Source organism: Panthera pardus, unplaced genomic scaffold, assembly GCF_024362965.1.
Source record: "Panthera pardus isolate Hobbes unplaced genomic scaffold, ASM2436296v1 HiC_scaffold_20, whole genome shotgun sequence".
Classification (NCBI taxonomy): Eukaryota; Metazoa; Chordata; class Mammalia; order Carnivora; family Felidae; genus Panthera; species Panthera pardus.
In genome coordinates, this window is record NW_026526766.1 from 18,933,799 (window position 1) to 19,222,156 (window position 288,358).

Genomic DNA, 288,358 nt, shown 5'->3' on the forward strand with positions numbered 1-288,358 from the left:
TCTGTGTCTCCCTCTCTCTCTGCCCCTCCCCCGTTCATGCTCTGTCTCTCTCTGTCCCAAAAATAAATAAAAAACGTTGAAAAAAAAATTAAAAAAAAAAAAAAAAAAATGACAGATTTCATATCCCATGGTAGCGTGTGCTCGCTCCCTTGATGGCTTTTGTTCAAAGTAACATACACATTGTCTCTGTTGCCAAGCTCCTCAACTTTTACGTTAGAATTAAGCCTAAGAGTAGTGGCCAGAAAACTTTGATCAGATTGTCCTCATCCGAAATGTTGCTTTACTGGAGTTCCATTCAGGACCACTAACAAAGTACCTCATTACCTACCACTGTTGCAGAATTTTTTATCACAGTACCAGGGATTCGTTGTTTTGCCGCTTCGAAGAATCCAGCAGGTGGACACAAAATGAGCAGCAGGCAAAGTTTATTGGAATATGAGATCAGAAAGGAAGAATAGTATGAAAGCTCTCTCTACAGAGAGCGGACATTCGAAAGTAAATGCCTGCAGACTATAGTCAAGGGTCCTTGTTTCATAAGGTTCTGGTCAGCATCCCCTTCCCTTTCCCCTTGTCCCTTCTCAGATTCTGCACTTACTGACTAGACAACTCTAGGTGCTGGGTTGTCCATTCCTGATTGGCTCGACTCCATTGTGTGAGGAGTCAGAATGGTCATACTGTCCCATGTATAACATAAGTTTTATGGTTTAGCTAGGTATTTTGAATGTCAAATTCCTGAGGGGGAATCTGAAGGGGAGTAGGTGTGTCTGTTACATTTTTAAGAGGGACCTTACACCTGAGGGGGTTTGCTGTGGTCAGACACTCCCAGCGTTTTTCCAGAATAATGTGTTTTTCCCCATCCAGGGAGCTCGGGTCCTAACCTTTCTCTCTCTGCCTATTTTATCCTATCTTTCCCTGTTACACTAGTTTCATGATTTCATTCTCAAAACATGCAGGCGCAAAACTTCTTGGGTGTCCCACGGTGAAAGAGTAAACATATTTTTCTAGGATCCTCTGGAGGGCAGCAGGGAATGGGTCTTGTACCTAGTACACATGCAATCCCAGCCTGCCTGTTGTTTCTGTTCCCTTACCAATGAGGACCTACAAATATCTTTTCTTATTCTTCAGTAGTCGTCTGCCCATCAGCACCTCCTATCGCTACCTTTGTTTCTGGAGTAGAAAGACCCCCAATTACAAGAGCAGTGGTTTATCACTTGTCTTAGAAGATTGTCTTCATCTAAATAAAGAACAGCAGATCACTACATAACGAGTCAGTCTTTTTAGCATAACATTTTACAATTATGTGTTTGATTCTATATTATTTTTTCTTGAATATTAGTCCAGAATCTTACTGTATTTGAAAATCATCTTCCCTGAGTTCTATTTAACACTGAATGACTCTGTTTGAAAACTTGAAGCTTCTTAGTTGTTTGGTGGCTACTACCCAATGAGATCCTGAGGATTATGTCTCTGTGTTGTTAGCTGTAGCCCCAGCCCCTTAATTCTAGCACAGTATATTTTCTGCTCTGTGATAGTTGTGTAAAGCCCAAGGCAGAGTGTCTATTCCCTGCTAACTCTCCGCTGAAAAAACTATGATTAGAAATAGCAACTTTGATTTCTGGTACAAGAAGCAGCTTGTGATTTCTTCACGTTTACAAAATACTGTCTGAACCCAAGAGCATGTGCACTTCTCCAGTGGCTTCCCTGTTACTGTGTATGTATCGGCTGCTTCTTCCCTGGTGTTAGCAAGACCTTAGGATTTTCTCCAGGTTCAGTTTCATACAGCCCAGGTTATTTTCTGGTCCCTAAATAATCATCATCTGCTGTAGGCCGTCCGGGCCTGGAAAATCCTCCTCCATAATCCTAACCCATGACAAAACTGTCCTATGGCCTCCAAATAAATAAGAATTTCTTCTTCTGTTATTTCTATCATAATTATCTTTCTCATTTTTTCTGATGATAGTTAACAGTAATATTTTCCCAGTGAATATATATGCATCTAGCTTCTGCCTTAGAAATATGCTAGTATTTTATTCCTACCTAGTAAAAAATGAAGACCCTACTCAGTGCTCAATTTTCTGCACCTTGGTTATTCAGTCATCAATTGCCAGTGTTAAGTGATCCTTCAGGCCAAGCCAAGACCCCTGTATTAAAAAGATTGGGACAAGATACTAGGCTAGTTTGCCTATAGGAGTAGAAAATGTGAGCCGAATACATGGAAGATAGAAAGAAGTAGCCATTTGGAACTGGATGTTTTCATGTTCCTGCCAACACAACTCAGAGAAATTTGGGTTCCAAGGCCATTGCTTTTTACCTTTTCTCAAGATCAATTAAAATCTTAAAGAACAGTGTTTTTTCAGGCTCTAGGTCTTTGTTTCTTTAATTTTTTTTTAAATGTTTATATTTGAAAGAGACACAGAGTGCGAACAGGGGAGGGTCAGAGAGAGAGGGAGACACAGAATCTGAAGCAAGCTCTGGGCTCTGAGCTGTCAGTACAGACCCCAGTGTGGGGCTCAAACTCAAAAGTGGTGAGATCAGACCTGAGCCAAAGTCCGACGTTTAACTGAGCCACCCAGGCGCCGCCCCTCAAGCTGTGGGTCTTAATCGATTAAAGGGCCATAAAATCAATTTGACTCCCCAAGACCAGCATATTTTAAAGTGGAATAGAAATGAAAATAAGAGAACATTGCACATAACAAAGTTAAATTTTGTTTCCTGAAATGTTGCCTACTTTGCATACTGTGTGTACTGGGTCACGATATAAAATGTTATTTCCTATTGTGAATTGCAGTTAAAAAGCAAACAAACCTTGAGAGCCACTGCTGTGGGAGGCATGGACTATCTACTAATAGTTGGAACAATCTGGATTGGGTGGAGCCTGACCTTAGAGAAGGAACAGCAGGTCCACAACTCAGGAAATCTTCAGATTGTGATCACTGTATTTTGTTTTGAGTGAGACAATAGGCTGGCTCTTGTTTTGGTTTTTGGAAAAGATGTTTTTCTTTCCCGGTGTGTATCAGATTCCCTCAGGTATCAGAAAAAGCAGAGAAAAGTTAGATTTGCAAGCAGCACCCCAAAAAATGCCACAGGCTGTCATTTAGAGATACGTCAACCTCTTTCCCCCTAGGACTGGGGACAAAAATTCTCTAATTTTATGAACTTGCTCTATCTGCCTTTGGTGTGATTCATTGTACACGTGGTAGAGGCCCTTAAAAGCAGGAAGCTTGGGGCGCCTGGGTGGCTGCGCGTCCGACTTCAGCTCAGGTCATGATCTCGCAGTTTGTGAGTTCGAGCCCCACGTTGGGCTCTGTGCTGACAGCTTGGAGCCTGGAGCCTGCTTTGGATTCTGTGTCTCCCTCTTTGCCCCTTTCCCGCTCATGCTGTGTCTCTGTCTCTCAAAGATGAATAAACGTTAAAAAAAATTTAAAAAGGGGTGCCTGGGTGGCTCAGTCGGTTAAGCGTCCGACTTCGGCTCAGGTCATGATCTCACGGTCTGTGAATTCGAGCCCCGCGTTGGGCTCTGTGCTGACAGCTCAGAGCCTGGAGCCTGTTTTGGATTCTGTGGCTCCCTCTCTCTCTGACCCTCCCCCGTTCATGCTCTGTCTCTCTCTCTCTCTCAAAAATAAATAAACGTTAAAAAAAAATTTTTTTTAAAAAGGAAGCTCATATATAGGTCACACTGTCTCATGTTCTGGAGGGTACTGTACAAATGCTAATGCAGTGTACCTGACTAAAATAATTAGATTTCCTCATTCCTATAGAATTCAAGGAGAAAATGTAGATAACCTGCATTCCTTATGCGCGGCTCAGGACAAAATTTACTCAATCTGATTTTCTTTGGTGCTATTACCCAGTATCACCTGTAGCTCCTATACATACCCTAAAAGCAGGCCATTCACCCTCCTACCCAATCCTTTGAAATACGCTTTTGAAATTACACCTTACTGCTAATGCTGACCATTCAGGTTAGCCTTAAGGCTAAATCAAGTTAGCCTACATCAGGTTAAAACCTTGATGGTTCTTTTACCCGATAGTTTTGGTCATTGGCCAATACAGCTATTAATGCAGACTTTTGCTCATGCTTCTTTTCTTCCTGCCATAATTGGTGTCACGTAGTACTTGATTCAGGATTATCCCACAAGCAGGTCAGCACATGGACTGTGAAGGTGCTGGATCCTAACCTTGTGCAAGCCTCCTTCGTGTTTCTTTAATTGAAACGTTTTTTTTTTACTTCCTTTTTTTACCTTTTTAAAAATTTCCTCTTTTGTAAAATAACTTGTTCCATGGCATTAGAAAAAAAAAAAGCTTTACTTTAGAATTATGCATTCTTTTTTTAAAGCATTCTAGCATTTTCAAAAAAAGTTGATACTTGTGGTACCCAAAGAGCTACACGAGACATATAACTTCACATTTTGTAGGTTGATACGAGTGTATACTTAAAGGTTTTATTCATACAATACAAATTAATATGTATTATAATTTAATATCCACTATGATAGATATCTGTCCATCTGAAAGCCCTGTCACTGAACACCATCGAGTATTTCTCTGATACCTTTACCTCCTAGTAAAGTCCTGTAACAAGAAATCCTGTGAAAGTTATAAAAAATCTAATAATCAGAAGTGTACTTAAAGCAGAACCTGTGTTCCATCCTTACTTGTCAGTGTTCAATTGGGTCCCAAAAGTTCTCAACTGAGGGGCTAAAAACCACTCAGAAATGTAGATTACATTGATAAGTTCCCAGTGTCAATAATTTTATACACAATCACAAACTTAGAAATTGTATCTGGGGCTTTTTTCAAGGTCAAATAGATTGTTACAGACTTTTAAAAAATGATCATCTCTGCGATTATGCATATTACATATGAGAATGAAATTTTCAGGGAATGTGCACTTTAAAAATACTTTCTTACTAATTTTTGTATTGACCCAATAGTCTGTGCTTCTTTGGAATAGGCTTATCATTCTTTGATAAAAACATGGTTATTGATGATGTTAATTTTTTATCTATTTCTGCATGACTGCAATATTTCCTTCATTTTTGTGTTCCTTATACCTCTTATGTGGGTGCCTGACCCAGTTGCCTATTACAGTCTCTGTCTTGTTTTTTTATTTATTCTGAAAATTTATAAACACAAATGTGTATAGTGAAGTTCTTCCTCTTGAAATTGACCTTGGTCTTTTTTTTTTTTTTTTCCTGAAAATTGATTAGCCATGCTCACCAATGACGCTATTCTAAATAATCACTATTTTTTGCTCTTGGTAGAATTAGATTTCTTGGTCAGATGACTGCTCAGTGTATGTATACTTTTTCAAATAAATTGAATCAAAGATTTCTGATCTTCAGTCTGTCTCTGTTTTTAGTTGTTGAGTAGAACCAGAAAGAGAACCTATAAGTGTTCTTGCCTATCTAAACTCCACCCTTTTGGGGGCCTAAATAAATGTGGATAATGGATTGCCCAAAGCCCTGTTTTTTCAGTTAAAGACAGCATTCCACCCCAGCATGGTTGTTGTGAACTAAAGGGTTATGGTTAATACTTAGCAAGTTCTTTTTTTTTTTTAGTTTACATCCAAGTTAGCATATAGTGCAATAATGATTTCAGGAACAGAATCCATTAATTCATCCCCTACATTTACCACTCCAGTGCTCAACAAGTGTCCTCCGTAATGCCCTTTGCCCATTTAGCCCATGCCCCCACCCAAAAACCCTCCTGCAGCCCTCAGTTTGTTCTCTGTATTTAAGAGTCTCTTATGTTTTGTTCCCCTCCCAATTTTTGCCTCTCTTCCCTTATGTTCATCTCTTTTGTATCTTAAATTCCACATATGAGTGGAGTTATATGATATTTGTCATTCTCTTGACTTATTTTCCTTAGCATACATAATACACTCAAGTTCCATCCATGTTGTTGCAAAGGGCAAGATTTCATTATTTTTGATTACCAAGTAATGTTCCATTGTATATGTATACCACATCTTCTTCAGCCATTCATGTCCGTGAACATTTGGGCTCTTTCCATACGTTGGCTGTTGTCAGTAGCACAGCTATAAACATTGGGGTGCATGTGCCCCTTCGAAATAGCACTCCTGTACGCCTTTGGATAAATACCTAGTAGTGCAATTGCTGGCTCATAGGGTAGTTCTATTTTTAATTTTTTGAGGAACCTCCATACTGTTTTCCAGAATGGCTGCGGCTGCACCAATTTGCATTCCCACTACCAGTGCAAAGGGGTTCTTCTTTCTCCATATCCTCACCAACATCTGTTGTTGCCTGAGTTGTTAATTTTAGCCATTCTGACTGGTGTGAGGTGGGATCTTATTGTGGTTTTGATTTTATTTCCCTGATGATGAGTGATGTTGAGCATTTTTTCATGTGTCTGTTAGCCATCAAGACGTCTTCTTTGGAGAAGTGTCTATTCATGTCTTCTGCCGATTTCCTCACTGGATTTTTTGTTTTTTGGGTGTTGAGTTTGATAAGTTCTTTATAGATTTCAGATACTAACCCTTTATCTGATAATGTCATTTGCAAATATCTTCTCCTATTCCATTGGTTGCCTTTTGTTTCCTTCTTTGTGCAACCTTTTTATCTTGATGAGGTCCCAATAGTTCATTTTTGCTTTCAATTCTCTTGCCTTTGGAGATGTGTCAAGTAAGAAATTGCTGCGGCTGAGGTCAAAGAGGTTTTTTCCTGCTTTCTCCTCTAGGGTTTTGATGGTTTCTTGTCTCATATTCAGGTCCTTTATCCATTTTTTTTTTAATTTTTTTTAACGTTTATTTTTGAGACAGAGACAGAGCATGAACAGAGGAGGGTCAGAGAGAGAGGGAGACACAGAAACTGAAACAAGCTCCAGGCTCTGAGCGATCAGCACAGAGCCCAACGCGGAGCTCGAACTCAAGGACATCAAGATCATGACCTGAGCCACAGTCGGACGCTTAACCGACTGAGCCACCCAGGCGCCCCCCTTTATCCATTTTGAGTGTATTTTTGTGAATGGTGTAAGAAAGTGGTCTAGTTTCATTCTTCTGCATGTTGCTGTCCAGTTCTCTCAGCACCATTTGTTAAAGAGACTGTCTTTATTCCATTGGATATTCTTTCCTGCTTTGTCCAAGATTAGTTGGCCATACGTTTGTGGGTCCATTTCTGGGTTCTCTATTCTGTTCCATTGATCTGAGTGTTTTTGTGCCAGCTCCATACTGTCTTGATGATTACAGCATTGTAATACAGCTTAAGTCCCGATTGTGATGCCTCCAGCTTTGGTTTTGTTTTTCAGGGTTGCTTTGGCTACTGGGGGTCTTTTCTGGTTCCATACAAATTGTAGGCTTGTTTGTTCCAGTTCTGTGAAGAATGCTGGTGTTATTTTGATAGGGATTGCATTGAACATGTAGATTGTTTGGGGTAGTGTTAACATTTTAACAATATTTGTTCTTTCCATCCATGAGCATGGAATATTTTTCCATTTTTTGTGTCTTCAATTTCTTTAATAAACTTTCTATAATTTTCAGCGTATAGATTTTTCACTTCTTTTTTTTAAGGTTTATTCCTACATATTTTATGGCTTTTGGTACAGTTGTAAATGGGATCAATTCCTTGATTTCTCTTTCTGCTGCATCATTGGTGGATAGAATTACAACCAATTTCTGTGCATTTATTTTTTATCCTGTGACTTTGCTGAATTCATGGATAAATTCCAGCAGTTTTTTGGTGGAATCTTTTGGGTTTTCCACATAGAGTATCATGTCGTCTGCAAAGAGCAAAAGTTTGACTTCCTCCTTACAGATCTGAATGCCTTTTATTTCTTGTGTCATCTGATTGATGAGGCTAGGACTTCCAACACTATGTTGTATAACATAGTGGTGACAGTAGACATCTTTGTCACGTTTCTGACCTTAAGGGTAAAGCTCTCAGTTTTTTCCCCATTGAGGGTGATATTAGTGGTGGGTCTTTCATATATGGCTTTTTATGATCTTTCTTCTGTTCCTACTTTCTTGAGGGTATTCTGTCAAATGCTTTTTCTGCATCTATTGAGAGGATCATGTGGTTCTTATTCTTTCTCTTATTAATGTGATGTATCGCATTGATTGATTTGCAGATATTGAATCAGCCCTGCATCCCAGGTATAAATCCCACTTGATCGTGATAAATTATTCTTTTAATGTTTTGTTGGATCTGGCTGGCTAGTATCTTGTTGAAAATTTTTGCCTCCATATCCATCAGGGAAATTGGTCTGTAGTTCTCCTTTTTAGTGGTGTATTTGTCTGGTTTTGGAATCAAGGTACTGCTGGCCTCGTACAATGAGTTTGAAGTTTTCCTTCCATTTCTGTTTTTTTTTTTTGGAACAGCTTCAAAAGAATAGGTGTTAACTCTTTCTTTAAATGTTTGGTAGAATTGCCCTGGAAAGCCATCCAGGCCTGGACTCTCGTTTTTTGGAAGATTTTTTTATTACCAGTTCAGTTTCTTTACTGCTTTTGGATCTGTTCAAATTTTGTGTTTCTTCCTGTTTCAGTTTTGTTAGTTTATATTTTTCTAGGAATTTGTCCATTTTTCTCAGATTGCCAAATTTATTGGCATATGACCGCTCGTTATATTCTCTAATTATTGTTTTTATTTCTTCAGTGTTGGTTGTGATCTCTCCTCCTTCGTTCGTGCTTTTATTTGGGTCCTTTTTCTTTTTGATCAATCTGGCTAGTGGTCTACCAATTTTGTTAATTCTTTCAAAGAACCAGCTCCTGGTTTATCTGTTCTATGGTTGTTGGTTTTTTTTTTTTTTTATTTAGATACTGATTTCTGCTCTAATCTTTATTATTCCCCATCTTCTGCTGGTTTGGGGCTTTATTTGCTCTTCTTTTTCCAGCTCTTTAAGGTGCAAGGTTAGGTTGTGTATTTGAAACCTTTATTCCTTCTTTAAGAAGGCCTGGATTGCTATATACTTTCCTCTTAGGACCACCTTTGCTGCATCCCAGAGGTTTTAGGCTGTGGTATCTTCATTTTCATTGTCTTCTGTGTACTTTTTAATTTCTTCTTTAATTTCTTGGTTAACCCTTTCATTCTTTAGTAGGATGTTCTTTAATCTCCAAGTATTTGTGGTCTTTCCAAATTTTTTCTTGTGGTTGATTTAGAGTTTCATAGCATTGTGGTGTGAAAATAATGCATGGTATGATCTCAGTGTTTTTATAATCATCGAGAGCTGATTTGTGTCCCAGTATGTGATCTATTCTGGACAGTGTTTCATGTGCACTCGAGAAGAATGTGTATTCTGCTTTAAGATAAAACGTTCTGAATATACGTTAAGCCCATCCAGTCCAGTGTGTCATTCAAAGCGATTGTTTCCTTGTTGAGTTTTTGTTTAGATGATCTGTCCATTGTTGGAAGTGGGGTGTTGAAGTCCTCTACTGTTACAGTATTATTATCAATGAGTTCCTTTATGTTTGTGATTGATTTACATATTTGTGTGTTTCACATTGGGGGCATAAATGTTTGTAATTGTTAGATCTTACCCCTTAATTATGATGGATATACCCCTTAATTATGCCCTTCTTCATCTCTTGTTACAGTCTTTATTTAAATACCTAGTTTGTCTGATATAAGTATGGCTACTCCAGGTTTCTTTGGGCCATCATTAGCATAATAGATGGTTCTCCATCCCCTTACTCTCAATCTGAAGGTGTCTTTAGGTCTAAAATGGGTCTCTTGTAAACAGCATATAGATGGATCTTGTTTTCTCATCCGTTCTGATAGCCTATGTCTTTTGACTGGAGCATTTAGTGCATTGATGTATAGAGTGAGTACTGAAAGATAGGAATTTATTGCCATTGTGTTGCTAGTAGAGTTGGAGTTTCTGGTGGTGTTCTCTAGAACTTTCTAGTCCTTGTTGCTTTTGGTCTTTTTTGTTTTGTTTCATCTTTTCTTCCCTTAAAGAGTCCCCCTTAAAATGTCTTGCGTGGCTCTTTTTAGTGGTCACAAACTCCTTTAGTTTTTGTTTGTCTAGGAAAGTTTTTCTCTCTTCTATTTTGAATGACAGTCTTCCTCGATAAAGAATTCTTGGCTGCATTTTTTTTTTCCTATTCACATTGAATGCATCCTGCCACTCCTTTCTGGCCTGCCAAGTTTCTGTGGATAGGTCTGCTGCAAGCCTGATCTGTCTTCCCTTATAGGTTAAGGACTTTTTTCCCTCGCTGCTTTCATGATTCTCTCCTTGCCTGAGTATTTTTTGAATTTGACTATTATATGCCTTGTTGATGGTCAGTTTTTGTTGAATCTAATGGGAGTTCTTTGTGCTTCTTGGATTTTTGGTGTCTGTGTCTTTCCCCAGATTAGGAGAGTTTTCCACTGTAATTTGTTCATGTAAACCTTCTACCCCTTTTTCTCTCTCCTCATCTTCTCAGACTCCATGATCTGGATGTTGTTCCTTTTTAATAAGTCACTGAGTTTTCTAATTCTTGCACTCTTTTTCCTTAGTTTCCCCCTTTTCCCCTGCTTCATTATCCTCCCTAATTTTGTCTTCTATGTCATTGGTTTGCTGCTCTGCTTCTTACATCCTTGCCGTGAGGCATCCATTCAAGATTGCATCTCAGTTATAGCATTTTTAGTTTCATTTTGACTGGATTTTACTTCCTTTGTGTCCACAGAAAGGGATTCTATGCTTTTTTCAACCCCAGCTAGTATTCTTAATATCATGATTCTAAATTCTAGTTCAGACATCTTGCTTATATCTTTGTTGATTAAGCCCCTGGCTTTCATTTTTCCTGTTCTTTCTTTTGGGGTGAATTTGAGGAAGGAAAATAATAAAAATGAAAAATTAATTAAAAACAGCACAAATAATCAAATGAAGCTAGATCCTAGGTGTGTTTGAGTCTGGTTATTTAAAGCTTGACAGAATGGATTAAAAAAGGAACAAAAGAAAAGTTTAAGAATTAAAAAATATATTCAAATATATATGTGTGTGTGTGTGTGTGTATACACACACACATACACCATAAAATAGAAGAAAGTGAAATGAAGTGAAATAGAATAAAAAATAAGTTTACAAAAAATTAAAAAGAATTTTCAAAAAAGGAAAATAAAAATTTTTTCTCCTGTATCCAAGAAAAGGATACAGGAGAAAAAGAGAAAGCTAATTTAGAGGAAAGCAAAACAGAACAAACAAAATGAATAGATGAACCAGCAAGCAAACAGAATGAAACCCAAATGAAGTTACATCCAGTTTTCCCTAGAATTCAAGCTATGAGGCACTCTATAGTCCATACAATAAACAGGTGGAGAGACATGTGGTGGTCCTCTAGGGCATGTGCTTGGAGGGCACAGTTGGGCGGGGCTTGGCATAAGGGCTCCATTCTCCACTAGGTGGAGCTGCAAAGCTTACTGGGGTGAGTTGGTGTGGCACCATACACGTGTATGTGCATGTGCAGGAGAGGTGAAAATGGCCTCACCCAGCTTCCTAGTTTCTGGCACAGGAACTCTGCACTCTCACCCACCGACAATTAAGCACCCCTTCTTTGTCTCAGGCTTCCATCTAGTTCCCACTTCTAGACTGTGTCCAAGCCATCAGCCTGCCAGGTGGCACCTCCCTCCCAAATTTTGTCTCAGATGGGACTGTGTTTCCAAACCCCTCACTTCTGAGAACCCTGTGGCCTGGACCTGCTCCAACCCTTTGGGAGAGGGTCTCACTGAGCAATGGCCAGGTGGCAGCTGCCCCAGAAAAAAATTGTGCAATCGTGCAGCAACAAAGGTTCAGAGATTATGGCAAATCACAACACACAGCCAGTGTCAGGTTTCACTGCACTCTGGTGTCTTTGTTCTAATACCAGCAAATGTGGCCGTTCTCCAGGGTCCACTGGGACTTTTGCCTGTGGGGAGGTCTTTTGGCCTCTACCAAATGCCCTCTAAGCAGGGGAACCACTTCTCCCCATGTGGCCCACAGATCCCTCGGACCTCACTGCCTGCTCCTAGAGATTTGAATACTTAGTAAATTCTTAAGCAAAGCACCAAGAATGTGCCTCTCCACTTCATCAAACTTCAACTGCCTCATTAGAAGGATGAAGAGAGAATTTCTTTACTTGCGGAATTAATGTTGGCAGAGATGATTAATTTACCTCAGTTATGGAGAGTTCAGCCTTTACGTGACTTTATAAAATACTCTGTTGTTACTACCTTTTGTTATGATTTATTAGCCCTCCTGCTACTAGAAGTGATTGAAACCCATCGTGTTTTGGGATGCTTTGTCAGTCAAAGGTAAGTTAAGTTTAATAATAACTCAATGCTAGCAAGAATTTAAACAAAATTCTGCACTGTTTAATTCCCTTGATTACTGATTGTCATGAGCACTCTTCGTAAGTTAACCAATTATCAGAAGCGGTTCTTGACCTTTAGTGCATGGTGTGTTTCCCCTCCTCCCTGTTGCTCTGCTTTTTGTTTGTTCCTAGATATCCCTGAGACCTACTTCCCCATCTCTTTGGTCTCTTGGACAAAGTTATCTTGGCAGTTTTCTTCTCGGGCCTTCAACTGTTGCAGCTAATCTTTAATGTTTTGTCAGTGTCCACAAAAATGAATGCAAAAGCAGTCATTTCTTGAGGGAAGGTTTGTTTTTAAAACTTAATATTGCTATAGTAGAATCACTAGCTCGATGAGTAATTCCTGTCTTTTCCAGCATCAATGCTCTTCTGTTTTTTAGTTTTTTATTTATTTTTTTAACGTTTATTTGAGAGAGAGAAAGAGAAAGAGAGAACCTGAGCAGGGGACGGGCACAGAGGGAGAGAGAATCCCAAGCAGGCTCCACACTGTCAGTACAGAACTCAATGGGGGGGTTCGATCTCATGACCCATGAGATCATGAGCTGAAATCAAGAGTTGGACACTTAACCAACTGAGTCACCCACGTGCCCCTGCTCTTCCGGTTCTTTAATAGCTTCACGCTTGGAAGTGTTCCAGCTGAATGAGAACCTATTTTTTAACTGGCTGAAAAAAAGGCTTAGTACAGTTGCAGGAACGCTGACACATTGTTCCTTAACGTATGGAACTATCTGGGTAGGTTTTGCAGACTGGAGGTGTCACGCCTTCAATCCCTAAGTGATGTGATTTTGTGTGTATTTGTATGTGTGTTTGCACCTTCAAATAAAAAGCAGAAACAAAACCATACTGGGCCTGCCGTTTGAAGCACTCTGCACTTGCCGGGTGATTCTGCTGCTGCTTTATTGGGCCAGCTACTAAAGTAATCCAACACAACATGAATACAGAATACCTCAAAAAGGAGCATGAAGGGGAGTAGAATATGCCACTCCCAAAACATGCCTCTTTGGCATAAGGATTTTTAAGCAACAACAGACAGGAAAAGCAGAAGGTACCTTTTGTAATGGAATAAGCAAAATCTTCTTTTGTAACGGTGCCTCCCTCTATGTATTAGGAAAAGAGGAATGACTTCCAATCACAAACCCATATCAGTGCAAAAGAAGCTCAATTTAAATCTGCATATCAGCCTTACTGTGCTTTTCCTGGTAACTTCCCATAACTGGCCTTCCCACCTCCAACATATTTCTCATGTGGGAAAAAATAGTATTGAAGGTGATAGCCTAGGCCATCTCAGGGAGTTAGTTTTCCTGGGTTTCTCCCATGTTTACAAGAGCTATACATGTTATTAAACTGTATGGTTTTCTTCTGTTAATCTGTCTTTTATTACAGGGGTGGGATCCCACCCAAGAACCTAAAATGGGAAAGGGAAAATTATTTTTCCTCCCCTACAGTTTGGCTACTCATGATGGGACTTGCTGAGATACCACACTCCCTCTGGAGCCTGCGGATAAGTATCCTGAAAAACTGGCAGAAGCTGGCAGAGGGTAAGAATACTAACCAATATCTACTTTCCTAGCTCTTTCTCTGTGCCTGAGACAGGAAGGGAAAATTTCACCTTCTTCCATCCTTTAATAATTTAGATTAGCAGGAAAAAATATTTGTATGAACAGTTCCTTGTGTATAGACTCTTATAAAGATTCTTGTTATGAGTACCCTTATTTTCTGTTGATCCCTTTCCCCCCAGAGATAGTCTTTGTTTTCTGTTGTTTCTTCTGTGTCATTTGTCATGAGGAGGAGAACCATAGGCCAGAGGTTTTCCTTTCATCTTTGTTCTATGTCTTGAGAGCTTGGCTTTTTTACCAATGAGAGTACTTTCTCTGGTCTCCACTGGAGGGAACACGCAGGTATGGTTTTATATGTGGCAGCCAGCCAAACAGGCTGGGGATCCAAGACAGGAAGTGAGAGGCAGCATTCTCTATATCCTACTGTGCCCATTCTCAGGGGAGTTTGTCTTAGGGGTTCCCAGTATACACGGGGCCTGTCCCCTCAGCCTTCATTGTCTCAGTGCCAGAAGAGTCCCTTTCCAGTAGTATCTGTCTGGTGTCATAGATTAGCAGGTCTGGGACTGGAGATGTCTCACTTTCTCCTGGGAAACAAGAGATACCCTTTCACTGCATCATTCTTACCACCTGTGACAAGCAAAGTCTTTGCCGTCTTAAGCTAACTCTAAGAGCAAACTTTCTAGATCTTGTAAGGGCTGCATCATTTCCAACAAAGGGTTGGATGCCTCTTGTCTGCTCAAAGGGGACACCTCTCGCATCCACGCTTAAACCATAAAAAGGCTTATTGGTTTGAGTCCCTATGGAGATTAATATAAGATTCTACTCATCAATAGCCAGATGATCTTTTGAATGGGACGAACTTCTATATACGAAAAAGAATTTTATCTCTCAATCTACACAGTTGCCTTACACATCTACAGATGATCAAATTGAAAAGAGGACTTGAAGGAATAGAGCCTTTGGCCTTAAGAACTTTCTTAACAAAATGAAATTACAAAGCTCTTTTTATCTCCGCCTTCAGAAGATTCTCCCAGATTTAGAGAAGTAGTAGATCAGTGGCCATTCACAGCCCCACTCACAGGGATCTTGATTGGCTGTTCAGGGGTCTTCTTCCCACCCCTGTACACTGCAGTGATGAGACAAGCCGGACAGCCCTCTGGGGCAAACTCCCCTCACAGAGGAAATGGATGACCAGAATTTCTCCCGGGCCCTCCTGCGAATGATCAGGGAAGTGGATTCGTTAAGGCTGCTGTTCAGGGCCTGATAGAAACAGTAGTATAGTCTTTTCTCCCTAAAGTGAATTGGTCCAAGGTTGGATTGCACACTCAAAAATGAGAGCATTCGAAAATTCTTGCTGATCACTTTATATACATTTTACAAAGGCATGCTGCATAGGGGCACCTGGGTAGCTCAGTCAGTTGAGCCTGGACTCTTGATTTCAGCTCAGTTCATGATCTCACGGTCGTGAGATCAAGCCCCGCCTCTAGCCCGAATAGGGCTCCACACTGTGTGTGGAGTCTGTTTATGATTGTCTCTAAAAACCAAAACCAAAACAAAACAAAAAGGTGCCTGGGTGCCTCAGTCTCTTACGCATCTGAATCTTAATCTCTGCTCAGATCATGATCTCACAGTGAGTTCAAGCCTGCCTGCGTCAGGCTCTGTGCTGACAGCTCAGTTATTTATTATACATACATACATACATACGTACATACATACATACATACATAAAATGCCTTAAAAAAATAAAAACAAAAAACAAAGGCATACTGCATTTAACCCTGAAGTTCCTGGACATAGAAATTAAAAAATGTGTGTGTGTGTTCAATTTTAGAGAGAGCATATGATTAGGGGAGTAGAGCAGAGAGCAGAGAGAATTTTAAGCAGGCTCTGTGCTGTCACCACAGAGCCCAACAAAGGGCTTGATACTATGACCCCGGGATCATGACGTGAGCCCTAATCGAGAGTCGGGCACAGACTGAGCCACCCAGGCACCCCCATAGGAATGTTTTGATTGCCATCTTAATTGGAATGGAAAATTTCCCCCATATTGATGTCAAGAGGCAAATTGAAGATCATGTAATTGGTGGGTCAGCTACAGAGTATCATTGAGGCTCACCTAATTCCTTGTGGAATTAGAAATACTATCTTTTGTCTTACAAATCTTTACAACATTAGAAACGCAATTCTAGAAACAATATAGAGTCCATCTATCTTTACCAATCCCAAAGCCTCCCCTCTTCATTTCAGAATGCTTACAGATATTGTATAAGATTGGAATATTAGAAATAGAATTGTCCTGCACCTAAGGAAAAAAATTAAGAATTACTCTAGAGTTCTGATAATAGACAAATATATCTAAAACTCTTTGGAGAAAACTTGGACACTTTCCCTGTGCTTGTGAGATGTACATTTTCTATCCCCATCTTCTCTAGGAGCCAAGAGCCATCTCTTTGAAATGAAGACTTTAGGGAGATGATGAGAATCATGAGAAGGGAAAAGGAGCTATTTGGAAATTGGGCAAAATTTTAAAAAAAGAAAAAAAAAACTTAAGTATCCTCCATACAAATCTTGATAAAAAAGCTTTAGCCATCTGAGTTAGCCATAAATAAACTTAAAGCATTCCATCTGCCTGAAACACAATTTGGGTCCAATCTTTCTTTTATAAAGTACTGAGTTTCATGTTACTATATCTGATTCATGGTTACAATGTTACAATGCTAGGTCTGAGGTCTCTGTTTATATCTATGTGTGTGTCTATTTATGTATGTTGTAGATGTGATAATTTTCCACCTCCAGATAGTATTGCCAAAATTAATTTGTGAATCAGCTCTATTTAATTGGCTCAGAAAAAACTGCTCATATGAATTAAGCATTTCTAGACTCAGAAATACAGAAACTCACCCAAATGTTTTGCAAGTTCATGCAATCTGGGGATATATTTGGTAAATAAAAGCTATTTTAATTTGGTTTAATTGAAATGGGTATTGATGAGGTTTTGGAATGGTGTGGGGGGCTCCGGAGCTGATGGCCACAAATTCTTGAGACGCCTTCAGTGCAAAAAGGTGATTTTATGAAAGCATGGAGACAGGGCCGGTGGGCAGAGCCACGTGGAGTTGTGAAGAGTGACTGATTATGTACAATGGAGTTGGGGGAGGTAAAGGCAAAGGGAGGCCTCCAGAGGGACTTCCGTGTGCTAAAGAGGACCAGTAAGATACCTGTGAAGCTAAGGTGGTTTTCCTTGTAGTAAGGCACTAACATGAAGACAGTAGGGAGTTCCTGGGAAAATGTTCTACTCTGTTTTTGCCTCGAGTATTTGTCAATGGGCTGCAGGTTATAAAGAAATTTAATTTTACCTGCCATTTACTTCTTGTCTTCATTCCCCACATCACTATGGAGGGGACGGCCATGTTGGGGCTCCAAAAAAGGAGTCTATAGGTTTCTGGAGATTAGGCTATTGATAAGACTGCCTTTTTCTTATCATTTACTAAGACATTTGTAAACTGATGGAGACTTCTGACCTGTGTGAATGTGATCTCTATCAGTTAACCATTTGCTTTCTCCTCTTAGCTTTAGGGTAACCACAAATGCCTGAGGAAAGTCACGCATATCCCACCCGGAAGGCTGGGGTGGGGGGGGTGGGCAGTTTGCTAGCTTGTGTTTGCCCTCAGCTTGCCTTATGCTACCTCATCAGGTCTGTCTTCAGAGTTGTCCGTGGATATAATGCAGGTACACAACTTTCATTCTACCTGGTTTATTAGACAAATGAGTTCATGTGATCTCTTACAAAACTTGCCAGCAAGAAAAATAACAGGATGGCTGTAATGCCTCATGAAATTTGTAGAAGTAACCTCGATGTGATTAAGAAGAAGTGAATTAAGTAGATATAAGTGGGATTAAAATGTATACGTGAAATTTTCAACAATGATGAAGACAATATGTCTACTTTAAAATAGCTTTCAAAATATTTTTGGTAATTTTACACCCTAAAATTTTCATAAGTGAAATGATAGAAGTTTATTAGAATATCTAAATTTCTAAATATGATAACATACTGAAACATTACTTACTGAATGTAGCTTTATCTACTTTTGGCTTGTTGTAGAGAAACTAAACATATTTGGGTCTGTTAGTAAACGTCTTGTACCACATTTAAAAATTGTACTATGAAGCAGCATATGCTTCCATAAATTATGAAATGTATCCATAAATTTGCCAATACACAGAATGTTGGTATGTAAGCAGTTGATAACTGCTGCTTCTCACTAGAAATTAGGGTTTCAGAGGGTTGGGAATACTAGTTAACATATGTAATTAAACCTACCAGAAATAGGAAAGCATCTCTGTATCCAAGGGAAATGTGAGCCATAAACCCACCGACCCAATCAAGAGAGGGCCACAGAGACTTGGAGCACAGTGAAGCCAGGCTTTAACCAACGTTCTTGCAAGAGTGGGTGTGTCTGATGGATAGGCTCACTCGGGGCAGTTTCAGCAGGTAATGTATCTCCTAGCGCGTAAGTCCTTCTCCCGGTTCCTCAGTGGCTGAGTACCACAGAGGTTGCAGCCTTACCTGGACATGGCCTATGCCCATGAAAGGCAAGAAGTAGTCTGATTGGAATAAATGTACGTTCCTCGAGGTGACGCAGAGACTTTCAGCCCCTCCTCCCTCTGTTCTTTGGTGCATGCCTATTGTAAAGCCCTGGGGTATTAGCCCACGAAACAGGGAGGGGAAGAAGAACCGGGAAGTTAAGGTTTGGGTCTCCATTGTCAGGAGGAAGGTTCCTATATGTTTCCAATACGTTGTAAACCTATTGTTAATCAGCACAGCTTTTATTTGGTATTTCTGAAAATAAATCATCTCCCTTCTCACAGAGAGTCAGATGTGCTTTGGGTTAAGAAAAGGTATGAGGTATGAAGATGCATTTTTGTTACAGGAAAGAGAAGTTTTGTTCGAAAAGTATTATGAGTTGTTTCAGAAGAGGAAAGGGGGCAATAAGGGACAAATTAACTGCATATAGAAAGTCGCAAAGAGAAAACCTTGTGTAATTAGGCTGGCTAAAAGGGAATGAATTCATAAATGTTTAAAGATAAGTTTTAATATCATTTACCTGAATATATTCATGTAAAACTAACAATTTCCTTTCATCTGCTAAAAGTGTAACTGAACCAACAGGAGTTGGCTCCATGGTGAGTCACAGATAAAATCTACACCGGGTGGAGTTGTTGGACAAAGTAAAATTGATTTGCAGCGGTGACTCCCCAGGCAAGGGTGGATGGGTTCCTTTTATTTAGGGTTAGGATGGATATTTAGATATAGGGAAGCCTTGTCATTGTAGAGGCGGATATGAGCTGGCACACGCACAAGATGCCCACACTACATTGTAGATTATGTAAATGAGCCTTGGGATCCTCCTCAGGCAGAGATTTTGGTCTCATAATGAGGTGAAGATAGTTGTCACTCTCGAGGTCACGCCTTGGTCCATCTGCACAGGTGAGAGGGGTTTAGCTCCATCTGGTCCGGGTGGTCTGGACCAGCTGGAGGTCTCCTCAGGGCAGAAGCAATCTAGGACTCTCTCTCTGGGGTGGTTTCATTTTCCGTTTGCCAGAGTTAAGAGACAAACTGAAAAGAACAGCTCAAGGAACCATGTGGGACAAAGGTTGGTGAGTACAAGCAGGTGGGTGGTCAAGGTCAGGGCTTGGGGTCTAGCTGGTGACTAAAGGACCAAATTCTCTAGGTCTGCTCCTGATGAAATACCGCAAAAGGTTTTTCTTTCCCTTTTAAGTAGTTTGACCAGAAATCAAAAGATTGTGTTTTACTGAAATAATTTCCTGTGTTATCTTTATCATCAGGTCTTTGATTACTTAAGAAAACCGAGTCTTCTCAATATTAAGAGCCAGTTTTGCTCACAACGATGTCACCTTCTGTATTTGCCTTTAAAATCTTTGGTCACTTTGGTTAAATAGGTGAAATCAAGTATAGTTTCATAAAGATAGGTCATCCTAGTCAAGTGTTCAAAACTAATGGTATTTTTGAAGAGCTGAAAATCAAATTCTAAACGAAGTCTTTCTGACCTGGAACGAACTAGGGATATTCCAGAGGGCCCCTGGAACATCTCAAGATTTGTCTCTCTGTTAAAGGAGCTATCAAACTAATATTAGGCTTTTGTTAAATTACACAGGAAGCACTCACAAATAAGTGATGCTAAACTTTGTTCAGGTTGTATTTGTACGGATACATGTTACTAACATAAATGTTCCAGAAATTGTATGAAATTCCTAGAAGTCTGCTATGTCCTCGTATAATGTTACTACTTGTAATCTAGTTATTATCTTAAAACAGTATGTCACAGAAATAACCAAATTTTCTTGTCAATTGCATTATAGTGAACACTCATCAGATCTTTATTCGTGGCCATTTTTAAAGTGTTTCGCCATTAATAGAGGCTACTGTTCTGCTTTTGCAAAAGTGCTTCATCTTCAGGGAGAGTCCTGGAAAGGATTCTGACGAGTACAAATTTCCGGTAACTTCCAAATCATACCACTGAACTGAGCAAGAACTTATAAAACTCTAAGGAAAAAGTGGAATTATAAAATTGCTAATACAAGGTGAAGATCAACAAGAATTACATGAGACTGAACGAAGAGGATGTTTTTAATTTTTACGACTATTTGAAATATTATTGCCAGATTTAAGGAGACTTTTTGTTTTCTCCTAAGCTACAGTAACTTGATAAAGTATACCTTAATGAATAAGATGAAATAATTCCTTTTTCTCCCTGATTCCTCCAAAACTTGGAAGCTAATAGTGACCACTCTTATTTTCATGGTAATAGCTATTGCTATTAACGCCACAGAAATGGCCACAAAAGCTCATGTTCACAGTCTTCATGCCGGCCGCTTTGCAGACCAGAGTTTACCTCAACCCCTGATGGCATCAGAGACATTCAGACTGCAAACGATACTTTAAACCCAACCTGTAGAAATCATATGACGGGCTGCCCCCAGGACAGAGGTCTAGTGTAGAATTTGCTCCAACCATTAACCTTTTTTTCCCATAGAAGTGCTTCTTAAATACCTGCTTGCACCACAGAGGCCTAAAATGAGACACAACTTTTTCACCAACCTGAACAATTCTCAAGACGGACGGAAGTGCTATTCATAGTGGGCACAATGGCTTCAAAGTTACTTCCTGGAGTTGGAACACGGGCCAAGGAGGCCCTCAGGGCCCGCGGTCCCAATGGAGCCAACAAGGTGCACTCCATGGCATCTGGCGGTGGTGTTTCTTTTTTTTTTTTTTTAGTATTTATTTATTTATTGTAAAAGAGAGAAAGCACATAAGCAGGGGAAAGGCAGAGAGGGAGGGAGAGAACCCAAAGCTGGCTCCGCACTGTTGGGGCTCAAACGCACTAACCATGAGATTGTGACCTGAGCCGAAACCAAGAGTCAGATACTTAACCGACTGAGCCACCCAGGTGCCCTGGAGGTGGTGTTTCTACTGCTGATCAGCAGGTGACTGGGCTGGAGAGGGAGGTCGTGACTGCTGCACGGAGGGGACTAAACCCATACGATATGCTTGCCCCAAATGCAGTTTCAGGCACCAAGGAAAACCCTAATTTAGTCGCATCTGTCACCAAGTGAATAGTGGGCTGCATCTGAGAAGAGGACAACAGTGCCATCATCTGGTTCTGGCTCGCCAAAGGCGAGGCCCGGCGATGCCCTGGCTGTGGAACCCATTACAAGCATTAAGTTACTCCAAAGGTGCTGTGAAGTTTCTTCTTTCCAATAAAGACTGGCCATTGCATTGGCTCCTTCTCTCATAAAAAAAAAATTAACCAACTCAGCTTATGGACTGTGAAACGAATCTGAAGCTCAGATTCAAAGGCAGCCCCAAAAGGGAGCAGACTATGGCATCCCAAAAGTGTGCCTCTTTGGCAGAAGGATTACTTAGAGCTGATTATTTTTAAGAAATAGGAGATACGGCAAAAGCTCTGGAAATCTAGTAAAAGCTACTCTTGTATAAGGGAAATCTCCGTTTGTGAGGGTATCCAGAAAGACAAAGTGACTACGTCATCACAACCTTACTCTTGTTCACTGTGCTTTGCCTGATGGCCACCTATGAGAGGTTCTTCCTCCTCCAACATCTTTCTTAGGTCTTTAGCTGAAGAAGGTACTCAAGGTGAGAGCTTGGCCTGTTTGGGAAGTGGTTCAGTTCTTCTGGAGACCTCTAATGTGTACAGGAGGCATACATACTATTAAACTCCTGGGCTTTTTCCTGTTAATCTGTTTTGCTTGTTTGTTTTACAGGGGGGGGGGGGGGGATCTCAGCCAGGAACCTAGAAAGTAAAAGGAAATTTACTTTTCCTCTCCTGGAAGGACATGTAGAAAGTTTGAGTTACATACAAACTATTAAAGTCACAGCATTTTTCTTTTTAGGAGCTGACCCATCCGTCAACGACGAGCTCAAAGAAACACAACGTAATCCAATGCTAATGGCAGAATGGTATATTCTTAGCCTCCTCAGAAAGGCACAGCATACACGGTTCAAACAGCAAAACTGTGGTGGCCATCAGAACTTTGGCAGGGGTTGCATTACGCTGGTTAAACAGTTTAGGCTTTTAGTCATTTCGTAAGTTTACAAGACTTGGTCGTGTATATATATACACACATAAAACACACACATTTTTTACCAGTACAGCATGTATGCTATCTCGAGCCCACTTATGTCAACTTTGGCTGCATGGTGATCAAATTATGGCAAAACTAAGTTAGATCTATTAATATAGTCATCAGTTTGGCCTAAAAATATTTAACACAAAAAAAACAAAACCAAAAAAATCTTTGATGGCATGTTAAATGCATAGTTCAGCATGGAGAGAGAAAAACAATCTAAAATCTCTAAATTACAAGATTTAATAAAAACCTTCAAACCCCTTAATTTTCTTTTTTGAAAATATCACCCAAACTCATCCTAGAGGTCTCAAGGTATGATCTATAAACTAACAGACGCCTCTGTTACATGATGTGTTAATGCCTATTAAACACACTTAAAAAAACATAAATCACAGTGGCTGTTAAAAATTCTATAAAATATCAAATTCAAAACTTACACAAAATCTTAGAGCCAAAACTCAAGAAAAGAAATATAAAAACAATTTGGGAATCAAGACTTGGAAAAAGGGTGCCACACTCAAATATCTGGTAAGGTCCGACACCTGGCCCCGTGGCCTGCATGACGGGCTCCGTGCTGCCAGGGGTGGGTGACGTCACAAGCACTTGCAACTATGTGAGGAGCTTGCCAATCCTGTCTTCCGGAATGGGTGAGAAGTGCGCAGCAGCTTTCAAACCAGGTTGAACTCCCTCAGGTTGAGCTGGAGAATCGTGTCTTTCACGGCAGCGAACACAAAGCGGATATTCTCCGTGTCCGTAGCGCACGTGAAGTGAGAATAGATGACTTTCTCTTTGTCAGGATTCTGATCTTGGTAAAGCTTCAGGATAAAGTCTCTGGCAGCTTTGACATCCTGCTTTGGTCCTAGTCAAGAGTGTAGTTACAGGGATAAAGAAGAAAGATCGTGACCAACAGGTCCTCCCCCAAATCATTCTCCATATAGTCTTGCTCTTGCGTGGGATCCTTCTTTCAGTTGTCTTAGTTCTAGAGGATAGTTGACCTGGGGACATTAACTTTCGTTCTATTTTATTATATCTCATAAAAGAGTCTTTTAAAGTGTTCACTGCCATCTAAAAATTGTACTTTAAAGCAATCTGTTGAAAAATAGCCAACTTAATTTTTGGATTTGGACCACAGAGGCAGACAGAAGTGGGCTAGGACTAGGGGAAGGAAGGACACAGGAACATGATTAGACACCCAAGTCTCATTTTAACGCGTGAGGGCTCTACCCGATAGGGCCACTGCAGCTGTGACCTTTCGGTCGTAGGACGCTAAAACCCTAAACATCAGTATCACACTTCCCGATATTCGAGACCTCCTGTACCAGAAATCCTTAGCAACAAGACATAAACTTTGCAGCCAGGGGTAGGTCACATATATAAAACTGTTGTCTACCCTGTGCCTAGGAAGGGGGCTGCCACACTAACATACACAGAAGAAGTACCGGGCACTCGGACAGAGACCGGAAAGGCAGGGCGGGCACAGTCTCTGCCTCGGGAGCTGCCCACACGGACAACACTACACAGAGTGACGGAGGCCAGGGGACGACAGAGTGAGCCCCCGCTGCCAGGGGAGCACGCGGGAGGCACACCTATGCAGACGAGGGTGCCGCGAGGGTGAGAAGGACTTCCCGGAGGAGGCGCCTGAGCTGGGTCTTGGAGAACAGGGTGAAGTTCACAAAAGGTGTGGGCATGCGTGGAGGTGCTGAGGCAAAACACAGTGATGCACCTGGAGCTTCGGTGAGAAAGGGTGTTAGAGGCAGATGGGGGGGCAGGGGGGGCCCAGGGGCCTGACCAATGACTCTGGATGATGCCCGGGGAAGTCAACAAGATGGACACTCACCTGTGTATTCTGGGAAGTAGCTAATTAGATGAGAGTACATGATTTTCTCTTCCAAAAGATCCTTCTTATTTAAGAACAAAATCACGGATGAGTTCAGAAACCAGGGGTAGGTAATAATGGTTTTAAATAAGGCTTTGCTCTCCTCCATGCGGTTCTAAGCGAGAAACAACGGGCTTAGGGTTAATAAGAAAAACGGTACTTTGGGAGCAACGTGCCGAAATGTCTGGTCCCGCCCATCTGTCCCCTCACCCAGCTACCGGCTCCATATCACTGTCCTTGCTGAAGCTGGTGAGCACCTGGGGCCCCTCCGGATACCAGGTCTCCTGCCTCTATTTCCCCCCCACACCCCCACCCCCGCCGGCTCTCTTAGTCACTCTCTTCGGTATGCGTTCTGTGGCACCGCAAATAAACACACGTCAGAAAGGCTTTTGTGAAACTTGGAAGAAAGTTCCTATCCTATTTGACAAAAGTTTTCTGGGTCATTACTGGGACTACCGAGTGGGGGAAGCGAGTAACTTAGACCCCGGAAGCCCTGTGTCATTGGGGTTGGGCTCCCAGACCATGAGGGGGAAGCTCCTGGAGCCCAGCCCCCGCCCAGAGGAACGCTGTGGACACCGGCAGAGCGGGGAGCGCACGCTGCTGACACACTTCACGTGGTGGCAATACAGAGGAGCTCTACTCGGGGCACACGGTCCCCATTTGATGGATGAGCATAGTGGTGTTCACAAGTTTAAATTATGTCCCAAGCCCATGTGGTAGTAGGACCTGATCAAAATTACGTAGAAACGCCGTCAACATCTCTTAACATTTGACATTGGCAAGAATACACCAATTGTTCCTACTTCAGGGAGAGGAGACAGGGCACATACAAATCTCATCTGGTGATAATACTTGTTCTAGATAGTACTCTGTTCTGAAGGTTTTTTGTTTTTTTTTTTAATCTTTATTTTTGGGAGAGCGCAAGCCAGGGAGGGGTGGAGAGAGGGGAACAGAAGATCCCGAAGCAGACTCTCTGCTGACAGGCTGACAGCAGAGAGCCCAACGCGGGGCTCGAACTCACAAACTCTAAGATCATATCCTGAGCCAAAGTCAGACACTCAACAGACAGAGCCAGCCAGGCACGCCTGCTCTAAGAGTAAAGAAACAGCAGCTTCCCTTTAGACAGAGGGAAGTGCTCAGACAAAACCATGGAAGCCTTGCCCGCCCGCTGCGGAGGAACATGCTGTAAATCTGTTTGCCTACAAGTCCTGTACACTGGGACTCATTCTCTTGCTCGGTAGCCTTTTGGGCATTAAGATCTGGCATTTATTACCAGATAGATAACCCCTCAGTTGTTAGTATTTTTTTTTTTAATTTTTAAAAATGTTTTTATTGATTTTTGAGAGAGAGGGAGCCACAGAATCCAAAGCAGGCTCCAGACTCTGAGCTACCAGCCCTGAGCCCGACGCGGGGCTCCAACTCACGCTCTGCAAGATAATGACCTGAGCCGACTTAGAAGCCCGACCAACTGAGCAACCCAGGTGCCCCGTCCCTCAGTTGTTTTTAAAGCTTAACAAAAATTTATTATCTTTTCAGTAATGATCTCCAAGGAAAGACAACACAGCCGGCTCTTGAATAGCGCAGGAGGCAGGGGCGCTGACCTACCGGAAGAGTCGAGAATGTGCACACACAGGCACCCAGGGGGCTCAGTCGGTTAGGCGTCCAACTCTTGATCTCAGGTCATGATATCATGGTTTGTGACATCGAGCGTCACACTGGGCTCTACACGGACAACGCAGGGCCTGCCTTCGATTCTGTCTCTCCCTCTCTCTGCCCTTCTCAGCTTGGTCCCTCCCTCTCTCTCTCTCTCCCTCAAAATAAATAAGCTTAAAAAAAAAAAAAAAAGAAAATGTGCATATAACTTCTTACTTCTCCCAAAACTTAACTACTGCTAGCCTACTGTTGACCAGAAGTGTCACCAACAATCGATTAACACGTATTTTATATGTTATGGGTGTCGTATACCATATTCTTACAACAAAGCTAGAGAAAAGTAATGAGAAAATCGTAAGGAAAATACACTTAGTGTACTGTATTTATCGGGGAAAAAAACCCACGTATAAGTGGACCCATGCAGTTCAAACCTGTGTTGTTCCAGGGTCTAGTGTATATGAAGAAACAATTCCTACGCAGCCTCGGGAGGGGACACAACAGATAATTACAACTGGAATAGGAAGGTTTGAGTGGCAGCCACTTAATCTTTCTCCAGATACCTTGTGACTTTCGGCAAAAAAGAAAATGTCTAATTTCTACACATATAGGGCTGAGGCGTTGGTCCCTTGTGCGCCTGAATACGCTTTTGAGTTTTCTGAGAAACATCATTAAGTAATCCCGAGACAAATTGGGAGCTAATTTTTCACATTGATAACGTGATGCCTTTTTTGCTTTTTTAACAAAATGTCTCCCTTGGAAGAGCTGGGGGGCAGCCAGGATTGCCGTGTTTCTCTGCACAATGACGCTAGTAAGTGGGTTAATCCTCCACTAATTAGCTAATGTAACTGTGCTCCACAGAGAAAGGTCTGCTCTCAAGAAATACAAGATCCCATTTGTTCAGTGATTGCCTAATCCTGGGCAGAGTTCTTCACTGCTTTACGATCACGACCCAGAAGCAAGAGACATTTTTCTACGAGGTCAGGATGTGTCGTGCAAGGGTGGGGAAAAGACCAGGGGAGGACAATGGTGTCCCGCAGAGCACACCCCCGCCTCGCAACGAAGTGACAGGAATGGCTCTCCCCACTTCCTGGGCAGACACAGTTAATGGAGTTTGACCCAGCTAGGACTATGGCAACTTTGCAGGGGACACGGGATGCCTGACCGGGGTAGGTCTGAACAGCTCCAAGCATCTGGCACCACTCCCCATGCCAGCTCAGTTAGGGACCTAAGGAGGTTGGGAAGCCTGTTCTCATTATATTCATTGGAAATGGCATTGCTCTGGGGCACCCGCATGGCTCAGTCGGTTAGGCATCCAACTTCGGCTCAGGTCATGATCTCACGGTTTGTGGGTTCGAGCCCCGTGTCAGGCTCTGCACCGACAGCTCAGAGCTTGGAGCCTGCTTCGGATTCTAGCCTCCCTCTCTCTCTGCCCCTCCCCTGCTTGCGTGTGCATGCTCTCCTCTCTCAAAAATAAGCATTGTCTTAAAAAAGAAAGAAGTAACATTGCTCAACTTTGGCTATATGTTAGTACCCATAAAGGGCTTGGAAAAGATACCTCCAAACTCAGACCCAGGAAATACGAATCTCTCCTGTGGGGTCCAAAAGATGGTCTTTTTTAAAACTCCCCAAGGGGTCCCAATATGCAGCCACGGCTGAGAACCAAAGTCTGCAGGGACTCTACCCCCGGCAGCACAGGAGCTTAGATCCCAGGCTCAGCCCACACCCACCTCAACTAAACCAGAATCCTGAGTTGGACCCAGGTGCCAGGTTTTTCGCAATGATCCCCGGGGAATCGCAGTGCGTATCGAACTTTGAGGACCGGGTTTCTAGGCCAGTGATTCTCCCGCTTCCCCGTGTACTTATTCAGTTTGGGTTGACTGACGAGGCATGCATTTCCAACAAGCGCCCAGATGATGGCGGTGCTGCTAAGCCAGAGACCACGCTTGGACCAGCCGAGCCGGCTTAGCCTCAAGAACGGAGTCCAGAGCGCTGGCTTCTCGCAAACTGCAGAAAGAGTTCCCCGTTTTCCACAGCCGTCCCCTTCCCCACCCAGCGTACCTCGTTGTCACACTCGGCCAGGACCTGGTCGTATTCACTCAGAGCAACCAAAAAAATAATGGAGGTGACGCTCTCAAAGCAATGAATCCATTTCCGTCTCTCAGATCGCTGGCCACCAACGTCCACCATCCTGTTCAACAGAAACAGAGATCATTCAAAGGTTGGCATGCGTGGCTCTCTGGGGAAAAAGGGCGGGAGTCCTTATATTGTGGAAACGCGTTAGGGTCCTCAGTAATTGTTTTCGAGTGAAAAGGGGCCTTACGGTTAGAATGTGTGAGCACCGCTCCATGAGGCAGCGAGGAACCCTAGATGCTTCCTAGAGCAAAGGAGGCACAGGATGCAAGCAGAGTTACTGAAGACAGACGTAGAGGTCACTCGGGGGGAGCCTGCTCGGGGACGCTGGTTTGGAAGCTGCTGCAACAGTCCAGGCAGGAAGCACAAGCATCTACTTAGCTGTTGCTCGAACCACGGCCGAGTGTCAGGACACCAGACACACAAGGGGCAGAAAGGTGGGCGGTCTTCCAGGTCCACTCAGCCGGATTCGGGCCCTCACCCCCGCCTGTTTTTCACCACTCCTCAGATTTCTCCAGAAATCCTCTCTGCCTTAGGTGGATGCCACCCCTTCTGCCCTATAAAGACCTACAAGTTTCCTCCGTCCTATGTGGAAACCCAAGGCCTTCCTCTGTGTCTTGGGGAAAGACTTCAGAGTCATAGCCCCAAGATGGCCCCGGAGCTGAAACGCTCCAGGAGTCGGGCAGTTTCCGGAAACGAGTCAGGTGGGTCTCTCCAAAGCATGACAACAGGCAACTCGAGAATGCTAGGGGCCCTGTCTGCAGGGTCGACTGCCATGCAGCTGGATAGAAACACACCCCATGACCGGACCCTCAACCTTTCAGAGAAACCAGTTATCAAGTGTTTTAAGCAAAATGGACCAAGTTTCAAAAGTTGTTTAAAAACACCATGTGGGCCAAAGATGGTGGTATCTGTGGACCAGATACCAGTTTTCCAAGTAGCAAACAGCACTGATTCTGAAATAGTTGTGTTCATAAATTCATGGCATTCAGATACAGATTTTTAAGTTTATTATTATTATTTTTTTTGAGGGGGGGGGTAACAACAAGAGCAAAAGTAGGTCGGGGGAGAGAGAGAGGGAGACACAGAATCCGAAGCAGGCTCCGGGCTCTGAGCTGCCAGCACACAGCCCGACGTGGGGCTCGAACTCACAAACCGTGAGATCATGACCAGAGCCAAAGTCGGACGCTCAACCGACTGAGTCACCCGGGCACCCCCAGATGGAGATTTTCAAGGGGCTCGACCAGAGCAACAATGCTCTAAAGCCTTGAGATGGAACAGGGTTTACAGACGGCCTGGGTGTGGCAGGGTGGGACCTGTCCATCTCCACTGGAAAAGCATAATGTAATTAGCCCTAAGGAGGAACATGGGAACCAAGGGATATAGAATTGCTTTGAAATTTGCAATGCTGGGCATATGTACCATATTACTAATTTGTTGCCATAATTAGATGCAATGAAGGTCCACTTAAGTCATCCTAAAAGTACTTCTTATATTTATATGTGGGAATTCATACATTTTTACACAGCTGTAAATAGTTTATTGTGTAATTTTTAATTTTTTTAACATTTATTTATTTTTGAGAGAGAGAGAGAGCATGAGTAGGGGAGGGTCAGAGAGAGAGGGAGACACAGAATCTGAGCTCCAGGCTCTGAGCCGTCAGCACAGAGTCCAACGCGGGGCTTGAACTCACAAACCACGAGATCGTGACCTGAGCCGAAGTCGGATGCTTAACCGACTGAGCCACCCAGGTGCCCAGTAGTAATTTTTAATACACACTTTTGTGTTGGCTCTTTGTTTTTTTTTTTTTTAAATAGATGTTAGAGAAGGAAATATAAGGGAAGAGAAATAGTCAAATTTAGGGAAACGACATCAGTGTTTTCAATTTGTGGTTACAGAAGTATACATCTATGTGTGCGTGTGTTTTACACACAGGAATCACTCCAGACTTAGGTAAGGAGACTTTTATGTTCTACGGGGAACAGGAAGGGGAGCTCCTCTCCATTCTAGGACCGGAGACCTATCACAATTCTAAACACCTCGTGACGGACAGGGTCATACGGCTCTAGGAGCTATAACCGCTCTTAGGAATAAAGGACTTAATTTGGGGACTTCCAAGACCGGACAGATTCTTAATGGACCACATCAGGGAGACAGTCTTACCGAAAGATGATGTTCTCCAAGTCAAACGGATACTCGATGATGCCGGTTGTGGGCACGCGAACACGAAGCACGTCCTGCTGGGTTGGCACGAAGGACGGCATTGCGATCCGGTCAATGTCGGTCAGGTAACTGTGAGAGCAGACAGCAAGGCACCAAGACTTGTGTCAGACATCGGGGAAGTCAGCCTAACTCACTGCACCACCCCCCCCCCCCACAGGCTCAAGGATTCCAGCCAAGATTTCTTGAGACCTGATGCTGACCAGGTACCCCCACCCCAACTGTGACCGTTTGGGAGGGAATGTGGACCAGAAGCTCCCATGAGCCCCTGGGAAACCTGTAAATCAGGCCATCTCTTCCTCTGGGCTCCAAGCTCTCTCTCTCTCGCTGGCCAGTGAGGGAGCCGGCGGGTCGGAAGGAAAGGCTGTTGGGATGGGCTCGCTGACCCTCCCCCATCCCACACTCACCCCCCTCCACAAACAGTGTAGAATGTAGACGCTGTTCTCAAGGGCGTTGCTCGATGAATTAGAGTTTCTATGAGAATATAAAGGTATAACAGGCCATCTCAAAGTTCCTTCACAAGAAAAAGTTTACTGTTTATTGGGAAACTGAACATCCACAAGAAGCCAAAACCGGTCTCAGATGATTTCTGGCTGTACATTAAATTCCTAAGCCGAAAACAAATCACTCTTTCTGTGGTCAAATGAGAAGACACTTTTTTTTAAGCTCTAAGTCCTTTCTAAAAGGCGTTTTCGAGAAAAATGACCGTAACCAGGCCCTGGCTAACGATGGAGGTGGTGACTCGGAGGCTCCCGCAAAGTAAGGTTTGGCCCTGTCTTCTCCCTGCGCAGACAGACCCGGGCTAGGATAGCGGTGCCCAGCAAGCGGCATGAAGGGGAGCCCGGGGGGGAACAGGCCAACCCTATTCACCGTGCAGCCCTCACTCCAAGGAAGCAAACCACACTCCGTCAGACCGTACGTCGCTTGAGGACAGAGAGCACTGGCTGTACCTGCAGCTCTTACCCCGGTGCCTGGCCCACAGCAGGCACACACTGAAGTCCTGTCGAGGGAACGCCTGGCCCAATAAGCGGATGACAACTACGGACCCGGACCAAGGACGCTGCACAAGCGCCTTGAATATTGCCAAGTCCAAAGGCGGGGCAACACCGGGTTTCTGAGGGCCACTCTGTTTGCAGCCCTGTCCACCTGGCTGTTCCCTACACTCCTGCCAGCGCGTGAGCTCCAGTGTTCAGGGCTCCACCGGGTCTCCTCCGAATGGATCTACATCAAGAGCCCCGGCCACTCCCCAGGACCTTCACAGAAGCCGATGACACTAGGCGGTCTCAGGGAAGGACCGGAGATGGCTTCACTGACTTGAGGTTGTCTCTCACTCTACAGCTGCCAATGGCAGTCTGTCCTCTTCCTTGGGACGCCGCCTTCCTTCCTTCTGGATCTTTTCTGAGCTGACCCAACACCTTCTCTGGGCTTCTTTTATTTCCTTTTCCTACCTGACTGCTCTGTTGCAGCTAAATGTTCCTGTGCTTAGGGTGGTTGTGCAAACCTGGGTTAATGGCATTGAACACTCGGCCAGGCACACGCATCAAAGGGCTTCGAGATTTCAGGTTTCCTTTCCTGACCACTGCCTTGTCCAGACGATGCGGGTGAACCACCTCCCCGCACCAGCTCAGAGGGCAAGGGCAACACCGGAAGGGAAGGGGATGCACCTGCGGGGAAGGGCAAAGAATTCTGGGGCCCTCAGATGACGGAAGATGACATGGGGCAAAGGGGAAAGAGCTGAGATGCAGAAGCCGGAATCATCACCTCTTCAAGAAGGAATATGATAGATCTATTTTGTCCAGTGACCTAGATGACGGAGAGGCATGGCCTCAAGAAATTCTTAAGACGATGAAATGCTGTGATCTCCATGGGAAAGTTTGTGTGCAGGACCATCTGTTTCGTTTTTCCTTAGAGATTAATGATTTAGAACTAGAGCTTTATGAATCAAAAATATAGTGTGCAGGCCTTCCCAGGGAGTCAATAAGCAAAGGGCCCTGGGACTGAGCTTCCTGCGTGCACGGGGCCTGCAGAACCCGTCTTGCCCACTAGAGGGAAGCACCAGATCAGCCACGGGCGTGGGCCTATTTCACTGCTGGTCTGCACTCTGATTTTTATCATTATTTTTTCTTACTATGAAATTTATGGTCAAATTGGTTTCACTCTGATTTTAGATTTGAGGACAGTTGGACCTGCTGTCTAATGATCAGGAAACCAGAAGGTAGAGGGATACGGAGAAGAGGAAAGTAGAATCCAGAAGCAGCGGTCGTCCGTATTTAAGTCAGAAAATTCCAGCACCCCAAATGAGATGAGTCCCCTCAAAGGGAGCCCGTATTGGATTGAGCTTCTTGTTGAAAAAAGAGACAGCTGGGTGGCTCAGTCAGTGAAGCGACCGACTGTGGCTCAGGTCACGAGCTCACCGGTTTGTGAGTTCGAGCCCCGCGGCCGGCTCTGCGCTGACAGCTCAAAGCCTGGAACCTGCTTCGGATTCTGTGTCTCCCTCGCTCGCGCTCTGCCCCTCCCCCACTTGCTTGCATGTGCGCTCTCTCGCTCTGTCTCAAGAATAAGTCAACATTAACAACAATTTTTTTAAGAAAAAAAAGAAAAAGAGGCTTGGAACACAGCAACGAAAGGTGAACGTGGACAAGGACAGAGTTTTTCGGGGGTGGTACGAGACGCACCAAGAAGTCAGAGAGGACGCTGACAAGCGGGAAGCAGGTAGTGTTGCAACGAGGGCCCACGTTTTATAGGCAGCTAGTTCCTCCCCAGCGAGAAGCTTCCTCGAAGCGTGGCCACGTGTGCCCGATGCGCGTGGGGCTAGGCCGGGCTCTGTACTCACTATCTGGCAGAGTCCGAGAGCTGATACTCCCTCCTCCTGTCGTAACACTCCTGGATTCCCGGGTCCTGCCACAGCTGCTTGATGGCCTCCACCTGGTCCCTGGAGAGCGCACAGACCTTGTCCACTTCCACTTCTCGGATGAGCTGGGCATTTTCCTAAGCGAAGGAGAGAGATGCTTTCGGCGGGCAAAGGCAAAGGAAGCCACCCCGCTGGTGACATGGGGGCAAGATTTCCCCCGGTCTGTGGATCCGGGAAGATCTCACTAGATGCCGGGGGCCCTCCAGGGGAGCCGCTCGCAGGCAGGCACTCAGCTACGGTGCAGACGACGTGGCTGCTGAAACCGGGCAGAGCCACGGAAAGACCAAGACCCGCGGCTTTCGGTCCCAGCGGGACCCAGGGGCCAGTTTCACCAGCGTTCAATACCCAACTGTGAACAGAGAAACCCGAGCGCGAGGGATCCTCACTTTACTCGGGCGTCTGCATCTCAGGGCAATTTGAAAAGAACCATTTTTACTGTCCTGGCGTACAAGGGTGGGGTGGTGAAGGAGGTCCACTCCGTGCAGTAAGGGACTGCCGTGTCTTCAGAGAATAGCCAATTCGATGTCAGTCTGCTGTCTTTGTCCTCTTTCCCTTCTTTTTTTTTTTTTTTTTTCCTTCAGTAACTTAGACTTAATTTCTTACAGCAGTTTTAGGTTCAGAGCAAAGCAGAGGAAGTGCAGAGAGTTCCCATCCATTCTGCTGTTTATCGTCACGCATCACTGATACGACCCTTTCCCATGGCAGAACCACTCTCATTGCAACTCCCCATGCCAATGATTGCTGTAATATCGTGATATTTATCGTTACTGTCATTAAATAACTCTTGCTCCTACACCACTGCTCCATTATTACGGTACTTAAGATCGCCATGGCTGTAATTACTACCATTACAGCAGTTAACATGTATTGCCCACTTTGCATGTGCCGAGAGGTACGCACACATTATCTCATTTAATCCATGTAGGGCAAGCACGGGGCCACACCTCTCACCAAACCTTAGCCAATGAAAATACATCCTCAACATGACCGCGTGTTGGCCGCAGAGGTCCAACATCCCATCCCTTGGCCGCATATTGCAGCGGACAAGGGAATCCTGCCGAAGGAGACGGGAACCCCACCTTCCCTCCGCTCTGCCGTCCTGCCACATCTCAGGGCAATGACATCACGCAGGGCCGGCCACCCACCCGCAGCTGTCAGCAAAGCATCCGCTTAGCAGCTGTGATCTCCTGGAGTCTCTACGGTACTCCCTGAAAAGTTGCTCCTGTCTTGCATAATTCATCCTCATTAACAGCCCGACAGGAAGCTGGAGAAAAGGGAGATCTTACAGATTCCCTCGGCTCAGGGCAAAACCGAGGGCTGGGATGACATCAGCATGGCTCTGCACCCCACCCACCGAGGGTGGATATAAACTCTTTCCCTGGACCGTGGGGTCCTTGGCAGGTAGAAGACCCCAGGTGTAGAATCTCAAACAGGTGTAAGCAGAATGGATCAGTGGGAAGTGCCCGGGCTGGGAATAAGGAGCTCGAGTTCGACTAGTGCAGCTGGGACTTTTAAAGACTCCAGTGGTTACCGATCTCGGCATCCTCATTTGTGAAAGCAGCCAGTGATGTTTCAAGGAGTCTGATTTATAAGCTAGTAAGTACCAGCCAAATGTGAGCAAAATTAGCCTTATCATTGTGGTGGACGCCTAATAAATATCTGTTTGCAAAAAGAGGGCACACTGATAGCCTTTAAACCATGACTTCCAATCCGCCCACAAGCACATTGGACATCACCTGCCTTACTCGAAGCCAGAGAGAACGAAGAATGGAGAACATGGACAGAGTCTGTAGGGAGCCAAAGGGTTGTCTTCTCCTTCCTCCCTGCCTCCCGCCACCGTCCTCCTCCCACGTACCATCAGGTGATCTCTTCCCACCTGGGGCATGGCTCTACGTAAAGCGTCTGCTTTCTTCCCCGTCTTCGTAACCGGCCAGGAAACGCCACGAGGGCAGAGCCAATGTCTTCCCTGTCCTTATATCCCAGAACCTAGTGCAGTGCCTGGCAAATAACAGGTGTTCTAGTGATGCGGGCATCTAGCCAACATTTGGGGCACGTAAACAAAAATCTACCTAACAGAACATCACGAGAAAATAACAGCAAAAGAACTTGAGGACAGTATGACAGAAGCCCGTGTCAGTCACAGCGAGAGCACAGAGGAGCGCGGAGACGAGAAAGTGTCTCAGAGTAGGAAATGCTCTGGTGATTTCTGGCCAGTCTGTCGCTCTCACTCTGCCCCTGGTGGCAGGCGGGCGGAATCGTTGCTTCAGGGATGCCTGCCTCTTAGGCGGCTCTCCTAAATAGGACTATTTTAACTTGTAAAGCGGTCATCCCCGCACCCAGCGTGGCACTCAAACTCGCGACCCCGAGGTCCAGTTGGATGCTCCACTGACTGAGCCAGCCAGGCGCCCCCTAAATATAACTACGACTCTCGGCTTAACTCCTGAGAGAGAGCACTGTGAGAATCATCGGGATGTTACAAATATCCCCACCTCCCCGCCTCACAAATGTCACAGAGAATTGTACTTCACGGTGGGTGAAGCAGAAGTGGACCCAACACTTGTGTCTTTTAGAAAGAAACTTCAAAGAGCCACTGAGTAATTTGCCACACTCCCTTTCGTCTACTGCGGTGATGGTCGGGAGACAAGATGGAGCCTCCATCAGCCGGGCTTCCTGAGCAAGTTCAATGAGTGGAGATTCCCCCCCCACACTGCACGCATAGCATGAGTGAGAAATCATCTTTCACTGTGATAAGTAAGCTGAACTGTGGGGGCAGTTTGTTCCCGGAGCACAACCTACTCTATTCTGACCGGCCCGTGTCACAATGGATAAGTCCAGTATTTGACTCTGGCAGGAGAGAGAGAGAGAGAAAATGCAGCCCAGTGAGATATCCCAGAGGAATGTAGGCTTCTACATGGGCACCCAGTCGGGGCGGGGGGGCAGGGAAGGGGGTACAGAGGCTGTGGAAAGACAAATCTGAGCTTTCAGGTAACCCGGGGAGCTCAGCCAGGAGAGCAAGATCTAGTGTCTGTTCAGCCAAGTGAGGGGACTATGGAGGGACCCGGGCTTGAAAGAAGAAGGGACCTCAGTCTCCTTACGAACCCAGCAATTGGGAACTGGATTTGGAACCCAGTGAATTCAAGGAGCCCAGACGTATTCCAAGTTTAGAGCTCTCCTCCTGGCTAAGGCTCCCACCTGTTGAGATCATGCTTTTTAAACTTACTTTGGAATAATGTAAGATGGGGAAAATGATAGAAGAGTTCCTCTGTGCCTTTCAAGATTGTCCCAATGTCGACGATTTATGGCCATGCCTTATCATCCATCCCCTTTCCGGACACACACGCACATAGACTTGCCACCTGAAGACTTGAGAGGACGTTGCAGACCCAATGCCTCTTCATTGCTAAAGACTTTGGTGTGATTTCCTAAAAACGAGGACCCTGGACTATAAAAATCACAGTGTAATGACCAAAAGAAAGAAGCGTAGCATTGACACAATATTGTGATCTCATCTTCAGACCTTCCCCAAAGTCTGTCAGTTGTCCTCTTTTTTTTTTTAATTTCTTTTTTTTAACATTTATTTATTTTTGAGACAGAGGGAGACAGAGCATGAACGGGGGAGGCACAGAGAGAGAGAGAGACACAGAATCGGAAGCAGGCTCCAGGCTCTGAGCCATCAGCCCAGAGCCCGACGCGGGGCTTGAACTCACGGACCGCGAGATCGTGCCCTGAGCCGAAGTCGGATGCTCAACCGACTGAGCCACCCAGGCGCCCCTGTCAGTTGTCCTCTTAATGCCCTTTATCTGCCCCATCTAGGATCACATCACGCAGCTACTTGCCTCCGTGGTCTCTATTTATCTGGAAAGGTTCTACGGTCGGATATCATTTTGTCGCCTGATCGAGAATGGCCTGACGAGGACATGAGTTTGGCTGGGAGGGAGAGTGGCCCAGCCACCGCCCACTGTGGGTCCTGTGGACCCCTGTGGATCGTTCCAGGAAAAAATATTGTGAAGGGTGGAGAGGAGTGAGAAAGTGGGTGACCCATTTTTAAATACATTTTATTGAAATATGAATGACTCTGAGGTGCCTGGGTGGCTCCGTCGGTTAAACATCTGAATCTCGATTGCAGCTCTGGTCATGATCTCACGGGTCATGGGTTCAAGCCCCACGGTGCGGACAGTGGAGCCTGCTAGGGATTCTCTGTCTCCATCTCTGTCTGCCACTCTCCCGTTTGCGCATGCCCGCAATCTCTCTCAAAATAATAAAATAAAAAACGAAGGATGAATGACTGCTGTACTGTTAACGATGTCTGTGTGTTATAAAAAGTGGGGTTTTATACATATTTTCCCATGGCCTGGTGAAACACTTCCAAGCACAGCAGGAGCACTTTGATGAGCACGTTCTAAGTAGGGCGCACGAAGAGCAGAGGGCCCCTGAGGCAACGTGGGAACACTTTTATGTTGTCTACGACTGGCCCCTTGGGGCGCCTGGGTGGCTCAGTCCGTGGAGCGCGTGACTCTTGATTACCGCTGACAACGTGATCCCGGGGTTGTGGGGTTGGGCCCCGTGTTGGGCGCAGGGCTGAGTGTGGAGCCTGCTTGGGATTCTCTGTCTTCCTCTGCCCCTCTCCCCTACTTGTGCTCTCTCTCTGTCTCTCTGTCTCTCAAAAGACTGGCTCCTTGAGCTGAAGGTCTAAAATGGCAAGGGTAGGAAGTCCCTCGGCTCCCCTGCGGCACCCCCCTGGGGGGACACACCAAATCCACATCTATCTATAGAGCAAAACTGAGGGCTGACTGAACAGCTTCTGTACCACAGAAGCTAGAGAGACCTCACAGAGAACAGCAAGACAGAAAGAGACACAGTAATGCGGGGACGCCCCCCTCCCCAGCACCGACGACGCGGCCAAGTGCAGTGGGGAGGGGTAGTCCTGAAGGGCCCTGAGCAGATTTATCTGCCCCGGGGGCACGGCAAAGGGCTGCAGTTTAAAAGAGCAGCTAGTATACAAAAGATCCAGCCTCCACAAAATGGCAGGGGAGCTGCTGGGACTCTCTCCAGGTTGGAAGGACCGGGGAACACCACGGTTTACGTCTGCCCTCCACTTTGCCACCCACGCGGGAGCAGAATCCAGGTGCCGGGGCCACTCCGCCTCCTCAGTGAGCCCACACCGGCCCCAGCTGTCCCATCAAGGCAGCTGCACCGCGGTGCACCCCAGAGCAGCCCCAGCCACCGCACCAAGGGGACACAGGCACAGGCACACTGGGACACTCCAGACCTGCCCCGCTTCAGCTCCAGGTGGCCTGCTAGGGCACCCCCGGCCTAGAGCACCCTGGGACCTCCTGGCTCACTCCTCCTTTGGCTCCAACAGCCGCACCCATGCAGCCCCTGTGCTAAGCACCCTGGGACACCCCGGCCCATGCCTGCCTCCATTCCGGCCGCCCCAGCAGGGCACCCTGTGAGTAACCCACACCCTGCCTTCGTTCTGGCCACCTGCACAGAGCCCCAGAACACCGCAAGCAAGTGCTGTCCTCAACTTTGGTCATCCCTCCCGACACCCGCTGCTCCGAGCACCCAGGACAACCTGGTTTCCACCCGTTCGGCTACAGCCGTCCCTTCATGGCACCCTCTGCCCAGAGAGCACCAGGACCGCCCTAGCCCGTGCCCGCTTCAGCTACAGCTGTCCTGCATGGAGCACCTGGGGACCCCAGCATACACCCCACCCTGGCTCTGGCTGCTCACCAGGACCCATCTGCACAGACAGCCCCAGGTTGCACCCATTTCAGCTATCCTGCCGGGGCGCCCTCTGTGTCAAGAGCCCCGAGATTGCCCTGGCCCGTGCCCACTTCAGCTCTGGTCAGCCCACCAGTGCAGCCCCAGCACAGCATGCCCCAGGACCCCAACCCCATACCAGACACCGCTCCGGCCAGCCAGCCCAAGTCACAAGGCACACACAGTCTACGTAAGGGATGACCACACACATTCCTCCAGGTTTAGAAGTAGCTGTCGTACCTAATGCATGGAAACACACACAGCAAATCAATCAAAATGGGGAGGCAGAGGAAAATGCGCCAAATGAAAGAACAAGACAAACGCACAGAAAAGGAACTAAATGAAGCAGAGATATGCAACATGCCTGGCGACGAACTTAAACTAACGATCATAACGATGCTCATTGGACTGGAGAGAAGAGTGGAGGATCTCAGTGAGAGCTTCGACAAAGGGATAGAACATATAAAGAAGATCCAATCAGCACTGAAGAACACGGTAACTGAAATAAAAAACACACTAGAGGAAATCAACCACAGATGAGCAGATGCAGAAGAACGGCTCAGCAATCAGGAGACAGGGGAAGGGGAAGCACCTAAGCTGCAGAGCACAAAAGAAAAGAATTTCAAAATGAAGACAGGTTAAAGGACCACTGAGAAAACATCAGGCCAAGAAACATTTGCATTACAGGGGTCCGAGAAGGAGAAACGAGAGAGCAAGGGGCAAAAACAAAATAAGACAAAACAAAACCAAACCAAAAAACACCCAACCATATTTGAAGAAAGAACAGATAACTTCCTTAGACTGCAGAAGGAAATAGACATCCGGATTCAGGAGGCACAGACAGTTTCCAACCAGATGAATCCAAGGAGGTCCACAACGCATCAGAATTTAAATGCCAAAGGTTAAAGATAAAGAGAGGATTTTAAAAGCTTCAAGAGAGAAGCAAAAAGTTATGTACGAGGGAAACCCCATAAAACTATTAGCTGATTTTTTTCAGCAGAAATTTTGCAGGCCAGAAGGAAGTGGCATCGTATATTCAAAGAAGTGAAAGGAAAAGCCTACAGTCAAGATACTCTACCTGCAAGATTATCATTTAGAATTAAATGAGAGAAAAAGAAAAAAAAATCCCAAGAGATAAAGAAATTCATCACCACCACTCCAGCCTTACAAGAATGTTAAAGGGACTTCAAGGACATAATTAGAAGAAAACTATGAATAAAAAGATGTAAAATATGACAACATATACATAACACATGGAGGAGGAAGTAAAAAAGGCCTTTGACAATGTGTTCAAATTCAAATGACCATCAGCTCAATAGAGACTGCTATATACTTAGGATGTTCTACATGAACCTCATGGTAACCACAAACCCAAAACTTCTAGTTGATGAAAAATAAAGAGCAAGAAATTCAAGCTTAACACTGCAGAAAGTTATCAGTCACAAGGTAAGAGAGCAAGAACAGAAGAAAAGCACAGAGAACTACAAAATCAACTGGAAAAGTTAAGAAAATGTCAACAGGTACATACCTATCAATAGTTACTTTAAATGTAAATGGTGTAAATGCTTCAACCAAAAGACACAGCAGGGTGAAATGGATTAAAAATAAAAAACAAACCAAATGAGACCTACCTATATTTTTCCTACAAGAGATTCACTCCAGACCCAAAGACACATACAGACTGACAATTAAAGGATAGAAAAAGGTATTCTGTGCAAAGAGAAGAGGTAAAAAAAAAAAAAAGAAAGAAAGAAAACTGAGGTACCAATATCTATATGAGACAAAATAGAGTTTAAAACAAACACTGTAATAAAAGACAAAGAAGGGTACTACATAATGATAAAAAGGTCAATCCAACAAGAGGATAAAACAATTGTATGTATCTAGGCACCCAATACTAGAGTGTCTAAATACATAAAACAAAGGAAAAATATGACAGTAATACAATAATAACAAGAGCCTTTAACACCTTTACTTACATCCAGGGATAGATCATCCAGGTAGAAAAATCAATAAGGAAACAGTTTCTTTCAATGACACATTAGACCAGATGGACATAACAGATATACACAAAACATTCCATCCCCAAACAACACATTCTTTTCAAGCGAACATTAAACATTCTCCAGAAGAGGTCGCATGTTAGGCCACAAAACAAGCCTCATTAAATTTAAGAAGAGTGAACTCATATCGTGCATGTTTTCCAACCACGACAGTATGAGATTAGAAATCACGAGAAAAAAACTGGGGGAGAAAAGCGACAAAACACATGAAGACTAAACAACGTGCCACTAAATAACCAACGTGTCGATAAAGAAATCAAAGAGGAAATTAAAAATTACATTGAGACAATGAAAACATAACAGTCCAAAATCTCTGCTAAACAGTGAAACTAATTCTAAAAGGGCAATATGCAGGAATACAGACCTTCTTCAGGAAACAAGCAAAAGCTCAAATAAGCCATCTAACCTTACACCTAAAGGAAATCGAAAATTAAACAAAACCCAAGTTTGGTAGAAGAAAATAATAAAGATTAAAGCAAAAATGAATGAAATAGAGACTAAAACAAACAAACAGAAAAGATCAATGAAACCAAGAGCTAGTTTTTTGGAAAGATAAACAAATTGATAACCCTTTAGCCAGATGCAAGAAAAAAAGAGAGAGAACACAAATAAATAAAATTATAAATGAAAGAGGAGCAGTAACAACCAACACTGTAGAAACACCAAGGATTATAAGAGAATCCTAGGACAAATTATATGCCAAGAAATTGGACACTACAGGAGAAATAGATAAATTCCTCAAAACAGGCAGTCTTCCAAAACTGAATCAGGAAGAAACAGAAAATCTCAACAGATCATTACTAGTAACTCAAAAAACTCCCAACAAACAAAAGTTCAGGATCAAAGGGACTCATGGATAATTCTACCAAACACTTAAAGAAAAGTTAATACCTATTCTCTAACTATTCCAAAACATAGAAGAGGAAGGAAAGTTTCCAAATATATTCTATGAGTCCAGGATTACCCTGATAACAAAACCAAAGATACAACAAAAAAGGAAACCTACAGGACAATATTCTTGATGAATGTAGTTCCAATAATCCTCAGCAAAATATTAGCAAGTCACATTCAACAATACATTAAAAGGATCACTCACCAAAAATCAAGTGGGATTTATTTTGGAGATGCAAGATGTTTCAATATTCAAAAATCAATCAACTAATACATCCCATTAACAAAACAAAGGATAAAAATCATCATATCACCCCAATAGAGGTAGAAAAGGCATCTGACAGAAGTCAACACCTGTTCATGATAAATATTTTCAACAAAGTTCACAGGGAACAAACCTCAATATAATAAAGACCACATATGAAAAACCCACAGCTAACCTGATACTCAGTGGTGAAAAACAGACCTGTTTCTCTAAGATTAGGAACAAGACAAGGATGTCCACTTACCACTTTTATTGAACATACTACTGGAAGTCCTAGCCATAGCAATCAGACAAGAAAAAGAAAAGGTATCCAAATTGGTAAGAAAGCAAAACTATCACTATTTGCAGAGGACATGATACTACATATAAGCAACCCTAGAAGCTCCACCAAAGAACTATTAGAATAAATAAATTCAGTAAAGTTGCAAGATACAAAGTTAATACACAGAAATTCGTTGTGTTTCTACATACTAATAACAAAGTAGCATAAGGAGAAACTGAGAAAACAATTCCATTGACAATTGTGCCAAAAAGAATAAAATACCAGGAAATAAACTTAACCACGGTTGTGAAAGACCTGTATTCTGAAAACTATAAAACAGTGATGAAAGAAATAGATGATACAAAGAAGAGGATATTCCATGATCATGGATTAAAAGAGTATTTTTAAAATGTCTATACTACCCAAAGCAATCTATACATTTAATGCAATTCCTGTTAAAATACCAACAGCATTTTTTCCCACAAAATTAGAATAATCTTAAGATCTTTACTGAATCATAAAAGACCCCAAACAACCAAAGCAATCTTGAGAAAGAAGAACAAAGCTGGAGGTATCACAATCCCAAATTTTGAGATGTCCTAAAAAGCTGTGGCAATCCAAGCAGTATATAAGGTATTGACACAAAAATAAACACATAGATCAATGCAAGAGAATAGAGAGCCCCAAAATAAACCCATGTGTATAGGGTCAATTAATGACAATCTATGACAATCTATGACAAAAAAGGCAAGAATATGCCATGGGAGAAGACAGTCTCTTCAATACATGGTACTGGGAAAATTGGACAGCTACATGCAAAAGAATAAAACTGGACCCCTTTCTAACACCATGCACAAAAATAAACTCAAAATGGATTAAAGACCTCATGTGAGACCTGAAACCATGAAAATCATAGAAGAAATCATAGGCAGTAATCTCTTTGACATTGGCCTTAGCAACATTTTTGTAGACATGTCTCTTCAGGCAAGGGAAACAAAAGTCAAATTAAACTATTGGGACTATACTAAAATAAAAAGCTTCTGTGCAAGGGAGGAAACCATCAATAAAACAAAAGGGCAACCTGCTAAATGGGAGAAGATATTTGCAAATGATATATCCAATAGGAGGTTAATATCCAAAATATATAAAGAACTTACACAACTCAACACCAAAAAAAACCAAGTATCTGACTAAAAAACAGGCAGAAGACCTGAATAGATGTTTTTCTTCAAAGAAAATATACAAATTGCCAACAGACACGTGAAAAGGTGCTCAACATCACTACTCATCAGGAAAAAGCAAATCAAGCCACAATGAGGTACCACTTTATACCTGTCAGACGGCTAGAGTCAAAAGACCAAGAACAAGTGTTGTTGAGGATGTGGGGGAAAAGAGGGCCCTTGTGCCCTGTTAGCAGGAATGTAAATCGGTGCAGCCACTATAAAAACAGTATGGAGATTCGTCAAAAAAAATTGAAAATAGAAATACCATATGATCTAGTAATTCCACTAGTGGGTAATTACCCAAAGAAAACAAAAACACTAATTCAAAAAGATAAATGCGCTCCTATGTTAACTGTAGTGTTATTTATAATAGCCAAGATATTGAAGCAACCCAAGGGTCCATCGATGGATGGATGGATAAAGAAGATGTGAAATATGTATACAATGGAGCATTACTCAGTCACACAAAGGACGAGATCTTGCCATTTGCAATAGTATGGATGGACCTAGAGGGTATCATGCTGAGTGAAACGGGTCAGACAGAGAAAGATAAATACTGTATGATTTCACTTATATGTGGAATCTAAACAAACAAAAAGCAGAAACAGACTCACATACAGGGAACAAACTGAAGGTTGCCAGAGGGGAGGGGGGGGGGATGAGCAAAACAGGGGAAGGGGAATGAGAGATACAGGCTTTCAGTTATGGAAGGAGTAAGTCATGGGAATGAAAGACACAGCACAGGGAATGCAGTCAAGGATACTGCCATAGAGTTGTACGGGGACAAACAGTGGCCACACTTGTAGTGAGTATAGTATAAGGTACAGACTTGTCAACTCGCTAAGTTTACACCCGAAACTAATGTGTGACAAGTATACTTCAATAATAAAAATACTGACTTTACCTCATGCAAAGAGGGGAATAAAGGTCAGAAGGGAATCAGGTTTCGAGAAATGTTAACAGACTCGCATAGAGGAGATGCTGAGTCTGAGGCGGCTGACATCTGAGTGGAGATGTCCAGGAAGTGGGTGAAAAAAATGGGTCTGTAGTTCTCAGGAGAGTCCTAGGTTAGAGCAGCATACTGAATTGAAATCGCCTAACACATTTGTTTCATTAACAACAACAAAAAAATCTCAAAAGAGTAAACATTATGGGGGCTATTCAGCAGATCAAGAAACACGACCAGTTTCTTAAACACTGAGCTCATATCTGGCATTTCCTCTAGTTCTTTCTCAAACAAAATCACCATTTTTACTGCTCTGAAGGAGGAACACAGAAAACAGATGTCCTACATGTGCGTTTCACTCGGAAATTCCCAGGGTAACCATGAAAGGAGCTCTTCATGAAGTGGCGCCTTGCTACTTTCACGCATGGATCCACGGCTGCCCAGATGACAGTCCCCGTGGAGCCCAGCAAGCCCCTCCGGCTGGAATTCAGAGCCCAGCAGGCAACCCTGTTCTCTGCCAGATCCTCAATGGGAGAGCTTCTTACACCATTAACCTCCCAGGACTGCGGGGCCCAGAGCTTTCTCTCCAAGATTGACTTTATTACTAATGAGGGGAGGGTATTCTGGAAGCCAAGAGTTCTTTTGTCAGATATTCAAGCATTTTCATTCAAAATTTATATTAATATATTCTATATGATAAAAATCTAATTTAATAATATTTCAAGTGTCTACTGTCACATGTAGTACCTATGAGCTTTGCAAACTTTTTGAAAACAAGACTGAAATAAAATATAGGATTAAAAAGTTAAGTTCCCTGTAACATAGTATTGCTGACTTTTGTACAATAACCCCTACTTGTTTTGGCAGCTACATCAAAATCCAGAATTGCGCTTCTGTATCCTATTAAACATAAATTATGAAGTAAAATTTCAGTGCTCCATTACGATCAGCTTTTAACGCATCTCAAATGTTACATTATAAAGAAAATGCTAGGCGTACCTGGGCAGCTCAGTCAAGAGTCTCTTGATTTCAGCTCAGGTCATGATCCCAGGGTCGTGGGATCAAAACCCATGTCGAGCCCCAGGTGGAGCCTGCTTGGGATTCTCCCTCTGCCCCTCCTCTGCTCACGCTCTCTCTCAAATAAGTAAATAAACATTTAAAAAAATAAAGAAAAATACCAGTCAACTATACTAGAGACAGAATTTTTGCTATAGGAAATAAATAAGAAACTTCTGCTTTTGGTATAGAACAACTAGGAAATTTCAATCAATTCTTCCACTAAGGACAGGTAGAAATGATGAACAAAGTATTTTCAAAAAATACACTTGAAAGTATCATAAAACTAATGAAATAGTAAATAATTACTGGTCGGAATATCAGGAAGAATGGCATCTAAAAAGTTGAACCAGCACTTGGGAAGCCTTTCTCCTTGGGGTTTCTGCTTATTCTGGAAGCTGGAGCAGCTCCTTTTTCAAGATCATAGGACTAGGGTGACAGGGATTGAAATTCAAAGGTTAGCAGGGGCCAAAGGCCCTTGAAAGCCCTCTCGTTCTGGGTTTGGATCCCAAACGGTAGCCCTGAGGGGGCTGCAACTCAGCATGGAATCACCACAATCTCACAATTGAATATCCTCAGGCACCTGGGAGAAGAAAAAGAAATTCCATTTTGGAGTTTAGAAGACAGTATCTTCCTTACCCTCAAATTATTTCTTCACATGCATCCAGCACACCACAGAAATAACCAAACATAAGAAGCTAACTCCCAGAAAGGGGGACAAGTAGAAAAATGGAAAAAGATATACCACACAAACACTAACTTGAAGGAAGCTGAAGCCTCCCTATTACAATCAAAGTACACTATAAGGTTTGTCAATAATACCTCCACAAAGCTAAAAAAAAAAAAAAAAAAAAAACCACAAAAGACTTTAAGCTTAAAGGCATAACTTGAGATAGGAATATTTTAAAGGACAAAGATTCAGAAAGACATAACAGTTTTAAAGTTCTATGCAGTTAGTAACATAGGCTCAAAATATAGAAAGCAAAATTTCTTAGACCTAAATGGCAAAATAGATCATCTTACGGGGAATTTTTTTATCAAGTTTTTAAATTTTAATTCCAGTACAGTCAACATACATTGTTATATTTTTTTTCAGGTGTACAATATAGCGATTCAACAATTCTATATGTTACTCGGTGCTCATCATGACAAGTGTACTACTTGTCACCTATTTCACCCCTCACCCTGCCAACCTCTCCTCTAGTAACTATCAGTTTGTTCTCCATAATTAAGAGTCTGTTTCTTGGTTTGTCTCTGTTTTTTCCTTTGCTTGTTTTGTTTCTTAAATTCCACGAGTGAAATCATGTGGTATTTGTTTTCCTCTGACTTATTTCACATAGAATTATACTCTCTAGCTCCATCCATGTTGTTGCAAATGTTAAGATTTCCCTCTTTTTAGTGGCTGAATAATATTCCATGGCATATGTACCACATCTTTATCCATTCGTCTATCGGACACTTGGGTTGATTCCGTAATTTGGCTATTGTAAATAATGCTGCAATAGATGTAAGGGCGCATGGATCTTTTCGAATTAGTGTTTTCATATTCTTTGGAGAAACACCCAGTAGCGGAATTACTGGATCATATAGTAATTCTACTTTGATTTTTGAGGAACTTCCACATTGGTTTCCACAGTGGCTGCACCAGTTTGCATTCCCACCAGCAGAGCATGAGGGCTCCTTTTTCTCCACATCCTTGCCAACACTTGTTCTCCTCTTACGGGAAATTTTAACATAACTCTCTCAGTAACTGATAAAATAAGAAAAATCATCTAACTATTGACTGTAAAGATATAGTCAATTCAAACATCTTGATCAGCAAATTTGACCTCAGGGACACATGTAGAGCCCTATATTCAAAATAACTGTACAATATGTGCTTCTTTCAAACACCTCTGGAATACTTACAAAATGACCATTTACTTCCTAAGATTTCACACACAAAATTGGTTTTGCAACTTCCTTTGATCAAATTCCAGCTTCTTCAACAACTCTTGGCTCCGGTAGGGACACCTGCCACCATTGCCACCAGGGTGCCACCCGGGACACCCCACTTATCAGGTAGGCATTTGACTAATTCACCCCTGGTCCAAAGCTACCTAGAGTTCTCCTTGTAGAAAGGCAATCGTCCATCACACTCAGACTAGAAATTAATCTTTCCTAACTCAATTCAAAATTCAAAAGAAGTCTTTATTTCTATTCCAATATCTGTCTTCCTCTTTCTCCTCACCTTTTTTTCCCCAACAAAAATAAATAACAGAATTCACCAGCCACAAAGTGTTGGCAGGAAAGGCCGGGTTACTTTATCTTTTCCCGTCAGTCAAAACTTGAGTGGGTTTCTCTAAAAAGGCTCGTCCCAAATGTTCCTGTGATAAATTACTTTGGCACAAACATCTGTAGGTACAGTGAGTATTAATGATGCAAGTGAGAGATGGAAGCTGTGGCCTTGTTCTGTGTCAACTTGGCTCGGCTGTAATGATGCTTCCCAGAACCCCCTTATTATATGCTCCTGGGTGAGGGTGGGCCACAAAGAAATCTGAAAGAGCTCTGGGAATCAGAGGTGGAACACGGCCATTCTGCTCTCAAGGTCAGAGCTCTGATTCAGCTCGCACTGTGGCTGATCTTCTGGTCAACCTCACTGGTGCCGGCAGGAGCTACACCCTCAGCACCAGCTTGGATCTTCTCCTTCAGCTTCTCCAAATCCGGGAGCACCTTCCCCATAGCCTGGGGCAGACATGTGTGCAGGTCCAAGGCCAAGGACGCCAGCTTCTGCTACAAGTCACCTGCACTGTTAACACAGAGATGGTGAGAGACACACGCAGGTCCCAGTTAGTGCCCATGGGGTCCATTTTGCCTTCATGGGTTTGGTCTGTATTTGCTCTGCCTGCTTCACATCCAGTTTTTCTTCTCCCCCACTGCCGGTCCTGCTAAGCAACCACCAGATACGCAGAGGGAACAACCTTCTAGTACATTCTTCAAAGCTCCACCAGTTACATATGGTGCAAGCCTTACAGTAAATCCATTATTCCATATCACTCTGAGTGACTGATTTCCTGACCAAACCCAAAATGATGCGCAGAATCTTCCATTCCAGTCCATTCAATTTTATGTAGGGGCAAAATCCCCTATAACCTTAGGTCCAGATGGTGGTAGCATCTTAGGCCTCAGTTGGGGTGACCTAAATGTCCCAAAGTCAGCTGGACACTGGCAGCCAGACTCAGTCATCCTTCAAGGCACACCATCCCACACCTGCTCTATGTTCGATCCAGGACTGGCATTACAGAATGTAAACAGGACCGTTGCCCTGCCCTTGAAGATTTCAGCATTAGAGCTACACCCATTTGGTGGAAACCAATCAGATCCCCACACAAATGCTAACAGTAAAAGAAAAAGGAGAAATTTCAACTAAGGGTGAAGGAGGGGATGAGCTAAGATTTTCCCACCAGAGGCGGCCTGATGTTTGTAAAGAGAAGGCGGCCGCATCCCCTCCTTCCTGCATGAATGTGGATTCCTGCTTGCTTGTCAACGACAGCACTGTGACCAGATCAGCTCTTTGCTATATCAATTTTCACACGTCATTGCTTCCCCCCGAGATGCTCTGGAAAGCATCAGAACCCCCTCAGGTCCCAGGGTAGCTGAACATATTCAGGTAGAATTTACCAGCAGCATCTGGTGGCTTCCCCTCTGCACCGACCACTCCCCTCCCCACCCCCCCCCCACCCCCCCACCCCCCACCTCAGAATAAAGAAGCTTCAGCCAACAGAAGCTGCCTCTCAGAAGATCACTTGTTTGGGAGCCAGTTTAATCGTCTATGTCCAGAGGCCTATGTTATGCAGCAAGATGGGATTTTTTTTTTTTTTTTTGGTCCCTATCACCATCTTGTTTGTCCCCTTCCTCCCCAAGTTGAGGGAAGTTCTTTTAGTTTTGTTAGCAGATCAAAATTGTGTTATGAGAGTTCAAATTTATAAGAGGAAGATCTGTCCCTACGTGTCTGTGCGTATCTGCAGAACCTGGGGCAGGGGGTACGGGGGTGGCTGGCAGGATATGTGCCAGTATCTACCCAGGTCTTCCTCAGACAAAGCCAAAATGACTGTGGCCAGGGCCTGGATGTTGGGAAGGCCAAGGAAAGGCAGAGTGGCCGAAGAAGGAGAGAGATTAGAGACAGGCAGGTCTAGAGTGGCAGAGAGCCTGGTCCTAGATACCCCTGACCTCCACCAACCCTCTGTCACCCCCCTCACAGGGAGGGTAATAAGTGCTTTCCACCCCCCCACCCCCCCCACCCCCCGCCGGCTTCCTGTAGCATCACGGTCAGCTATAAGGAATCCATTCCCTTTGGTACTGGATTATGTCTGCGGCCCTTCTAGACAGCAAGGCAGAAGGTCTCCATTCAAGAACAGGTTGGCTGTGTTTGTAAAGTTAGCTTTTGGGAGCTCAAAGTGTTTTCCCGTTAAACAGAGACTGCTACAGATCCCCCAAATCCTGTTGTATTTTCCTGGGGGGCTCACAGGTTGTGATTTCCCCACCCCCTTGCGGTCAGGGGGGACCATGTAACTGAGTTCTGAGTGATGGAATTCAGGCCGAAATGAAGCATGCTATTACCCGGCCTGGCCTTAAAAACCTCCCATACAAGCCTCCTCCACTTTGTCTTTCCCTGATTCTCAGCAGAAAGGAGACGGAACCTGGATCTTTGAAGGACCACGTAGAGCAGAGCCCATGACCACTAACTCACGTAAGATTGAGATGGTCGTGACAGAGAAATAAACACTGAAATAAACACTGATTTTGCTAAGCCGCCAAGGTTTTAGTGATGATTTATTACAGAGGCTATCAAATTTTACTTCCTTCATCGACAGAGAAAGAAAAACGGTGTTAGGATGGGGGGGGCGGTGTTCCAGGCTACCTCAAAGAAATGCATTTTTACACGCCCAGAGATGAACCACTGTACTGGGGGGCACGGGGCTGCATCCTGGGTACAAGGATTAGTGTGGTTCATGTATGATTTTTTTAGGCCACTTTCTTTTAAAACTCTCCTCATTTCTCCATCATCATTCTACCTCCCGGTGACTCTCTCTTCAGTGCTCCCAGATTCTCAGACCCAAACTGCAGTAATACATACTTCCTATACACCCACTTTCCTAAAGAGCATGAACACCAAAGCAGCCTCATTCCCCTTCTCTCTAATCAAAGACCAGGTCTGCCTGACGGGAAGGCATTAGCTCTGGAGAGAAGAGCTCTAAGCTCTTACGTGTCAGTTTCTTTATCCATGTCTGAGCCCAAACATGGTATTAACAGAAAGGATAGACTAATGACTCCCAAAGTTCAGGGCCTTAACAGCACATGCAGGTTTATTTTACGCTCCTTCCCATACCAATGTGAGCAGAGGGTGTGGGTGGGGGGGACTCTTCTCCATGCAGTCATCCTGGGACCCAGCTCCTTCCAGCAAGTGGCTCTGCCAACCCCCACGACCCTTAAGTCCTGCCCTGGATTATTTGCACCCCGTCAGCAGGTGAGGGAAGAAAGTATGGGGATAGTGGGTAGGATGATCTATGGGCCAGGTCTGAACACAGCGGACTTGACCTCTGGACACACTGTTCAATGGCCAGAACTAGTCTCCAGGTGCCACCTGACTGCAAAGGAGGCTGGGAAACGGGGTCTTCCTGGACTCGGGTGGAAAGCAGAACAGAATTTGGTGAATGCCTACCATCATCTCTGCCACTCACAGATTCTCAGAATCTCTTCACCACAGTGACCTCTAAAGTCTGTGTCGTGCCTACACGCACCTTTGGATAAACCAGGGTGAACTACCGGTGGGAGGCCACACCCAGCTCTGCCTGTTTTTGTAAATGAAGTTCAGCTGGAACACAGCCAGGCCCTGTCACACCGGCTGAGTTCACAACTAGGACAGCGGCGTGGAGTTGTTGCAACAGAGCCTGTAGGGTCCATAAAGCCTAAATACTTACTCGCTGACCCTTTCCAGAAAATGTTTGCTGAGCCCAGGCGTAGATGGGTAATTTCTAATTAAGTGCATCCAAGTAGGACACTGCTGTGACCTTAACTCCTAAATTCGTTGAATCAGAGCCCATGTAATTATGAAGCACCCACTCTTTGCCAGGTACTACGCTAGGTACGAGTCGGCAACTGTGAAAAGGAATTTCCAGTCTTTGCAGGAACAATGGTAACAGGTGTGTAGGGCACGGAAAAAGAATCTTCTGAAAAAACACACTCATTCAGTGTAAAAAGCAGGACAATTCCACCTAGCAAAAATTCCCCATGCTTTCAGAATTTCTGTTTGGATTGGGGACCTGCCTAGAGACTTGGAAGCATCCAGTAAAACTCAACACAACACCACCCAGTGGAAAAAGCTGGAATTGTTTCTGATTCTGACTTATTTTCAGAAAATTTAGAGAATGGTTGCATTTTTTTGTTTTTCTTCATGGCTTCCTTAAGCAGGCCATTTATTATGTGCTAGTTTCCTGGGGTGTAGTATTATGCAGTTTGTTTTTGTAAAGTCTATGCTGTGTCTACCAGCCGGGGACCAACAAACAGATGTTTCCAGAAACCCTGAAGTGAAATCCAAGACAAGCCGACTGGCCCTAGACTAAGTAGACAGTCCCATGTCCTCCCTGGACACTGCTGATACTCAAGAGAAGCCAGAAGATGGGGTAGGGAAGGAGCTTCTTTAAGGCAACTCCAAAAAAATCCTCCCCTCCCCCTCCTGTAAAGCAGGTTTTCTACTCAAACAAAAGCAAGGGGAAGGAAATGGCAGGTTCAGAAGTTCAGCAATACCAGCCAGGCAGGTACCTCCAAGGCTGAGCCGAAGGACAAACATTAAGAAAGTTCTTCAAATGATACCGAGCCAGAGCCTTATCTGGACAACTCTCTCTTTAAAAGCCGTGTTAGGCCTGGGCATAATTCTAGAAATTCCTTATGTGTGACTCCTAGTGATCAGACACCTCCCTTCCCCGCTGCCCAGACATGAACATTAGAAACAGCAGAAAACATGGAAAATCAGCCGGATTACGTACTCCCATCCGGACTGATTGGAAGCTCGGGCTGGGCAGAAGGACATTTGCATCCTAAGGGCACTTGTTCCAAGGACAGCAGGATTCTGGGACTTTGAAATTTGGGCTCCCAGCTGTTCCACTAAACAAACTGCCCTTTGGCCCACTGGTCTTGAGTCCTGATCTGTAAAATGGGATATACCAAGGCAAGATGAGAGGTTCTTTTCGTGTCTAAACATTTCTGTTCATGGGCTTTCAGTCAGCCGAGCAACATATGAAGTGCTCAGCACAGTACCCTGTACCCAACAGATGGTGGCAACTCTAACCTGGCCCTCCTCCACCTCCCCTTCCTAGATGGCTGGTGCTCCCGTGCCCCCTCGAAATAAGGAAAACATACAGTCAGGTCCTCATTATTCACGGATTCCAGTTTTGCAAATTCACCTACTTGTTAAAATGTATTTGTAAGCCCCCAATCAAAACTCACAGTGCCTTCACAGCCATTTATGGGCATGCACAGAGCTGAGAAACATTTGAATTGCCTGGTGCCCGTTTTCCCCGGCGGAGACAGGCACCAGCCCCTCGTCTCAGCTCTCATACTACAAACAAGAGCCCTTTTTGCAGTCTACTTAGTGCTATGTTTTGGCACTTTTGTGCTGTTTGACAGCAATTTTGCTGTTTAAAATGGCCCGCAGGACAGTGTTGAAGTGCTTGGATGTTCCAGGGGCGCTTGGAACTGTCGGTTAAGCGTCCAACTCTTGGCTTTGACTCAGGTCATGATCTCACAGTGTGTGGGCTGGAGCCCTGAGTTGGGCTCCGTGCTGACAGGGTGGAGTCTGTCTGGGATTCTCTCTCCCCCTCTGTCTGCCCATCCCCCAATCTCTCTCTTCTCCCTCTGTCTGCCCATCCCCTCTCTCTCAAAATCAATAAACAAACTGAAAAAAGAACAAAAAGAAAAAAAGAAGGAGGCTTGGACGTTCCTTATGGAGAAAACACGTGTGAGAGAAGCTTTGTGCTCCTCTACTCATCCTACCCCAGGGCCCCAGTTTCCTCATCAGTAAAATAAGGTGGGCAGGTGGCAGGGGAGTGTCTTTTCAACATTAGCATTGTACAGTGAAAAACGTTTTGATTCTATGACTTTGTAACCATTCCGTCTTGTGGACACCCTTCTTGCAAAGTATAAAGGAAAACTCGCTCTTCCTAGAAAAAGCAATCACTATAATTTCCAAGGGAGGACGCACAAGTTACACCTAGTTGAGCACGTAAGGGATTGGCTCCGTCAAAGTACATGGAACACACAGCACAGAACCACAAAGGACGAGATGCCATATCTGCTCCAGGGTCCCAGGGTCAAGGCTATTCTGGGTTGGTCTTAAAAATCCCCAGCACGACCAATGTGTCGGCACATCTCTCTCTCTCTCACGTCTTACCTATCCTCAAAGCAACCAAGAAGGCAGCATCACAGGCAGCTACCCCAGAAGACGCTATCACGTCAAACCTTTCCCTTATCACGTTTATCAGCAACGCTGAGAGCTCTGGGCCTCAGGTTTCCCCATTTCAAATGGAAAGGGCCAAATGCTTCCAAGTCGTCAGCCACTCTTCCAGGCAATAACGGAGACTCTTTGCAGGAACTGGGTAAGATCTGTTGGGATCGGTGCAACATGCCTCTCCCCTCAAGAGTCCCCAAGCTACACAGACATTTAGCCAAGTTTTATACTCCTTCTCAAAAAATCCCAACCCAGCAAGCTGCTGGGCAGGTGCAGGGGGTGGGGGTTGTATGTGTGTGTGTAAAAAACTGGACATGGTCTCTTAAAGTTTCTTGAGTCCAACAGAGTGGATTGAATGCTTACTATGTGCTAAATGTCACACTGGGTGCCAGCGGATGCAGACAGAAGTCCACAGAGGGGTACCTGGGTGGCTCAGTCAGTTAAGGGTCTGACATCGGCTCAGGTCATGATCTTACGGTCAGTGAATTCGAGCCCCACATCAGGTTCTGCACTGACAATGCAAAGCCTGTTTGGGATTCTCTCTCTCACTCTCTCTGCCCCTCCCCAACTCTCTTTCTCAAAATAAATAAACTTAAAAAAATTGGGGGCACTTGGGTGGCTCAGTCTGTTAAGCATCCGACTTTAGCTCAGGTCATGATCTCACAGTTCGTGGGTTCGAGCCCCGTGTGAGGCTCTATGCTGACAACTTGGAGCCTGGGGCCTGCTTCGAATTCTGTGTCTCCCTGCCTCTCTGCCCCTCCCCTGCTTGTTCTCTCTCTCAAAAATAAACTTAAAAACAAAAAAAAAGGAAAAGAAATCCACAGAGGCTGACTTAAAAGAGTCACCATCCAGTAGCAAAGACCATACACATACGACTGTAACACTGTTTGATCCAACATCTCTTAGATATATCCTGCTCCTGGGGCACCTGAGTGACTCAGTTGGTTAAGAATCCAACTCTTGGGACGCCTGGGTGGCTCAGTGGGTTGAGCGACCGACTTCGGCTCAGGTCATGATCTCACGGTTTGTGAGTTCGAGCCCCGCGTCGGGCTCTGTGCTGACAGCTCAGAGACCGGAGCCTGCTTCGGATTCTGTGTCTCCCTCCCTCTCTGCCGCCCGCCCCCCACCCCCCCACACTCTGTCTCTCTCTCCTTCAAAAATGAATATTAAAAAAAATTTTCTGAAAAAAAAAAAAAAAGAATCCAACTCTTGGCTTCGGCTCAGGTCATGATCTCACAGTTTCGTGGGTTCAGGCCCCATGATGGGCTCTGCACTTACAGCATGGAGCCTGCTTAGAATTCTCTCTCTGCCCCTCTCCCACTCACACTGTGTCTCTCAAAATAAATAAACTTTAAAAAATAATAAATAAAGTGTTAAAAAAAGAAATATCCTGGTCCTGTCAGACGTGGGACTGGACATCTAGTGATCAATGAACACCCTCAGATAAGACCTCAGTGATCAACAGATCACCCACTCATCGGACATGTAAAACACATACATTTCCTTTGAAGCAGCAACAAAGAATATCCGTCCTCCATTTGCTGGTAGAGGATTTATCAGTTATCTTTCTGCTGTCTGACTCCTGTCAAATGTTGAAACAAATGGTATTTATGCATGGTTTTTCTAAGCACACAGAGTCTAGCCATGCTTGTGTCAGCATTTCCCAGAGTGATGTATCATAGAGAACGTTCCTCTACAAAATGTTTTAAGTATACCGGAAAAAAAAAAGAAGCTCCTCGTCCAAATAAGTTTAGGACAAGATCTGAAACAGTCACTCAAGCTTTCAAGCTTTTCTTAAAGTGCACGACCTCTCAGAAGTTGTGTGTGTATGTGCACGTGGGTGTGTGTTGCATGTACCCTTGGGGACAGGGAGTTTAGTCTGTTTGCTTCACTGATACACCCCAAGTGCCTAGAACAGTGACTGGCACACCAATTGTTCAAATGCATTCATGTCACATGAAAATCTCCACATTTAGTCAAAACTGATAAAACATATTAAGTGTTCATTAACAGATGCAAGAGCTCATGAAAATACATAACTATGTGCACGAAGTTCTAAACGTTCATTTATTTTATTTTATTTTAGAGAGAGAGAGCAAGCATGAATGTGTGTGCAAGTTGGGGAGGGGGGCAGAGGGACAGAGAGAAGGCCAAGCAGTCTCCTTGTTCAGCACAGAGCCCAATGTGGGGCTCGATCCCATGACCCTGGGATCAGGACCCGAGCCAAAATCAAGAGTCAGATGTTCAACCTACTGAGCCACCCAGGTGCCCCAAACATTCAATCACTTAGAATGAGAAAACACATATGACGGGGGGAAAAAAGCCTAAAACTACAATAGGACTCCATCAATAAATGCAGCATGAGTGATAACTTACTGAATAGAGAGAATCAGCAGTCACAAGCTTATAGCAGCTACGACAAATAGAACACCATTGTGTAGGGACACCCAACAGAGCATAGAACTTTTAAGAGGCTCATTTTGTGTGAGTTTCCAGAGAAGGGAGATTTGGGATGCAGTATGTGCCAAACTTATACAGCTTCAATGACAGCTGGGGCCCCATTTTCTCACAGGGTCTAACTGGCTCAGACTCCAGCCAGGTCCACGGCTTTTTGAAATCAGAAGCTCTTCCAAAGCTTAGCCCCCTCGCTTACATAGAACATCCAATGTGTTCAAAACCTGGGTTTCACAAGGAAGGGTCCCAACGCACAGCCTTCTCCCATCTCAGAAGTTCTACCCCCACCCCGTCTCTGTTGGCTCAGCTCTCTCTCCTGAAGATTTAGAGTGCAGGGACCCAGGTTCTCCACCTTTTCTTGTAAGAGTGATTCCTTCTTTCCTCAAAGACTCTGATGAAAGCGAGCAGAACTCTGGTTCTATCTCAAGCTTACAAGCCCATCCTATGTCTGTGAGCACCCCCTTTGCTTTTTGGATGGTCTGTCATCCATTACCCCTCCTACTCGTTCCAATCATCCTTGGAGGATCTCTTTTATGGATCTTGGCAGGTTCAATTCAGGTGTCCTGCTCTCCCATGGCTACCGGCCAGGACACTAACACTTTGCTGAGACCACGAACCCCGGGCAGAGTGATAATGGCAGGGACAGGAAAGGCACGGATGAAATTCTTGTATTTTGACAGTAATGGAGCCATCACGGTTCTTGGTAGTTTGACCCTGGAATTTCCAGGTTCCTGTCCATCTTGAGGCTGTTACTTCAGTCTTTTTCTTGATTTCATGACCTCCACAACGGCCTTTCCATAAACTCTCTTCTGCATGTGTTAGCCCACTATTTCTGTTGTTCACAACCAAAGAGCCTAACTCATCCCACCAGTAGGGATGAGTTTTCTTTTCTCTGATGTTAACAGTCAGGGTCTACAATAAAAAGTTTCTTTTTCTCATTGCACATCTATTAATGTCTTCCTCTATTCATGTTATATTAAATCTAGTTTGGGAAATGCCCTGTTTGCTCTAGGCTTTATTTCTGAATCTACCCAAAAGCTGTGGACTTCAGCCATATTATCTGGATGAGTTTTCTTTTTTATGTATAACTAATCACACAAAATTTTATGGCTTATAACAACCTACTTTTAATATCTCACTGTTTCTATAGGTCAAGAAGGTGGAACTTAGTTCTCTGCTCAAGGTCCTACAAGACTGAAATCGAAGTTTTTGTTAGGCTGGGTTATCATCAGGAGCTTGGGATCTTCTTTTTAAATCGTGTCAACTCACAGGTGCAAGCAGGGGAGAGGCAGGGAGAGAGGGAGAGAGAGAATCTCAAGCAGGCTCCACAAGCAGCACAGAGTTCCATGTGGGGCTTGATCTCATAACCATGAGATCATGACCCGAGCGGAAAGCAAGAGTTGGGTGATTAACCAACTGAGCCTTCCAGGTGACCCAGGATCTACTTCCAAGCCCACTTAAATCTTTGGAGGAATCCAGTTTCTTGTGACTGCAGAACTGAGGTCCTCACTTTCCCACTGGCTGTCACCTGAAAGTCACCCTTGGCTCCTAGAGGCTGCCCTCATGTTGTAGCCCCATGGCTCTCTCCTAACATGGCAGCTACTTCTTTGAGACTATCAAGGGAACCTCCCTACGTCTAGATTTCCTTCTAATGGGCTGATTAGGTCAGGCCGCTCCAGGTACTTAAAGTCAATGAATTAGAGACTTCAGCTGTATCTAGAAAATTCCTTCGCCTTTGCCTTATCACGTTATCTAATTATGGGAATGACATTCTTCATGCTCCTGTCCACATCCAAGGGGAGAGAATTATGCAGGTCAGGTTCAGGTACAGGGGTGGGGCATGAATTCTGGGGGCCCATCTTGGAATCCTGCCTACCACATAGTCCTGGGCAGCATAACTGCCTTTTCTTTTGGACTGTAATAAAGGAGTGCTTATAATACCACCTATGGGGCTGTTGTTGGGGTTGTGATCCATAGAAATCATTTAAAACAGATTCTCTTTTTGCTTTAGCTAGTGGAAAGCTCAGAAACAAATACGCAGCTAGCTCTAAATAATGCAGAAGTATATGGGTACCTAGGTCCTATCCCACCCCCTTCCAGCCTACTCTTTTATCTTAATTCAAAATTTTTCTGGCACTGAGTTTGTTTTTTTAAAGTACATATTCTTATAAGTAGTTTCCATGAAATAGGACATAAATACAAATTAATATAAGCAAAATGATAATAATAGCTGGTAGACACTGGTATTATAATAATAGCTGGATAAACATTTTGTATAATAAGCATTATCCCTTTGGATCACTACAACACTAAGAAATTAGATACTCTGAATATCCTGATGAAACAGATGAGGACATTGAGGCTTAGCAAGAAGAGGTATTATTTGTGGAACAGCCATTCAAGCCCAGGTGCTCCCGACCCCAGTTAACCACCTTGCCCTACCAACTTTAAAACATTTACATTTTAAAGGGGGGAAGGAGTGGTGACAGTGGCTGCCTCTGAATCCGTCAGGCTAGAAACACATCACTGATGTGAGGGTAAGAATTGTTTTCTGCACACCTTGCTGCCAACTGCTCTTCTACAACCTGAAACTAAATTCTTTGGAATACAGCATTCAACAGCCTTCTCAAAACAAAGGAGGAAAGAGGCAGAGATAAAAGAATGCCTTAGAAATAAGTCAACTTTTTCCACGGTGAATTGCAAGCAGGAGCGAGAGCATCGGACCCCCAAGCCCCAAGCACAACGCGGCTATTTCCATATAGAAGAATGTCAGGCACACACCACACTACTGAGAAATAAATGCGTCCTTAGAACAGAATATAGAAACCAGAGTTAGAAATGCGTATTCTGAAGGCACATCGCTGATCTTTAAGCCCTATTCTAAAGAATATCATTTATACAATGAATCCTTCTTAAAGTCAGTTCATGATTGTGTTGGTGGTTTATATCAATATCAATATAACTGAGGTTTATAGGAAAGTAAGTATCACTTACTAGTTTATGTACTTCCCAAGGCCCATAAATATCTATGGGGAGAGCCTGGCCATTTGCCACCATGACTCATGGTGCCACCTAGTGACAGCTTCTCTGATTGCAGCCACTGAAAGTAGAAAGACTCAGCTCTCCCTTGCTTTATATCCCACACCTATAATGTTTCAACCAGAATCCATGGTCTGCATTTTATCTTGGAGTCTATCTCAGAATTAATAACATCCTGGCAAAGATTGAAATATTCTCTCTCTGAGAGGGAGATGGAGAGAAAGATTCAGAGAGTTTAGTGAAAGGCACATCTTTGCTGCTACTTTGAAGGCTAGTAGGATATCAACCACTCCGAGGACAGTGCTCTACAAATTCAAATTTTACTGGTATGTCTTTTGAAGCGTATAAAAATGGACGAGAGAGGTTATGTTGCTTCCACTAGCTGTAGGCAAACGAGTGGTAACTGCCCACATCCACAAGCTGTCCCTATTGCTTTCCTGATGCCTCCACAGCCAGCTCGGAGAGGCTGACAAACAGGACCCTGCCAGGGTGTGGAAAAGCTCCATCCCAAGAGGGCAACCGGTCTCCCTTGCACACGAGGTGTCGAGGGAGGTCACCCTAGTCTTTGCACTGAACTTAACATGTTTCAGGCGCTCATATTCCCCATTGACCGGCCCTTCCCTTCAAACGCACAACCATCTGGGCTACAGACACCCTTACTCTGCCTTGTTGACGCTTTTAACTTTCAAAATCATGCCCCCGTGATGCTTCACATCTCGTTCTACAGTACTCCCTCCACACTGAAGCTTGTATTTCTGGAAATTAAAAATTGCCACAACTTCCAGAGCATCATCCAACAACATTCCTGGCTCTGGGTTTTGTTTTGTTTTTTGTTTTGTTTTGTTTTTGGTGTTTCACTTTTTCCATTCTTTTCAATAACTTGAAACACTCTTAAGCGCACCACAACAAATATTTGGGTCACAGCTTGCTTTAATGATGTGCTTTCGAAACAGTGGATTTAATCCTGGATGCAGTTTTGGTTGTTGTTTTCCTTTTGCGCTAAGAATCCGCAGGCATTTCTGCTGGGAGTGGCATCAGGACAGTAGGGCACCCCAGATTTCCCAAGGGCTCCCTTATCCTCAGCTCTGAGGGAGGCCCTTCCAGCACCCCCACCCGGCAGTCTTCAGTGTGTGTCTTAGACTCTCTCTAGGTGCGACAGTGGAGGAGAAGCGAGTACCGCTAGGGGGCGCCAAAGTGGTCCATATGTCCTCTGTCTGCCATTAATCCACTTCTCTATGGATGAAACCAGGTCCAAGAGGATGACTTTGAAGGGAGAAAAGGGGTCTCCCGGCAAGGCCATGGGGCCTGAAGGGCCTGGGGGAGACCTGGGTGCTTTGTCTTGGTAGCACTTGTGACAGAACAGAGAGGGGGCTAGGGATGGGCTGATGAGTGTACGTGAGCCTGCAACATTTCCCATGGGTCATGGGCTGGTGGAAAGAGATGCCCCACAAGTGGGTACAGTTAGCATAAGTCCTGGACTTAATTAGTCCAGATATCGAAGTTCCATAGAATACACTTACCAACAGAAAGAGAAGACACCCAGTTAACTTTGATTTTTTTTAATAGGTATATTTTCATTTTAGGTTTTAAGTTTTAATTTAAATTTCACTGGTTACAGATGTGCACCTGTCCAACAATACATGAGGTGCCTGCTTTCCCACATCCACCACCCGGATAGTGGTTCTAGCCTTCTTTCTTTTTTTTTTTTTTTTTTTTTAAAGTTTGTTTATTTATTTTGAGAGAGCAAGAGACCACGAGTGGGATAGGGGCAGAGAGGGAGACAGAAAGACTCCCTAGCAGGCTCCACAATGTCAGCACAGAGCCTAATGCGGGGCTTGAACTCACGAACTATGAGATCATGAACTGAGCCAAAGTCAGACGCTTAACCAAGTGAGCCACCCAGATGCCCCAAGTTTGATTCTTAGATACACAACAAATACTCTTTTAGTATAAGGGTGCCCCATGCATTGAAAAGAAAAAAATATCTTTTTCACTTACTGTTATATTTTGCTAGAGTAATAACACTAAAGAAATCTGGGTGCTTCTATATCGGGGCCTGCTTGTGAACACTGGGGGCATTTTCGTGGCTTTCAAAACAAATTCGGCGTTAGCAAGGCTCCCTCCTCAAGGGGTGAAAGCAGAAATCAGTGCCCATTTGTCTCTGAATGATGTCTATGGTCTATTCCCAGTGTCCCCAAAAGTCCACTTCTCTGCAGAACCAAATCTCTTTTTATCACAAACTGTGGAAGGATCATCTGTTTTCTCCCCCTCACCCAAGCCTCCAGACCCACCTCCCTCATGGGGCTTTTCCTGTCACCAACTTTAAATATACACATGCCACACACATGCATCACTGCCTTTCATCCCTCACACATAAGAGCTTAGGAACATGGACAACGTGAATGTATTTTTTTCTTTTTTTTAATGTTTATTTATTTTTGAGAGAGCGCACGCGAGCAGGGGAAGGGCAGAGAGAGGGGGAGGCAGAGAATCCAAAGCAGGCTCCACGCTGTCACTGCAAAGCCTAATGTGGGGCTCAAACTCATGAACCTCGAGATCATGACCTGAGCCGAAGTCAGACACTCAACCGACTGAACCACCCACGTGGCCCAACAATGTGAACGTAATTAGTGCCACTGAGCTATGCACTTAAAAGTGGTTATAATGATAGAATGCATGTTATATATGTTTTACCACAATTTTAGAAAAGAAAAAGTCAGGACTGGAGTTGTCTCACCAGAGGCTTGTTGACCGTGCAGCCCAGCCTGCCATGCCCTGGCACCTACTGACTGCAAAACTCCATCAAAATGATGTCTGAGCTCACCTCCTATTTGCCTCCACGGCTCTTAACTTCACCTGTGCGCAAACCCAGTCTTTCATGCTCCCATGATGTGTCCCCCTGTATCTCTGTCCCCCACACGGGGACCCCCCTCCCCACCTCCTGTCAAGAAAACCCCACACCTCCAGGCCCCTCAGCCCCAATGTCCCACAGCAAACTCCTTCCCGAGCTCCCCTATGTTGACCAACTTGCAGGGGAGACTGGACCCATGATTCCTCCTGCTATTTATGAAATATTAGCAAAGCCTGATTCCTCAACAATTTCCTTTCTTTTCCCCCCAAATGTCAAATTAGCTTCTCAGTAGCCAAACACAATAACATGTCCTTATTCAACCTCAGACTCCCCTGACTTGCAGGTACAAAGCTTTCTCACAACCCACAGTGCCCACAAAGTGTCCTTTTATCCTCCTGGCATTTCACGGCAGCCCTCTGCCAGGGTTTCCATGCCCTGCCTGCTCTCCCCCCACCGACCCCCCACCACCCCCCACCCCCCCCCCCCCCCCCCCCCCGCTAGCTCGCAGCTCCCTGGGGCTGAGGGGAGCTGCCCAGTGAGCAGTTTGAGGTCCTGGGAGGCCACCAATTAGTCACTTGGCTCCTCCCCCAACCCGCATCGCTATGCCACGAGCACTCCATGCACTTCTCAACAAGCTTATCTCCTCCTCTGCTGCACTTTCCCTGCTGTAGTCTCCCACCACACAAACCTCCCGCCAGAAAGCTCTATCAAGCTCTAGTGAACTGAATAGTGTCCCCCCCCCCCAGCCCCCACACAAATTTATGTCCAAGGTGTAGTTAAGGGGAGGGCCCAGATAAGATTATACTGGATTAGTGTGGGCCCTAAATCCCCTGAGAAGTCCTTAAAAGAAACAGAAAAGGACACAGGGACATAGAGAAGACGACGATGTGAAGATGGCAACAGAGACTGGAAGGATGCATCTGGAAGCCAAGGAATGACAAGTACTGCCAGCACACCAGAAGCTCAGACAGAGTCGTGGAACAGGTTCTCCCTCAGGGCTCCAGAAGAAGCCAAAGCTGCTAACACCAACCTCTGGCTCTTTCCCTCGGCCTGTGCTCAGCCAGGTTGACCAGGAGTCTGTGCCTCTCACACGGGCAGTTCTTTTTCCCTGAAAGCTCATCTGCGCTCAAGACTGGTCACTGGCACACCCATAACAGAGGAGAAGTCTGGCAATGAAAGGCTGACTGCTCTTGCTAGCAGCTCCCTCCTGAAATAGCTGGATGAAATCTCTCTAGAGGTCCCTGGTCTTTCCCCCATTCTCCTAAATTTGGTTAGGAAAGACAGCTCACTCTTTCTGCAGCCTCTATTGGCTTTTTATAGTTCAGGGAGAACAGGCAGCTTCAAATTTCCCCCTATATCCACAGACCCCCAAACACCAGCTTCCTCCAGCGAGATGAGCTGTCCTTGGGCCTCCGTACTGGGCTCTGACAGCCTCTCTCTCCAGTAGATGGTTCCTCCCGTGGGGGAGGGGCCCAGTTGAGCTCCTTCCTGATGTTACTCAAGAGTGACTTCAGCCTTGTTCCCACCCCATGGCCCTCTGGTGACAAGTCCAGGGTACTGAACAGCTTGGGGTTGGAAACACTGAGTAAGAAAGTAGAGTTCAGAAGACCAAGCTCTTGACCTTTGGCTCATACAAAACACGCCAGTCCAGAATACACAGTTGTGTACTGCATCCTAAAACTCTCTCACATCAGTATGAAGACTCATTTGCTCTCTGGATGAGAACAGACACTCTGGATCTCCATCATAACCAGACACAGCAAGGATGCATCTAGAACAGCTGCCACAATTTAGGCAAATAGCTTCCCACTCAAGATACCCAAGACCCAAGGCGGCTCATGCAAATAGTTTGAAATCAGTTGATGTCATTTAAAAAGGTTGCATTATACATGGACTGGTCAGTTCTAAGACAGATGCTGACCTTTGCTTTAGAAAATCTCCCTGTGCAGCACAGGGCAGGACCATGACCAGGGGGATTAAATCTGAGAAAATGGACCTTTATACTTAACCTTTAGTTTTTAACTCCAGCCAAACATTTCTGTCATTTAGAAAGGGTGATCAGCTTTTAGATAAGTTTTTTTTTTCCTTCAGCAGAGAACATATATAGTTTCTCAAGCAATATCAAAAGCGATTAAAAATGTCTTAAAAAATGATGAGTTGGTTTTCATTGCATGAGTGGGTGGTGGTAGAATAATGCCAAATTCAACAGGCCAATACTCCATGAGCCCCAAGAAAGGCCTAGAAATCATAGGATCAGGGAACTTCTGGGAAGCCAGACAGAACCAGTCAGAGTGAATGGCTGAAATCCAGAAGCAATGCTGGGACCATTCTAGCTTCATGCGTGTAAAGTCACTCATGGAATCCCCTCTTGGATAAAACTTCTCTTTAAATCAACACAATTAAGAGAAAATATATTATATACTTATATTTTCTTTTATCATAACCTACATAACCACCTTTACTGGAATCTTGATTTTTTTATATAGATTTGAATTACTGTCAGTTGTGCCTAGCTTTCTGCCTGAAGAACTTTCTTTGGTATTTCTTCTAAGGAAGGTCAGCTAGCCTTCTGTTTTTTTCTTTTTACATCTGAGAAGGCCTTGATTTCTCTTTCATTTTTTAAAACCAACTTTATTCAGATATAATGCATATACCACAGAGCTCACCCACGGAAAATGTAGTACTCAATGGTTTTTAGAGTAGTCAGGGATCACCAAATCCTTCACCATAATCAATTTCCTAACATTTTTGTCACCCCAAAAAGAGACCCTGTATTCATTAGCAGCCTGTTAAGGGATAAATTGTGCCTCCTCCCTCTGGGAAAAGGTATGTTGAAGGGGAATATTAGCCCGTCGTACCCGGGCTTATTTGAAAAATAAGAAGTCTATAGACTTGATCAAGTTAAGACGAGGCCATGAAGGGGGTCCTAAAACATATGACTGGTATCCCTGAAGGAAAGATGGCATTTGGACACAGACATGCACAGAAGAGAATGCCAAGGGAAGCCAGATATAGGGAAGATGAAGACAGAAACTGGAGTGATTGAACGATCACCCGGGGCCACCAGAAGCTGGAAGAGGGAAGGAAGGATCCTCTCCTGGAGGCTTTGGAGGGAGCATGGCCTGCCAACATCCTGATTTGGGACATCTAGCCTCCAGAAGTGTGAGAATCAGCTTTTGTTTGAAGCCCCCCGGTCTATGGTATTTTGATAGGGCAACCCTAGGATAGGAAAGCAATACACCGTCACGCCCCATTCCCGGTACACTCACCCAGCTCTAAGCAACCAACAGTACACTCACCTCTGCAGAGTTGCCTGTTCTGGAAATTGTATATAAATGGAACTATACAATATGCGGTCCTTTGTGACTCCTTTTATTTAGTATAACGTTTTCAAGGTTCATCCTTGCTGTACTATGTATTGGTACTTCATTTCTTTTTCTTGCCTAAAAACATTTCATTGTATAAATATGCTACTTTTATCCATCCATCAGTTGATGGACATCTGGATTTTTTTTAAATCCTTTTTGGCTATCATGAATAATGCTGCTATGAGCATTCACATACAAGTTTTTGTGTGGGCATATAGTCTCATCTCCCTCAGATACATACCTGGGAGTCAAATTGCTGGGTAAACTATGTTTAACTTTTTGAGGAATTATCAAAGTATTTTCCAAAGCAGGCACCTCATTTTTTTTTTTATTTCCACCAGAAATATATGAGAGCTGCCTTCATTTTCCAAAGATTGCTTTGTTGGATATAGGATCTGGGGTTGACAGTTTTTCTCCTTTCGGCACTTTGCATGCATACGGCCTTCTGGACCCCTTGGGGGGAGAGCGATCTCAGGAAGACCATTATTGGCTCTTTTCAATCTGCCATTTGTTTATTGCTACTGGTATCATCAAGATACTAGCATGCCCTTAGTTGCTCACCACCGAGATCCCAAATGTTTTCCACAGTGACCTTAGGTGTAAACTCCATGCTGTAATCCAGGTCAAGGCACTCCTCTCTGACAGGAATGCCATTTTCACATCCTGTCCCTCCCTCAGGATAGAACCCCTGTGCCAGAGCTGGGGGTGGGGTCAATGGCCTGCTTCTCTTGGAGTGACACTCTGCTCTTCAGGTGGGCACTGCATATTGAAAAGGGGAGTTAATAGTCCTTGGTCTTCTCTTCTTGGCCCTTTTGACATGGAACCTCTACCCTATAAGGAGGCTTGGGTGGGGCAATATACGTCTATTTTTAGCCTGTCAAGACTGGGACTGAGGATCTGTTCCATGAGTAAGAGCTAAGCAGGGTAAGGAAGTCCAGACTTCTCAACCCATAATCTGACTGAGAGTGTGTTTCCACACCAGGGCTGGAGAGGATAAGATAAGTTGGCAGCCTCCCCCTCCCAGAGTTTAACTACAGCCCTCCACTAGGAGCTGGGAAGAGGAGACTAGGAGCTGTGGACCCCATCCTCTCAGCCACCCCACCCGCCCTCCCCCCCGCCCTGGAATAGAGCCTCCATTACATGGAGCTAGGGAAAGGGGATGTGAGCATCGGGCATGCTTTAAATGCTACTAACTCTTGACGTTCTTAAGGAGATACAGATTTTCTTGAATAAATGTTTCTCCATTTGCTGTATGCTGTTAGGACAACTTCTAGAGACTTTAGATGATTGTAATTTTCACCAATTGCATGGTTTCACTGGAGAGAGGGGCTAGTAAGTTCCTCACAGCACTACTCTGAAGGTCTGAAATCCTCTCTCATATTCACATGTACAGAGGTAAATCACGTTCTTTCCAGCACCATTTAAAACACACTCCAAGATCTGAAGAGGCTATTCTTCCCTTGTACCATGTTTGCTAGGAGGGGGTAGACATGTCTAGAATTCAGCAGTATTTCAGGTGCTTCTCTTTTTCTAGGAACTGGGAAAGATGACTTTTTCTTAACCTCCTTGAAGCTGGGTATAACCCTGTGATATTCTTTGGCTAAAGAAATGTACTAAGTTTGTTACTTCCAAGAGGAATCCTTTGCTTGGAATTGTTTCATCACTGTCATATCCTTCTCTCTCTTCTCTTCTCTGCTGCAACAAACCGTGGAGTCTTGTGATGAGATGACATCATCATGAACTGGGGAAGCCTCTGTTACCCTGGGTCTTGAACAACAATCATGTGGAGCAGAGCCTTCACTCCTCTGGTTGTACATGTGGTGTAAACAAGAAATAAATCGTCAATGTTCTAAGCCACTGAGGCTTGGGGATTGCTTGCTTCTGAAGTATATCCTAGCCTATTCTTATTGGTAAGACTGCTATTCCTTTTAAAGATCCTATCACATGTGGTAATTTTTTTCTGCATTTCCAAAGATCCTGGTAAAGGTCAAATTCATCCCTTAGTAATATGTATAAGATCCAACTCCTTAGCAAGTCCACAATTTCTGTGCCCTGCTAATCTATTGGTCTCGGTTCCTTTGAGGACACTCTACCACCTCTCCTTCCCTCTCTTGTTGTATGCAACTCTACGAGACTCCCAACCCCACAAATGCCATCTGTTCTCTCCATTCTTTGCATGGTACCACCATCCATCCTTCCAGACTCAGCATGTACAGCATGTGCCCTTTTCTAGGTACAGGGAAGGCTGGGAGGGGAAGGTGGGGTGAAAAGAAGGAATGGACAAGATGCTGCATTCATACAGAAGATGTGAAAGAGGGAGAGTCAACAAACAGTCTTAAAATGAACTGTGTTAAAAAGAGGAACTTCCCAAAAAATTGTTTACAAGTATTTGTCAAAATTTTATTGCAAACTTGGCAAGGAAAGACTGATGACAATGACGACGATGACAATGACAACAACAAAAACCGTCTGTTAAATTATTGAACAGTCTGTTAAATAATTAGGTTAGTCAGTCAGTGGGGTGGACAGCTCTAACTTCCCAGAAGTTCCTAATCATTTAGGAGTATCAGAAAATTGCCCAAGCATTTCATCAGGAATGAAAATTATTTCCCAGAAGGAGTTTGAGAATTACATCATGCAGAAAGTTTTGCTGTAGATCTGGTTTGGACAATTTTTCTTTCTCAGGAGGCTGTCAAGAGACAGTCTTGGCTTGACTGGTTGTGGTCCACTCATCAGTTTCCTCTTTAGAATTAAAAAGCATTCCTGGATCTTGTTTTCATTCATTCAAACATTTATTGAATACCTGCCAGATAGCTAAATGCTGATGTTATAAAGATTGAAAGATAGTCTTTGCTCTTCAGGGAGTTCAATGCCTTTGGAGGGAGACAGACATGTCCATACATAATTAAGTAAACAAAACCATGCCTTGGTATGTTCAGGGGGCTAAGCTAGCTATGCAGAGGAGTGGGTTTATTTAGACTCACAGTGATGGCAGGAAAAAGAAAGAGGCTTAAAGAAAAATCATCTCCATTATGGAAAAGAGCAAGGAGTCACTAAGGCATCCGGACAGTTTGAGAAGTAGAGAATGCTCAAGGGTACAGAATGAACATGGTAGGTTTGGGGTGTACAATAAGGCTGAGTGTGTGGGGAATGGGCAGATTTAATCTGGTAGGGGAAAGGACACTGGAATGAGTCCTGACGACATGGAGGAGACTCAAATCATACTAGGAAGGGAAGTGCCTGATCTCATAACTCTGGATAGTATCTTCAATGAGAACAGACTGAAAAGAGAAGAATGTGAAGTCGGGAGATAAATACAGGTGACGATAATGCACATGTGAGAGATGATCACAGTCTGATCCCATCAAATAGCAATGTCAACTGTACTGGCTACGAATACTCTGTCATGGATTCAGTCGATGATCATTTCCTTGCAAAGAGCTTATAGGACACTAAGTTATACACACGTGAAGAGGGCACTTGTTGGGATGAGCACTGGGTGTTGTATGGAAGCCAATTTGACAACAAATTATATTTTAAGAAAGTTATTCACACATCTACACATAACTAAAATTGTTAAGAGAGTAAATAGCAAATGCCAAAGAAAGCCATAGCTAAAGTACTACGGGGTCTTAGAAAGTACATGAGACTACTACCAAGAAAGGTTTCAGAGAGAAGGAAGCATTTGAGATGAGTTCTAAGGGCACAATAGGATAAATGCTGAGATGGGGAAGGTACTCAAGGCCAAAGAGACAAAGGAAGCAAAGATCTGGGAACAAGAAAGCAAAGGACAAAAATGGAAGAGGTTGTGGTTTGGCCTCAGCAAGACATTGGATGGAAAAGAAATGCTGGGGCCAATTCATAGAAACCTTTGCATGCAATGGATTTTGAACAGAATGTTTCAAGTAACGGGGAGCCATTGTGGTTGTATAAGCAGGAAAGAGATATGATCATAACAATGCTTGAAGGCTACTCAAGAAATTATTATTGATTGAATAAACAGATGGATAGAAGCTGCTCTAACAATCTGGGCCACTTTATATTGGGGGAGAGCCCTGAGAATGCAGGGAGAGGAAAGTATGAGGACATTTGACAGAAACCAAGCAGGTGGACTCAACATGACCCATTAAAGATGAGATAAAGGAGGCAAGGGATCAGAAGATGTCAACATTAAATAAATGTGGGAGCCAGACAAGAAGTAATAATGGCACCATCATGAGAAGTTGAAAATCTTAGAGGAAGAGCAGGCTGAGCGGGGGCAGTGGGGGGTCAGTTTGCTACAGACTGTTTGAGACTCTAGGGATGCATTTTAGGGGAGATGTTCAGAAGGGAAGATGAAAGCATAGGAGAAAAGCCAGGTTGGTCCTAATGGTGGCAAATCAATCACTCAAGTCACTGGCTATAGTCATACATGAGCTAGGATGCACTATCCACGAAGTCTGTGCACTGAACCACACCAGGTATTTGGAAAGGTAATAAATAGGTCTCTGTTCTCAAGTATAATAGAGGAGAAAGTACACCACCAGAAAATTATTATGAGCAAGTATAAACAAATACATAAAAGGTATGTGCCAAATGCATCAGTAAGATGTAGTCTATCAGAGTTATTTGCAGGTCTGCTTCTCCATGTAAATCACCCCATTAATAAAATTATTATTACTGGCCAATGGTACTGGAATTGGATTTGTCTTATTCTGGCTTTTGACAGAGTGCTGAATCGAGCAGTGGTTGTCCAAGTGGACTCAACTCCATATGGCTTAACATCAGCACTGCTGTCCAGCACCGCCCCTAAGTTATTTACAGATTAAAATACCCTTGCAAATCTGTGCACTAGAACTTCCATTGATAACTTAAAAAGGGATAACAACGCATCAGTATTTTTCTGTTGTGAAAGGTTTCAAAATGTCATGGGAAGGTGTGTTGAGTGGAACCATGCTATTCCCAGTTTCACAAAGTTCTTCTCTGTTCATTGAATCTTCCATGGCATGGCCTTAACCATAGTGATGGAGGACTTCATTTCTGAGTCCTTACCTTCTAACAAAAAACTCTACTGGAGATACTGGCCAAGAAAACTAGGCAATAACACACACATATACACACACACAATAGAGGGGCACCTGAATGGCTCAGTCAGTTAAGCGTCAAACTCTTGATTGATTTTGGCTCAGGTCATGATCTCATGACCCATGAGTTCAAGCCCTGCACTGGGCTCTGCACTCTCAGTGCCGGGGCATTCTCTGTCTCCCTCTCTCTCTGTCACGCCCTCACTTGCATGCTCTCTTTCTCTCTCAAAATAAATAAATAAATTTAAAAAATAGAAAGCATCCACTCTGAAAGGAAGAAGTAGAAGACATGATCTTGTACGTAGCAAACACTAAGGAATACATTTAAAAATTATGAGAATACATAAGTTAAGCAAGGATGCAGGATACAAGATCAATATTTAAAAAATCAGCTGTATTTTTATACATTAATAATCAACGTTTCAAAAATAAAATTAGCAATTCCATTTGCAACAGCGTCAAAAAGAAAATACTTAATAATTTAATAAAAGTGCAAAATCTGTATGTCAAAAACTACAAAAGGTTGTTGGAAGAAATTAAAGACCTAAATGAATGGGAAGATATCTCATATTTATGGATCTGAAGACTTAATTTTTTTAAGATGACAATATTCTCCCAACTGATCTACATAGTCAATATGATCCCTACCAAAGTCCCCACTGGCTTTTGGTTTGTTTGTTTTTGAGTGTTTTTTCCCCCACTGAAACTGACAAGCTAGTGCTAAAATTCATATACAAGTGAAAGAGACCCAGAATCACCAAAATAATCTTTAAAAAGAGCAATTCCTAATTTCAAAACTTACTCAGAGCTACAGTCATCAAGATGGTGTGGTGTTACAAAGATAGAGAGTCCAGAGATAAATCGTTATATTTAAAGTCAACTGATTTTGTTTTTGTTTTTTTTACAAAGCTGCCAAGACAATTCAATGGTAAAAGAACAGTCTATTCAACAAATTGTGTTGGGACAACTGGATACTCACATGAACAGAATGAAGCTGGATCCTTATCTCACCCAATATACAAAAATTAACTCAAGATAGATCATCACCGTAGATGTAAGAGCTAAAACTATAAAACATTTAGAAGAAAGCATAGGAGTACATCTCTGTGACCTCTGATTAGGTAATGGATTCTGAGATATGACATGGAGAGCAGAGCAATAGAAAAAAATATAATAGGTAAACTGGATTACATAAAAATTAATTTTTTGTGCTTGAAAGGACACTATTGAGAAAGTGAAAAAAAACCCACATAATGGGATGAAATATTTTTAAATCATATGTTTGATGAGGGACTTCTACTCAGAATAAAGAACTCTTAACAGTTCAGTAATAAAAAGATGAGCAACTCGAAACCAACAAAGGATTTTAATAGACATTTCAGCAGAGAAGATACACAAATAATTGATAAGCACATGAAAAGATGTTCAACATCATGAGCCATCAGGAAAATACAAATGAAAACCAAGGAAATACTGTTTATACCCATTAGGATTGGTACATTCAAAAAGAAAATAACACATGTTGATAAGGATGTAGACAAATAGAAACTCTCATACATTACTGGTGGGATTAGAAAATCATTCAGCACTTTGAAAAACATCTTGGCATTCTCTCACCTAGTTAAACACAAAATTACTGTCTGACCCAGCAATTGCACTCCTAGGTATATACAAAAGAGCATATAAGATACACGTACACAAAATAATCTGTTCATGAATGTTCATTGCAGCACTATTCATAATAGCCAAGAAGTGGAAACAACCCAAATACACATCAATTGACAAATAGATAGACAAAATGTGGCATATCCATAGAACAGAATATTATTTGGCAATAAAAAAAATAAGTACAGACACATGCTATAATATGGATAAATCTTAAAACCACTACGCTAAGTGAAAGAAGCCAGTCACAAAAGGCCACATACTGTATGATTCCATCTTATATGAAATGTCCAAATAGGCAAAGCTATAGATACAGAAAGTGGATTAGTGGTTTTCTAGAACTGGCTGGGAAGTAGTGAGGGGAACAGGGTTTCTTTCATGGGGGACAACAATTTTCTAAAAAAAACCCATTTAATGATACACTTACTTTGGAGGGGTGAATTGCATGGTATATGAATTATAGTTTAATAAAGGTATAAAATTTGTAAGTAGTAGTTTAGAAAGAGGAGCAAGAGGAGACAGAAGATAGAGAGGTCTGGAATTCTGGACCATGGGAAAAGCAGTTGAAGCAATAATTCAGACTCATTCGAGAGAATGACATCATTCTTATGTACCTTCCTCCTTCTCCGCTGTTCAGCTCTAAATTCAGGGCATGGGTCAGAATGACTATTCTATTCCAAAATTCTCAAGGTGTGCTTCACACCAGCAGCATCTCTATCACCTGAGCACTTGTTTAGAAACAAAACAAATCAAATTCTCCTACCCCACCCCAATCTCCAAAATCAGAACGTCTAAGGGTAGGATCCAGCAATCTGTTATTACATGTGCCCCAGGTGATTCTGAAGTTTGAGGACTGCTGCTATACTCCAAAGAGGTTGGAGTGACCTTCACCTGGCAGCTGTTTGTTGATACAAGCCCAGAGGCAACAGCGAGACAACTTACCAGTTGCTTCCCGTTCCTGAGTGATGGCAAATCACATCGTAATAATGGAAAAACAAAATAAGAACAGGGTCTGAACTGGAAGACAAAGTATTGATATAAACCCTCTTCTCCAACATCGTTGGAGGAGGAATTTGCTCACCTGATAGCTCTAGTTAGGTTTGGTTTTTATAAAAGATAACTAGAAACTTGTTGGTCTCAATAAAGAAATTTTGGTCACTAGGACCAGAATTTGGAAAGACTTAAGTGGATTATAGTTCTTGCAATATTGAGGCTAAATGATAATACTTGTACCTAAGTATTTATTCACATTACCTAAAATGTATCCTGGGGCTGTGGGGCTCAGGAGAATGGTGGAGAAAAGCCAGGAGAATGGCTCTGATCCTTCAGTAAAAGGAAAAAATCTGGCCTTGGAGTTATGAGTGGTCTGACTCCAGGGGAAGTGGGAGCCAGCACACTTCCTTCCCTGTTAGCTCCCCTAACTCTCAACACACCTCATTTGTTCTCTAGCATCCTCAAAAGCTGAGGCAAGCAGCAGATGTGGGCACAAAATTAAAGGGACATAGCATGCTCTCAGGTCCCCTGTATGATGCCTGTGGGTCTCAGATTGTGTGTGCTTCCCTTATCCACTAGAAACACCTGGAGAAGGGATTCGCATGCACCCTGGAAGCAGCTGGGCACACTGGGCAGGAGATTCAGGGGTTCTGATTCAGGATCCAGCTAGGCATGTCCTGTTAGCCCCTTAAAATCCCAAGTGAGGCACTCTAGCTTGGATCTTTGAGAACTAAATCGGCTTAGCAGAAACACACATGGCTAAAAACTGGGGAAAAGAGATGCTCCACCTTATAAGTAATTTGGGAAATGGGAATTCATATGGTAGTTTAGCTCAGAAGGATTTAAGCAGGGGAGGGAGTGGTCAAAATATTTTAGAAATGGAAGAATTTATAGCATCCAACATCTCAGGGGAATTATTCAGATTTGAGATTTTTAAAAATACTGAAATGACAAAATTTCACCAACAAAAACACCTGTCTTTGTACTTGAAAATAGCAGAGGTATCAGGATTCTGAAAACTGGCATTGCCACCTCTATAAATGAGGAGGAGGCCCTTTGAGAACAGGAAACGATGTCTTATTCTCTCCGGGTAACCAAAGAGCACAGCCTAAGAGCTGGTTCATGGTTTTTTGAGTGAATGAAACCAGAATAATAATTCACACAGAGACTAATAAATTTCACACAAAGAAGTATAGAGAATTTCCCATTTGGAGAGGAAACAGCCACATAAATGAAGAATATTTGTGTCAGAGAGACAATGTAGAAAGTAGGTGAGCTAGACATCCTCTTAAATGGGTGTAGTAGTTTGCTTGCAATGCTGTAACAAAATATCACAGGCACAGTGGCATCAACAACAGAAATTTATTTTCTCACAGTTCTAGAGGTTGCAAGTCCAAGATCAAGATGTTGCCAAGTTTGCTTTCTCCTGAAGCCTTTCTTCTTGGCTTGCAGATGGCTGCCTGGTTACTGTGTCTTCACATGGCCTATCCTCTGGGCACACACTCCTGGTATCCCTTCTCCTTCTTATAAGGACATCAGTCATGTATCCCTTCCCCTTCTTATAAGAACACCAGTCATACTGGATTAGGTCTTCACCCTTATGACCTCATTTAGCTTTAAATACCTCTTTTTTAAAATATTTATTTTTGAGAGACAGAGAGACAGACAGACAGACAGACTGAGCATGAGCAGGGGAGGGGCAGAGAGAGAGGGAGACAGAATCTAAAGCAGGCTCTAGGCTCTGAGCTGTCAGCACAGAGCCTGATGAGGGGCTTGAACTCATGAATGGTGAGATCATAACCTGAGCCAAAGTCAGACATGTAACTGACTGAGCCACCCAGGCGCCCCTTAAATACCTCTTCAAAGGTCCTACCTCCAAATACAGTCACACTAAGGGTTAGGGCTTCAACATAAAGATTGAGAGAATTCAGTTATGAATATGTTAAATTATGGATTCAGTCCAGAATACACACATGCCCTGTACATATGCCCTCTCCTAAAATCTTACTAAAATGATAGAATTAAAAAAAAACAAACCGTCAACTCAAAGGAACAGAATGCATTGACGTTGTGGAGAGGCAACAAGAAAAATCATGGAAATGGGAAGCAGACAGCAAATGAGTAAGTGCTAAGCACTTAATAGTAGAAAAAAAGCCAAAACTTCCTGTCTTCTGTGGAGAAAGATAACCAAGAGCAGCTAGCTTATTTATACTTCAAAACACCTCAGAAGCTCCTCAGAGGCCCAACATTTAAAAAGGAGGTGCCCAGGGTGCCTGGTTGGCTCAGTTGGTTGAGCTTCTGACTCTTGATTTCGGCTCAGGTCATTATCTTACAGTTTCATGAGTGTGACCCTGTGTGGAGCTCTGCACTGACAGTGCAGAGTCTGCTTGAGATTCTCCCTCTCACTCTGCCCTGCCCCAACTTGTATTCTGTTTCTCTCAAAATACATGAATAAACTTTAAGAAAAAGGTTAAAAAGGAGGTGCCCTTAAAGGCAGTGGGTTAGCAGATGCAAAGTCTGTATGAGTAACAGTTGGGTTCCCCATCTTCCACAACCATTCTACCTTGCCAGAAATCTAGAGTTTTCTCCCTTAATCAGGGGACAGAGGGGCACCAAGTATAGTTTGGGGAGCAGGTGCATTTTGAAAACAGATAATTAGGTAAAAGGCTATGTACTGAGTGGTGAGCCCTCCAGCCTCATTCTCTTGCTTGAAATATGGCAGCCATACTTGAGATCCAAACATTCCCCCTCTGGGAAAACAGACCTTCCCTGAAAAAAAACCCATAATTATAGGCATTTGAAACTGCATAACAAAGCAGTGTACCATCTCATCACCCACCCATAACACAGAACCTTCTATGATCCTTTACAGTATCTCACCCTTAAAAAAGAACAGTCAGAGGTTAACAGTTAAAGACAATCTTCAACATAAAACAGAAAGATAAAAAGAGAAGGAAGTAACTTGGAAGAAAACAGAGACAGCACACAGAACAGAACAATTTTATAAAACCTTATAACAATATCTTTAGGAATAAATGAAAAATCGTTGAAGCAAGAACAGGGTGCTATAAAAAAGGAACAGTTGGCTAACAAGCATAAAATTTTAAAAAATTCAGTAGATAGGTGGGAAATAATTTCCAAATACAGAAAAGATAAAGATGTAGATATTAGAAGAAAATTAGAGAATCATCCACACATTCTAATATCTGGCTGACAAGACTTCAGAAAGCAACAACAGAAAAAATGGAGACTATTTCAAAGGAGTCTTATATAAAAGTTCCCATAACATAATATGAAATAACTTAAGTATGTTTATTTATAAAACACATAAATTTTCTGAAAGCATTCCAGAGCTCCTAGCACAATGTATAGGAAATACCCACCTCAATAACAGAAAGGATGAAAAGATAAGAAATTCATTGAGAAAGAAGATTATGTGCAAACAATCAAGAATCAGAATGGCACTGAATTTTCAAAAAACAAATTCTGGCTAAAAGACCACAGAATAATGCCTTCAAAATCTGAAGGTGACTGTCAACCTAGAATTCAATACCCAAATACCAATCAAGCATAAAGGTAGAATAAAAACATTTAACATATTTAAAAATGGGGGGGGGGGGGGAGGGGAGACCAAATTTCAGGCTCCTTTACTTAGGATGCTATTGAAGGATGTGCTCCAGGAAAACAAGTAGCGAACCAAAAAAAAGAAATACCACCTGAAACGCAGGGGTTGCAAGATGGAAAGGGAAGTCTCATGATCAGAGTTGTGCAACTTACCATGAGAATTAATCAATCCATTTTGAGCAGGAGGATAAAGGGCTTCAAGTAAACTGTATCCAATGGAGGAAAATGGAATGGAAAATATAGTTTGTTTTATCACATTAAAAGGGATTTTGTAAGTTTGTCTAAAAGTTCACAAATGTACTAAGGATCTGCACATAAAATGATCTTCAAAAAATTTAAATGTGTACAAAAAGAAAACGTAACCATGGTAAAAAAGGAAAAAAAAAGCGGCTCCATTGTGAATAAGCGATAAATGATTTTACCACAAACTGTTATATAACCATCAAAGAAAGGTGTGTGTGTGTGTTGAGAATAGACAAATTGTTTCCATAACAGAAAGTAAATAAAAGTGTAAGATTAAATGTTCACAATACAGAGATAATTAACAAAATAGTTCAAACTTTGAAAGTGATCATTTGTGGGTAGTTTGAATCAGATAAGGGCAGGGAACTGCTGTTTTCATTTTAAGTCTTGCAGTATACAATTTCAAAGATAGTATAGACTTGTGTTACTCCAATTAGAAAAAAGAAATACAAATACTTAAGCAGTTGAGGGAGCCTGAACTGCTCAGATACTGTGGTTAATTAAAAATTGTGGCAAGTGAGCAATTGCAGTATTAGCCATTTGTGAATTACTGAGTTTAAAACAATTATAAGCACCTAACACTAAAGCCCTCCTGACTGTGACCTAATCTTTCTTTAGAGTTTCAGAAGGTGCATCCGGGTCTTACCATCTTACAGAATCATCATCATGAACATCACTGTGCTCAACAAGCCAAGCAGGGCTCTGCAGCTCATTAATACAAACCCAAAAAACCTAGCTAACATCATATTTGACACTAAGACCACTTTGTAAAAGAGAATCGATAATTTGAAAGAATCAGAGAAAAAAGGAAAAGGCTTAAAGCATTTTATCTTAAAATATATTCTCCCAAACCTTCTACCAATCCTGCTTCTCTAAAGGAAAATTCCACCATCAAAAAGTGTTCGGGAAACACGGCAGAGTTTATTTCCAGACACTCACAATGGCTGTTAGCGTATCAGGGCTGCCAACATGTCCTCAAAAAAGAAACCAGTTTTACTTTTTCTAGCACAGTATTTCTCAAAAACATGTGACCATTTTAGATTTAACATTTATTTTCATTCCACTTGAGGACCATGCTTTGGGAAATTCTGATTTAAAAGATCTGGTAACTTCTATCTACAAGAAAATATTGAACTTTCAATATTCACTTTCAAAGTGAAAACCAAAGACAGAAGAAAGGGCTTTCAAATTTTTAGAGTTGTTTTTATAAATACTGGAGACTGTTGCATCACTTAGAAGAGAGAATACAAGGAAATGTGGCTCAGAATCAGTAGAGACTTAGGTTAGACCAAAGGAAGAATGATGTAAGATCTCAGGCTGCTACACAGTGAGTAGGCTGCTTTAGAGAGAAAAAACAAAACAAAACAAAAAGAAAAACCCCCCCTAAACCCTCCTGAAATGTGGAAATAGTTGCTCATTAGACAAGAACGAATTCTTCTCACCCATAGTAATGTAAAGATGTGGGAAGGTAATTTCTTGGCCAATTAGCCCTCTGGGCCACAGTGACCGGATCCCTAGATATCATACGAATGAGAAATAAACTTCTTTCGTGTTGAGGGGTTGTTTGTTACAGCAGCTAATATTACTCTCCCTGACCATGTAGCAAATATGGCAAGGGATTTTAACAAAGCAGACACAAAGCCATTTATTATATTCTCTACAATTTGCTATTTAGAATATTTTTGTAATAAGAAACCAGGATGCTCCATGCCTTTAGGCCCTCTGAGAAATCCACTAGATTATAGGTAGAAAAAAGAAAACAAATGGGAAGGGGTAAAGTATACACAAGAGGTTTCAACTGTTTTTTAATGTTGTATTTCTTTAAAAACAAGTTGCTCTGAGGGGCGCCTGGGTGGTTCAGTTGGTTAAGTGGCTGACTTTGGCTCAGGTCATGATCTTGTGGTTCGTGAGTCCGAGCCCCGCATCAGGCTCTGTGCTGACAGCTCAGAGCCTGGAGCCTGCTTCAGATTCTGTGTCTCCCTCTCTCTGTCTCTCTCTGCCCCCTCCCCTGCTCACATTCTGTGTCTCTCTCTCAAAAATAAACTTTAAAAATTAAAAAAATAAAGTTGCTCTGAAATAATTTAGCCAAACATAAAAGAAAAGCTACTTGCTCTATTAAACAATTAAAAATCATAATCAGTCGGCTTTCATCCCAGAAAAGATAATGTTTCATGAAAGGAAGGGAGGATGTGCATGATACCAAGTTGACCCTGGGCTTGTCGTGTAAGAACTAGATCCCAATGCAAGCAGGAGTGATGCCCAGGACACCTCCTACACTGGGAGGTGCTCTGGAGGAGGTAGGGGATCTCATTCTTCTTGGAACCTTTTATTGTATCCTCTGAAGATGAGTAAACAGGGAAGGAATTTACTGTTTTCCCTTCCATTGGCAAATAATGACATTTCAAATCACGATAGTGGAAAAGTACCATTTTTGAAACAGTTGACTTTTAGGAAACTTATGTAATCATGCCTGTACGATCAAAGAATGAATGCTGGTTGGGTTACTTTCCCCCTTGATCCATCGAAATCTTCAGGATCAAGAGTCAAGTTGTCACAGGATATAATAGTGGTTCTCCAACCACTTGTCACTAAGTTCCTTCAAGAAGAGCTTTGCCTAGAATGTCCTGCTTATTCAGAGCTCAGACTTATAAAAATTTGTAAATTTTTTAAAATTTATTTAAAAAATTGTTTTAAATGTTTATTTATTATTGAGAGAGAGGGAGAGAGGGAGAGAGGGAGACAGAGCACTGGTGGGGGAAGGGCAGAGAGAGAGAGAGGGAGACACAGAATCCCAAGCAGGCTCCAGGCTCTGAGCTGTCAGCACAGAGCCTGATGTGGGGCTCAAACCCACGAATGCAAGATCACCACCTGAGCTGAAGGTGGACATTCAACCAACTCAGCCACCCAGGTGCCCCTCAGATTTATAAAATTTTAAGGACACTCTAACCCTCTTTGGTCTGGCAATAGGAATGGCAGCAAAGGGGCTCTCCCATCTAAAAGAGCTTCAGTGCCTTTGACTACATCACTTCCTCCAACCTCGCTGCTGGTCCTGGGACAATGTTCTTAGGACACATTCCCTCCATGATTACACATTTTATATTAACAGTCAGCCACAGTGACCCACTCAAGGAAGTAAAATTTGAAACTCTCAGAGCTCAAACTACTGAACAACTGGCTTCCACTTCTGGCCTCAAGATTCATTCTTCCATTTAGCAAACTGATGGATGATTTGCTGAGCAATTTCCAGGTTTGTGGGCCACCTAAAGCACAGAGTTAAACAAGACAGTGTAGTAGGAGAGTTGTGGCCTGAGTCTGCCAAGGAAGAGGTAGTAATTTGTATAGCAGGAATTCATGGGCACATTCTTTTAGCCATAAAGGGGAATCAGATGTTTTCAGGGAGGAAGTGACATTTGAACTAGACCTTAGAGTTAACAATGAACCTGTATAGGAAAGGTCAAGGTTATTGATAATCAGTAAAGTGCTCACTGTGGGTTGGGATTGATCCATATTTTATGCCCCATTCGTGGTATGTATGCTTTATGTTTTTAATATGATGTTTCAAGCAATCAGAAAGGTATAAAGAATAAAATAGCAAATGTTTTTTGTACCTGCTATCCTGTTTTGTCAAATTGTAATATGTTATGGTATTTGCTTTAGGTCTTTTTTTTTTTTTAATGTTTATTTATTTTTGAGACAGAGAGAGACAGAGCATGAATGGGGGAGGGGCAGAGAGAGGAGGAGACACAGAATCAGAAGCAGGCTCCAGGCTCTGAGACATCAGCCCAGAGCCTGACGCGGGGCTCGAACTCACGAACCGTGAGATCATGACCTGAGCTGAAGTCGGAAGCTCAACCAACTGAGCCACCCAGGCGCCCCTAGGTCTTAATATCACATAGAAGCCTCCTAGGGAGCCCTCCATTTCATGTTCTTCTCTTTCTCTCCAAAAGTAACCCACCCACTTTTCTTATTTTGAATTTGTATCTCTTTGGCAAACACTGCTAATAGAATATTCATTCTTTCCCACAATCCTTAAAAATGCTCTCCACCTGGCACTCTACTGAGTGAGGTTGGCATGAATGATATAGCCTACTGACCTTGCCTCTAACTCCAGACCTTTCCAGTTGGCTTAGAACCTAAGAGTGGAGGAAAGACTTAACTGGGTCAACCCTTTGGCTCCTCAATTGTCCAGAAGCTAGTCTGGGCCTGAAGTGGACACTCCAGAAATCACACATCGGGAGAGACAAAGACTACACTAGACTAACAGTCAGAAATGCTGGTTTCAAACCTTGGCTCCTCCAACTCCTAGCAATGTGACCATGGGCAGGACATTCAGCCTCTCAGAGCTCATTTATCTATCTATAAAACAAAGGCACCACACACCTGAGCTACCCAGCCCACCAAGGCTGTCTACCTTTGGCATGCCTCCTTGGCACCTTCAACTTGCCTCTATTGGAGCATTTCATAACTGTAATGATTATTGGCTCGCTTGCCTTCTCCAAACCATGAGCTTCTTGAGAAGAGGATCCGTGTGACTAACATGCAGTAGGTACTCAATACAAAGTGGATAATTTCAACTGCTCGTAGATGTATTTATGGTCTGACCTATCTATACACGTATTTATGATCTACAGCGTGAACTACCAGGTTTAATTCTCATTTGGCAACACAAATGAGCATGACACTGGTAACCAGCATCACCCCAGGTAAACACTGATGCTTGGATTACTGTACCTGACAATGTGCGTGTGATGGTGACCAACCCCTCGGCCTCTGAAGCTGGGCCGTCTGGGGTCAAATACAGGAATTGCCACCAAATTGTTATGACAAAACACTTAGCCTCTTGGCTTCTCAGTTCCTCATCTGCAAATTAGCCCACATGAACACAAGTTGGGCCAGGACAGGGATTTGGGTCTATTTTCATCACTAACCTAACACATACCTTGAATGGGGCCAGGCCCATTGTGGGAAGTCAATATACAGTATAGTTAGTGAACAAATAGCTTCTAGGACCCGCCTCCTAGGGTCACATAGAGATCACATGATTTAATGCATGTGGAAGTGCCCAGCAGGATTTCTGGTGCTAATGAGCACGGAACACACTTACACCTCTTTAAGATAAAGGTTTTGAGTAATAGGGGCTCCTGGGTGGCTCAGTTGGTTAAGCATCTGACTTTGGCTCAGGTCATGATCTCGCAGTTTGTGAATTCAAGCCCTGCATCTGGCTCTCTTGCTATCAGCATAGGGCCCACTTTGGATCCTCTGTCTCCCTCTCTCTGCCCCTCCCTGCTCACTCTCTTGCTCTCAAAAATAAACATTAAAAAACATTTGAATAATAGTTCATGGCTCTGAGAGAATGCCATAGTAAGTCCTAATCGTGGTCTCATAGCCCCCAGATTGCCCTACACTGAGGGATGCTGTGAGCTTAGCTTTTCCCACAGCACAGTGACTGATCTCAGAGGCAATTGTGGGCTTCTCTGATTCTCCTGGCTTTGTGTGGGGCAGTTCCTAGGATGACAGGAGGAAAGACCACAGGCAGTGAGTGTGTATCTTTTTTTGTCCTCCTTCACCTCCATGTTCCTCCGCATTCTATCAAGCCTCCAGCACACAAGTATCCAGTAGACTAGATAATACATACAAAAATCCACAAGCTGGAGGTGCCTAGGTGGCTCAGTCTGTTGAGCATCCAACTTCGACTCAGGTCATGATCTTGCAGTTCATGAGTTTGAGTCCCGCATCTGGCTCTGTGCTGACAGCTCAAAGCCTGGAGCCTGCTTCGGATTCTGTGTCTCCCTCTATCTCTGCCCCTCCCCTGCTCGCGCTCTATCTCCCAAAAATGAATAAACGTTAAAAAAAAATTTTTTTTTTTAATCCACAAGCTGGCAGAGAAATGCTAACAGCTGTGAGGAATTACATGAGTGGAATTTTCTGGCACTTTGGCCTGATGTGAGGGAGCAAATGTCAAGTATGTTCTAGTTTGGAGAGGATAATAGGAAAAATGCTACTATGTGAGGGATTCCACAAACATACTGGAAACATGAGATGGTATTAAGGGAAGGGGGAGTAATTTAGCCAGGTGGCTAACCTGGGGCCTCTACCCTTGCCACCTTGAAGCATCCCCTTCAGGCTTCTGGTCTATTGAGTAACATTTGTATTTTTCCTGATTTTGAAAGCTCATTCCAGTTTGGTTTTTTGTTTTTTTTTTTTTATAATTATACAAGTTCATTTTTAGAATTCTGGAAAAGACCATAAGCATGATTCAGAAATATGAGCACTTTAGCACCAGAGATGTCCACTGTTAGTATTTTCAGAAGCCTCCTTCAGGTTTTCATAATTTATATGTTACTTAAAAAACAAAACAAACTCATGACCATAGTCCTAAGAACCGAGTATAGTGTTTTTTTCTATCTAGACTGTATACATCTGACCATGTTATTAAATAAACTTAAATTTTAAATGTTTTTAGTCTATTGAAAAGTGAGACATACATACAAAAAGGACCACATAACATACATGCACATAACAAGTATAAAAATAAAATAATACCCTGGTGTATGGTCCTTAATGATTGCATGGTATTTAAATACAGAGATGTGACATAATTTAATCTTTCCCCTGTTAAATATCTAGGATCTAGAATCTTTGTGCAAATCTCTGGTTATCTCTTTAGGATGAATTTTTCAGAGTGAACTTATGGGTCATAGGATATATAACCATTTAAAAAAATTTTTTTAAGTTTATTTTTGAGAGACAGAGAGAGAGCATGAGCACGGGAGGGGCAGAGAGAGAGGGAGACACAGAATCTGAAGCAGCCTCCAGGCTCTGAGCTGTCAGCACAGAGCCTGACGCGGGGCTCAAACTCACAAACCATGAGATCATGACCCGAGCCGAAGTCGGACGCTTACCCGACTGAGCCACCCAGGTGCCCCAATAACCATTTTTAAATTTAAATTTTTGACAGAATTATAGACTCACAGGCAGTTATGAAAAATAATAACACAGAGGGACCCTGTGTACCCTTTACCCAGATTCCTCCAACAACCAGGATAGCAGCACTAATACAGTCAAGGTAGAACATTTCTACCATCACAAAGGTCCTTCATGTTGCCTTTTAGAGCCACAAACACATTCCTCCCTTATTCCATCCATAACTCCCAGCAGCCATTCATCTGTTCTCCATTTCTATGAGTTTGTCATTTCAAGAATATTATATAAATGGAATCATATAGTATATAACCTCTTAGGATTGGCTTTATTCATTCAGCCTATCAATGGTTCATTCCTATTTATGGCTGAGTAGTATTGTGTGGTATGGATGCACCAGAGTTAACCATTCACCTGTGAGAAAAAAACATGGGTTCTTTCCAGTATGGGACTCTTAAAAATAAAGTGGCTATCAACATTTGTGTAAGCCACCAAGGCGCCCCAACATTTATCTATTTTTGAGACAGAGAGAGACACAGCATGAGCAGGGGAGGGACAGAGAGAGAGAGGAAGACACAGAATCCTAAGCAGGCTCCAGGCTCTGAGCTGTCAGCACAGAGCCCAACACGGGGCTTGAACTCATGAACTGTGAGATCATGACATCAGCCAAAGTCAGACACTTAACCCACTGAGCCACCCAGGTGCCTCCCTGTTTCCTCATTTCTGTGGTAGAGCTTATCACTGAGTATACCATTTTGGTTATTGTATTTGGTCATCCTGAAATTTCCATTTAGTTCTTCTTTAAATCTTTTATTTTTGTTGTCGCAGTTGTGACTGTTTCCAGCGTGTTTGAAATTGCTCATTGTAATACTCTGATCATGGCGGTTTTAAAATCTTTCCCTGTAATACGAACATCTCAGTCATTTGCTCTTGGCATAGATTATCTTTTTCCATCAGTTTGAGATCATCCAGATACTTGGCATAATGAGTGATTTTTAATGAACCTGGAAATTTTTGGCTATTATATGATCTATCTCTGACTTTTGTTTCAACTGGCTTACCCTGCTCTGGCAACAGGTGGCCAGGGCTCCTTGATACTGCTGGGTGAGGACTGGAGTCCCAGCTTCCTCCTGACCTCTGCTGACACTTTGCCACTGGGAGAGGTAGGACAGCCTCATTTCTCCGCCCCATGTGATCTCCATCTATGCCACCCACACAGGGGTGATCTTTTTACTCTTTGTATCAACCATGCCTTTCTGATGCTTTGACCTCTTGGTGCCTTGTTGATCCTGGAGGCATGGCCTCCCCACCCTGGGCTAGCCAATTCCTAGAGACCATAAAACTCCCCAACAGGAGCACCTTCCATACACAAACGAAGCAATCCAGAGGCCAGATCCACAACCACCTCCTTTACTGGGCTCTTATACTCTGGGCCACTATTCTTCTGCCCTATTCCAGATATCAGACAACTCAGGACAAAGTCTGCTGAAACTATTCAAACTAGCCAATCCTAAGCCTGCTTACCTGGACTCACCTGCTCCTTCACATGGAAACCACAAGAAAGGCTCTTGCCCATGTTTTCTCCTGCTCCTTCTGCCTCCTGAGCCACTCTGGTGCTTCTCCATATGGCCTTGCATAACGGGCGTGCCATGCCTCCTACTTCTAGGGAGCCGTCAGTATAAACTTCGCGATTCATGATAGTTATTTCCATGTCTGCATGTTTTACCACACCTGATTAAAACAAATCCTGGATACCCTTAAAACACTGCTGGATAGCAAAGTCCCAACTTTCCACTCGGCTTCCTCTGACATCAACCCGGTGTAAGAAGGAGCTCTCCTGGTTACCTCCCTGTGGGGATTTAAGTCATGACTTTCTCGGAACTGCCCCAGCAAGGGAGTTTGGGCATCCTGTTACAGCCTGGTGAGAGTGGACGTGTAGTTCCCCACTGGGCCTTAGCTGGCATGGGTAGGATGAGCCACGGGTTTTTGTTTTTCGTTTTGTTTTTAATTTATTTTTAATGTTTATTTTTGAGAGGGAGCGTGAAAGCAGGGGAGGGGCAGAGAGAGAAGGAGACACAGAATCTAAAGCAGGCTCCAGGCTCTGAGCTGTCAGCACAGAGCTCGACACAGGGCTCAAACTCACAGACCTCGAGATCATGACCTGAGCTGAAGTTGGACACTTAACTGACTGAGCCACCCAGGAGCCCCAAGCTCCAGGTTTTTAAAAATGTATCTGGCTGGAATAGAGTGGCCATTGCTTAGAAGTTTTCTGTCTTGCTAAGTTTGCCTGTTCCTGGTCCTTTGGCCAGAGAAAGCAGGGTTTTTTGTTTTTGTTTTTTGTTTGATCTTGTTCTGTTGCCAACTTACTGGCGTCTTCAACCTCAAGTCTGGAACATATGAGGCAACACGGAAACCCAAGAACTTCCCACTTGGTTTTGCCTTGGGTCCTCAGGTCCCTGCTGGTCTTCCTTTTCCTCTCTACCTTTCCAAAGTTTTATGTTTGTTTCCTATATGACGTCCAAGGCTTTTAGTTGTACTCAACAGGAGGACTAGGAAAAAGGACCACTATTCCAACTTTCTGAAAGCAGAAGTCCTCCTTTCATTTTAATGCACAAACATGGCAGCACCTGTGCTAAATGCCAGTCCTCCCAGCTTGACCAACTGTGCCCCTTGAGGTGTGAGGAAAACCAGCCCTTGTGGGTTGATCCTCACGGAATTTTAGGAAGAGATGAAAATGCAAAAGGTAAGGGACTCAGAAAGGAGCACCTGACAAACCCTTTCCTACTCAACCAACCACTTCTATACAAGTGTCGGTGATTTCAAAAGCTTCAACTGCACTTCCCACAGAAATATAGAGAAACTTGCTAAATTAAAAAAGTTCAGGAAATCTGTGCTTGTTTGCTTTTTTATGGAATATGTAATTGTAATGTCTCTCCCCATTTCCCTATTCCTTTGGACACAAGCTATGTGCCTGCCTTGATTCCCAAAAATGTTCTGTGGAAATGTAACAAATACTTAACTTGACTGCATAAGCACACAAAGGTATTTCTGCCCCACACTGGCCAGAAGACCAGGATTCCAATGCAGAAGACAATGGAGGAGATGTGTGTAAAAACAAGTACACAAAATGGCCTCCAGTAAGACTCTATCTACCTCTCGACTTCTTCTGGCCCCAAATCACCCATTCCAACAGGCTTCAACACCCACTTTTGTTAGGTTTCCATCTGAGAAGTGAAAATTTAAACAACTCCCATCACAGCCAACTTAAGCTCTGAGTAATGGAAACAAATCTTTTTCACCACCTTCCATCAGAAATTCTTTTCAAGCACCCTTATAAACACTATCATTTTTTTAAAGCCTTAAATATTTGATTGCTTTTGCTCGAGACTATACAAACCAGATCTTCATTTCACAAGGCTTGCTCTCACGAGGAACCTGCTTCCCATAAGCCTTCAGCCCACAGGGCAACCTTGTTAAGACCACACAGAGCTCTCTTCCAAAGGCCAAGAGCCAGAAATGTTTAAAGAAGGAAAAGCTCCTCAGAAGACTCATTACCATGACCAAGTTTTCAGCATATTCCTAACCAAAAGAAACAGCTTGTGAAAGTATGATCTCCCCGCTTTTTTTTTTTCAATGGAGAAACAAGTCCATATTCAACTCAACTGACTGTATCCTCTGTTGGAGAAGTCCATGACCCTGCTGGGCTATGGAGTTCTGGCTGACTGGCCTACTTAAAATTCTTTTCAGCTTAAAAGCCTTTGATCATTTGTACTCACCCTTGCCTGAGAGGACACAGAGTTAGATGTATGGATCCAAACAAGGGAATCTCAAGGGAAACTCTTGCCAACCAGGTGGGTTTCTGACGAATTGGTCATCAATAAATAACCCATGTGATGGGTTATTTATTAAATCTGATTTATTAAATCTGATGAATAAAAAATATTTACAGTAAAGATCTTTTGAAAGTATAGACTGAATAAGAAACTATTTTAATGTTTATATTTGCTATCTTTCAATCTCCTTAAATAAACTTGGCAAAGCCTCCCAGAATAACAGTATGAATAATCAAATTTGAATTACCCCAAAGCCAAGTCAAGCCATGGTCATCTTTCTCTCTTCCCAGTTATATTTTGCACAGAGCTCCGGACCAGGGCCCACAGTGCTGTGTTCTCAACTACAGTTTACATGCCTGATGCTCACCTCCAATTCCGACTCTTTTAAATTCTTCAAGGCAGGACTGAGTCGTAATTACTTGTACTCTGAGGACAAAACAGAGCACCTAAATAAAACTCGTGGATTGAATAAATGGGTGTCTGAATGAATGAATGAATGAATGACTGCTGAGGAACAAATTAGCAGATTTTATGCCACAGACTGTTTGCTAGTAAGAAATTTCCCTATGTGACACAGATTTTCCAGTAGGGAGAAAGGAGTATAGTTATAGCAAGACACCATCATTTTGGCAAATTTTTATACAAAACCTTTAAGCCCGCAGCTCAATGATGAATGTATGGCAGGCTGACAAAATAAACTCCTTTTTTTTTTCCCTTGGCCTTGGATGAAAACAGGTTAGACCAGCACTAAGAGAAATATAATGAGATGTTTACAAAACATGTGATGTTACCATCTCTCCTGAAATTTAAAATTTTCTAGTAGCCATTAAAAATATAAAAAGAGGGATGCCTGGTTGGCTTGGTCAGTTAAGCATCCAACCTCAGCTCAGATCACGATCTCACGGTTTATGGGTTTGAGCCGAGCATTGGGCTCTGTGTTGAGAGCTCAGAGCCTGGAGCCTGCTTTGGATCCTGGGTCTCCCTCTCTCTCTGCCCCTCCCCTGCTTGCACTTTGTCTGTCTCTCTCAAAAAAATAAACATTAAAAATTGTACAAGGGGTGCCTGGGTGGCTCAGTCGGTTGAGCGTCCAACTTGGGCTCAGGTCATGATCTCGCAGTTCGTGAGTTCAAGCCCCGCGTCGGGCTCTGTGCTGACAGCTCAGAGCCCAGAGCCTGTTTCAGATTCTGTGTCTCCCTCTCTGCCCCTTCCCTGCTAATACTCTGTCTCTCTCTGCCTCTCAAAAATGAATAAACGTTAAAAAACATTGTACAAAAATATATAAAAAGAAATAAGAAAAATTAATTTTAATAAAATATGTTTAAGCTTAATATATCCAAAACATCATTTCAACATATAAACAGTGTAAAAAATTGTTGTGATAATCGCCTGTACTTGTACCAGGTTTTTGAAACCCAGTGTGTATTTTTTTTTAATTTTTTTTAATGTTTATTTATTTTTGAGACAGAGAGAGACAGAGCATGAACAGGGGAGGGTCAGAGAGAGAGGGAGACACAGAATCCGAAGTAGGCTCCAGGCTCTGAGCTGTCAGCACAGAGCCCGACGTGGGGCTCAAACTCACGGACCGTGAGATCATGACCTGAGTCGAAGTCGGACGCTTAACCGACTGAGCCACCCAGGCGCCCCACCCAGTGTGTATTTTTTACTTAGCACACATCCTGCTTCAACCTAACCACAGCTGAAGGACTCACTGGCCACACAGGGCTAGTGGTCCACATATGGAACAGCAAAGTTTGTGCTCACATCTGCAGCAACTGCTTGTAGTTTGGGTTTCCAGTGTCATGAATATTTCTTCCACCTGCCTCCTAATTTACTAATCATCTTCATCTTAATCCTGACATTACCAGAGTCGTTAGACTTGTGTCATTTCTTTAAAGTTCACCTGAAATCTTTTTCTGGAAAGTGTATAGGGCACAAAATCTAAATGAAAGGAAAACCACAGCAGGTTTTATCCCCACGTCACAGTTGAAGCGCTGAAGCTCTGATCTTGAGGGGCCTCGAGTCACCCAGCCAGTCAGTCTCATGTGGTAACTAAACACTAGGTCTTGGGGGGCACCGGGGTGGCTCAGTCGGTTAAGCGTCCGACTCCCGCTCAGATCATGATCTCCTGGCTTGTGAGTTCCAGCCCCGCATCGGGCTCTGTGCTGACAGCTCGGAGCCTGGAGCCTGCTTCGGATTCTGTGTCTCCCTCTCTTTGCCCCTTCCCCAGCTCACACTCTGTCTCTGTCTCTCTCTCAAAAATAAACAAACATTAAAAAAAAAATTTTTTTTTATACTAGGTCTTGGGACACTTGCTCCAGAGTGTCTTTGTTTTTCTATCACCCTCTCTCATAGGAATCAGGATTCTTCATAGCAGGGAAAACAGCTTGTTTGGGAGTTAGTGGAGAAAAAGAACCCCTCTTTCAGTATGCTTAGCCAATTCCTAATACAAAAGGCCAAGTGGCTGCCTGGGGTGAGAAAGAGGTTAGGTCTCCAAAGGAAGTCATTTCCCCAACTTGAAAGAGATACTTGGTTCTCTTCCAAAGGCAGGGGAACCTTTTTAAAATAAATCAATTCCTCATTTTAAGAACAACCATGTAGAGCTTGTGTGCTGGGATCAAATGCCACGTCCGAGAAAATGTCACCATCAAAGCCAAGTACAGCAACTGAACCTCCCCAAACAGGATAAAACCTTATCAGTAATTCATAAAAAACATCTGTCTTTTGCTCTATTTTCACTGTATTATTACATATTAGTTTTTGTTGAAGTCAACAAAGCGTGCGTTCCAAAAGTCAGAAAACCAGATTCTTTTCTTTTTAAATGCTTCTTTTGACTCTTCTCTTCCCAATTCTTACCTCTTACACACCTCACCCTTATTTAGGGCCTTTAGTCACGTGAGAGTGTTAAATGTTGAAAAAGCTCTGCCTCATTCTCCCTCTTTTGCCCCCACCCTCTCTCCTCCCAACCTACCCCTCTCTCTCTCCTTCTCTCTTCCCCACCTACCCCCCCCCCCCACCTTTCTTCCTCTTTCTTTTATTCTCTGTTGTCATCACTACCAATACCACCATTATCGCACTCCCACCCACCTCCCGCATTAAGAAAAAAAGAAAACAGGTCCAGAAAATGCACACAGCAATACTGAGAATCAGGAGATGTGAATTTTATTTAGTTTTTAAAATGATTTGTGGTATTGGTGCAGCACATCAAAAATTATGTTGTTTACTGAAGGATGGAGCAAATGAGTAAATGTGTTGGTATTTTTGGGAACAAGAGCTGTCACTACTGGAGAAGAGCAATGAATATGGATTGCCGTGCAGTGGGGGAAAACGTGGTGTTGCATGTAAATTGGAGATTAATGATTAACAAGTCTGCATATATTTTTAAGTGTGTGTATAAGCGCATATGTGCATATTATTGTGTGTGTGGACATGTGTATATGTGACTATATGTTTGTTTTCCTAGCTCTGTCCACCGAAACGGGGAGAAGCACATGATAACCAAGTAGCAATGAGTCACCTAGCATCCAGATCTTGCGTTATGACTACAATTCCCTGTAAATGGAACCTGGTCTCCTTGGAGAAAGAGCTGTGTGCAAGACTGGGATGCAGAAAGTCAGAGTTGACCGGAAATCTCTTGTGCTAAGGAGCAAATCAAACAAACAAACCCAAAACACTCAAAGAACAATAAGGGACAAGGAGCGGCACGAAGCGGCTACCAGTGGCCTATTTCTGTCATCAACAGGAGTAATTATGACAATTCATTGGAGTAAAAATAAACAAGAATCTAATAAGAGGGTTTTTTAAAGTGGTAAAATATACATGCAATTTACCATCTTAACCATTTTTCAATGTACAGTTTAGTGGTATTAAGTATATTATTGGACAACTGTCACCATCTCCCGTCTCCACCCATCTTCAATTTGCAAACTAAAACTCCATACCTATTAAACAATAAGTCCCAACCCCCTCTCCCCCAAGGCTCCAACAACCACCATTCTACTTTCTGTCTCTATGAATCTGACCATTCTAGGCACCTCATGTAAGTGGAATCATACAGTATTTGCCCTTTTGTGTCTGACTTATTTCACTTGGCATAAGGTCTTCCAGGTTCAACCACGCAGTAGCATGGGTCATTCCTTTTTAAATTTCTTTTTAATGTTTTTATTTATTTTTGAAGGAGAGAGAGAGAGAGACAGAGCATGAGCGGGGGAGGAACAGAGAGAGAGGGAGACACACAATCCGAAGCAGGCTCCAGGCTCTGAGCTGTCAGCACAGAGCCCGATGCGGGGCTCGAACCCACGAACTGTGAGATCATGACCTGAGCCGAAGTCGGACGCTTTACCGACTGAGCCACCCAGGTGCCCCAGCAAGGGTCATTCCTTTTTAAGGCTGGGTAACATTTTATCATATGTACATACCACGTTTTATTTGACCATTCATCTGTTGATAAACATGAGGGTTATTCTTGCCTTTTGACTATTGTAAGTAATGTTATGAACATGAGCATATAAGTATCTGTTTGGGTCCCTACCTCTAAATCTTTTGGATGCATACCCAGAAGTAGAATTGCTGGATCAGAGGACTATTCTATGTTTAACTTTTTGAGGCCTAGAATATTTTTAAAAAGAGGAAGAAGAAATACTTTATGGAAAATTACCAGCTGCCTTGGAAACTCACTTTAAGACTCCTGTTTAGTGCCAGGCTAGATTGACAAGAAACAGAACCCTACTGAGACTCTCTTTAGTCCTTGTAACTTGCCTTAGGCACATTATTTAACCTCTTTAGTCCTTGGTTCTCTGACCTTGAAAAAATCTGGGTTGACCTAGAAGGTACTTGAGGGTCCCATCAAGCTGTGAAATTCTATGACTCTATGATCATACTTATTAAGCAGAACTCAGGATGAATCTCCCTTTGAATATATTCTTATTGAGGTGACATTTTAGGGCTTCTCTTCACAGAACTTTACATGGAATGAGCGTCTTATTTATGTTTTTTTATTTTAGAGACAGAATGCAAGTGAGGGAGAAGGGCAGAGGGAGAGAGAATCTTAAGCAGGTTCTGTGCTGTGATCCCACGTCCCTAGAATCATGACCTGAGCCAAAATCAAGAGTCGGATGCTCAACCAACTGAGCCACCCAGGCATCCTGTGAGCACCTTAATGTTGACCAAAAATCTTTAATCACATTTATACATATCAGCCTAAACATCGTGGAAACATTCCATGGCCCTTATGCCAAATCACACTTCCCTCAGATGGGTCCTATTGCACATTTAAGGTTTGGTTCCCAGTCTGTGGCCTCTGGGCATGTCACCAAGGAGCAAATCTCCATCTATGACCTAAGAAGCCCCTGGGACATCCAGGGAGACAGAGATGGAATGCTCCCTTTGGTCTATTCTATATCAAGCTCCTAGGATATAATTAGGAGGCAGCTCCCTTAACAGATGTGTAGGGAGTTAGGTTGGAAAGCGTCCACAGAGAGAAAGGGGAAAAGAGTAAGGAGGCATGATGTCTGGAGATTCTAAGATTCTAACATTATGTGATAAATGATGAAGCAATCCAGCTCTTGGAGAAAGGGAGATGCCCTCAGAACCAACCAAAGTAGGGGAGGGGCCTAACTGTCTCCATAGTAGAGCTGCCCAGTAGTGCTGAATCTCAGGCCCCTAAATCACAGGGCACATGACATTTTCTCATCTCAAAAAATTTAGTTCATTAAAAAAAATTTTTTTAATGTTTATTAATTATTTTTGAGACAGAGAGACACAGAGCACAAGCAGAGGAGGGTTAGGGAGAGAGACACACACAGAATCCTAAGCAGGCTCCAGGCTCTGAGCTGTCAGCACAGAGCCCGACGCAGGGCCCAAACCCATGTAGTTCATTTTTTAAGGCAAGAGGGAAAGAAGGGTAAAAGAACCTTCTTCCCAAATTGACCGTAATCTTATGAAATGACAGAATGTTTACATTTTGCTCTTCTCTGACTCTAAGACACGTCCTCTATTCCTCCAGAGTGTGGAACTTAATGATAATCTAGTCTAGTTCCCTCATTTTACAAACAAGGAAGCGGGTTCAGCAAGAGCCGGGAACATACCCAAGTTATCCTGCTAAACAGCCACACAGGCACAACCCCAATTCTTGCTTTGCTCCCCCGAACAGACTTTACTTTTAAACTCCAAGAACATCAAAGTGTACTAAAATGGCACACAAAATGAAGACACACTGTTCATATGGGTCCCACCCACCAGTTCATTGAAAGGTGCTGGGCATCAGAGACCACTCTCAGTAAGACACAGAACTTGGAGGTGCAAAACATGTTTGCTTTTCTGGGGAAGGGGAGAAATCGTGTCCATGTCCCTCTTCTTTTCCCTCGTATGTTTTTTTCACCTAAAGTAAACTCAACTCAGGAGCAGGTCTGAGAGTCTGAACAGACTGAGGGTGGGGCAAGTTAATACCATACATGAGATATAATCCAGGCAGAACCCCAAAGCTAAGATGAGTCCCATTTACAGTACTATCAGAACATATTCTCCAGGTTTTATTTGATCCTTCCTGACTCTCCAGCACTGGTTCAAAGGTCAATGTCATGCTCTGATTCTCTCCATTTTCAAAATAAATTTGAAGGCATCTCTGGCTTGTTTATGACTCTCCTCTAAGTTAACAAGAAAATGTTTAAATATTCTCCATGCAGCTGTTTCAAATCCACTTAAGTAAGCTCTTCAATCCTCAAACTTCATTCAGTGGATGCTCTAATCCTGATATTTCCGTTTTTTAATTGCATGACCCCTTCGTGTAAATATTGATAGAGATAATACTGACAGTTGTGTGAGCTAGTTGGATCCCAGCCAGGAAGAATGAAAATTAATGAAAGTGGCCAGGAATAGAGATTTTGAGACAGAGAACCCTCCGCTCATATCCTTTATTGCTTTCATAATCAAAGCTTTAAATGATTACCCAAGACCTCCCACTGGACATGGCCTTCTATTACCTGTAGAGAGGCATGAAGCATTGTGGTTACCCACTTTACTTGGGAAGTAAAGTCACCTGGGTTCAGTTTCCAGCTCCGATATGTAATACCTGGGCAATGTTGGGGCAATTATTTAACCCCAACAAACCTCAGTTTCCATATCTCCAAAATGCAGCAACTGATAGTACCCACACTGAAGAACTGTTTAGGATGGAATGACACATTCTCAGTAAAGCCTGGCAGAGATTCATATATGTTTTGGCACGCAAAAGCATATACAGGCCCCACCCAGAAGGAGCCACCGAGTGGGAGAGGAAATGGCCTGTGATAAGTGTGATGGCACAGGTGACACATTCAACACTCTCCCTGTGGAGGCATGTGAGTTGAGTCCTACTCCTAACCCCTGCCCTTTCCTCTCTTCTGTGCTGTTAGAGACCTGCCTTGGGGGTGAAGCCTGGGGTCTTCCAGAACTAATGATGACTTCATGGGTGAATCTACCACATTCTGGGGTCAGGAGTAGAAAGCTCACATGATCCCTTTATGGGCCACATTCTCTATTCACAGCTTTGGCACTAATACACGACATTGTAATCACCGTAAGCCTTACTTCTTTGTCTTATTTCTCAGTTACTTTAGAACTTGGTTGGTGAAAAGGATGTGATTTACGGAGTCTCTCTTCTAGCTCATAAGCAAGCCATCCTTCTCTATGGCACCATGTTTTGGACCCGTTGGATTCCAAAACAGCCGCCTGGTGAGTCAGCTTGAAAAGAGTCATTGCCACTGGCCTAACTTTCACAGGCAGAGTACATCTGCAGTTCACCAAACACATTTCAAGAGCTGCACTGGCCAATCCCAAGCTTCCTACACTGGATTATTGAGTCCTATGACTATGCAAGGCTTCTTGATTATCATGCAATTCAGAAGCAACATTTCCAAATGCCAAATATTTCTTTGGAAAAGAAAAACATAACCACATAGACTCTCAGTTTCATTTTTGCCCAGTATCACGATCCTAAAGCCAAGGAGGCAAAAATGAGTCAGAGGAAAGAAGAGTCCAGTCATCCTCTGGGAAACTGTGGGTATCAGTCCTTGGACAAACCTCTAACCAAGTACTGAGTTTGTATTATCTTCACACAAGGTTTTAACATCACTCCACAATTAATGAGCCCAAAAGGGATGCAGAGATGAACAGAACATGATTCCCAATCTCAAAGAATCCTTAGTCTGAAGCAGAAGAGATGCATAATTAAAGAAGTATAATGTAGTACGGTAAATGTAAGGTATTATAGGTACACTGGAAAGAGTGCCTAACCCAAGGGAGGATGCAAGAGGGAGGTTGCCAAAGTTGGATACAGTACTGGACGGCTTATCGAAGATGCCTAAATGAAGTTATCTATTTATGAGCATAGAGGGAATTGCTGTCAAGATGTGCCAACAGGTGGAAAAAATTGGCAAAAATTGGCATGGGATACGCAGGAAACCACAGTCGATTAGGGAAGACAGATAAGGCGGCAAAGTATCAGAGTCAAGTTCAGGAAAGGCCAAAATGTTACCCTAACATCACCTGCACGGGCTTATTAAAAAATCAGATTCCTTTGCTATAGTAATTAGTAGATAGGGTTTTGGCCATCGGCCAGCATCCTAGTCAGACACCGGAGCTACCGAGGCACATACAGACAGACACCATCACGGGCCTTCATGAAGCTTCCATTCTGGACGAAGACAAGAAAGACGGCCAGGCAAGGAGAGAAAGGTAGAGTGGCGAGAAGTGTGTGTGTCAAGTCTAGGACTTGAAGGACTGTCGTCAATACCAGGCCAAAAGAGAGGAGGTCACTGTGATTGGGCCTGAATGAGCAAGCATCAGAACAGCAGACATGTTGCTGCCATCAACAGCCACAATGCTAGTTTAAAAAAATAAGTAACAGTCTGGTCTGGGAGGCCCAGGTGGCTCAGTTGGTTAAGCGTCTAACTTCAGCACTCGGGTCATGATCTCACAGTTTGTGAGTTCGAGTCCCACCGTCGGGTTCTGTGCTGACAGCTCAGAGCCTGGAGCCTGTGTCTCCCTCTCTCTCTCTGCCCCTCCCCTGCTTGTGCTCTCTCTCTCTCTCAAAAATCAATAAACATTATAATTTTTTTTAAACATTTATTCATTATTGAGAGACAGAGAGAGACAGAGCACGAGCATGGGAGGGGCAGATAGAGGGGGTGACACAGAATCCGAAGCAGGCTCCAGGCTCTGAGCTGTCAGCACAGAGCCCGATGTGGGGCTCGAACCCATGAGCAGTGAGATCATGACGAGCTGAAGTCGGACACCCAATCGGCTGAGCCACCCAGGAGCCCCAAACATTAAAAAAATTAAAAAAAAAAAAAGTCTGGTCTGTTTTAATGGGTGGATTTTTTAAAACACTACAACTATGATGTAGTTGAAATTTCTGATGTCATCCACGTGGAATTTTAAAAAGCAGTTTTTTGTTTTATTTTGGCACCATTTTTGAGAGCTGGAGGAAACAGACGTGAACGCAGCATTGCCTCTGAGGAGCTCAGAGTGAGCTGGGAGAGACAGCCCTGTAACAGCCTCACACCATGGGGACAGAGACATGCACTCATCAAGGCATGCGGCACATGCCCTGGGAACATGGCGGAATCACTGGGGACTTAAAGGCCACTGGGAAACCTTCACTCAGAGGACTGTACTTCAAGGGAAACAGAGACCATTAAATCTTTGAAAACCTAGGATTCTAAACGAGTTGTCCGTTTTCTCTTCTCTTGGGCCCAACTTTCACGGGAAGAGTATTTTTAGCTGGTGCCATTCATTTACTTCATACAAAAAATATGCATCAGGTGCCTACTCCTGCTGGGAGTTGGGTCCTTGCTCTGAGTTCCCTGGGTGGAAGGGACGAGTAGGCATTATCAGCCATTCACATTAACATTGGGTGGCAGAAATACCCGGAAGGAAGGAAGCAAAACTATCGCAAGCAGTTTTCCATAACGAAATTAAGGGAGGGCAATAGTGACTAGGGTCATTTCTAGCCAAATAGAAAAAATAAAAGCAAACCACTCCAGCTGCTGTAATGATGACCTGTCCCTTATAGATGAAAAGTTGGAGAGCATAATTCAAAAGGATAAGCTCTCTTCCCTTAAAACAAAGCCCGTTGTCTGGGGAGACTCAGACATTTGGACAACCAGAACCAGCCAGCTGCCTGGTCCAGCCTGGACTTTTCTCATTGAGTGAGGGAGTGAAGAAATCACCAGAAATAGCATCACTTGTTAGGGAAGATTCTTTCTCCAATCCTTTAAGCTTGTCATTACAAGAAAACTTTTTTTTTTTTTAAGGAATCAAGCATCTTAAAAGGTATTTCATGAATTCTGCCTCATCCTTCTGCCTATCTGACCCACAATTTATGTGAGGCATGTTCTTGCCAACAGATGTTCTCATGGTAATACGTGAGAGCTGCGGGACATGTGGATGCCAGCGTATGCAGGAAGGAGGGCCATTCATTCATTTTCTTCCTTCAAAAATAAGGACTAAAAATGTAAAACTTGGTATTATCCTCAGGAAGGCAGTGAGAACCTATCTGCAAACCACACATTCTGGAACATGGATTTCCTTATTTCAAGGCTGGTATATGTATCTTTCTGGTACTTTTTATTGTATCTGAAAAAAACTCCTACATTATATGAAATAAAACAGCCTATGTTGACACTGTATTCAGTGAGGATGCAAATAAAAACAAATGAAGGAGAAATGAGAACCAACACCACAGAAATACAAAATATTATAAGATAGTATTATAAAATGTAATATACTAACAAATTGGACCAGTTAGAAGAAATGAATAAATTTCTAAAAACAACTAACCTTCCAAAACTGAATCAGGAATAGAAAAATTTGAACAGAGTTATTCCTAGGAATAAAATTGAATCCGATATCAAAAAACTCCTAACAGAAGTCCAGGACCAGATGGCTTCATAGGTAAATTCCACCAAACATTTAAAGAAAAGTTAATATTATTCTCAAACTATTCCAAAAAACAGAAGACAAAGGAAAGCTTTCAAGTTCATCCTATTATTTGCATTACCCCAATACCAATACTAAATAAAGATACTACAAAAAAGGGAAAACTACAGATCAATGTCTCTGATGAACACAGGTATAAAAATCCTCAATGAAACACTAGCAAACAAAATCCAATAATACATTTAAAAAAATCATCACCATGATCAAGTGGGATTTATTCCAGGGATGCAAGAATAGTACAATATTCACAAATCTATCGACACGATAGGGCATATTAACAGGGAAAAGGTTAAAAACCATATGATCATCTTAATAGATGCAAAAAAGCATTTGACAAAGTACAACATCCATTCATGATAAAACGTTCGATAAAGTAGGGTTAGAGGGAACATATTTCAACATAATAAAAGGCCAAAGATAAAAAACCTACAGCTAAGATCATACTCAATGGTAAAAAACTGAGAGCTTTTCCCCTATAGTTAGGAAGAAGACAAGAACGTCCACTCTCACCACTTTTATTCAACATAGTATTGGAAGTTCTAGCCATAGCAACCAGACAAGGAAAAGAAATAAAATGAATCCAAATCGGCAAGGAAGAAGTATTTGCAGAAGACATGATACTATATACACAAAATCCTATAGGCTCCACCAAAAAACTACTAAAACTGATAAATGAATTCAGTAAAGTTGCAGGACACAAAATTAATATAGAGAAATCTGTTGCATTTCTATACACCAATAATATTAGAAGTAGCAGAAAGACAAATTAAGAAAACAATCCTATTTAGAATTGCACAAAAACAATAACATACCTAGGACTAAACTTAACCAAGGAGGTAAAAGACCTGTACTCTGAAAACTATAAAACATCGATGAAAGAAATTGAAGATGACACAAATGGAAAGACATCTCATGCTCATGGATTGGAAGAATAAATACTATTAAAATGTCCAAACTACCCAAAGCAATGTACAGATTTAACGTTATCCCTATCAAAATACCAACATTTTCCACAGAACTAGAACAAGTAATCCCATAATTTGTATGGAACCACAAAGGACCCCAAATAGCCAAAGCAATCTTGAAAAAAAACGAAGCTGGAGGTATCACAATCCTAGATTTCAAGATATACTACAAAGCTACAGTAATCAAAACAGTATGATACAGACACCATGAAAGACACATAGATCAAGTGAACAGAACAGAGACCCCAGAAATATACCCATGCTTATATGGTCAATTAATCTATGACAAAGGAGGGAAGAATGTACAATGGGGAAAAGACAGTCTGGTCTCTTCAAATGACTGAGAAAACTGAATAGCTATTGTGAAAAAAAAAAAAAAACTGGACCACTTTCTAACACCCTACACAAAAATAAGCTCAAAATGGATTAAAGACCTATATGTGAGACCGGAAACCATAGAAGTCCTAGAAAAAAAATGTAGGCAGTAATCTCTTTGACATCAGCCATTGTAACAGTTTTCTAGATATGTCTCCTCTGGCAAGGGAAACAAATATTAAACCACTGGAACTATATCAAAATAAAAGGCTTTTACACAGCAAAGAAAACATCAACAAAACAAAAAGGCAGCTTACTGAATAGGAGAAGATATTCTTAAATGACGTATCTGATAAGGGGCTAATGTCCAAAATATATAAAGAACTAATACAGCTCAATGCCAAGGAAACCCCAAATACTTCTATTTAAAAATGGCCAGAGGACCAGAAGAGACATATTTCTAAACAAGACATACAGATGGTTAACAGACAGGGGAAAAGATGCCCAACATCACTAACCATCAAGGGAAATGCAAATCAAAACCAAGATTTCAGAATAGCTAAAATTACACACACACACACACACACACACACACACACACACACACGAATATTACTCAGCCATTAAAAAGAATCAATGTTGCCATTTGCAACAACATGGACAACCTACAGGGTATAATGGTAAATGAAATAAGTCATTCAGCAAAAGACAAATACCTTATGATTTTCCTCTTATGTGGCATTTAAGAAACAAAATAAAGGAACAAAAAAAACCAGACTCAAACACAGAGAATAAACTGGTGGTTGCCAGAGGGGAGGTGGCGTGGGTGGGGCAGGGATGGGTGAAATAAAGGGGCTTAAAAACACATACATTTCCCTTTTTTAAAATTTATTTATTTTGAGAGAGACAGAGACAGTGTGTGCAGGGGAAGGGGAGAGAAAGAGGGAAACGGAGAGAATCCCAAGCAGGATTCCCTATCTTGGCTCTTGTAAATAATGCTGCAATAAATATAGGGGTGCATGTATCCTTTCAAATCAGTGTTACATTTTCTTTGGGTAAATACCCAGTAGTGGAATTACTGGATCATACGGTAATTCTATTTTTAATTTTTTGAGGAATCTCCATACTGTTTTTCACAGTGGCTGCACTAATCTGCATCTCTAGAGCACTGTCAGCACAGAGCCAGAGACACAGGGCTTGAACTCATGAAATTGTGAGATCGTGATCTGAACCCAAATCAAGAGTCTGATGCTTAACCAACTCCCATTTACCTTGATGAGCACTGAGTAATGTACAGAAACATACTGTATACCTGAAACTAATATAACACTGAATGTTAATTATACCTCAAAAATAATTACACTTTGATGTAGAGTCTCATTAACCAGGAAGTTAGTAATAAGAGTAAGAATAAAAGAAATAAGAATAAAAGTTTTTTTTTTAATTTTGGTGAAAAAAGTAACATGTTGAAGACATAGCAGAATAGGATTTTTTGCTTTTGAAGGTAGGTTACCCATATATTTTGTATCATCAGTAGGAGCCAACATTGCCCTCAGCTGAGGAAAAAAAGAAAAACACTGAGCTTTGGTGATGTGCCCAAAGCTATTAAGGATGTAAATGACAGGCAGGGCAGGAATTCAACTTTATGTCAGCTATTGTCTCATTCCAGTACACCAAGAGCTAACCTGACCTTGGAAAGAAAGACTTTTTTGTTTGGGGTAATTATTAACATTGTTAGGACTCTACACCCCAACTAATCCAAATCATAACGATCATGGTGATAATAAACCCTCAAGCCTCCCCACAGCTCAACAGGGAAGACTCAACAGGAAAGGCATTCCATGTCAACACAAAGCACAGATACAAAGGGACAGGGCAGAAGTTCTGGTCCCTGGGGCAAAGGGGGAGCCACTGCTCAACCACAATGGTCTCCCACACATACCATCATTCAGCCAGTATAAAAGGAAGGGAGGAAACTCAGAGGCACTTAAAATATAATCAGCATCATTCTTATCATCTTCAGCCTTTTTGCAGCTAAAGCCACCTCAATTATTTGAGTGATTTAAAAAACTCGAAGTTGGTTTCTCTAGTTTTTTTTTTTTAAGTCCTCTAACCTTAATAAATTATACACTCACACAAAAAAGCAAACAATTTCCTAACCAGACCCTGTACATGGCCAAGTTAAACGCACCACATATTTACTTCTAATCACAGATAGAAAGTGCCCAAATATTTTAGGATTTGATTTAGGCAAAACACAAAGTAACAGTAATGGCATGAAGCTATCTCACATTACTCTAGATCATTTTTAACTAAATCCAACAGTTTTAGGTGTCAAAAATCAAGAGCAAGTACAGGATATGAATGTCTCAAAGCTGCCTCAAAACTTCTGAGCTTCCAAAAAGAAGTGTCAATGAAAAAAAGAAAGGCAACTCTTCTGGCTTCCAAGGAACATGGTTTTTACTTTAAAGGTATGTTTATTGCTAAACACAGCTATGCACCTGCAGGCACACGTGCGCGCACACACACAAAACCTTTTAACAATTTGTTTCTATTGGATTCATTACTGTATACCGTTTGAGGCCCCCTCCCCCCCCCCAACAAAAACTTTTAATAAAGAGAAGCAGCTTTCTAGAATGTTTTGGCTCGGATAATATGCAGAGTTTATTAACCAGTTAATAAGAAAATCTACGTCTAAATTCAAAAATACCAGATGAACATGCCTCCCTTGGCAGGACTTCAATAAAAAACCTTGGGCGGCGGGAATACATGCCTTGGCACATGTTTATGGCATTCATTCATCAGTGGGGTAACTGGGAATTCAGAGAAGGCAGGTCTGAGGGCACCACTATCACACCAGTCACCTCTACCATCAGAAAATGAGGATGTAGCATTACCGAAGATCATTCTAGATTTTATTAAAGAGTTTGATCATGAGGGTGTTTCACACGTTCCCCTTTATATTTTAGAATGACAACAAAGTTGGATGCAACTCAAAAGACTCCAGGAAAATGTTTCACATATGTTGGATGGATGGCGTTCGAATCGACTGATGATCACATTCGTTTTGGGGATTGTAACTTTGTTGACATTTACCCTTTCCACGAGATTTTAAGAAGCATTGCTGGGGATGTGGTAGATTCACATCTTGCCTTGAGGTAGGGGAAAGAATGATTATTTCAATGGTCAAATCAATCTCATCACTACTCATTGGCTCCAAACATTCCTCATCTTCCAATCCAGGCTGAATGGGTAGTTGTGGGGTGGGCGGGGGGGGGGGGGGTGTTGTGGTGGAAGGGGTGAGGGGAGGGTGGTCCCCCGTGATGGTGATGAAGGAGAAACCCAGTTCTTACTCCGTCTTATTCTTTCTTCTTTTCCAAACTCTTAACATTTCAAGTTCTGATGATAACAATTTTCACACTAAAGTCAACATTGATTAATCAGAGAACTATTGGCATAAATGGAAAAACTCCAGCCCAGGATTTTGGTGGAGAGTTTCTTGTTGTTGTTGTGACACTAGCTAGAACTCCAAGTTCTTAGTAAGAAGAAAAATGTACCACACGATTTTTAATATCCAATGGACAAAGAAAGAAAGAGGCCGAATTTCACATTTGCCAGAGAACCAGCAACCCTGGGCTGCAGCCAAAATCTGAACATTGGCCTCCCTGTTCCCAGAAGCTCATGCAGAAGCTGACTTTTCAAACTGGATGAGGAAGTGGGACTGAAAAATATATTTAAACAGATGTTTTAAAAATTAGAAATTAAGAGGGTCTTAAAATACTTCAAGCTCTGAGAAACTCTTCTATTAAAAAAGTGACATAAATTTACCATTTTCATTTGACTGTGCCTGACTTCCTCACATGAGTCTTTAATAGATCCTTCTGGAACTTCATCCCTTTGCCTTCTGAGAATAAAGTTAAGCTGGAAGAGTTATATACAAAATGTAATGTCCTGTGACCCTGACCCATAAATACTACACTTCACTGCTTTAATGGGAAGTTGGATTTTTTTTTATTTATTCAGAGAGAGCACGCATGCAGGAGCATGCATGTGAGTGGGGGAGGGACAGAGAGAGAGCTAAGAGAAAGAATCCCAAGCAGGCTCCATGCTGTCAGAGCAGAGCCTGATGTGGGGCTCGATCCAATGAACTGTCAGATCATGACCTGAGCTGAAAGCAAGAGTTGGATGCTCAACCAACTGAGCCACCCAGGCACCCCTGAAGCAGGATATTTGATATTTCAGTTGTATACCTGGTGAATTACCATGTCAATAAATACAAGTATCTTATTAATGATGAGTAAAAAGATTTAACCACTTAATTTCCTAGTGTAATATCTCCACTTACAACATTGCAAGGTATTTTTTACTACAAATGGCATCTATACCTTGGGCATAGTACCAACCTAACCATCATCCCTGATTCTTTACTGATCAAAAAAGAAATGATCATTTCTTTGTAATAACAGGAAATGGAGGATAAGAAAGCACTGGTGACAGAACCTCCGGAGATTAAGATACAGCTCCTTCTTCTCCCTTCACCCCACCCCTGGAAGATCCCAGTATGAGGTAGTGCTAGGCTCCTGCAAAATTCAAAGGAAACAAACACTGAGCCTGCCCTGAAATAAAATAAGTCACCCGGAGATGCCACCATCACAAAACTCATCAAGGCAGCCCAGCTCAGCTGAACAAAACAAACATCCTCAGGGCTGGCCATTCGATTTACCTTTGGGTAGAGATTAATTGGGTCATCCCATGGAATAGATTACCAGAATTCTCCCTCCCCATTCTGGAAAGGTTGACAGGAAACCAGAACCCAGATTGAACACCTCAAATAATGTTAAGGTACTTATAGGAGCGGTTCTCAATTGTGGCTGCCTAATCAGAAGCACTGGGGAAGCTTCTAAAAGTCCATCTAGGGGCGCCTGGGTGGCTCAGTTGGTTGGGTGTTCGACCTCAGCACAGGTCATGATCTCACAGCTCATGAGTTCAAGCCCTGCGTCGGGCTTTGCGCTGACAGCTCAGAGTTGGAGCCTCCTTCAGATTCTGTGTCTCCCTTTCTCTCTGCCCCTCCCTCACTCTCACTCTCTCTCTCTCTCTCTCTCTCTCTCAAGAATAAATAAACATTAAAAAAAAGTTTAAAGTTGCCACATTCCAAAAACACTGAGTTCTGACTCTCTGGGGGTGGTACCCTAGCAGTAACCTCCCCACTCAAGGGGATTCCAATGTGCAGCCAAGACTGAGAAAGACTGTTTCCAACATCCTGAGAAACCTAGAAGTCAGGAGAGGGGGATGTGAGTGCCCAAACTCAAGGCACTGCAAGAAGGCAGTGACAAAGTCATCCTGCTACCCAGATGCAGGACCCGCAGACCTTCAAACAAAACTAGCAGAGGTCTTGTCAGGAAATTCAACACTCCTCCCCTGCTCCCAGTTCTGCCATTCAGCTGTGGTTGACAGGATGGCCCAAGCCCATCTTCTCAGCTGAACCTTGGAATTCAGCAAAAATAACCATGGAACAGTAAGATGCTTTTTGAAGGGAATTTCAGACCTTAATTAGGTTCTCAGAGTGGATGGCAGGCAAAACAGACCTCTTGTTGCTTAATTATTAACTCTCCTTTTTAAGATGTTGTTTTCGTTTTGTGATGAGCCCTTGCAATTATCTGTGCATAATGACATGCAAATATGAGGTGACCCCAGTGTTGTGATGAACTCCCATAAACAGTAAGGCAGGGTAGAAGCGGGAGTCAGCTGCCGAAGATCCTGAAGACCTTACTCTTTTCTCCAGGGATCAGTGACTATAAAGCAAAAAGGTTTTTGAGAAGCCAGGCAGAGTTCTCCTTTCCCCTTGGGAAACGCTCAATCTGCATCATTCATGCAGATTCTGCAGAACCTTTAGAAGGATAAAAAGCAATGCATTTCTTCACTGCAGGACAGGCCTAGAATGACAATGTCCCAAGTTGGACACATTACAAACAGCAAAAAAAAATATGAAGCTCTTCGGACTTCAGTGAAATCATCGCTAGTAAACATGAATCAGAAGCAGACTCCAATTTGGGAGCCCTGCCACTGAGCAGTGTTTATTCAAGAAGCCATAAATTCTACTCTGTGCTCATATGACACTCCTGAGAGACATTCATGAAAGTTAAGGCTTACCAACACAGTGAGCAAACACCTGTGCATCATTTCTTTAAAAAAATAAAAGGCGAGGTATAAGAAAATAATTTTCCAGGCTATATATCTTTTTTTTTTTTTTTTAACATGTATTCATTATTGAGAGACAGAGAGAGACAGAGCATGAGCAGGGGAGGGGCAGAGAGAGAGGGAGACACAGAATCCGAAGCAGGCTCCAGGCTCGTAGCGGTCAGCACAGAGCCTGAGTGGGGCTTGAACCTATGAACCGTGAGATCATGATGTGAGCCGAAGTTGGCCGCTTAAACGACTGAACCACTCAGGCACCCCCAGGCTACATATCTTAATTGAAAAACCATGTTGGCTAAAAAACAAAAGCTCAACTAAATTTCTGATAAATTTCCTTTCCTAAGGAGCCTGTCAAATAAATAGGCAAAGATTTTTAACAACCTAGCTGAGCAATAAAATCACTAACATTTAACATAAGACCCTCTAAAATCAGTTACTTCTCTTCTACATTTAAGAAAGTGCTTCCACCTCTGAAAAAAAACCCAAGAAAATGTAATTAAATAGTCCATAATAAGAAGTGAGGAAAGGAGTGCATGTTTGTAAAACTAAGAGTTACTTAAGGTTTTATTCATCTCCCTCCTAATTAATTCTTTGTTTCAAGTGACGCAATGCTTGGTAGAGAAAACGTGTACCGTGCTTTAAGTTTTATTTAGAGACAGCGAGAGTGGGGGAGGGGTAGAGAGAGAGGCAAACAGAGAATCCCAAGCTGGCTCTGAACCACAAGCGTTCCAGAGCCTGATACGGGCCTGGAAACCACGAAACTGTGAAATCATGACCTGAGCTGAAGTCAGATGCTTAATTGACTGAGCCACCCAGGTGACCCCATGCTTCTTTATTATTTAATACTATGAACACTCATCGTTTTATCATTTTGTGATCTGAGGATGGTACTTTGTTACAGTTTCTCATCTGGAATCAGGATTAGCCCACAGAAAAAAAGTATCTGAAAAACAATGAAGGGATGAAAATGACCTAAACAAACAGAAGAAATAATGAGTCCACTTTTGGTTTTTGACGCTGCCCCAATAATATTTCCGTATTGTATTTCTGTAGTGCCATTTCATTTGCAAAGCACTTCTTTTTGCTCGTGTTGGCTTATGATGTAGAAACAGCATGTGTTGTCCACATTTAACATTTGGGGAAGTGCAAAACCAGGGAGGTTATATGGCTTCCCCTAAGACTGGGTGTGGAGAACCACAGAGTGTGGATGAAATCCACTTGTGGCCTGTTTTCATATGGCCCATGGGTTAAGAATAGCATTTACATTTTGCAAATGGAGCTTCCAAGTGGGTCTACTCATTTGTTGACACCTCTCCTATGGGTGATTTTGCACAACAGCAGAGCAGGAAAGAGACTATATAGCCCTGAAAGCCAAAAATATTTACTTTCTGGCCCTTTACAGAAAGACTGCTGACTTCTGCCCCAGACCCACAGGGGAGCCATGAATAGAGCCCAGATTTTGGGGAACGAACCACCAGTGTTGTTTCTACTCAATCTTATGCCTCTTTGTAAAGCCTGTGATTCATCCCAGGCATTTGTATGAGGGATAAGAGGAAGTTTATGAAGCATAAATGTAGGTACTTGAAATAGAAAGAAGGCATTGAGAAGGGAGCCAGATGCAGCAAATGAAAAGGAGATAGGAGAGGAATTTGGCCCCAGCATAGACCACATCCAGAGCCTCACCTCATTTAGAGGATTTAAATGATGAGATTTGAAACCTTTTCAGTTGAGGTTGCGATTAGATTCAAGATTTTAAGTTCATGCTGGAATGGGTTCACTTTGGAGGGTATTGGAACAGGACGAATATATTTTGCATATGGGACTAACATGAATGGGGGGTGGGGCGCAGAGGGCAGACTGCACTGGGTTGAATTAAAATATCCCCTTGAAATTCATGCAAATCCCAAACTTCTCAGAAAGCAACTTTATTCGGAAATCTTTGTAGGTGTAATCAAGTTCTGATCCTACTTGGGATGAGGGTGGGCCCTAATCCAATGACTGGTGTCCTTAGAAGAAAAGGGAAATTTGGACACAAAAAGGAGAACGCCATGAGAACAGATTCACACAGGGGAGAACCCTGTGTGAGGACAGGCAGGGACTGCAATGGCATGTTTACAAGCCCAAAGGGTTCCTAGGATATCCAGCACCGCCCAAAGCTAGGAGAGAAGCCTGAAACAAATGTTTCCTCAGAGCCTCCAAGTGGAACCAATCAATGACGACTTCAGACTTGTAGCCTCCAGAACCAGGAGAGAATGTATTTCTGTTTTAAGCCACCCTGTTTGAGGTACTTTGTTACAGCAGCCCTGGGAACCTAATGCAGATTAGTGGTCAAGTGGACACGGCCTTATGAAGAAGGAGTAAGACCAAGAGAGAAAGAGGAAGTGGTCGAATGCCAAACCCCATAAAAATGTTTTTGCTTAAAACATAAACCCTTAGTACTTCTGGAAGACCTTGAGGGAAAACGACACAAAACCAAAACCCAGAGACGATGATTTTCAACCTGATTGGGTTTTAAAAACACATGTCGCCAAGGTAAATAGAATGAACTTACACTTGAGCTTTTCCTTCCCAGTAGACCTGTTTACAAGTCCATCCCTTAAATTCCAGGCTTCCCCCCATCACCCCACTATGAACGAGAAACAAAATGCATTTTCCAACAAAGGCAAATGGATTAACTAAAATCGTCACAAGGATGTTCCTGACATACTTCTTTTTTGAAATAATCCTAAATTTCCACGGGTGGCCTCATTTTCCAAATCCCTGGTACAGTGGATCCTTGAACGGCATCAGAGCTGGGACATCTACCCCTAAACAGTCAAAAACGTGCATATAACTTTTGACTTCCCCAAAACTTAACTACTAACAGACTGATATTGACCAGAAGCCTTACTGATAACATAAGCAGTTGATGAACACATATTTTGTAGGTTAGATGTGCTATACTCTGTATTCTTACAGGAAAGAAGCTAGAGGAAATGTGAGGAAAATCATAGGAGAAAATACATTTATAGTACTGTACTGTATTTATTGAAAATATCTCCATGTATATGGACTTGCACTGTTTAAACCTGCGTTGTTCAAGGGTCAACTGGATAAGTGATTAAAAAATAATTCTACACTTTCAATCAGATACAAAACCAGTGTATCATGGAATCATCACAGTCACCTCTAGAAGCTTCCAATGGCTCAGTGTGTAACCTCTTACACTGCTTGGCACCAGATACACTAAAGGCTAATTCTCCACCCCACCCCCACATACACACATTTTTCAGCACAACGTTCTTGAAGGTTGAAGCAAGACCCATTCCTTCATTTCTTCAAAAGTGCAAGGAAAGGGTGGTAAAGGCGTGAGGTTGCAGACATCACGTAAAGTCAAGTCAAAACTTGGGTGCATGCTATGTTCCTATGTAACTTGGTCACTGAGTGATAAAAATTTAGATTGATTGCTCTGAAACTCTTCGTATATCACGTATAAAATATACATGAATGTAGGTGCTACAAGTTTGTGATAAAGTTGTTGTTGGGGTCCATCCTAAAGCCTATGCAATGCTGGCATTGTAGCAGCTAAATTCTTTTTAGTAGACCCACAAAAGACTCATCTTAGAATATTCCTTTATCATGTCATGTTGTATCTTGGTATTAATTATTTTATTTATTTCATTTCATTTAAGGAGGCTTCATACCCAGTATGGAGCCCAACCTGGGCCTTGAAATCATGACCTTAGATCAAGACCTGAACTGAGATCAAGAGTTGGACACTTAACTGCCTGAGCCACCTTGGCGTCTCCCTCAGTATCAATTATTTTAAATAAACTATTTCCTCTCTATTTTCTTTTTTTTTTTTAATTTTTTTTTTAACGTTTTTTATTCATTTTTGAGACAGAGAGAGACAGAGCATGAATGGGGGAGGGTCAGAGAGAGGGAGACACAGAATCTGAAACAGGCTCCGGGCTCTGAGCTGTCAGTACAGGGGCCCGATGCGGGGCTCGAACTCACGGACCGCGAGATCGTGACCTGAGCCGAAGTCGGCGCTCAACCGACTGAGCCACCCAGGCGCCCCACCTCTCTATTTTCTTAATGAACTCAGATATAGTATTTGGCAATAGATTTGCATTCCAATATACCATATACAATTTTATTTGCCTTGTCCTTCCACATTCCTGGTTATCTTATTTTCCTATGACTTTAAACATAATTATATCTTAAATAACCAGTGGTGATAGCAAAAGTAAAGCCAGCTTGAAACTAGTACTTTATGAGAGCCATTGCTAGTTGGGACGTAAGTATCACTCTCCTCAACCATTACCTAGCTCCTAAAATAAAGAAAGAAAACCCACCAATTGCTCTGAGCGGTCTGCAGGGCATTTATGACCCTACTTCCCATGACTGGGAATTCTGGGAAAGTTGGCCATTGTAAGCCCACGATCTCCACTGTGCCAGTGAAGAAATTAATGGGTTACCTTTTCTCAGCACCTGAAAAAAGCAATGTTAATGCCCACATTTCTGAATCCCAGCGCACTGGGGAGCACCACAGTACCCCCATGAGAGAACTCCTGCAGAAGACAAGACTACAGAGCTAACTAAGTTCATCACACTCCTCTGGAGTTTGGGCCCCAGATCTTCTTTGGCCTCTGAAACCAAAGCACTCTGTAAATCTTTTTGTCAAAAGATGTACATGCTCTCTAGAGAAGGAACACATGCCTCCACAAATAGGGCCAACACCCCTGTGGCGCTTACCTTATTCTGCTCACACACGTACTGTATCCTCAGGGTGTCCATGGCTCTGATCATGGATTGCATGGCGGTGAATATGTTTTGGTAAACTAACTTCGTGAACCCCTTCCTGTCTTCATCGCTGTAGCCAGACCCATGGATGATTCTCATTTGCTTGATAAAGGTGCTCTTGCCACTTTCACCAGTTCCTGGTAAGACAACACAAGGGGAGAATGCAGTCAGCAGTCTTCAAAAGGAACACGCTAGGAAAGAGGGGACCTCCTGGCTGTGTTGGTCTGTATCGTGATGAACAGGGTTGATTGGGTCAACTTGGAAGGGGCCTGCCAGTATCCTGCCAGTAATATGGCGTCAGTATCCTGACCCTAGGCAGAGGAGTCCCTATTCTGTACCCTGTGCTCCCACTCCTTCTCTCCCTCCCTCTCACACGTGCGAGCGCGCATGCATACACACACACACACACACACACACTTAAGGGTACGTGAGTGTCTCTGTTCCTTGGAGTAATTCTAACCATCAGCTCTTATAACCAGCACTGTTTAGGCCCCAGGAAACTGCTCCCCTACATCCCTTTTCCTAAGTTCCTTCTGATAACTGGCAACTGTGTCTGAAAGCCCCAAACGTCTAAGGGTTTCACTACCGCTAATACAGCAGCAGTGGTAATGGAGGCTGCATCAGTGCGCCGGGAGGACCTCAGCAACAGGATCAAAGTCTTATTCACTCGTCAGTTCCTGCCTTTCAGATACGTGAGCACAAGTGATCCTTGCACAATCCAGCACCATCCCCGGTATTCTGGCTCCTCCTCCTATTCCAACTTGTAGTTCAGGGGCTCCTCCAAACTCACAACACCTGCATGTGGGCAGCAGAGGAACAGTTTACAGGATCAAACCATTCCTGCTGCTCTGAGATGTCCAGGCATAACATGTGGGACATAAGATGCCAGGACTCCACATTTTAAAAAAAATTTAAGTGTATTTATTTCAGAGACAGGAAGTGTAAGTGTGAGGGGCAGAGAGAGGAGGGAGAGAGAGAGAATCCCAAGTAGGCTCTACGCTGTGAATGGAGAGCCTGATGTGAGGCTTGAGCTCACAAATTTTGAGATCATGACCAGAGCTGAAGTAGGACGATTAACCAACTCAGCCACCCAGGCACCTCAACCGGGACTCCACATTAACATTAGATTGAGATAATGCTTGACAAGACAATGACAGTCACAGTGTAAGTGACAAAGATGGATATGATGCAATGAAAATATTTTCTAACATTTTCTGTGATAATTTATTGTACCTGAAATTAATATAATGTTACATGTCAATTATAGCTTAAAAAAAGATAATGTATTGTAGGAGATCCCATTACCATGTTTGGAACAAGTCATGTTATATTATACTCGTGATTCATTTTCAAATCTCAGTATTGTTTTAAGAATTTTGTAACAATTAATGTCAATATGCCCCCAGCAGGGCAAAGTTTCTTCAAATTGGAGATTTATGAGAAGCTATCTCAGAACTAAAATGATTCAAGGCAAGTTGTAACTTCAAATGGGTGAGTTGTGCCGCACTCAAATTATATTTTAACAAAGCTGTTGCAAAAAAAAGAAGTTGTCTGACTCAGTATTTCTGTCAAAAGAGCGCAAATTATATGAAAACCGTAATTAAAATATACTGATTTTTCCATAATGGCAGCAAAAAAATTGTGGCGTCGTAAATGATTAATTATAAAATCTTTACTACTCATCCACATCTCATTGGCCCAACAGACTACCAGACAATGCAATTACAGACAAATTTATCCTCTGGAACTTTGCTAACACTTAGTCACATAAAAACCATAGTTGTACACATCTTTTTTGACATTTTAAAGACATGTTTGCCACGGTCAGAGGATAGAACATAGTGATAATAGTTTGTTAGCTTAATTATAACCTGCAACTATTTGGACTTATGGGATGTGGGTCTCTGTGATGTCTCTGCAAACATCAGGGCAGGGCCTAGCACAAGGGCCCTGAGAAACAGAGTCGCTCAAGTTTTCCACATGGATAGTTGAGATACAACTGTGAACATCTGTTAAGATTTTTCCTTCTAAGAAAACATGTTCCTTCAGACTGACCTTTTCAAAACCCAAACCTACTCTTCTACCTCCCCGCCCTCACTCAACACTCTCAGTGGCATCCCACTCTGCTCAGGAAGAAAGACAAACTTCCTCACTCTGGCCCATAAGGCTGTGCGGTCTGGCCCCTTGGGTCTTCACCACCCTCTTCGTACAACACACATTCTCTCACCCTCTGCTCTCTGACACATTGGTCTTCTTGCTGCCTTTGCTCATGCTCTGCACATTCGTCCTGCTCGCCTTGGCTCTTGGCCTGGCCTCCCTAATGAGGTCAAGTTCCCCGACTGTAAGTTCTCCAGGTATCAATCATAGCATGTGCTCCAGCCACACTTGGGCTCATTAATGCCGTTCTCCATTTGACATGTTTTCCCCTACCAGTCCGCACGTTTCATAAGGGGAGACAGGGGCCACCTTCCTTTTAACTCACATCATCTCCCCTTGTGCCAGGTGTTACTGTAGAGGCCACTTTTGGGCGACAGGCTTGAGCAACGGAATGTTGAACAAGGGAAGAGGGCCCACAGTGACCACTAGGCTGAATGGAGACAGACCCACCAGGTGCCCCACCTCAAAATATTCACAAGCCCTAATTGACCAATGGGCTACTTACAACCAGGCTTAGTTACCATAAAAGGGAAAATTCATACATCCCCATACCTCCTCATCTTCTCCCTTTAGAAACAGCGCCCTCCCACTGCCTCATTGCAGATGGCCTCTCCTCTGTGGTCCTGCCCACCGCTCCCCTGCAATGTATTCAATAAACTGCTATCTCCTTTGTTCTGCCTTGGCTGAATCCTTTCACCGCCCACACCACCGGCTCCCACCTGATCATCACCCTACATTTGGGAGTCCCCATTCAATATAGAGAGAGAAATCACAATAATGTCTGACACTTGGCACATACTTAATAAGCTTTTAAACTACTTTTTAAAATTGTGGTAAAATACACATACAGTTCACCATCTTCATTTTTTTAATATATCAAGTTTATTTATTTTGAGAGAAAGAGAGAGAGTGAAGGAGGGGCAGAGAGAGAGAGAGAGAGAGAGAGAGAGAGAGAGAGAGAGAGAGAATCCCAAGCACACTCCATGCTGCTAATGCAGCACTCTGACATGGGCTCAAATTCACAAACCGTGACATCATGACCTGAGCCAAAGTCAAGAGTCAGATGCTTAACCAATTGAGCCACCCAGGCATCCCAGGATTTCCTTCCTTTTATTAATTTTTTTTAAATGTGTTTATTTTTGAGAGAGAGGGAGAGAGACAGAGTGCAAGCAGGGGCGGAGCATAGAGAGAGGGAGACAGAATCCAAAGCAGGCTCCAGGCTCTGAGCTGTCAGTGCAGAGCCCGACATGGAGCTCGAGCTCACAAACCATGACAGAATGACCTGAGCCGAAGTCGGTCCCTTAACCGACTGAGCCACCCAGGGGCCCCAGGATTTCCTTCCTTTTAAAGGCCTGAATAATACAGCAGTATTTGAGTACGTGATAGTACTTAAGAGTATACCTCATCTCAACTACCTGTAGTATCTACAACATGGGGAAAGAGAGGGGATTATCCCCTCTCAACTGCCCAGGGTACTATGTGAGTAGCAGTGCCTTCAACCACTGCAGGCAGCAGCACAACAAGTGGCCACGCAGGAGCCTTGTCCTGATGCTGTGACCCTTTCTGGATTACTCCTCCTTCCCAATAATGGTGACTATTCGAGAAGTCACTGTGTAGCAGCTACTCTAGACAAACGACCCCCTATCCCTCACACAACCACCCTACAAGGTGTGTGTAATCACAGGGCTTTATTCAGTCAGACTAATGACAGACTGTATGGTCAGGGAAGAAAGTCAGGGTCATGACCAAAAGGACTTCGTTGGACTGGTCTAATGAAGACAAATCGGAAGCTCACAGCCACACTGAACTCTGAGCCCCAGCAGGACCACTATCTTCTAGACATACAGCTGGAGCACGAAGAAGAACCTTCAGACAGGTGCATGTTCTCACAGGTAGCCTCACTGCTACCTCACTTCCACTTCCAGAGGCAGAAAGGTGGGTCAGAGATGAGGAAACTGGCTGCAAGTCAGGAAACAAGGCAAGGTGGGTGCCAGTATGGAGCTGGGCCCAGAAGCCAGGCGACAAATGCCTCAGCCTTCAGGTTCACCAAGGATACCACCTCCCCTGAAGGAATTGTTTTCCCCTCCATCCCTCAACACTCAGGCCTGTCCCCTTAGAGCAATCTAAGCACCTGGAACACCCCAGTGGAGCACATCCCCTAATTGCAGACCTCTCACTACTTAGTCCCCTAAGGGTAAAGCTTGAGGGTCACTCATCTGGGTGCCAGGCACACTGATTGCTACATAGTTGGCTGTCAAAGGATGGCTAAATAAAGGTATGAAGAGAACAAACGTGAGAAGCCACAGTTTTATTCCATAGGTCTTCTATCATGATCAATCACATAAAAATAAGATATGAATTTTCCAGAGGATTGCAGTGATACCAGCGGCCCCTGAAGCCACCATTTCATGATTACTCCTGGCTGCCCAGATCCCATACGATAACATGAGAACCTGCTGAAGACTCTCTACTGTCTGAACTTCATCCAAGGTTCCAGATGACACAAGATCTCTGCTCTTACAGAATTCTGGGGTCCCTGAATCTCCTTCTCACTAGGACACTGCCATGCATTCTTCTGTTCCACCCCCACAGGGTTGACCTCTGGTCCAGTGCTACCTTACCCCAAGCAAATACTAATCCTTCTGCATATTATACACCACAAAGCTGATGTGAAAGGAGAGATTACGTAACTATCTCAAGGCATAAACTGTGATTTTGGCCCTGAGACCAGAAAAATCACTCGAGACTCAGCCCAAACTTCTACCAAGGTAAAGATCTTTTTTAGTTTCACAGGCCATTCACTTACAAGAGGTTAAAGCCAACCTCACCATTAGTCCCAAAGATAGGAACATTTTTTTTTTTTTACAAGTCATTGCTTTTTGCTTTGGGACATGGAGCATTTCAAGAAGAAAATGTTAAAAACGATTTTAAAGGTTAATTGAAAAAGAAGATATAAATAGTGGCACCCAGGTGGCTCAGTCAGTTAAGTGTCCAACTTTGGCTCAGGTCACAATCTCACAGTTCATTAGATCGAGCCCCACATCGGGCTCTCTGCTATCAGCAAAGTGTGCTTCAGATCTGATGTACCCCCTCTCTCTTTGCCCCTCCCCAGCTCATGCTGTCTCTCAAAAACAGACATCAAAAAATATTCACAAAAAGAAGACATAAACTCATTTGATGAATACCAATACCTTAAAATATTCTTCAGTTCTATATTGTGGTTATTTGAAGAACAAAAAAACCAAACATGGAACAAAACAGGCTCGGTTAAAGGCAGAAAGAGAGATTGAAAGACACAGTCCCCTGGGGGCTGAGTCCAGAGAAGAGTGACTCAGGGTGGGAGGTGCACTGGATCTTATGTAAGGCACCGCACAACCCAGTTAGAACCTTCTATCTCTAAAAGGGAAACTGAAAATTATAAAGATTACATAGTTTTTTAAATTTTTGTCCAAGGTCGAAATTTGTCCAAAGTCGCTCAGCTTCCAAGTGCTGGGTCTCGGGTCTAAATTCAGGTCTGTGCTGGTATGTGCACTTCCCATGTTAACACCATGTGCTAGTTTTACACTGAGCGTTTCCCCAAATAAATGGTCGAGTCACACCCTCCTATCTTTTTAAGCAGTCTTCATCTGGTACCGACATGGCGACACTTAGGACTTTATCTTTAATCCTTCAGAGCTCTGCTCTAAATGAGAGATCTCCAGCAGCAGATGGGGCCAAGAGAGGGGTAAGGTGGGGGGGCGCTTCTCTCTGCAATGACATCTGTGACCGTGACCAGAGGAACCAACAAACTCAAGCTAAGGATCTGAATTGAGCTTCCTCATCTGTTCTCAGCAGAAACTCGACACCCATACACGGACTACAACTATCTATTCTATGCAAGTAAAGGAAAAAAATCTAAAGGAAATGATTTTTTAAATGAAAATTACTGGTGACTGGAGGATTAGGTGACTTAGCTTTACATACTCCACCCCCAACCCATCACACTTTACAATGTGTGATTCGGTCAGGAGCACAGTCTACTCTGCTTTGTTTCTTGTCTCTTTGTGAGGACTTTCTCCCAGGCTTGCCCACAAAATCCACAGATAGTTAAGACAACTTGAGCTCTCACCCTGGGGGCCTCTCACTCACAGGGAGGCCAAAGCCTTAGGTTAGAAGGTGCATTTTGGTGTCAGGTTACTGAGGGATTCAATCTGAGCAACAGGGGCCAGTCGGGGAGGGGGAGATGTGGCGGGACAGGGAGTGGACCACAGACTGGCAGGACTTTCACTCCTGGACCCAACTCTGTTAAAACACCAGATGGGCAAAGGAATAAAATTACCATTCCATTTCCAGATTCTGTTCCAAGTATTAATAAAGGAAACGGCTCTTTGTCCCATTTAGTTTTTAGCTCAACGTTTTCATATTTGGGGGGAAAAACCCAACAATGGTTATAAGTACTTTTAAACTTGCATTAAGGTTGAGGTTCTTGCTTATCGTCATCCTCTTGCAACCGTCCTCTGTAATCAAATCGGCAGATAACTTGTCAGGAAAGCACTCTGGCCGGTAACAGATCCCCTGGAGGCCCAGTACCAGTTTTCTGCCCCCTTGCTCCCTGGCTCTGGGCAGGAGACCAAAATGCCTCTCAAGTAAGGCTCACACACTCCCCTGAGTCTCTCACTGTAAAGCTCTGCCTGGGATCTCTGCCTTTCCCCAGCCCCTTAAATAGGAGTCATTTCCTTTCCCAGAATAGCCACTCAATAAGTGGTTAAAAATTGCACACACACACAGCTTGCTACTCTAGCATACTTAACATAGACCACAGGCTTCTTGCTTTCTGTGGGTGAGGGGTATACATCTTTGACCTTGCAGGGCTACAGGCTGTTTTACACGACTCTTGTCCCTGGCATGTACTTAACCACTGTTTTCCAAGACCTTGTCATTTGTAGGCCCATCTTGTGATTTTTTTTTTTTGTTTGCCATACTCATATACCACCTGTATGATTTTAATATTCAGCAAAATTTTTTACTCAAATACGCTTGTTATGAAAGGAAACATGGATATTATAGGTGAAAAACCAGTATCATTTGCCATGATTAATCTAATTAAATGTATTAAAATAAAGTAAGACTTCAGCAATATTCCAACTAAAAAAAAAATCATGTCTACCACAGTGATCAGGTATCACATTTTGATAAATAACAGACACAAATTACTGCCCTCTTTATGTGAAATTTACCCATTTACTTAAAGGAGCTTCCCCCTCTTTTTCTCTAGAGGCTTCTGGAATTCTCCCCATGAACCACATCCAGATACAAAAAAATTAAAAAAAAAACACTGAGGGTTAAAATTCATGTTACTGAAAAAGGGCCAACAAAATGTCTCAGCACTAAAACTCTAAACTTTTTCTCAGATTTGAGAAAGCAATGTGAGATTCAACTTTCAGCTTACTGTTAAATACACAGAAAGGCTCACGGAGAAAAACGTTGCCTTTTAGGAGCCAAGAGGGAACAGAGGCCAAAGCAAAATAAATCCTTTGCAAGTGATAGACCAAGGACATCTGAACAGTACATCAATTGTTCTAAAGTTCACCTACAATCTTTTGCGAAGACAGCCTCCCCAAGAGCCAAAGCAAGGAGCTGATTAAGCTTCTCAGATAGGCAGAGCCGTCTCCAGCGTCCTGGGATGTTTTCTGAAACCATCTGCGAGAAGCCATTGTTTTTTTGTTTTTTAGCTCAGCTTTACAAGAGGACAAACACAGAGCAAAAGTGTAAGTCAAAACATAAATGAAGACACGATTCTGGATGTCGATGTAAAGGATGGAGACCTACAGGCAGACAAGGGTGTGGACCTACCATGAAGACCGGCAGGCTGGCTCTGTGGGGCCTTAGTGCTCGTGTTCCCTGACACCTCTGGAGCCTAAAACCCAGCACATAGGAAAAACCTAACTAATATTTGCAAATGGATATCTATTGACCAGGACAACCAGGATGGTCATGATCTCGGAAAGCAACAGGAAACAGGTTTGTCTAACCAAGAGAAGACTCAGGACTCGGTGGGTGAGTCTGGTGAGTAGACGAAGCAACCCCACACAGAGGCAGGCCCCCTGCCGATTGCCCTTTCCACCGGGCCACGCAGGACCCCGTGCCAGCCAGGCACGGAGGTTCAACTTCCATATCAGGGTTTCCTGGTAAAGGGATAAGTTAAAAAAAAAATTCTTTTCGTAAAATTTTTAAGCAGGAGCAGTTCTCAGCGGCAAGGAGGGCTGCCCCGGGAGAGTGCCCGGACTTGGGTGCACTGGCTCCTGTAACTCACCAGTGACCTTGGACAGCAGCCACCCCACACAGTAGGAATTTCTGCACCTGTGAGTGCTACAATCCTAGGGCTGGTTATTCTCAAGATACTGATGGAGGAGACAAGCTGGCTAACATTGGGGGAAATTCCAAATGATTCCTTACTGCAGCACTGGAATGAATGTTTTTGCTCCCCCAAAATTCACATGTTGAAAACCTAATGCCCAAAGTGATGGTATTAAAAGGTCCTTTGGGATGGCGGGGGCGGGGTGCCTGGGTGGCTCAGTTGGTTCAGCATCCAACTCCTATGGCTCTTGATTTCGGCTCAGGTTATGATCACACAGTTTGTGAGTTGGAGCCCCAGAGCCCCATGTTGGGCTCTGCACTGACAGTGTGGAATCTGCTTGGGATCATCTCTCTCCCTCTCTCTATGCCCTTCCCCCTCTTTGCGCTCTCTCTCTCTCTCTAAAAAAAAAAAATAGACTTGAAAAAATAAATAAGGGGCGCCTGGGTGGCTCAGTCAGTTAAGCGTCCACCTTCAGCTCAGGTCATGATCTCGCAGTTGGTTGGTTTTTACACCAAGTTCCAATTTAATTTCTGCATGAATAAAGTCCCCACAGAAGCTCTGTTTTTCAATTTCTAGAGGGAAAACATTTTTTGAGTGCCATAAAGATTCACTTATTTAAGTCAGTCCTGTCTGCTTGTGTCCAGCCCCCATGTCGCCAGCACAATTATGTCACCAGTCTCCAGCTTCTGTGCTTACAAACAGAGGGGGTGTGATCTTTCACCACGAAAGGAGGAGCAGTGTCCTAGGAACAGAGAACTGGAAACAATTGAAGACAGGGTTCGCGGCTGCTCTCTCAACAGAAGAGGTGACTATGGGGCTCTTGAAACCAAAAAGGAGAAGCCACAAGAAATTAAGTGAAAAGGCTCAGTAAATAGTTTGAGATTTTTAAAAAACCTAATAATAAAACAATGGAGAATGACAAGATGCTGTATTAGATTTTATAGTCTTTCTGTTTCATTAACCTGCAAAATCATCTTCACTGACTAACCAAGAAGAACAAGAATCCCCAACAATTCCAATGGCAATTCCTGCCATTTTCTATCATCTTTGGGTGACATTTTGATCAAGAATGTATTCAGGTTTAAACCTGATTTCTGAGTTCTTATATCAAAGCCAAGCCAAAAAGTCCTGCTGACAATTTTAATTGTGAAGAATCGATTAATTTTTCTGATTTGAAATATCAAAAACAGTGTCCTTCTCAGAGTTGCCATATGTGTATTTAAAACTTCAAATGCAGTGGAACAATGAGGCTAATTTTTACTCTAAATTGAGTTATTTACCTATACAACCAAATTTCTATAATTTGTTTTAAATGTGGTATTCTTTAAAAATTCAATAAAATTTTTTTGATTTATTATTAACTGCTTTATGTCAGGAAACAGTTGTCAATGATGGATGTGTCATTGACCTCTTGGATGTAGTCACGTGATCCAGAGGTGTTTGTTACTTACCAAACATTATAACTGACCCTTCCATAAAGAGTTACACAGTTTTGAGAATTTTGCTCATTCTGTACCAACAGTCCATCTGTATCAGATTCTGGAAAAGTAACACAATATACACAATCTTAAAAATCAAATGCTCTATTTTGGAAAATGTCCTGGACATCAATTACTTTTCCCTAGAAATGGTTAAGCCATACCAAGGGAAGGGAGACAACTACTCAAACTCTATAGCTGACAGCTAAAATATTAGCAATTTCATTAGGAGTACAACTCATTTCAGTTGGAAGGAGGGTTATGAGATCACTTTCTGCTCTATGATTCTGACTCATCATTGTTTTACTTTCCAAAAACACAAATGGTAAGCATTTTAATAAATGATTTTATAATCTTCCACTCTTCACCATTCCTGCTGAAAAGTTAACATTCCCCTCCCCCCTTCTTACAGAAATGTTCACCAAGAAATAGTAACACCAGGGCACAGATAACTCTTTGACCTCTCAACCTTTGGAAGAATATGAGGAGTCATTTAAAAAAATTTTTTAATGTTTATTTTTGAGAGACAGAGTTCAAGTTGCCGAGGGGCAGACAGACAGGGAGACAGAATCTGAAGCAGGCTCCAGGCTCTGAGCTGTCAGCACAGAGCCAGATGCAGGGTTCAAACTCACAAACAGTGAGATCATGATCTGAGCTGAAGTCAGAGCTTACCGAACTGAGCCACCCAGGCATCCCTGAGGAGTATTTTTTTTTTCCTTTTTCAAGTCTTTCTTTAAATTCAAGTTAGTTAACATACAGTGTAATATTAGTTTCAGGTGTAGAATTTTATTTATTTTTATGCTTATTTTTGAGAGACAGTCAGAGCATGAGCAGGGGAGGGGCAGAGAGAGAGGGGGACACAGAATCCAAAGCAGGCTCCAGGCCTTGAGCTGTCAGCACAGAGTCCGGCGTGGGGTTTGAACTCATGAAACGTGAGATCATGACCTGATCTGAAGTCAGATGCTTAACCAACTGAGCCACCCAGGTGCCCCGAGAGATTCAACAATTCTTGAAAAAAACAAAAATTCTGTACATTTCTCAATGCTCATCACAACAAGTGCCCTCCTTAATCCCCATCATCTATTTCACCCATCCCCGCCCCCTCCACCACTGCTCTGCTAACCACCAGTTTGTTCTCTATAGTCAGGAGGTCTGTTTTTTGGTTTACTTCGCTTCCCCCAACCCCACATTCATCTGTTTTGTTTCTTAAATTCTGCATGTAACTGAAATCATGTGATATTTGTCTTTCCATGAGGAATGATTGACACTCAAATGGTTAACACCATAGTGAGTCTTAAGGGAAAACTTGTTCTTGTACAAGCTATCATCATCTGAAAGTTTGATTTTGCTCCTGTTGAAAAAGAAGAGGAGGAAGAGGACAGCAAAGGCAAAAATTATTTAAACGAAAATAAAGAAGCTCTCAGAAGAGGCCACGGATTTAAAATCCTTAAGTCTCAGTAAAAGCAGGCAAGGAGGCAGGGTAACTTTTAAAACGCTAAAGCATTTTGCTAAAACAACTCCCTGCCTCTTCTTTCCACCCTCACCCCACCCCAAAGATAAATTTACATGGAAATAAATTAAGTGTTACTTAAACAAAAGTGCAGTTACATGTAGAATCATGTTAAGAATGAAAACTATAGGGGCGCCTGGGTGGCTCAGTTGGTTAAACATCCGACTCTTGATTTCAGCTCAGGTCATGATGTCATGGTTGGTGGGATTGAGCCCTGTGTTGTTGGGCTCTGTTTTCACAGCACGAAGCCCACTCAGGATTCTCTCTCTGCCCCTCTCCCGTGCGTGCACGTGCATGCGTGTGTGTGCACGCTCCCTCTCTCAAAAATAAGTAAATAACCTTAGAAAAAAGTCAGGCCATATCATTTTTGCCTGCCTTCCTCTCCCACAGTGGTCTGCCAACATATCCAACTCCTCTTGCAACATCACTTTTTTCCATGAATCCCCAGAATTCCCAGGTAGAAACACTCATTCTCTTCTTGTTATGACTATATTTTTACATACCACTATTGCTGCATTGATCATAATGTTTATATTGTTTTGTTAAAGTTTATTTATTTATTTTTAGGAGACAGAAAGACAGCACAATCCAGAAGGGAGAGGGGAGAGAGAGAGAGAGACAGACAGACACAGAATCAGAAGCAAGCTCCAGGCTCTGAGCTGGTAATGCTGAGCCTGATGCAGGGCTCAAACCCATGAACCATGTGATCATGACCTGAACCAAAGGGGGACATTTAACTGACTAAGCCATCCAGGCACCCCATGATGTTCACATTGTTTACATGTCTTCATCACTCTGTAATTTCCCTTAGATCGGGAACTCTCTTCTACCTGTGGACCCCAGGGCCTTGGACAACACCTGCCAAGAAGTAGGGGCTCAATAAATGAATATTTGAAGAGTTACATAGTATCATGTGCCTTAGCGTTCCTCATTTGATCACCACACAGCCTTGGAATCTTTCCTACCGTTCCATTCAGAGGGCACTTTCCCAACATAAATGTAATACCCTCTCCTGCTGTAATTCTCTTTCAATCCCCTAAACAAACAAGTTTGTGCCTACTCAACTCCACAGATCTCATCAAACAATCTTCACTATAGCTTCATTCTCTGAAAAAAAGTTTTTTTTTTTTTCCTTCTGGTGCACAACTGTAAATCACCAGTTCAATTCAAGACGTTTTTAGAGTCATTTCCATCATTATTAGTTGACCACATGGTGAGTTCCTAGGCTGGGCACTAATTCTAGGGCATAAGTCTCCACCCAAGTAGGGAAGGCCAACTCCTTGGTTTCCTTTCCTCCAGGCCAAGATCCCTTTCAGCCTCAGTCTCCCCAAAACTCTTAGCTCCAGAATGACTAAGACTAAAACATTTAAGTAATAATTTTTCAACATGTCTCTTACCGATATCCAAAAAAAAGTACTTAAATACACACACATACACACACACACACACTTGGGGCATCTGGATGGCTCATTTGCTTAAGTGTCCAACTCTTCATTTTGGCTCAGGTCATGATCTCATGCTTTGTGAGATCGACCCCCACATGGGGCTCTGTGATGACAGCATGGAGCCTGCTTGCGATACTCTCCTCTCTCTGCCCCTCCCTGCTCACTATACTGTCTCTCAAAAATAAATAAACTTAAAATATATATCTATACATACTTAATTTCCAAGGGACAGCCTAATGATTTATAACTAATAACAATTCTCAGCCCCACTTATCAAGCTCTATTTGTGGGAAGAGGTTTTCAAAAACTGTCTAGATTTCTGTTTCTAGGATGGATTAAAGCGACCAAGATGACCATATTGTCCAGTTGCCCAGGACTGGCCTTAGTTTACGCCTGTTGTCCTGAGGTAATTATTAATAGCATCCTTTTTCATTCTCAAATGTCCTGGTTTGGACGATGAGCTATACGATCACCATTAATATACTCTGCCATATTGGGGTTGGGAGACACTTGAGAGCATGCTCTGATGTTATAACTCTAATTCACTACTCAAGCCCAAGGTAAGAAAATCCGTCAGCAGCTAGGTTTTGCTTTTCATAAGCCTCTACTTGAACAACAACAAAACCCCAGCTTTCAGTAAAACAAACGCATTTCTTATGTTGGAAAGATTTATTTTTTGACCTTGCTATATAAAACCAGCTTAACAATGTCACCCAACTAGCTGCTTTCTTACCCCATGGGAAAACGTATGCAAAAGAGGTCATTTAACTAAAAAAAAATCTATATAGGAGATAGCGATTATCTCTATTAATTACATCTCCAGTGACCTACTTATAGACAAAAAAAACTGCTTTCCACCAAAAGCCAATTTGATGCCTCTTCCAAGGCTGTAATTAAACATAGGAAAGAAATGGTTATAAAGAAATTGTTACTCTCTTTTCTCATTCTATCAACACTTAGATTCCTCTGCTGTGATAATAACAAGGGTTAGCCCTCTAAGGCGAGGGGAAGCAAAAGAGAATAATTTGAAGACTATTCTCATTTTACCCCAATGATAACGATAAGCTCTTGAGGTCTTGTCTTTGGGATAATGGAGAAGGCAGTATGGCAAAATAACTGTAGCCAGGTGCTACATTTTGGGTTCAGTATTTTTTCTTGGTGCTCAAGGGCCTATCTTTCTGGAATCCTAGATTTTTAATGTGCTGGTTAATTGTGTGACTTCAGACCAATTACTTAAACTCTCTGAACCTCAGTTTCCACATCAGTTAAGGGGCCAGAATAAGACCATTCCTGTCATCGTTTGTTCTAAGAATTAAGTCACTTTAATTCTAGAAAACAATGCTCAAATATTATTATGATATGTGGTAAGAGTGGTAACTGTGGAAATGGAAAGAGGGAATATAATGGTTTGGAAGATTGAATGTATTTGCAAGACAAAGCTATAACCTTTCAGACCAGGTCATCGGTGGCATTTCTAATAATGGGGAAATTAGGGAAGTAGTGCCTGTATTCATTTCCTAGGCTGCTGTCACCAAGTACCACATACTGGGTGACTTAGAACAAAAGAAATTTATTCTCCAGGCACCTGGGTAGCTCAGTTGGTCAAGCATGTGCCTCTTGTTTTCAGCTCAGATCATGATCTCATGGTTTTTGGAATTGAGAGCCACATATGGCTCTGTGCTGACAGTGTGGAGCCTGCTTGGGATTCTCTCTCTCCCTGCCCCTCCCCTGGCTCATGCTCTCTCTCTCAAAAATAAATAAACTTTTCTTAAAAAAGGAATTTATTGGGGCACCTGGGTGGCTCAGTCGATAAGCATCTAGCTTTGGCTCAGGTCATGATCTGGCGGTCTGTGGGTTCAGGCCTCCATCGGGCTCTGTGCTGACAGCTTAGAGCCTGGAGCCTTCTTTGGATTCTGTGTCTCCCTCTCTCTCTCAAAAATAAATAAATATTAAAAAGATTTTTTTTTTTAAGGCAGGAAGGATTTTATTATAATGACCACTATTCCTGTGAACCATTACGTATGGTGCTAGAGCAGTCTTCAGTGTTGTTCTTTTTTTTTTTTTTCCCCAATATATGAAATTTATTGTCAAATTGGTTTCCATACAACACCCAGTGCTCATCCCAAAAGGTGCCCTCCTCAATACCCATCCCCCACCCTCCCCTCCCTCCCACCCCCCCCCCACCCCCCATCAACCCTCAGTTTGTTCTCAGTTTTTAACAGTCTCTTTATGCTTTGGCTCTCTCCCACTCTAACCTCTTTTTTTTTTTTTTTCCTTCCCCTCCCCCATGGATTTCTGTTAAGTTTCTCAGGATCCACATAAGAGTGAAACCATATGGTATCTGTCTTTCTCTGTATGGCTTATTTCACTTAGCATCACACTCTCCAGTTCCATCCACGTTGCTACATCAGGCCATATTTCATTCTTTCTCACTGCCACGTAGTATTCCATTGTGTGTGTGTGTGTGTGTGTGTGTGTGTGTGTGTGTGTGTGTATAAGATTTTTTTTAAGGAATTTATTCTCTCACAGAGGCTCTGAGAGAAAAATCTCTTCCTTGTTTCTTTCCTGGCTTCTGGGGGTTGCTGACAACCCTTGGTGCTTCTTGGTCTATGGCAGCTTAACTCTAGTCTATGCCTTTGTCTTCACTTGGCCATCAGTCCTCTGTGTATCTGTGTTCAAATGTCACTCATCTTAGAAGGACACCAGTCATAATGGATTCAGGGCCCACCCTAATCTAGTATAACCACATCCTGACTTGACTGTAGCTACCAAGACAGTATTTCCAAATAAGCTCACATGTGAATCTGTGAAGATTCCAAATTCATCATGAATTGGGGGCACTCTAGTCAACCCAGTGATCACAGGCTCAACACCCCAAGAAACTTGATATAATAATTATTGGTAGGATTTTACAGAAATGGAAAGAAAGAATACTAGGGGATTCCTCTGCATTTTCTTTTTTTATTCTTTTTCTTTTTTTGTTTTTTTCCTTTGAGAGCACATGAAAGCAGGGGCTGATGTAGAAGGACAGGGAGAATTTTAATCAGGCTCGACACCCAGAATGGAGCTGAGGTAGGGTTCCATCTCACAACCCTGGGATCATGACCTGAGCTGAAATCAAGAATCAGACGCTCAACTGACTGCACCACTTAGGTAGTCCCCTTCATATTTTCTAGACATAGCAAACTTTTATGCTTGCAACATGAAAGACAAAAGGGCTCTTCATTGTTTGCACTTCTCTTAACCACCATTTGAACTGTTTCTGGGACATTCAAGAATTTTCTCCTCACAATTTTTGTCCTGACACTTGTGTCCTATGTAAAACAACCTCTTTCAGTGAAGTTACTTTATTAGGAGTAAATGTGAGTGACCAATTAAGATTCCACATCGATGTGGCAACATCATTTTATCACCAACAACCCCAGAAGTTTAGTTTCAGGGGTCCCATCCCCATGAGATTCGGTCAAACAATTTGTCTTTTAATTTGAACATCTTTTAAGAAGGCATACATTTGCTAGTTCAACAGAAACTCTCCCACATTCTATCCCTAGTCCCCACTGTCTTATCCCAGGTCCCACTACACATTTAAGGTACCTGCTGGAGCTCTGAAAACAGGAGTTTGCCAGCCCTGAACTCTGTGACCTCTCATTCCCTATGGCCCTGAAACTAGCCCTCGTCACCCCAGCTACGACCATCACTTTACTCCATTTCACCCCAAATCCCCTCACTTGACAATTATGGGGCTAACCATTTTCCCTGGTTATTCGGTTGTTTTGTAATTATTCTCAGTTCAGCTTTTGTCTCCCCCACAACTAGATTAAAAATAGCTTTGTATTTTGTATCCTCCCACAGCACCTAGCCTAACCATCTGCACAGAACAGACATACACATGCACGCTGGCTAAAAACCAAAGGGCCAGCAAGACAACATCCTGCCAGGACTTGACACATCTTCCAGTACTTGACACAGTGCCACACTTAGAGTTAGACAGAGACCCTCCCAACTTCAGACGACCTTGCCCTGAACCTCCTTCACCTCCTTACCCAATGCAATGGCAAGGCCATGGGACCAAGGGGACAGGCCACTTGTAGTCTATGTCCTCTCCCCAGCTTCACAGCCATGCTCCAGGTGCTTAAGATCCTAGAATTCCACTGGCCCTGCGCCCACTTCCATTGCCCGTGTGGACCCTTCCCCAATCCATCCTCTTGAGCGTGAACATGCCACTGGAATGCGCATCCCTAAACCTGAAGTACAGCTAAGGGACAGATGTTTTGAGGGGGTGTTGACAAAGCTTGGATGTGTTAGCCCGAGTGCATGTCAACCTTCTGCACTCTGTGTGGGGGTGGGGGTAGGGGTGGCAAGGAGACAACAGCTTGGCATCCAGCTTCCATGTGTATTCTCACCTGGGTCCAGCAAATGTTAAGTGGCTCAATATGGACTCAGGGTTGAAGAGGTAAATATTAATGGCAAAGTTCTCTTATCTCTCACTTTTACCTAGGACATACTCTCCAGCCTCAGTGTATTTTGGCATAGATCTACTCATTAGAGAAATAACTGACTTTCAGTTATTTGCTGAAAGGACGATAGATTAAAAGGAGTACTTGTTTTCACAGAGGGCTTCTAAGAACTGAAGAAAAACTTCAAAAGCATGGAAGAATGGTACCTATTATTGGCTAAATATGCTAAGAGTCTTCTGACTTAGCCGATGTTTCTGGACCAGCCGCATTACCCAGGAAAATTGGGAATGATGTCACATGGTCACATTCAAATCAATATCCACTCTGAAATAACCATCACCACAGGGTACATCTAGGTTCCAAACGCATGCATTATCATAAAATACATTCAAGTTAGGCACTCCAGTGTGAAATCAATTTGACAATACTAATGAAAAGTGCATTTAAAATATCTTTGAAGTAGCCATTAAATCGTACTTCATATATTTTCCTAGGATCCAACCATTATCTATACTTTGAAATCCAAACAGAATCTAATGGGAGATGGAAATGAGATGGTCTTGGCAGGATTTCACCCAAGTCAGGTTGTCCACAGGAAAAACACGATTAGTTATAGGCTACAGTGTGCATATTAAAATGGTCATTTCCATATTCACTCTCATACACTGAAAAATTAGTTACCGTAGGTCTCAAACTCAGATTTGAGATTTTCCCTTACTGGTCATGATACTGTAAGCCTAATTTGTGCTTTAAATCCTCTATGGAAATGCAATTCAGCTCTGATTTTCCTGATGAAACTGATTATTTTCAAGCAGCCTGGTAGTCTTTGGCTGTCCCTGCCCCCACCTGAACATACATGAATGAATGCTTTTCCATTATAGACTTAAGGGGAAAAAATTCAATCTCCTTGACAGATTAGCTAAGAATTTCCATTCAACTTTGTACAGAACTTACATGCCCACAAATCAACAACCCAAACCAAAAATCCTTGGCTTACGTTTTCTGACACAGTTTGATGTACATTCTCTAGTTGTTCTTTTCCTCCTCTCCCTCCTCATTCTTTCTCAGATTCTGGATCTTCTTGGGTTCCCAGAGGATACAATTTTCATTCCTCCATCAAATTTTTATCATTTAAACTCTGTTCTGCAGATGAGCAGGGTTTTTAACTTTCTTTATGTAGATTGTGACATCTGGTCAACCACCAGTTGACATAAACTCATCTTCTATCTACCCTACCCTGCCCCTTTCCCCCATGAAGTACATCTGTGACAGATACAAGACTCATTAAGAGCACACAACAACAGGGATCTCATCAAAGACATACACATACACTCACTCACCCATCCTTTCGCATAACTTCAAGTCACCAGACCAACAGGTGTGGAAGCTGCCTATGGATTGAAGCTAAGCTCTCTTTACATGGAAACCTGCCCTGCTAAAGGCCTAAAGTCAGGTCAAGTCCAGCCCAGGGAGGAAAAGTCGTGGAAAAAATGCATTAAAAAGGATTGTTTTCCTACTAGATCTTTGGGAACCAATTTTTTTTTTTAATTGCAGCTGTTAATTTTTTAGCATTTATTTATTTATTTTGTTTATTTTTGGGGAGGGAGGTTTTTTAATGTTTATTATTTGTTTTTGAGAAAGAGAGTGCAGAAGCAGGGGAGGGGCAGAGGTAGAGGGAGGGAGACACAGAATCCGAAGAAGGCTCCAAGCTCTGAGATGTCAGCACAGAGCCCAAAACGGGGTTTGAACTCACAACCCATGAGATCATGACCTGAGCCAAAGTCAGACACTTAACTGACTGAGCCAGACTTAACTACAATATTCATTTATTTTTAAGAGAGAGAGAGAGAACAAGTGGGGGACAGGCAGAGACAAAGGGGGACAGAGGATCTGAAGTGGGCTCTATGCTGATAGCAGAGATCCCCATGTGGGACAAACTCACAAACCTGGAGATAAAATCAGATGCTTAACGCACTGAGCCACTCAGACCCCCCTTAGAACCAATTTTTTAAAGGAGGCAGTGTGTGAATAGTGTGCTCTTCATTTTTCTTAAATGACAATCATTTTTATTCTTTTTGGCTTACTTGGTAAAAAAAAATACATGTAGTGGCTTTAGAATGACAGTATTTGCAATACAGCCTTAATATAAAGAATTTCAACTCAGGCAGCCAATCATTTCCAAAAATTTCTAAGATAAAATACAAAGAATATGCAATATCCAGATTCTGGGGGATTATTTATCTGCTGCTTTTGTTTGTTTTTGTGGGTTTTTTTGGTGGTTTTTTTTTTTTTTTTTTTTTTGGTTTGTTTGATGGGGAGTTTGGTCAACAGTGAGGAAAATGCAGAGGCCTTGAGAGACTAAGATGAGCAAATCTAAGAAAAAGATTTAAATATGAGAATAATGGTAGAAAAGATGCTTGGAGCATTTTTAGGTTTAAAGCCTTGGTTTCAGGCACCAAACAAAGAATTTATTAATGAGCTTTCCTAACTGGAGTTAGAGAATGATAAGCTCCTCTTGGTCCTGTATCTGAGGGATGTTACATGTTATACCAGCTGGTAAATTTGATGATTTTTCTTATAGTATATCTTTTATAATAATTACTTTCTATCCCTTTAAGAATTTCAAGCTCACCTCACCAAATATATATTCTGATAGAATAAAGGAATCAAATGCTATAAAAGACCCAGTTCATCCAGCAAGCAGAGACAATCTATTCCAGAATCATCTACCAGTGAAGCCCTGGTTAGCTTTGATACCTCAGAGAAACAGGAGCAAATTAAAAATCATTATCATCTTGGGGCACCTGGGTGATTCAGGTGGTTGGGCATACAGCTCTTGATTTTGGCTCAGGTCATGATCTCATGGTTCCTGGGGTTGAGCCCCACATCAAGCTCTGTGCTGACAAGTGTGGAGCCTGCTTGGGATTCTCTCTCTGACCCTCCCCTGTTCATGCACGCGTACACACACACACACACACACACACACACACACACACACTCTCTCTCTCTCTCTCTCTCAAAAATAAACAAACATGAAAAAAAATTAAATAAATCATTACCATTCTACCTTAGGTTTTTTAAAAATATCTCAGACATTTTGCATTATTATAACCAAATCTAATTAGACCTGTTCAGCGCCACAATTAAATGCCTCTAACAATCTGATCTCACCTGCTTTCCAACTAGTATCGAGCAATGGAAATCTTGGCAGATAATGGAACACTGTAATCTTGGCTGACAGGTAAAAGCAAAGGTAACTCAATCCAGGGGTTTCTTTTTATCTTTGCCTCTCTCTCTTTTTCTTCCTTTCTTAGATTTTATTTAAATTCAAGTTGGTTAACACACAGTGAATCCAGAAAGGACCACTGCCATTTATCTAGTGGTGACATGATCTGCTCTAAAGAAATGTGTGTCCCCAAAGGCTTCTCAAAATCCCAAACTAGGTTTTTGGAAGCTAACAACCCTCATACATCATTCAGAGAAGGTTCATAAATATTTATTATTAATGAAATGGTAAAACCTCAATTATCAATCTTGTTTTGTTTCTCCTCCTATCACCCAACTCTTGAATAAGACAAGCCTCCTTACACTTCACCTATGCCTGAGACTATGCAAGAGACAGACAGGGAGAAAGTGAGGAAAGGTTTGTTTACTGACAAACTCTGTGCCAGCCACCACACCTGCCATTCTCATAAATGGCATCTCAATAGATAGTGTTGCACCTAGATCTTAACCATCTGGGAAAAAGTCAGATCTGTATAACACATCAAAATAAATCCCAGATGAGTTGAAGATTTATATGCACAAAAAAACCCCTCAATAATCAATAGACTTCAAGGAAGTAAAGGTGAATATTGGTCCAATGTTACATTGGAGAAATTCAGATTATTTTGGTGTAAACAAAATGTAAAATACACCATTTAAAAAAATGAAAAAAAACCAGACACCTTGCTAGGGAAAATCTACTCCAACATAACAAAGAATTTACAGTCTTCATTTAAAGAGCAGATCAATTTTTAAAAGACAGTATCAACAGAGAAAACATGGAAAGTACAAAAAGGCAATTCACAAAAAGAAAATACAAGGAGGCATATGAGAAATATTTGCCTTCACTAAAATGAAAGAGCACAAATTAAAACCATGAGAGTATGAAGGACAGCCTACATCATCATTCAAAATGTGGTATTATGTTATCCAGAAATTCCAATTCTAGAATATGTAACCTAAAGAAATGCTTGGATGTGTAGCAAAGACATACATAACAGGACAGTGATTATGTTATACGTAACACCAAAAAAATAAATTTAAAAAATTGCACAGTGGTAGGAGATGAAATCAATTACAGGGACACTACCCAATGGACATATCGTACAGCCAAGAAAATCAATGCAAATGAGTAGTTACTGACATGGAACGATTCCTAGTCCAGTAAGTGAGAAAGTAATGCATAAAACCTACATTGCAAGGAGGGAGTATATTAAAGACTAAGAGGGCTCCCTCTGCTCAAATTCTAGGTCTGCCACTCACCAGCTGCCTAAACTTGAACCTCATTGCTCCCTCAGGAAAGTGGGAATGGGAATGGTAGGCACACTTAGACAAGTGCTTATTCCATAACAAATACTAAGTGCATTACCTTAAGGCAAAAGTTATCTGCATTATTTTTATGCTTACGTGTACACACATAAATACACATAGTTACCAGTGACAATCACTGGGTAGTAAGCATACAGTGTTATTACTTATGCATATGCACAAAAAAGTAAACAAAATCCCATTCCCATTTGGTTATGAGCATATCACACACATTAAATGTCAAAGTGTAAACCTACGAGTTTCTGCAGAAAAGTTTTAAAAAGCATTAGGATCAGTTTACTGTCAGGAAGAACAGGGATACAGTCTTTTTTTCCTCTGTATTCTCAGTATGAGGGCTTCATAACCTGTCGGCTATTTCAATATTAAAGTTATCCATTTTATATGAACCTTAAAATGATATTAACTTTTAGTAAAAATTTCAGATCCCCAACATAATTGGGTCAAAACATTCTCTGATAAGACTTGGCTTAAAGATTTCTTTTTTTTTTTTTAATTTTTTTAATATTTATTTTTGACAGAGAGAGAGAGACAGAACATGATCGGGGGAGAGGCAGAGAGAGAGGGAGACAGAATCTGAAGCAGGCTCCAGGCTCTGAGCTGTCAGCACAGAGCCCGATGCGGGGCTCAAACCCACAGACGGTGAGATCATGACCTAAGCTGAAGTCAGACACTCAACCGACTGAGCCACCCAGGCGCCCCAAATATCTACATTTCTAAAATGAAGACTTGAGTTGAATATTTTTTCCTAAACCTGCAGAAAAATATGAGCTTTGTGCTCTCAATTGTTCATAGACACGTAAGCTTACTGCACTATGCTGGAGGCCAAATTGGGATCTCATTTCTACTTTGACAATTAAAGATAAAATCTTATACTCGGATTACATGTTTTTTGTGGGTGATTTTTCTTTTTTAAAATGCAAATGTAAAAGTGATGCTTTTTGTCCATCTGACTAGCAAAAGTGAAACTCAGATAATAATTGAACACTGGTAAATGTATATGGAAGTTGAAATTTTCATGCATTGCTGTTGGGGACAATAAATTAGTACATATGCTCTGGAGAGACTTTGGCAACATTTATAAAATTAAAAATATGCCCTAATCTGGATTGCCCTTATATGATACTCTGGAATTATTATTTCATTTTCTTAGATGTGATCATTTTACTGTGGTTACATAAGGGAATGACCTGGCTATTTTAGAAGATCAATGATGGAATATTTAGGAGGAAGGTCTACAACTTTAAAAGATTCAGTTAAAAGAAAACCCAAAACTTCTTAACTTACCCATATATGTATGTAGGTGTGTATGTATGCTCTATCTATATATAAAAATGCCATAGACTGAATGATTGTGCCCTCCCTCGGAATTCCTAAGTTGAGACCTAATCCCCAAGGTGATGGTGTTAGGAGATGGGTCCTTTGGGAATTTCTTAGTTCATGAATAGGATTAGTGCCCTTGTAAAAGAGACTCCAGAGAGATCTATTCCCCCTTCTGCTATGTAAGTACACAGCAAAAAGGCAGCTGTCTATGAACCATGAAGTGGGCTTTCACCAGACACAGAATCTGCTGGCAATTAGATCTTGTACTTCCCAGCCTCCAGAACTAAGAGAAATAAATGTCTGATGTTTACAAGTCACCCAGTCTATGGTATTCTGTTACAGCAGCCTGAACATGCACGCACACACACACATGCACACCTCTGAACTTGAGCATGCACGTGGACACAGAGATTGAGCAGAAGAGGGGGAAGAGGTGGGGGGGAAGGAGAGAAAGCTTATATGGTGAAATTAAGTAACTGGAAAATTTAGGTAAAATGAAAGCAGTTGAGTATTATATGTTCTTTCAACTTTTCCACAGGTTTGAAAATTATTTCAAAACCAATGTGTTGAAGAAAAAATGTGGCACATCTTCACGTCTACAAGGCAGCATGCACTACTGCACTGTCTGTAATTGCAAAGGATTGAACATGGCCCCGGTGTACGAATAAATGGGTATTTGTTGCAGGCAATGTTTTCCAGCAGTGAAAAGGAGAGCACTGGACCTGGAGTATAGCTACATAGATAGATCTTATAAATCAGTGCTGAATCAAAGTTAAATAAATAAAAGCAGGTTACTAAACAAGGGTCACCTACTATATATTTAGAGGTTCTATAAGCACACACAAACTGAGTTGTTTCATGGTTGCAAAGCTATAAAAAATATGGAGAATGGATTCAGAGAAGTCATGGTAGGCACCTGAAGGTGGATACTAATGAGGTGCATGTGGGGATCATGAAGAAAAGGGAGGGGCCATGAGACGGTTTACAGGTAATACTGATGAAAGCCGTCCAATTCTGAGTATATCTGGGAAAGTTTACAGTATTTTATTTCTAGTTTAATGGATAAAATGTTTTAGAAAGGAATAAAATGGATTCATTATACAACAGAATCATTTCAGGCTACCATCATGGCATCACAAATGCATCTCCATTTGTACATTTGCAAATCCCAGAGAGCCAAGCCTTCCTCCTCTTTACAACCCAGGCCCGTCACAACTGTGTGCCCTGAGCTCTCTCACTTGTGTTTTCTAACCAATCCCAGCTTTCACAAATCAGAGGCTTGCTTGGAAATTGCTTTGGGAGTAATTAACATGCCATACGCATGCCATGGGTTCCTTTTCTTTTTCATTATGGTAAGCTGAGACTCTTAAAGAGACTCATTAAGAGACTCTTAAATACAGAGAACAAACTGAGGGTTGATGGTGTGGGTGGAGGGGGGAATGGGTGATGGGCATTGAGGAGGGCACTTGTTGGGATGAGCACTGGGTGTTGCATGTAAGTGATGAATCACAGGAATCTACCCCTGAAGCCAAGAGCACACTGTATACGCTCTATGTTAGCCAACTTGACAATAAATTATACTAAACAAACAAAAAAAAGACAATAGCCCTCCTGAAACCCTTTTTTTTGACATGGGCTATTGTCAATGTAGAAATAAACCAATGGGGGTAGGGAGGCCCCTCTACTGCAGCCCTGCTCTGTGCCTGTTGGTGAGGAGGCATACAATAGACATGTGTACCAAATAAACAAATGAATGAATAAGTGAATGAGAAAGAAAGGAGACAGGAGAGGGTAAAAGGGAAGGAGAGAAAAATAGAAAGATAAAGAGGCAACTGATTTAGTGGGACTACGGTGAGTTAGCAAAGCCAGCCACATCTCCCAGATTTATTAAGCCCAAGAACGATTCTGGGCCCCTTGGGAAAATAACCATAACGTGGTAGGTATCAACAAAATCACAGAGAAGTCAGAGAAGACCACCTTGCTATTTCTAGTGTTTTTATGTTCTAGGGCAAGTACAGGCATTTTGCTCAGTGCTCTCTCTCTCCATAATTACTCAAACCATATATCATTAAGAACAAAATATTGGTTAGCAGGGAATATGAATGGCCCACATTTGGGAATCTTCTTGGCAAGGAATGAAACTGTCTTTTAAATGACTGATGAAAATATGATGGAAAAACAAGAGTAGGCCTGGATAAACACTATAAAGAAGGAAGCGAAGTTTAAAAACTGTTCCTCCCCCAGTGGAACAAGGAGTACAGTGGTTCAAAGATGATTATTTCATGGGAGACAATGGCGCCAGAGAAGGGTAGGTTACCTTTAGCTTCCATCACTAAACTAGACAATCCTTAATCAAGAATGAAGAGGAAAGAAAAAATATATGCTTTCCAAGAGAGGGTATCATTTGTAAAATGTTTTTACGTTTGCAATTTATAACCCTATTTGTGAGGAGAAACAGAAGGGACCTTAGGGATTATTTTCCCCAACTCCCACATGTTACCAACGAACTTGGAAAGCTCAAAGTATGGTAAAAATTTACATCCACAACCTAGGACTCCACCTCTACATTTTCTATTTTCTGCATGGTACCACTTCATTTTTTCCTTCACCTTCTCCACCCATGGAAAACTATCTCAGTTTTCCAGTCTTCTGAGACTTCTCTTAGGAAACTTAATTAAAAAAATTCTTAAGAAGGATATTTTAATATAGATTGGACATTTCATATGTTAATATTCTTAGATGGGATAATGGTATTTTATGTAGAAGAATGTTCTTAATAAGTATTAGAAGTGCCATGCCATAAAGTCTGCAGCTAACTTTTAAATGGTTCAGCAAAACGCCATATAGATAGGTAAACAAATATGGCAACATGTGTATAATAACAGTGTAGATGGAAGAAGAGGAGTTCATTATATGGCTTCAATTAATCTTTAAAATGTTTAATACAAATGAGGAAATAAAAATGTTTTTAAAAATAATCTTTTTAAAGCATTTTAAATTTTGAGTAATAGACTCCCTACAGCCACCCCGTAGGCCATAAGGTGCCTCAATGCCAAAGGGAAGGCTAACAAAGAGTAATTGGTAGTCCTTAGAAGGAGGGATTTTTTTCTAGCTATGGAGGAGACACGAGGGTTCAGTGTGCAGGCACTCATGGTGCTTGACCACCACATCTAGTAAGACACAGGATGGCAAAGGGGCTGGGGACAGAGGAAATTGGGATTTGAAAGCTCAGGGGAGTGGTTTCATTCAAGATCTTGGAGCCAAGGTGTGCCTGGGTGGCTCAGTCTTGAAACTGACTCTTGGTTTCAGCTTAGGTCATGATCAAACAGTTCCTGAGATTGAATTCTGCATAGGGATCTGTGCTGACAGAGTGGAAGCTGCTTGGAATTCTCTCTCTCCCTCTCTCTCTGATCCTTCCCCATGTGCATATTCTCTCTCAAAATAAACTTTTTTTAAATTTTATTTTTTTTAATTTACATCCAAATTAGTTAGCACATAGTGCAACAATGATTCCAGGAGTAGATTCCTTAATGCCCCTTACCCATTTAGCCCATCCCCCCTCCACGCCCCCTCCAGTAACCCTGTTTGTTCTCCATATTTCTGATTCTCTTATGTTTTGTTCCCCTCCCTGTTTTTTATATTACTTTTGTTCTTGTCCCTTATGTTCATCTCTGTCTCTTAAAGTCCTCATATGAGTGAAGTCATATGATATTTGCCTTTCTCTAATTTTGCTTAGCATAACATCATCCAGTTCCGTCCACCCGGGTGCAAATGGCAAGACTTCATTCTTTTTGATTGCCAAGTAATACTCCATTGTGTGTGTGTGTGTGTTGACACCACATCTTCTTTATCCATTCATCCATCAATGGACATTTGGGATCTTTCCATACTTTGGCTATTGTTGATAGTGCTGCTATAAACATGGGGGTGCATATGTCCCTTTGAAACAACACAGCTCTATCCCTTGGATAAATACCTAGTAGTGCAATTGCTGGGTCGTAGGATAGTTCTATTTTTACTTTTTTGAGGAACCTCCATACTGTTTTCCAGAGTGGCTGCACCAGCTTGCATTGCCACCAACAATGCAAAAGAGATCCTCTTTCTCCACATCCTTGCCAACATCTGTTGTTTCTGAGTTGTTAATGTTAGCCATTCTGACAGGTGTGAGATGGGATCTCATTGTGGTTTTGATCTGTATTTCCCTGATGATGAGTGATGTTGAGCGTTTTTTCATGTGTCAGTTGGCCATCTGGATGTCTTCTTTGGTAAAGTGTCTATTCATGTCTTTTGCCCATTTCTTCACTGGATTATTTGTTTTTTGGGTGTTGAGTTTGCTAAGTTCTTTATAGGTTTTGGATACCAACCTTTTATCTGATATGTCATTTGCAAATTATCTTCTCCGTCATCTGCCTTTTAGTTTTGCTGATTGTTTCCTTTGCTGTGCAGAAGCTTTTATTTTGATGAGGCCCCAGTAGTTCATTTTTGCTTTTGTTTCCCTTGCCTCCGGAGATGTGTTGAGTAAGAAGTTGCTGCAGCCAAGATCAAAGAGGTTTTTGCCTGCTTTCTTCTCGAGGATTTTGGTGGCTTCCTGTCTTACATTTAGGTCTTTCATCCATTTTGAGCTTATTTTTGTGTATGGTGTAAGAAAGTGGTCCAGGTTCATTCTTCTGCCTGTCGCTGTCCAGTTTTCCCAGCACCACTTGCTGAAGAGACTGTCTTTATTCCATTGCATATTCTTTCCTGTTTGTCAAAGATTAGTTGGCCATACGTCTGTGGGTCCATTTCTGGGTTCTCTATTCTGTTCCATTGATCTGAGTGTCTGTTCTTGTGCCAGTGCCATATTGTCTTGATGATTACAGCTTTGTAGTATAGCTTGAAGTCTGCGATTGTGATGCCTCCTGCTTTGGTTTTCTTTTTCAAGATTGCTTTGGCTATTCGGGTTCCATACAGATTTTAGTATTGTTTGTTCTAGCTCTGTGAAGAATGGTGTTATTTTGATAGGGATTGCATTGAATATGTAGATTGCTTTGGGCAGTATCGACATTTTAACAATATTTGTTCTTCCTACCCAGGTGCATGGAATCTTTTTCCAGATTTTTCACCTCCTTGGTTAGATTTATTCCTAGGTACTTTACGGTTTTTGGTGCAATTGTAAATGAGATTGATTCCTTGATTTCTCTTTCTGTCGCTTCATTGTTGGTGAATAGGAATGCAACCGATTTCTGTGCATTGATTTTATATCCTGCAACTTTGCTGAATTCATAAATCAGTTCTAGCAGTTTTTTGGTGGAATCTTCTGAGTTTTCCATATAAAGTATCATGTCATCTGCAAAGAGTGAAAATTTGACCTCCTCCTGGCCAGTTTGGATGCCTTTTATTTCTTTGTGTTGTCTGATTGCAGAGGCTAAGATTTCCAATACTATGTTGAATAACAGCGGTGAGAGTGAACATCCCTGTATTGTTCCTGACCTTAGGGGGAAAGCTCTGTTTTTCCCCATTGAGGATGATGTTAGCATTGGGTCATTCATATATGGCTTTTATGTTCTTGAGGTACGATCCTTCTATCCCTACTTTCTTGAGGGTTTTTATCAAGAAAGGACACTGTATTTTGTCAAATGCTTTCTTTGCATCTAGTGAGAGGAACATATGGTTCTTGTCCTTTCTTTTATTGATGTGATGAATCACATTAATTGTTTTGTGGATATTGAACCAGCCCTGCATCCTAGGTATAAATCCCACTTGGTTGTGGTGAATAATTTTTTTAATGTATTATCAGATCTGGTTGGCTAATATCTTGTTGAGGATTTTTGCATCCACGTTCATCAGGGAAATTTGTCTATAATTCTCCTTTTTAGTGGGGTCTCTGTCTGGTTTTGGAATCAAGGTAATGTTGGCCTCACAGAAAGAGTTTGGAAGTTTTCTTTCCATGTCTATTTTTTGGAACAACTTCAAGAGAATAGGTGTTAACTCTACCTTAAATGTTTGGTAGAATTCCCCTGGAACACCATCTGGCCCTGGACTCTTGTTTTCTGGGAGATTTTTGGTTACTAATTCGATTTCTTTACTGGATATGGGTCTGTTCAAATTTTCTATTTCTTCCTGTTTCAGTTTTGGTAGTGTATATGTTTCTAGGAAGTTGTCCATTTCTTCCAGATTGCCCATTTTATTGGTATATAAGTGCTCATAATATTGTCTTATTGTTTTTATTTCTGCTGTGTTGGTTGTGATCTCTTTCATTCTTGATTTATTTGGGTTCTTTCCTTTTTCTTTTTGATCAAACTGGCTAGTGGTTTATCAATTTTGTTAATTCTTTCAAAGAACCGGCTTCTAGTTTCATTGATCTGTTCTACTGTTTTTTTCATTTCAATAGCATTAATTTCTGCTCTAATCTTTATTATTTCCAGTCTTCTGCTGGTTTGGGGTTTTATTTGCTGTTCTTTTTCCAGCTCTTTAAGGCGTAAGATTAGGTTGTATATCTGAGATCCTTGTTCCTTCTTTAGGAAGGCCTGGATTGCTATATACTTTCCTCATATGACTGCCTTTGCTGCGTCCCAGAGGTTTTGGGTTGTGGTGTTATCATTTTCACTGGCTTCCATGTTCTTTTGAATTATCTCTTTAACTTCTTGTTTGGCCCATTCATTCTTTAATAGGATGTTCTTTAGTCTCCAATTTTTTGTCACCTTTCCAAATTTTTTCTTGTGGTTGATTTTGAGTTTCACAGCGTTGTGGTCTGAAAATATGTGTGGTATGATCTCAATCTTTTTGTACTTGCTGAGGGCTGATTTGTGTCCCAGTATGTGGTCTATTCTGGAGAACGTTCCATGTGCACTGGAGAAGAATGTATATTCTGCTGCTTTAGGATGAAATGTTCTGAATATATCTGTTAAGTCCATCTGGTCCAGTGTGTCATTCAAAGCCATTGTTTCCTTGTTGATTTTTTGATTAGATGATCTGTCCACTGCTGTGAGTGGGGTGTTGAAGTCTCCTACTATTATGGTATTACTATCAATGAGTTTATGTTTGTGATTAACTGATTTATATATTTGGGCGCTGCCACATTTGGTGCATAAATGTTTACAATTGTTAGGTCTTCTTGGTGGATAGACCCCTTAATCAAAATAAACAAACTTAAAAAAAACAACAACTGTGGAGCTGGGTTTAGACAACAGAGTCCAGAGAGGAGATGGTGAGGCCCCAATAACAGGGACCATTTTCCTTGTCTTTATTAACACAACTTTCAACCCAGGTAGTACCCTTCCCATTTAAGTAGGACACTGGTCAGGCAGAATCTTGGAGTCTGAAACACTACATATAAAGGTGCATGCACCATAATGTAATGTTCCATAAGCTTTTCCGTATTTAAGAGTAGGGATTTTTTATTTCAAACTTGCTATAATTTTCTAGCAATTGTTACTTTCCAATAAGAGTTAACTGTGATTCTTTTTCTTCTAATAATAATCCTTTCTAAATCATGTATTAGTGCTGAAATCTGCCCCCTCTCTCACGACCTTTGCCACTGTTTTTTCAAAATGCAATTTGGAAAACTGGCCCATTGCAAAGTCTTGGCAGGGATGGGTTGTTATAGAACTATTAGACATAGCAATACCTCCAGATTCCTTACTTCTTGAAATAACGTAACACACAAATCCTCATTTTTTTTCCTTCTGTAAAAGCCTTGAGTGGCAGAAAAGTAATCTTTAAAACATACCAACCCTAGACACAACATTATTATACAACATATGGCAGTAACGGAGAATAAGTGACTCTTTTTCAGGCAGGTAAGACGGCTTCAGGTTTAGGAAATATATTGTTCCATTACTGGATTAACCTATCAATTTAAACATCATTTGATAAAATTCAATACCTGTGCCTGATTTTAGTAAACTGGGAATGAAAAGTGACTTTATTAACCTGTATCAGATATTATTCCTAATGGAAATACATTTAAAGCATCCCCACTATAGTCAGGAGTGAAACATATCTGCCATTGCTGCTCCTATTCTATATTGTATTGGAGGTCCTAGTCAAAGAAATAAGACAAGAAAAAGAAATACACAGTATAAATATTGGATAGTCAGAGCTAAGATTGCTATTTGACTGCTTAGAAAATTCTAGAGTGATACTTCCAGCAAAATGGTAGACTGTATTGATGCAGATGGACACTCTGCCACTACAAACAGAAAATCTGGATAAAATGTAAGCAGCAAAATTTTAAGTCCACAGCCAAGCCTTAAAGACAAAGCAATCATTCAGAACTACAAAGAATAGATTGTGCCCAGAGCCACCTCTGTGCTCAGATGCCTCATGTGATATAACCTATCAGGACTTCCAGAGGAAAGGATTTATGGGGTTCCCAAATAGTATATCTAAACCTAATGATAACAAAATCATACCTATAAAGTATGTCTAGGGAGCAGTAGAAACCAGGTGAGGCTGTCCACTCAGAGTCAATAGGGAGAGCTTGCACCCAGATGTCTTTGCATACCACTCCTGCCATAAGAATAGGGGAGGGGAGGGGAGGCTGAGGACTGCCTTCTATAGAAAGTCAGAAGCAGCCTATAAAAAGCAGAATGTAGAAAATAATGATTTTTCCAACAAAGACAGTCATTGCTTTTGTTTACCATTGTATTCTTGAGAAACAACTTCAAAGCATCTAACCCAGTGTTGTATCTCCCTAGGAAGTACCATAGTGAAAACAGAAAAACCCCCCTAAGCATCTGAGCAGATGGGGCTGAATATCTGCTCCATCCAGTGTTACTTGACTCTGTTCTTTCTCCTCCCTTTGAACCTGATTTGAAGTCTGTAGCTCTTACCACCTCTGCATGCATCAGAAGACAGATCTTTTCTCTGGATTCTTAGCTATGATTCCACAAATTCCTCTGAGCCTCAAGTCTTATTATGTATAAGAAATTCAATTGTTTACCTCTATCAATTAACCATTTAAAACCCAAGTACTCAGAATGGAACACATCTTTCCAGAGGCTGTTTCTATGGGCTTCACCCTAAGCTCCATCTGCTACCAAGCAGCACAACTCCTGGGAAGACTCTGGCTTGGAAGAAGCTCACTATGCCCACCACCAAACCTGAAGAAGCACACAGACAAAAGGTCCAAATGATGGCCTCTGCTTCAAGAAATTTATTGTGAACTCAAGAGATGACAGACCACCAGAAACAGACCATGAGAGTGAAACAAAGGTCTGGTGGAGGCTGGAACAAAAAACTGGGCACTCTCTGGCCAGAGGACAGAATGAAGAAGGGCAGTTGATCTGAATGCCAAGAGATAGGTAGCACTTTGATGGGTGGAAATGGAAGAGGAATGTGCTCCAAAGATGACTATGGCTTACAAAAAGGCATTTGAGTAACACAGTGTATGTCATGGAGTGATGGCAACCCTGTGTGTATAGGACCCTCTGCATGCTTATGTTGAGGAAAGAAATTCTTTTATCAAGCTCTGAGCTTGCTAAAGTCAAAGTGACTGATTCAACAAAACCATTTCCTTGGCCATTTTCCCCCATTGGAGCTTACCCCCCCCCCAAAAAAATGACAATAAAAGAAACTAACTCAGGGCACCTGGGTGGCTCAGTTGGTTAAGCATCTGACTTCACCTCAGGTCATGATCTCACGGTTCATGAGTTCAAGCCCCGCGTTGGGCTCTGTGCTGACAGCTGGGAGCCTGGAACCTGCTTCAGATTCTGTGTCTCCCTCTCTCTCTCTGCCGCTCCCCTGCTCATGTTCTGTCTCAAAAATAAAAACATTAAAAAAAACTTAAAGAAGGGAGAACAGTAGTAGTGAATCAGGAAAAAAAAACACCATAAAATGCCAAGCAAGTGGTATCAATATTTCATAGTCTAAAAATTGTCCATCAACAGATGAATGGATAAACAAAATGTGGCATATACACACAATGGAATATCATTCAGTGTTAAAAAGGAAGGAAATTCACATTTAAGCCACAAAATGTCTGACCCTTAGAAACATCATGTTCAGCGAAATAAGCCAGGGCAAATATCATGCTTCCTCTTGCACAAGGTACCTAGCTAGAATAGGCAGATACAGAAAGTAAAATAAAGGTTCCCAGGGCTTGGGGGAGCGGGGAGTGTGGAGACAAGGGAACAGAGTTGTTTAACAGGTATGCAGTTCCTCTTTGGAATGATGAAAAGTTCAGGAAGTGCATAGGTGTGATGGATGTGCAGTATTCTGAATGTACTTAGTGACTGATTTTTATGCTTGAAAAGGATTAAGACAGTAAATTTTGTCATGCATATTTCACCACAATAAAAAAGTATGTTTAACAATAAGTATCTTCTAACTCTGAGGCCCATGCTTAGCATAAAACCCAGGAAGCTAGAATCTGATTACATTTTCCTTAGGCAGGCTAATTTATCACTACGCTAACAAACTATCAAATCTAGATCTTACTTTCCTATTGCCCATTTTCCACCAATCATATGGGGCCTCACAGAGGGCCCTTCTTTCTTAGGAAAGCTCCCCTCTTTTGTTTTGCTTCACCTTTCTTTTGAGATAAAGCACAAGCAATATATGTACTGAATTTCTTTGGAGAGTTCCAAAGCCTGATGAACTACAAAGTTTCCAATCCATAGTCAAGTTATTACCCACATGAGTTACCCACATATATTTAAAACTGGATTTAAATGATTCCCTGGAATCATCTTGTGAGTCTATAGAAGTTTCTGGAATAGCTGCCTATGGGATTTCATTAGAAAACAGAGGAGTTGTTAAAAAAAAAAAATCATAGGGGCACCTGGATGGCTCAGTCAGTTAAGTGTCTGACTTCAGCTCAGGTCATGATCTCATGGTTCGTGGGTTTGAGCCTGGAATCAGGCTCTGTGCTGATAGCTCAGAGCCTGGAGCCTGCTTCAGTTTCTGTCTGTCTCTCTCTCTGTCCCTCCCCTGCTCATGCTTTGTCTCTCAAAAATGAACAAACATTTTTTAAAAGTTTTAAAAATCATAGGTTAACACTACATATTCAGGAAACCCAGCAATCACTTGAATGAAATTCAGCAGCAGGATCTTGAATTCCAGTAACATGAATGATTTTATGCCAGAGTCCTGGTGACACACTATTTTTTTCTCTCAGGGACACTGTGTAAGTAGGCAAGACATAACCATACATCATTTATGTGAGGCTGGGAAGTAGGGTGCTATCAAGAGTCACAGTGGAACAGGTAAGTGCTACGGGAAGGATGGAGAAAGGATGGAGTCTCCATAATCCTAACAAGCATGGAGTACCTAGAGCGAATAAGGAATGAGGTTCAAGGACACAGAGAGACAGAAAATAAAAGGATGATCACATATGAGGTAGGGGGAGGGCATAGAAGAGAGCCACCAAGCTAAAATAGGGGATTTGTTCTAAGAAGTACAAAATAACACGAAAAGTCAGGGGAGGGAGCTGAAACCAAATGGAAGAGGGAATGGTGTGAATGACTGAAAATAGTCTACTTGTGGGTGGCAAAGGTCCCATGTACAGGAAGGTACCTATTAACTATTCACCTGGAAAATCTATAATAAAAGCAGTATTCGCTTCATGCTTGATTTGAACTGTATTTTCAACCACTCTTGATATTAAAACCTAAAATTTTTTCAAGAGCAAGTAACTTTATGTTCATAATTTGTTTTATTTTTCAAAATAAAATTCTAATTAAGCCACCTGTCCTCTATTTACTGTGGAATTTTGGGCCCCATTGTAAATGGTCTCAGTTAAAATGGACTTTTCCCTGAATTAATCATCTTCTCATCAGGGAGCCTCCTATAGATCTTAACTAGTTTATTCCACCCCCAGCCCAGAGTTCAATCCCAGTATCAGATTTCTGGGCCTCTGGGAGCAAACATGGGTTCTGTTCTCAAGTATCTAACAACTTCAGAACCTGTATGAAACCAATCCAGTATTGGGGTTGTTCACACAAATTAAGCAGGAAGGGATTAAACTATCAAACTTCTCACCATGTGCTATTGCCCAGTGAACATAAACCCCCCTAAAACCAAATGAAGAGGAGATTCAAGGAGCTATAGAATGCTATGATCTCAACAATGGAACTTAATGTAGATCCTTTTTTCTCTTCAGATCTCACACTATATATTACCATTCGAAGGGAGGCAATGAATCTGTTTCCTTAGGATGTGAGTCTGTTTGCGTGGTAACAAGCGCGTGTACCTTTAAACTCCAGGACAAATGAATGGAGCATTCAGTACATCAGGCAATTTCTGGGTATTTTCAAAGCCTAGGAAAAACACACATAATGGCCATACGTCTTGCCAAACACTGATTTGCTTCATTTCTAAGTGCAGAGGCGGCCACTGATGGGGAAATGTAAGAGAACTGCATTCCAAATCAATATTGACCCTGGATTGAATGTGAAATTTGCCTGATTCTCAAAGAAGCTTATCCTGTCAAGTGAAATTATGTTGGCTTCACCCCCAGAGAGCACTGACACTGTAATAGTTATGCATTCAAGAACACTGCAATAAGAAAACCTTTTTTTTAATGAGATTTTTTTTCCTGTCAGTCTAATTGAAGTGGTGCTTTCTAAATACTAAGAATGGTAAATCTTGTATTTTCAAATGGAGACAATGAGCCCATGAATGTTAGTGAACAAATATTTGAGTCCTTTTTTCTTGATGAGTTTGGCTAAAGATTTATCAATTTTGTTTATCTTTTCAAAGAAACCAGCTCCTGCTTTCAGCTCTACTGGTGGGTTTTTTTAAGTGTCTATTTCATTTATTTCTGTTACAATCATTATTATTATTTCCTTCCTACTGGCTTTGGGCTTCATTTGTTCCTCTCTTTCTAGCTGCATTAGATGTAAGCTTAGGTTGAGATTTTTATGGTTTCTTGAGGTAGGCCTGTATTGCTATAATCTTCTCTTTTAGAACAGCTTTTGCTGCATCCCAAATATTTTGGAGTATTGTGTTTCATTTTCACTTGTCTCCATGTATTTTTTTAACTTATTCTTTGACTTCTTGATTGACCCATTCATTGTTTAGTAGCATGTTATGTAGCCTTCATATATGTGTGTCTTTCCAGATTTTTTTCTTGTGACTTCTCATTTCACACCACTGTGGTCAGAAAAGATGCATGATGAGATTTCCATTTCTTTGAATTTACTGAGACTTTTTTCTGGCTTCACATGTCATCTACCCTGAAGAATGCTCCAAATGCTCTTGAAAACAATGTATATTCTGTTGTTTTTGAGTGGAGTGTTCCGTATATGTCTGTTATGCCCATTTGATCTAACATGTAATTCAAAGTCACCATTTCCTTGTTGATTTTCTGTCTATTGATGTAAGTGGGATGTCTAAGTTCCCTATTATTATTGTATTACTGTCAATTTCTTCCTTTATGTCTGTTAAGCATTGCTTTATGTGTTTAGGTGCTATCATGTTGGGTGCATATTTACAATTGTTGTATCCTCTCGTTTTCCCTTTATCTTATATAGTGTCCTTCTTTGTTTCTGGCTCCAGTCTTTGTTTTAAAGTCTATTTTGACTGATGTAAGTATTGTTACCCCAGCTTTTGTTTCCATTTGCATGGCAAATATTTTTTCCATCCCTTCACTTTGAATCTGCATGTGTCTTTAGGTCTGAAGTCTCCTATAGGCACCATATAAATGAGTCTTGCTTTTTTATTCATTCAACAATCACTATCATTGATCAATAGATATATATAGACAGATTTTTTGACATATGCTTCACACCCAGTGAGGAGCCCAACCTGGGACTTGAACTCCTGACTGTGAAATCAAGACCTAAGCTGAGATTGGGGCTCCTGGGTGGCTCAATTGGTTATGCGTCTGACTTTGGTTCAGATCATGATCTCACAGCTCGTGAGTTTGAGCCCCATGTTGGGCTCTGTGCTGACAGCTCAGAGACTGGAACATGCTTCAGATTCTGTGTCTCCATCTCTCTCTGCCCCTCCCCTGCTCACATACATGCTGTCTCTCAAAAAATAAACATTAAAAAATATTTGAAAAAAAAACCAACAAAACCTGAGCTGAGATCAAGTGTTGGACTCTTAACCTACTGAGCAATACATGTGCCCAAGTCACCTTGTAGTTTTTATTATTATTATTTTAATGTTTATTTATTTTTGAGACAGAGAGAGACAGAGCATGAATGGAGGAGGGTCAGAGAGAGGGAGACACAGAATCTGAAACGGGCTCCAGGCTCTGAGCTGTCAGCACAGAGCCCGACGCGGGGCTCGAACTCACGGACCGCGAGATCATGACCCGAAGCCGAAGTCGGCCGCTTAACCGACTGAGCCACCCAGGCGCCCCGTCACCTTGTAGTTTTTGATTGGAGCATTTACTCCATTTATATCCAACGTAATTATCGATAGGTATGTACTTATTGCCATTTTGTTACTTGTTTTACAATTGTTTTTGTAGTTCTGGTTTTTTTCTCCTCTCTTGTTCTCTACCTTTGTTGTTTGATAGCTATCCTGAGTATTATGTTTGGATACCTTTCAGTTTTGTTACCATTAGGTTCATTTATAACATCTGCATATAGCAGTCTATGTTAAATTGATAGTCACTTAAGCTGAACATTCTAAAAGCACTGAATTTTTACTCTTCCCCGTCTATATTTTAAGTATATGTTGTCATACTTCACATCCTTTTATTTTGTGAATCCTTTAACTGATTTCTCTAAATACAATTTTACTGTTTTTGTGCTATAACCTCCATACTGATTTTTAAGTGATTAATCTACTTGTATTCTATGTTTGCATTTACTGGTCTAATTTTTTCCTTTCCTAATTTTCTTACTCCTGATTATGTCCTTTTCTTATCAAAGAATTCCCTCTGACCTTTCTTTTAAGACTTATCAGTGAAAAACTCCTTTACCTTTTGTTTGGGAAACTAGCTCTTCTTCTATTTTGAAAGGCAACCTTCATAGGTAGAGTATTCTTGGTTACAGGTTTTTTCCTTTCAATACTTGTCAAGTATCATGCCACTCTCTTCTGGCCTGCAAAGTTTCTGCAGAACTATCAGCTGATAGCCTTACAGAATTTCCTTTGTATCTGTTTTCTCTTGCTTTTAAAATTCTTTATCAATACTTTTTGCCATTTTATTATGTATCTTGGTGTGCACCTCCTTGGGTTAATTTTACTGGGGGCTCTCTGCACTTCCTAGATCTTGATGTCCATTTCCTTCCCCAGATTAGTGAAGTTTTCTGCCTCACCCACCCCCCCCCCACCCCTTCTCTGGGATCCTTATAATATGCATGTATTACACTTGATGTTTCTGAGTTCCCTTAACCTGTTCTTATTTTTTATTCTTCTTGTTTTTCAACTTGGTTGCTTTCTATTACCCTGTTTTCCAGATCGTCAATCCATTCTTCCACCTCATCTAGTCTACTATTAATTCCCTCTAGTGTATTTTTAATTAGAAAAAATTTTTTAACATTTATTTTTGAGAGAGATAGAGAGTGTCCAAGTGGGGGAGGGACAGAGAGAGGGAGACACAGAATCCAAAGCAGGCTCAGGCTCCAGGCTCTGAGCTGTCAGCACAGAGCCCAATGCAGGGCTTGAACTCACAAACCCTGAGATCATGACCTGAGCCGAAGTCAGACGCTTAACTGACTCAGTCACCGAGGGGCCCATAGTGTATTTTTATTTTTAATTATTGAGTTCTTCATCTCTGGTTGGTTCTTTTTTATATTTGCTATTTCTTTGTTGGAGGTCCTCCTCTCTTTTCTCAAGTCCAGGAAGTGACTTTATGACCATTACTTTGAATTCTATATCAGGCATATTGCTCATCTCCACTTCATTTAGCTCTTTTTCAAGATTTTGTCTTATTCTTTCATTTAGGGCATATTCCTCTGTCTCCTCGTTTTGTCTAACTCTTTGTTTATTTCTATTAGGAAAGTCTGCCATGTTTCCTAAATAGTAGTGGCCTTATGAAAAAGAAGTCCTGTTGTGTCCTGTAGTATAATGCCCCCTGTTCACCAGAAGAAGCAGGCACTTCAGGGGTGTCCATGTGGGTTGTGTGCCCCCTACTTTTGTGGCTGAGTACCATTTGCCTTTAGTCTAGTAGGCTGCAATAGCCCACTTTGCCTGTTGCAGGCCCACCAGCCTGGGTTCTGTGCTTTTAATGGGCCAGTCTGGGGCTGCTGTGGTCTTGTAGTTGGGTAGTGTCAGCAGTCAGACCACAGGTCTGCCCTGAGCCAGTCCATATGGGCTGCAGCCACACCAAACTGCAGGGCACCTTCTTGTGTTGTGCCCTGAGAGGCTTTCACTGGTGCTTTCTAAACACTACGATGGTGAATGTCATGTTTTCAAATGGGGACAATAAGCTCATGAATGTCAGTGAACAATTTAAGTTTATAATCCTTTCTTTTGGGAAATACCTAATTGACAATTTCCTATGGAGTGCAACTTTGGGGTCTTGCTCTCCAGTATGTTCATTTGTTAAAGTTTATCTAGAATTGTTTTAACAAAATACCAGCATTACTTTAACACACACTCTTTGGCCAAACTTATATGAAATTGGATGGTTGTGAATTAAGAGTCTTGTCAAGGCACTGTTATTTACACAAAATGATATCAAACCCATGCATTTGTTCATTTGATCTACTTTATCTTTCTTAAAAATATTTTATTTATTTATTTATTTATTTATTTATTTATTTATTTATTTATTTAGAGGGAGCACGCATAAGTGGGAGTGGGGCCAAGAAAGAGAATCCCAAGCAGGCTCTGAGTGTCATCAGCACAGAGCCCATACGGGGCTCAAACCCACAAACCATCAGATCATGATCTGAGCCAAAATCAAGAGTTAGACACAATCAACTGAGCCACCCAGGCACCCCTAATTTATCTTTAAAATATGGATCTGCCCTTATTCAACAAAAGAAAACCATGACCAGACAATGTGCCTCAAAAGTACTTTCTATCTGATCCTTATGAAATTTTTTTTTCTCTTGAAAAAAATCTATGTTCACAGATGATGCTTTAAGGACACAAAGTTTACCCCTTCTGCCATATTTGTGGTTCTCAGTCCTGGCCACACTTTAAAATCATTTTATAAGTTTTAGAAGTCTGACCTTCAGGGATTTTTATTTAATTGGTTCAAAATGGGTGGCAGCAGGATATTTTTAGAGAGCTCCCCTAGTGATTTTAAGGCACAACCCAGGAAGAAACCAGAACCACTGGCAACAAGAAACTGTGGGGATGATTAGACCTAGTGAGCTCACTTCTTAAAACACATATTGCACAAGTTATATGTCAATATATTCCTCATTTTTGAAGTTAAAATATTTCATGGGGAACCTGGGTGGCTCAGTCGGTTAAGTATCCCACTCGATTTCAGTTCAGGTCATGATCTCATGGTTCATAAGTTTAAGCCCCACACAGGGCTTTGGGCTAACAGCACGGAATCTGCTTGGGATTCTCTCTCTCCCTCTCTCCCACTCATGTTTGTTTGCTCTTTTTCTCTTGCTCTCTCTCTCTCTCTCAAAATAAATAAGCTTTTATAAAAAAGAAAGTATGAAAAAAACAGGAAAATACTTTTGTGGCTCACACTATCGTTCTATCAAATGGCTCTGTTCCAAATGATGGGCACTTAGGATATTTGCATTCAGGTAACATTACAAAAAAGTACTCTGGTGGACATTCTTATCTATCAGTGGTTCTAAATGGTGGGGGGGAGGGGGGGATGGTGATTTTGCCCCAGGGGCAATTGGCAATGCCTGGACACATTTGGGGTTGTCACAACTATGGATGCTACTAGCATCTAGTGAGTATAGGCAAGGGATTCTGCTAAACATTTCACAATACACAGAATAGCGCACACAGCAAGAATTATCTGGCCCCAAGTATCCACAGTGCTGAGGATGAGAAACTCAGTTATGTATGAATCCTTGTCCACCTATGACAGTGCTTCTCAAAGACAAATCATTTTTTTAATGTTTATTTTTGAGAGAGAGAGAGAGAGAGCAAGAGTGAGCGAGAACAAGTGAGTACAAGCAGGGTAAGGGCAGAGGGAAAGGGAGACACAGAATCTGAAGCAGGCTCCAGGCTCTGAGCTGTCAGCACAGAGACCTACGCGGGGCTCAAACCCATGAACTGTGAGATCATGACCCCTGCCGAAGTCCAACACTAACCCACTGAGCCACCCAGGTGCCCCTCACAGGCAAATCGTAAGTCATGGAATAGTCTGTCCTTTTGAGATGTTTACAAACACCAAAAACTGTCCTCCAGGATGAATATGCCAGCTTCTTCTCCCAGCAGAGCAGAAGGATATTCTAATCAGTCATTAAAGAACAAATAAATCCAGCCTGGAAAAGTTCAAAAGGCTTCTGAGTTTCTAGTATCAACAGGAATGATCATGCAACTCTAAATCCCAGAGTTTCAATATTTGAAAAATTGTCTTCTTTGGTTTCAGAACATAATTCATTTGGGGTCTTTGCAATGTTAATATTTAACTAACCTAACTAATATCTCTCCCTGCTTTTCAACTGTGGCCAAAATTAGCATCTTGGGAGAGTAAGCGGAGTGTCTTAAATACTGTGCCAATTTTCAAAAAATTACTTGTATTTCTCTTACACACAGACCCTAAAGCACTGTTTTCCCAGCAAATGCTGCCCTTGGAATGACCTTCATGTGTAGTAACTGATCATACAAGTCATGTGCCAGGGCCAGGTGTTTGTTCTCAAACACTATGTGTTTATTAGCTAGAGATGATCTTGACACATCAGCAAGTAGAAATACATTACAGATTTAAATCCGTTATGCAAATTCAAAGGTCAAATTTATAGGAAATGCATTACTCCCCTATTTGCATTTTACCTAGTCTTTTTTAGGAAGCAAAATTATTTACCTTCGCCAATTTTCAATTTCCATATTTACAAAAATGCAAATCATAGCCAACATGGTTCATGTTCCCAGTTTTTTCCATGACAAGTCAAATGTAAGGTATTCTACAGCCATAAAGTTTTTTTAGCACTGTAACTCTTCTGAGGTTCCTCTGCTATGAACTCCTAATAAAGAGCTCATTTTAACTTTCTTCCTGGAGTGAAGTTGAATCATGCACTCACTCTCAGGAGAGCATGCAAAAGATGATGAGCCCTTGGAACAATCACAATTAGTTCTGATGAGTCAACCATTTCTGCCCCCCCCCCCCCCAACGTTTTAAAAATTATGTTTTGTGGGTAGTTTCCAGAGTCCAAGTTTTCAAACCATGGCCACCAAGAGCTGTGATGACCTTCATCATGTCTTGGTCTCAACTGGTTATTTACTGATTTTCCTATTTGGGGCTTAATAGATTCTAGATAACAAAAGAAAGAAGAGGGGGACTGGGAGGGGGAGGAGAAGAAAGAGGGAGATGAGAAAGAAAGAAAGGCTGTACTGCAAACCCCCAGGAAAGGGAATGGCCCCTCTTGTTCATCATTTTACCCACAGCTCTTAATGCATGACCTGGCACATATAGTGTAACTGAAATACTTGATTAAAGAATGGGAGATGGAGTAAAATACTTACTGAGGTAAAAAAGCATACGAGTTAGACCAAAATTTTGATTCAGAAGCATGAATGAGGACCCGGCAAGGCTGTGCACACTAGATAGGCTGGTGGGGGGTGGCAGAGCTTGCCTCAATAGTCATCCTGAGGAAGAGATGCTGGCTGTGCTTTCCTGGGGTCCACAAAGCTGGGAGGCTGGGTAGGAATGGTCAAGTCTCTAAGAATCTGTCGGGGAGGGAGGACCCATCTGTCGGGGAGCAGGGGGGACCCTCCCATGTTCTGTGCCTATTCTTCCCTCCCTATAGGCTCTAACACAAACATGGCTGCCCCTAGCAAACTCCCTTTGGCAAGTCTGGTGGATGTAGCAAAGATGCAATTTAGGCAAAATTACCCTTCAGAAAACACTTACAAGATTCCATTTGGAAGCTTCTGAAATAAACAGGGGTCTCTGCTACTTGACAGTTTCAATTGCAACTCCAAATTAGACAAGTTTGCCAATGCCCAGGCAGATAGGGTCTTCTATTTAGCTTAGCTTTGATCACAGACCCAAAACCAGAAGCTCACTCTTAGCCTACATTAGGGCTCTAACCCCCCAAATGAATTTTAAGTGGAATATACAGCCTCATGTTGCTCTCTGCCTCTTTTTTATAAATGGGGTGGAAAAACCTGTTTCTTCCCTGCAGAAGGTGGCTTGAACTTACTCTTGCTATTCACATCTTCTGAAACAGTTATCAGGCATGCCCTCTCCTTGCTCTTGGCCTCACAACTAACAAGAGAGACCAAGAGGACTGTAGTCCTGGTAGCATGATGGCATAGAAGTTGTAAGTACTTGGGCCTTTAAGATAGCACAACTCACAAAGTCAAGTACACATTGCCAGATCCAAGAAGGTGGAACATGCTGGTGTTTCAGTCACTCCTCTCCAGTGCTGGAGGTGCCAGAATTGCCCCCACCCAACAGGTTTCCTAAGGACCTGCTACAGGTCAGGTCCTGAGAAATTGCTGTGAACAAGATGACAAAGTCTGTGCTCCCCAGGAGCTTCAAGAATAGTGAGGCAGGGACAACTCAACAGGAGACCACTTCAGTGTGTAGAAGAGGAGTCAATTCCCTGAGAAATTAAGGGTCAAAGCTCCCTTTGCGCTTCAGTTTCTCTGCTGGGCCCAGTGGATTTGAAAAGTCTCCATGTCTGGGTCCCTAACCCACAGGAAGAGTCACCTTCTGGGGAGAAATCTCTATTTTTCTTTACTTGTCTTGCACAGAGCAAAGTGTCCATATACTTTAGGACTGAGAATTCTTTTTTTTTTTTAAGTTTTGTGGCCATCATGAGAACTGGCATTTTTCTTTTTTTTTTTTTTAAGTTTATTTATTTATTTATTGTGACTGAGAGAATGTGTGTGTGAGCAGGGGAAGGGGCAGAGAGAGAGGGAGAGAGAGAATCCCAAGCAGGCTCCATGCACTATCAGCACAGAGCCTGATGCAGGGCTTGAACCCACGAACCATGAGATCACGACCTGAGCTGAAGTCAGATGCTTAACTAACTGAGCCATGCAGTTGCTTTAAGAATTTTATTGTGATAAGCTTTTGCTTTGTTGTTTGCTTGTTCGGGGGAAGTTGTTCATCTCTCTATGAAGTAGATAAATATATTTGCCCTTAATTTGAAACCAATTTCCTCCCCCATTTTTATTTGAGAGAGAGAGAGAGAGAGAGAGAGAGAGAGAGAGAGAGAGAGACAGACAGACAGACTGCTCAAGCAGGATAGGGGCAGAGGGAAAGGTAAGAGAAGAATCTTAAACAGGTTCTATGCCCAGCACCAAACCTGACACAGGGCTCAATCCCACAATCCTACAATCATGACCTGAGCAGAAATCAAGAGCCAGATGCCTAACTGACTGAGCCACCCAGGAATCTCAAATTTTTAACAGCCCTGTTGAGATCTAATCTACACACTGTAAAGTTTACCCATTTAATACGTATAATTGAGTGGTTTTTAATATATTTAGTACAGTATGAGTTGTACAATCACCATAATCTCATTTTAGAACATATTCATCATCCCCCCCCCCAAAACCTTGAACCTATTAACAGTGATCCCCCATATCCAACACCCCAGCCCAGGCAATCACTAAACAACTTAGTCTGTAGAGATTTGTCTATTTTGCACATCTCAGTGTGAGATCATGTAATATGTGGTCTTTTACAAGTAGAGTTTTTCACTTAGCGTCTTGTGTTTTGAGGTTCATCCGTGGATAGCATGCTTCAGACTTCATTCCTTTTTATTGCCAAATATTCTATTGTATGGATAAACCACATTTTGTTCATCTATTCATCAGTTGATAGAAATTTGGGTTATTTCAACTTTCTGGCTATTAAGAAGAACATTCTTGTACAAGTTTTGTGTGGACATAGGTTTCAGTTCTCTTGGATGAATACATAGGAGATTTGCTAGATTATATGGTGGCTCCATGTCTAACCTTTCGTGGAACTGTTAAAGTGTTTTCTAAAGTGTCTGCATCATTTTAAATTCCCACTAGCAATATCTCAAATTTTGATGTTTCTAAAATAAGTGTGTGATTGACAATCCATGTGCACATTTAATATAGTGGATCTCCTCTTTATATTCTTTAGTAGAGGCTTGTTATTGAATTAATGGACTACCTTAAATTAGCGCATCCTAGAATAACAGAACTATAGTGATAAGTTATTTACTGAGCCCTAACTAAGTACCAGGCACACTTTATTTAATGCTCAGGGAGTCTTAGAGATTTATTACCTTTCTTTATAGATGAGGAAATGGAGATTTAAAAAAAAATAGGTTATCACCATATTGCCACCACCATTGCAAGGTGGCAGGATTAGCATTTGCATTTGGGTCGGTTTTCTGCCAAAGTCCAATTTTCTTCTCTATTTTCATGGTATTTTTTTTCATTTTTTCATTTTTTCATTTTTATTTATTTTTGAAGGAGAGAGAGCGCACAAGCAGGGGAGAGGCAGAGAGAGAGATGGAGACACAAATGGAAGCAGTTTCCAGACTTTGAGCTGTCAGCGCAGAGCCTGACACGGGGCTTAAACCACGAACCATGAGATCATCATAGGAGCCCAAGTCAGACGGTTAACCGACTGAGCCACACAGGTGCCCCATTCATGGCATTTTTCTAAGACGAACAAGGGGTAATAGGAGTTCTAGGAGTTCATGAGTTCTATGAGTTCACAGTCAAAAAGAGTACTCTGGACAAGGCAGAGATTCATTTTGACAGAGGGGAATTGCCAGTATCTTGGGTTAAGTGGGACTGAAGGTAGGCCTTGTTGGGCACATATGGGTAGAGCATCTTAAATCAATACCCTAAGACTATTCTATCCCATATGGTAGCCACCAGCCACATGTGGCTATTGAGCACTTTTAATGTGGCCACTTGAAACCAGAAAGTGCTGTAAATATACACTGGACTTCAAAGACTTAGTACAAAAAAGTAAAATCCCTCAATGTTTATTGAGTACATATTAAAATACTTTTTGTATACTGACTGAAATAAAATATATTATTGAAATTGAAGCTTAAGAACACACCCCCCCAAAAAATTCATTAAAATGCTGGATCAAATACAATACCCAGGTCACTGCCCTGCACATACAAGGATAGGAAATGGAATCATATGCAGAAAAGTGACACTAGAAAAAGTCCTCCCAATGAAGGCAAGGAGATGAGCTTGGAAAAGAGAGGTCAGTGAAAAGATAAAGGAGCTAATGTAGGGTCTTGTAAAGGAAGAGCACCACAAAATTGGGAGATGAGGCTGCGTAGTAAGTCAAGACCGTGTCAAGGAGGGAGGGCCAATGGTACCAAATGCTGAACACAAGCAGAAAAAAAAAAAAAAACAAAGATGATACAGTGCTTCTGCCATGGGGCTTAGGGTTACCCAAATCCTCAAAAACAGCAGTATTAGCACAGTGGCTAGAGCAGAAGAAAGCAAGGGGAACAAATGGATTGTTGGTCACCTCGATGGAGATGCAGGTTAAATGATCTCTTTTTAGCAACAACACCCATTTAGAAAAAGTCAGAAGAGTGATTCTAAAGATCAAGGAAGGAAGAAGGATCAAAGCAGAATTAGGGATGATGACAATCTCAGATGGGCTCTTCTAAAGGTAAGGGCTACCGAGGTCCACCAGAGGTACAGAATGATACTCATTTAGGCAATGGGGCTATTTTGGAGTGGGGACACAGGTGGCTGAGGACATGTAAGAAGGTTTGGTGCTATTGCTTTTGGATTGCTAGAAAGGGATCCCCATGAATGGGGCTAAGTGGCAGGTAAGACTGGGCTGCCATCATACTCTCACAAAGTGCACCTAACACCCAGGTTTTCCAGAGGTACACAGGGCTGGGTGCAAAAGTGCCCACAGAATGAAGAAGTCCCACTAAGAATTCAGAATGGGGACAAGTGAAAGCAAACCTAGATGGACAGACTGAGAGACTAGGCAGACACTGAAGCATAGAGATCAGACCCAGAAAATATAGCACACGGCAAAGGCCAATCTATTCCATGTACATATCATGAGCCGTTAACAGTCAAAAGAAAAATACTCATTTTGCCACTTATATTTATACTCAATAGTCATTTGCATAAGCGGTAAGCATATGTCAATTTTTAAGGGGGAAAGACAGAGACCTAATACAAGTAAGATAGCAATTGTTGTCTTTCAACCCTTTTGCTTTTCAATTCCATCAGTCTTTCTGATATTCCACTAATATGCCAGGTTCTGGTAGCTGGGAATATGGAGAATATCTAAGAACGGAATGCAGAATGCACATTTTGTTTAGCCTGAAACAAAACTTTTATCCTGGGAATTCAAATTCCACAAGCTGAGACTTGTGTTTATAGACAAGCCAAGAAAATAGGTATTGATTTTTCCCTTCAGGGCATGGACAGAAGTCACAAGTCTTCGATTTTAATGCTAGGGTGCTGCATTATAGGAGAATGTGTTCCCATCTCAACCTGCTTCCTTATTTATACTATGAAAATGTTGGTCAATGCTGAGGAGCAATCAAAAGAGAATAGTGGGGAGACCACAGTACTAAGGGGAAGCGCTGAGCAGTGTGAGCTGGAAAGCCCATGAAAACTATCTCCCTGAGCAGTGTCAACTGGAAACCTGTGAAAATAAGTTAAGCAGGAAAAAAAAGTCGTTTGAAAAACTACAGTTGGTCTTCATTAGCAGTGGGTGATTTGGGGCCAGCAAGTGATAAGGAATTGGAAAAGGGACAAAGTGACAAAAATGTTTCACAAAAAAAAAAAAAATCAGGGGGAAGATCCAACTTGGGAGGGAGAAAAGATTCTAAGATGTGTCTATGAAACTATTTAGAATGGGAAAGAAATCCAGACTAAACCTTACATCTTCCCATATTGGATCACGCCTACCTTTTTATTTTTCTTTTTCACCTCTTTCTTTCATAAGATGAAAACAAATATATACTCTTAGGTCTACCAAGTATGTAACTAGACTCTATTTCTAAGAATACCTCAAGAGGTATCTTAGAAGAGGCAGTTTTGTTTCAATACGTAATAAATTGATCTGTGACCCATGACTCACAGATTTTTTAAATGTTTATATCAAAATCACAATCTAATTAGAAATGGAAATTAACTAGCTACAAATAAATATCCAAATAATTTGAATTAGCCAAGGTAATTGAGTCTATCAAAGAAATTAAGTATCTTAAAGCAATAATTAGCCTAAAAGGTATCCCATGACTTGAAAATCTTGCAAAAACCTGCTATCTGTGTGTCTCTTGGGGAGTCTACACATTTTAAAACAAGGTCAGGCCAAATCCAATTACAAAAGTGAACACAGTATGCTTCTGAATGCTTTGGGGTCATAATTTAGCAAGCTATGGCAATAATTTGCTAAATGTTCCACTGATGGCTTCATGGAAATAGTATTGCAGATAGACAAGCACAACTCTATAGAACTAAGTGATTAGGAATTGCAGGTATAAACCACAAAGACACTGTTAGTGCTAAATAAATACTTAGTGATATTGTTTCAGCTAAAATTAGATTATAGTTTACTTTAATAGCCTGCTTGAAAATTACTTTTCTCAAATCTTGAAAACTTCCAGAGGATAATCTAAGTTGACTAAGTACAAAGGATGCTGGAGTTGCAAGAGAGGGGAGCACTGATGGTTAAGACCTAGGTTACAGCTCCCATTGGGATATAATTGACCTATGCTCAAAGAAGTGAGTATTAATAAGCTGGCTCCACTTTTCAGGGCATCTGCAGGCTCTGTGATGGAGTGATCAAGAAATTGGGGAAGTCAAAGGATGAGCAATAGAATGAGGAAGATCTTTCATCAAAACCTCCAAGAGACTAAGATGCCTGACATCAGGTTAAGAACCATCATAGTTCAAAAATTATCAGTGGCCAAAAATGGGCTAAATAGCTCACTTTCACAGAGTACCATCTTCTATTTAATCATTATTTAATCACCAGACTTCTTGTGCCATTTAAATGCCACTTCTGTTTCTTTGTTTTAACCTGTGTCTGCTTCTCTGTAGTTATTAGACCAGAAGTTGGGGAAATGTGGAGGTTGGCATGCTACTAGTTTAACCTCAGGGAAGAAGGGAACCAGTAGGGAATGTAGCACACAATCAGTTCAGCAGAAGAGAAGACCTGGAAGGAACACAGGGGAGCAAGTTGCCACTGACTGTAAATAAGGGCATGGCTTTATTATTTTTTTAACATGAAATTTATTGTCAAATTGTTTTCCATACAACACCCAGTGCTCATCCCAACAGGTGCCCTCCTCAATACCCATCACCCACCCTCCTCTCCTTCCTACCCCCCATCAACCCTCAGATTGTTCTCAGTTTTTAAGAGTCTTTTATGGTTTGGCTCCCTCCCTCTCTAACTTTTTTTTTCCCCTTCCCCTCCCCCATGGTCTTCTGTTAAGTTTTTCAGGATCCACCTAAGAGTGAAAACATATGGTATCTGTCTTTCTCTGCATGACTTCTTTCACTTAGCATAAGACTCTCCAGTTCCATCCACGTTGCTACAAAAGGCCATATTTCATTCTTTCTCATTGAAGGGCATGGCTTTAAAACTAGTCTCAGCAACAGAAATGATCAAGCTTAAGAATATTCAAAGTATAAAGAAAAAGGCAAACTAAGGTAAAGAGAAATCATGATTTTTAGTGCCTTATTCATGATTTCAAGAAGTTGTTTGGTAATTCCAAGTGCACTGAAGGATTTTTTCCCCCAAGTTTCCATGAATCTGGAAATGTGGTTAAATATACACATTAGTACAGCTAATAATGATTAATGGGAAAAACTTATACAATCTGGAATCCATATATTGTATATACTGTTTCTCCTCTTAATTTGAATAGATGGGAACATAGGGATTCTCATTAGCTCAAAATCTCAGGAATATTCTTTGAATATCTCATTATATATAATTAACAACAGCCATCACACCAGTCAAGCTCTGACATATAATCTCAGTAGCTTTTCAGTCTATTCTCAATCTCATGCAGGCAGGCAGCCCTCCTCCATGTTGAAGCAACCTTATCTGTGACATGTGGTCACAGCAATAAAGGGGAATTGGACATGTATGGGAGTTCTATGTGCCTCATACAAGAAGAAACTCCATGCTCAGAATTACAAGGCTCCAGTGTTACTGCAGATAAGACTGAAAACACAAGGGAGCATGTAGAGTATTTGGTAAACACCATTTGATGTCTGCCGAACACTCTCAACTTATTTAGAGTGAATAAACCAGAGATATACTCTATTATGAGGGAAGGTAAAGGAAGCTGCTAAGGTCATTTTTAACTTCTCTAAAACATAGTTTGAAATCTCTAGTGTTAAAGACAGAAGATGATGTTTGTAAACAAGTTGGAAAGTTATGAATTCATACCTCATGCTCTTATCCAACATTTAGGGTTGGGTTTGGCCTAGGCAATGATCAGAAAGTAGCTTCTTTGATTGCAAATCTGGCTAGAGCCAGAATTTCCCAACTTTAAGTCCAATGTCATGCAAACTAGACATTGCTTCCTTCTAGAATGTAGGACTCGTATGAGATACCAAAGTTGCCTAAACATTCCACATGAAATAAAATTTTAATTCTAGATCTTGCATTAGAGTAGTGTTTAATCAACCCTTATTATCTAGAATCACCTGGAGAACTATTTAAAACTACTGATGTTTGTGTCTTAACTCAGGCCAACTCAGCTACAATGTCCAGGGATGAGTACCAGCAATGATTTTTTTTTTTTTTAAGTTACCTGGATAATTCTAAGATGCAATTAAGTTTGAGAACCTCTATTTTAGAAGCAAACTTCAATCATCACCTAGCAATTACCAATTTATTGGTTGTAAGGCTGGAAAGCTTTAAGAATTAATGCTCGGGATCCACTCCACATATTGTAATTTAATTGGTTCAGGGTGGTGAGGGCTGGACTTTGGGATATTAAAAATTCTTTAGGTGATTTTAATGTGAAGTCAAGTATAAGAACTGCCATTTTACGGCAGCACAGCTATCTCTCACCCCCTTGTCAGACCAGAGGTAACATGACTACAATTGGGGGAGGGGATGCAGCACTGAGTGGTGCTGTCCGTGGTGCTGAAATGTCAGTGAATTTTTATCATCAGGGGTGATGAGCATTTACTAAGATGATAAAATCTTTCACGGTGGTATCTTTTTAACTGGAGATATATAAAACTTCTGATAATCCAGGAACTGTTCTGTGGATTTTCAGTTTATATTTTGGCTTGTAAAGGGACAGAGATTGAGGGATATAGTGAGGGGTGGATGGGGAGTAGAGAATTAGGTTTCAAGAGGATTCTTTGCTGTTTGTCCAGAGATTACATAGGGCAAAGATTAAAGTAAGTATGACTGATGCTCTTGGAAAGTCCCAACATTTCTTTAGTTGATAACAGTGTCTGAATATTGTTTCCACAGTGTAAACCAACAGAATTTTTAAAAATGAGATGCTTTACTTCCCATCTACAATTTGAATGCATGGATGCTTATAGTTTTCATTTTTCTGCTTAAGAGAGAAGTGACATTTTTAAAGAAATAGCCCATTTTCACAGAGTAACATCTTCATCTTATATTACCGAATCATATCACCACTGAATATTTCCAGTTTATGAATTTGAGTAGTTTTTTAAGATAAATGAGATAACGTGATGTTATAAGACCATTAATTAGATATGACCTAACAGTTAATGTTTCCCACATTCTCTTCCACATTCTTTACTTCATTATCACAAGTGAGTTGTCCATTCAGTAATTTCTTCTATTCTCCATGGTCTAAAAGCCTACACTCACTCCCTCAAACTTTTATGGAGATGCAATGTATTCCATGACTCTATCAAGTAACAATTAAGTAATAAAAAGGCTAAAAAGGCTAAATGAATGTTTTAAGTGTTCTCAAATTTATGAACATTCTCAGAAACATAGAAAATGTTTTCCAGAGTAAATGATACCAAGAATAGGAGCCTGATGTAACCTAAACATGCCAAACATCTGAACCCCACATTATCAGCAAATAGCTCCCAAACATATGTCTCTTCCTTGCTAAATTCTAGTATTTCCCATAAGGCATGTATGTGTATGCACAGAACTCTAATAATGCATGAGTATCTTTGGGACAATTATGCTCCTAGTCCTCTGCTAGCAATTGGAAAATAAGAGCTTTACGCTAGATATCAAGGCACTTGCTAATATGTAGATCCACAAGATGCTTAAAGAGTTAATGGGGAGACTAGTCCCTCATCTTAAAATTACTCAGAAACTCATTTTACTTATTACCAGACTGTATGAGTTTGGACACCTGCATTTACTGCCTCCTTCCATCAGAATGAACAATTAATCCATACTTTCTTAAACACTCTGCACTTCAAAACAATCAGATAAATCCCATTTCCCATTAATCACAGTTCACAGCTTTGCCAATTTGGTTATCCTAACAGTAAAACAGAGTACAGTTGTCAGACCTTGACCACACCTTACCCTTCATATATTTAGACATTTAATGGGTGGGTCTGGTAGCCATGAGCCTTTTAGTGGATTTAAGTCAAGGTGCTTTGAAAAAAAATACCCAAGTCCAACCATCTTCCAGCGTTGGGACACCCTCCCACCAAGTCTGTCACCCCTCAAATAAGACTTCTTTCTCTTTCCCAAAAGGGCTCTTAGGAGGGAGCTAGTTTACCATCAACACAATTAGAATCATTTTAGTATAGCCTCCTTAAACTTCTGATATTTCCTATCTATCAAACTCTCTGGGAGCCTATTTATTGAAGACTTCCAAAGAGGGCTCTATAGAATGTAGAAGCAGAAAGACAGAAAAAGATTTTGAAAGAGTATTTCAGAATTGCTGGTAGCAGTATCAGGGCTCCAAGGGGCTGTTTTGATGGTAAATTCATTATTGCCTCAGGCTCTGATGGATCCCAGCACCCCAGTGACTGACTCTGCTACTTACACAGCTCTGAGTAAACTTGTTTTTCCCATAAAATGATCTCACAACTCTTGTTCTCCAAGGAGTTATGTCTTTTATGGAAGTAAAGATAGAAATCGTAAATACTCTCATCTCACCATTAAGAGTTCTTATCACTGCAGTGTGAGGACACTCATCATCAGAGCCTACAAACAGGAGGCCAAGGGTGATTGAGTGAAATGACAAATGATCACAGCAACAAGATTAAGTCTTGTCTTGCTTTTATCGGAGGAACTTTGGGACTCTCCTGCATCAGTGGCTCTGTGGTTTCTATCTCTCACATAATTCTAGAAAACTGTATTATTATGTCTAGGATCAATGACAGTTTTATATCACTTGAAAAACTTGTTTAGAACTTATTCTACTCTGTGCTTCAAATGTGACTCAACTGTTGGAATAGGAACAATGGGGAAACAGCAATCTATAAAGTGAAAAGAACAAGTTTGTTCTCATACTGCTACCATTTGGAGACACAGATTAGCAGGGTTGCCTTAAACTTCATGAAATTTAAGGGGCACCTGGGTGGCTCAGTCGATTAATTGTCTGACTTTGGCTCAGGTCATGATCTCATGGCTCATGGGTTCAAGCCCCACGTAGCGCTCTATGCTGATAGCTCAGAGCCTGAGCTGCTTTGGATTCTCTGTCTGCCTCTCTATGCCCCTCCCCAAATTGTGTTCTCTCTCAAAAAATAAACGTTAAAAAAACTCATGAAGTTTAAAAAATTGAATGGAGGTGAAAAAATATATAACTTCATGGAAGTGCATCCAGACCCTCAGTTTAAGCCATGAGGACTATTCTTTCAATGCTGACCTCACTTAAAACCTTGTCCTCATACAATGTTTCCCATATTGTAATTTAGTTGAAACCCTCAAGCACCTCGTTTCTGAACAAATTTTGTCCTTAGAAAGAAACACACTTCAAACACAGTAACGTAGAGAGGATTTATAACCTGGAAAAGGAATGAACCAGTTGGGAGAGAGGGGCAGAGACTGTAAGTCCACCTAGAATACTCCAGTAAAACTGAAGATCGATCATTTTCATAAGTGATAAATCCTTCCAAGCTGACTCTCATCCAAAACATAGCCTCACAGGTCTATAGCGGGCTATGGTTGTCATCTCAGATTACAGGATGATACAGACTCTAATGTTTGAGGCACCTGCAAAGTCACTGCCTCTACCCTGTTCTCTGGTCATCTAGCCCTGGCAAATGCAGGAGATGGGGTAGGCAGGTCTCTGCCAGGGAACTCTGAGATGTGGGACATTAGTGGCATTCCTATGGCATTCCTATCAAACTGGGAGAGCAGACCATGTGGCTGGCCTTGTGTGGAGTCCGGGGATGTGAAGGTGTGTGGGAGGAGAAGGACCCACATTTACAGGGACCACATGAAACCTTGGTTATCTGCTATTGTGTGACAGGCTGAGGGAAGAAACCATAAAGCCTGCTGCCACTTTTAAGAAACATGTTTGGAATCCTATACACCCGAGTTAGTCACGTAACCTCTCGGCGCTTATTTCTTCACGTGCAAAAAATATAACAACAGTATGAAAGTCATGAGGTTGTTGTGAAGATAAAAGAAGTCCATGTGCCCAAGCAAACTAACTGCTATCAAGTGTTTTCTGCCACAAAGGATGGCCCTGGATCCATATCTGAGTCCCACACAACTATAATGGGCGGACAAAAGGAAGGTCCGCTTTCAGAGATGTAGTGCAAGTGACTTTGGTTTGGGTATTAACAAAAACCATCCAGATCAGATTCTCTTGTAAGAAATAAATGCTTAGGGCACCTGCGTGGCTCACTTGGTTAAGCGACTGACTTCAGCTCAGGTCATGATCTCACTGTTCAGGAGTCTGAGCCCCACATCAGGCTCTCTGCTGTCAGCACAGAGCATATCTCTGCTCCTCTATCCCCTCTCTCTGCCCCTCTCCCCTATGTGTGTGTGCACACATCCCCTCCCTCTCCCTCTGCCACCCCCCACCCCACCCCCCTCAAAAACAAACATTAAAAAAAAGAAATGCTTGATAACAAGTTAGGTCACTGCTTTTGAATCTCAAGTGACAGGAAGCTCCTCTTCCTACAGTCTGGCCTACACATGGACTCTTTGAGCCCCAGGGTTCCTGAACTCCCAGAAAAAACAGACTTGATCCCAAATTCCTGTGGACCCTTGTTATAATCTCCCCATTACCCAACTTCATCTGTTGGTGCGCCTCCCCTACCACCTTAAATACAGGGAGACAGACCAAACTTAACACACAGAGGAAAATCTGGGACTCCAATCTTGACATCACCTAGAAACTTCCACTTGTGAAATACTAAATGCTATTGTCATACACTCTGACCACAACTTCAGCTCAGCTCAGTTCCCAGAACTACTAAGCACCTTGACTTCCTCCAAGCTCTCCCTATTCCTTATTTTCCCTTGTTGCTTCATTTTCTTTTCTGCACAGATTGTGTGTTTCATCATTTCAACACTGTTTCCCTGGCATTTGACCGTCACTTCCCTGTGTTTGTCTGCCCAAGGCACCCAAAGCTTCTAAACCTGCACTGACTGTACTCCACACACAAAAAGGCTCTAAGAAATGACAGAATTCTTGAAATGTGTGCTGTTAATTATAGCTTACAATTTCAGCAGGCCCTCAGAGCCATGCTTTCCCTCAATTTTGGTCAGTTTGCCCAACTTCATCACTACCCTCTCAAAATTTTACCAACCTTTCCCTCTCCTCTGCTTTACACCCCAGTCAAGTGTACACCCTGGTTTAAGAGACACTGTCCACCAGGATAAAATCCAGTCCCCATCTGCCTCTCCTGAGACCCTATCCATCACCTTGGCCTTGAAGTTGGCCAACACTATGCTGATTTGGACATCTATCTTGCAGAAGCTGATCTAGACAGTCCACTGGACAAAGATTATCCAAATTTTCAAAAACAACCCTCTTTTCCCCCTCTTCTCAGTTACTACAAAGTGTGATCCTTCACTCTATTCTTAATATTTGACATCTTCTACGTATTCTGGTTGTTGTGCAACATATCTATGGTTGCCATGGAATCTATGTATCTCTAATTGCCCTATGACGTTGGGCTCCGTAAGTCAGATGCCTGGTCTTGCTCATCTTTGAATTCTCAGGGCATTGAGCAGTCTCCAGGAGGGGTCCAAAACCTTGACTGTACTGACAGAAACCCCAGTCTGGCTGGAAGGGCTGGGTTCTCACACCCCCACCCAAGGCATGCTAAATCAGGTTCCACACCGATCTCTGCAGTGCCATTTGACATTTGTTTTGATCCAACTGCATACAGAAGGATGTGGAGCAATTTCCCAGCAACACTTGCTGGTTTAAGGCCTAGCTGTCTTGGGATAGGCAAAAGCTTCACCCCTCTCTAATTGGCCTAATTCTCAAACAAATTAAGAGACAGTCAAGCCTTTGTTTTGTGAATCTGCTCAGGAAATGGAGGCAAGGTCTTCAAGAATGAACTCAGGTTTGAGAGGATGGGAAAGAAAGAAAACAATCAAGGGAGGCAGGAAAGCATCAAATTTACATCTGAGGTCATTAGCATTTCAGGCTGATTAATTGCAAACAGTTGGGAAATGTGCAGAGGCTCTGGCAGCCAAAAAAAATACCATTGGGGGAATCTGGACTCCTCGGACTCCAGATTCCAAAACAAATGCTTTCTCTGTTTAAGTTCATGAAATTCCTGTAAGCATTTATTTGCAATTTTAATTGTTTTTGTTTTATCTTCTTGTTGGTGGAGGGGTTGGGGAATTTTTTTTTAGAAGATCTTTCCAGATTAGTCCTATTGGGTTCCAACTGACCCATTTCTGAGTGTGGGTCTAGGCATGATGTTTAACACCCTAACTACTGTGTCCAGTGTCTATAGGTTATGATGAGATCCCATTATCTCTTCTTCATGCCTTCAGCCCTCCACTGTCCCCTCCCTCCCCACACCAAATCCTTGGCTGGCCCCTTAACTAGTGTTTTGAAATCTTTCCTGTGCATACAAAATCTCCCAGAACTCTTGTTGAAATGCAGATTGTGACTCAGTAGGTCTGAGGTGAGGCTTAAGAGTTGGCATTTTTAACATCTTCCCAAGCAATGCCCATGCTGCCCTACAGACCACTGCTTGAGTAGCAAAGCTCTAACCCTCTACCAGTGGACCCAAGGGGGTCATCCAGAAGACCAACAGGCAAGATGTTCCATTGATGCACAGGAAAAAAAAAGTATTAAAATTAACATGAATGGTTTCTACCTAAAAATTTTAAGTCTTTTTAAACTTTTTAAAATGTTTATTTATGAGAGAATGAGAGAGAAAGACAGAGTGCAAATGGGGGAGGAATAGAGATGGGGAGACACAGAATCCAAAGGAGGTTCCAGGCTCTGAGCTGTCAGCACAGAGCCCAATGCAGGCTTGAACTCACCAATAGTGAGCTCGTGACCTGAGTTAAAGTTGGACACATAACCAACTGAGCACCCAGGCACCCCTAAAACTTTTAAGTCTTAAACACAGGTACTTTCACCTGTCTGATGACCTCCGATGAGGTTGAGTCAAAGGAATCCTGAGAAAAAGAGCAGAAATAAAATTCTGCATCTCAGAGGGGTTGACAAAGACAGACCTACATATTCATTGCCATTCAGCTTACTGCAATATGCTGAATTGCATGTCAGAGAGCTTATGGAATACATTATCTAGCTTCAATAAAACTCTCACAAAATGTAGAAGAGGTTTAAATAATGCCAAGAAACTGCTAATTAAAGATAACATTAAGCATCTATATCCGCCAACCGAAACGTTGGCCCAGAAATCCAAAATTATAATGAAGATTATTTGGAATATGGACTTATGGTCATCTTTAACTACGACCTTGAGAGTACACTGCATTCAGAAGTAAAAGGAGAATATACATGTGATTTTTTAGTAATAATTCCTACTTTGAGGGATATATGTGCCCATGTGATTTTACACATGAGGTGCACAATCAAGGCTTGGAGACCACTGCTCTATCCTATTCTCTGCCCTCCATTCCACATGGAATAAACATCTTGGTGTTCTTTGGTCAACCCCTCTCCCCACACACCTAGTTTCTGGTGTTGTGACCTCCCTATCCTCCACTGCCACCAAGGGTTTCAGCTGAGGTCACAGGAGGAAAAGCAAGGGATCCCAAACTCCTATGCCTGCAACAGTCAAGGAGGGATCACAAAATCATAAGGAGGGAAGAGTGTAACAAAATGACAGCACAAATGTGACAGGCAGAGATTGACTCTAGGTCCCAGTACTGTAAAGGCAGTAGAGAGGAGTAAAGACCATGGCAGCAGAATGCTGGCCTTCCATTCTTTGCCCATGGGGACGTGCAGACTCAGTTGATAATCTATTTCAAGGAAAACTTACATTTGAAATTTTCCTGGATATACAACGTTTAAACATGCTGCATACATGCATGCACATGCACGTACACACACACACACACACACACACACACACACACAAACTTGCCAAGACTTCAAGCCACGTTTGGACGATGAGTCATCAGTGTGCTCTACCCACTGTATATAGAATACAACTTTTACCAGTAGCCACAAAATCATAATTAAGACAAAGAGCAAAAAAGGAAGAGCAAGGTTCAGGAGTCATGAAGCCAGAGTCAACACAAAACTCAGTCCTGTGACAGGTAAGGAAAAGACAAAGAAAAGGCAGGGAGAAAGAAGATGAAGAAGCCAAGCTAATGAGAACAAAACAGCTAAAGGCACTGTTTGCTTCCTCCCTTTTTCCTCCTGGGGTCAATAATTAATCAATCTAGCTTCCCCAGAGTTGTGGGCCCACTGTGTACAGTCTTGAGAAAGTGACACATGCTAATGTCTAGGTCGCTTTTTTTTTTTTTTTTTCTGAGCAGCAAGACTACATTTCCCAGCATTCTCTGCAGTGGGTATGGCCATGTGAATGAGTTTTAGCCCATGGAAGGCAAGGAGTGATGTACAGAACAGCCAGGTGTGGTCTAAGAACACCCATACACAACTCAGGCACACAGGATCCTTTTTCCCACCCCTCTTCCTTAACTGCATGAGGAGGCAAAGGTCTGGAGGAAGGTGGAACACTATGGCCTAAGAAGCTGAACTCAGCTCTCACTACCACTGGCCCACCTGGATTGTGAGATAAGCAAGAAATACTTATATTTTATTAAACTACTGAGATTTGGGTCTTAATTCTCTCTGCTTTGAGTACATTTATCATGGTCTACCTCCTCTTGCCCAGTATCTTGCCTTCTTCAGTTGAACGTCCCATTTTCTCATCACTCCAGTGGAATGATTCCAATCTTCTGGCCTCTCCTCTCTGAAATGCTCCACTCGGCCTGTATGACTCTCAAAGTACAGAGCCCCAAGTGGAATTCCTCACTGAAGTAAGCTGTGCTCAGGGCAGAACAGAACAGGATCACCACCTCCCTGTTCTCAGATGGTATGCCTCTAATTCATAGAGTCTATGATGTCTATTCACTAAACCTATGTGATTTTCTTTTTCCTTGTGCTTGCCTGGTGCTGCATCTTCCCCATTTTATAATTCCAGATTTATCTCCTTGGCTATCAAAGCTCTTAAAGTCTTTATCATATTAGGTTTGTTTTGTTATTCTGTAAAATGACCTTCTTTGGATGCCTATGTAGATCCCTTTTATTTTTTGCCTTCGCAGCTTCCATTTGCTCTTCTTCTGGTAGTAACACTTGTATTTTAATTACATGCAGTCTTAGTGGTCCTAGCAATCAAGGGAAGCTGCTTCCTTCTGACCAAACAGTTGTATGTTATTCAAGCTCAATAGCCACTCTCCTCTTTTAAATCAGGGACACAAGACTTGAAGGCATATAGAATAGATACATCTTAAAAGGAATGCCTCAAATGGATCAGCCATTAATTCCTGCTACCTGAATCCCAGAACTTCTTTTCCACACTTAGTTGTTCAATTTTTCCTTCAACTCTTGAATCTCTCTGCCTTCATTTTTTTATTGCTGTTGTAACAAATTACCACAAACCCAGTATCTTAAAACAACACAGAATGAGGTTCTAGCCTCCAAATATATAAAAAAAATTCCTACAACTCAATAAAAACCCCAATTAAAAAATGGGCAAAGGACTTAAGTATACCTTTCTACAAACAAGATATGCACATAAAAATGGACATTTAACATTATTAGTCATTAGGGAAATGCAGATGAAAACCACATTGACAATCCCACTAGGATAGTTAAATTTTTTTTTTAAAAAGGAAAATAATAAATGTTAACAAGGATGTGGAGAAATTGAAACCCTCGTGTATTGAAGGTAGGAATATAAAATGGTTCAGGTGCTAAGGACAACAGTTTGACGGCTGATCAAAAAGATAAAGAGAGGGGTACCTGGGTGGCTCAGTCAGTTAAGCCCCGGTTAAGCTCTTGATTTTGGCTCAGGTCACTCTATCACAGCTCTGAGATCGAGCCTTGAGTTGGGCTCAGCATGAAGATTCTCTCTCTCCCCCTTTGCCCATCCCCTGGCTCAAGCACACACTCTCTAACAGTTAAACAGAGTTATCACAAGATCTAGCAATTTCACTCCTATGGGTATACCTAAAAATTTAAAAACAAGTGTTCATTGGAATGTGCACATGCATATTTATAGCGGCACTGTTCACAACAGCCAGATGGTCCACACAGCCCAAATGGCCATCCAGAGACGAATGGATAAACAAACTGATGCAGACATACAATGAAGTATTACTCAGCCATAAAAAGGAATAAAGTACTGATATATGCTACAACATGGATGAACCTCAAAAACATTATGCTCATTGAAGGAAGCCAGACACAAAAGGTCACATAAATATATAATATACACAGAATACCTGGAACAGGTAAAATTATTGAGACAGAATACAGATTAGTGGTTACTGGGGAAAAGGGGATTGAGGGATGGAAAGCAACTACCTGATAGCTCCAAAGCTTCCTTCTGGGGTGATGAAAATGTTTTCAAGCCAGATAGTGATGGTTGCACAACTTTGTGACTGTACTGAATGCCACGGATATATTCACTTTAAGATGGTTAATTTTATGTTAGGCAGATTGCACCTCAGTGAACACACATACATGTGCACACTCACTTATGATCTCACAGTTTAGGTCAGAAGTCCTAGAAATCAAGACCTGTCAAGGTCTGCATTTCTTCTGGAGGCTCTAGAATCCAGAAAAAGCTTGATTTTTTTTTCCATCTTCTAGAGACCAACTTGTATTCTTTGACTTGTAATCTCCTCCAGTGATGGCAGCCCTCTCACCTCTGCTTCAGTCATCCTTTCTCATCAGACCCTGACCTTCTTGCCTCCCTCTTATAAAGACCCTGTTATAACACTGGACCGACGTGGATAATCCACAATACTCTCCCCATTTCAAGATTCGTAATCCATCTGCCAAGTCTTTTTGGCCATATAAGGAAATATTCACCCGTTTCAGGATTAGGACATGGACATTTTGGAGAGGCCATTATTCCATCTAACATACCCCTTGTCCCTTCAATGAATTTTTTTTTTTTTTTTTGCTTAAGTTAGAGAGTTTCTGTTGCTTATAACCACAGAACCCCAACCAATAAAATGCTTGTTATTTTTCAGCATTTCTTATTGAATGAACAGGGAATATGAAAGTAGCCAGCAGTGTCCAAGGACTTCTTGAGCATACATCAAAATGGCAGAGGAAATCTATAGGGATTTTATGTTTGGTACAGTGCTTTCCCAAGGACCAAGGAAGCCAGATAAGCAGATACCTAATAAGCAGCTAAGGACTGAATGAATACAAGGGGGAGAATGAAATTAGGCAAGTTTAACAAACACTTAATCAGAGGCCATAGAAGCAAGGATAAGACTGTACAGACAAGAGTCAGGAAACAAGACAAGGTTTTCAATATAAAATCCAAGTTAGAGCACAGTTAAGCACATATAGCATGGAAGATACAACTCCCCCCTCCCCCACCCCTTCCCTTACGGGTAATACCCTCTTACTCTGAAGTCTGAACCTGAATCACAGGTCGCCTCAGCCAGGAAGTCATTCTTCTGTCCCCAAACAGAATTAACAGCTTTCTCTGCTCCACACCTATGTACTGAGCACTTACTGTGTTGCTCTCAACTGTCATCACCATGGCCATTTCTTCAAAGGAGGGAAGACACTTCAGTCCTCTGAGCCACTGCCTGAAAGTGCCAGGAGACATAGTGGGGGTAGGGGTGGGGGATTCACATGCTAACTACAGTGAGAAAAGTCAAGTGCCAGCAGAGCCAAAAAAGGAGAGTTATTTTGTTTTAGATAGCACTTAAAGACAACTTCCTTTTCATTTTCTACCGACTGGGATATATATTTTTTTTTAAAAATCAGACTTGGAATCATAGAACCTTCAGATGCCCCAGCAATCTTTCACTAACTTTTAGGACCAGTTTACCAAAACCTGGCATTGGTTTTCACAGAGCCAGGTCCCTGTTGTCCCAGTGAGCAAATCATCAATTGTGCAGAGAGTGTACCTTTGTTATAGGCCAGGCCACTTCATTTCCCTGAGACTTTTAAGAGCAAATCTATTTAACTACCTCTGCCTTAAACAAACTGTTAGTATTGCCAATTCATTTGACTTTGACCTAGAAATTTTATTCATGCAAAACGGAGTGAGCTAGGTTTTTATCAGGAAGTCAGGGTTCCTGGAAGAGCAAACAACACTCTTTGTTCCATGTATCTTCTTGGGGTTCAGGTATTACTGTGTCTCATTCTCAAAAGCCATAGCATGAGTCAGCTCTGCCTTTATAGATAAGTGTTTGTCAAAAGGGGAGGGGGTGTTTGTTCATCCAGGGTGGAGAAAGCTTGGAGGATGGCTGGATATTGCCTTTTTCCTCTCCCCTTGGTTATAACCTTTAGTTGGTAAACACTGGGTAACCCCTAGGTTACCTAAACTAACACTGATAGTTGGAATTAATTAAGTATGACCATCAGGGTTATTGCCTTCTGTACTGAGAAGGTAACTCCCTAAAATGATGCTCTGCAACTTACATCCTTTATAGCCAGGAAACATTGAGAGTAAAGTCATGCCCCTTTTCCCCAGAAAGGATAAGGAGACTAATGCCAAGGATATGAAAATTAGTATAGCGCCAGTTTTCAACTCAGCCAAACTCGCCATCATTTTCCTAACCCTTTATAGTCAATTCCTAAGTGATTTCTCCCTGTAAAATAAAGTCTCTGGGCTCAGACTTTGCACTGAGGGCAGCTGCTAGGACCACATTGTTGAAGGAGAGCAGATAAAATTCATAACAAAACCACATGACCTCAAGACATAGGTAGTAAGTATAATTTCATTTTATAGAAGAGCAATTTCACGCAAATAAATATTTATTTTTGAGAGAAAGAGAGACAGAGCATGAGTGGGGGAGGGGCAGAGAGAGAGAGGCACCCAGAATCTGAAGCAGGCTCCAGGCTCTGAGCTGTCAGCATGGAGCCCAATGCAGGGCTTGAACACACGAGCTATGAGATCACGACCTGAAGCCAGACGTTCAACTAACTAGCCACCCAGCTGCCCCAATTTCACGTTTCATTGTTTTTGTTTTGTTTTGTTTTTACATGCCACGGAGCTGCCTTCCTCTTTTCATCTCTGCCGGGAAGGGTCAGGGGATGGTGACCAGATGGCCCGCTTTTTCCATGGCAGCCCAAACTTCTATGTTCTGCCCTGCTGTCCTAGAAGTTGTCTAAACATGTGAGCCAGTCTCTCCCTCAGAATGAGAGGCAGACATAGCACAGCACAGGGCAAGGGAAGAAACTTCTTCAAACATCCATACACTTATGGGGACAAGCAAAAGATATCCCTGGGTCATACTTTTAAAAAAAGATTATGCAGGAAGTCATTAGGAAGAGACTATTAGTTACCAAAACATACCCACACCCCCAATCAACACATGTTCAAACAACAAATTCTGAAATGTTAGTGGATCTCACACCTCTTCTTATTGATTTTTCCATTTAGAAAACCACATGTCAAGCATACACCTAAGAATGATATCAGACCCATATTAAACCTATTTTTAAACACCCGACATCACTACTGACACAAATCAGGAGCACAGACAATATGCGAGACTGGACTTTCGTGTCAGAAAGTCCACATTCTTCCCAAAGGAATAGGGAGACATGGGTCACAACCTGGAAACCGTCGGTAAACTTAGTCCTTGCCTGTTGAGCAACAGGTGACCCACAACAATGGTAACATGCTCTCAAGAGAGGAGTCTCACCCTCCAGGGAGGCAGACATCCCCTTATCAGGACAATCTCCTGCTATTCAAATGAAAAACCATACTGATCACACCCTTCCCCCTGCCAGGGCTCTACCTCCTACATCAAATTGCTACGTCCTATCAGCCCTGCTGGAGGAACTGAATGCTCCATCCTTGCTCTTGGATCGTTAAAGATCTGGTGAAGTTTATAGGAAGATAGTTACTAAGTTAAAAGAGAAATATATTTCTCTTGCTTAAATCTGAATCTATCAGAGAGGCTGATTATCCAAGCTTAGGGATCAAATATTCCCGGATTCAAATCCTGTCCCCTCCCTTCCTGGCTCTAAGATTTTAGAGGATCCCCCAAAGCCTCCATTTCTCAAGTGTTAAATAAACAGAATTAACACGTACCTCTACCTTAGTGTGTTAGGATGAGAGCTATAACGTGTATAAAACATGTGACATAGCGGTATGCCATCAAGTAGGATAGTGCCTAGCACTCTGATTTAATGCATCCCTTACAGTAGATCAGTTTCTTCTTCCACCTGATAAATACACACCCTTGCTCAACCACCTGATAAATACACACCCTTGCTCAAAAATCTTCATTGGCTCTCTATTCTGATATAAGGTTCAAACTTCCTACTTGGCATTCAAGGTCCTCAGACCTGCTTTCCATATACATTCCCCACGAGGTCCTGCATATACTCAATGTTCCTGCTTTTTGTGAAGCACCTAAGTTTCTTGTTTGCATCCAAAACTTGGCTCTCTGTGCCTAGGGTGCTAGACTCCATCCCCTAACGTTTAACTCCAGGGTTGCAAGCTAACGTGTAGGTGCACGGAACCATGTGGACGCATGCACACATGCATGCTTACTCTCGCAGGATCTTAGCTTGCTTTTGCTAGTTGTCAATGGGAACACCTCACCTCTAAGACTGCACTTCTACGTCCTCATGAAATAAAGCATCTGGTGACTTTGGACCTTTATTTCCAGGTGGCAACCACTGGCCTGGCTTGAGTGGTGGCCACCTCTTTGGGAGAGACAAAGTTTTTCCAGTTCGTCCCAGTCGCTCCACTCCCTGTACTATTACACCTGCCTCACTTACTCACTAGTTCACCTGCCCGGTCCTCTGAAGGCTCTGGAGTTTGCCAACCCTCATGTACATCTTATCCGTCCTCAGCCCTCCAGGACTTCTTTCCTGATTCTTCTGTCTTCAAAATGATTTTTCTTTTTCATTTTCAGATCTCACAGCTGTATTTGCTAAGGTGCGTGTCACTGCAGTATACTGGAACCAACACTTTATATTTTCGCTGTATTGCCCTTCCTCAAGTACAAGCCCCATGAGATCAACCCCTGGCTGGACTGTGCCTGGCTTAGTACCAAATACAAGCAGGTATTGGATTAATCATTTTATTTTATTTTTAATTTTTTTTAACGTTTATTTATTTTTGAGACAGAGAGAGACAGAGCATGAATGGGGGAGGGGCAGAAAGAGAGGGAGACACAGAATCGGAAGCAGGCTCCAGGCTCTGAGACATCAGCCCAGAGCCTGACGCGAGGCTCGAACTCACGAACCGTGAGATCGTGACCTGAGCTGAAGTCGGACGCTCAACCGACTGAGCCACCCAGGCGCCCCTGGATTAATCATTTTAAATGAACAAAAACCAGCTAAATTTAATCATAGGAAAGTCCCACATCACAAGGCATGCAGACTTTTTTCCCCTGGGCTGGGCTAAGTTTCCCATCAATTCCTCCTAGGAAAAATGAATAGGGGATGTCTGGGGGGCTCAGTCAGTTAAGCATCTGACTCTTGGTTTCGGCTCAGGTCATGATCTCATAGTTCATGGAATCGACCCCCTCAGCGGGCTCTGTGCTTACAGCATGGTGCCCGCTTGGGATTCTCTCTCCTTTTCTGCACCTTCCCCACTCATGCATGCACATTCTCAAAAATAAACTTTAAAAAAAAATAGTAAGAGCTGGCAGTGGGGAAGGAGAGGACAGGAAGAAGAAGAAGCCATACTTAGAGGCCTGGTATGTAGTTTTAAATTTTGTCCCAGATTCATTTGCAGGAAGCAATTCCTTCAACTATTTATTAGCAGCTGCGTTGCATCCCTGTGTCTGGTTAGCACTTCATTTTGTTCTCTGTGTTGTCACAGATACCATTCCTTCAGAATCGCACAAAAACCCTGAGCTATGGAGGCAGTGTTACTCCCTCTAGTTAGAGCTGGAAGCCCAAGCTGTACTTTGCAAGAACAAAACGTCCTCCCAAACAGCTCCCGACTTCTGAAGGCAGAAATGAAGCGCAGCCCTGCACAGGGCAGGGCAGAGCAGGGAGCACTCCAATGTCCGATCTCCGAGCTGACGGTGGTATGTCCATCTATACAGTGATCAAGGCTGTCACAACACATCCTGCCAACATTCACAACCCCTCTCTTTTCTACAGATTCTCACTTCCAGCTACATCTTGGCAAAGCAGAGACAAGGGGGGTAAAAGACACATCCAGGCCAAAAAATGCACACTGTTTTCAAAACTCTCTTGGAAGTTTTTGTTTGCCGGGTTGCTTTTTTTTTTTTTTTCCTCTTCCCTCTTAGTGAGGCAATGCAAAGGTCTGAAAAAGCTGAAAGCACCTTGTATTATACTGTCGTTCACTGTTCAGACAAGACTTCCTAGAACCACTTCCATTTGCCGAACGCATCAGCATCTAAAAAGCTTGTTCACAGCAAGGCCTCATCTGCTGGAGGCTTCTGATCAGGGCGGTGGGGAGGGACCAGAATGCATCAGTGCACAGACTAAGTTAGAAACAACTCCAGGGATAAGGAAATAACTCAGCAGTAATGTGCTGGAACAGCAGGACTGAAGAAGTCTGGCAGGGGGTGGGGGACGGGGGGGAACTGGTAGGGGTTTGCACCTGGGTCGCTCAGTTGCTTAAGAGACTGACTTGACTCTTGGTTTTGGCTCATCTCACGGTTCATGGGTTCGAGCCCCGTGTCCAGCTCTATGCTGACAGCTTTGAGGCTGCATGGGATTCTCTCCCTCTCTGACCCTCTCCCCATTTCACACACTCTCTCAAAATAAACTTTTTAAAAAAATTTTTAAAAAGGCTCAGGGAACAGAAACTGAGTTTAGAGATTGGGAAAGGCCTATTTCTGAAATCTGGGTTTCCGTTTTTCCAGATATTCAGTTATTCTAGTCCAAGATAGAGATTACGTCCACTCTGCTGAGTCAGGGTCAGAGTTTCCAAAGTACAACGTCACTCCCCAGGCTTCCCTACCACAGCTCAGAGCAGTGGACAGAAAAGGTAGGTCTCCATAGATCACACTCCTGCTCTGCCCTCTAGCTGGCCCTAAATAGGTTAACAACTAAAATCACAATGGTCTTACACCCACAGTTTCAGGTGTCCTTGGATAGGCTTCTAAGTCCTAAACAACCTTACAGGACACCAAAGCCATGGACCCCATCAGTTGTGGTGAAATGTTCTTCTTCCTTAACCTCCCCATTTTGATAAGGATCCCAGGCAGGCTTTGAAAAGTTAATACTTTGGTGTCTTTGAAAGGGAAAAGAAATTGAAGGACTCTATGATCATGAGAAACCTTCTCCTGAGTTATAACTGAATTTGTCACTAGCAACCGTTGCTTAGAAAGTAAGACCCCGGACTTGACCTTGACCCTGCCAAGTTTGCTCAAGTTTTGGGGTCTTCCCCACATGTGTGGGAGAGCAGGCTGTACTTATCAAGTCCCTGCCCACTGCCAACAACTGCTTTTGCTTAAATCAAGAAGACACTGTGCTATCAAGAATACTGAAGGCCCCTGGAAACAAAGGGACCAGCAGATTGTATGGAATTGTGGAGAATTAAACTGACCTTCACTGTTGCCACTCCTCAGAATCTCTACCACTCTTCAATGTCCAGCTCACATGCCATCTTTTACAAGAGATCTTCTCCGACAAATTCCCAACAACCACAACACCCCACACCCCTCGCTGGGCACAAGGCACGCCCTGTGATATAGCCATTCGCCAGGCCTCATGCTCCCATGGGGCTGTTGGCCACTGTTTCCGCATCTCTTATGTTTGCATTCTCCACACCACTTGGCATGAACCCCAAGTACACAGCAGATGCTTGATGAATATTTGCTCAATTCATGTCTGGATTTATTCCTTGGCTTAGCTCGGTAAGGATTCGAGGAGCTAAATGGATGGATTACAGATGGGAATGTGCCTTCTCTACCCCAAATGGGGGCTGTCACAGTTTCATGAGCACAGGGGAGGATTCTCAGTGACAAATGCCTTCACTGTTTCTTCCTTTTTATTTATATTAATGATAACTACCATTCATTGAGGCCTTTCCATGGATACCGTCCTAAGGGTAATACACACACACACACTCCACCCAGCTTCAAGAGGAGGAAACCGGCAGCTATTTAACTTCTCTGCGCCTGTGATCCCACGGTGAGAAGGAGTAGCAGTGGGATTTGGCCTCAGAGCCCCCGCTTTTAGGCAGCCTGTCAGTCCATCATCGTACTCCTTTCCGAACCGTTGTGTACAAAGTGAAATACTGATGGTGTGATTAGAGAACACGGTGCTTCTCATTTCCTTTTCACTTCCTGCAGCTCTCAACTCACCCACGCTAGCACTTGAAAGGCATGCGAGCGTGAGGAAGTCAAGCTGGACAGCACCACAGACAGGAAATGCATTTCACTATGGCAAAATTCCAATTGCAACCATTTTGACAAGAGGAAGACAGGAAAGCAGCACTCAAGGCTTTTGGGGAGGTTTTCAAGACAAGCACCTCTTCATGGACCCAGCCTGATTTGTTTTCGAAACAAAGACAAGCTAGGAGTCCTTTGGAAGACTGCCCAAGCACAGGGATAGGTTTCTCTTCCAGGACAAGGAGACTGGAAATGGCAGGCTGGGACTCTCTCGGACTTGGAGGGATCAAGTTGTTCCGAGTCCATGGACACACCACGAAATGCACCTGAAGGTTTCCAGCACCACAAATGCTTCTCAACAGAAAACTGCAAAGCCACTCCACGTTTTCCTATGCTCGGACATGCTTCTTTCCTAATGCCAGCGACACCTAAGCTCTATGTCTACAGATGGGGTCCCTAAACAAATGTTATTGACTGTACCAAATACAACATCAATGTTGGAATTTAAAAATATAGTTTTCTAAATGACTGAAAAAATTAAGTCACATTCATTAAATGAATGGTAAAAACCTTCAAAGGACAACAGTGTTTGACAATTATTTCTTTGTTTCTGTCCAAGGGACTAGTTGTACATAACATACTATTGCACAATAGCTATTTGTTTACAGTGTTCATCTAGCGTTAGCAACAGAAACCTGAGAAGCCATAAAAGTTCCTTTTTAACCCAGGTTCTTGCTCCCCCCTCAGTGTCCTCCCCCAGCATCCCATAACCATGCTTCAGATACGGTTGTGATGTACCATAGATGAAATGCTCCTTGGAATATTCAGGTGCACATATAAGGGGAAAGAAACAGGAATGAGGGAGTCAACAGACCCTCAAATAATCACAATGGAGGGGGGAAAAAAAAGTATTTGGCCATTTTATTATCTTCTTCCCAGCTTTGAATTTCAAGCCTGGGTCAATTTGTTCAAAGATGACTTTATAGCTATTGGCTGCACTCCAGACAGACCACATTATTCAGGACCTACCTTGACGAATCACAACTTCCCTGACACACTCAAGTTCCTCTTGCTCGCATCCAGGTCCCTTCTGAAGATGTGGCATTTGTCCCACAGGAAACCCTGTGGGTCTCACAGTCTGAACTCCTTAGCAGGTGGCAGAACAAGGTTCACAGAAATGGCTCATCAAGTGCACCTGACAGGCATAAGATAACTTCCAAGATGAAGCAGAGGTTTGCTAACAAAACCAGCAGTACCGTACTCAGTCGTGTTGACAAACCTGACGACCAGCTTCTGCCTCAATTCAAGATTCTCTTGGGGCACCTGGGTGGCTCAGTTGGTTAAGCAGCCAACTTCGGCTCAGGTCATGATCTTGCGGTCCGTGAGTTCGAGCCCCACGTCGGGCTCTGTGCTGACAGCTCAGAGCCTGGAGCCTGTTTCAGATTCTGTGTCTCCCTCTCTCTGACCCTCCCTCGTTCATGCTCTGTCTCTCTCTGCCTCAAAAATAAATAAACGTTAAAAAAAATTAAAAAAAAAAAAAAAAAGATTCTCTTGGGGCCCCTGGGTGGCTGAGTCGGTTAAGCATCTGACTTTGGCTCAGGTCATGACCTCATGGCTAGTGGATTCGAGCCCTACGTCCGGGTTGGTGATGACAGCTTGGAGCCTGGAGCCTGCTTTGGATTCTAGGTCTCCCTCTCTCTACTCCTCCCCTGCTCACACATTGTCTCCTTCCCTCCCTCTCTCAAAAATAATATTAAAAAAAAATAAAAGATTCTCCTTCTGATCCATCTTCTTCAGCCAGTTTTCAAATACTGGTCTAGCCTGGTGCTCATCTTCAGTGCTATTAACAGAAGCTTTCCAAGCATACAGAAAAGTAAGATTTGATAGAAATCTCCCTTTTAACTTTCTCCAACTTTTTTTTATTAAAAAAAAAACTTTTTGGGGCGCCTGGGTAGCTCAGTCGGTTAAGCCTCCGACTTCAGCTCGGGTCATGATCTCTCAGTCTGTGAGTTCGAACCCCACATCGGGCTCTGTGTGGGCAACTCAGAGCCTGGAGCCTGCTTCAGATTCTTTGTCTCCTTCTCTCTCTGCCCCTCCCCTGCTCATACTCTATTTTTGAGAGAGAGACAAACATAAAAAAAATTATTTTTTGAACAGAGAGAACCACTTTCCTTTTGTGTTTACTAAAATCTGACCAGTGTATTATAGCCCACTTACTAAGTGCAAGTACTTAGTAAGCAATATAAGAAATATGCAAATAGATTCACACACCAACAAGTACCAGCAGTCAGAGAAGGAGGGAAGTCAGTTGAGAGCATCAGGAATTCTCAGAGAAACTGACATCAGAGTTAAGCCTTGCAAAAAGGAATAGAATTTTTTTGTTTTGTTTTTGTTTTTTACCAGATGTAAAGTCCGGAAGCAGTATTCTAAACAATGGCAATAACACTGGCAACGTAACAGCATGCTTGGAAAAGCCATTGCTATTAAGATCTTGGTTTGAAGTTATTCACTGTCTGATTAGGTCATGTGGTAAAATGAAGGCCCTAGAAGCAAAAGCCACACAACAGGGAAGCGTTGAGTAGGGGGAGAGGAGAAAGGCTAAACCCTGGAGCAAATACCGAGCACCAAGGGTGGCAAATGAGGGCTGAATCTGGCCCAATACATTAGCTCTGAGAGGCAACGTTTTCCTACTTCCCACAAAGACACTACATCTATTATATACGTAGAATATAGGCTAAATGCAGCTCTGTTGGTAAACAAAATTTGGTCACCATGCAGAAAACAGCTGAGTGGGGACAAACGCAACCAGTTTTGTAATTTAGATATGCCCCGTCCTGAGGGCACAGCATCGGCTAACCCTCGGGGAGCCTGCTGTTGTGCATTTCCATGAATGGCCAAGGACAGCCGCCACTGCACTTCTTTCCATCTGAGGCGTTCCTCCTGATGAGGCATCCCTTCCCTCCGCCGCCATGCTAAGTAACATCCATGTTTAAGATTACAGGTGTCTCTTCCCCCACAACATGGTGGCTAGTGACAAAAATGAAAAATCTAAACTAGCAGAACAGAAAATTCTATCTGTAAAGTATATGAGTATACATTTGCATCATAAATGATGTCAATTTTTTGAGACAGTGAAAGAGCACGCCATCACGAGCGAGCAGGGGAGGGAGAGAGAATCTGAAACAGGTCCCATACACAGTGTGGAATCCAACATGGGGCTCGATCTCACAACCGAGTTCATAGCCATGAGATCATGACTTGAACCCAAATCAAGAGTTGGGCACTTAACCAACCAAGCACCCCTATAAACAATCTCAACTTTATAAGTGAGGTAACACTTTATTTTTAAATTTTTTTAGTGTTTATTTTTGAGAGAGAGAGACAGAGACAGGCAGAGCATGAGAGAGGGAGGGGCAGAGAGAGGGAGAAATAGAACTTGAAGCAGGCTCCAGGCTCTGAGCTATCAGCACAGAGCCTGATGTGGGGCTCGAACTTGTGAACTGTGAGATCACGACCTGAGCTGAGGTCAGACGCTTAACCAACTGAGCCACCCAGGCGCCCCAAGGTAACATTTCTTTTTAATGTTTATTTTTGAGACAGACAGAGTGCTAGAGGGGGAGGGGCAAAGAGAGGGAGACACAGAATCCAAAGCAGGATCCAAGCTCTGAGTTGTCAGGACAGAACCCGATGTGGGGCTCAAACCCACGGGCCCCAAGATCATGTCCTGAGCAGAAGTCTGACACTTAACTGAGCCACCCAGGCCCCCATCTCCTTATTTTTAATTAAGATCCATCTGTAACTAGACCTGAATGTCCCTGTTTGGGGGCACTTTCCACAGCTCTCTACTTAAAAAAAATTTTTTTGCAGGTCCAGATTTCTTGAGGTCCAAACATTTTATCTACCTAATGAGTAAAGGAAAAGAGGAGAGTTCAAGCATATCCTTTCCACCCTTGTGATTCAAACCAGGAAAACTTAGTGATGGTCAAATTCTTATCCTGACAACAGAGCTCAAGCATGCTTACCAAAAGGAGAGATTTTGTCAGTAAAGCTCTTTTTGTTTTTTGTTTTAAACTCTATTTTCTTTGGACGGTTTTAGAGCAATTTATTTCTCTTTCACTACCCCCTGGAGTACACAGGTATGTGTGAGGGTTCTCAACACAACTGGGAAACTTGTGGCCTCCATTTTCTCCTTCCTGGGCCCCAAATGTGCAAACTCTGCTTTTCACATGGCAACCTGAATTGCTAGAACATTCTCATGCAGTTGTGCTTGGGACACGCAGCGTTCTCTGGGAGAACCAGAGCATGGAAAAGAACATGAGTGATGAGGAGATCTAGGGATTTGGGGCAAAAGAAAGAGGTCAAAGGAAGAATCTTTTTTACTCAAGATTAATCAGTCACTAATATCAGTGTTCACAGACAGAACGTTTATTCTGATAGAATAAACAGCATTAGATTACAACTCTCTGGCCATACATACTGTTTTAGGAATTAAGGTTTCCAATATTTTCCAATAGAGGAAATGACACATTCCTGTAACAAAGTGGATTTATTCTACATAAATACATCATTCTTCAGAGTAGATAGCTCTACAAAATGAGGAAATAGGCTAAAACTTAAGTGAATTTATGCAGAGCAATTAAAGAAAACTTCCTGATTAGTCCTTAAAACCTACTCAATCATGTTAGTAGCCTATGGGATCTCTCTTGGCAACAGAATCCAAAAGCCACCTTATGGACCGAGGACAACATAGGTGTTGAGCAGTTGAAGGTGGTGTATATACACCTGGTAGAACCCCCTGGCACCTGCCTCCTGGTTGGTAGCATTAAGCTCATGAGAGGATATTAATCGTCTCAACCTCTCCACTCTTGGTAACAAGGCTTCACTTCAATAGTTTCCAGAGCCACCGATGTGCCTGCTTTTTCCCCAAAACTCATCTATCAGCGGTTGTAAACTGATGGTCAGGCAATTAAACCTAACCTAAGGAAGGATTTTGCTCTGTGTTTTGCAATTACAGGATTCCAAGCATCTTTAAACAGGCTCTATGCTCTCTGGCATGCCTTAGTCACCAGTGTTCCTCATCGTCCTCCCGCATACACCTTCCCTGTCTGGTCTTATTTATGTTTGAGTTTTGCCTCTCATCCCATTAATGATATTGACTGAACAATAAAATGAGCACTGCATTTGATTACCATCTTCCATAAAGCCTGCATCATGCTCATGCTCTTTATACTTCACTGATGTTCAAGTTTCCATCTTTTAGAAAGACACCGTAACCCCCATCCATGCCAATTTCCTGAATCTCTCCACACTATAAATATTGTTCCAAGGTGGACAAAACTGACAGTAGTAACTCACAATTCTGACCTCATAGCAAGTGCAACTAAATGCCACTAAGTTTTCATGAATGGTGTAAAACAGAATCTTACCATCAATCAATCAACCAATACTATGCTTTGTGTGTTATGCTGTCCACTAGGATGTAACCCACTAGCCCTTACAGTCAATTTCTGGGATAGACCTGGTTTACAACATCAGTGTTCCATCTGCTTCCATTCTTCCCAGCTGCAACATTCTCCTTTCCTCTCCCACACATGACATGTGGACCACAGCCGTTCTGCACTCCACCTACAGGAAAACTTTATTCCCCTGGTCATTCTCCTTCCCTTTTTCTCTTATAACCTTTGTGGTTGTGGTTTCTTCCTTCTCATTCTAGCTAGACACAGAACTTTCCCAACTTAACAAACTTGATCAGGCTGTCAATTGTACAGGGCTTCATGCAGAGAGGGCTCTGTGCTTGATTTAATGCTCTGTTGTTGCCATCTTGCAATCTCTAATTTTTGGAGAGGATGTGACAGTTTCATTTTGCACCGGCCCACCAATTATGTAGCCACTCCTGAATATTATTTAACCTGGCACCCAACTCATAAACGCCCTACATGAAATGGATTTGATTTCCTCACTGCCAGCTATTTATTGCCTTCTTTAAAGTAGGGCAAACATCTGGTCACACCAGACTCCAGACAAATCAATGGTTGTCAAAGTTTGACCCAGTCAGCAGGCTCATACTGAAGTAACATGGGCATGGCTAGATTCTTCTCCCAAGAACAATTACATTTATATTAAAACCAGACATCACTTCCTCCCGTTAACTAAAGCAATGTCCTTCCTCCTAGCTATTCCACTGTGATGGTTCGTGTGTGGAAAATGACAAGTTGGTGTGGGATCTAACATTTGGGTCTGGTGACTGTAATTATCTAAGAGCCATTGATGCAGACCCCAAACCACACCTACCTGTTTATCAGGAATGACCCCAGAATCCTATAGTCCTGGTGGAAATAGGAGGAGCTCCAGTGTTAGCTTGGGTCTATGCTTATTCAATCGGGGAAGAACAACCTAAGGGCAGCTGGGTACACAAAGTCACAGACAAAATGTCACCATCACTCACCATAATTCATCTGGAAATTTTTTTTTAATGTTGATTAATTTTTGAGAGAGAGGGAGACAGAGCATGAGCAGGGGAGGGGCAGAGAGGGAAACACAGAATCCAAAGCAGGCTCCAGGATCTGAGCTGTCAGCACAGAGCTGGACACAGGGCTCAAACTCAAGAACCATGAGATCATGACCTGAGCCGAAGTTGGACGCTTAACCAACTGAGCCACCCTGGCGCCCCTGTAATGTAATCTTTAATGTAGAAATAAGAATTTCAGAGCATCATATAAACTCCCCATTAATTTTCATGAACGTGAGACTTCAGAGATATTTCCTGCTGACACACGGTTGCTTGAGCTTATGTCCAGGATGCATCCTTTATTCTCCCCTGTTAAGGATACTCTGATGAACAAGTTTGAGATATTCAGTTCTGCTATGCCCAAAACTAGAGCAATGACAAGCTCTCACAGGAGGACAGTCCCTGATTTGTATTTAGAAGAAAGCACCTATCTGGTGGAAAAAGAGGTTCCCAAAACCAATTAAAGTGACAACTTCAAAAGTTCAAGCTGAGCCACTCTCATTTTGGTAAAACCCTAGTTAGAAGTGCAAAGTCAGCCAAGGAGAGCGGGATTTTGAGCGGATGCTATTCCTTACACACATCATCACTAAGGTGAATCTGGTCACACGGGCAACAGGACTGGCCAATTACTCTCTCAAGTCCACATTGCCATGGATATGGTCTGAAAACATGGCATGATCAACTTCACCTGGCTTCTCTCTCATCACTCACCACCTGGTAGTCCTGCTGGCCTACATTTCAGTTCTTATCAAGGAAGCAGAAGAACATGAAGCAAAAACACATAATACAGAGCTCCAAATTCCAGAATCAAGTCATGGCTCCACCATTGGTTAAAGGTGTCTGAGTTTTGGGGCACCTGGGTAGCTCAGTCAGTTCAATGTGTGATTTCAGCTCAGGTCATGATCTCATGGTCTGTGCTGACAGCTCAGAGCCCAGAGCCTGCTTCGGATTCTGTCTCCCTCTCTCTGCCCCTCCCCCACTCACACTCTGTCTCTCAATATTAAACAAACACCAAACATTTTTTTTTAAATTTTTTTTTAACGTTTATTTATTTTCGAGACAGGGAGAGACAGAGCATGAACAGGGGAGGGTCAGAGAGAGGGAGACACAGAATCTGAAGCAGGCTCCAGGCTCCGAGCTGTCAGCACAGAGCCTGACGCGGGGCTAGAACTCACGGACCCCAAGATCATGACCTGAGCCAAAGTCGGCCGCCCAACCGAGTGAGCCACCCAGGCGCCCCCAAACACCAAACATTTTTAAAAGGTGTCTGAGTTTCTGCAAAAGGAACATACAAATAATACCTGACTGCCTATTGGATCATTGTAAGGATCAAACTAAAGAGAGGAAATCACTATGTGAACTGTAGGATGGTAACAATTATTTTTTCTACCCTCATTGATTTCAGCATTGCCCAACAGTCCAACTTAATAAAAATTGGTCTATTACCCTATAAAAACTACCTAAATACCTCACCGTTCATTTTTAACTAAAATATTTACTATTTTTTTTAATGTTTATTTGAGATAGAGAGGAGATTTGAGATTGGAGAGGGAGAGGGAGAGGGAATGCACACATGTAGGGGAAAGGCAGGCAGGCAGAGAGAGAGAGGGAGGAGACCCCCCAAGCAGTCTGAGTTGTCAGCAGAGCCTGAGCTGGGGCTCAGTCCCACATATCATGAGATTACGACCTGAACCAAAATCAAGAGTCTGACACTCAATGGAGACAGCCACCCAGGTGCCCCAAATTAAAATATTTAAATATGCAAGACCAACTGGACTAACATGACTAAGGGAACCAGTGCTCCACTTTGTCCATATATTTGTCAAATTTTCTACAATAAAGAGTCTATCTGCATCTCAGCTATGTTGACTAAAAAGATTACCAATCCTAGGATGGAAAGATGGCCACAAGAGACTCCTTACTTCAACTCTAAGTGCCTGGATGAAGATGTTGATACACAGAGGACTTTACAGCCACTCCAGATTCTTAAAAGCATGGGTCCCTGCCCTTCCATGAAAAAAGCTTTCCTTCCACAACTTCCGGAGATTAGGCTTAAAAAATAAATAGCCCTGGTAAACAAGAATGATTGGTTTCAATTAAAAGCTGCAAACGCCCAGCAACAGAGTCTTCCCTTCATGCAGGGAAGCCAGCAGGTGCATGGGAAAGTGTGTTCCAACGTTCTGGTAAGGGAAAGAATGAGCAGAAGGTGAAAAGGTCAAGGAAGAAGAGGCTGGAAACCCCAGAGAAACTTCTCTCAGGCTAAGTCAAAGAGAAAGAATAACCTAGCACACAGCTTTACAACTCGCTCGTGTTTCAGGAACTGGACCTCTGTAGTCTGAGGCATAGTAAACCCCCATTGTCTCTTCACTGGACTAGCAGACACCTTCCCACACTAGAGTCACTGTCAGGATTTTCTTTTTTCTCCCCATCCCATGAAGAAGAATCTGAGCAAGAATGTCTACTTGGCATGATCGTGAGGGATGGATGTGGAACCTACATTGCACATGGCACAAAGAAATGCTCCATAAACATTTGTGGAATTTTCCCAGAGGTTAGTATCTGTTTTCTGGTGACATGTTGCATATAGCTTTGAGTCATGGAGGAGGCTCTGAGAACAATCACTGCATCAGCATTGCCATGAGATTTGCTGTTTGTTTCTGTCCTCTACCATGGATGAGGATGAAATAGGGATGACAAAGGCCCATCCAATGAGAAAAGAGGGCAGTATGATGGGGCAAAAACCACAATGGACTGGAAGCCAAGGAACCTTGGTTCTAGTTCTGAGTCTTTATGAATTATGAAGTTTTCTCTTTGGGTGCTGGTTACCTCAATTTGAGATAATCAAGTTCAACTGTATGATTTCTAAGTTCCTCCCGTGTTCTCAGATCCTATTATAAGCAGTATTACTTTTCCATTCCAGAAACAAAACTTGGTAAAAGACTATCCAAGACTATGCAATGACAAAGAGCAATTTTATTTTTTTGAGCGAGAGAGAGAGAGACAGAGTGGGAGCCAGGGAGGGTCAGAGAGAGAGAGAGAGAGAGAGAGAGAGAGAGAGAGAGGAATGGAAGGAGAGAGGGAGAATCCCAAGCAAACTCCACCCAGTCAGTGCACAGAGCCTGATGCAGTGCTCAAACTCATAAAACTGTGCGATCATGACCTGAGCTGAAACCAAGAATCGGACACTTAACCAACTGAGCCACCCAGGTGCCCCAGCAAAGAACAATTTCTGTGTAATATACTGAGTGTAATATTACTGAGAGTATAAGTGTAAGTGTAAGTGTAAGTGTAAGAGTATAAGTATAAGTTTAAGTGTAATATACTGAGACACCTCTCCTTTTCCCTTTAACAAAAGAGGTAGCAGGCAGAAAGCCCTAATGAACTAGATTCTTCTAGCAAGATGAACTAGATCCTAAGGTGGGCAGCCATGAAATCTAGCAGAAACATTTTAAGTGCTTTATTATTCTCCCAAAAGAAGGAAAACTATTCTTTTAGGATCTTGACCCAGAACAAAGCATCTAATTATTCTCAAAAAATTACCAGCAATTATTTTTTTCTAAGGAAAAAAACTCCTATCCTAAAGAAAATTCAAAGAAGGTAATTTTCCAATTACTATGATTAAAAAAATACAAGATTCCTTTTTAATAAATCTTTTTAGTCCAAGTATGTACAAATCTCTTTCAAGTCAAGCAACGTCTCTCCCTACAAACCCATTAAGGTGGTTGTTATTTTTGGAGCTAGTTAATGGATATTGTCCTGTGATTATACAAAACCAGAAACTCAACCTATTGGATTATTTCTTCATTAATATGTACAGCTTCCTTCTTTTTAGAAGTTTAGTGGCCATTACCATTAAAACGAGTGTATAATGAATATCAAAACTGAGATCCATTTTCAGATGCTGTGTCTTCTGCATATTGGTATACCCAGTGTGTCTTAGCAAAGGCTCAAAAGAGAATTGTTGCACGAACGCTGCCATGAAATGGGCTATAAAGAGCTTAATTAGTTGCAGCTCATGGAAGAATTCTTTTCTGGGTAGATGCGCAAGAACAAAGTGCTGTATGGCTCCAAAACTTCATCCGAAGCCTTTTGTTTTCCAACGAGTGTCTGGGTCCTTGCAAAATTCTTATGTTAAATCCCTAAACCTTAGTAGGATAATATTAGGAGGTGGGGGCTTTGGGAGTTAATTTGGTTTATATGAGGTCATAGGGGTAAAGTACCCATGATGGGATGAATGCCCTTCTAAGAAGATGGAGAGACAGAAGAGCTTCCTTTCTCTACCACATCAGGATACATCCACAAAGTGGCCATCCCTAAGTCAGGAAGATGGCTCTCACCAGAACTCAACCATGATGGCACCATGATCTTGGGTCCCTGCCTCCAGAACTGAACAATAAATGTCAGCTGTTTTAAGTCACCCAGTCTGTGCTATTTTGTTACAGCAGCTCAAGCTAAGACACCTCCCCTTCCTTATCTCTACAAGGAAACTTGGGAAAACAACGGATTTGCATAAAATGATTTGAGGTTCTATGGAGCTTCATCAATCTATTATAATAAAAGAATGAACAGATTACCACATAAATAGAGTAAGAGAGTTTCAAGTTAGTCACTGGCTCATACACACCAGAGATAACAAGGGACATGCTGAAAAGGCACGAGTAAGAAATCAGAGTAAGTGAAATTCCGGGGGGGGGGGGGGGGGGAACCCCGCCGTTAATCAATGGACAGGGAAGGTGGCTTGCGGAAAACACTCCTTGAGGCAGATGACTCAAGTACGCATGAAAGGGAGTTGGGATGGCTTAGTCAAAGTTCTAGAGGAAGGCATGCTGGGTCCAACCCATTCAGGTATGCCTTAGGCAGCTTAACATCATCTGTGCCTCATAAAGAATGGCTATGAAACCAGAAGTTAGTTTCCTAAGGAGACCAACTCCCAAGACCTTCACCAACATTCTGACTGCCCAGTATCCCTTCAATGCATACATGCTGCTCTCTATTCGTTTCTTAGGGCTGCCATAACAAAATATCACAGATTAGGGAGCTTAACCAAAAGAAATTTCTATTTCTGGAGGCTGGGAAGTCCAAGATCAAGGTGCTGATCACTGCTATTCCTGTGAAGAGCTTTCTTCCTGGCTTGTAAATGGCTACCTTCTCAAGGTGTCCTCAGACAATGGGGGGAGAGAGAGACAGGCGGGGGCAGACAAAGAGCACAACTGCACAAGCTCTCTGGTATCTCTTCATGAGAGCACTCATCTGACTGGAGTAGAGCCCCACTCTCATAACCACATCTGACCGTATTTGCCTCCTCAAGGCTTATCTTCAAATATATCATATTAAGGATTAAGTCTTCATCCTATGAACCTAGGAGGGACACAACCATTCAGTCCAAAACATGCTCCTCTACACTCACCAACCAAAGCTAAATAAGCCATTCATTCAATAATGCCAACATCTGTAAGAGTTTGATTAAATACAGGTAACTAAACTACTTCTGTTATACATTTTTGTTATGTTCTAGACTAGAACAGAGAAAAACAAGAATCATCTATTTTAACAATTTGTGAGATAGAAAATCGGACTCTTGGGGGCACCTAGGTGACTCAGTTGGTTAAGCGTCCGACACCCGGCTTAGGTCATGATCTCATGGTCTGAGTTCAAGCCCCACATCGGGCTCTGCATTGACAAGTCAGAACCTGAAGCCTGCTTTGGATTCTGTGTCTCCTTCTCTCTCTGCTTCTACCCCACTCGTACTCTGTCTCCCTCTCTCTCAAAAATAAATAAACATTTAAAAAAATTTTTAAAAGACTGGACTCTTACTTGTGATGGAGCAGAGAGGATTTAACATATTAATGCCCTGGGGTGCCTGGGTGCTCAAGCAATTGAGCATCCAACTTCGACTCAGGTCATTATCTCATGGTTTTTGAGTTCGAGCCCCACATCGGGCTCTGTGCTGACAACTCAGAGCCTGGAGCGTGTTTCAGATTCTGTGTCTCCCTCTCTCTCTGCCCCTCCCCAACTCATGCTTTGTCTCTCTCCCCCCACCCCTCTCTCTCAAAAATAAATTTTAAAAGTTTAAAAACATTAAAAAAAAAAACATATTAATGCCCTTATTTTCCCCCATCTCACTTGTATTAAAAAGGGTTCTGGTTTCAATCAAGGTTGTCCCTCTCCCCTTGAGGATGATTTGCCCTTGTCAAACTGGGCTTTTAACAATGTTATATCAAGATAGAGGAGGAGGAATGAGAAGTGGTAAAGAAACACTAAGACTGTACCACATAGCTTATGGCTTTAATCCAGCTACATTTGTTTTAGCCAGTCTTATTCTCAATAGTTTTCGAGTTGCCTTAAAAGCAAAGTAAGATGATGGCTGTCAAGAACTAAGAAAGATCTTGAGCACCAAAGTGGCTCAGTGGGTTAAGCCTTCAACTCTTGGTTTTAGCTCAGGTCATGATCTCATGGTTCGTGGGTCTGAGCCACACATTAGGCTCTGTGCTGACAGTGCAAGGCCTGCTTGGGAGTGTGTCTGTCTGTCTGTCTGTCTGTCTCTCTCTCTCTCCCTCCCTCCCTCCCTCTCTCTCTCTCTCTCTCTGCCTCTCTGGCTCCTGCTCTAAATAAATAAAACATAAAAATAAATAAGAAAGATCTGAGATCTGACTCTAACAAGTTAGCTGCTACAGTTTTCATGCACAATGGCAGAAGACGTGAGACTCCAGGGTCCAAGACAATGAACTTTATTGCTCATAATATAGAAAGAACCATGAGCATCGGCAAATTTTTATCAGTTCTTCTGCCTCCAAAGTCCCAAGAAGCCCACATGAACAGGACCAGATGGATGCCTGAAAGCTCTGTGGCTGCATTATAGGAAAATCCTGGGCTTAGGAAACTTAAATTCTATATAGTGGGCAATAAGACAACCTGTTTTTTATCTGGAGAGAGACACTTTATCTTTCAAGACTGTTTATTATACCAACATCCTTGAAAATAAAGTACTGGAAAAAGGCCATCAGTAGCTCGCTTACATGACATGCAGAATCATGAGAGGTCCATGGGAAATTGCCTCCCAACTCTGGCCAGTGAGGTGGAAAGGAGAGATTTCAGACAATGAATATCCTTTGACTTTACCCTCCATTTGTACTGCACTCTCTCCAGCCCTTTTCTTACATGTCACTCCCAAGAAAAAAGGAAGAGGCAACACAAGTGAGAATTCATTATTCTGCTGGTGGTGGATTTGGGTAACTTGTCTTTCTTCTTGCACCCAACACAGCCTGATGTTCAAGCTAAAAATGAGATGATGATATTCTGGGTGACCCAAACAGCATTTAGCCATTTGGACTTCTACAATGAGCTGCCATTATGTTCACAAATGTACTCAGAATGCTCTCATGATCTAGAATTTTCTAAATTTCAAGTGCCCCAACAAAGTACTAAGGACCCATATCAACACACAATTGAAAAAAAAGAAAAACTAAAGAGGAAACATAGTAGTGCCAATGGAAATATAAACAAAAAAGCTACTGAATGCTTATTTAAAATCAGAAGCGGGGTACCTGGGTGGTTCAGTCGGCTGAACGTCCAACTGTGGCTCAGGTTATGATCTCGCAATTCATTGGTTCGAGCCCTGCAATGGGCTCTGTGCTGACAGCTCAGAGCCTGGAGCCTGCTTCAGATTCTGTGTCTCCCTCTTTCTCCCCTCCTCCCCTGCTCACACTCTGTCTCTTTCTCAAAAATAAAGATTTTTTAAAAATTTTTTTAAGTAGAAGCTATGCGAAATACCTATATGTTAATCTTACTTGATTTTACAAATAAGGAAATAATAGAGTCCTAAAAAAATTAAGTTACTCATCAAGGGTCATATAGACAGAAAGTAATAGATGGAATATAGACACCAAAGACTGAGCTCTGACAAAATCTACTATTTTTGTCTCTGAAAAAAAGTAAGATCACACCCATCTACAGAAGCAAAAGCAAAATCCTCCCCCAAGACCATAGCTAGCAGGTAGCCAAGATGACACAACTATGGAAAAGGTTTTCCCCCCAAGATCATGTTCCAGATCATTTCTACCAACCCAGAAGGGTAGGCAGCTCCAAACAACCTGTATCTAGCAAGGCCAAAAGCTTCCCTGCAAGATCTTGTGCTCTTTGAATCTAAAACCAGGCCAAATGTGTAATAAAAACACAAAAACAAAAACCAAGTGCAAACAAATACAAAGACACACGGGCAAAACAAAGTAAGACAAACACTCATTCATGGGCTTGTAGAACATGAACTGGCCTCAGGAAAATTCCATTATAGTTCGGTATGTGCTAACCATTTGCCACTGAATTGCTCCATATGCTTCCCCCCTACCCCAGTCTTCCCCTAGAACAGAGCAGGATCATTAAGAATGTGAATCCAGTTGGGAAAGGGGCTCCTGGCTGGCTCAACTGATTAAGCATTCCATTCTGGATTTCAGGTCAGGTCTTCACCTCATGGCTAGTGAGATCGAGCCCCATGTTGGGCTATGTGCTCATAATGTGGGGCTTGCTTGGGATTCTCTCTCCCTCACTCTCTGCCCCTCCCCTGTTCGCACATTCTATCAAAATGAGTAAAATTCGGGGTGCCTAGGTGGCTTAGTCGGTTAACTATCCTATTTCAGCTCAGGTCATGATCTTGCAGTTGACGAGTTCAAGCTGTGTGTTGGGCTCTGTGCTGACAGTTCAGAGCCTGGAGCCTGCTTCAGATTCCGTGTCTCCCTTTCTCTCTGTCCCTCCCCTGTTCATGCTCTGTCTCTCTCAAAAATAAACATTAAAAAAAATTTTTTTAAGTAAATTTAAAAAAAAACAATTTTAATCCAGTTGGAAAACATGTTGGAGATGACAGCATCATTTTCATTAAAGATTAACAGCTGTTCCTCCCACAGTATAAGGGAAGAAACAGCAGCTAACAGCGCAGTCAGTGAGGGGAGCAGAGGGGTTATTGTTGAACTTGTTTAAAAATAGACCATTAGAGAAGGCAAGGTTCTGTTGCAGCAACGAATAAAACCCAAGATCTTGGTGACTTAACATAGCAAAAACTTATTTTTCACTCCCATATATCAAGCCCAATGTCCCTGTTCATAGTTGGGCAGCATTCCTCCCAAGTGATGACTCAAACCACCGGACAGTGTGAATCTTGTAGCATTGCTCTCTTTAGCTAATGGACTCAAATGTGACTACAGAAAAAGATTAAGAGGACTGTGACTAGGGGACTTATTATGGGCTACATATTTTTTATTGCCAAAGAGGTGGTACTTCCCTAGGTAGAAAGGGAAGACTGTAAGTAATTTTCTGAAGATCGATTTCCCTTTAATGGCTTAAAAACCATTTTATCCTGATGTACCAATTAATAAATGGAAATGGTACACATCACTTGCTCCCACATTCCAATGACCAACACTAGACACATGTCCCATCCACGTCACTGTGGCTGTTATACAGCCAGCCAAACCGCCCTGGCTCCTCCATTCTTGGGGTGTCTGGGTCCAAATCTCCTATCTTGGTGTTTTCAGTGTATTTCTCTAAACCCTGGTGCCCCATGAGCCTCAATTTTGACAGTGTGTCACATTCAAATAACCACTAATGAGTCAACTAATGTGGATTTAATTCTCCAATTCCATCCCAATGTTTACAAAATGCCAACAGGGGGATGAATTCTTAACTTTCAGAATGTACTCTCAGAATGATCGCTCTTTCTCACTGTTACTTTTAATATTTTCCACAATCAGAAAAATGTTCCTTGACACTTTCCTAGTCTCAACACCCCATCCAGAGAAGCCCTCCTGACTTGGCTTTTCCCCATCTTTCCTCTCCCCCACTTCAGTTCTGTATTACCAATCAACTTGGCCTTCCTCACCTCTCCTTAGCATTCTCGCTGCACCATCCACTACCTGGATTTTCCAGAGCCAGAGCCTATCAGCTGATCTAATCAAAAAGAATATATTCCTCAAAGAGGAAGATGGGTGTGATAGATTGCAAATACTCTCAAATGTAAATGCCAAAAGTATGTAAAGCAACAGAAGCCAGCCTGCCTCCTAAAGGGTTATAGACTTGGAAAGACCAAGGGGTTTAAAAGTCTAGTTTAACCAAAAATCCACTTACATTTGTCTATCTTTTCTCTGTACATGCAGTTCTTGGCATAGAGAAAGTTCTCAACTGCCAGTGGAATAAAGTTCTCAAATTGTTGAAACAGATATGCCAAGAACACTATCATAGAACCTTTATACAGTAAGAAATGTGACTGGCCACATGATTCCTTCAACTTTTCAGAGAATAAATTCTCCCAGTGCCTCTCATCAATTATCCCCAACTGAGAGGTAAGAGAAAATGTTTTTTAAGCCATTGAAGAGAAATCAGTCAGAAGGGACATTTATTTACAGTCTAGAATATCAGAAGTACCTCCTCTCTTTTTCTACTCAAGTACCATGGATATGTCAAGATCTTGATCAGTTCTTCCCACCTCCGGCCCAAAGCCTTGGGAAATAGCACATTCTGCTCTGCCCTCACCAGGCAATCGGCAAGTGTTTCATCCTGCAGTACATCACTACTCCATGTTTGTGTCCCCTCTCCAAGAGGATGGGACCCTCTGTTAGAGCAGAATGGGCAAGCAGGAACTGAGTTCACTCCCCTCACCCCATGTCACAAGGCTTTTTATCCCTTCACCAACCTCTTTATCATCATATGCAGTCTATACTGAGAATATCCCAGCTCAGTGTTGGTGGTTGAAAATGAAATACATGGAATTATACAGATATTTGCATATTATATTTATGTTACATTTAAGTGTAGTTGTTTAAATAATGACTCAAGAATTTTACCAGGCCCAAGACTTCACTATGAATTCAAGCTTTCAAGGTAGTACAGAATCATCAGTTCTTTGGGGGTTCTTTTCATCTCTTATCAGAGAAAGCCCAAAGTACAAGAGAGAACATGGAGTCAAAGGGAGCAAGCAAGCTCTTTTGTTGTGTTATAGTAAATCAAGTATTTCCTCAGTCTTGGAGCCACAGCTTATGGTATAAACATGGTATGAAGGAATAAAGGCTCAGTCTGAAATTTCATAGTTCTTGGTCACAGAGTAATACAGGGAGTCTTCAGTCTGCAATATTTATGCCAGGATACAAGTAATCTAAGCATGTAAGGCCTTGTCAACTTCACTACTAGATCAAATATGTGCGGTGTTCACAGAATAAAGTAAATGGAAACGTAATTCATGCAAGAGATGAAGGATTTCAACACCTCAGATTTTTTCAAAGTGACGGGTTCATGAAGGTGATTCTTTCCCATTCCAATGGTTTGGTCATGGCCCACTTAGGGTAGAACCATAGGTAATACTCAAAAGGTTAGCGATGCATATGGCACAGTATGAGCACTGACCAATCAGAACAGATGCTGTTCCACCGAAGCGGGTGGAATGGGGCCAAGCAAGTTACTGCAGTGTGAGGCATTACTTAGTAGAGAGAGGTCTAGAGTGTTCCAGAGATGAGGCCCTGATGGCTAGGTTGATAGCCTCAGGGGGAAAGGGTGCTGTGGCCGATGGCTATTTACCAATTAGCATAAGAATAGGTCAGTGTTTAACCCCTACCATAGGTGTGCTCATGCTCACCAGCTCATTACCAGCACTGGTTCCAGCTCTTTCTCAAGCCCAGAGCCAAAACCTTCTAACACTAGAAGGAAAACATTTCTTTAAGTCATGATTCCTAGCCCTAACACTTCTATCTTTATCCAAAACGAAGTATCATACAGGCCTCATCTTTATCCTGGAGAAAACAAAGTCAGTACCCAGATGAAACCACAGCAAAGTCTTCTCTCTGAATGCCTAAGATAAAGACCATAAACCTCTCTAACCCAATTTCAATCCTGCTGTCTAAATTCATATAAACCTATCTAAAAAAAGTCTAAAAATAGAACAGTTGCTTCCCTATCCCCTTAAGTCCTTGTTGCTGCCAAACCCATTTTTCCCCTCCCTATCACCATCTGGGTAAATGGCACCACCATTGACCCAGTCATTCAAGCCAAAAACCCAGGGGCCATTTGGATTCTGTCCTTGCATACCCCAGGGCCATCTACCAATACATCCAATCAAGTCTACCTTCAACACATATATGCAACCTAACCAACTCAGTCAACCTCCCTAACTCCCATACTATTCCAAGTCACCATGAAAAGTCACCTAGACTATCCTGTGGTATCCTGATTGTTCAGAGTGGGAGCAGGAAGACCAAATAATCTTTTAAAATTTAAATCCAAGTTAGTTAACATATAGTCTAATAATGGTTTCAGGAGAATTTAGTGATTCGTATAACACCCAGTGCTCATCCTAACAACTGCCCTCCTTAATGCCCCTCACCCATTTAGCCCATCCCCCCACCCAAACCCCCCCCCCCCCAGCAACCCTCAAGTTTGTTCACTGTATTTAAGAGTCTCTTATGGTTTGCCTCCCTCTTTTTATCTTATTTTCCCTTCCCTTCCCCTATGTCCATCTGTTTGGTTTCTTTGATTCCACACGAGTGAAATCATATTGTATTTTTCTCTGATGTCAGAATAGCAGAATACATTCTAGTTCCATCCATGTTGTTGCTGCAAATGGCAAGATTTCATTCCTTTTCATTGCCAAGTAATATTCCATTGTGCGTGTATATGTTGCATACATACATATATATAATTGTATATACATACACACCACCTCTTCTTTATCCATTCATCAATCAATGGACATTTGGGCTCTTTCCATAATTTGGCTATTGTTCATAGTGCTGGTATAAACATTGGGGAGCATGTGCCCCTTTGAATCAACATTTTTGTATCCTGTGAATAAATACCTAGCAGTGCAATAACTGGGTTGCAGGGTAGCCCTATTTTTAATTTTTTGAGGAACCCCCATACTATCTTCCAGAGTGACTGCACCAGTTTGCATCCCCACCAGCAGTGCAAAAGAGATCCCCTTTCCCTGCATCCTTGCCAACATCTGTTGTTGCCCGAGTTGTTCATTTATAGCCACTCTGACAGGTACGAGGGATTATCTCATTGTGGTTTTGACTTTCACTTCCCTGATGAGTGATGTTGAGCATCTTTTCATGTGTCTGTTGGCCATCTGGATGTCTTTTGACCAAACACTGACTATTCTCTGTCCACCAGTCAGAGTTTTTTCATAAAAACAAGCCAATCAACCTCTCTCTGCCAACCTTGGTTCTCTCTGGGCCTTCTATGGCACTTAAAATGAAATCCAAACTCCTACTTCCCCAACTATGCTTCCTGTCACCTCCTCGCTCAACTCAGCACAATGCCTTTAGTTCTTCGTCAACACCACAGAGTCTCTTCCACCTCGGGCTGTTTCCCAGCTTAGACTCCTGTATCCCTCCCTGGCGTACACTTTCCCGGGTCTTCATGAAGCTTGTCCCTTCTCTCAACCGCATCCAACTTCAAGAGTCACCTCCTCAGAGAAGTCTTCCCGTTGAAACCAGACCTACCAACCCCCTGGGTCTTCAGTTTCTCCTCTATAACCCCTTACTCTACTTTTCCTTCTGGTACTTACTTAACCTAAAACCATCCACACATCCATTTATTGTCTCACTTCAGTTTAAGTATCATAAAGGCAGAGGCCATGAATTGTTCTCTTCTGAATCCCAGAGATCTACAACAGGACCTGACCCATAGTAAGCTCTTGGGTATTTGTGGAATCATTTTTTTAACCCACTAGAGCACAGTCACTTTCTGAAAGTCCTTACTCGATGTGTCTCTTGACATTATATTGCCTCTGTGATGCTTCAAAAATCATTTCATTGTTGAATTTTCATCTTAGAGTGCATTCTCCATGCTACTTAAGCAGAGAAGAAGTAAGTAATGTCATGGTAAACCATTAAGGGGTACAGGTACTTCTCATTATAGATTTCTGGAACTTCAGAGCTGACATTTTAGAGATCATCCATCACTGTGGTCTCATTTTTATGGTAGCTCTCAAGGGTTCAGAGCTGTGACTCTAGCTACATAGGGCCAGTGAACACTTCAAATAGACATATTCTGAACCAAGATGTGCTTAAGTGTAAAACCTACATCAGATTTCATAGATTTAAAGTGTAAAAATGTAAGATCTCATTTCTAAATATTATTGATCATGTTGAATAATTATATTGATATATTGGGTTAAATAGAATTATTAAAATCAATTTCACCAGTTTCTTTTTATGTTTTTTAAATAGGACTATTTCAAAGTTTGAGGTTACATATGTGGCTCACACTTCCAGCAAATATTCTATTTCCATTGAATAGCACTGGTTCAGTGAGGTTGAAGGACTTACCCAAGGACACACTGCATGTAATGGAAGACAGACGACCACACACCAGAACCCTTCCTCCATTCAGACTTCTCTCTAATGCCCAATCCAGCTATGGATGCACTACAATGAGGGTTTTTGTTTTGTTTTTTTGTGAGGGTTTTTTGTTTGTTTGTTTTTACAAGAAAGAGCACACACACGTAAGCAATTCACAAGCAGAGGAGGAGCAGAGGGAGAGACTCTTAAGCAAGCTCCATGCTTAGCATGGAGCACGATGCCAGCTCAATCTCTTGACCATGAGATCATGACCTGAGTGAAAAATCAAGTCGGACACTTAAGTGCCTGAGTCATCCAGGTGCCCCTATACTGAGTTCTTTACCAGGGGCAGTGGGGAAGAGTGGTAGGTTCTAGGAATTCCTTACTTTTAACTACCTGGGTCAGTCAAATCCCAGCCCCACACTTAGTGGCTTCGGGCAGCTCATTCAGTCTTTCTTTACCTCATTTTCCTAAGATAGAAAAAAGTTTATTCCATACCTCACTAACTTGCAAAGATGAAATGCATTAGTAGATATAGAACACTGACTATATGCCAGATACAATTCTAAGGGATTTTTAAATTTACTATTATTACATTCTTCTTCTTATTATTATTCAGGTGCTTATCTATTTTAAAATAAATTGAAGGCTGGAAGGGTTCTGGCTAGTGACAAATAGTGTTAGTTTTGGAGTCATCTTTATGTCAATAGATATTTCTACCATCAGAAGTTCCAGATTACCAATGCAATACATTTCTGTCCCTGGCAAACCTGTTCTAATACACTAAGATTCCTGCACATGTAAAGTCTCATGTTAGATGAAAATTCAAACACAATTAGAGAACAAAGGAATACGAAGAACTCTTTCTGTCATCTATCACCAAGGCAAACAGCAACCAGATACTATTTCTTCATTTGTGGAGGCACGCTACACACACACACACACACACACACACACACAGTCATGTCTATCCTGAGTCATCAAGGTAACTAACGCTTATGCTATGAATGAAGAATCACCATGGCAACTCAGAGCTAGCAGAATTTATAGACCGCTCAATCCAGGCTGCGTGTTTTACGGATGAGGAGCCTCTATGATTTTGTGACTTACCCAAGGTCACACTATAAATTAGAAGCCAAACTGGGATTCATACCAAAGGTTTTTGGCAATTTACCCACAAAGCTTTAGACAACATCCAGCTTTTTTAAAGAATATTAAGGGGAAAAGCAATTCATTAAACAGGCAATGCAGTAAGTATAATAAGGAATGTTTAGAATTCTGGAAAAAACACAAATTAGAAATTATTTCTAATTATAGCTTGAGAGATGTAATCTAAATTAAGGTACTGAGTTTTCACCATCCATCATAATGAATGCAAAACCCTTTGTTTTGGCCAACATGACTCTCCTTGAAGAGGAAGAGGACTTTAAACAGAAATTGAGACACTCAAGATAAAAACTTTGAACAAATAAATATACTTTCCTTGGATAAAAAGCTTTCTGGCCATTTTCTGGTTCGTACCAAGACACAATTCCGTCATAGACAGAAGTGGTTGAATTCTAATAGCAAATTCAAACTGCCTTGTAAGTGCTAATTGATTTCAAATTATCTGGGGTGGTATGCGTACATGTGCCTCGTCACACGCCCACACACATACAATGAATTTGTTTCATTGGGGCCATTCCCAATTGGTAGACATTACCTTTAGTGTCCAGTCCTACCCCATAGAACTTGGGTATAATAAACCATAGCTTCCCTCCTCGTTTTCTCTGCCTGTCCATCCTCCAATTCTAACACCAATTTGCAAGGAAGAAAAAACTTGCTCATTACCTTAAATGAATGGTAATTTGAAAATGGTCATAGAAGGTTTGAGCAGTTTTTTCATGCATGAGCTACGTATAGATAGCCCCCCAATTCCACAGTGACAAATACAAAGAGAGAGAAGTTATTAAAAGGAGTGAGTCAATCAACTTTTAGACGTTTTAGAAGCAGCAGCATTTAAACCCAAGTACTTGATGTGAAGGTTTGCAGCTAGTGGAGTTTTTTGCTAGTTAATGATTTGGGATTAGAACTTCATATTTAATTCACTCCATTTCATCTTGTGTTTTTTTAAAGTCAATAAATGGCCTAAAGTTTCCACAGAAAGGGGGAAAAAACATGCCAGCAGTGTTAGACTGATGTGTTCAAACTCAGCATATCCAAAAGTAGAATACAGACAAGCATTAAGACATGACCTCATCTCTCTCATCTCCTGGGTCTGTGATCTGAATTTTTCTTCTTTCAAGTTCAGGGACAGTAAAAGAAATGATGGTCTCGAGACAGAAGAACTTAGAAAGTACATCATCTCTTCAACAAAGGAGCAACTGGGTGGCTCAGTTGGTTAAGCATCCAACTCTCAGTTTTGGCTCAGGTCATGATCTCATGATATCTTGAGTTAGAGCCTCACATCAGGCTCTGTACGGACAGCGAGGAGCCTGCTTGGAATTCTCTCTCCCCTCCCCCCCACTGTGTCCTTGTTTCTCTTGAAAGGAAAGGAGGAAAAGAGTAAGGAGGAAAAGACAAAGGAGGAAAAGACAAAGGAGGAAAAGACAAAGGAGGAAAAGACAAAGGAGGAAAAGACAAAGGAGGAAAGGAGGAAAGAAAAAAAAGCAAAGAAAGCAAAGAAAAAAGCAAAGAAAAAAGCAAAGAAAGAGAAAGAAAAAGAAAAAGAAAAGAAAGAAAGGAGTCTCTTCAATACAAATCAGGGGGTGAAGAAACTAGTTGTCATTGTAGGTGAGAGGGCATACAGAATCCAGTGAATTAAGATTAGGGAAGTAAGATATACATACATACATATATATATATATATATATATATATTTTTTTTTTTTTTTTTTACAATAGTAAAGTTGGAATATAGGAAGAAGTGATGCTTTGGTTTGGGGTAGGAGTGCGGGCGGGGGGGGGGGGGGGGGGGGCGGGGGGGGTGAAGCCTGGGCTTGAAAAACCATCTTCTCAGTCTGAGATTGTAAATCTCTTCTTGGTTGGGTTGAGCTTTGCAAGCCCTGTATGAATAAGTCAACCAAACATATAGCACTTCTACTCAAGTTCAAGAGTAAATATGGAAGCCAGGAGTCAGGACTGAGTTTTGTGTTATTGAAGGCATTCAATCTGTTATGAAATAATCTATTAGAGTTGTGATAAATTTACAAGAGTTAAAAGTATAAATGATTATTTCATTTAGAAATAGTATTTTATTACATTTATAGATCATATATTGAATCTTAAAAGAGTAGGATTAACTCTACTTAGAGGTAGAATTTAACCTCTAACTTTAAAGATCTACTGGCACATCTTAAATGTTTAGCTCTTATTTGCCCCCTTTGTCAGAAGCTTGAAATATATGATCCTCAGGTTTTTAAATGTATAAATAGGTTTTAAAACATTTAAAGGAAATTTAATCGCTTAATTCCCTGTGAGTTAACTTAGTAGGTTACCAACCCAAAGAATTAAGTGAAATGCATGATTATTTTTATACAAAAAATTACTAGACTTTTAAAAATTAAAATGAACAACTACATGCTTAGGAAAGCCAGGTTTTTTATATTTTTCAGTTTTCATAAACTCCCTATCAATTACAACCAGCAGTTTCAAACGTTTATTTGCTCACAGAAAAGCCCCTGACATCTGACAACTCAGTTGCAGAAAATCCTGGCAAGTCTGTCATAGATCAGTACAATGTTCATGACAGAGAATGAGAGCCCCAGATACAGTGCTGCCCACCAGCTGGCCCATATCATCACCTTAGATCCCCCCCGCGCCCCGCGCGCCCCCCCCCCCCCCACACACACACTACATTCTGATTTCTGTGCCTTAGAATTGCAAGTGACTGGGGGAAAAACTTCCAGATCGATCATGGAGAATTCAAATGGTAACTGCAGAACAGAATGTCTAGTATTGTATTAGCCAGGATACCAGTTTAGCAGCTATTACAAGAGTCCTGTCATTCCTAGCTCAGGGCTAATATGGAAGTTTCAGGGTTTTAGGGACATTTTCTACCTTCTCACTTTTTCTTCCTTAACACCCAACTTCCATCTCATGGTAAAAGATGTTGCTCTAGCTCCTTCCAACGATTAGCATCATTATACACAAGGGAAGAAAGACTCCTTTAAGGTCACAACTCAAAAATTGCCCGTATGACCACAGTTTACATCTCATGGGCTATAACTTAGCCACATGACCACACCTAACAGCAGGCAAGCTGAGAAACAACAGTCTTTACCTGGGTGTCCATGGCCCAGATAAAACTTCTCGTATTACAGAAGGAGGAAAAACACATATTCAGAAAACTGCTAGCGGCCTCTGCTACAAATATGCCACTTTTCAAGTTGGTAACAAAAATTCAACTCAGTAAATTTCAAAGATCTAATTGGTTTTATTAACCAACTCATGAACTGAACAGCATCACATCTAATAAATAGAACAAAGTTCCAAAGGGCTACATAAAAGGTTTTTAAAAGGTAGAAAGTGAGGGAAAAGGAAGTTATTAGCAAAGAATCTGTTGTTTTAGGCAAAGTTGCCTAAAAGGGGAATGGAAGGGGTCGATCAGTGCATTTCCCAGTGCTGACCAGGAAATTCTCGCGTTAACCAACATGGACTGGTTAAAGGTTACAGATCTAGAGGTACTGAAACTGCAATTAGGTTAGGTATTAAGTCTTGGTTTACAGACTTGGGGCCTTAACCTAAGTGACGTCATTTTGGGCCTGTGGTTTTCTTTTTAAGAGAGTAAAAAAAAAAATTTTTTTTTTAATATTGACAGTATCCACCTCTGTGCATAAATCTAAAAGCTTAAGAAACAACTAAGATGCATGCATAGATCATTTGTTCCAGAATGTCAGCTCATAGTCCAGTGTCAGTAATGGAGTTCGTAATGGAGTTCGTTAGTCTAAAAGTAAAAGTTTAAAACAGACCAATAGTCATAGGCTTATTCCATATAAAATGCTATCTTCGGGGCGCCTGGGTGGCTCAGTCAGTGAAGCGTCCGACTTCAGCTCAGGTCATGATCTCACAGTTCGTGAGTTAAAGCCCCATGTCGGGCTCTGTGCTGACAGCTCAGAGCCTGGAACCTGCTTCAGATTCTGTGTCTCTTTCTCGCTCTCTGCCCCTCACCCACTTGGGCTCTGTCTCTCTCTCTCAAAAATAAATGTAAAAAAAATTAGAATACTATCTTCTACTAAGAATAAGCCTTTTCCACTTTTTGTGGTTAAAATAGCCCTTTTTTTATGTGAGAATGTTGATACCACATGGCTAATTATTTGTTTAGCAAATGTTTCTGGAACACCCAGGCACTATACAAAATGCTCAAGATTCAGTGATTCCGGTAGTCCCTCCACCCCACAAAATTTAGAGACTATAAGGAAAGACCCATTGTAAATACACTATCAGAAACAGTTTCAAACCAGGATGAGCATGATTTTAAAAAAGAAACACGGAGGAGGTCTGAAAGATGGCAGAATAGGAGAATCCTGACCTTACCTCATCCCAAGGACACTTTAAGACAACAGCTCCATTCGTACAACTAATTCTGAAAACAGCCAGAAGACTGGCAGAACAGACCTTCCACAGTTAATTGTGGAGACGAGGCCACACTGAAGAGGATAGGAGGGGCAGAGACTCTGCTGGGAACTAAACCCCCAGTTAGACGGATTACAAGTGCGAGGGTCATTTCAAGTACAGACAAGGGAGAGGATCAGGCCCACCCCAGGCACCCCATGCACAGCGGACACACACTGGGAACGCAAATCCCCCTAACATTTGGCTTTGAAAACCTGTGGGGTTTAACTTTGTGAGCTTTTAAAAACCAGTGGGGCTTAACTTCAGGTACTTTTAAAATCAGCGTGTTTAGCTCCAGGAGAGCCAGAGGGCAATCAGAAACTGGGTCCCTGCCCTTAAAGAACCAGCGTAATAAGTAACTCCGCTGAGACACAGCTCACAAGCCACAGTTTGAAAAGTGCCTGGGGTATATGTGAAGGAGATTTGTTCACTAACCTCAGAATGTGCCCCAGAGGTGCAGAGATCCTCAAGAGACTTCTCTAAGAACAAAAAGTGCTGGTGGGCACCCTTTCCCTTCCCCTCCCCAAGCCTAAATAGCTAGACACTTGCAGGAACCCGCATAAACACTCTCCGCGCATCTTGCTCAGACTGTGTGCTTGGTGCCGCATTCTTCTGCAGCCCTGACCATCCAAACCCACCCCCCCCCCCGCAACTGCCACACATTCCCCCAAAGCAGCTCCTGCCCCAATATACCTCGCAAACAGCCCTGGAAGGGACTGCCACCACTCCCAAGTGCCTACCACCCTACGGGGACAGGGACATAACCATACACCAACATGCCAGCAGTTCCAGCAGCCAAGCCTTTTAGCTGGCAGTGCAGGGAGAGTGCCCCATGCACTGGGATGGTAGGACTCCATCCCAGGCTAATATCTTGGATGACTGCCATGCCACCACCAACTCAAGTAGCTCCGGGGGCCGCACACAGAGTACCCTACCGTCCAGTGTGCACACAACAGACGGAGAATGCGGGCAGGTAGCCCAATTGCCAACACCACTGGCCTGCAGGCCTAACATGGCCAAAGACAGGCTCCTCCAAGCACAGGGACCAAACCTGCCTGGTGCATGCAGAGCAGGCCAAGCAGGTCACTGCTGCAGACTGGGCCAAAGGCAAACACTGCTCAGCCCCAACAGCAGAGTGCCCACAACCCACACAGCGACAGCCCTGGAGCACGTGGTTCTGGTGACCAGGGCACCCTGTACACAGGGCACCACAGGACCTCTTCCATCATAAGGCCGCTCCTTTCAAGATCTGTAGATGTTGCTGACCTTCGGAACACATAGCAATAAACACAGAGACAAAATCAGGAGACAGAGGAATATGTACCCAATAAAGAATAGGATAAAAGAAGCCTAGCAAAAGAGCTGAATGAAACAAAGGTAAGTAATATGCCTGATTTTAAAAAGTCAGAGTCATGCTTATAAAGACACTCACTGGACTTAAGACTGGAGGATCTCAGTGAGGTTTCCTTTTTTTTTTTTTATTCATTATTATTATTTTTAATTTACATCCAAGTTAGTTAGCATATAGTGCAATAGTGATTTCAGGGGTAGATTTAGCCCATCCCTCCTCCCACAACCCCTCCAGTAACCCTGTTTGTTCTCCATATTTAAGGAGTCTGTTCTGTTTTGTCCCCCTCCCTGTTTTTATATTATTTTTGCTTCTCCTCCCCTATGTTCAACTGTTGTCTCTTAAAGTCCTCATAGGAGTTAAGTCATATGATTTCTGTCTTTCTCTAATTTCACTTAGCATAATACCCTCTAGTTCCATCCACATAGTTGCAAACGGCAAGATTTCATTCTTTTTGATTGCCCAGTAACCTTCCATTGTACATATATACACACCACATCTTTATCCATTTATCCATCAATGGACATTTGGGCTCTTTCCATACTTTGGCTCTTGTTGGTGGTGCTGCTATAAACACTGGGGTTCATGTGCCCCTCTGAAATAGCATACCTATAGCCCTTGGATAAATACCTAGTAGTGCAATTGCTGGGTCGTAGGATAGTTCTATTTTTAGCTTTTTGAGGAACCTCCATACTGTTTTCCAGAGTGGCTGCACCAGTTTGCATCCCCACTAGCAGTGCAAAAGAGATACTCTTTCTCCACAGCTTCACCAGTATCTGTTGATGCTGGAGTTGTTAATGTTAGCCATTCTGACAGGTGTGAGGTGGGATCTCTGGGATCTCATTGTGGTTTTTATTTGTATTTTCCTGGTGATGAGTGATGTTGAGCATCTTTTCATGTATTAGTTGGCCATCTGGAGGTCTTCTTTTGAGAAGTGTCTGTTCAGGTATTTTGCCCATTTCTTCACTGTAATATTTGGTTTTTGGGTGTTGAATTTGTTAAGTTCTTTATAGATTTTGGATACTAACCTTTACCTGTTATGTCGTTTGCAGAGATCTTCTCCCATTCCATCGGTTGCCTTTTAGTTTTGCTGATTGTTTCCTTTGCTGTGCAGAAGCTTTTTATTTTGATGAGGTCCCAGTAGTTCATTTTTGCTTTTGTTTCCCTTGCCTCCAGAGACGTGTTGAGTAAGAAGTTGCTGCGGGCAAGATCAATGAGGTTTTTGCCTGCTTTGTCCTCGAGGATTTTGATGGCTTCCTGTCTCACATTGAGGTCTTTCATCCATTTTGAGTTTATTTTTGTGTATGGTGTAAGAAAGTGGTCCAGGTTCATTCTTCTGCATGTCGCTGTCCAGTTTTCCCAGCACCCCTTGCTGAAGAGACTGTCTTTATTCCATTGGATATTCTTTCCTGTTTTGTCAAAGATTAGTGGGCCATACTTTGTGGGTCCATTTCTGGGTTCTCTATTCTGTTCCATTGATCTGAGTGCCTGTTTTTATGCCAGTATCAGTGAGGTTTTCAACTCAACTTCAAAGTTAAAAAAAAAAAGGGAGGGGGGTGGCACCTGGGTGGCTCAGTCAGTTAAGCATCCAACTTTGGCTCAGGTTACAGTCTCACATTTCATGGGTTTAAGCCCCACATCAAGCTCTGTGCTGACAGCTCAGAGCGTGGAGTCTGCTTCAAATTCTTGATTTCCCTCTCTGCCTCTCCCCAGCTCGTGCTCTCTCTCAAAAATAAATAAAAACATTAAAAAAAAAAAAAGGAACCAGTCAGAGATGAAGAACTTAGTAATTGAAATTTTAAAATACACTAGAGGGAATCGTAAGCACATTAGAAGATGCAGAAGAATGGATCAGCAATTTGGAATACAGGGTAATGGAACACTAGCCTAACAGCCCAAAATAAATAAAAAATAGGAATCCATTAAGGCAACTCAGCAACATCATCAAGAATAATATTTGCATCATAGAGATCCCAAAAGGAGAAGAGAGAAAAAGGGGCAGAAAATGTATTTAAAGAATAGCTAAAAATATCCATAATTTAGGCAACAAAACAGGCATCCAGATCCAGGAAGCACAGAAAGCCTTTAATATTAATCCAAGGAGATGCACACCAATACATGTAGTAATTAAAATTGCAAGAAGTAATGATCAATAGAATTTGAGTAGCAGCAAAAGCAAACAGTTACATACAAGGGAAACCCCCTTCAGCTCTTGGCATATTAACCAGCAGAAATTCTGTAGGCCAGAAGGGAGTAGCAGGATATATTCAAAGTGCTGAAAGGAAAAAAACTGCATCCAAGAAAACTTTATCTGGCAAGGCTCTCATTTACAATAGAAGGACAGCAAGAGTTTCCCAGCCAAACAAAAGGTAAAAGAGTTCAACACCAATAAACCAGACTTTTAAGAAATTAAAAATTTTTTTAAATATATTTTTTTTAGACAGACAGATGGAGGGGGTGGGGCAGAGAAGGAGAAGAAGACAGAATCCGAAGCAGGCTCCAGGCTCTGAGCTGTCCACACAGAGCCCAATGCAGGGCTCAAACTCACAAACCATGAGATTATGACCTGAGCCAAAATCAGATGCTCCGCTAACTGAGCCAGCCAGGTGTCCCAGGACTTTCAAGAAGTTTTAAAGGAAACCCTTTAAGTGGAAAGAAAAGGCCATACGAGGAAGTAGGAAAATTATGAAAAAAATATTTCACAAGTAAAGGCAAACATGATAAAGGTAAATTAATCACTTATAAAACCAGTATTGAGTTTAACTCAGAAGCATTAAAAATCAATTCTGTCTACAAAAATCGGTCAAGGAACTCACAAAATAAAAGGACGTAAAAATAGGACAAACAGAAAACAGGGCAAGGGAGTAAAGATTTCAGCACTTCAGTGCTTTCAGAATGGGTTCAAATTTAAGTGACCATCAGCTATCAACTGCTGTATCTGAAGATGTTATGTATGACTCCAACAGTAACCACAAGTGAGAAACCTGTAATAGATACATGAAAAAATAAAGAGTAATGAATTCAAAGCTAACACTAAAGACAATCATCAAACCACAAAGGAAGAGAGCAAGAGAAGAAAGGAACTACAAAAACAACCACAAAACAAGTATGTAACAAAATAGAAGTACATGTCTATCAATAATGAATTTTAATGTAAATGGACTAAATGTTCCAATCAAAAAATATAAGGTGACTGAATGGATAAGAAAGCAAGGCTCATTTATATGCTACTCACAGGAGACTCACTTCAGACCTAAAGACACATGCAGATTCAAACTGAAGAGGTAGAAAAACATTTATCATGCAAATGAAAACAAGAAAGCTGGCTAACAATACTTTGACAAAATAGGCTTTAAAACAAAAACTGTAGCCAGAAGCAGAGAGGATACTACATAATGATAAAAGGAAAAACCCAAACCCAACAAAAGAGTGTAACAGTTTTAAGTATCTATGCACCCAATATGGGAGGTACCTAGCATTGGTGGTATAGTGGTGAGCATAACTGCCTTCCAGTATCACAACACCTAAACACATAAAGCAACTATTAGCAGACAAAAAGTTATCAACAGTTATACAATAGTAGAGGACTTTAATACCCTAACATCAATGGATAGACCATCCAGACAGAAGATCAACAAGTAAACAGTACTTTTGAATGACGCATTAGACCAGATGGACGTAACAGATCTATATACAACACTCCATCTAAAAATAACGGAATATACATTCTTTTGAAATGCAAATGGAACACTCCCCAGGATAGATCATGTTAGGCCACAGAACAAGTTTCAACAAATTCAACAAGATTGAAATCTTATCGTGCATCTTTTCCAACCACAAAAGGTATGAAACTAGAAGTCAATTATAAGAAAAAAATCTCCAAAGAACACAAGTACATGGAGTCTAAATAACATTCTACTGAACAATGAATGGGTAAACCAAGAAATCGAAGAGAAAAAAAAAGATAGAGACTAATGAAAACACAACAGTCTAAATCTGGGATGCAGCAAAAGAAGTTCTAGAGGGAAATTTTTAACAATACAGGTCTACCTCAAGAAACAAGAAAAATCTCAAAAAACCCAGAACGGGCTATGGAAGAATTTTCTGGGGGAACTTAATTTGGATCAGAGTCAGAGAAGGCTTCCAGGAGGAAGAGATATTTAAGAAGCATTCTGAAAATAAGTAGAAGTTAGCTGGAAGACTTTTAGGTATTCATGTTGAAGGCGGATAGATCAGCATGAGCAGAGGCCTAAGGAGGAGGAGTTTGGCCCAATGAATTTCCTAAAAGAAAGCCCTACAGCCAAGAATGAGTGATCACAGGGAATAACGGCACAGAGGTGGGAAGGGACAGGATAGACGGTCTCACACACCGTGCACAGATTTTAGATTTGCACCCAAGGGCAATGAGAAGACCCTAAAAAGATTTTGAGCAGGAAAACAGCAATCCAATTTCCATTTTTACAAGGTCACTCTGACTGCATGTGGAGAATGGACTCTAGGGAGAGGTTAGTGAATTCAGAGGAGAGATAGGACAAAGAGAATTCTAAGAAATAGGTACAGTAGAGATTTGGCCTTCTGGAGTAGATTTTTGGTGAAACATTGGCTCTGAGAAACAGGAGCAAGACTGTGATTAAGAACCAGGGCTCTAGGGGTGCCTGGGTGGCTCAGTCGGTTGAGCGTCTGACTTTGGTTCAGGTCATGATCTCGTGATTTGTGGGTTCAAGCCCTGCGTCGGGCTCTGTGCTGACAGCTCGGAGCCTGGAGCCTGCTTAGGATTCTGTGTCTCCTCCTCTCTCTACCCCTCCCCTGCTCATGCTCTGTGTCTCAATAATAAATGTTAAAAAAATTTTTTTTAATTACAAAAAAAACCCCAAAAAACCAGGGCTCTAGAGTCAGATTGCCTGGATTCAAAATTCTGCCCTGGCTGGCAACCTCTCTTTAGGGCCTCAGTTCCCTCATCTGTAGAATGGAAAGGATAATACTAAGTGTACCGCAAATGGTGAGGAATAAATGAGATCATTCAAGTGCCCAGACAGAGAATTGGATGGATAAATGTTACTGTTTTATTATTCTAATTTCCATTTCTAGTGTTAAGTGTAGCAGAAAATTCAACACTCTGTGGATTCTGTCTTGAGCACCTGAGGGGCCAGTGGTCCCAATAATGGAGACAAAGATAGGTAGAATTGGATCAATCAGGGAGAGAAGGGAAGACCTTTCAGTTTTGTTCAAGCAGTTCCATTTTTGGTATGTTAAGAAATGAGTTGTTAACTCTGTCTGATGTCACTTTTTAAATGGTTTTGTAGATGAATATGCTATAGTATTTTTAACACTCTCAAACATGGCAAGTTTTTTTCTTTTAGTGAATAGTACTATTCTGTTAACCTTCTCCAATTTTTTATAACCAACTCAAAATCCTAAAATCTACAAGCCACTGATTTTAATAACACCAATTACAAAGATTTACATCAACAAATACAAATATACACGGAGTACATCCTGTTTGTCACTTTAAACATCCCCACTCTGTGCAATAGAAGATGATGATTTCTATTAGCTGCACAGAAAAAGGTCAATTTCCTACAAAATTTGATCAGGCTATGGTATGGCTCCAAACTCACCAAACTAGGTCTCACGCTGCACAACATTTAGGTCTTAATAATGACTGATTCTCTTTTTAGATCTTCCAAATTTCTTATCCATAAAATTAAGTAGGAGATGACCTCTAAAATCATGAGGCCTAACTCCTCAATTTTTATAGAGACAGACCTACCACAAATTTAGAAAAGTTACATGAAAAAGATGAGGAGTTAGAATTTTTTTCAAATTAGTTCAGAACGAAGCAATAAAGACTAATGAATTTCTCAACTATGATTCCAGTTACGTATCAAAATCTTATGTATGATTACTAGGAAAACTCTTTATGGAAATACAAGGAATTTATTTTCCAGGTAGCATTTCACTTCTACGACCTGAGCTCAATTTTCATATTTTGACACCACTAATCTAGGCATAAACCTTCAACAGAAATAGGTAGCTAACATATTGGACATGTTAAAAAAAAAAAAAATCAATTCTGAAATTATCTACACCTTGCTCTTCTGGAAGACCCAACCCATGACAGTCTTCCTTTCATGAATGTTCCTAAAGTAGCCCAAACAATAGAGACCTCTAGCTTCTATATGGAATTCTTCATACTAACCATCTGCTAGTTCATGGAGACAAAGAGACACACATATTCATTCAGCCAATATTTAAGCTAAGGTCTATCCTCAGCAGGGCAGGGGTGGGGGCTGAGGTCAGTAAGTGGTGAATAAAACCCTCAAGGAGTTCAAGGTCTCATATAAAACTCCTCCCAGACTCAAGCATTTGCCTGGATGTGGCCCATCCACCATCACTCAGACACTGTCACCACAGTTGGTTGGTTGCTCCCATTTTTTTCTCAACCTTCTTTATATAGAACAGCCCCACTAGTCCAGGACACAATTTTTTCAAGTTTTACTTGAAATAGAGCCCAGTAGACTGATGGCAATACACAGAGGTTTCTTCTCTAATTTCAGCACTTAAACTGGTTTCATGAAATTCTATTCTATGTCAATAATTGGAGTAGTTTCGCTTATTTTAAATTTGTACTATCTGGGAGCCAGCGGGGTCGGGGGCGGGGATGAATACCTTGATTCCAAGTTTTATTGCCACAGAAATGAACATTTTTAAGGTCGAGACGCTTTTGCATTGATGTGAGCATTTATTAAGGTGTTTGCTTTCCTGAAAAGCTGTTTTCAAATCAATAGCATGTCTTACAATCAATGTTGCCTTAGAAATGAAGAAATCCAACAAGAGGACTCACACTGACTTCATGAAAAAAAAAAAAAAAAAAAAGGAGTTGGCAATGAATACTGGACTCCTAGTCTTGGCTTACTGCCAATTAGTTACCAGTTACTGAGCCCCATGACATATGCCAAGCCCCTTCACTCCTCTGGACCTTCTCTACTCCATTCACAAAATCGAAGTTTGCACTTTCTTAAACTCTGTGGTAAGAGAGGAGCTTAAGTTTTTCCATTCAGTTGCATACTGATACACTTATGAGATATAATTCTATATAAATTAGACAATGATGTTGCCCATGATTTATCACTTTTGTTAATTGGATATTGCTTGGTAATGCAATTAGCTTGTATTTCCCTATTACATAGTAGCCAAGCAACAGAAACATTTGGGGAATGAGTTACTCAAAATGAAGGTGTTATTCACAGCAGATTCAAGAGAGCAGTAGCATGGCTAATCCATCTGTGGGTCATTGACAATGAGCCAACAATACAGAATACACCGTTCAGGCAAAATAATCAAAGATAAAGGTTTTCTCTTCCTATTTATTTTTTAAGACTACAAAGTAGAACTCATCCATTACTTAACATTTTTTTTAAGACAAAGTTTATCACCCTTTATTTCCCTTGGATGGAAATACCAGCCAATGTTCCATGTGATTTTTCAAAGAGAAGACACATATATGGCAGCTCTTACTAGAATAGGCTTCCTATACACCACTTTCCATGACACAAAGTAACTACTTAATGGTTATTAGCCATAAGGCCACTGCAGTTTATAGGAACATAGCTTTTGGAGTAGTATATAAAAGTACAAGAGCGCATACAAATGCAAACACTTGTTTTTATAAGGACTCTTACTGAGGTAAATGTAAATGTGTGCTTTCTCTTTGCCTGCCAACCAGGCACATGGGGACAAGTGCTAAATATCCCTACTAATTACCTAGCTCAGACTCTGAACATCCTTCATAAAGTTGAGGAGAGAGAGGTTTATTCGATTGCAAGCAACAAATCATTCCCTAGGCAGGTCAGTCCCGGGGACCTCCTGGATATTTGCTGAAAAATAAGGTTATCGGCCTTAGACCCTAGAGGTACGGTAAGAGGCTGCCCAGTCCTGAAGGCCAGACCAATCCTGTTCTCACATCTGAGCATGTATTAGGATCAACTGGAGGGATTAATATACAGATTGCGGGGCCGCTACTGAAGTTGATCAGAGGACCACAATGAAGACTCAGAGTTCGCATTTCTCATGAGTTTTCAGGAGGTGCCGAAAACAGGAGCACAGGTCTGTGCTCCTGGGAACAGACTTTGAGAACCATTGGTATAAAATATTTGCTAACAGAATTGGAAAGATATCAAGGGTCACCTGACCCACACCTTTCATTTTACTGTTGAGGACCCTGAGGTTGAGCGGTAATGTCTTCTTCATGGTTACATATCCCATACTCAGAGACACCCCCTCCCACCAAAAAAAAAGCAATTCAAGTTTCCAAAGTCTTAAGACACTGCTCATTTCATAGTTTTAAGTTATGGCAACTTATCAGGACCCTGTTCTCTTAGAAGAGTCATCAGCAGAGCCTTCTTGCTGTTGACCCTCCTACCAAGAACTGCATGTCAGTTCTACCAGTGACCTTGTAGTGGTAGGCAAGAGGCCTCAGCCCAGACAGGGTGCTGACAGCCCAAAGGGAACTACTTGCCTAGATTTTAAACCCAGGAAGCATGGCTCCAGAAAACATGTCCTTACCATCCTGCCATGCTGCCTGCCCTCCCCCAGTTCCCCGGCAGCTGAGCACAAACAGATGGCCTGAGATTTTGCAAGGTGACACACGAGACAGGAAGTGGTCACAGATGATTTGCAGCACTGCTGTGAAGTGTCCACTGCAGCCTCAACTGCCACCCGGGTGGAATCGTCCCTGGCTGTGTGCTTGGCAGTGTAGGCTGCTACCAGTGTCAAAACTCCCTTGGATCGTGCCCTTTGGCTGAGCCTGCTCTCCAATTCCCATCGGTCCTGTGAGTTTCCTGCTTTCCCTCCAATAAATCATTCTTCTACTTAAACGGTCTGCAACCAAGAACACTGGCTGACAGGACAACCCATTAATTTACCCATCAGCAGAGAGCCAATTGATCCTAATCAAAATCAAGGCTCCCACAAAGCCTCCTGCAGTGCCTTCCACCTTCAGAGCCCTTGGATTTCTGCTGGTACCCTTCGATTCCTTCCACAGTTTTTGCAGCAAGGGCTGCTTGACCCCCAGGAAGCCCCACCCCAGGCCATCAGCACTCAGATCACAGAGCACATGTTGATTTATAGCAACCACCCAGAAACGGTTGACCCAGGAATGCGCCCTAATGCCCCACCAAGACTTGAGGTTCTCACAGGGGCAAGTAAGGCTCAGAGAGCTATCAAGCTTGGAAGGCAATGGAGCCAACCCATGCTGATTGCTGTGTCCCCGAGAAGGGTTCTTTCCCAGTCTTTATTATTCAAATCTTTCCATTTCATGAAAAGTCCTGGTGAGAATTCTTCCACTCAAGTCCCCTTTTTGCCTGGATTTCAATTTTTGTCTTTAGTAATACCTTTGCTACAGACTCACTAAAAACCCCTCTCTGCCTTCTCAATCTAGCTACCCTCCTCCCTGCAACCCCACACATGGGGGTCCTTACAACAAAACTTTTGTAATTCAAGTACAACTGGAAGAGAAAAAGGTTTTATTGACCACAAGGCATCTTTTAAGGGAAAAAAGAAAAAAAAAAAAAACACCTTGTGGGGTAAGGCTTTTTTTTTTTTTAACATTGCTTTTTTCGCCCAACTCTACTGTCAAGTTTTTCCGTTCTTTATCTGCTCACAGCATTACAGCCTCAAGATGTTCATCCTCTAACTCCATGCCTTTAGGAATGGGATTCTTCAGATATGTACATAATGGTGAGTGATGTGAATTGGAAACTAGCTTTGTTTCTAGTGCCCTCAACATCTGAAAAGACAAAGTGCCGTTCTCCACCCAAAGTAATTGAGCCCCTGTAGAATAATGGCTGAATACCCAACTGGGAAGGTCGTCAACTGGAGGTCCAGGCTCCTCTTTATGCCAGAGATTAAGAGTTGGGGGGTGGGGGGTGGAAACCATGAAGGGCCATGTTGCAGCAACGTAAGAACCAGCTTGAAGGTGGTCTCATTGCACAAATTGGGTACAATTTGAGTGTCAAAATAATTAAGTACAGTAATGAAGTAAAAACCAGTGAGGGATTCAGGAGTATGTATTAATAATGAATAGGGACAAAAGGAAGGCTTTTACAGTAACATGTGCAGTGCCAACTGGTCAATGTGGAGAGAGTGCTGGATTTAGAAAATCATTTTGTAGCCATCGTGGTGTATACATCGTGGTGTATACATCGTGGTATACAGGGATATATGGTGAGGAGCAGGATATTTGCCTGGCCTTAAAAAGCGTCTCCCCCCAAAACTGGTAGACAATAGACAATGTGCAACATCTTGAAAAAGTGACTGAATGCAACATCACCGTGGGGCAGATGGAGATGGTGTGCCTCCACCGAGGACCTTCAGAGAACACAACATCACATATCCAGAGTTCCATACTGGATATAAATTATACCTCAGTATAGCTTATTTGAAAAGGTACAAAAAGTACCTTTCATAGTCCATGGTTTGAAAAGGTTCTGCATTAGTTTAGAGGCGAAACGAATACTCTGCTTGAATCCATGATACAGCAGTCCCCTGAAGACCTCTGAAGAGACCATCTCTACCCACAATGGACAAAAGCCAGAGATAAAGTCACTTTCCTCCATTCGGAAGCACATTATGGGACAAAAAAAAAAAACAAACAAAAACAAAAACGAAGCATTTTTACAGTAACATCTATTTGGCAGTTTAGAGAATGTTCACGTAAAGGGCTAAAATAAAACACAAAAACTGAACGAAATCTTGCCTCCAAGGACCCCTTCGTATCATCCCACATCCTAAGAACACTGTTACTTTTCTCCAAAGTTTCTCTTCATAGTGGGGAGAAGTTTCTATGTGTCCTGCACAAGTCCACACATGGGCAGCCATCAGTACCTTAACCTCCCTGTTTCTTACGGCCCTATCCACATGATCCCCCCCGGCCAGAAGATCCCCCTTCATGCACTGCCTGTACCACCTTTTATTCTCTAGTAAGCATTTATGACAATCCTCCCAACAGTTACTTGCAAACACCTCCAATTTAGCACTTAGAAATGATCTCCAGCATGTGGGAAAATGTTAGTTTGAACCGAGGGAAGAGTAAGGAACATGGGCATACTTAACCGTTTCACTCCTTTGCTTCTTCAGAGCCAGAAAAGTCACTTTCTACTGAGGCAACCACCCTCCCTCCACCCTTTCCTCTAACAGACTTCCAGCCTATGAACGTGATCATTAGTCTCAAAATGATATTTTGTTATAACCAATGCAATAAAATTTTAGGGGACTCAGATTTTCACCCGTTTTGGTGTAAGTACGAAGATAGACCCTGAAATCAGCTTATGGTTCAGAAAGTAAGGGAAACTCAAAGCCAAACATTACCGTGAAAGCACTACCAGGACATTTTGGGTCAACTGCTATGCAACCTGCAACCGATCGACTAAAATAGAAAGTGACACCTCACTGGTGGCAAAAAAAATGCTCAAAAATGGAGTGAAGGCAGCAGAAATTTGACCACTGCCAGACAAACCCAAGAGAAGTTAGTCTACGGCTAAGAAAGGGTACAGCCAGGGTTTGAACCCAGGTGGTCTGGCCTCAGCGCTTAGATTTGCAGTCCCTATGCCAGCCTAAGTTGAATACCAATTCCCCAGCACACATGCCTCCCAGACAGCTCCCACACGAAGGTCTACATCCAAAATTGAGTGTTTCCAGAGACTGACGGCTTAAGTCTTAACTTTACTAAGCCTCATCTAATATTTAAAAAAAAAAAAAAAAAAATCAATAAAAGATCCCATTTCTCCCCCTTAATTGCCGTTGTCCAGACACTTTCTTCCTGTACTGAGTAGTATCCTCAGGATTCTTATTAGAACTCCTTTCAGTCCTACTTTTATCTGAAGAGCTGATAAGGAATCTCTCCTACTAAACTCAACCATCTTCTTTATTCCCCCCATCTCCTTCAGCTAAGAGTATCACACTGACATTTTGCAATTACTAGCCCTAACCAGACAGCAGCTTTTAGCTTTCCTGGCTGACAGGAATCTAGGCTTTTATTATAAATGCAAACAGGATACGGCTCTATTGAATGCACTTCGGAAACCTCCTCAAATCATTTTGTTGAAAAAGCATGCTTCCTTGTCACCGAGTTGGTGGCTTTTCAGGTCATTCCATACTCCACACAGGGTCCTCCACTCCCATCGGCAAAGTGGGGGTTTCACCTGAGGCATCTGAGGCGTGGGTTATGTAATGAGAGACTCCGATCAATTCTTCAAACTGCACAGCTAGAGACAAATCAACATACACCAGGTCCTGATTCCTGTATTTTTTTAAAAGCTTTTTTAAAGTTTATTTGTTGTGTGTGTGCACGCATGAGAGTGTGTGTGTGTGTGTGTGTGTGTGTGTGTGTGTGTGTGTGTGAGAGAGAGAGAGACACAGAGAGACAGACACAGAGACACAGAGAGACACAGAGAGACAGAGACACAGACACAGAGACACACACTGAGAGAGACAGAGAGAATCCCACACAGACTCTGAACGGTGATCATGGAGCCCAACGCAGGGCTCCATCTCACGAACTGAGATCATGACCTGCGCTGAAATCGAGCTGTACGCTTAACCAGCTGAGCCACCCAGGCGCCCCTAATTTCTGTATCCGTGAAGTCCTTTCCTCCTCCTGGATCTGTGGAGTCATTTCCTCCTCAATACCTGAGGCTCCTGCCCAGGCCTGAAGTCGATACGGACTAAAAGCTTTCTCCATTTTGATCTAACTAGACCAACTTTTCTTTCCTTGAAGCTTTCCAGGAGGGTGACTCCTTGTATTCAAAATTAATAAACTGGTGGGAGGGAGGATTCCTGTCTGAAAGGGATGAAATGGAAGAAATGGAAGTGTGCCCTGCTCCCTTGAAGAAACCAGAGGTTTTTGAAGTCCCTCCTTGGGGTTCCTGACAGCTCTATGTGGTTTGGAAACTATTTCTAGTGGTTTCTAAGTAACTAGCATGGAGCCAATATGCTAGTCACAGCTGGACACAATGAAAACGGGGATCTTGGGAGGTCAGGCAGTGCCTGGAGGGTGCAGGAAGATCGGGGCAAAGGCGCAGGGGAGGCAAAGAAGATATTCTAGTCACTAGTATTAAACTTGACCTCCAGGGCAAACAATTTCCCTACAATATTTTTACCCCAGTTTGAGTGCAAACGCAAGCATCTTACTACACCCCCCCCCCCCCAAAAAAAAAAAAAACACAAGGCTTGATGCCAATGCAGTATGGCTCAGTGTACTGCTCAAATCGTCATAGGAAACTCCTGGTATGTTCCAGACACGGTGCTTCATACACTGACACAAATCAACATACTTCACACCACGAAAGATGGTTCAGACTTCCCTTGAAAAGAAGCTTGCGGCCAAAACCAGGTGAGCCCCTATCAGTCTGTGGGGCCTGAGGCAAGGGTACAAATGGAGGCCCAAGTATTTACTTTAAAGAGGTCATCAAGCTAGCCCACTGTCACGCAATCCTCCTCCCTTAACAAATGGAGCTTTTTAACAACCTGAAAGGCCAGGTACTATTTACAATTGCAGATCCCTGGGAGTTCCGGGCCAGACATGAAACAGCCCTGCCTATGGCCACAAGCTCTTCCCTCCCCCACCCAGGCTCCCTCTCCCCCCAGGGAGGCCTGGAGGGGGTGGGGTGGGGGGGGCACACCTGTAGACCCTCAACCCACATTTCCAAGCTCTTCCATCACCCCAGCACAGCTGCCCTTGGGCATTCCTTAGGGATGGGGTCTGCCCCCCCACCCCCCACACTTGCGGAGGCCGTGGAAGCTGGCTTGGGGCCTTTGGGCACGGAATTCCGATGTGAGTATGGGAGTGGGGTGGGGGGTGGCAACGAGTCTCCTGGTGGGGCAGCCCACTCCGTAGGCAGACACCAAGCCCACTGGGGAGGGGTACAGCCTAGTGAAGGCCAGACACCCCTACATAAACTCTGAACTCCAGGGAGTAAGTACAAAAGGCTTCCTTTGCCCAGGCCCGAAGGCGATACGGACTAAAAGCTTTCTCCATTTTATGGTAACTAGACCAACTTTTCTTTTCTTGAAGCTTTCCCACAGGGTGACTCCTAGTATTCAAACATCAACTGGTGTGAGAGGATTCCTGTCTGAAAGGAATGAAAGAGTCGAAATGCTTCCAACTCTCTAGAAAGATCTCACGGCTACTATCCTCATCTGAAAGAAAATGTCAATACTCCTCAAGCAGCCAATGGATTGCACAGGGCTCTGGAACAAAAATCAGAAAAGGTGGGCTCCACAAATTGGGCAAACCTTAGCATTTTCTTTTCTGTTTTTGAACGTTAAGAACCAGAGGAGTAACTAGTCGCTGCAGCTGGGGCAGCCCATTCCAAACTCTAGGAAGGGGCGCAGGCTGAGCGAAACCCAACAAGGGAGGTTTGGGCCTGCTGCGTGCAAACAGGCCTGGCCAAAGGGGGTCACCGAAGGGAGGCAATTGTCATCACAGTAGGGTGAGTGGCTAGAGCCTGCACATCACCCCCGTTACTGACCTGGTATCTGCTTTGTCTTTTCCCAAAGCAAGTTTCCCAATTTTCCGGGCCTCCATAGTTAATTCTCCAGGATGGGGATGTTATTACCCGCCCGCATTATGGCCCAGTGTCGCGGTGACAACTTAGCACAGTCCGCGCTCGGTGAGCACTCACTCACCCGTACTTAAAACCGGGAGCACAGCGGCCAGAGCGCAACCCAAAGCGGTACAGGAGGCAGTTCCCCACCACCTACCCCGACATCCAAGAAAAGGCTCTGAAGCAGCTGTGCGCGCCGGGGGCAGCAGAGTGGGGTGAAGGCAGTGTTAGGGAGGGGGGCCAACAAAGCAAACCCTGGTCAAATGCTAGGTCTCACCCGTTTTGGGGTAGGGAAAGGATGCCTTTGAAAGTCGCCCAACTGGAAGTGCGAAGGACAGGTGCCGAAGGCCCCCAGGGGCCGGCCACCGAGCCCCCCCGCGGTGGGGGCGGGCAGGAAGGAGCCACGCTGCACCCCTCTGGCTCCAGGCCCGGAGGGGATCTGAGAGAGGGGAGCGGCCGGGAGGAAGGGAGGGAGGAAAACGCTCGGCGAGCGGGGGTCCGGGAGTCGCAGTCACTCACCCAACAGCAGCAGCTTGAACTCGCGGCGCGCGTCCTTCTTGTCCCGGCGAAGCTGCCGCTCGATTTCGGCGCTGATGCGCTGCGACTCCTTCTCCTCCGCGGACAGGCAGCAGCAGCCGGCCATGGCGCGCGCTGCACCCGACGGCGCGACGCGGTCCCGAGAGCCCCGGTTCTCCGCCGGCCGCTCGCCCGGCCGAGCCGCGACAGGCACCCGGGTTCGGAGAGAAAAGGACGAGACCTCTTTGACTTAGGGCAGTACGAGGCCTGGCCTTCGGAGGCTCAGTCCGCTCCTCGAGGGTCGATGCCGAGGCGGGGGCGAATTCGGAGCGCCAGGAACTTGAGGGGATCCCCGCAGCTCCGGGCGCACCAGCCCCACACTCGTCCCGGGGAAGGAGGAGGGCTCGCGGAGAGGATGGGCGTACGGCCCGCACCCGGAAGATGCGCGCGCCCCTTAGCCCAGGAGGCGGACACCAGGTCCGGGGGCGCAGACCGCGCGGGAAAAGTTGGGGCGTCGGTGCCCGGGGGGGAGAATGGGATCTCCGCGTCCCGGTAGGGTCCCGGGCAGGCGACAGGCACGGCGTCGGTTGGAGGCAAAGGGCCTAGCTCGCCCTTGCCTGGAAAGTTCGGAAAGTGACCGCAGATTAAGACCGAGCTCAAGGGTTTCTGCTGGCGCTGGTGGCTCTAAGTGGCAGGAGGAGGCGGAGCGTCTCGGACCTGCAGCCCTGGCGCCCGCCCCAGTAGGCCTTCGGGGCACGCCAAGCCGTAGGCGCCTGGGGGGCGAGAGGAACCAGTCAGGAGCTGGGGCGCACGGGCCGGGCGTCTGGGGTTCCTGGGAGCAGCTCCCACACCTGCCTCGGTGGCCGTGAGGTCCTTGCACCCGGAGGGCCGCCTGCCGAGGTTGCGGGAACCAGCGCGCTCCGGCCCCAGGGCCCTGCTTCTTACCCAGATACGGGTTCCGACAGGTGAGCGCGTTTCGCCCGCTTCAACCTCAACTCCTCCCAGCTGCAGGAAGAGGAGAACCGAGCCGGGCGTCCGCCGCGGGAAGCCTCGCGCCTGGGGCGAAGTTGAACTCTTCACCCCTAAGTTGAGGGTTGCACACCAGCGACACGACCACACACCCTTCGTTTCCTAGACGGGCTCCTTCCGCTTCCCGGACGCCTCAGCCGGGCTCAGGTTTGGCCTAAACGCTTGGTCAGCTGGGCAGCCTGCCAGCAAGGTGCGGCTGGGCCTGACCCCGGGGGCACTGCGCTCAGAGAGGCAGCTGCCTCTGGGTTCGGTTAAATAGGAGGCCGCCAGAGCGGAGAGTAAACATCCTTCCGGCCCCTTCCTAGGGCACCTGATGAGGAGGGCTGGGGATGGGGAAAATGGAAAACGGCTGGCTACTTTGCATTTTATGACGGGAAAGACTCCTGCTGTTAGAGAGGGCTCACACGTTTGCAGCAGCCCCCGGCGTGTTCGTGCCCCAGCCTTGAAGCCTGACAGCCTCTGCCTTGCAAAGGTGTGTCCGTGGCTGCATTGGCCCAGCTCCCAGGACGTCGGAATCATGTTGGAGCTGCATTAATAAAAACTTACAAATTGAACAGCCATCTCTTTGTACTCAATTGGTGCAACAGAACGCATATTACATCTGATTTTTGTCTTCCCTCTGGATAGATTTTGAGGCAGAGCGCAGAGGGGCCCGAGGAAAAAGCAGAAGCGGGAAGGTGGAGGGAGGGGATCCTGTCCTCCCTGCTCGTCCTGTAAACACTTTATGGCTTTAGGCAATTAGTTAATGCCTCCTCTATTAAAAGCGGGCATAAGTGCCTTTCAAATGTGTGGCATATATTCAGTCAATTCACATTGAGGAACATACTGAGTGGAAGAGTGGTGTTTGTCATTATATAAGAAACTTGGCATTGCGATGCTATCTGGCTTCAAGGTCTTATTATTTATTTTACAGTTTAGGGAATGGAAATGAATCAGGCATTAAAAATAAATGTGCTTACATTCTTAAATGCACCCTTCTTTCCTTGCAGGCCTAAACTGACCGTAACAGTTGACCCCCTGCAGGCAAAATCCTGAACATTTTTCATCTGATCCTTGGCCAGTTCATCACACTTTCCTCCCTTAGCTCTTACAGACAGATTTACAATTTGAGGATAAGACTGCTTGAGAAGGCAAGATCATCATAATTGTTAATATTTTTCAATGAGTACAATCATTAGTACTTTAAAAGATTAAAGTGACTTCACTAGGCAAAGTTGAACCCCAAGTTAGCTGGAATAACTGATCTGTGGACCCAATGTTGCCAAGATTCCAAAAAAGATATGAAATATATTGCTCATGGCACATCTGAAAAACTTTCCTGGACTGGTCAGCTTGGCAGTATCAGAAAGCTTAAATGTGTCCACCCCCTTTGACCAAACTAGTTATTCTCCCCTTGAGAAATAATCAGAGAGAAGTCATGATTTATGTATGAAGGTGTCTAATTCTAATAACAATAACCTCAAACAACCTAAATGCTCAACAACAGGAAATAGGTCAAATAAATGACGGTATATACCTATAATGATATATTACAACAGTCATTAAGTATGTGAATATGTAACATGTGAATAACAATTAAAGATTTGGGGGGGCAACCTCAAAATATATTGACTGAAAAAGGCAAGATACAAAAATATAAACAGTATGATAGAAATTTTATAATAGGAATACATGTACACACCTTTAAGAGACTAAAGGGGCATCTACCAACAAGGTCAGTCTCTCTGAGTCATCACTTTTTGGTTGACTTTAATTCTCTGATGTACAGTTATCTAGGCCCCCCCTTTCCTCAACTGTAAAACAAGAGAGGTGAACCAGAATAAGCTCCAAGGGATCTCCCAACTCTGACATTCAGTTATTTCTTTGGTGATTTTCACACTTAGAAAGTAGTATTAAAAATAATCATAAAACAGGGTTCCTGGATGGCTCAGTCAGTTGAGCATCAGGCTCTTGATTTTGACTCAGGTCATGATTTCACGGTTGTGAGATCAAGCCACGCAGTGAGCCCTGCACCAGGCTCCACGGTTGGCAGGAGATTCTCTCCCTCCCTCTCCCTCTGTCCCTTCCGTGCTTGCACACACGTTCTTTCTCGAGAAAAAAAAGTCATAGGGGCACCTGACTGGTTCATTCATTTAAGCATCCCACTCTTGGTTTTGGCTCAGGTCATGACCTCACACGTTCATGGGCTCAAGCCCCACATCTGACTCCTCCCTGGTGGAGCCTGCTTGGGATTCTGTCTCTCCTTCTCTCTCTCTGCCCCTCCCCCAATCATGTTCACACACTCTCTCTCTTTCTGTCAAAAATAAATAAGTAAACAAAAAATTCATAAACCCAAATTTGTCACTGAGAACTATAAAATGAGGATATCGCAAGACAATTATTTTTCTGTCTATTTTTTATTAATGGCTCTATTTTCGTTATCTTTCGGATCTAGGGGAGGGATGAGAATAATTTTAAGTTATTAAATCATTTGCAACATTATTCCAGGAAGAGGTAGTTTGGAAAAGAGGCCTCGGTAAAAGAGCATATTTGTTTTCCTGGGTTATTCCCAAAGTATCGCAAGTCCAACCCATCCCTCTTGAAGATCAGAGCACAGTGTGGATGTGAGTCTCAACTACCTGGCAACTGTTGGGTATATAGACGAACTATGTGTCTGGGAGTCCTCTGAATGTCCATTGAGTCCACACCACGCCCTGCACCTGGGCCGTTCCGGGTACCATTCCAGACTTCAGACAGGCTATAGTCTGGTAGAAAGGAGTTAAGATGGAGACCCTGAAACCTGAACCCATCCCTTGGTGCTTCCTCTCAGAGGGAAGATGATGAGGGCATGGAGTCCCTGGGTGGCTCTCCACAGCCCACAGATGTGCAGAGCAGGCCCCTCAGCTAACCTCTGGCTTCAGCTGAGCCTTATTCATTCATCTCCCATCACTTTCCTGGAACTCCAGACGAACATCACTACATGTTCTCCCCATCTCCATGTCTTGACACCTGCAGGAATGCCCGCTCTCTCCCCGGGCAAAGTTTGGTACTTTCTTTCCCAAGCACATCTCTTTGGAGAAACCGTCTCCACCCCTTGTCAATTGGACCCTTCTCTAAACACCGTATACGTTCCTCTCTTCAACTTCTCACTCTCTTACACCTGTTTGATTTTTCTCCAGATCAGTTACTTACAGGTAGAGTTTCTTGTTCATCCTTGTACTTCTCAACTTATAAAATTTAGCTGACTGAATAGAGTTGAAATTAGAAAGAATTTGCCTGAGATAAGAAAAAGAAACTACAAGAGAGAAAAGAAAGCTCTTGTGGTGAAAGACAGTGAAAAACCAAGAAGCAAACCCACAAGAATCAATGTACGATTTAAGAAACACTTGTGTATGTAAACTGCCCCCAACTTGCCTCCTTAGAAGGAATGACTGCCCTGTTTCTAATTCAGAACTCCAAGGAAATGTGTAAATGGAGGGTTGGAAAAATGCTGTTCTCTGTGACAAAGGTAGCATCTTAGAATTTTAACAGATAATGTGGAGGGAAAATATGACCTCGATGTTCACAAAACGAAAACAGCACCAATACTAACACACCTATGCTGTTCTGTAGCAGTGTTTCCCAAACTACAGTTGTGACCCTTCCCTGGGTTATGACCTACATTTCTTTTTTAAAGGAAAAGAATAGAATAGAAATAGAAAATATGCCTCTGCTTGTTACGGTGGCATAAGACTTCTGTTTTTCGGTTGTGTTCACAAGTATGAACTCCTAGCAGACCAGTTATCAATAGGATTTTCTTGTCCGTGTCCCAGATGGATGGGTCCAAATGATTTCCAATTCATTGTTCAGAGTTCCTAATTTTTCATTCAGTTTTCTGAGCCCAGAGTGTTCTCTATAGTTTTTTAAGGCTTTCTTCTCCTTCTCCACTTTGCCCCTACCCCACCCATTCATCTCCAGTTTCAGATGAGAATGGTAGGTAAGAATCAATGGAGTCATGATAATTATTTGGACAAATGGGTAATGACAGTAACGGGTGCCTGGGTGTACTCAACATCATGTTTCTAAGGCAGCCAACGTGTCAACATGTTGCTCCAAAATGTTCTCTGCCTGAACACTAGAAAACTGTTTATTATGTAACTTCTACTGAAAAGGGTAGAATTAGTGACGAGGAAATCTGGCTTCAAACCAATGACCATAAGTGGGCATGAATCACTATTGTTTCTGGGTTTTTTTTTTTTCCTTTGGGCTTATTTATTTATTTTGACAGAGAGGCATGAGAGGGGAGGGGTAGAGAGAGAAGAAGGAAGAGAGAATCCCAAGCAGGCTCCATGCTACCAGCGCAGATCCCAGCGAGGGGCTCAAACTCACGAACCGTGAGATCATGACATGAGCCAAAATCCAGAGTCGGATGCTTAACCCACTGAGCCACCCCGGTGCTCCTCTTGTTTGTTTTTCAATATGACTTTTGATATGGCAGTTAAGGATCTCAAGAATTTACAGAGTAAAAATCTTTAAGATGAGAAGTTCAGAGATTTTTATTTTGCTTGTTTTCTTTTCCTTTTCGCTGAAATGCTCCCTTCCCTTTGTAGCACTCTCCTCCTGAGTGAACCAATGTTAACAACCTACTGTGTTTTCTTCTCTATTTTTTATTCTCTTATAATCATACATAAGCATAAAAATACTCGTAGACGTGTGTAAACATTCACAGAGGGAGTTTGACATCATTACTTTAAACATGAGACCATATTACATGGACTCTGTATTTTGTGTTTCTCATCCAACGATACCTTGTGGGAACCTGAGTAAACTCTTATTCAGTCCTTCATACATTCATAACATTGCATTCTATCATTTGAAAGGACCATATTTTATTCAGCTTTTCCCCTTTGAAGGGCATTGGTTTTTATTTCTAATTTTTGGCTACTAAAAAAGAAAGCTATAACAGCATGTTTGTATATAAATCCCTGTGTTGGTGCTTTTATTTCCATGGGATAGATTCCCAGGGAAAAGACTGCTGAATTGAAGGATATATACATTTTTCATTTTTAATAGATGTAGCCAGATTCCTTTCCAAAAAGACTAAAGCAATTCATATTTCTGCCAAAAATAGGAGTATCCATGTCTCTACCAGCAATAAATATTGTCACTCATTAATTTTTGGCAGCTTAAAAGGATTCAAATAATAATAAAATGTTGCTTTCTTTGTGTTTCCCTGACTACTCATGATTTGTATATGTCTTCCTAGCTTGTTAGCATTTGTGTTTGCTACCCTGTGAGTTTTCTGTTTACATCTTCTGCTCATTTTTTTAAATTGGGTCATTTGTCTTTCTGTTGACAATCTGGAAGATTATATATCTTCAATATTACCTGTCAACTTTTTGTCATCTGAATTACAAATTTTCAAACATATTGTTTGTCCTTTGTCATTTTAAATGGAATCTTTTGCCACAGAAAAGATTGTATTTTTACATATCCAAATATTCTCTTCCTGCATAGTTTCTGGGGTTCCAGTCTTTGTAAGAAGGTCTCCTCATTTCTAGATGGTACGTGCAGTATCTTAGGTTTTCTTTCAAGCGATTTTATTATTTCATTTTTAACATTTAAATATTTAATCCATCTGGTATTTACTTTTGTAAAATGTGTAAGATAGGAGACTAATTTTATTTTCTTTTGGATGGATAGCCAGTTATACCAACATCATTTACTGAACATTCCATCCTTCTCCCAGTGAATTAAATTCCAATCTTTGTAGGACATTCTCATATTGACTGAAATTCATTTCTTTGAGTCTGTACTCTTTCAGTGGTCTGCTTATTCCTATATCAGTCTTGATATGATGACAGGTGCTCTATGCCATATTTCGATATCTAATAGGACATATCACCTTGGCATTGTCAAACTCTTCTTAGTTGCATTCAAATATTTATTCTTCTGTAAGAAGTCTAATATCGTTTGCCAGTGACTTTCCCCCTGAACTTCCAAGCTTACCCTTAATCCTAACTTCAGCCGCCTTCTTGACATACTGGCTTGGGTACTCGAGGGATCTCAAATTAATCAGTCCAAAACAAAGTCCCGAATTTGTTTTCCAAAACTTATCTCCCTGCTATCTCTTCCATCTCAGCACTACCAAATATCCAACTGACTGCCTCTTTAAAACAAGAGCTTTACTCTTGGTCTTCTTGTTTCCATTCTTCACCCTCTGAAGTCACTTACCAAAGGGTAAGACAGACAGAATGAGATTTTAGAGTCCTAAAACATATCCCATCATCCCCTAGATTAAAATCCTCCAATGAATTCCAATCAGAGTTTAAAATAAAATCTTGTTAGGGGCGCCTGGGTGGCTCAGTCGGTGAAGCGTCCGACTTCAGCTGAGGTCATGATCTCACGGCTCCTGAGTTTGAGCCCCGCGATGGGCTCTGTGCTGACAGCTCGGAGCCTGGAGCCTGCTTCTGAGTCTGTCTCCCTCTCTCTCTGCCCCTCTTCCATTCACACTCCATGTGTGTGTGTTTGTGTGTGTGTGTGTGTGTGTGTGTGTCTCAAAAATGAATAAACGTTAAAAAAATTTTAAATAAAACCTTGTTCTACACCATGAGGACCTACGTGATAGGGCCATTACCTACCTGTCTAACTTATTTCCTAATATCCCCCCTCTTGTTCAAATATACTTCAGTCACACCTATACCTTTTTTTTATTTGAACATACCCCAGGGGCTTTGCACTATCTTCTCTGCCAGCTGAGTTATGGTCCTCCAGATCGTGAAATATCTGGCTTCTATTTGGCAAGTAGGTTTCAACTTTCTACTAATTGCAGAATTCCCTGGCCGCTTAGCCTAATGTAGCCACTCCTCCCTGCCCCGTCCGCTTGATGTCATCACACTCTTGTATTTTCATTGTGGCATTTGTCACCACCTGATTTCCCCTGTTTCCTTCTTTATTTGTTTATCATCTTCTCCCACCAGAAAATGAAAGTAAGCTCCATGATGGGAGGGAGTCATCCCTGTCTTATTCACCACTGTGTCCTAGGGCCTAGATTAGGGGAAGCCACGTCATCTTAAAATGGTACCACTGAACTCTGTTCAGAGCCCACTGTCAACATTAAAGTTAAGTCTTGGAAAAGTCAGCAATATGGGATTTGTGATTTTATATTTGCCTGTTTTATACTACATTATGTAATAGCAAGTAACACAAAACACCCCCGAGGACCCTTGATTTGTGGAGATAGGATTCAGCTTGTGTTTTCAGTGCTAATTGCAAAGCCCCAGAGCCCCAATGTAAGTGGACAAGTTAAAACGGAATGTATCGAATTTTAGGACTGGGATGTTCAGGGATGATCTTGGTTTTAAACTCTGCTAAATCTCGGTGCCAGAGTGATGTCACAAGGAAGACGTGCCATGTTTAATAAGTATTTGTTGAATGAATAAATGAATGAATGAATATCACCTATGTCACTGAATTGTTGTGAGGATTCGAAGAGGTAATATATACAAAGACTTTGGCTCCTCCCCTGGAACTAGTAAGCACTCATTAGGAGTAGATTGTATTATTTTTTATTAATATCATCATCATCAAAGACTTCACTTTCAACATATCAAATGCATTCACGATTACTCTAGTACCATGAGGATAAGGAAGACTTTGCATTTTGCGCAGTCATTTGGAATGATTCTGACTGTCTGGGAGCAACAGCAGACAGGAATCATGTTGCAAAGCTTCCCAGCAGAGGCAGAGAAGTAGACAAACACCCTGCATGGCTTATTTGGTCCAGATAGGAATTTAACCATTGAGTCCTCTTGAAAATAAATGTTGATTTTATTATTTTTTTAATTTTTAAAAATGTTTGTGTATTTATTTTGAGAGGGAAAGAGAGCACGCACACCCAAGCGGGGGAGAGGAAGAAAAAGAGAGAGGGAAAGAGAGAATCCCAAGCTGGCTCCTTGCTGTCAGCGCAGAGCCTGACACAGGGCTTGAACTCAACAAACAGTGAGATCATGACCTGAGCCAAAATCAAGAGTTTGATACTTAACCGACTGAGCTACTCAGGAAGCCCCCCCCCCCCGAAAAATGTTGATTTTAAATATCTGAATCAAATATGTAATTTTTAGAGGCCATCATGAATGCTCCAAATTCTTCTGTGCTAAACATTAGGTACATTTAGTATTTTTCTTCATGATTTAAAAATTTTTAAACTTGGTCAATACCAGTTAGAAGTGTAGATTTGAAGGAAAAAAATATGCAGTTGCCTTCTATCTGCTTAAATGCCTGAGTCACATCTTGATAAATGGAAAATAAATGGAAGTCCATCCACTCCATTTATAATGTCATTGTGGTGGATTAAACATGGCCAGGAACTTTGGGAAACAGCTTCCATCAAGAGGTGAGGCATAAGTTCCCTGCTCTTAACGCCAGACAAGCTATGTGGCTGTTTGGACTAATGGATTGTGATGGGTAGCAAATTCCATTTCCCATCTCTTGAATCACTCATTCCCGGTGCCCTAAGCTGCCTCATAACAATCTGGAGAAATCACGTGAAGAGACCCGAGATAACATGGCTGAGCTCCTCTCTCCCGCCAAGGTGCTAGGGATGTGAGTCAAGTTATCCAGGCTCTCCAGCCCAGCCCAACTGGATACCACTATGCAACCCCTGTCAATACCACATAGACAGAAGAGCTACTAGCCAAGTCTGCTCTAACCGCTGGTCCACAGATCTTGACAGAAAATAAAGTGGCGGTTGTTTCAAGTGACTAAGTTTTGAGGTAGTTTACTAAGCAGCCATGGGTAACCTGAACCCTCTAGCAATATTTATGTAGTGCAACAGTTAGTAATCTGATAAATCAGGTTACTTCTGAGCTGCTACATGGCCAAGAGAACACGCCAAAACTCACCACTGGAAGCTCCTTGATGTAGGTTGGACATCACAAATAGAGTAGTTTGGTGGCCAGGGAAAGCTAAGTTATAACAATTTCCACTTTGTGGAGAGTTTATCTTTGTTCTGAGCACCTAGAATATGCAGGCGCTGTTGTGTTAGTGAGAGTGTGGAGGACCCAGCACATCCAAGCAACCCAAAGAAATTTGATACTCATATTCATACACTGACCTTTTGAACACCTGCTCTGTATGAAGCACTAGAATAGTGACAACTGTGAAAAGCAAGACTTACCCTTATGGATCTCAAAACCTACTGAAAAATATTCAGAATGATTTGCTAATGATACTGGAGGACACAGCTGCAGTGGGAAGAGAAGGTTACATCATCCTAAAATTGTACTACTGAACTCCATCCAAATCCCATTTAGCCATAAAGTTAAGTTTTAGGAAAATCAGCAAATTGCAGTATGTATCTATATCCATATCTATATCTATATGCTTTGTGATTTTATATTTGTTTGTCTTATACTACGTTGTAGGATACCAAGGAAACCAGATACCCCTGAGGACCCTTGATTTGTGGAGATAGAACCCTGCCAGTGTCTGTCAGGACATGGTGGTTGTAAGCAACAGAGACCTGGTATGAACGGACAAGGTAAAAATGGCAGTGACCAGCCCTTAAGACTCAGAAGTTCAGGGATTATCTTGGTTTTAGGCTCTGCTGGATCCAGATACTCAAATGTCACAAGGAAGCCATTTCTCTGCATGTTTTTGGCTAGAATTTTCCTCTGAACTCCACTCTCAGGTAGGCCTCTCCCAGCATGGTGGCAAGATGACCACTAGAAGAAACTCCACGCTTACCCATATTTACTGGCAACCTCAGTAGAAAGAGAACGCCCGCTTCCCAGTATTCCAGCAAAAATTCCAAAGTGGAGTGTGATTAACTGAGCTTGAACCAACTGCCCCTCCCTGAACTGATTCAATATGCCCTAAGGAACAGCATACTCTGATTGAACGATTCACCCTTCCAGGGAAAAATTAATTTTATTAATCTATTTTATTGGGGCACCTGGGTGGTTCAGTCGTTAAGCGTCCAACTTCGGCTCGGGTCATGATCTCGTGGTTCATGGGTTTGAGCCCCACATCAGGCTCTATGCTGACAGCTCAGAGCCTGGAGCCCGCTTCAGATTCTATGTCTCCTTCTCTCTCTACCCCTCCCCCACTTGTGCTCTATCAAAAATAAATAAACATTTATATATATATTTTTTTTTATTTAACCCAATATATTCAAAATATTATCATTTGTTCAATATTAAAATTACTATTGATTTTTAAATTCATATTAAGCTCGAGTTTGCAGTATGGATTTTATACTTACAGCTATCTCCATTTGGACTAGCCACGTTTTACATATTTGACAGCCACTAGCTGTATTGGACTGGGCAATTCTAAAGATTTATTGTGGTATAAGAGGAATGGAATAGAATGGAATAGAATATTTTTAAAAAGGCAACCTGGAACATGTAAGGAAAGAAAAGCTGTGTTCCGGTGGCTCTGGATTCCAGTAGAAACATATCTGAAAGTTGGCATGTCTTCTCCAGAGAGGTACAGAGTTAGGCAAAGGAGCAGGAAAATCCTTAAGGCAGGGCTGTGGGGACTTAGTAGAGAACACCAGGTTGGAGTCAGCTCTTCAAATCAGAGAAAGGAATCTGGGCACCTCAGTGAATGTCACAGAGAAGAGACACCTTGGCCCAGGATTGGTTGAGAGGAAGACATCATGGTGGAAGCCAGTTTGGACAGATGACAACCTCAGACCAGACCAGTCTCTGAACACCACCCTCTTCCTCCCTTTGGAACTTAGAGTAAAGGAAAGACAGGAGACCATGAACTAACTGAGAAAGATCTAATTTGACTAAGCTTACCTTGCATTAACTGGTTTGTGGAGGGAGTCTCAAGAAAGAAGTTAAGTTTGGGGGAAACTGGGTGGCTCCATTGGTTAAGCATCTGACTCTTGATTTTGGCTCTGGTCAAGATCTCATGATGGTTTGTGAGATGGAGCCATGCATCGGGATCTGTGCTGATAGTGTGGAGCCTGCTTGGGATTCTCTCTCCCTCTCTCTCTCTGCCCCTCCTCTGATCGCACTAGCTCTCTCTCTCTCAAAATAAATAAATAAATATTAAAAAAAAATAAATTTAGTTTGGATATAAAAAATAAAGTTATATACCTTGCATATCTGAGGTTACTGGTCTGAAAATATCGTTCCCAAAAGTCTCAAAAACCCTGTGTGCCTGGCAATGGAGCCAGAGTCCTTTTCCCCTGCAGGCAGGGAATTTGGGCAGTCATTCTAAACTGACCCGCAGATTTTGCACACACACGCACACACACACGCAAAGGGATATTTGGCAATATCTGAACAGCTTTGGGTGTCACAACTAGGGAGGAGATGGCTATTATGCGTGGAGGTCAGGGGTGCCACTAAACATCCTTTAGTAATGCCCAGGTCAGCCCCCACAACAGAGGATCATCCAGCTCAAAACAGCAGTGGCGACTACACTAGTGGTGAGCGCTAAGTAAGGAATTGTCAAATTGATATATTGCACACCTGAAACTAATATACTATCATATGTCAACGATACCTCAATAGTAATAGCAATATTAATAATAACAAATGTCAGTAGTGCCAAGGCTGAGCAACCCTGGATTAAGCCAGTTGAAGATTCTTGAGAAGCGTCCAGAGAGGAAACGCGAGTTCTTCTCTTCTGCGTTGGAGTCAGCCTGTCGTGAAAGGGAAGGCAGTCCTGGGGCTGCCCATATTGTAGTTTCCATATCGCTGAGGTAACCTGTGTCACTGTGTCACTGTAGCAAGTCTGTGAATGAACAATAGGGTGAGCCAGGCCCAGAGGCTGGGGCCCCCAAGGGTCTTCCGTTTTCCTTCCTCCCTCCCCTTCTTCCCTATTCTCTCTCCAAACAGTCCCCTCAGAGGCAGTCTTCCCCTGGCTGAGGTGGGGCTGAGGCAGATGACGGAGGGGTAGGTGTCTGCAAAGCCTTTTCATCCCTGTGCCCTCCTAGCTTAGCCAGGGGCGGAGACCCGCCCTGAAGACCCCAGCGGCCCTGTATCCCTTCCCAGGGGCAGCTGGCACCCAGGAGGCAGCTGTGGAGAATGAGAAACCAGTCTGGGCAGTTTTTCTCACTCTGAGCCTTTGTTCACACTTCATTCTCCTCTAGAACAGAGCCTCTCCAATATTGTGGAGCTGCTTAAAGCACAGATTCCTGGCCTGGCTTCCAGAGTCAGAATCAGCAGGTCTGGGGGCCGGGGTGTCCCAACATGTCCCAGTGTGCCCGGAATTTATTGTAGCACTGGAAGCCCTGCCTCCCTGGCAAAGCTGGATGGTTGGTCACCCTATGTAGGGCCCAAGATTTTGCATTTCTTTCTTTTTTTTTTTAATGTTTATTTATTTTTGAGACAGAGAGAGAGAGAGAGAGCATGAACGGGGGAGGGTCAGCGAGAGGGAGACACAGAATCTGAAACAGGCTCCAGGCTCTGAGCCATCAGCCCAGAGCCTGACGCGGGGCTCGAACTCACGAACCGCGAGATCATGACCTGAGCCGGAGTCGGCCGCTCAACCGACTGAGCCACCCAGGCGCCCCAAGATTTTGCATTTCTAACAGTCTCCCAAGCAATGCTAATGCTGCCGTCAGGTACCCTCACTCTGAGCTACAAAGCTGTCCCACTGCTCCCGGACTGTGAATCCTACTCGTGCTCCCACGCCTAGAGCAGATTAAACCAGTTTCAGAAAGGGTTACCCATAATGCCTACTCCCCACCCCACCCCCAACACTGTGGCAATCACCGTAACACCTCACACTGCAAGGTGATATGATGTACTTGGTAGAGGAGGGGGGTTCTGCTCACATACTTCAAGATGCCCACAGAGCAAGAATCATATTTTCGTATCCTACCTCTTGCCATGGGAATACATCCATGGTACCAAGCACATAAGAAATTTGCTGAATGAAGAAGGCTAACATTTATTGAGTGCTTACCAGACACCATGACTTTGCTAAACATTTTATAGAGTTAAACTCACGTCATTCTGTGTGGCAGATACTATTACCCCCCATTTCACAGTTGAGGAAACTGAGGTTTGGAAAATTTACATGACATGTTCACAGAACCAGAAAATGACAGAACTGAATTTTAACCCCATTGTGATAGCAGAGCCCTACTCTTACCCATTTACGCTCTGGTACCTACCATGAACAAATAAAGATATATTTCATTGTATAATGAGGTCCAGGAATCATTACTATTTATTTAGAATATACTTCAGGTTTGGGGCACCTGGGTGGCTCAGTCGGTTGAGCGTCCGACTTCAGCTCAGGTCATGATCTCACGGTCCGTGAGTTCGAGCCCCGCATCGGGCTCTGTGCTGACAGCAGGGAGCCTGGAGCCTGCTTCGGATTCTGTGTCTCCCTCTCTCTCTGTCCCTAACCCACTCGCATTCTGTCTCTGTCTCCCTCAATAATAAATAATAAACAGTAAAAAAATTAAAAAATATATATACTTCAGGGTTTTTTTGTTGGAGTCTGTGTGTCTGAACTGTTTGTGTGTTCTCTGACTCTGCACTGAACACTGATTTGCCACTATTTGTAGCGAGATTTCAGTCCAAGAAAAAAATAGGAGGAGATATTCTGGGTGAAAGACAAGTTTGCTCAGCTCTTGTCCACCATTCAGTGAAAATCCAGTCCCACCCATGTGGATTGCAAAGGGACTAATGTCGCTTCTGGATCCACGGAGGAGCACAGGACCCAGGGCTGGTATCTCAGAGCATTCCATCTCCTTACCCCCGGGTAAGTTTGGTTTAGAGGTGGCCGCATGACCCACACCTACTCACTGAGAACACTCCATCCTTTAACCACAGAGACTGGTTGCAATATGTTAAACTAATCATTCCTGAAACTTCCCCAAGCCGTCTGAAAGTCTGTGTTCCCCTTCCTCTAAGATAACAACTTTGAAAATATGAAAAACCTTGGGCTTCTGGTAGCCATCTGTGCAAAGATGTGGAGCATCTTTACATGATTATGACACCAATATGGATAGAATCTGAGCCATGAGATAAAGAAAAAGAGAATTATCCTCCCATGATTTGAACCCCTGAATCCAGATTCCTAGTTACTTGAGCCAATCAATTTCCTTGTTTGTTTAAGCCAGTGTAGATTGGGTTTCCATCATTTGCAACCCTAAGAATCGTGGCTAACGTACCTTACTCATGAGAAATGAGAAGACAGGTGTTATCAGGTGGGAAATATCAAATACCTTGGTCTCCAATAATGATTATTTTACAATGTCCTAATATTTTAATACCTCCTTTATTACCTCTTGTAAGAAAGACCAATGGTAAGTGGCCATCAGATTCTTCCCCCTTTGTTGGAAAAATAAGCTGACTATGGACCAGAGAGTAGTAGATATAAACGAGCAAATAGGTCTTTTTAGAGTTGGCATGGAAATCGTGATTTGGTTCAGGTTTTGCATAACTTCCTTTATTGATTGTTTCTTTAGTTACTAATTAACGATCTGCGGCCAGATAGGTTTTTTTTTAATGCATTCCTTAGTAAACTTTTTAAATTTATTTTTTTTAGTGTTTATTTATTTTTGAGAGAGAGAGAGAGAGAGACAGAGTGCGAGTGGGAAAGGGGAAGAGAGAGATAGGGAGACACAGAATCTGAGGCAGGCTCCAGGCTCTGAGCTGTCAGCACAGAGCCTGATGTGGGGCTTGAACTCATGGACTTCAAGATCATGACCTGAGCCAAAGTTGCATGCTTAACTGACTGAGCCACCTAGGAGCCCCCTTAGTAAACTTTTTAGGTGCAGCAAATTTACAAAATTTTCTGAAAATGTAGAAGCATGTTTATCCGTTAAACTTTTTCTGAACTAGTTTTTACAACAAACTTTGTCTTTAATATGTTATCAGTTGATTATTAAAAGCCAGCTTCTCAGAAATGACTGCACGTATATCAAGATTATTTAGTTGAATCTGAAGAAACAAAAGAAATAAGGGTATTGCTAATAAGGTTAGTCAGTTCAGCACTTGCACGGTAGAATTTAGAGAGCAAAAGAATCCTGGTAAAGAATTGATTATATAATCGAATTAAAAAACTTCTCTTCAATCTGAGTGTGTTTTGTTCCTGTTTGGATGAAGTGCGGTGTGGTTCTTCTCTGGCCATTGTCTTTATTTTCTTTGGATCTTTATTCATCGTATGTGCCATGTATTGCCTAGGACCCCGAAGTTGCTAAGTGTCTCACAAGGAAATAGCTCCCAACGACCTGCTTACCAGTGCAAACACGTTGGACAGGTTTAGTGACCCCACTGTGCACATAAGTAGCTGAACTTGCCAAGCACAGCCTCTTCTCCAGTGGTATGCGACCAAGCCCAGGGTGACTTCTGATTTCACATCCTAAATTTTGCTTCCAGGCTATCTTGCAAACTACCCTGGCAAAAGGCTGTCGGTCAATCTATGCCCTCTTTCCTTCTTTCACAAATGTTCACTGGGGGTCTCTGGCTGGGGTCACAGAAATGAGTAAGACTCTGTCTCTTTCTTGATGGAACTTTCAGTCCTTTCAGGGAGATGGGGCTACCAATGCATGTACGGCGTACCTTGAATGTGACCGTGGGTTCTGAGACGATGGAGGAGGGGAGCTCCTCGAAACAGATAATATTTTCTCGCTTACATATATTTTCTTGATGAGTATGCCAGTGTGTAACCCCTTCCTCGGAAATGGCCCTTTCTCAGAATACTAAATAAAAGGAAACATCAACTCTTAGCTCTGTGTACTGTGGTGCTCTATAACTGTAATACGACTAACATTTTCCTTACTTTTTCTTTAAAAATGTTTTGGACGCCTGGGTGGCTCAGTCGGTTGAGCATGATCTCAGAGTTTGTGGGTTTGAGCCCTGAATTGGGCTCTGTGCTGACAGCTTGGAGCCTGGAGCCTGCTTTGGATTATGTGTGTGTGTCTCTCCCTCTCTCTCTCTCAAAAACAAATAAACATTAAACATTTTTTTAAAAAGTGTTTCAAATGTATAGAAAAGTTGAAAGAATGATACAATGATCACCTATTAACTCTTTACCTAGATTTCACTGTTCATTTCCCTTCACGTTTGTTTTACCTTCTCTTGAGGTCTCTCAAAATATTTGCTGAACCATTTGAAAGCTGCAGACATAGCACTTCTGCCCTAAAAAATTTAACAAATGTTGCCTAAGAATAAGGATATTCTTACAACGACCCAATATGATTAACCACAGTTAAGAAATTTAACAATTCCATTATATACCATACAATCCATAGTCAGATTTACCCAGTTGTCTCAAGAATATCTTTTATAGTTATTTTTTTTTTAAACTCCAGTATATGAATGAGGGTTTTTTCTTCTTTGTCTCTAATCTAGAACAGTCCTCTTGCCTTGTGTTGTTTTTCATGTTCTTGAGTGTTGGACAAGTTCAGCACACTTGTAGAATAAGGCATACATTCAATTTATTTGATGATTTCTTCACTATTTGATTCCAGTTTAAAAATATGGGCAAGAAAACTACAGGTCACTTGAGTAGTTCTTATTTTGTCATATGTAGGCTTGTTGTGGAAATATTATTTAAATTTTAAAGTCAGACATTGGGGCACCTGGATGGCTCAGTTGGTTGGGTGTCCGACTTCAGTTCATGATCTCACAGGTTCACGAGTTCAAGCCCCGCATTGGGCTCTGTGCTGACAGCTCGGAGTCTGGAGCCTGCTTTGGATTCTGTGTCTCCCTCTTTCTCTGCCCTCCCGGGCTCTCACTCTGTCTCCCTCTGTCTCTCAAAAATAAACAAACATTAAAAAAAAATTTTTTTTAAACTCAGACATTAAAACAAATCTAAAACCAGAAAATAGTTGATTTCTAATTGATGGGAGGATCCACTTGTTTAAGATCTTACTATTCAAAGTTCAGTGAGCAGACCTTCTAAAAAATTCAAACTACCAGACCCCTCCGCAGATTTGTTCAATCAAAATCTGCATTTTAACAATACTCCCAGGTGATTCGTATAAATCTTAAAATTTGAGAAGTACCGACCGGTTCAGGACATGGACTGGAGGACAAGCTTCTGACACATTGGGTTTTGCAAATCAAAGGACTATCTGTAGCTGAGCTTCTTAGGACATAATATCCATTTCCTCATTTTTGTGACCAACAGGGAGATTTTTTACCTAGCTAAAAAAATTTCTCTCTCTCTTGAAGTTAGAAGTTGCCACGTGACACAGTTCTGGCCAGTAGGATGGAGAAGAAAGTCATGAGTTGGGGTGGGAGGAGATTTCAGAAAAGAGCACACACATTATGCCCTTTCCCTTCTTCCTTCCTGGGACATGGATTCGAAGGTGGAGGTGGAGACGCTGGTTGTGACAGCGAGGCATCAAACCACATGCTGAGGTTGGCTGTGTAGACGGTGCCCCAGAGCCCTCTGAACCGCCTACCTCCACGCCTCTTTCATGCAGGTAAAAGGAAGCCTCTGGTTTAAGTGGCTGTTCAGTTGAGTTTCCTGTTACTTGAGGTCAAACTCGGTCCCTGGTACGCACTGTTCAAAGGATCTCTTGACAGAGATTTGGGAGGAACTTCTGGTATAGAGCCCTACGTATGGAGGGAGGAAGAGACTTTTCTTGGCTTTTTGTATCATTGATGATTTGGCCCATTAAGAGAGAATGAAATGTGAAGTGTATTCCTTTCCCACTTAGGAACAGGGACAGCTGGACCTCCTCCAGAGGATTGTCTAAGGGAGACAGATCCTGCTGTAAGAGCACTGTCATTTAAATTCTTGGACGCGCAGGAGGCAGTAATGCACCCGATGGGCTGCATGTGTAGACTATCTCCTTTTAATGAAAAGGGGTGAACAAAGACTCGCCTTAGGCTGCAAATGTTTTTTCTTCTTATGTGACAGTAATGCCAGTCTCCTTTGTGGCTCACTATCTCTGTTAACTTCTTTAGACTTCACCAACAAAAGGAAATGTATGTGTGTGTGCATGTGTGTGCATGTGCACGATGTGGCACATAGATTTCCAGATGAAAATCTTGTTCTAAAAACAATCTGACATACTTCTTACATTCAGCTTTCATCACATTAGGACTCAGCTTTGCACTAAAAATTTTTAATCTTCAGCTCTTGGCTTTTTCTCAGCTAGGTATAATTTATTCTTGCTTTGATATAATAAATTCTCACTCATCTTTGAAACTCCTCTCCTACCCCATAATATATTGGTAAGTGCCCCATACTCAGTAGAAGAGTTAAGTATTTATTGAATAAATCTATTTGTGAAACATTTATTAAGCAATCTGCTTGCATACAGCACCTGGCTACAGGGGTTGACAAACTTTTCCAGAAGGGCCAAATAGTAATTTTTCTGGGCTTTATGAGGCAAGAGGCAAAAATGTTTATATCATGTAGACATTTATATAACCATTTAAAATGCAACCATTTAAAAATATAACAAGTGCCCTCACTTCACACCATATACAAAATTTAAGTCAAAATGAATCAAAGACTTAAATGTAAGAGCTAAAACTATAAAACCTTTAGAAGAAGACTTAGAAGTACCTCTTCATGACCTTGGATTAGGCAATGGCCTCTTGTATATAAGACCAAAAGCAAGTGCAACAAAAGAAAAAAATAAGTAAATTGGGGGGGAGGAAAGAAAAAAAATAGATAAATTGGATTTCACCAAATTGAAATTTTTAATTCATCAAAGGAAACTATTAAGAAAGCAAAAAGGCAACCTACAGAATGAGAGAAAATATTTGCACATCCTGTATCTGATAAGGGTTTAAAATCTAGAATAAAGACCTCCTGGAAGTCAACAACAAAAAGACAGCCGAATCAAAATGTTTAAATGGGCAAAGCACTTGAATAGAAATCTCTGTAAAGGTGTACACATGACCCATAAGCACATGGAAAGATGCTCAACGTCATTAGTCATCAGGGAAACGCAAACCAAAACCACCATTATCACTTCACATCTACAAGAATAGGTATAATGTTTTTAAAAAGGAAAATGAGTTTTGGTGCGGATATGGAACAATCAGAACCCTCGTGCACTGCTGGGGGGGAGGGGAATGTAAAATGGCGCAGCTGCCGTGGAAAACAGGCTGGCTGTTCCTCACAACGATAAACTTAGAATTGCCTTAAGACCCAGTGACTCCCCGCCCCAACCTGCAGCCCAGGAGTCTTTGACTGGTAGTGAGTACGATTCAAAGTTCTTCAGGTTCAACATCTCCTTTTGATTCTCAAAACACCTGAGGTTGGTGGCAGAGGGAGGTCTGGAGCCAGACCTCCTGCATCTCTACTGGGCACCCTTTGGTAGCGTTGCCCAGCCTCATGGAGGGGGCTGCTCCATGCAACCTCAGACTCTGCTGGAGGAACAAATGTGTCAGGCCTTGGCCAAAGTCAAGGACACTCCCGATGCTGGAAGGAGTTTCTTCGTGATGCAGCCAAATGCTGAGGCCTGAAGCCAGAGAAAATAAATGAACAAGGAAAGGCTGTTATGCATTAATGTGATCAAACCTCATGATTTATTTGCTTAATGGTTACTGAAAAAGAATAAGACTTTTAACCATTCCCGTCTTCTCACATTTTGTGTCTATCCTTTTAAATTCAACCAGTGTGATACGCTAACAGAGAATCCTTTTTGATTTCCTTTTGCTACTATTTATGTAAACATAAATCGAGAATGAGCCATGACATCAGTCACAAAAGACCGTATACTGTGTGATTCCATTTGTACAAAAGGCCCAGAATAGGCAAATCCAGAAAGACAAAGTAGCTTAGTGCTTTCCAGGGGCCAGAGAGAGGGAGAGAGTGACAGCCGCTAGGTACAGGTTTCTTTTGGAGGTTATAAAATGTTCTAAAATGGGATTATTGTAATGATTGCACAACTATGTAAGTATACTAAAACCCACTGAATTGTGTATTTAAAACAATGGATTTTATGCCTTATAAATTATATCTCTATAAAGCTATTTAAAGAAAACTCATAAAGGGACGCCTGTGTGGCTCAGTCAGTTAAGCATTTGACTTGGGCTCAGGTCACGATCTCACGGTTTGGGGGTTTGAGCCCTGTGTCGGGCTTTGTGCTGACAGCTCAGAGCCTGGAGCCTGCTTCGGATTCTGGCTCTCCTTCTCTCTCTGTCCCTCCCCCACTTGTGCTCTGTTACTCTCTGTCTCTTAAAAATAAATAAACATTTTTTAAAAAGTTTAAAGAAAACTCATAAGAACCACTACTGTTCTGTCTCATAACTCTACCTTCTAATGTTTATGGAAAACACAAGTAACTTTTATTTAATATCAACAACGTGTCAGCCACTATATTATTTAATTATCCCAACAATGCTATTAGGTAAGCATTATTATTATCCCATGGTGGCGATAAAGAAACCAAGGCTTCAAGAGATGATGTCATTTGTTCAGTGTTACATAGCTACCTTAGAGGCTGCATAGCTAGGAATCAAATCCAGATCTATCTGATTGCAAAGCTCTGAGCTTCACATTTCGGTTTATGCTTTGATTACTTGTTTTGTTGTTGTTATGGTATATATGGTCAAAACTGTCTATTGAACAGCAGGCAGATACTTCCTGATTTCTGAAATATCCTGAAACACACGTCTCAGCGAGGTAGTCATTCATCACGTCTCCTGTGACCACTTTATCAAAGGCTCTCTTTGTGGGTGGCAGGATGGCTAGATCATTTCACTAGACTCTAAGGGGGATAAAATGACACAGCCTCTCCTGAATCCACCAGTTTTGTTAAAACACTGAGTTCAGTTGTCTAAGGTTGTTATCAGAAAGCCCGCCTGTGGCCTTGTGGGTCTGTCTGTGCTCAGCTCTGGGCACCCCCGTTTGGATAACATTGTGCTCTCAAGGTCTTTTTTGAGCTGGACACTTTGTCCAGCCTCTGTTTCAGTTGAAAACCCTCAAGATTTCCCTGTGTTTCAAAGATTAGCTGCTTTGGAAATCACTAGAGAGTTTCTCCTGCAGTGTACAATTTAAATGTGCTGCTTCTCTTTTTCTTTCTGCAAAATGGAGTTGGATTTACAGGATGTCAGAGGCTCTGCTTGGCAGAATGTAAAATCTCTTAAAAAGCCCCGTATTTGGGGCTTGCAGAATTCTCTCTCCTCTCTCTCTCCCTTTAGCAGATTTCCAATTGTGCTTCCTCGATGGATTTCAGCTGGTCCTTTCTCCCTGTTGTATAAACTTGAGGATGATTGTTTGGAGTATCCTTCAAACCATTCTTCCTTGAACTTCAACCACCAAACACTGCTTATGCACCAGAAACTCTAACTGTAATTCTTTGCCAGAGTTTAGAAATACCACTTGATACTTTTTTGCACTGGCATTTCCATTCTTGTCTATAGATTTTCAGACATTTAGAAGCCCCTTTCTTCCTGTCTATGCACTGGAATCTCTTTGCCTGCCTCATTGCTGGTCAGTAATCCAGCTTGTTTTCTCACTGAGAGAGAGAGAGAGAGAGAAAGAGAGAAGTGAGCTAGGGAAAAATGGGTTTGAACCCAGAAACTTAGGAACTTGTTTAAAAAAGAAAGCTAAAGGGTCCCTGGGTGGCTCAGTTGGTTAAGCATCTGGCTCTTTTTTTTTTTTTTTTTTTTAATTTTAGAGAGAAAGGGCAGCACGAGTAGGGGAGAGGGGCAGAGGGAGGAAGAGAGAGAATCCTAAGCAGGTTCCATGCTAAGCACAGAGCCTGACACGGGCTTGATCCCAGGACCCTGGGATTATGACCTGAGTTGAAGTCACGAGTCAGATGCTTAACTGACTGAGCCACCAGGGGCCCCAAGTGTCAGAATCTTGATCTCAGCTCAGGTCATGATCTCCTGGTTTGTGAGACTGAGCCCTGAGTTGGGCTCTGCGCTGACAGGGCAGAGCCTGCTGGGGATTCTCTCTGTCCCTCCCTGGCTCACTCTCTCTCAAAATAAATAAATCAACTTTAAAAAAATTTAATAAGAAAGTCACACTATTGACGGGGTCTGGAAAGAGAGAGTCAGCCAGTGTCCACCAAAGGGGAAACTTTAAAAAAAATTTTTTTTAACGTTTATTTATTTTTGAGACAGAGAGAGACAGAGCATGAACAGGGGAGGAGCAGAGGGAGAGAGGGAGACACAGAATCCGAAATAGGCTCCAGGCTCTGAGCTGTCAGCACAGAGCCTGACGCGGACCGCGAGATCATGACCTGAGCCGAAGTCGGACGCTTAACCGACCAAGCCACCCAGGCGCCCCCAAAGGGGAAGCTTTTTAAGAGCAAGCCATCCAGTGGCTGCTGAATAAAGAATCCTCATTGCCAGCACTAGCTGCTAAGCCAAAGATTGGAAGACTGGTATGTGTTGGGGAGAGGGGCAGTGTGGTTCTGGGGCTGGAATTATTTCGATACATCTGTTATTGTTGAATAGCTGCGCCGCCCCCCATGTGCTGACAATCCCCATCTATTATGTCTAATGAATTTATTCACACTTCTACTTGCTCTCCCTTATTCCCTAGCGTGTTTCTGTGTGAGCACGACTTCTTGAAAAATGGCAACACATTTAACAGGCTCTATGCTGTTTATCCCCGGGGATTACGTTTGGATGTGTTAAATGAAGACTGTTTCTGATGTATATGAACAGGTATAAGAGTACAGACCCCTTTTACTTCAGGGAGTGAAAGTCATTTACAAACTGACAGTGGAGAAATCCTGAGAACAGAGTATTTCAAACAGACTTCCCACACAATTGCTATTCTATATATCTTCTCTTGGCACTGAGTAAATATCTTAAATTGCCGGTTGTTCACTGAGGCTGACAATAAATTCAAGCAGAAATGTATTTAATATCCCCATAGAATTTTGGTGAAAGTGACTTTTGCTTCCGTGCTATCCCCACAAAACCAAACTTGGTAGTGTAATGCTGTTATTTCCTTTCCTATCACAGAAACCAAAGTCGTTGTCCAATAAAAGAGACTGGGAGAGAAATTATAGGAGAGTTATGAAATTACTGAAGGACATAGCACTTTTGTTTTAGAGATGAAGAAACCGAAGCCAAGAGAGGCAAAGTGACTTGACTAAGGTCACACCGGTCAAGTGTGTCTGTGGAGGAGGTATTGTATTCATTTGATGGGGAAACTGATCACCAGATTCTCATATGGAACTAACTTGGTCTTTTCTGCCATGTGAAACAGATCAACGCTCACACCAACAGATGCATGTGTCCATGTAGGGCTTGGAAAATGTGTTAAAATGCTCACAGTAAGAAAGGGAGAACTGAGGAAGAAGTCATGGCAATACTCCCAGAGAGGCAGAGAGGGAATAGGGAGCAAGCCAGATGGATGCCAACGAGGTCTCTTGGATCCCACACCACAAGACAGCGATCACTCAAAAGATGTTAAAACAAAGAGGGCTTCATGTCAATGGCTTCCAACCTCGCTTGCACTTTAGAATCACCTGAGGGGCTTCTAAAAAACCAGATGCCCAGGCTACACCCTAAAACAGCTTAGTGTTTTCAAGGTGGTCCCAGTACCTATGTAAATTTGAGATCAGCTGCTCTAGATAAATCTAGCTCTAGCCATAGGCCCATTGAAGATGTGACGGAACTAGCTTACCCCCAAATACTTAAGGCTGACATTCTGCTTTCCTTTCTCAAGTTCCTCGGTCTTACACTGCTGATGTTCTTTGTTACTAGGAATATAGAGATCTATTGGACGCGTGCCGAGTTTGAGCCACCCAAGTGTTGACCACCTTTATTTTTGTTCCAATTAACTACTGGAAATGCCCTTAAAACTTTGTGGTTTAAAACAGCAATGGGGGGGCGCCTGGGTGACTCAGTCGGTTAAGCGTCCGACTTCAGTTCAGGTCATGATCTCGTGGTCCGTGAGTTCGAGCCCCGTGTCGGGCTCTGGGCTGATGGCTCAGAGCCTGGAGCCTGCCTCTGATTCTGTGTCTCCCTCTCTCTCTGCCCCTTCCCCGTTCATGCTCTGTCTCTCTCTGTCTCAAAAATAAATAAAACGTTAAAAAAAATTAAAAAAAAAATAGCAATGATTTCTCAAAATTCTTCGGATTGGGGGGTGATTCCTCTGCTGACTTTGTTTGGTTCACTCACACACTTACATTCAGCTTGAGGGTCTGGCCTGACAGACAAAAGACAGCCTCACTCACATCTACAGTTGGTCTTGGCCGGCCCACCTGAACTCCTCACGTGGCTGTCCAGGTCAGCATCCTGAGAGAATAAAGTGGAACTGCAAGTTCTCTCAAGGACAAGCCCTGGAGATCACATCCGCTGCATTTTTTTTTTTAAGATTTATTTATTTATTTAGGTTTAAATGTTTATTTATTTTTGAGAGAGGGCAAGAGGGAGAGGGGCAGAGAGAGAGGGAGACAGAGGATCCAAAGCGGGCTCCATGCTGACAGCAGAGAGCCTGATATGGGGCCCAAACCCATGATCTGTGCAATCATGATCAGAGCAGAAGTCAGACACTCAAGCACCGAGCCACCCAGGTGTCCCTATTTATTTATGTTTTAAGGAAACTACACCCAACGTACAGGATCTGGAGTCGGATGCTCTACTGCCAGAGCCAGCCAGCTGCCCCACAGCTGCTGCATCTTATGGTCAAAACAAGTATGGTGGCCAAGAGAATGTATCTCAGGGACCTCCACTACAGGCAATGTAATTGACAGAGGGCCCCAGCCAATGTGCTTTGAAATCCATTGCTCAGTATGCACAGAGGCCATGGGCTGGATATTAAAGTTTCAGGCCTGTTCCTGCAAGACATGGGACTGGGTTTTTTTTGTTTTGTTTTGGTTTTTTTTGGCCAATTTTGCCTCAAACATTCCCCAAAGGCTTTGCTGAAATTTTCTTAAACACTTTTATCCAATCTTCTCTCCCCTTTCTCCTTCACTCAGGATCAGACCTACATCAAAGTCACTCTCTCCCTAGTGAAGGTCAACTTTCTCTTCCTAATTTCTTTCACACAGGTGCTTCTCCTAATAAGGTTCTTGCCTTGTCTTCCGCTTCTCAGAGGATCTGAATTGACCCACCAACTTCAATACCAGCCCAGACTCAAGGAGGGGAAATAGACTCCACCTGTTGATGGGAGGAGTATGAGAAAATTGTTGCCACCATTTCTTTTTAGAGAGTGAGCACGTGCACATTGCACAGGGGAGAGGCAGAGAGAGAGAGGGAGAGAGAGAATCTTAAGCAGGCTCCATGCCCAGTGCAAAGCCCAACAGTGGGCTTGACCTCACAACCATGAGATCATGACCTGAGCCAAAATCAAGAGTTGGTTCGGGCACCTGGGTGGCTCAGTTGGTTTAGCGTCCAACTGTTGATTTTGGCGCGGGTCGAGATCTCACAGTTTGTGAAATTGAACCCTGTGTCAGGCTCTGCAGCGACAGTGTGGAGCCTGCTTGGGATTCTCTGTCTCCCCCTCTCTCTCCTTCTCTCTTTGCCCCTGCTGTGCTTCCGCATGCTCTCTCTCTCGAAATAAATTTTAAAAAATCAACAGTTGGTTGCTTAACTAACTAAGCCACTCAGGTGCCCCTGTTCCCACCATTTTTGAAAAGCAATCTATCATGATTTCCCCATGAGGAATGCCTCCTTCCTCCCTCTCTACATAGGTGCTTTGGAGATGGTTCTACTCTCAGCTCCATCGTGGCCATATAGCATCAAAGACATAGTTATTAGGAGGTGAGGTCTTTGGGAGGTAATTAGGTTCAAATGAAGTCATGAGGGTGGAGCCCCCATGATCCAACTGGTGCCTTTATAAGGAAAGAAACTAGCGCTCTCTCTCCATAGTGTAAAGACAATGAGAAGCTAGCTGTCTGCAAACTAGTGAGCATGCTCTCACCGGACACCAGGTATTAAATCTACCGGCACTTTGATCTTGGTTTTCCAAGCCTCCAGAACTGTGAGAAGTAAGTTTTTGTTGTTTAAGCCACCCAGTCCATGGCATTTTTGCTATTTTGCTTGAGCTGAGACAGAAAGTAAACTCTTTAAATATTTTGATTACATGTTGAGATATTTTGGCTATATTGGCCTAGAAAAAGTACAGTTATAAAATGATTTCATCTTTGCTAACTAGAAACTATAAAGGCTCAAAGTTGTGACTTGCTTAGTATTTATTAGATAGCACTGTCTTGAAATATCAAAAGTTTCTGAGAAATTCAATCAATATTTTTAAGTAAAACATTTATTTTTGAAATAATGGTAGGTTCACACGCAGTTGTTAGACTTAAAACAGAGATCTCTTGTACGCTTCACTCAGTTTTCTCTGATGACAACTCTTGTCAATTTGTAGTATAGTATCACAACTAGGATGTTGACATTGCTACAGTGAAGATAGAAAACATTCCTGGCACCACAAGGATCCCTCATGTTGCCTTTTGTTGTTGTTTTTAGAGAAAGAGAAGAGTGGGAGAGAGGGATGGGAGTGAGAGAGAGAGAGAGAGAGAGAGAGGAAGAATCTTAAGTAGGTCCACTCTAGGTGTGGCTCAATCCCACAACCCTGGAATCCATGACCTGAGCCGAAATCAAGAGTCTGACGCTCAGTTGGCTGAGCCACCCAGGTGCCCCTGTTTTTCTATAATGGTATCCACTACTCTGCGTCAACTCTTGGTAACCTCTGGAAACCCCAACACTGTTCTTCACTTCTATAAATTAGTCTTTTCAAGAACATTATATAAATGAAATTCTACTGTGGGTAACCTTTTGGGGTTGGCTTTTATCACTTAGCATAATTCCCCAAGGATTCATCCAGTTTATTGGGTATTTCAAAAATTATGTCCTTTCTATTGCTCAGTAGTTGTTTTGTGCCTGTTACATCTCATCCACCTGAACGGTATCCTATAGCTAGAAATGCTTGGGGCACTCACCTGAGCCTCATGACTTGACTACAGACATTTCCACTTTGCAAACCAATGTTAGGACTGGACTGACCCTTATGACTGCTCCTATAATTCCAAGACCCCCTTTAGCAATAACCGTTAGGACCTTTTGAAGAAAAAAAGAGTGTACTACTTACAACCCTGGCACATACAAGGCACACCAGGATATACACCTTGAAGTTGCTGGGAGAGAGAGAAAGTATGCGTGAGCCCGGAGCTCTGCTTTTATTGAGGTCCAGGGTAGAGACCTAGGGTTTCACCATTTCACCCTTGATTGGTGAATGTAAAATGGAAGAGTGGCAACTTGAAGCGTGTGAAGAGGAAAATCAAGTAGCCCGAATGGTCCCTTCTGGAAATCAACCAAGATATCTGAAACAAAGCAGCCTCAGTGGGCTTGAAGGTAGCCCAGCTTTTTAACTGGCTCAGCCACTGGCAGTGTGTTCATTTCAGAGAACAGGTGTCGAAATGGATGCCTCGGCAATCAAAGCCTCAATCAGGTGCTTGCATTACAAGAAGAAAAGCCAACTGTCAGGGCTTAAACTACAGTAGTATTTCCTGGTGTGGGTGTACCATTGTTTAACCGTTCATGAGAAAAGACAGCTAGGTTGTTTCCCCTTTGGGGCTATTAAAATAAAGCTGCTATAAACATTCATGTACTGGTTTTGGTGTGAATCTAAGTTTTCACTTCTCTGGGATAAATGCCCAGGAGTGCAATTTCTGGGTCGTTTGGTTGTTACACGTTAAATTTTTAAGAAACTATCAAACTGTCTTCCGGAGTGGCTGTACCATTTAACGTTCTCATCAACAGTGTATGGATGATTCAGTTCCTCCACGTTTTCCCCAGAATTTTGTGTCGTGACAGTATTTTACTGTAGCCATTCTGATGGCTGCATAGTGACCACTCATTGTGGCTTTGCTTAGCACTTCGCTAATGACTAATGATCTAGAACATCTTTTCGTGTGTTTATTTTCCACCTATGTATCTTTTTTGGTGAGCTATCTCTTTATGACTTTTCTAATGGGATTCTTTGCTTTGTTACTTTTGAGTTTTTAATTCTGTCATTCTAGATACTAGTGTTTCATCAGATACGTGATTTGCAAAAAGTTTCTCCCAGTTTTTTTATCCTCTTAACTGGGTCTTTCTAAAAGCAAAAGTTAAAATAAAAAAAATATTGTTCTGTATTTTTTTAATTGAAGTATAGTTGACACACATGGTCGAGTTTTTTCAGCTTACAACATAGTGACTCAACAATTCTGTATGTTATGCTGTGCTCACAAGAATGGCCACCAGCTGTCAGCATACAAGTTTTACCATACCATTGACTGTATTCCCTACACTGTACCTTTCATCCCTGTGATTTACTCCAAACTGGAAACCCGTACCTCCCGCTCTCCTTTATTTTTGCCATCCCTCTTTGGCAGCCATTAGTTTGTTCTCTGTATTTATGGGTCTATTTCTGCATTTGTTTTGTTTTTTTGGATTCCACATATAAGTGAAATCCTATAGTATTTGTCTTTCTCTGGCTTATTTCACTTGGCATAATACCCCGTGGGTCCATTAACATTGTCGAAAATGGCAAGATCTCATCCTTTTTTTAAGGATGAGTAATGCTCCATTGTATATATACCACATCTTTTTTATACATTTGTCAATAGATGGCCATTTGGGTTGCCTTTATCTTGGTTATTGTAAATAATGCTGTGATAAAGCTAGGGGCAAATATATTCTTTGTAATTAATGTTTTGGATTTGGGAGGAAATACCCAGTAGTGGAATTACTGGATAATATGGTATTTCTATTTAAAAATTTTTTTAAGAAAATTTGACACTGTTTTCCACAGTGGCTATACCAACTTACATTCCTCACCAACACTTAACTTCTTCTTGATTCTAGTCATTTTGACAGGTGCAGGGTAATATTGTGGTTTTGATTTGCATTTTTTGGATTCATGATGTCGAGCATCCTTGCATGTATCTGTTGGTCATCTGTGTGTCTCTAGAAAAAATGTCTACTCAGGTCCTCTGTCCATTTTTAATTGGATTATCTGTTTTGTTTTATTTTTTTAAGGTTATTTATTTGTAATCTCCACACACAATGTGGGACTCAAACTTATGACCCCGAGATCAAGGGTCACATGCTCTTCGGACTGAGCCAGTCAGATACCCCAGATTATCCTTTTCCTTTTGATTCTTTTCTTTTCTTTTCTTTTTTGGTGTTGAGTTGTATAAGCTCTTTATATTTTTTTATATTAACCCCTTATTGGATATAACATTTACAAATACTTTCTCCCATTCAGTAAATTGTTGCCTTGTCATTTTGTTGATAGTTTGCTGTGCAAAAGCTTTTCGTTTTGGTGTACTCCTAATAGGTTATTTTTCTTCTTGTGTTTCTTGCAAGAGCAGACCTATCCAGAAAAATGTTGCTTTGGCTGATGTCAAAAGAATTACTGCCTGTATTTTCTTCTATGAGTTTTACGGCCTAAGGTCTCACATTGAGGTTTTTAATCCATTTTGAGTTTTTTGTGTACTGTGTTAGAAAGTGGTCCGGTTTCATTCTTTTCCAGGTAGCCTCTAGTTTTCCCAGCACCATTTATTAATGAGAATGTGTTCTCCCCATTGTATATTCTTAACTCCCTTGTCATAGATTAATTGACCATATAAGCATGGGTTTAGTTCTGGGCTCTCTATTCTGATCCATGGAGATATGTGTCTGTTTTTGTGCTGTACCATACTGTTTTGATCACTACAGCTTCGTAGTGTAGCTTAAAATCTGTGATTTTAATAACTCCAGATCTGTTTTTTTTATTAAAAAAATTTTTTTAGCATATATTCATTTTTGACAGGCAGAGCATGAGTGGGGGAGGGGCAGAGAGAGGGAGACACAGAATCTGAAGCAGGTTCCAGGCTCCAAGCTGCAACACAGGGCCTGATGAAGGGCTCAAGCTCACAGAACAGGAGATCATGACCTGAGCTGAAGTCAGAGGCTTAACTGACTGAGCCACCCAGGCGCCACACAGCTTTGTTCTTCTTAAGATTGCTTTGGTCTTTCATGGTTTCATTCAAATTTTAGTATTATAGTTCTGTGAAAAATGCTGTTAATATCTTGATGGGGATTGCACTGAATCTGTAGTTTGCTTTGGATAGTATGGGTATTTTAACAATATGAATCCCTCCAATCTATGAGCATGGGATATCTTTCCATTTGTTTTGTTTTCAATTTCTTTCATTGGTGTTTTAGAATTTTCATAATACAGGTCTTTCATCGACTTGGTTAAGATTATTCCTAGGTATTGTGTTCTTTTTGGTACAACTGCAAATGGAATGGTTTTCCTAATTTCTCTTTCTGCTACTTTATAATTAGTGTGTAGAAACACAACAGATTTATATATATTAAACATTTTTTAATATTAAATATTAACAGAACTCCTATCAACATCCCAAGGGGTGTGTGTGTGTGTGTGTGTGTGTGCGCATGTGTATGTATATATATATTATATATAAACAAGATTATTCTATGTGGATGATAGAATGGCAAAGAAAACAGAATAGCTTAAACAGTTTTGAAAAAGAAAAATAAAGTGAACAAAGTCAGTCTAAAAGATTTCAAGACAGGAGCGCCTGGGTGGCTCAGTCAGTTAAGTGTCTGACTTGGGCTCAGGTCATGATCTCACAGGGGAGAGTTGGCATTTTTACTGTGTGAAGTCTTCAAATCCATGAACATGGTACGTCTCTCTGTTGATCTTCTTGGATTTCTTTTTCATGGTTTTGTAGTATTCATCATACAGGTTCAAAAAACATTTTGTTAAATTTACACCTAAGTATTTTTTTTTTTAGCAATTGTAATTGGTATTAAAGTTTTAATTTTCGGCCTCCATTACTAGCAGGTAGAAATATAATTGATTTCTGTATGTTTGTCTTGTATCCTACAATTTTGATGAACTGACTTATTAGATCTAGGAGATTTTTGTAGATTCTTTGAGATTTTCAAATAAGCAGTCATGTCATTTGTTAATAGAAAGACTGTTTTTTAATTTTTTTAAATGTTTTTATTTATTTTTGAGACAGATACAGACAGAGCATGAGCAGGGGAGGGGCAGAGAGAGAGGGAGACACAGAATCCAAAGCAGGCTCTAGGCTCTGAGCTGTCAGCACAGAGCCTGACGTGGGGCTTAAACTCACAGACTGTGAGATCATGACCTGAGCTGAAGTTGGACGCTTAACCAACTGAGCCACCCAGGCCCCCTGGTAGGAAGACTTTTTGATGTGTAGAGCTTCACTTTGTTTTGCATTGCGTCAGCTAGATTTTCCAGTATTATGGGGAAGAAGAGCAGTAAGAATGGACATCCTTGTCTTTTTTCCAATCTTAGAAAAAAAAAAAGTATAATGTTATTTGTAGGCTTTTTGAAGACTTCATGAAGTTGAGAAAGTCCTCTATTTCTATTTTATGAGAGCGTTTATCAGGAATGAGGATTGCATTCTGTCAAATGCTTTTTTTTTTTCTTTTTTTGCACTGATGGTTAAAACTATGTCATTTTCCCTTTTTAACCTGAAAATACATTTTTTTCCCCAAATAATTATCTAGTTTTGTATTCCTGGAGTAAACCCCACTGGATCATAGTGCATGATTGTTTTTATATATCGTTGAATTCTTTGGTATTTTATCTGTTTCTGAATACTATTTTGTCAAGGACTTTTGCCTCTAAATCTTGATGAATTGAATGTTTGTGTTACCTCTCCTCAAATCCCTCTGTTGAGGTCCCAGCCCCCATTGAAGTAGTATTTGGAGATGGGGCTTTGGGGGGCTATCTTACAGTTAAATTAACCCAGGAAGGTGGAGTCTTTGTGATGGCATTAGTGGCCTTAAAAGAAGGAGAAAGAGATTTTCCTCACTACTTCTGTCTCTCTCTCTTCATATGCAAACATAGAGAAAAGGTCATGTAAGGACATTAAAAAAAAAGAGCTACCTGTAAGCCTGGAAGACAACTTTCACTAGAAACCAAATTGGTTGGCACTTGGATTTAGACTTTTCTGTCCTCAGAATTATGAGAAATAGATCTGTTGTTTAAGCCACCCAGTCTATGGTATTTTGTTACGGCAGCCCAATCAGGTTGAAACCTATATTCATGAAGGATTTGGTCTGTCGTTTTTCTTTGTTTCTTTCTTTGTTTCTTTCTTTCTTTCTTTCTTTTTTTTTTTTTTTTTTTTTTTTTTTTTTTTTGCTGTCTTTGATTTTAGTATCAAGGTAATAGTCCTTCATAAAATGAATAGGGAAGTATTCCCTCCTCTACTAATTTTTCAAAGAGACTGTGTAGAGCTGGGATAATTTTTCTTCGAACATACGGAATTGTCCAGTAAATACAGTCTGGGCCTGGGGATTTCTTTTCAGAGTTCTTAAGATAAAAATGCAATTTCCTTAATAGTTAACTTTAATAGCTCCTTATCTATTTAATCTTGAGTGAGTTATGGTAGATTGTATTTTCTGAGGAAGTGATCCATCTTAAGTAAAATGTCCATTTTTATGGGGCGCCTGGGTGGCTCAGCTTAGCATCTGACTCTTGATCTCAGTTTAGGTCTTGATCTCAGGGTTGTGGGTTCAGACCCCCAGCTGGGCTCCATGCTGGATATGGAGTATACTTAAAAAAATAAAATATAAAAGTCAATTTTATGTGTATAGTATTGTTCATGATATTCTTTTATTATATTTTGATATCTGTAGTGATACCCCTGTTTCCTTCCTGATACTGGTAATCTGTATCTTTTTTTTTTTTTTCTTCCTCTTTTGGTCTTGATAATAGCTTGTTGATGTACTTGGTCTTTTCACAGAACCATCTTTTTGTTTTGGTGATTTTTCTCCTTTTTTTTTTTTTTTTTTTTTAAGTTTAATTACTTCTGCTCTTATTTCCTTTCTTCTGCTTGCTTTGTTTACTTTGCTCCTTTTTTCCCATTGGTTCTTGAGGTAAAGCTTAAATGCGTGGCTTGAAACTTGTCCTGTTTTTAATGTATACATTTAACGTCAAGCATTTTGCTCTCTGAGGGGCGCCTGGGTGGCTCAGCCAGTTAAGCTGAGACTTTGGCTCAGGTCATGATTTCATGATTTGTGAGTTCGAGCCCCACATCGGACTCTGTGCTGACAGCTTGGAGCCTGGAACCTGCTTCAGATTCTGTCTTCCTCTCTCTCTCTGCCCCTCTCCTGCTCATGATCTGTCTCTCAAAAATAAATAAATAAAAATAAATAAAATAAAAAAAAAGAATTTTCTCTCCTAATCCACAGTTTGATAGGTTATGAACATGAACATGTTTCATGTTCATTCAGTTTGATGTATTTTGAAATTTTGAGCTTTTCTTTTTGAATTACGGTAATTTCCAAGTGTTGGGAGAGTTTTCGGTTTCCTTTCTGTTGCTAATGGCTTCATTCTACTTATTTTTTCTTGGGAGGGGATAGAGGGCAGAGAGGGAGGGAGGGAGGGAGAGAGAATTTTAAGCAGGATCCATGCTCAGCATGGAGCCCAACTCGGGGCTCAATCCAGTGATTTTGGGATCATGACCTAAGCTAAAACTGAACAACCTAGGTGCCCCTTAACTTGGTTTTGATTTATGGTCTGAGAATGTACACTGTATGATTTCATTCTCTTAAATTTGTTCAGATTTATTTTATGGCTCAGGGTGTGTGTGTGTGTGTGTGTGTGTGTGTGTGTGTGTGTGTGTGTACATACACTTTGGGAGCACCTGGAAATTAATCAGTATTCTGCTACTGTTGGGGATAGTGTTCAGTCAATGTTAAGAACCTGTTTGGTGTTGAATTCTTGGATATCCTTGCTGATTTTTCTGCCCAGTTTTCCTTTCAATTAGTGAGAAAGGTGTTAATGTCCCCAACTCTACTGGATTTGCCATTTCTCCTTTCTCTCTAGTTTTTGCTTCACACATTTTAAAGCTCTGTTTGGTGCATACAATTTAGGATTGCTGTGTCTTCTTGGTGGATTGATCCTTTTAGCATTATGTGATATCTCTGGTAATTTTCTTTGCTCCAACATTTACTTTATCTAATTAACATAGTTACTTCTGCTTTCCTTTGATTGAATTTACCATGATCTATAATTTTCTATCACTTCACTTTCAATTTGAATCTGCACATTTGTAATGTATGCTGAACTTCTTCAATCTGTATGTTTCCAAATTGGGGAAATTTTAATCCTCCTTTCTTTGAGAATTTTTTCAGTCTCAAATGAATGTTAGATCTTTTGTGATATTCCTGCAGATCCTTCAGGCTCTTTTTTTGTTTTTCCCAGTTTATTTTTGTTATGTAGATTGGTTATTGTTCTATCCTTCAGCTGATGGAGTTCCTCCTCCACTGTCCCCCTTCATTCTGCTGTTGAGCTCATCCACTGAGTTTTTGTTAACTTTTACTTTTTCTTTTTCTTTTTTCTTTTTTCTTTTTCTTTTTTTTTCTTTTTTTCTTTTTCTTTTTCTTCTTTTTCTTTTCTTCTTTTTCTTTTCTTCTTTTTCTTTTTTCTCTTTTTCTTTTTTCTTTTTCTTTTTTCTCTTTTTCTTTTTTCTCTTTTTCTTTTTTCTCTTTTTCTTTTTTCTCTTTTTCTTTTTTCTCTTTTTCTTTTTTCTCTTTTTCTTTTTTCTCTTTTTCTTTTTTCTCTTTTTCTTTTTTCTCTTTTTCTTTTTTCTCTTTTTCTTTTTTCTCTTTTTCTTTTTTCTCTTTCTTTTTTTTTCTTTTTTCTCTTTCTTTTTTTTTCTTTTTTTCTTTCTTTTTTTCTCTTTCTTTTTTTCTTTCTTTTTTCTCTTTCTTTTTTTCTTTCTTTTTTCTCTTTCTTTTTTTCTTTTTCTTTTTTTCTCTTTCTTTTTTTCTCTTTTTTTCTCTTTCTTTTTTTCTCTTTCTTTTTTTCTCTTTCTTTTTTTCTCTTTCTTTTTTTCTTTCTCTTTCTTTCTCTTTTTTTTCTTTTTTTCCTTTCTCTTTCTCTTTTTTCCTTTCTCTTTCTCTTTCTCTTTTTTTCCTTTCTCTTTCTCTTTTTTTCCTTTCTCTTTCTCTTTTTTTCCTTTCTCTTTCTCTTTTTTCCTTTCTCTTTCTCTTTTTTCCTTTCTCTTTCTCTTTTTTCCTTTCTCTTTCTCTTTTTTCTTTCTCTTTTTTCTCTTTTTCCTTTCTCTTTTTTCTCTTTTTCCTTTCTTTCTCTTTTTTCTTTCTCTTTTTTCTCTTTTTTCTTTCTCTTTTTTCTCTTTTTTCTTTCTCTTTTTTCTTCTCTTCTTTTCTGTTTTCTTCCTTTTTCTAGTAATCTCTACACACAATGTAGGGCTCAAACTCAAAACCCTGAGATCAAGAGTTGCATGCTTTTCTGACTGGGCCAGCCAGGCACCCTGAGTTTTTAAATTTGATTTACCATAATTTTCAGTTGTAAATGTTTATTCTTCTTTATATTTTCTATTTCTTTACTGTGGCATTTAATTTTTTTTGAATATTTCACTTTTTTCAAGCAAGTTTATAATTGCTCATGTGAGCATTTTTATGATGGCTCCTTTAACATTTTTGTCAAATAATTCCAATATCTTTTTTATCATGATCTGTTGATTGCCTTCTTTGATTTATTTGAGATCTTCCTAGTTCTTAGCATGACAAATGATTTTCAAGCAAAACCTGGACATTTTATATTATGAAACTTAGACCCAATTAAAATAGGTTTAAATAAGAATCAGGCACCATTCCTGTGTGAGAAGGTACAGGTAGAAGTTCAGGTTCTCCACTAATCCTGCATTGATGCCAAAAGATGGAGGGTCCTCTTGACTGTTGTGCAAAGATAGAAATTTTGGTTCCCCATGTGGTGGTTAGTGACATCTGGATGGTTGTAGCCTCATTTCTGTTGGACAAAACAAAGTGTGAAGTCTCCAGCATGTTTCCTGATACCAGCTCAGCAGGGACAGGAAGAGTTATTTTGTGGAAGTCCAAGCTGTCCATGTGCTCTCTACTGGAACCATAGGGATTGGAGGGGGGCTTATGAGCCAGTGGGGATGACTGTCCTCAGGCCCTATTTGGCTTCTTTGACACCACCTTTATAGGTGTATTGGGGTGCCTCATTACAGCTTCATGAGGGTGGGAATCTGGGTTCCTCACTTAACATTTGCTGGATGAATTGGGAGCAGGCCCACAATTTGTCTGGGATATTTGGTTGCAATAGAAGAGTCATTGTCTAAAAGTTTGCTGTCTTGATAGACTGACCTTTCCCTGGCTAGAAAGAGTACACTGTTGGAGGGGGTGAGGACTTTTTTTTTTTTTTTTTTTTTTGGTCTGTACACATTGGTGTTTCTGGGTTATCACCTTCTTCACTTCTAAACTGGGGATATACGAAGCAAAAAGAAAGACAGAGAATTCACCACTGTATCATTCTTCAGGTCCTGAAGTATAGCCAGGCTGGCTTCTTCTCTCTACCTTTCAGATTCTGAAGTTTATTTTATAATGTAAGGTTGTTTTGCTTTTATTTTTTTAAGTTGTACTTGATGAGAAGAAGAGTGAAAATGTTTATTCTACCTTCCCTGAGGCCAAAGCCCAATAAAGTCAATTTTGATCAAATTTCAAGTATGCTTTTTAAATTCTACTTGGGTTATTTGTTGAGGACAGAAATTTTTGTCAATGTATTCTTAACTCTTCTGTTACCTTAAAACAGTATCATGAAGATCATCTATGTTCTTCTTGAATACTTCTGATTCTCCTGATTATGGATTACCTCAGTTATGAAGCTGATTGTCTTGGCTCCAATATATTGTAATTGATCATCGAGAGTTCATGAGCATGGTGTAATCATAAGAAAGCCCCATTCATGGCCCCAATCAGTTGTTTGTATATAAATTAGAGTCAGTAGGATTCAGAACTCTAAGAATTCAAGCTTTGCTTCCTTTGTGATTTCTTTTTTGGCTTCAGAGCTATCTTTTTCTTTCAAATTTAAGACTACATTCTGTATAGCTGAGTTTGCCAGAGATGTGACTTCCGTCTGTACATCATGATGTATATCACAGGATTTGTACCAGTTTAGATGGCAGAGAAAAGTGATATATGCCACAAGATCCATGCCCAATGCTCACAAGCATGCTTGATTTAGCCCCAAAGGGTCTATTTTCAACGTTTTTTTATTTTTTTTATTTATTTTTGGGACAGAGAGAGACAGAGCATGAACGGGGGAGGGGCAGAGAGAGAGGGAGACACAGAATCGGAAACAGGCTCCAGGCTCCGAGCCATCAGCCCAGAGCCTGACGCGGGGCTCAAACTCACGGACCGCGAGATCGTGACCTGGCTGAAGTCGGACGCTTAACCGACTGCGCCACCCAGGCGCCCCCCAAAGGGTCTATTTTTACTATGTGTGGACTGAAGGGATCACAGTATTCCCTAAAGTTATCTAAATACAGCAGAATTGGTTATAAAAAGAAATTTTAACCACAAGTTCATTTAATCACTTTAAATTTTGCCACAGCAGAGAGGCTTATAACTTTGAAGATACAATCTCTGTGAAACAAATACGGGAAGGGATTTGTTTAGGATGGGAAACATAAATCTACATCCAGGTCCCAGGTTCCCCATTACTCTGGGTTCTCACAGCTCAAAAAATCCTCTGTGCCAATGGGGTCCTTTGTCCATAGTGGCTGAATTCCATTAGAAAAGAGAGAAGTTAGAATGAGGAGTGGCCCCTGGCCATCATCATATATTTTTCTATATTCCTGACTCCTCTTTTGTCCCAGTTTCCATATGCCCCCCAGGATTATGCTCAGTTTGGGAAGTTGATATTTGAGTTGCATATGTTGAACACATGTTCAGTACAAAATTTACAATAATAAAAGTCTGATTTCCTCCTCAGTACAAGGCTAGCAGAAATAATGAAGAAAGTTGGTTGATGAGGCTAAGATTTCTTTATTAAAGAGCTGAATTGTTGGCTATGTCAACTGGGGGAATGGTCTAAGATGACTATGTTGAATATTTTGTGTTCGAGATAACTCATTTGAAGAGACAAAACAGAATACAAGCAATCTGTCTGAGAGGAAGGTATTAATTCTGTTATTCACTTGTGTTTGATAAATATGAGGAAGGAAGGAGTTCTAAGAGCAGCTTATAGGTTTAGTCAAGAGCGAGGCCTCCACCACAATGGGACAGTAAGCCAGTAAGAAGAAATCAGTGTGCACTTAGTCTGGTTGGTATTACATCATCCCTCAAATGCATGAATGCTTAAAGAACGTGTTTCACATAGTTTGCTTTCCATATCATTTTATTTTCCAAAAACCTATCTCTTGGAGAATTCATGGCTTCCAACTTTTACTTGTGGAAAGTCTTGACATATTTACCAACCACTACTCCATCTGTGGAAGATTCAGACTGAGGCACAATTCCTGCTCTCAAAAGTCCTTACTGGCACTATGACCTGTGACCTCAAGGATGGAACGATCTACTCTCAGGCCAGCCACCCACTTGCACATTGGTCTACCTGGACTAGGAGAAAGGAGGGAGATTCTCAGTAGAGTGCTTGGGAAGTGTCTCAAGGCACTTTTGCTTGTGAGCCTTCAGCCTGAAAGGACATCTGGCTAAAAGAATTTCAAGGTTGGGGCCCAGTAGGAGGCAAAAAGAGCTGAGAAGCTTGTGTTGATGCCTCTGAACCTGGATGTTTTCTTAAAGAAACAGTTAACTCCTGATTGACTGTCTTGCTATAAGCTTATCTAGAGGCTCTAAGAGGTACTTGCTATGTGACAACTTTTTGACTGATCGGTACCATCTCTCTTCTGAGAGGATTCTCACCGGTTGGTATTTTCATGCTCTAGCCAGTCATGCTGCTATACAGGGCTTTTTGATCTTACATTAGTTTCCAATTGCTGCTGTAACAAATGAGCACAAATATGTCTACTGCATGTCTCACGGGGCTGAAATGTAAGCATTACATCTTAATCACTGGGCTATATTCCATTCCGGAGACTCTGGGGGAAATCTGTGTTTTTGCCTTTTCCAGTTTCTAGAATTGCCGGTGTTGTTGGGTTCATGGTCCCTTCCGAGCTTCAAAGCCTGCAAGGGCCAGTTAAGTTATTCTTAAATCACTGCAACACTGACTTTTTTGTCTGCTGCTTCCACTTTGAAGGATCCTAGTCATCAAATCGAGCCTACACAGATAATCCAAGAGAATCTCCCCATTTTTAGGCCTTCTCATCAGCCTTAACTTTGTCTGTAACATTTTCCCATTGCATCTTACATAACCTAGCCCTAGGTACTAGCGATAAGGATGTAGACTTCTTTGGGGTACAATCTTAGTCATTCTGAAACCTCTCACAGCTCCCCATTGGAAGCCTTTGTCCTCAAAGCTAAGTAGTTTATAGGTGTGTTGCCACCTGTTGTCACAGAAGTTCTGAGACCCCCTTTCTGAGGGGCTCTTAACAGTAGTGTGCCCAAAACACCTCTTTAACATTGTCTGAACCTGTTGTTTGACTTGCACTGTGGAAGGAATTCCTTCCAGTAGAATGTACAGTTTGATTTCTGAGACTTGACAAGCTGGGTATAAGATATCACCCAAGTCCCACTCCACCTCCAAAAAGAGGTTAGCACTGCTGCGAGTGAAGAGAATCAGAAAAGAGGAACTGAACATCTGTTTATGAAGGCCTCCCATTTATCTAAGTGTGTGCATTTATTTAGTCGATGAGCATTTATCAAGTGCCTGCCATATGGCCAAGAAATGTGCTAGATACCAGAAATGTATTGTTGAGCAAAAAAATATGGGCTGTTCAAGTACCTTGCAGTCTAGTAAGAGAAAAATCTTAATCACACAGTCAGGATGCTAAATGTAAGGCTTGTGCTGACCTACTATGATGGGACAGTATATGGCACCACAGTATCTCATGGCAAGGGGATTACAGCTACACAGAGAGCCCAGGAAAGGCTTCCCTGAAGATGGGAAATCTATGAATTGAGCTCAGAGTGAGGAGTTACTTTGGAGTTAATTTGCTGATGCAAGTAAGAGCCTTCTCAGAAGGGACTAGCATGTGCAAAGGTCCTATAACAGGGGGACATGGTGAGTAGCAGGGATATAAAAAAGGCTAATACAGCAGGAGCACTGAGATACCAGGCGAGCTTGCTTCTACATGAGCCTGGCCATGGAGTATTTAAGGGCTTTGTCTTTATCCTAAGAAGACTCTAAAGTTGTAAGTTGAGCCAGGGGCTGGGGAAGAGGGTTGCGTTATAGGTGTATTGAAAATATCCCTGGCTGCTTTGAAGAAAACAGATTTTACAGGGCCACTTAATTGATGGTAGTTCAACACATATAAGTTAGGAGGTTATTGCCATAGTATAAATGATGAATCTTGGTATCTTGAACCAGAATAGTGGTGATAGACAGATGTGCACTAAAGAAATGTTTGGCGGGTAAAACGATGATGATATGATGATGGATTAGATTTGGTTAGTGTCGGAGAGGAATAAGGAATACCAGGCAGAAGAACAAGAATAGATTTTGTACCTGTTGACTTTGGACTTGCATCCACTAGTGTGTCATGCAGGCAGTTAAATGAGAGTCTGGAGTGTAGCTTACAGATACTAATTTAGGAACCATTGGCACCTAGGTGGCGATTAAATGTCTCTCCTGAGAGAATGGAAAGAAGGGGCACCCCAGAGTTCTCCAGCATTTAATGGTTGGGTGAACCTGAGAGGAAAACCAAAGGCTAAGGAGACAATAGAAGCAGAGTTTATAACAGAAGTGTTGAAATAAAATCCCTTTTTAAAAATTCAAGTTAATTAACATATAGCGTAATAATGATTTCAGGAATTGAGTGATTCATCACTTACATATAACACCCAGTGCTCATCTCCAAAGTACCCTCCTTAAGGTCCATCACCCATTTAGCCCATTCCCCCACCCTATACCCCCCATCAACCCTCAGTTTGTTCTCTGTAGTGAAGAGTCTCTTATGGTTGACCTCCCTCCCTTTTGATCTTATTTTTCCTTCTCTTCCCCTATGTTCATCTGTTTTGTCTCTTAAATTCCACATATGAATGAAATCATATATTTTTGACTTATTTTGCTTAACCTAATACACTCTAGTTCCATCCCCATTGTTGCAAATGGCAAGATTGCATTATTTTTGATCACTGAGTAATATCCCATTGTATATATGCAGTCTTTGGTATTAATGCTTCTGAAATGGGAGGTCAGGTCTGACGAATGTCTTCTGGGTTTAGGGAAATAGTGATTATTACTGAGTTTGGTGAGCATTGTTTCAAAGCACCGACAGAATAGAGAAGCAGCACCAGAGGAGGCCAAGGAGTAAGGAAAAGCCAGGAATAAAAGGATATTAACAATTCTTTAGAGTGATTGTTGTTGTGTGTGTGTGTGGGGGGGTGCTGGGATGATGAGAAGAGAACGAGGGGTTAAATGTGAACTAGGTTAAGTTGCTGATGGTGTTAGGCAGCCTTCTAGATCTTTGACTGACTTTCTGTTTATTTCTTCTACCCGTTACTGGGAGAGGCTTGTTAATCAACACTTAGGTCTATTGATTTTTTTCAATTCTGTTGGGTTTTGCCTTGTGTGATAGAAGCCGTTTATAGGTGCACATGTGTTTAGAGTAGAGTCTTCTGGATAAATGAACTTCTTTGCCATTATAAAATAGTCTTATTGCTATCTGGTAATATTCCTGAAGTCTACTTGTTCAGCTGTTAATACAGACAGGTTTTTATTACTTACATGAGAAATGTTTGCCCATCTGTTTCCTTTAGATAGACTTTATTGGGGTGTTTGGGTGACTCAGTGGGTTGAGCGCCCGACTCTTGATTTCAGCTCTGGTCACGATCCCAGGGTTATGGGATTGAGCTTTGCTGAGTGTGGAGCCTGCTTAAGTTTCTCTCTCCCTCTGCCTTTCTCCCCTGCTCATGTTCTCTCTCTCTCTACCTCTCAAAATTAATTAATTAATTAAACTTATTTTTTAGGGCAGTTTTCAGGTTGACAGCAAAACTGAGAAGATACAGACATTTCCCATATACTTGATGTCCCCACACATGCACAGCCTTCCTCATTATGGGTGTCCTCCCCTGGAGAGGTGCGTTTACTACACTTGATGAACATGCATTAATACATTATTATCACTCAAAGTTGACAGTTCACCTTAGGGTTCACTCTTGGCATATTATACCCTATGGGTTTTGACAAATGTATAACGATCCATATCTATGACTATGGTATCTATTGCACAGAATAGTTTCATTGCCCTAAAAATCCCCTTTGCTCTAGTTATTCATCCATCCCTACTCTCTACCCCCTGGCAACTGCTGAGCTTTTTAGTGTCTCCATAGTATTACCTTCTCCAGAATTACTCCTATTTGGAATCATACAGTATGGAGCATTTTCAGACTGGCTTCTTTCGTTTAGCGACATGAATTTAAAATTGCTCCGTATTTTTGCATGACTTGGTCACTTCTTAATAGTGCTCAGTAATATTGCATTGGCTGCATATACTGTAGTTGATGCTTTCACTCACTGAGGGACATCTTGGCTCCTTCCAAATGTTGGCTATTATGAAGAAGCTTTAATAGACATCTGTGTGCATGTTTTTGTGTGAACGTAAGTTTTCAATTCCTTTGTGTAAATCCCAAGGAGTGCAATTGCTGGATCTCATGTAATTGTCTGTTAAGTTTTATAAGAAACTGCCAAACGATCTTCCAAAATGGCTATACCACTTTGCATTCCCATCAGCAATGAATAACCGTTCCTGTTGCTGCACATTTTTATAAGCATTTGATGTCTGTGTTCTGGATTTTGGCCATCCAAACACGTGTGGTATCTCGTTGTTTTTAAATTACATTTTCTTAATGGCCTATGATGTGGAGCATCTTTTCCTATGATTATTTGCCATCAGTTGATCTTCTTCGGTGAGGTGACTGTTACCATCTTTGGCACATTTTTTAAACTGGATTAGTTGTCTTACTGTTGAATTCTGAGAATTTTTTATTTTGCATAACAGTTCTTGTTTTAATGTTTATCATTCTCGAGAGAGAGGGGGGAAGAGCAGAGAAAGAAGAAGAGAGCGAATCCCAAGTAGGCCCCACACTGCCAGTGCAGAGCCTCTTGGGGGCTCGAACCCATGAACTGGGAGATCATGACCTGAGCGGAAACCAAGAGTTGGATGCTTAACCGACTGAGCCACCCAGGTGCCTCTGGATAGCCGTTCGTTATTGGATGTGTCTTTTGCAAAGATTTCTTCCCAGCCTGATGCTTCTCATTCTCTTGGCAGTGTTTGTTTTGTTTTTGTTTGTGCTTTTGTTTTGTTTTTCATTGGTTTGTTTTTGCACAACAGAAGTTCTTAATTTTATATGAAGTTCACCTTTTTCAATTATTTCTTTCATGGATCTTGCCTTTGGTATTAGACCTAAAAAATCCTCATTATAACCAAGATTTTTTTTCCTGTTATCTTCTAGAAACTTACAGTTGGTCCTTTTTCATTTGGGTCTATGATCCACTTTAAGTTAATTTTTGTGAAGGGCATAAGGTCTGTATTCAGGTTCATTTCTTTGCATATGGATCTAGTTGTTCTTGCACCATTGGTTGAAAAGACTGTCTCTTCTCCATTGTATTGCCTTTGCTCCCTCATCAAAGATCTATCAGCGGTGTTTGTGCAGGTCTATTTCTGGGCTCTGTGTTCTGTTCCATTGATCCATTTGTCTATTTTTTCACCAAAACCACACTGCCTTGATTATTGAAGTTTTATAGTAAGTCTTGGAGTCAGGGGGTGTCACACTCCAACTTTGTTCTTCCCTTTTGATACTGTGTTGGCTCTTCTGGGTCTTTTCATCTCCATATAAACTCGAGAATCCCTTCGTAGATACCACAGTAACTTGCTGTGGGTTTGATTTAAGACTGCATTGAATCTGTAGATGAACTTGGGAAGAATTCGTATCTTAACAGTATTGAGCGTTAGTATCCACAAATAGGAAATATTTCTCCATTTATTTAGTTCCTTAAAAAATATTCCTGATTCTTCCCTCCCATACCTTGTATCAGTGCGGTCATTAATTTTGCTTATACATAAACAAATATATGCATACATAATTGAATTGGTTTTGCTATTATTTTGAACTGTTATCTTTAGGTCAGTTTACAGCAACAAAAAAAGGTTTTATTTGCTGTCAGGAGTCTCATGCTCTTGCTCTGTGCAGCTCTGAGTTTTTGAGCTATGTAATTTTCTTAGGAACTTCTAGAAGCTGCTCTTGAAGGTCAGACCTAGAGGTGACAGCCTGCTGCAGTATTTGTTTGAGAAAGTCTTTAACTCTCCTAGACTTTTGGAGGATAATCTCACAGGATACAGATCTCTAAGTTGGTGGCATTTTTCCCTCCCAACACTAAATATTTCATGCGTGCTTTTCTTCTTTGCATGGCTTCTTAAGAAGAAACTGGATGTGATTCTTTGCTTCTCTTTAGGTAAGGTGTTTTTTTTTCCTCTGGCTGTTTTTAAGAATTTTTTCTTGATCTTTGATATGTTGCAATTTAAGTATATTGTGCTTGCTGGATGGAGTCTTTGGTGTGTTTGTCGTGTTCTGAGCTTCTTGGGTTCTGGTTTCATGGCTGACCTTAATTTGAGGAAATTCGTCGTCATTATTCTGTCAAATACTTTGGTTCCTTTTTGTATTCTTCTGATACTCCACATACTCCCATTATGTGTATGTTATACCATAGTCCTTGGATATTCTGTTAAGTATTTTTCCCAGTATTTTTTCTCTTTGTTGTTTGGTTCTGGAAGTTTTTTCCGAGGTATTATCAAAGTCAGCACTTCCTTCCTCAGCTATGTCCATTCTACTAATCAAAGGCATTCTTCATTTCTGTTAGTTTTATTATCTCTAGCTTTTCTTGTTGGTTCTTTGCTAGAATTTCCATCTCTCTGCTTCCATTGTCCATCTTGTGTACTGTCTACTTATCCATTAGACTCCTTAGCATATGGGTCATGGTTGATGGACATTTCTAGTCTGAAAATCACAATGTACCTGCCATATGAAATCTGGTTCTTTTTTTTAAATTTTTTTTTAATGTTTGTTTTTGAGAGAGAGAGAGAGAGAGAGAGGGAGGGAGAACACGTGCGCACAAGTGGTAGAGGGGCAGAAAGAGACAGAGACACAGAATCGGAGGCAGCGTCCAAGCTCTGAGCTGTCAGCTCAGAGCCTGATACAGGGCTCGAACTCACGAACTGTGAGATCATAATCTGAGCCAAAGTCAGACACTTAACCAACTGAGCCACCCAGGCGCCCCTATGCCAGTCTGGTTTTGATGTTTGTTTTGTCTATTCAAACTGTGTGTGTGTGTGTGTGCGCACATACGTGTGTGTGCGCATGTGTGTGTGTCTTATAACTTTTTGTTGAAAGCCAGATATGATGTACTGAGTGAAAGGAGCTCTGGTAAATAAGCCTTTAGTAATGTGATGAGGGAAGAGAAATGTTGTATAATCCTATGATTAGGTCTTGGTCTTTTGGTGAGCTTCTGTCTTTGCACCTGAACTGTGAAATTGACAAGTGGTTCTCCATTTTTTCACTGTTTTAGGTGGGGCTGGATGGAGTTGTAGTTGTGTATTTCCCCCAGGTCAGTTAGGCTCTCAAAAAAAAACCCCATAGTATCAGTGTCAGTAAAGTAGTTTTTCTTTAGGGCAGGCTATTTTAGTACAAAATATTCCAGTGTGTTTTAGTTAGTCTTCCTCTGCCCCCGCTTGAAGCCAGAGGGGCCTTTTGTCCTCTAATCCTTACTGTGAGACTTGCTGGAACTCTAGGAAGTAAAACACAAAGTTTGGGGTCCTTCTCCCCAGAATTTTTAATTAACAAATGTGTCCACATTGCTTCTCAAGTAATTTATTTGATTTACATTCGAGGTTTTTCTACCTTGGTATTGGTCCCCACAGGGGCTTCTGTTCACAGGTTTCTGTTCCAGTAAGGATTCTCTTCTCCGGTTTTGGGGGCAGCGTTTTGCCCTGTGACCTCACTTCCCTCATGGATCTAAGATGAGTTGATATTTCAGTTTGTTCAGCTTTTTACTTGTTTTTAGGATGGAGTGGCAACTTCAAGACTCCTTACATGTTGAGGTAAAAACTGAAATTTCCTCTTGTACCATATTTGTGCATTTATGTTGATAGTGTTTTCCTTGTAAATAGCATTTATTTACTGTTGCACTTTTTATTCTTCTAATCCATGCCTTTATTTTGAGTATTACTCATTTACATTTAATGTAATTATGATAGGCTTAGGTTTAAACCTACCATCTTGCCCAACTGAGTGGCTCAATTGGGTGTTCGACTCCCGCTCAGGTCATGATCTCACAGTTTGTGGGTTTGAGCCCTGCTCAGGCTCTGTGCTGGTGGCTTGGAGCCTGGAGCCTGCATCGGATTCTATGTCTCCCTCTGTCTCTGCCCCTCCCCTGCTCGTGCTTGTTCTCTCTGACAAAAATAAACGTTAAAAAAAAAATTAAATCTACCATCTTGCTATTTTTTTTAACTGAAACTATGTGTTCTTTATTATTTACCCCTTTTTTCTGCCTTCTTTGGGATTAATAGAGTGTCAGTCTTTTTTCCTAGCTTATTAATTAACTATACCTCTTTGTTTAGTTTTGTAGTGGTTGCTGTAGGGTTTACAATATCAATCTTTAACTTCTCACAGTTTATCTTCATATAATACAAACTGCTTTGCTTTTAAGAACCTTAAATAGACTTCCATTTCCTTCTCCTATATTTCTGCCATTGCTGTCATACCTTTTACTTCTACATGTGTTATAAACTCTACAGTGTATTAATATTTCTGCCTTCAACAGTTATTTTTTATTTTATTTTTTTTATTTTTATTAAAAAAAATTTTTTTTTAATGTTTATTTATTTTTGAGACAGAGAGAGACAGAGCATGAATGGGGGGAGGGTCAGAGAGAGAGGGAGACACAGAATCGGAAGCAGGCTCCAGGCTCTGGCTGTCAGCACAGAGCCCGACGCAGGGCTCGAACTCGTGAACCACGAGATCATGACCTGAGCCGAAGTCGGACACTTAACCGACTGAGCCACTCAGGCGCCCCAGTTATTTTTTATTTTAGAGAGAGAACACGTGAGTGGAGGAGAAGGGCAGAGGGGGAGAGAGAATCTTAAGCAGGCTCTACACTCTCGCTAGAACCCAACACAAGGCTAGATCTCCCATTCCTGGGATAATGACCTGAGCCTAAATCAAGAGTCAGATACTCAACTGACTGAGCCAGCCAGGCAGCCCAATAGTTAAATTTTTTTTTATGAAACAAATAAGGAAAAAAAAATGTAAGGTTTATTCACATTCACCACTATGAGTTGTCTTCTGTCTGTGAGAAAGTGATCCAAGTGTTCATCTGATACACTGTTTTTTGTCTGAAGAAATTCCTTTAATGTTTATTATAGTGTAAGTCTATTTGTAGCACATTCTCTTGGCGTTTTTTTTTCTCCAAAAAGGTATGTATCTTTAATTTTGGAAGGATTTGTCCTCCTGCTAGATGTAGATATCTAGGCCGACTTTCTTCCTCCCCACCCCCCCCCCACCCCCCTTCAAGCACGTTAAACACAGCATTCCGTTGTCATAATAGTTACAGATAAGACATTTCTGTTAATTTTTATCTTGGTTCCTCTGGATATGGAGTGTCTTATTTCTTTGGCTACTTTTAAACTCTACCCCCCCCCCCCGCCCCCACCGCGTCGTATCATTGGTTTCCAGTAACTTGATCATGATGGGACTGAGTGTGGTTTTGTATTTATTATTGTTAGGTTTGTTGAATTTTAAATATGTGGGTTTACAGTGTTCATAAAATTCCAAAGTTTTTTTTTTTTCCCATTACTTGTCCTTATTTTCTTGTCCTATCCTCTTTTCTCTGCACTCCCCTCTCAATACTGGGAGTACATTTACATCCATTTGCTCTAAATATCATAAGTGAATTTTTAATTTCAGGCATTTTTTAATTTCAGGTATCCAGTTTCATGTAATTTCTTTTCATGTCTTCCATGTTTTCCACATTACTTCAAGTTTTTTCATTGATGTATAATTGACCTGCAAAATTATATCATTTTCAGGTGCACATTATGATTCAATATTTGTATATATCGCAAAATAATCACCACAAGTCTAGTTAATGTCTGTCAATGTACAAAGCTATAGAATTTTTCTTGTGATGAGAACTTTTAAGATCGACTCTAAGCAACTTTCAAATACACAATATAGTATTAGCTATAGCTGTCAAGCTGTATGTTATATTCCTATAACTTACTTTATAACAGGAAGTTTGTACCTTTGTTATACTATTCCTGTGGGGGGAAAGTGCCATTGGGATTTTGATGAGGATTGCACTGAATCTGTAGATTGTGTTGGGTAGTGGGAACATTTTAACAGCATTAATTCTTCCAGTTCGTGAACACAAAATATTTTGTCTTCTGTTTCTCTCATTAATATCTTAAAACTTTCAGTGTACAGGTATTTTACCTCCCTGGTTAAATTTATGCCTAGGTATTTTATTTTATTCATAGGTAGATTCTTTTTGATGGAATTGTAAATGGAATTGTTAATTTTTCGGACTATTTATTACTAATTTATAGAAATCCAACAGATTTCTGCATATTTTTGTATCCTGCAAATGAACTAAATTCATTTATTAGTTTTAGCAGTTTGGGTGTGTTTTTTATATATAATATTATGTCCTCTGCAAATAGTGAGAGTTTTACTTCTTCCTTTCTGATTTGGATGCCTTTTATTTCTTGCCTAACTGCTCTGGCTAGGACTTCTAATACTAAGTTGAACAGAAGTGGTGAGAATGGGTATGTATATCTTGTGCATGGTCTAAAAGAAAAAGCTTTAAGCTTTTCACTGCTAAGTAAGATGTTAGCTGTGGACTTGTCCTATATGGCATTTCTTATGTTGAGGTAAGTTCCCTCCATACTCAGTTTGTTGAGAGTTTTTATCATAAATGGATGTTGAATTTGGTCAAAAGCTTTTTTCTGCATCTACTGAAGTGATAATGATTTTTATTTTTTAAACGTGGTTTATCATGTTTATTTGCAGATGTTGAACCCTCCCTGCACCTACTCGATCATGGTGTATACTACTTTAACGTACTGTTGAATTAAATTTGCTTATATTTTATTGAGGATTTTAGCATTTATGTTCATTGGGGTTAATGTCCTGTAGTTTTCTCCTCCTGTAGTGTCCTTCTCTGGTTTTGAGGTCAGGGTAATGCTGGTCTGGCAAAACGAGTTGGGAAGGATTCCTTCCTCTTGTATTTTTAGGAAGAGTTTGAAAATGATTGGAGTTCTGTAAATGTTTGGTAGAACTCACCAGTGAAACTGTCTGGTCTTGGACTTTTGTTTGAATCAGTAATCAAAAACCTTCCATTTCCTTGACACTCCTCAGTATGTTGAGATTTTGTTATTTCTTCATAGTTGAGTTTTAGAAGGGTACACGTCTCTAGGATTTCAGCCATTTCTCATAAGTTGTTCAATTTGTTGGCATATAATTTTAATTGTTGTCTCTTGGAATCCTTTGTTTCTGGGTTAACAGTTGTAGTGTCTCTTTCACTTCTGATTTTGATTCCTTTCTCTCTTATGTTTTGCTTAGTGAACCCAGTGAAAGTTTTGTCAATCTTGTCTTTGAAAGTATCGGCTCTTAATTTCACTGATCTTTTCTATTGTCGCTTCAGTTTTTTATTTCATTACTTTGACTCTGATCTTTGTTATTGTTGTTCTACTGTGAGCTTTATCTGTTCCTCTTCCTCGAGTTCTTGAGTGAGGGTGTTGGAAAGTTTGTTATTTTTGGAGTTGGTATTCTTTTGCTGTGAATTTCCACTTCCCAATGCTTGAGCTGCATCCCATAAATTTGAGTATGTTGAATTTGCATTTAAATTTTTCCTGAGGTATTTCTAAAAATTCTTATTAAATTCATTGACCCAATGGTTGAACAGTAGCATGTTGTTTAATCTTCAGGTTTGTGATTTTTTTCCTTTTTTTATTTTCTTGATTTATAGTTTTCTACCACTGTTAAGTAGAAGATGGTTGATAAAGTTTCAGTATTCTTAAATTCAAGACTTATTTCGTGGCCTGACATATGATCTATCCTGGAAAATCCTCTGTATGCCCTTGAGAAGAATATGATTACATTTATATTGAAATCCATGAGCATATTTATAATAGCTATCCTAAAGTTCTCATATGCTCATTTCATCTTATCTGTCATTTCTAGGTTTATTTCCAATGACTTTTTTTTTCTTCTTCCTGGTTACAGGTTGCATTTCCTGCTTGTTCACCTCTATACTAACTTTAAACTGGATTATTGGACAGGATGTATTTTGTGTTGTTGTTGTTGAGTGCTAGATTTACTGTATTTCTTTCAGGAGTATTGGACTTTGCCCTAGCAGTCTGTTAAGTTATTTGGGGATCACCTTAATCCTTCTGAGGTTCATTTAGCAGTTGCTGTGGTGGTTTTAGAGTAGTCCTTATTTTAGGCTTAATTGAACAGTATTTCTAAGGTATTTTGAATGAACCCCCCCCGCCCCAGGTGGTTGGAGCTCAAGTATGTCCCCACTCTGGGTGAACTCTGGGAATGGTTCAGCTTCAAGGTTCCTGGTTATTTGCTTGGCGTCAAGCCCTTTCCCTCTACACACACATGCTTTTGTATTGAGCAACAGTCCCATGGCCCAGGGACCTTTATGCAGATTTCTGGAACCCTGTCTTTGTGGCACTCCTGTCACACTGGTAGTATGTACCACAAATTCCAGCTCCCTCAGCCTTTCTGAACCATAACCTTTTTGCTCTGTTTAGGATTCTCTTGCCTTCACTATAAGTCAGGAAGTATTTCTAGGAGGAAAGCCAAGGTAATCGTAGGACTCGTCTGATTCGTTTTCTTTGTGAGGGATCACAGTTCTACACTGTCAGTTACTATCTGAAAACTATTCGGTTTTCTGGTTGTTGCACTGAAAAGGTAAATCTGATACCACTTACTGCACCACAGCCAGACTCATCTTTATGATTTTTACTTATTTTCATCCTGGGTAGAATTCTAGGTTGGTAGTTACTCAATTCTTTCCCAGCACTTCTAAGAAATTGTTCCACTGCCTTCTGGATTTAATTGTTTCTGTTGAGGAGTCAGCTGTGAATTTAATTATTGATTTTTTTTAAGGTAATTCTGTTTCCATTTTTCCCATTAGCTGCTTTCACTGTTAATTTGTCAACACATTTACTGTATGTCTAGGCGTATTCTTATTTTTGTTTGTCTTTCTTGGGGATCACTGAACCTCTTGAATTTATAGCTTGAATGCATTTTATCAGTTTGGATAAGTTTTCTACATTTTTGTCTTTAAAAAATTGCTTCTTTACGATTCTTTATCTCTGCTTCTTCTGGGAGTCCAAACACAGCTATTATACCTTCTCACTGAAATTTGTATGTCCCTTATCCTGTCTATTGTCCATTCTCTTTTTTCTTACCCCACTTTATCCTCATGATGTCCTCCATAATCCATTTTCAAGATCTGTTTGTCTCTTCAGCTATCTATAATCTGCAAATAAATGGCATCCTGCGTTCTTAATCTAGGTTATATATTTTTTCTTTCCTTGAATGTTCATTAGTCCAGACGTCTTCCAAAATTTGCTCTTTCTCTTGTCTCATTAAACAAGATGTTTTTTAATGTTGACTTATTTCTGACAGAGAGAAAGAGTGTGAGCAGGGGAGGGGCAGAGAGGGAGACACAGAATCTGAAGTAGTCTCCTCCAGGCTCTGAGCTGTCAGCACAGAGCCTGACCTGGGGCTCAAACCCACAAAGGGTGATCATGACCTGAGTCAAGGTGAGACACTTACGTGACTTACACGACTGAGCCACCCAGGTACCCTCTCTTAAATCATTTTAATGCGCTTTCATTTTGAAGCTGAACTTGAGGCCTATCTATTTCTGGTCCATCATCACTCTTAGGCTTTAGTCCTTTTATTCCCATCCCAAGGTGAGGTGGTTCACCTGGACCACACTGCCTAGTAGGCACTGCATTCTAATACTTGTTCTAATTGTAAAAGACTAACAAAAATGTGCACTGATTCTCACCTTCTCCTCTTTGCTATCTGTAACTGATAAATGCTGCTACAGGAAGAGTGGACCTAAACACTGGACTCCTTGTCCGGGCTCTTGTCTTTCTCTAAAACCTGGTCCAGTCATTATTCACTATCTTGTTAGCTTGTCTGTGCCTTTAGGCACATTTTTAATATTTTATCCAACTTTCTTACATGCCCTTGTTGGAGTAATTGTTCTGAATGATCTAGTCGGCTGTAACAAGAAAGCTCTCAGGGCCCAAGTTGAGGTTGAATTTATAGTGGAACTAATCTCTGGTCATTCTTTCCAGCTTCCTTTGGCTTTTTTGGTGCTGGCATGGAGAAATCGGTTGGTTTCACGTATGCAATCAATAAACATGTTTTGGGATAGGGCAAGTGTAGAGTGTTTACAAGTTTATTTAGTTCAGGGTATGAAATCTAGGCTAGATAAGAAGGAAAGTGGAGAACACAGAGGCTGGTGAATTGGGAGAAGTAAAGTGATGAACAGTCCAAAGAAAATCTTGAGTTCAGGTGTTGAGTAGAAATCATCGAATAAACTATTAGGAAGATGAAATTGCACCCAGATGTTGGAGTTAGTGCTTTGGAGGCAGAGAAGTTAAAATTCAAAAAGTGGTCATGGAAGTGGGTGGCTAGAGGGGAGTAGAAAAATGGATCACTGAAGAGGGAGAGATCAAAGTCCAGGCTGTCATGCTTTAGATTCTGTCTCCCTCTCTCTCTCTCTCTCTCTCTCTGCCTCTCCCCCACTCACACTCTGTCTCAAAAATAAAATAAACATTAAAAAAAAAAAAAAAGAAAAAACCCACAAAGTCTAGGCTGCCAAATGGGCTTTCCACATAGATGCTGAAACCACCCGGGGTAACATCAAGGGAGGTTTAATGGATGGTAACAAGGAGGGAACTGGGCATGTTTGTTTTCCAGATCATGGATGAGGGTCTTACAAAGGGTTTGTGAATTTCTTCATTCTCTTTAATGGTCTGATCCTGTCATCTGATGTGGTTCATGTTGTCCTGCTAGAAGAGTTATACATATTAAGTATATGAATTAACTTTATAAACGTACACTCATGATGCAAGACCCTGCGTGACTGACCCAACTTCCATTTCTGGCTTTTTTAGTTGGCCTCTTCATAGAGTTTGTCATATGATACAGATTACAATAAACATGTTACGGTGTATGTGGAAAAGCTCTTGGTTTCCTGACACAGGTAACATCACCTTTTTCTTCAGTCTTCCCTTGATGATGGTTGGAATTCAACAGCCATCTTGTGACCATGATGAAATGGCCTTAAGACCTTAGAGAAATCAGCCCTTTTTAAATTAGTTCATCAAAAAGGAAGTAGTACTTCAGACTTTTTAAAAAAAAATTTTTTTAATGCTTATTTATTTTTGAGACAGCATGAGCCGGGGAGGGGCAGAGAGAAAGGGAGACTCAGAATCCGAGGCAGGGTCCAGGCTCTGAGCCATGAGCACAGAGCTCGACATGGGGCTCGAACTCGCCAACCTCGAGATCATGACCTGAACCGAAGTCGGATGCTCAACCGACAGCCACCCAGGTGCCCCACTCCAGACTTCTTGATAAGTCAAGAAAGAGGAGTAGAAATCTATCTGCTTAAATCACTTTACCAGACTTCAGTCTCACACACAAAAATTTTTTTTTGTTAATACAATTTGTCAAATTGGTTTCCGTAAAACACCCAGTGCTCATCCCAACAGTTGCCCTCCTCAATGCCCATCACCCACTTTCCCCTCTCCCCCACACCCCCATCCACCCTCAGTTTGTTCTCTGTATTAACAAGTCTCCCATGGTTTGCCTCCCTCCCTCTCTGTAACTTTTTCCCCCCTTCCCCCAGGGTCTTCTGTTAAGTTTCTCAAAATCCACATATGAGTGGAAACATATGGTATCTGTTCTTCTCTGACTCACTTATTTCACTCAGCATAATACCCTCCAGTTCCATCCATGTGCTGCACATGGCAGGATTTCATTCTTTCTCTCAAAAACCTCTTAAGATAAATAGTAAACAGTCAAACAAGCTTAAATATATGAGATGATATTAGTGAGTAGGCCTCTTCTGATGGTCAAAAGTGTATCCCTCAGTCCGTACCACCCTGTTTAGCCACCAGACTTCCCCCAAATCAAGCAAGAGTGCAAACAGATTTCGGGTCAATACTCGGGATTAAAACCATAGGGATTGGTTACTTTCTCCGTAGTTGATCCCATGGATGGTAGTGCATATTTGGTGGATTATGTGTTACAGAACCTATGGTGATCACAATCCAATTTATCCCTAACACTAGCATTTAACACCAGCAGATTCCCAAGTGTGTTTATTGGGAAAAATCCCATTTAATACACTTCACTCTAAAAGGGTATGAAAAAGGGAAAACATCTTTCGATTCTTCAGGGATTCTGTGGGTACCCACAGACCAGGTAATCCTGGAAGTGTTCGAGTTTTTCTTGGAAAGGCTAGTGCATAATGATAAATGGAAGGGTAAGGAGCTGGGAAGAGGTCTCAAACTGTCATTTGAATAAGTGAGATGGGGGCATGTTTCTAAAATAAATGAGTAAGGGAGGAGAAATGAGAAATTAGACACATTTCTGGTGGCTAAATGAAATGTGACAAGTCAATCTTCTTAAGAGATTTTCTTGAATCTCCTATTGAGAACCATTAAATTAGTCTTCTGGTGCCTAATTCCACAAACACAGTCAATTTATTTTACCCTAATTTTTTACTTTCTGAGTTCACTTTAAGTTTAGCCCCAATTCCAGACACATGGGTACATATTCTTAGGTATCTTTGAGGATTTTTTTTCTTAAATATATTAAGCCATCACTGAATTTCATTGTTGTTTATTTCTTTGTGGAAGTACTTTGTCACTCTGATGGAATTCTGCCCAGCAAAGGTGTTTTAAATAGAAGAAATTTGGCCTTAAGAAATTACTTGGAATCCTCACAGGGCCTTCTAAAAAGATAACAGCATCCGAGTTGGAATACAGTTTTATTGAGCTATAGACCATCACAAAATATACAGGCACGTAACCCTTACTCGAAAGCTCATTCCTTCACAAACTAATGAGATTGCTAAATATAGTAAGTACATTTGAACCCACTAGAACAGATATTCAGACATTGGCACTAACACGATGTTGTACAAGTTTTTGCACTGGCGGAGAGGCTCATTCTAAAGTCCTGTTGCGTCAAGATTTGAAACCTAGCTTCCTTTATTTTTTCTAAGCATACACTTCAACCAACAGTCAAATTAGACTGACTTTTTAAAAGAAGGCAGATACTCTTTCAGAACATGGCCTAAATGATGTTCCTCTACTTTCGTAATAGTTTTCAATATATGTTCCTTCTTCTGTTCCTCCCAACAATTAAATGTCACCATATGTGCCAATTCTCTCATGGAATATTCTCTCCTCTTTCCTCTCTGCTAGTGATGATGTCAGCACCATCCACTGGGAGGGGAGGGAGCAAGACAAAACTGAATGTGTGTCCAAGGGGACAGCCAGCCTCACACGCTTGGGGAATCAGTCAGGGCTGGTGTGGGGGGCCCATCCTGGAGCCAGAGGCCGGAGTTAGGCAGGTGGAGGAAAGGAGGGGAGAAACCATCTAAATAGAAGGACAGTAAGATTGAAGTGTCTGCATCAATTTTCTTCAACAACCGAAACTGATGTTTTACAATTTTTGAAAAAAAAAAAAAAATTATTCATTTTTGAGAAGGAGACAAAGCACGAATGGGGGAGGACGGGAGAGCGAGAGAGGGCGACGCAGAATCCGAAGCAGGGTCCAGGCTCTGAGCTGTCAGCATAGAGCCCGATGCGGGGCTTGAGCCCATGAACCATGAGATCATGACCGGAGCTGAAGTCGGACACTGAACCGACTGAGCCACTGAAATTGGTTATTTTTAAAGACGCTGTAGTGGTAGCTTCCAGGAAGAGGTGGAATTTTTCTTCATAAATTCATCATTGTTGTGTCTAGTCTCGTACTGTGGGGGCCTGTGTAACAACTTGATTTCATGCTGGGGTTCCAGGTACTAATCTGGGACCTCTGCTCACAGCTGTAGTTGCATTGAAGGCAAAGTACTGAAGCTTGGTTGTGATGGGTCTGGGCAAGTCCCCAGGACTGCTTCCCCATACGTGAAGGTCATCCCTTGATGGGCTTACTGCCTCACCTGGGATCTCCCTCAAAGCAGACCCGTGTAAAGAATTTTGGTGCAAGTCGCTTATGAGCTGACCCCAGAAAGCATGGTGAGAGCTTGAAAGTAACACTGGAGAAGGAGAAAAGCCATTAAAGCGTGCGCGAATGAGCAGTCTCTGTCGGCAGGAAGAGGGGCCTGCCGGGGACCCTCTGAGATAGTGTGTAGAACAAGCCTACGGTTTGACCAGGGAGGGCCAGGGGCCATAGTACGTGACGGCCAACCCTTGTCCCTCACTGGTTGAGCATCCCTCCTGAGGCATTGATGGACTTTGGGTTTCTGGTTTGTGGCCAGAGAAAGCCGGAAGGATGCAGGCAAGTCCTGGCCTGAAAAAGAAGTGTCTGCAGTAACCGTTGTGTGGACCAGGGAGCCCCCAGTCAGCTGGAGTACAGTGACACGAGAGGGTAGCCCCACACGTTGGGGACTGGAGTCTGTGGTTCCACACGGGCATTTGTGTGGCGTAGGCCTGGGGTTCTGGGAATTAATCACCCTTCCTGGGAAGTGAGCAAGGTGCACAGCGAAGCCCTAACTCAGGAATGGAAATGACCTCGAACAGTGGTTATGCACCTAAATCATGCAGCCCTGGCTTTTGGAAGTTACATAAGCTCTCGTCCAGCTTCCACAGCTTTCTGGAGACCCCTCCTCCCTGTCTCAGTTGAAAATATAGCCCCTGATTGTTCAGAGACATCGAAGCCCCAGCCTGGGTTCATCTGCCCTTTTAAAAAACATGTATAACTTGCCATATTTAGGTGTTCTTTCCTACATGGAGCAGAGCTCTTTTAAGATAGCACCTGGAAAGGCTGGCAAGAAATTAAAAAAAAGTTTTTTTTAATGTTTATTTTGAGAGAGAGAGAGAGAGAGACAGAGTGTGAGTAGGGAAGGGGCAGAGAGAGAGGGAGACCCAGAATCCGAAGCAGGCTCCAGGCTCCGAGCTGTCAGCACAGAGCCAGATGTGGGGCTCGAACTCATCAACTGTGAGATCATGACCTGAGCTGAAGTTGGACGCTTAACCGACTGAGCCACCCAGCCGCCCCTAGAGAAAAACTTCCTAAAGAAAATGTTAGCTGTGGATTTTCGGATCATTTTTGTCTGGATCATGTCCATGTGAAGAATGATTTTCTGTGAGTTAAAGTGCGTCGGGGGCGCCTGGGTGGCTCGGTCGGTTAAGCATCCAACTCTTGGTTTCGGCTCCGGTCCTAATCCCATGGTTGTGAGATCCAGCCCCACGTTGGGCTCCATGTCGGGTGTGGAGCCTGCTTAAGGTACTCTCTCTCCCTCTCCTCTGACCCTCAGCCGTTAACACTCTCCCTCTCTCTCTCTCTCTCTCTCTTAAAAAAAAAAAAAAAATGCTTCTAATAATCAAGGGATAAGCTAGTCTGTGTACTCCTGCCTGTAAAGTATACACACCTTCCTGATCAAACCAGTTTTTACGTTCTATGTGTGTATCTACGTTACAGAATCGTTTTTAAAGATTGAGGATTAATCCAGTTACTCAACTGAAATTGTGTACGAGCTTTTTGTCCTTGTTCAGCAATAACTGAGCTGCTTGGGGACGCTGCAACACTTCTTACACGTGCACACACACTCCCACTCCCCAAGTGTCAGGTGAATCTGATGTCCCAATTCCTTTTGAGTTGACAGTACTTGATATCTCTGGCCAAGCTGCCATTTGTGAGCCCATCGTGAGCACTGTGCTTTTTAGTAATTAGCTCCAGGTCCCAAGAGGAGGGCATTCATACGCTGCGGGTGCCATAACCCAGCTAGGTCTATACCCCTGCCCTTCTCTCCAGGTGGAAAGAAAGGTGCTCTCCTCAGGGGCCTGAGGGTGGTTTCCAGGAACAGCCTGAGAGAGGCCACTGTTAGGATCTCTCCCCACCCGAATTCAGCTGCCCTCACAAATCGGTGGCTTAAAACTGGCTGTGGCGGGCATTTATTCACACCATGGAAATGAGCAGACCCCGCAGAGGCGTCCCACACTTCTGCCTCCTCTGCCCCCGTTGTTAACCATTTACCAGGATATGACTGGAGTGGGGCCCTTGACTGTTGCACAGGAAGCAGCAGACCCCTTCTGTCTAATCATTGCTGCTACACAGTCCTTGATGTGGGCCCTGCCCCTCAGGTGTGCCCCAGCTGGTGCCTTGACCGGACAGTCTGTGGCAGGCAGTGTGGGACTCCCGGCCGGCACTGAGGAGATCCCACCATCAGCTTTTTGTTACCAGGGTTTGGTTGAATTACCGTCTTAATTAAAGAGGGTAGGTTGCCTTACTTTACCCATAAGCCTATGGGACAGGAAAATGCTCTGGCCTTTGCCTCCTTGAAGAAAACAGGGAGAGAGAAAATCGACACAGATCAGCTTTCAAGTCCGGAGGCGTAAGAATTCAGAGAAAACAGATCTCTTCAGAACTCCGTGTGCATCTTAGATTTTAAAGAGACCTACATTTTATAACCCAAGGCCTTGTTTTACAGGGATTTAAGGTGCTCCCTTAAGAAGACTGCATGGAGTCCCTTGTCCATTTTTAATTTAGCCTTGACAGTGAAACAAAGGAGGAGTGGTAATGCCTAGATAACTTAACAGCCAGAAACCTACCCTTAACCGTAGCCTTCTACTTACTGACCGCGATCCACCTTTCAATAAGGGCTTAAATACAGCATAACTTAGGAACGTGGTAAGAACTCAAAATTAGACACCAAAAGAAAGCAAGATGCTGACTCATTGACCATCAGAAATTGCTCTTGTTTACGGTCAAATGAACCATGGCTGTTCTGTAGCATTAGTTTCCATGCTCCACTTTTTTGCTGTGGTTTAATTGGTTTCTTAAGAGGCAGTAATGTATCCCAACTGAAGAGTAAAATGGCAGGGGAGATGAGGAACAGGACAGAGACCCTTTCAGACCAACTACTTTGCTATCGTTTCTAGAAGGCTAGGACCGAAAACCTCTAAGTAGGCTGCGTCTAGAGTCAAAGGTCAAGTTAAGATAGTTGGCTCAAATAATGTTGAGCGAGTTCATTTTTTCTGTGGGTTATGGGTTTTCAAGACAATGGTGCAGACGGACATAGGTCCCAGAGGCCACAGAGTGGGGGGGATGATGGAGGCTGCCTGACACCTCACTTCCTCGGGGCGGTGGGGGGTGGGGGGGAGTTGTAGGGACTGATCACTCCAGCCCTGTACTCAGTGAGATTCCTCAGTCACACCATCCTTTACTAGTAAGATCCAGGGGCGCCTGGGTGGCTCAGTCAGTTAAGCATCCAACTTCAGCTCAGGTCATGATCTCGCGGTTTGTGGGTCAAATCCCGCATCGGGCTTTGTGATGGCACCTGAGCCTGGAGTTGCTTCGGATTCTGTGTCTCCCTCTCTGCCCCTCTCCCGCTCACACTCAGTCTCTCCTTGTCTCAAAAACAAACATTAAATTTAAAAAAAAAAAGATGCCCAAATTAAAAAAAAGAAAAAAAAAAAGACCCAGGGAGGGGACACCGACTACCAGAAATGGTCTCTAAAGCATGCAAGAACAGGAGAGCCTCACCCAAAGGCTTTTAAGTGAAAGTTACACTTTCTAAAGTAGTTGAAAGGATGAGTATGCCGAAAAAAGCCCAGAAAATTCTGTAAAGGCTGGGCCGCTAGTTGGGAAAGACCTGGTTGTAAGTAGCAGAAACAAGTTTTGATTTGGTTAGGGTTCTACATCCCTGCATATGCACCGATTTTCTAGAAAACCCTTTGCTATCCTCACCATCATTGTAACTTCACAAAGTTAAAGAAAGTAAAACTTGGCTTTAGCTGATCTCCAAAAAGCCTCAGGGTTTTTTTTCTAAGAGTCACAGCCCTAAAGGACACCTACACCAGGTCCTTTTTCCCATGTGGAGTGGACCTGTTCACTCTGGCTGCTCAAACAGGGAAGCTCTGAGCCAAGCATTTGCCTCTCTCAGCCAGTCGATCTTCCCTAATTCGAAGACTGCCTCAGGTTGAACGCAGGCAGCTCTTTGTAAGTCTTGACTGAGCAGCCATTAAATTGTGTATCTACAAGGTTTTTGCCACCTAAATTAGGTCAAGTTTAAAAAAAATGAAAAATGCTGTCCGTAGGACTATTTCCACTGAAGGAGAATAAAATCTGATTATATACAGAAGGGAAAACACTTTCTGTGTGTTTGCATAGAAATTATTAAACCTGGACAAGGCATATGTAGTATAAAGTGTTTTAGGAAAGGAAAAACTTAGTCCAAAACTCCCTAGAATACAAAACATTCTGGAAGAGGCTTAGGCAACTTCAAGAGAAGCAAAACTCAAGAATGAATACTGTAGTACAAAATTATGGCCAAAAATACTGTATTTTTAACCAGCAAGATCATTGGGGCATTATTATACAACATTAGGTGTTTTTTTGCAAAACTAGTTCCCATCCCCAAACAATAGACAATACATGCATTTGAATGACATTTTAAGAACAGTAAATAGGATTCTTTTAAATACTGCAAGTTAAAAATGTTTTCTGACAAAACTCCCTAAATACATAGGTCTAGTAAGGGTTTCCAACATGATGACAGGTGAGGAATCCAGCAAGAAGTTGTATTTAGAGTATTTGAGAAAAGAAATCTACCAAAAACATGTGTTTAAGTCAAAGTAACCGGAACGTTACACAGCAATTTCCATCTCTTTCTAAACTGGACAATATTCTAGTGAAGAATATTTTCTTCCCTGTTTTTTTTTTTCCTACCTATCAAAGCTTATATGAAAGTCAGAATTGCTTTATCGAAGTAAGATCCAATTTTGCCCAATAGGTGTTTTTGAAACTTGTAAATGTCATTTACTATTGGGTTGGAATCCTATGGAGAAATGGAAGATACGTGATAAGGGAGGTAAGAAGGAAATTACTGTTTGAGCACCTACTATGTGCTGGGTGTGTATGCATACTTTGAACAGATGATTCTAGAGGCAAGAGTATTATTGAAAGGTCATTGGAAGTTGGGAAGACAGCAATGAATGGGTTGTTACTCTGTGAGGAAAAACAAATGACAAGTTTAGACTCTGTACTAAGTATTTACTAAACAGCAGGTGTCTGGCTCGAAGAATTTCTAACTAATCACATACAACTAAGCCATTTCTTGTCCTAATTTGGTGGAACCAAAATGAAACCCCAAACACGTAGTCACCAGGACAGACCTATTAACGCTACATATGCTGGAAATATGTGGAGACAGATAAACAGACACTATTGTTAAGTTTTAACTTTTGTGTGTTTCTAACCAAAGACAGATCTTTGGAAGAACATAGTAATGAATACCAAGCACACCTTGTTTGTATCAATTGAGATGTTGTCAATTACCAATTAAGTGGTTTTAAACCCTTATTTAATTTTAAGAAGAGGAGCAATATACATTACAATACTTGGGTACACTTTATTTTTATATGGGTTAACATTCTTCTATATTTCATTTCATTCATTTTTTTGAAAAACTGAAAACAAAGGGAAATTGAGGGTAATTTGAAGGTTATTTCCAACCAATATCTGAGTCTTGCAGTATCTCGTTATACAGCCCTTTCTTCCCATTATTTTTTTTGCAAATAAGTCGTTTGACCCAAATCCAGCATAAATAGCTTTTTACCAATTCCTAACTTAAGACAACTAACATTTACAATCATGTGGCAGTATAAATTTTAAAATTACAGTTCATACACCTTGACAATCAAGATAGTCTAAAGTACAAAAAGTAAATTGTCCTTTAGCTGAATTACCTTTTTGTAATAGGCTTGCTAGTTAATCCACAAAAAAAAAAAAAAATACAAGTTTCAGGTGTTCTTTGAATACCTTTTGTAGATGTCATATGCTAGTAAACAACAAATGCAGGTTCCTAAGATTTTTTTTTCCCCCAAGTCTATTCATGACATTCAACAGAGCTCTTCGTATGAAAATGTTTTTTTAAAAAAACAAAAACTTCGAGGGGATTTATTGACTTCTGAATGGGTGTGTTATTTCCCTTTGTTTCAAGAGATGAGGCACAGACTTCTGGATTTAAGCTCTGTAAGGCATAGTACAAACCTCCAATTTACAAATGAGGAATTCTCTGTGGGTTTGGAACTGCCATGTCACGCAAAAAAAGGGAAAAATTATCTGTAAACTGGTACACTGCAATGTGGTGAGTCATGAAATGGCTGCTTGCCTTGGTATGCTGAAGAAAGGTTTTTGTGGTTTGTGTTTTTGTTTTTGAATAAGACATGCCCAAGTCACCAAAAACTGGCCACAGGCCTCCATTACCTGGAGCATCAATGGCAGGAGACAAGTGGCACACGCTTCTAACGCTTGCAATCACAATATAATAGAAAGCATGAGTAAACTTTGTTTTTTTTTTTTTATACAAAACTGAAAAGAATCCCTTCCCACCCCTAGCCCCTTCAATAAAACCCCAAAGAAACAGAAAAAAAAATCCTTTAGCTTCGATTGACTAGTGTGGATACAATTAGGTTTCCATGCATCGCTGCAGCGAGGGTGATCAATTTCTTCCTTTCTCAAGAGAAAGGGATCTTGTCATGCACCCTCCGGCAAACAGCGAAGCCACCAACCTCAATTCTGCATAGCAATTCCATTCCAATTTCATAAAGACAAATAGAACAATCTTTCCCTGTTTGCTCAACTTCTTCGAGCTTTGAGATCATGTTTAATTGACTACATCTACTATAGCTCTATTAAATAGAATATCTTGATTCCCTAAAACTGTAACACTTAGGATCTTGTGATGAGGTTTTCTCTATACACACTGTAGGCCTTCAAATGTTATTGTTGACTTTTTTCTTCTTTCTTTTCTTTTTTACTTTTTTCTTTTTTTTCTTTTTCCTTTTTTTTTTCTTTTTTTTTTTTCGTTTTTTTTGTTTGTTTTGTTGTTTGTTTTTTTTTTTTTTTTTTTGCTGCACCAAATTTAAGATTGCCCTTTCAGGCAAGCAGTGGTCTCTAGCTGTTAAAACATTTCCTTAGTGGATCACAATAGCTTCTAAAACTGCCTTTCTAATAAAGGCCATCAGAGAGGTAATACTAAACTGTGCATTTGCCAAATAAGAATATGAATCGTATAAAAGCTCATATTCCAATCCTAGGTCAAATGGCAAAAGTTCTACAAAGTTGGTTTCCATGTTTGTATAAAAGCTCCGACTGATTTTATGTATTTTGCTATGAAATTACCTTTGGGTCTTATCAGTACACCTCTACTCAGGAATGTGCAAATGATTTTATACAGCACGATGCTAGTACCGCTCTGTACGATAGTAAGGTTTTTTTTTCTTTTCTAAATGGAAAAAAAAAAATATCCCTAGTCAGAAATAAACTGACCAATTTACATTCTCCTCTCTTAAAAAAGTAAATAAAATAACATTATTCAAAATGTGAATTAGCTATAAGACATACACTTACATAGATACATATCGATACAGCACATTCAATCTGCCAAAAAAAAAATTAACGATTACAAAGCCCGTATGGATGCGGCAATGGCAAGAGGTGTACGTACAATGACTAGAGCGTTCAGAATTGCACTAGCCCTACAGGCAGTCTGGTTCTCAATTAAATTAGAGCTGCTTTCCGAGCAAAGTGAAAAAGTAACTCGTGGTGTTTGTGGCCGGGAAAGGAAGGAGAACATCCCACTACGGGTTAGTAACCCTGGTTCTCCTCCAGTAAAGCCATTCATTTTCTCTTGCCTTCATTGTTCCCCAAGAGTTGACGGATAGGGGAGTCTGGACTTGTGCCAGCTAGTATGATACTTAAAATAA

At 42.0% G+C, this 288,358-nt stretch overlaps 2 protein-coding genes across 5 annotated transcripts in view; both read right to left on the minus strand.

The window, feature by feature from the left end:
* Positions 1-22,317: 22,317 nt before the first annotated feature.
* Positions 22,318-224,677, minus strand: GNA14 (G protein subunit alpha 14). Of its 2 annotated transcripts, none has more exons than XM_019463552.2 (7): positions 223,555-224,675; positions 111,491-111,675; positions 33,219-33,373; positions 30,329-30,457; positions 28,094-28,223; positions 24,344-24,497; positions 22,318-23,365 (listed from the first exon to the last, which is right to left on the minus strand). In XM_019463552.2, the coding sequence occupies exons 1-7, from the start codon at positions 223,676-223,678 to the stop codon at positions 23,175-23,177; spliced, it is 1,068 nt and encodes a 355-aa protein (XP_019319097.2). In that variant the 5' UTR covers positions 223,679-224,675; the 3' UTR covers positions 22,318-23,174. The 2 variants fall into 2 exon arrangements, with proteins under 2 accessions (XP_019319097.2, XP_053763797.1); XM_053907822.1 differs by lacking the exon at positions 22,318-23,365 and adding an exon at positions 23,465-24,235 and having other exon boundaries at positions 223,555-224,677.
* A 60,235-nt stretch (positions 224,678-284,912) lies between these two features.
* The window catches only part of LOC109275364 (guanine nucleotide-binding protein G(q) subunit alpha), a 315,365-nt gene continuing 311,919 nt past the window's right edge, over positions 284,913-288,358 (minus strand). For all 3 annotated transcript variants that reach the window (XM_019463549.2, XM_019463550.2, XM_019463551.2), the window contains exon 7: positions 284,913-288,358. This exon is cut by the window's right edge and continues 1,899 nt beyond it. The gene's annotated coding sequence lies outside the window, so the exon portion shown is untranslated.

Excerpts from the sequence above, each read along its gene's own strand:
- GNA14 (XM_019463552.2), bottom strand. The coding sequence starts at position 223,678 with ATGGCCGGCTGCTGCTGCCTGTCCGCGGAGGAGAAGGAGTCGCAGCGC. Across the intron at positions 30,458-33,218 it reads CTCTCGGACTCTGCCAGATA|TTACCTGACCGACATTGACC; the intron begins GTGAGTACAGAG and ends CTGCTCTCACAG. Across the intron at positions 28,224-30,328 it reads TTGGAGAACATCATCTTTCG|GATGGTGGACGTTGGTGGCC; the intron begins GTAAGACTGTCT and ends TCTGTTGAACAG.